Raw genomic sequence first — 234,100 nt, forward strand, 5'->3', positions numbered from 1 at the left:
CTTACATTCATTTTTAAAACAAATTAAAGAGGGTTTACTGTTGTTCCACTTGCTTTTATGAATATGATATTTACCCAAGGAAATAATAACGTTTAACATCAATGACATATTTTTAGAGAGACCATCTACATATATCAAAACCTGAGATACATTTAATGAAGGAATATCAGTACCAGTACTTAGCCAGCTGTAAAGATCCTGCCAGAATTTCAGTGTGACCGGACAAGAAAAAAATAAATGTTCAATGGTTTCAGGCTCTTTTGAGCAGAATCCGCATAATTCTACTTCAAAACGGAATCTTTTCCTTAAGATTTCAGCAGCAGGATAAACATTATTGATGATTCGAAACTGCATCTCCTTTATTTTAGGTACAATTGGCCATTTAAGATAATAACAATATTTGTTACTGAATGCTTCATTTTCATTAATTTTAACTTTTATTGGAGTATTGAAATAATTTACTTTTACATAAATTTCCAATTACTTTGTTATTGCACTTTTTATCCCAAATGTTCACTTCTCCAATCTTCAACTCAGGCAATTTAACAGATACATTTGAATATGTAAGTGTGTTTTGTATTTTTTTTTTTAGTGGAAGGGGGATTGCTCTACAAACACTATTAAATTCTCTAAAAGAACATTTAACCGCAAATTTCTCTATGAAAGAATTATATTGAATAAATTGACCAGCTTCATCTATCAAATCAGCAACGAATAAAACTTTTTTCTCCAACCACTCTTGTTTGAATAATGATTTCCTATTTAACATAATGGTCCTATTATTCCACAGGGTGGATCCATGAGGTGTGAAGTTGTGAGAAAATATCATTTTCCAGTATTGCAAAATCTGCTTGTGAAAATTTGAAAGCTTAATTGGCAATTTAGAAATCTCAAAATCACATTTCAGCAAAAACTCCAGTCCTCCGACTTTCTTGAATACAGACTTTGGTATATGAAACCACATTGAATTAGGCTGTGCTAAATATGATTTTATCCAATTCATCTTGAGTACTCCAATCATTGATTCAAATTCAGTGACTTTCAGCCCTCCATTTTTATAGTTTTTTATCATCTGAGATTTTTTTATATAATGAGTTTTATTTTTCCAAATAAAATTAAAAATGACAGAGTTAACCTTTTTTATCAATTGAGGAGAAACAAAAAGGGAATAAGATGGGTAAATTAGTTTAGATATGCCTTCTGCTTTAATCAAAAGGATTCTGCCCATAATAGATAGATCTCTCATAAGCCAGTGATTAAGAGATTTTTTCATACTATCTATTCTCTCTTCTATATTTACTAGTTCTCTTGTATTTGAATCTTTAGATATTGTTAAACCAAGGTATTTTACTTCAGTTTTAACTGGAATGGAATCTATACTTTCCTCATCACACGAATACAAAGGTAGCAATTCACATTTTTTAAGGTTTAAGCACAGACCCGATGCTCTTGAAAAAAATGAAATAATATTCAGGGATTTCTCAATTATAGATTTATCTTTTAAAAATATTACTGTATCATCAGCAAATTGACTGATTCGATATTCATAGTCACAAATGGTTATTCCTTTTAATTGAGGATGGTTGACAATTAAATAAGCTAGCATCTGAGTGCATAGTATAAACAATTTTGGAGAAATTGGACAACCCTGTCTGATACCACACAAAATTTCAATTCTAGGATTGAGGGATATATAGATTAATTAATTAATGTGGACTCTCTCCTTCAGACAGTGTAAGAATCTTTCAGTGTTTTTAATAATAATATTAATAACAATTATTATTACCAATTTACTAGAGTATCGTTGTAGACAGGAACGGAGCTAGGGGTGGCCAGGGGTTGATGTCACGAGACGAGAGAGACAGCATTTAACTACCTCATGTCTCAAAGCACATAACATTACAATAATAATGAATATAAACAACTCAAAAGAGCACTGACCTGGGCTGCATTTCCCAAAAGCATCGTAAGTCTAAGTTGATCGTACAACAAATGCCACCAATAGTCTCTATTATCAACTAAGACTTTACGCGGCGGTCGCACATGGCAATTTTTTTTGTTGTTGCAGTAATTAGTTCATGCACATGGCAACCGTGCCATGGGGGTGTCGATTCACAAGGTAGTCAAAGAGAAACAGCATAAACAGAACAGACCGGAACGCATGCAAGCTACAGTGACAATGAATGCCTAAAGACGAGAGATTGTGTGAAGAGGTAAGAAAATACCCTCATTTGTACAACTCTAGCATGAAAGAATACAAAGATATTTACATGGGTTGTAACTCATGGCAAGAGATTGTTCAAAACTGCACATGCGTCGGATGCCTGTGTTCGCGTAAGAGTCAAAGAACTTTGCAATGCTGTGCGTTCGACATGTAAAGAAAACAAAGTATACTTTCTGCTTAACTCTGCACAGCAGGAAACGCGCTGATGACGTTTAATGTCTGCACGAGCAGCGTACGCGGAGGTATGGAAATACATACGTTAATAGGCAAATAGAACATCGTATCATTGCATTCAGACCGCATTCAATGATTGGACGAACATTGTATGGTCCTACGCCTTTCACAGACGAATTATATAAAAATAAATCAATTTAGACCACTTAACTTGCAGTCAGGATGTGAAGAAACTTTTAACCAGCATAACAAATTTTTTTTCTAGAACAAATCACCTACCCTGCCTTTAATACAACATGATTCAATGTGGAGGTGATTAAAGCAGCATAAAAACGTTCCATGTATGTGTTTGTTACATCTCCGTCACATTTTAGAACATGTCTCTCAAATGTATGGACTAAAATATACTGCAATAAGAGCACAATGAGTCACAAATTGATATGTATTTTTATATTTATTTTTAATGCACAATAAATGTGAGCACTGTGCATTTGTACTAGTAAATATGCACCAATTTTGTGTTAGTTGGTAAAGTGCAAATGAAAAATAGATCACATTTATATGTGCATATAATTTACTTTCTGGCTTTTTTTGTGCTGTCTGCTTCCGCAGATGTAATTTGACAACTAATAGAATGTTAAACATTCAATGTTTTCTTTTTCTGTTGCAAGTTTTTGCAACATATCTCACAGTCTGAGAATTGTTGACAAATTCATATAAAAATTAAATGAAGGTTGACTACTGTATGTAGTTATCCGCACATCTCATCCATGAGGATGCAATGAAGGAGAACAAGCTTTTGGGGGTTTTAAGAACCAGAACCAAACTGTCTGAGCAAATTGAACTTTAGCTGTAGTGCGAGCTTCTTTTCTCTTAATACCCGGAGGTGAGGAATAAGACAAAAATGGCCAAATTCATTCAGTATTACTTGATCTATATCATCTTTGTAGTCAAACAAATTTCTGAGCCGCCCTAGACTGGTTCCTGGCCCCTGTCTGGCCATCCCAATGAAAATATCCTGGCTCCGCCACTGGTTGTAGAAACAATAACTTTAGTAAATATGGTATTTTGGCTGAAACTATGAATATCATGGTACATTTTTGTTATAAAATAATTTCATTATAAAGTATAAATTTCCAGAATACAATTATTTATCATAAAGCGTAGTAGCCTATAATTCAGGATACAATTTATAATTTTTATAATAAAGTGTATTATTATAAATTAATTTTTATTTTAATACATAATTATTATACGTTTATTTTATTAAAAATAATTTAGGTTTTAAAAAATAATTAAATGTAGCCTAAAATAAAACTAAAAATAAACATTTTAACGGATAAAAACTCATATGATGAGACTGCAGTTTACACTTCATTTCCCACTTGTGCTGCTCCATAAAAGTACATAAAATACACTATCGTTTTTTATTTCTCTCTTTTTTTATAATTTTATTGTTCCAACAACGAAACGAAAACTTAAACTTAGACTTACCACGTTTTGGTTATGTTTTTGATGATGAATTGGGCGTCATTTGATGATGAATTCACACGTTGATACTCGTTGTGTAAATAATGTATGCGGAAGATAAAAGAAAAGGATATTATAGGGATCGAGATAAAAACGTGTAATAACCAAACAAACCAAGAAATAAGTTAAATTTCCCAGTGTCTTGAGTCCTGCTGAGCGCGTGAAGTGATCTCAGGTGTGTTGTGTGTGTGTGTGTGTGTGTGAGGCCACGCCCACGATACTCGGTAAAGGATAACAGATAAAAAGGCTATTGTCACACTTTTCACTCTAGAGAATATTTCTCTTATTTTAAAAAGTCAAATTCTATAGACACAAACCTTAAAGTCTTGAGTAGGCTACCTAAAAACTATTGAACAGGTGGAAAACCATGGACAACGGCCAACGTTACATTTCATAAAAAGAAATAAACAAATATCTTCATTGATTGTTTTGACCACAGAACCTTTTAGTTTAGTTTAAAACTTTTTTATTTTTATTTTTTTTAGATATAGTAACCTTCACTCATGACACCAAGCCCTGTAATCCCCTAATTATTGTAATATATAAACACACGATATTGCAGACAGAGTTCTCTGACTCATCTGACATGTTTTTGTATGTTGTGGTTTAATGTACACAATGATTGATGTTGTTTGACAAGTGTTGCGAGATGACATGAATTGCATGGCCTATTGTTTCACAGATCAGATGATTTCCGCATTACAAAACAATTTCAGCTATATCATTCATTTTGAATCTTATCAATTAGAATCTAGAATTCAGAATGAAATATGCTTTTCATCAGTGTGACGATAAAATTATTGTGAGCTCACCAGACCTTCTGTATGGAATCATTCATGAGTAAAACACTGTCTTCTTCTTGGAAACTCACCCATACTAGTTGTCTTCAGGCTGCTTGCTGACAAATGTGTTACATACCAAACATATTTTGATAAATTATCACCACAAAAAAGAACTATTCTTTGACAGTCTTGGTTAAACAAGTTGAGCTGGTTGAGTGGAGGCCAGTCAGGGTTTCTGTGGGTCTTCAAAAGCCTTATTCACCCTTACACAAATGAAGATTCTTACATTCAAAGTTGTGGCATTAAATGTTGCATGCATTGCAAAAATGAATATCTTCCTCCGTATATTTGTCCTGTTTTTCAACACAAATATCGAAACATATTTGAAAAATGATACATTTACTTGAGATGCAAACTTAATGAAAAATGAAACAAAATTATGTTTAGTTTATGCTTAAAAGAAGAACAAATATCTGTCAGTGAGTTATGAAAACTTCAATTTGAATTAAGTTGATTTTTCGGAGCACATTGGCAGATATTTGTTCTTGTTTTAAGCATAAACTCACTTCATTTTGATTAATTTCACAGAAAAAATACTTCATATTTTATGTTATTTTGTATCTAAAATGCATATTGATTTAAGAATCTTGCACTGGAAAACAAGACAAAAATACAGAGGAAGAACATCACTTGTTTTTGCAGTGCAAATTTGAATAAATTAATAAGTAATGGATTTTTTTTTATTTATTTTTTTATTTAAAGTCTTAAACCTTCATAAAACCTGCAGAAACCCTGGTAACAGAACTTTTGAGTTTCTCTCTTGCTTTGTTCTATATATATATATATATATATATATATATATATATATAACATCTAATCAGTATTTTTACTAATGTAAGTTAGTAAGCACTGACATTTTATTTAAATCAAAAGCATCAGCTTTCTTATATACGCTCCCGTACAATCACTCAGTCTACACCTCAGGCGTTTGGTGATATTTTTAATACTCTTTCTGATGTACAATGGCCTGATTCTGTAGCTATTACGGCAGATCCAGATGAGTTACTTATTGCTTTTAATTCTGTGTGTTCTGGAGTTTTAGACTCTGTTGCTCTATATAAGATCAAGCATAGTAAGGTTAATCATCAGCCGTGGTTAAATGAACAAACTCGGGCTCTTAGACAGCAGTGTAGGCGAGCAGAACGGGTTTGGAAAAAGGATAAACTTATGATCTCTCAACAGATTTTACGTTATTTACGTATGGGATATCAGAAGGCTGTAAAGGATGCTAAATCAGCATTTTTTTCCAAAATTATATCACAGCATTCAAAATCACCTAAAATTTTGTTTCAATCTATTAATAGGTTTCTAAACTCAAACACTGTCTCAATACTACCATCCACTGAGTGTTGTGAGAAGTTTTTAAATGTCTTTTTAGACAAAGTTAACACAATTAGATCTGGTTTTCATGACTGGAATGGCTTGACAGGAGATATTTTAAAAAATGTCAGCACGTTTGATAAATTTGATTTGGTTTCAATTAAGGATATTAGTCTTATTATTGGTAAGTTGAAACGCCCAGCTGCTAGTTGGGATGTTTTGCCTTTTGATTTGTTGGCTGCGACATTCGATTATACTGGGCCTTGTATTACTGCTATTGTTAATTGCAGTCTTTATACAGGCACTTTTCCTTTAAGTTTTAAGCAGGCGGTTATTCAGCCCCTTCTTAAAAAGCCCACTCTTGACCCGTTGGATTTTAAAAATTATCGGCCCATTTCAAAGCTGCCTTGTATCTCTAAAATTTTGGAAAAGGTAGTTTTATCTCAGTTAAGTTCTTTTTTGGCTAGAAACAAGGTGTTAGATGTCTTTCAGTCTGGTTTTCGGGCAGGACACAGTACTGAATCAGCTTTACTGCGAGTCTCAAATGATCTATTACTTATTGCAGACTCGGGCAATACTGGGGCTCTAATCATGTTGGATCTTAGTGCAGCTTTTGATTTAATTGATCACGATATTCTTATTAATCGTTTGGAACACGTTGTGGGGCTGAGAGGGACGGTTTTAAAATGGTTTTCCTCATATTTCAATTTCTGTCAGGGTTGGGGATTTTTCCTCCGGGTCAGTTTCTTTGGATTGTGGAGTACCTCAGGGTTCAATTCTGGGACCTATTCTCTTTTCTTTGTTTTTGCTGCCTTTAGGCCAAATTTTCAAGAAATATGGTATATTTTATCACCTATATGCCGATGACATTCAGATTTACTTACCGATTGGAGCTGGAGGATCAAGCCCTAATTTATCCCTGGTTGCTTGTTTAAAGGAGGTGACTAGTTGGTTAGAGCAAAACTGCTTGCAGTTAAATGCCAGCAAGTCTGAAGTCATGGTGTTTGGGATGAAGAAGGATGACAGTGGTTTAACCGATTTTCTAGGTATATGGGAAACATACGTTCAGCCTAAAATAAGAAATTTAGGTGTAATTTTTGACTCTGCTCTTATGTTTGACCATCAGGTTAAAAATGTGGTAAAAAATTGTTTTTATCAGTTAAGGACTATTGCGAAAATGAAATCTTTTTTGTCTGTTCCTGATCTGGAAACAGTGATTCACGCATTCATTTCCTCACGCTTGGATTACTGTAATGCTCTATATGTAGGAATTAGTCAATCTCTTATTTCAAAATTGCAGCTGGTTCAAAACGCTGCAGCGAGGCTCCTTACTGGTATTAAGAAAAGGGAGCATATTACACCAGTTTTGAAAAGGCTTCATTGGCTCCCTGTGAAATATCGGATACAATATAAGGTTTTGTTATATGTTTATAAAGCTGTTCACGAGTTGGCCCCGGAATATATCAAGGATTTGGTGCTTATGAACTCTGGTAGATCTCAAAGGTCCTTTAATTGTTTATTGCTCTTTGTTCCAAGAACTCGTCTTAAAACTAAAGGGGATCGAGCTTTTTCAGTCGTTGGCCCTAGACTGTGGAATGCTCTTCCCCCTGATATTAGATCTGCACCGTCAGTTGATGTTTTTAAAATTCGTGTGAAAACGTATTTGTATTCTGTTTCTTTTAATTCTTGACTCTGTCATTGTATATTATGTTTTTGTATGTTTTTTCTTGCTTTTAGATGTACAGTCCTTTGGTCTACGTTGTAGTAGAAAGGGCTATATAAATAAATGAGACTTGAGACTTGAAATAAAATATTATCTAACTGCTATAGATGTAAACTAGTTCACGGTTTATATGTTTGAAACATCATTTATATAAAAAAAAAAAAATCATTTTATTTGAATAAGATTCCCAAAGCTACTTGTGTCTTAAATCCAATGAAGAAATATTGTTCACCTGAAAGTGTTAAAAGGGTTGGGTTGCAAATACAGTGTCAGCATTTTGTTTTCCTTGCATTTCTTTTCCTCCCGAAATATCAGCAATAACTTTATGTAAGTATCCTCAGTGTATGTATTCAGTGCATTCTTCTGATTTCAAAAGTTTTTGCAACTTATTTCCATTGCTCTTTTTGTGCTGAGGATTTCATAGTACTTTTATCTCTAAATATCAAGGAACAAATGACTCCTAATGATATGATCCAGGCCTGATATTAAAATAAGTTGTTGATCAATATAGGTTTTTCAATGGCCAATTGTTCAAATTTTACCTTCAGTCCCCTCTAAAATGGAATATTTGGTAGCATCCCTGGTGCAACTCCTTAAAAAGTTCTGTCAATGAAGAATGTTGTTCCCCTGAAAATATGTAATTATAAAGACATATCATTCAGCAACAAAAAAAGAGAAAAGAACCAGACATACATCCTGATGACTTAAATTTTTAAAATGGTAGGAATTAAGATTTATTTATTTTCCATATGAACAAGTGGTTTGATTTTATTTTTAATTTTTTTTTACAAGTACTATTTTTTGAGAAAACTTGCAAAAATTTCTAGCATATTCCAAGTCAAGAATGAACATGAAAAAAGGAGATTTATTGCTGAATGTCAAATGAAAACTACACTTTCACCGTGTGAATACGACTCAGTTGCTGCGGTTACCATGCACCCATCTATCTGAACCACTAGAACATGCAGAGGGAGGGACGCCTTCACAGGCAGAGAGGAAGAACAGAAGAAACAGAGAGTAAGACAGGAAGAAAATCAATCCGTGAAGACGAGTGGTGCTTTAAACGACTGTGTGCACAGAATGAATCTTGAGAATGTTTGTGTGTGTGTGTGTGTGTGTCTGTGTGTGTATGCATTTGCATGTGTGTCAAAGGGTAAGTGTGTGGGTGGTGGGTTTGTCTTCTCAAATGTAGTTGTAGGTTGCTGGGCTCTGGAAGGAGGGGTTTACGCTTGATAAACCACCTAGAGTAGCACGTCTAGTAGCCGTACACGCATAGCTTCGACTTGCATACAGCACGGACTTGGAACGACCCCACCGAAAAACAAAACAAAGAAAAGCCGGCAAAACATGGAGCGTTCGCAGACAAACACACCTGGTCGTATCGTTCCTCATAGTCTTCCCATCATGACGCAGACACGACGGGCAGGAATGGATCCGTTTCATGAGTAATGCAGATTTCAATGAAAAGTCCTGAGACACAGTGCGGCTTAAAGCTGCTGGCATAGGAATGGGAACGTGTGGGAGAGAGATGTAGGTCTGTGTAGGCTAGAATCAGGCTGGATTGGTTCCTCCGCAGGCCAATGACTACACAAGGAAGGAAGGTTACAGTGCAATGAGCTCGTGTCACCACTAGGGGGTCCGGTTTAACCCATTAGCGCTAGCCTGGTAACGTAATAGAGCTCCCTTTCGACAAAGCCAACATCCTAAAAAGAGTACAAGCATACATATATACACACTCACAACAACACGCACACGTGCACGCGCTCGAAACGTTAACCTGAAGACGAACACAACGCGAACGCACAAACGGAACGTGTTCTTGCACGAAACTGCGCAGACAAAGACACGTACGTATACACTGAGGTTCAACGATACTCTCACGCACACGGACAGAAGTGTAAACACATTCATTGGACGTACAGACCACCGTTTTGAAAACCCTGAACACCAGGGCCGATACTGCGACCCAGCGTCATGCCCTGTGAACTCCTGCGTACCTCTGTTTCCATGGAAACAATATGCGACGACCAGTTGAGAGAAAAGAAAACGGGAAACGCAGAAACCAAAGTCGAACGCAGACGGCGCTCGCGATGTCGGTTATGTGCGCGTGTGAACCCTACTCATGTAAACAAACACCTTACACAGAAGTGATTTGATATTGCATGGTGTCTGAATAATATCACAGTTCAAATGGGGAGATCCTGAACGAACGAAACAAACGAACAAAGAAAGAACATGTCTATAAAACCCAAGAGTCTGTTTTTAAGAAAGGCTACAAAAATTCAACTGAACCTCCCTCGTCGGCAAACAGCAAAAGGCACCACAATATTATTCTATTTCTAACTCGTGAAAAAATTTGCACGTAATTCTTCTTCGTAATGCTGTAAATCAAAAAAAGGAATTACATATAAATAGTTTTCCCCCTATAAAAAAAGTCTTTGCTGCTAGCTAGTAGACAATTTTTGCTGAAATGAAAATAAATATTTCATTTGTTTAGAATATCTGTCTGTTATATAAAATAAAAAATATTTCTCATAGGTGCAGGTCTATAGCATATCATTTGTTTTTCACGCCCGTCCTTGCTCTCGTCGTTCTTTTTTAAAGGGGTGCATTGTCCGGTCTGGACCGCGACTGCGACAGTTTGTTGGCCTGCACGGTGCCACGGGAGCCGGAGCGTCCCGTGTTGCTGAAAGTCCGCGTGTCGTTGGGTCGGTAGATGGTGGCCGGTTCAGTGGCGTTCATGTTCTGCATACTGAGAAACGGCGTGCTCTCACCGTGTCCGAGGTCGCCGACCTCATCGTCCTCCCACTCGCTGTCCGAGAGGCAGCTTTGAGAGCTGTAGTTCCTGGGGTCCGGAGCCCGCTGAGACACGTGCCCGTTGAGCCGCGACCTCCTGCGCCAGTGCCGCCCGCTGCCGCCACTGCTCTTCTTCTGCTGCTGCTCTCGGGAGGACATGTACTCCTGCGTGGTCTCATAATCATCGTCGTCCACGAAGCGGTACGGGCTGGACGGGAGGGAGCCGGTGCTGTCCGCCGTGTAATACGGCCGCCGGGACCGCCGGTAGCGGTGCAGGAGGGGCTGGTCGTCGTCCATGGCGGCGGCGGCGGCGGGCGGCAGGGACAGGGCGTGGCTGGCGTTGGGCGTGGTGATCTGAAAGGTAGGCACCTGCGGGGGCAGTGAGGAGTGAAAGTCCACCGGAGAAAGACGCGCCGGCGTGGTCAGAGCGGACACGTACCTGCGAAGATGCAGAAAAACATGGTGGGAAAATACACACTACTGTTCAAAGGTCACCAAGGCTGCATTTATTCGATCAAACATGTTGTGAAACATTATAGTAACTGTTTTCAATTTAATTTGTTTAAAAATGTAATTTATTCCTGTGATGCAAAGCTGAATTTTCAGCATCATTACTCTTCAGTGTCACATGATCCTTCAGAAATCATTCTAATGTGCTGATTTGCTGCTCAGGAAACATTTATTACTATTACCAGTGTTGAAAACAATTTTTGTTGAAACCATAATACATTGAATTCAGGATTCTTAGATACTTAAAAGAACAGCATTTATTTGAAACCTTTTGTAACATAAATGCATTTACTGTCACTTTTGATCAATTTAATGCATTCTTGGCTTGCTGAATAAAAGTGTTAAAGGGACAGTTCACCCAAATATTCTGTCATCATTTACTCACCCTCAAGTTGTTCTAAACCTGCACAAACTTCTTTCTTCTGTTGAAGATATTTTGAAGAATGTTGGGGACCAGACAGTTGATGGATCCTATTGACTTTCATTGAATGAATAAAAAATATATATACTATGGAAGTCAATGGGGACCAGAAACTGTTTGGTTACCAACATTCTTCAAAACATCTTCTTTTGTGTTCAGCAGAAGAAAGAAATGAATACAGTTTTTTGGAACAACTTGAGGGTGAGTAAATGATGACAGAATTTAAATTCTTTGGTGAACTCTCCCTTTAACACTTAAAAAAAAAATCTTACTGACCTCAAACTTCTGAATAGACCAATGGTGTACATCTACCGCATGGTATAATTCATATAAAGATGAATCATCAATTAGAATGATAGCATCAAATCTGAACAGATAACTTACACTAAACTCAACCCAAAACAAACTAGAAATCATTTTTAATACTGTCATGCAAATAATGCATTATTTTATAATGCAAAAGCATTTAACTAAACATTTTTCTACAAAAATGCAATCATTTACTGAATCAGCCTATTTACATGAACCATCCAACCAAAACAATTCATGAAAACGAATCTAACTTTTCAGAGATACTTTAGAGATAATGGGCTTTAAAAATAAAAAAAAAACAGTGTAGTAGTGCTTTGCTACACTACACTGCTACATGTGCAACGAATGAGGAAGTTGTCACAAACTGAAAGTTATCTGAGATCTGCTTATCTTGTGCCATGGTTCAACACTAAATATCAAATTGCTGATAAAATGCTTGGAAACTTCCTTGCATTCTTTTATTTGACTGCAAATATGCACAGTGCCTTTATGCGTGATGGTGAACAGCTCTTATCTGCCGTTACAGTACTTCCTCTTTCTCTCACCTGTCACTGTGAGGCGAGTCCCGCAGAGAGTCGTAAGAGTCTCCGTACTGTAGGGGGCACTGTGTGGCATCAGGATAACCACAGTATGCTGCACGCCGGGCACGAGCCTCCATACACGCCGGGCTGCTGCATTTACTGGTGCCAACAGAGGAGGAGAGCGCCCCCGACTGGCAGTCAGAGTGGATGCTGTCCGTCCGCTCCATACTCCATGTGCGCTCCTCGTGCCTGACACGCAGCAAAAAGGGAAGTTCAAAAGATGTGAGAGAAGTATATGTAAGGGGTATAAATATATGCACAACTGTTTTCAACATTGATAATAATGAATGTTGCTTGAGCAGCAGAACTGGCATATTAGAATGATTTCTGAAGGATCATGTGACACTGAAGACTGGAGTAATGATGCTGAAAATTCAGCTTTGCATCACAGGAATAAATTACATATTAAAATATATTACAATAGAAAACAGTTCTTTTAAAATGACAGTTTTTACTGTGTTTTTGATCAAATAAATTCAGCCTTTTGACCACCAGTTTGCATGTGTATATATTCATTTATATACTTTAATGAATACATTATATATATATATATATATATATATATATATATATATATATATATATATATGGAAAAATAAATGGATGTACATTGTACACTGTTTTGTTAGTTAGGCTGGTAAATTAACAAATAAATAGACAGATGGCCTGAGACAATATATGTCAAGCATCAATATATGGATATATTGACAGAGGAATTAAAGTAAGTACCGGTGACTGGAAGCGTGAGAAGCTGTGGAGGTGTGGTGGGATCGTGACGACATTCGGCTGCCCGAGAAATTGCCTGATGTCTCTGTTCCGTGTCGTACTACTCGTTCAGTTGCTGGGACGTTCTTAGATATATACTGCAATGAAAAGAGTTGCTTTCACAATTGAGTCCTAACCAAATTTGAAGAACGCTTACGTCATCAATGTGAGCACCACAGGAATTAGGAATTAAAAAATACATAATCAAACAATCACAGATTTACGGTCCACGCCAAAAGCCTACAGGTTAAAAGCAACATTACACAAAAGCAATCTGCATGAGAACAATTAGTGTGCATTATCATGCCTTCAATTGCTAAATCCTCAGAATGTGTGAATGAATACATCAGCGTACAGGAAATGAGATGCAGACAGACTCACATCCACCATGGGGATTTCCTCAGGGCCAGGGCCAGGATGGTTGGGGCCGTTGGCCAGCATGCGGTTCGGATGCTCCGCACACATGTTCTGGTGCAGGTGGTTATGCATCTTCTTCCTTTGTTTCCTGAAGAAAGATGAAATATGTGATCTATACCACTACAGACTCTGATACTCAAACAGGAAATGACCACGTATCTACAGTTACAGATCACTATAGGCAAACGTACAAAAGTTATACTTGAGTTTTATGGATAGATGCATGATCAGATTTGTTTTACTAATTGGAATAATATTATAATTTAGTTTGTATCCAGTACCAAATATAAAATTACTGAAGAAAGCAATAATTTGTAAAATGTTTAATTTGTTGAATTATCTGATATATTGCTATGTGATCATATAATTTAACATTATTTGGTTTGAATTGGGTTTTTTTTGTTGTTGTTTTTTAATTCCTTAAAAAAATATTTATTTGATTAAATATATACAATTATTTATTTTATGCATGTACACTACCATTCAAAAGTTTGGGGTCAATACGATTTTTTAATGTATTTGAAAGAAACTTGTTATGCTAACCAAGGCTAAATTACATTTGAAAAATACCAAAAATACATTTGAATATAGTGAAATATGACTTTAATTACTACAATTTAATAAATAACAATTTTCTATTTTAACATGTAATTTATTCCTGTGATCAAAGCTGAATTTTCAGCATCATTACTCCTTTCTTCAGAGTCACACGATCCTTCAGAAATCATAATATGCTGAGTTGCATATGAACATTACTTAAAGGGATAGTTCACTTTGAAATTAAATTTTGGTATGTTTTAGCTTACCTCAAGGGCATCCAAGATGTAGGTGTCTTTTTTTCCGCAGTAGTTTCAATTTTGATATTTTTAGGTCAAACCGTTCTTGTCTGTCAGTCATTTAATGCAGGTCTATGGTCACTGTCTCAAAGAGCAAGCACAGAGTCCAAATTAAAACAATTCCCCGTCGTCCAAATTAAACAATTCCCCATCGTAAGTACACATTGATGGCCTAAGACACGAAACGAGCGGTTTGTGTGAGAAAACGAACAGTATTTATATCGTTTTTACCTCTTATACACAGCCACGTCCAAGTGATCTGAGGGCGCGCGCGCATCCTGGTGTGTGACGTGTACGCAGACTGGTGCATAGATATATACACTAGATGTCGCCTTAAAGACATTCGTTCCAATGAACTGCCGTAGACAAGGCGACATCTAGTGTATATATCTATGCACCAGTCTGCGTACACGTATAAGAGGTAAAAACGATATAAATACTGTTCGTTTTCTCAAACAAACCGCTCGTTTCGTGTCTTAGGCCATCAATGCGTACTTACGATGGGGAATTGTTTAATTTGGACTCTGTGCATGCTCTTTGAGACAGTGACCATAGACCTGCATTAAATGACTGACAGACAAGAACGGTTTGACCTAAAAATATCAAAATTGAAACTACTGCGGAAACAAAGACACCTACATCTTGGATGCCCTTGAGGTAAGCTAAAACATACCAAAATTTAATTTCAAAGTGAACTATCCCTTTAATATCATCATCAATGATGAAAACAGTTTTGGAAACATGACACATTTTTTTCAGGATTCTTTGATGAATAGAACGTTCAAAAGAAAGGCATTTGCTTATAATAGAAAACGTTTGCAACATTACAAATGTAATGTCACTTTTGACCAATTTAATGCATCCCTGGTGAATAAAAGTATTAATTTCTTTCAAAAAACAAACAAAAACTCCAATCTACACAACGACTCATAACGTGATTTTTGCTTCTTTCACCCTAGGGTATGCTTTTTAATTTAAAGTGTGAATGTGCACAGCTCTTTTCTGGCGATCAGTAAAGTTCCCGGGGCTTACTTGGTTTTGCAGTATGCCACCACACACACGATGCCAACCACCAGCAGTGCCACGCAGATGCCCGTTATCGTCAGCACGCGTTTTTGGTACAGCTCCTCAGCCTCTGAATGAACGAGAGCCATGGACAAGCACACGCATATGCACAGACGTAGACACAGAGACAAACACACATGTACACAATGGCCATTGAACACAAAGACACACATACATACATACAAAACACACAACCGCTGCATCAGTGGCAGCCTTTAAACCATGTCAAACTAACCCATTCAGCCTAAAACACTTTCTACATTGCATTTTACAGTGGTAAACAGTCATATTTGTCACTTACAAGCAGTCTCATTTACTTAAAGGGATAGTCACCCAAAAAATTTAAATTCTGTCATCATTTATTCACCCTCATGTCGTTGCAAACCTGAATTATTTTCTTTCTTCTGTGCAACAAAGAAAGAGATGTTTGAAAGAGCAAAGTCCAAGCTATAATGCTGCCTTTATGTGCTATCGGAATTATCATAAATATGAGTTTCCTTAAAAATTGGACATGAACGCCCTCTCGAGTCACATTTACCACACGGAAGCTCTGGGATAATTTCGAGACCTGAGTGTCCTAGTTGGGCAGGCCACTTTAAACATGGCGGAGGGGAGAACGATTGCAGCTGTGACTGCTATTCTTTATTTGTTTTTGTTTTTCCACAACAGCTCATTAAAGTAGTGCATATTTACATATTTGAATAATCATTTGAAAATATGTTATACACAGCAAAAATTAGCCTTACAGAACCGTCAGCAAGCTGACTATCTAGATAGTGCAGTGAATGTTTATATTGTTGTCAATGAATAGCTGAATATCAGTTTGGCTTTAATAAGAATTTCTCAAATAAATAGGCAAGAATAAACCTGGTGTCCTCCATGATTCCAGTTCTTTCCGGCAACAAAACACTTGCATGTGACAAGCTCGCAATCACAACTTCAGAAGTGGGAAATTTCTGATAGCACATGAAGGCAGCATAAGTTCCATATAATAAAAGTGAATGAGGACTTGGTCTGTCGAGCAAGATTTTCAGTGAATGACAACATCCGAAGCTATCGTACGGATTCAGGATACTTGGAAAACAGTGCACAAAACATATGAGCTACTTTTATGATGCTTTCAAAGTGCTTTTTTTGTCATTTTTTGGAGCTTGTCAGCCCAAATCTCCAATCACTTCCATTGTGTGGAACAAAGCAGCTTGGACATTCTGCTAAACATCTCCGTTTGTGTTTCATGGAAGAAAGAAAGTCACACAGAGTGACGAGGGTCTGTAAATAATGTCTTTTTTTGGGTGAACAATCCTTTTAAATCTAAAACCTGTATGTTTTAGGGGTACTGAGGTGCATAAGATGTCATTGTAAAAACATTTCCGATGGCTGATATCAGGTGCACGGCAGCATGGGAAGCCACAGCTGTGGTGCTTTCTCTGTCTGCCAGGGTTTCACATAAAGCACATTATGCTGAAACAGTGGGAGAACTTTTGGCTACCTTCAGGACTGAAACCATCCTGTGCAACACTGGAAACTCGAGTTTTTGGCTAGAAGTGTTTATAAAATGAAATCTCTGCCCCTCTGAAAGCACATGACATGCATTATTCTATATATAATCCTATGACGTCTGAGCTTTTAAGTCTCGCATAAAGCATGCCTGTAAAATACAGTTAAAACACACAAACTGCTTTTCTCTAAGAGCTCTTCAGAGAGGGTTGTTCATAAAACCGGTTAAATTCAAACAGGAAATCAAGACTGACCCATTTACTTTTCTTAATGCAGATTTCTGATCTTATTGTGAATGATTCATCAGTGCACATTATTTTTAAAAAACAATAATGTTATAATAACAGAGATTTCATTATAATTTATTTTAATTTATTGTTTTACTCTGACATACCACATTACAAATAAATATTATCACATTTCAACCAAAAGTCAACCATTTCATGTTGACTTTAAAACTGATTGGAGAGTGAAAAACTATTTTTTTGCCAACTTTAAGAGCAAACCAAAGAATTGTTTGGATAAAATGAACAGGTTTTATGAAGACCGTCTATATACGATGCCTTGAGCACGTATTTGTGGGTCTGATTTTTTAAAAAAAAACAAGAATATTCGAAACATCCTCTGGGGTGCTGAACGTGGGCAGCAACAGAGGAAGCATACAGAACATGAAGGGAGGGAACGAAAAAACGGACGGGAGGAAGGAGAGAAGAGAATTGAGGGCCAAACAGTAGAGGGATGAGTGTGTAATAAAAGAGAAACGCAGGGGGGAGAGGGGGGGGCGGTTGAGTCAGACACTGATATCGCATTGCATGCTTGTTACAGGAAACAGAGATCACAGAGAGAGAGAGAGAGAGAGAGAGAGAGAGAGAGGAAACGGAGAGCGAGATGTACCCAGACCAACGGCTAATGTACTCTATAGTGGTGCAGACAAGGAGACAGAGAAGAGATGGGCAACACTCATTTTACCCCTCACTCGGCTCCCTGATACGTATGTTGTATGCAAATGAAAATGGAAACTCTACTTTTTTTTTTTAAAATCAGTATATTTGAGTTGTTTTCCAGGAAAAAAAGCTTAATGAATAAACTTGAGAAGCAAAGTTTATTAAGATACACACTACCAGTCAAATGGTGTAAAATACAATCAAAAACAGCAATACTGTGAAATATTATTAGAATTTTAAAATGTATAATTCCTGTGATGCAAAACCGATTTTCAGCATCATTACTCCCGTCTTCAGTGTCACATTTTCCTTAAGAAATCGGTCATTTCATTTTTTTAGTTTTTTTTATCAATGTTGAAACCCATATTTGCTGCTTAAAATTTTAGTGGAAACCATGATAGACTACCTTTTAAATGTTTGGGGTCAGTCATTTTTTTAAATGCATTATATTGAACTTGACAGTAAAGATATTTATATTGTTTCATGCAATTTATAAGCATACAGAACATGTATGCTTAAAAAAGAAAAATCAAGGATACATGTTCTGTATGCTTGTCAAATGATTTCCATTTCAAATAGATGCTGAACTTTCTATTTATCAAAGAATCTAGAAAAAAAAAAGTATAATGGTTTCCACAAAAATATTAATCAGCAATGTTTAATAATTAAGCACCAAATCTGCATATTAGAATGATTAGAATGATTAGAATGATGAAGGAAAATCAGCTTTGCCATAGTAATAAATTACATTTTAAAACATTAAAATAGAAAACAGTTATTATTTTTTATTTTTTATATTAGCCTATATTTTAAATTGTAATGATATTTCACAACATTACTTTTCTTTTTTTTTTTTACAATATTTTTGATCAAATAAATGCAGCCTTGGTGAGCATCAGAGACTTCTTTCAAAAAACATGTAAAAAAAAAAAAAAACTTTATTATTTTTATTATTTTATTATTATTTTTCTTACCCCAGTGGAAATGTAAAAAAAATTGGTTTAAATATGAATAAAAAAAAAAAAATATATATATATATTTTTTACTGGGAAACAAGTCAAAAACACTGATTATGAAATGAGTGGAGAGTTACAAATTATTCTAGACATCTTATTTCTCTAACAAGTTTATAATGTGTTTAGATTTGAGAATTTATTGATCTGATCAATGAATTGCTACATTTCTTATAAAAATAATAATAATAATCAAGGTTGCCAAGGCATATCACAACTTGGCACGTTAACAACTGATATATGTGTTTTATACTATAAATACCGATCTACCTGCCTGAGATGTTTCATTCTTATATTCCTAAAATGAGTGTTGTTTTGTCAGAACTGAAAAAAGTAAATCAGAAGCTGGAAATGCATTTACTTGTTCAAATATAGGACAGAGAAAATAGAACGAGACGAGTTCTTATGTGAATATGCTTAAACTATGTCATCAAATTATGTCATGAACCTAATCTAAAGAATCAAACAAATAATAACTTCATACCCATGATTTCAATTCCAAGATGCTCTGCCAATGCAGAAAGTTGACAATGTAAAAAAAGAAAAAACAAGAAAACAGGTTTCAGGTAAAAATGTCCACTTGTTCAGATAGAGGCGGTTCACTAGAATGCGATCAGTGGTGTTGTTTGGTTGGTTTGTTTTTGAGACACTGAGGTGAGTGATTTTACGTTCCAGTAACAGACAGACAATGCAGACACACACTGGCCAACTCCATATTCCCCATAAAATGGAAACAAAATGAACAAAAACACCAGTAAACAAACAACAATACGCTTTTCTTGTTCATCACATGTAAGCAAGCGTACAAATGCATGCAGACACATAGACAGCCACACTTACTGCCATATTTACTAGACCTCATTTCTGGTTTAAGGTTAAGAACACAAAAACAAAGAAACAAACAAAACCATTAAACAGAAAAGCACAATGTACAACACAAAGAGACTCACAAGAAGTACAGATGAATGCAGACACAACTAATGTCGTTTCTAATGATTTATATGCGAAATGACAAACAGATGGCTTTAGTTTAGTCACAATATTACATTTTCATGTATGTTTTTTAACTTCCACTGCAGATGTGCAGATGTATAAACACACCTACGGCATGCATGATAATGAGATACCGCTGTTTGGAAAGCAGCGGTTCGAGAGGTCAAAGGTTAGAGGTCATGCATCATGCCTCAGGCTCAGAAGCATCAATATTACTTAACAACCAACTTCATATTAATGTTCCAGGTTCAAAGCAAGTTAAGATTTACCAACAGCATCTGTGGAAATAATCTCTTGAGAATGAAAGTTTCAAAAGGGGGTTTTGCAGTGATGCCATAGAAGAGCCAACAGAAGAGCTTTCAGTCGACAGTTCTTAAAAGAACCATTTTTTTTTTCTTAGTTTGAAGATAAATAATGGAACTTTTGTCCATTATAAAGAACCTTTTGTGGAACGCAAAGGTTCCATGGATGTTAAAGGTTCTTCTTGGAACCATCGATGGCATAGGTGGGCTTAGCCTTCCCCTGGCCACGGACTCGAGGAATGTTCTCTCTCAAACCACTGCCTGCTGCTTCTCCTGATCGCTTTTAGAGGGAAAAGCTGCCCATAACTGCTGGTCCAGGATCAGTTTTCTCCGTAACGATAGCATATTTGTGAAACAGATTTGCTTAATTCTCCAGTGCATATCTGTTTGAGCTCTGAAGAGCGTCAAATATTTATATTTACAACGTGTTTTTGCAGCGTTAAGCAATAAAGCCAATCACAGACATATGTGACCCTGGATCACAAAACCAGTCGCACGGGTATATTTGTGGCAATAACCAACAATACATTGTGTGGGTCAAAATGATCGATTTTTCTTTTATGCCAAAAATCATTAGGATATTAAGTAAAGATTATGTTCCACAAAGATATTTTGTAAATTTCCTACTGTAAATATATAAAACATTAATTTTTGTGAGTGAATGCAGCACAATCGCGAACATAAATGGACAACTTTAAAGGCGATTTTCTCAATGTTTCGATTTTTTTGCACCCTCAGATTCCAGATTTTCAGTAGTTGTATCTCAGCCAGATATTGTCCTATCCTAACAAACCATACATCAATGGAAAGCTTATTTATTCAACTTTCAGATGATGTATAAATCTCACTTTCAAAAAATTGACCCATGTGACTGGTTTTGTGGTCCAGGGTCACATATCTGTTGATTCCTTGAACGCAATGCCAATCAGAGGTGTTTAAGTTAGAATCCACTCACCGCTCAAAAACTGGAGTTTTTTTTACAGAGTTCTGCAAGCTTGCAATTTATCTGATTATAACATAATATAGTGTAGATATTATGTAAATAAGAGCTTCATTGTGCAGTCAGCTTCATTGATTAAAACGGAACTTTGTGAGATTGCGATGAAGATGAGTGACAGCTTTTAGTGATTATAAAGAGAGCGCCATTTGCACGCTTTCTAGGCGATATAATATAGCCTAAATTCAGAATTAGAATAAAACTGGAATGAAATGCTTGACCAGCGGCCACATTGCACACACTGCAAAGTTTCGGGAGTGACATCCGCATAGCCTATAGGCTAAATGCGGGATTTTCTCTCGAAATAACCATAGCAATGGATGAGACTAAAACATGATATACGTCAAAATAGGTGTACATTAATGCTAGAGCACCCTCGCTTATTCCAGAAGCATGACTGATTTTGGAAATCATGGTCCAAACGTAGGATTCTGCTGTATGGTAAGGCAATGGTTATTTATTATTAATATTATCTGCCATGCCAAATCACGCATACAGTATGCATGCTTTTCTGTTAAAAATAACAGTGGTTTGTGAATGTAGCCACTTTAATAACAAACAATTTATAGAGAGCGTTTATGCTGGGATGTGTAGGTTGTTGCGACATGTAACTTGAAACTATTTCATGGACATCTATGTGTTTTTAAAGGGTTGGTTCACCCTCCGCCTATGATCGATGGCAATGAAGAACCTTTATTTTTACGAGTGTACAGTTTATAGAAAAGGGCAAAAGTCATGTTTGCAGTAATGCACTTACAGACGATTTGATGTGATGACATATTTCTTTCAATAAAAAAATTAATAATAAAAAAACAAATTCTTCCATTCAAAAATGTATGTTATAGATAACACAAATATGACGTCCAATGTAATGTGTTCAGTAGATTTTACGGCTGCTGTGAATCTTTGTCTTGACTATTCTGCAGACAAAACAATAAAAATAGGCTTAAATATCATACCAAAAATTTGACATAAAATGCAATCTATTGAATGGACTGTACATTAGCTATGTTTCAATCCAAAGATGAGAATTTAAATTGTGCGCAAATTGGGATATCGCATAAAACATTGCAAATAATGCAGTGTTTCCATCCCATTCGTTCAAGAGAACATAATCGTCACTTCCTGCGCAAAATATATAATAAATAATAAAAATGGAAGTTGCTGCAATCGAGGAAGCCACAATAAACACTGTCATGTTCTCTTGCATTCGGATGTCTGGTGTTTGGGAACGCAAACATTTCAGAATGACCAAACCAACATCTGAGATGCTGTGCAATGCGATTGGTCCGCAAGTTAGTCCAGTTATCCAATCACATCCACTGTTGAGCCAAAGTTTTTTGTTGCACATTGAGGGATTTATTCTGTTATTCTGTTTCTATCGTAGTTTATGTGCATGTCTACTTATCGGATAAAAATGTATTTGTCTCATTTGAGAGCATACGTTTTTAATGCGCATTTCTAGAATTTATGTGCACTTTGGCATTTCCATCCAGCATGCGCATAAAAATAGGGAGATGGAAACATAGCTAATGACAGCCTTGTTTCCATCCACATTATATTCAATAAAACATATTGACTAAGGTCAACTGGAGCTGTAAACCCAGGGAACTACTGTTCTAGGTGGGTTAACTGGTTACGTTACCAACGTAATTCCTGTGGGTGTAAACAGACCCTTTCTGTTATTCTTGTGTGTATCATGTGAAATTTCCAAGGTTCAATGATTTTACATGGTCATGACAGAAAATGATATGAAAAAATGGCTTTTAGCTTTGCACAGAAAAGTTTAGTTATCATTTGTATCACACATTCAAAGCTTGGGGTAAGTACGATTTTTTTTTTTTAATGTATTTTTAAATGAATTGCATTAAATTGCTTAAAAGTGACGGTATAAATATTAAAAAAATTCCAATTCAAATAAATGTTGTTCTTTTAAACATTCTATATATCAAAGAATTCTGGGATATATCCATGATTTCCAGAAAAATAATTGAAGCAGCACAACTGTTTTCGACACATAATAAGAAAAGCTTCTTGAGCACCAAATCAGCCTTTTAGAAAGATTTCTGAAGGATCATGTGACAATGAAGACTAGAGCTGAAAATGTAACTTTTCCATCACAAAATTACATTTTAAAGTAAATTCCAATAGAGATTTCGAGAGAATGTATTTTTGACCAAATAAATGTGCCTTGGTGAACTTAAGAGACTCATACCAACCCCAAACTTGTCTTGCGGCTATACTTTCTTTGTAAATTGTGTATTTTTCTGTTTTTTAACGTTTATTGTGGTGCAGTTTTCCATTTTAAGTGCATTACTGTCAATACAATTTTTGAGTTCGAATCATTTTCTGTGGACACAGACGCTGTCAACAAGCTTTACTTGTATCAAACCAGAACAATCCTTTAAATGATAAGAATGAGTGCCTGCCAAAAATGTCCTGAATTTGTTTGATGCACTAATTACTCATGAATATAATTCTGCTCTATGGGAACCTAATCTATATGTAAACATGCTTTATTGTTTCACTTGCATGATAATTATCCTCTTCTTCCCCAAATCTGCCTTTAATAATATATCAATGCATACTAAATCCATTGAACATCCATGAATTTCTACTTCTACCAATAAAAACTTAAAATGGGCAAACAGAGGCAGACATGTACATGCACACACACACACACACACACCATAGCCAACATGCAGCTTCAGAGCAGACAGACAGACAAACAGACAGACAGGAAGAAGAAATGGACATACTGTAGAAACCGGCCATAACGGAGGTTTGACAGCGTTCACCGGTATAGTCATTTGGACACCTGATGAAGGGAAACAAACCCGCAGAGGGAGAAGGAAGGAACGAGAGGGAGGGGGAAGAGGAGAAAGAGACATGAGGAGGAAGAGGAGAGAGAGAGAGAGACGAGAGCAGAGAAACATGCAGTTAGAACAACAGAGAACAACCCCTGTGAGCTGTTCCACCTGATGATGTCATCGCTGTGATGTCACCGGAGGAGTTTGAACCTGAGGAAAAAGGGCTCATGTCATTTCATGCCATTTTTAGGATGGCTCCAAAAATGATATGTGGGTTGGGAAGCCTGGTTCATTTTAGTGAGCTGATTCATTCGGATGGTTCAATTAGGCGGCAATTCCTCAAGGGGGCGCTTACCACCCTCAAAAACAGAATCCTCCATCGGGCCACAATCAAATATTAGGCTGTTTTTGTCTTACTGGAGAAATATGTGCAAACAAAAATATGCTTGTTTAAATCTATGAATTCTGAAATCTTTATTAAACAAGTTCCTAGTTCCTAGCAAGCAGCTTTGAGCCTAGACGAATGAACAAGTTCAAACAAGACGGACATTTAAAGGATAATGTACAGTCATATCAGTGAATGCACAGCATTTTATCACATAAATAATGACGGACAAATGAAATATTGATTTGAGAAGAAATCGTTTTAAAATCGCACCTGTTTATTATCATATAATCCATTACAGTGTAACGGAAAACAATCATTCTAGCAACAAGACAAACACTTCAACAATATTACCAAAGGCCTTCTATTAAAGGGGACCTATTATGCCAGCCAAAGTATTGATATTGTTTTTGGAGTGGTGAAGGAAAAAAATTCGAGTTCTTCACTAGCGAACACAAAGTTTGTAGGTGGAATGCAAAAGCATTGAAATATTTTTTTTTCATCACTGCGTCCCTTTAGAGGCTCCATAGGTTTCATGCTTGAATGTTTAAAAAACACTATGATTTCACATATTTGACTAATTTATCAGTAAAGCTCTGTTTAGTTCCTGTCTCTACGAAGCCCCTCCCTCTGAAAAGCACAATGTGCTCTGATTGGTTGGCTGGACCAGTGTGTTGTGATTGGCCAATCGCTTCGAGCGTGTTTTGGAAATGTCACGCCACTTACAATAACTATGAGTTTCAACACACTACTAACTAACTCAACCGGGCCTCGTTCCTTTATTTTGCATATGCCTTCGGCTGGAATTATTTAAATGAAGGATATTGTGACGTGTTCATTCCCGGAAGAAAACTCAAGACTACAGTCAAGGTGTTTCAGGGAGTTCAGAAACAGTGCGCACTGATATAGAGAATAACTCGCTTTGGAGTGACTTTGTGCTTTGTAACTTTGTAGACCTTTTTCAAGGTCAACATTACACAATAAAAACAAAAGCACAATAGGACCCCTTTAATACTGAAGTCCTTTGGTTTAATTTTATAGTAAATTTAGTCCATAACTGAGGCGCAAGATGGCACCAGCTGCGTTTGAGAGCGCATCTGCGGTGTGATGTGTGAGACATGAAAGAAGAGCCGGCCTCAAACACCCAGATTAATGTCATTACACAGTGGGAATATTGGGGAATAACTGACCTCGGAAAGCCACGACTGACCAACTAGAATCAAGCATTTCAGACAGCTGTGTAAAAATGACAGGTTAATAGGCACTGAATTCTCAAAAATATGATATAATTATAATAATATAATGTGATATGCACATTCATATTTCTATTTCTCATACTTAATAGGTGTGACTGACTTTAGCTGAGGCTGGATTTAGGGGACACTTTATTTACATACTTTATCACAGATGAAGTGGATCAGATGCAATACTTGTCAAATACACAGATATTTCACTGTCTACTCAGTGCTTTATAGTAGCATCATTTATGTACAGATATCACTTGAATTGCTTGACTACTTTCTGATCTAATGCAATAAAATTCATGCAATTTTAAGCATGCCGCAGGTGTCCAAATACTCTTTGGGCCGACTGTAGATCAAACATAATCAAACCTAATTTGAGCTTTACATCTTTACTTCCTCATAAAATGCCCATCAGTTCCACTTCTGTGATCGTCTAAGACCTCACGTTAATGAGGAGGACGTCCTAAGACAAACAGGAGCAAAATAAAGTCCCTAAAAGCTTCATAATGGTGCCAAAAGCTTAGTCTAGTCACAAGTTTTTATTATTTATATACTGAGGCTATTTTAGAGTTCAGTTCTACTGGGGAATTCACCGTTCAGCCTGTCTGCAGAATTTACTGCAGAGGTCAATGGGACAGACTGCATTTCATCTGCTTTAGGAGCTACAGTAACAGACACACACACACACATACAGAGAGATGACATCTTAAGGTATTGTCTCGGAAATACGGCTGGGAGGTATGACATACAGTAGGCTATATATACTGTACAACAGTAGAAATGTACCTTTAATACTGCGGTCAACATTTTTGTGCTAAATTTGTTAATAAAACATGAATTGCTTAAGACCTTTTCTCCTGTGGGCTCCACTGATTATCCTAAGAAAGTTAAAAACAGTTTTAATTAACTTTATTATAATTATGGCCTAATTTACTAATTCAAAAACCAACTTTATGGTTTTAAAGGTCCTTGCACACCGAGTCCGAAATTTTCGCACAGTAAAAAATAAATACAACCTCACGTAAATCGATTTAAGTCAATCGCGCTTACACACTGCCTCTGAAACTTTCGTCCGTCATAAAAGAAATTCGGATCGGGTTCGATTTTCTGCATTTTTCGCATCTGTAGCAAATATTTTGATAGGTGTTTTGACAATTCAGAGACTGAATGACGAATACAAAAAAATGCAAGGTTTGTAACTGTGCAAGGACTGTAAAATTACAGTCTTTAAATAAAAAGACTTTCAAAATTTAAGAGCTGTATAAAGCATTTTAATCATATATTACTTAAATTTATTTACTACTTTATTTTGTTTTCTATATCATTAATTCCACCCGGATTTTTTCCTTTCAGTTTATTTTGCTTATATATTTATATATAACTTATGTATGTTTTTTAATGTTTATATTTGTTATATAAATAAAGAATTAAAATATTACACTATATAATTGGAAAATATACTGGTAGTATATATATATATATATATGAGAGCTGTATAAAGTATTTTAATTACATATTTACCCTAATTTATTTTGTACTTTATTTTTTTCTATATCATTAATTCCATCCAGATTTTTTCTTTTAGTTTATGTTGCTTTCATTTTTATATATATAACTTATGCTTTTTAATGTTTATATGTTTATATTTAATATATAAATAAATAGAATTACAACATTGCATATATATATATATATATATATATATATATATATATATATATATATATATATATATATATATATTCTCTTGCACCAATGGCATTCAAAATAAAAAAAGAGACAATAATCAATGACATTAAGTATGATTAATTTGTAAATGATATACTTCACTGAATCTCCACCAAAAATAACTACTGTGATACTGTTACCATGATATAACATGTCTTATACCGTGGTAAAACATTTAGATTTTCATCCCGCCCACCTGTACTCTGAAGTAAAGCTTTAGCGCGGTTGAAGACAAACTTTCAGGCAAATAAGTGAATCACTGTGTCAAGAAAGCCAAGAGCAACACACACTATTTCCAAATCAGTCCGTGCTTCCCTGCGGGCCATTAACCCTTAAAGCAGCTTCAGACACTCTGTTCTGTAAATTAAAGAGATTGACTCGACGAGTCACAGTTAAAGGATGACATCTCCCTCAAGGGTTTGAGCTTTAAACAGCTTTAATGGCTTTGTTTCTCTTCCTGTAAAAAATTGCCGCACACACCGTAAATCTGAGCTGCCCTGTCTGAAATGGCTGATAAGAACGGAGCGTTGTGTCCATGGCATCACCGTAACTCAGCGCACTATTGATAACGCGGCAGTATACATCGACAGACCTGACGGACGACACACACGGCAAACCCTCTCCCCTTCCTCCAGACCCTCACACACACACACTGTCATTTCTCTGGCTCGAGCTAGACCAGCAGTATTCAATTAAAGTTACAAGAGTCTCTACATTTCTTTCCCAGCAAAGGTCCAAACAATCATAACTTACACAGTTTCAGGATCCAATGCCGCAACATGTAGACATTAATAAAATGTTTTTAAATTCCTGAATTTGAATTGAGGCAGCAAACAGAATGTAAAACTGGAGTTTTGATTTTGAGTTTAAAGGAAGTAATGTTTGGTTTTTTATTGCATTCATTTTTTTATAGTTATAATCTAGATTAAAATGTAATGAAATTCAAATACATTCATATAACTGCTCTTAGTGTACTTCTTAAAGGAATAGTTCACCTAAAAATGAAAATTATGCCATAATTTACTCACCCTCAAGCCATCCAAGCCAGTGATTGTAGTTTATAGTTTTAAACATTCTTACAAAACCCCATCGTTTCAATTCAGAAGGCATTTATTAACCCACTAGAGTCTTACTGGAGATTACTTTTGCTTTTAAGACTTTTAAATCTATTCAATGCCATTTCAAAGCTGGGAAGAGTCAGGATATGGCTTGAGGGTGAGTCAATTATGGGATAGTTTTCATTTTTGGGTGAACCATTCCTTTAACGCATTTGATTTATCAGTACAAATTACCCATAATCATATTACGCACAATACACAGGCTATTTCCAGAAGGTGGTTGTTGCATTTCTCAGTGTTGCTAGTGTTAGGTAAAACTATTAAAAATCGTAATTTCTGTAATTGAAATTATGCTAAAATGAAGTATAAATATTAGAATAAAATCTTATAAAAAAAACGTACGAAATTTAGATACAAATTAAAAACTACTATAAAAAATGAAATATGTTTAAATTGAAGTACTAAAACTGAAATAAAATAAGTTAGCTATATACAAATATAAAAAAAACTAATAAAATTGACAAAAGCACACAACAACAATTGTTTTAAATATTAATAAATAATTGAATAGTATATAATTAATAGAAAAATAACAGCTCTGATTGCAGGAAAAATCCTTATTGTGGAATTTATACTATATGTATAGGTCAGTGGGCATTATGAACTGCTATCAATTTTTGTTGCATTCATTTTTTTATAGTTATAATCTAGATTAAAATTTGACATCCCTGTTTGGAGTCTGGTGATGTCAAAGCAATGTTTCAATAAACACTCTGTTTGTTTGTAGTCAAAAAATGTAGGTATTATCAAAGTGAGATCAGATAAAAGGAATGTGTTATGAATGTGTGTAACTTACTTGCAGGACAGCTGATTTATACCATGTATGAAATAACAGTCTCCACCGTTAACGCAGTATGTCTTCTCAGTTTCATTGCACTTCCTGGCATGACTTGAGCCCGGAGACAATGTGGTGGTTACTATAGAAACATACGGAAACACACACACAGAAAGTCAGAGATGAGCATCATACATTAGTTGACATTGTGAAAAATGTCTCAATGTTCAAAATGAAATATGAACAAACTGCACAGTATTACTATATAATACTTTTCAATAAATACCATGTGAAACACAAGTATGCAATGACACTTTAACTGTCCTATGCTATATTTCAAACTAGAGTAACTTCAGAGTAAATTAAAGGAACAGTTCACCCGAACTTTACAATTCTGTCATCATTTATTCACCCTCATGTCTTTCCAAACACATTCTTTCTTCCATCTAAAGACACTAAAGCATTAAGTATCATAAGGGTGAGATTGGATGAACTCTTCGATTAACATCAGAGTATCAGAATCATTCCTGTATTATCAGTCTACAACACTGCTAAATACTTCTCCAACATGGCAACAGAACTGAAACTGCAGCCACACACACACACACACTGTTCCACAAAACACTGTATCACTCTGTATATGAACTAGAGTGAGACACACACTGCCAAATACACATGGCAGATGGGAGGATGTTCTCGCAGGCATCGCTGGCTCGCAGCCACGCCGAGGTTTTAGATTTTCTGCAGTGTGTCAGAGTCACGCAGAATCAAACCGCATGCTGAAAACAGCAGCACATCACATCTGGATCTCTGCAGCCAGAGACACGGGGAATCCGTGATTCAATCGCCCGGACAGAGAGCCAGACGGAGATGGTCAAAGGGAAACAGTCAAGAGTGACAGATATAAAGAGGGGGGGGGGGGGGGGGGGGGGGGGGGGGTATACTAGCATGCATATTTTTGAAAAGAGTATGCAATAAATATTTTACATATGCAATATAACAAAATGTATAGCAAAATTAATAAAATAAAAAAGAACAAAAAAAAAAATCATAAAAACCTATACACAGCTGTAAAAATATAGTTTTGCAACAATATAGGCCTTGTGCAAAAACATTATTAAAAATAAATATTTTATATATGCAATAAATATTTTAACCAGTATGCTATAATACATGTCCTCATTATGTTGCATGTCCAGGCATCTTTGTAGTATTATATTGTTACTTCTTTTAATTAATACAATTTAGTGTAAGAATGTGTCAAATTACAATAAAAACTCAAGGAGATCACAGTTGATTAAGACTAATATTAAGACTTTGAATGGTTTACTAATTAATGCTTGCTCAATACTGCACAGTTTATACTGCATACTGCCTATTAAAAATAGTATGTGAAGCAGAATGAATTATAAATGAATAAACGGATGAGGCATTTATATAGCGCATTACCACTGTTACACCCAAAACGCATTACAGTCATATCATACCCCTCAGCCACCACCAGTGTGCAGCATCCACTTTTTTATTATGCAAACATTTCGGTAACACTTTATTTTACACGTGTTTTACATATTTTACACATGTACACTTGTTACACGTTACATATGTAAATGTAATAACTAAACATTTTGCATAATTACATGCAACTAAACCTAAACCTATAGTAAGTACATACAGCTAATTTATACTTAAGTCCTTAAATGTATAATTACACTGCAACAAAGGCACCTTAAAATAGTGTAACCAACATTTCTAACAGTGGTATACTACATTGTTGTCACATGACCTCATTATATTGCATGTTTAATTGAAAGGTGTTCTGTTATGAGAGAAAAAACTAAAAAATTGATTAGGATTTGAGTAAAAATGTCCTAACTTTATCAGTATGAGTCATGGAAGTGATGTTCAACATTATTGCTGCAAATGCGCATTGCATTGTGGAAGAGGTTCTCAAACTGACGTCATATGCTTTGTGCACTTTTATAAGCGGACGTTGACAGACTGTCATCACCACAACTCCTTCCCTCACGAATCACAGATCCCAGACTCGTGTCCGTGGAGAATGGACCAACTCTGATGAAATCCATGGCAACCGACCAAAACCATGTTATTGTTACAGGAAAGTCTTTGTATAATTATGTAAAGAGGAATTATACATTCCCGAACACATTTGCTGATATGCTATGCAAGTATTTACGATCGCTTTTTCCTGATGACAATAAATAATTTCACACCCATAAAAATTCCACGCCCTCTTCCAACAGCTCTGCTTCGCCAGTTTGAGAACCTCGGCAATGTGGGATGCAGTATTGAACATAGTGTGCTCTGATGAATACTGCACATTGTGGCAAATATGGTAGGTCTGTGATTCCTAACCAGTTATACGTGAACTTCCAGGGGTAATTTGAAACATCTGAATTATTTTGTTAGAATTTCTTCTTGTAATTTATAAAACAAAAGTGCCCGTAGTAAAAAAAAAAGATAATGCTGACAAAAGATTAAAAAAATAATGCCTTTACATATTCAGTTACTTTTTAGGGAAAGAAAACACAATAATATGCGTGTGTGTTAAAGGGGTGGTTGATTATGATTTCACTTTTCTAACTTAGTGTGTAATATTGCTGTTTGAGCATAAACAACATCTGCAAAGTTACAGCGCTCAAAGTTCAAAGCAAAGGGAGATATTTGCTTTTAAAGAAATTGCTTTTTAAGGACTACAACAAACGGCTGGTAGAGACTACACAACATTCCTCCTGGGTTAGTGACATCACCAACCCTAAAATTTACATAAACTCCGCCCCCGGAACACGATTTATAGATTATCAAGACAGAATATGCTAATCAATGACTAGAACATAACTACACATAAGCTACATAAATTCATCAACTAATTCAGAAATGTCCTGTTGCAATCTACATGTTCACTTGTTCTTGAGTCTCTCCATCATTGTCTGAATCCGGTTTGAACATAAAAGGCTAAACGTTTTTGAAATTTTCAGTGCATGTCTTTGTGAATGCAAGCTGTTGAAGCTCCGCCCTCTGTGCCGGGAGCAGCAGCTCATTTGCATTTAAAGGAACAGACACAAAACTGACCTTCAAAAATTGACAATTTTAACATGCTATTAAAAAATATCTGTGGGTTATTTTGAGCTAAAACTTCACAAACACACTCTGGGGACATCAAAGACTTATTTTACATCTTGTGAAAAGGGCATTATACCAGCCCTTTAATTCATATCACACATTTTATTTAGCATTATCAATAATATTTTTAAAGTGGTCTGATTCACTTTAATCTAATTACAAGCAATGTAATAAATTCTTCTGAATATATGCCTTATGAAGGTAGTTATTTCCATACAGAAAATGTGCATACTGTACATAGTATACATAATATATACTGCACAAATGATAAAAGTAGTATGCTAGTATTCTAATCTGAAAATAGCCAATGTCTAAAGCCCTGTCCCAAATTGAATGTGTGTGTTACTGTGAGAGAAACACATATGGCGTGTGCAGAAGAGCTGGGATGTGTTGATTAAAGGGATAATTTACCGCTGGCAAAATGGCCTTTCAATAAATCTTGGCTGCCTATGAAGCAGAAACCTGATTTTATTTTTTATCTGTGCTATCTGACTGGAGAAAACAAAGAAAAAAGTCTGTTGTCTTTCCTTTTTCCAAATATGTAGGAAAACGTCAACACCCATAATGCACTGGGCATGTTGCCGTCCAAGGCCACTCCCACCAGTCTGCTATGGATATGCTTACCAGAGTCAAATACCACCTTACTTTAGTAAGAAATACTCCTTAGTAAACTTTTAGTCATAATGGTGTCGGCTTGTATTGTTCTCGGGTGAAAGAATTCAAAGAGTAAATGTTTAGCGGTAGTGAGTTAATTTCGTTTTCCAGTGAAGAATCCAGCGCGTTGTAGGCATCGGCTAAAGGCTGCAATGAATCATAAATATCTAGAGAACACCATGACTGAAAATCTGAAAAACCTGTGTTTGTAGTCAACATTTCAAACGGGATGACTGTGAACACAGTGCTGTAGGCCTAACGGAGGGGAAAAACTGAAAGAACCTGCTGTTCTGTCAGTTATGCCCAACCTCCCGAAGCAAAACGTCGTCTTGTACAAGAAAGCTGTTGCCATAGTGTTCAACTTTTTACCATAAGGTTGTTTAAAGAGTAGACAAAGTATGATCAAATTTTCAGTGATAAACCTACCCTTGCAATAACTGTTCTGTTAATAACCCTCTGTCGATCCGACTGTCCGTGGCCGGGGACACAAAAATGCGGAAGTATAATCTGTAGTTACAAAAGCCCTTGATGCTTTCGGCAGACTTTTGCTGACAAATAAACGTGAATATCTCCGTCCAGGCAACATGGAGAACGAGTAAACATTGTTCATTTACATATACTACCGACATTGTAACAATACAAATCAGGTTGAAAATCGGCGAAGTTACACTTTAATATGAGATTCACATACAGTAGCTGCTTTTATTGCACTTCCACCCCTCAGACACCGGTGGTGCTATAGGCACAATGCCTGTGTGTGTAAGCAGAGTGCGTACTTCTGTATTAGTCCCACAGCCATAGTGATTCTTTCCTCATGTGTACTAATTCGTGACGTCAAATTGAGCCAACAAAATGTTCTAGTCCCATAAAGTCACTCCAGTCACACATCTGATCTGATCGCATCACAGTAGATCTGGCTCCTCACAGTTCAGGCAGAGATTTAAGCAAATGCACCTGATAGGATCCAATCCAACTTCACAGTTATTATTACAGCAAATCAAGTTCATTCAAGTTGCCAAAATGTGTGGTTTGTATGGTATTTAACAATAATTTATTAATTAGCATGAAGCAAACTGGCCAAGCATGAGTAGCTTTAGTAGAAAATAAACTCAGTTGCACACAAAACCTTTATATTACTAACATACAGCAGTAAAAATTAAAACAACTTCACAAAAACATTCACTTTAGAGTTGTCTTCCATCATATTTGATGTCACAACTATCATAGACAGTTCAGAGAGTTTCTCAATGGTAAACATAATAAGTTTGATTGGTCATTTATGTGCAACTCAAAATTATAATTACTCTTTCTTCCTTATGAGTTTGTTAGTCATAATTATGTCAAAATAAAAAAGAAAAAAGAGAGAGAGAAACTTCTCCAGCATACCTATTTTTAGGATTACTGCGACAAAATAAAAAACACATTATGCTGCCCCAAAGAAATGTAGTTTTGTTGCAGAAGCCAGTCTGTTCATAAACCAAGTTTTGCCTCTTATTCTTCATCAACAGCATACAATATGTACAAATTGAACTGAACAGCCAATATTCATTACAATGAAATCTTGTAATCAGTTATGATGTGGTGGTGTTAAATAAAATTATGTGTAGCCTGTATAACACTCTCAGGATCCAGAGCAAAACTAAAAATGTAAACAGGAAGTGAACAGGAAACAGCTCTACATGCATTATATTTATCTCAAAGATTAGTGTTCATGTGTAAAGCTGTGTGAAAGCTTCATGTGTGAGCCGATCGAGCAGATCGTGCTTGTCAACGTCAAGTCTCTTCTGTATCTGGATAACTGATCAGATCTCTGTTTCCCACGCAATATTTAAAATAAGTCTGTAAAGGTAAAATGGCCCCGGTGCAAAGTCGACCTGAAGTGCTGGGGTTTCTTTTAAAAATAGTTTTCAGTCACGGTGCTACAGTACGTGTTTCAAATCTCATAAAACAAAGAGGAGGAGGCTGCAAATAATAATACTTTGCATAGATGCCATGATTGAAACAGTAAAAAGAGACGAATGGGTCCAAATGGGTCCTTTACAGACAATGAATGGTTGTGCAACTTTCGATAGCAAACTTTCTTCTATATATGCATTCTACTCCTTCCTCGATTGTCTCCTAAAAACACCCAGCTACGTGCAGCAACTCCCAAGACATTGTGACGTCGACTTGTGAATGCAGATGCGATGGCTATGTTGCAATTACAGACAATTGTGAGATCCGATCACAATGCATTTACACTTGTCTTTTCAATGAGCACGTTTACATGCACACCAATATGCTGATAACTACCAAAATTCAGTTTACCCAAGTATGCACTTTTACCGATTTACCGGTTTTATCGATTTACAGGTTTACATGCAAATCAATAACCCGGCAATGCAAGTAACCACGTTTAGAAGACACATAAAAAAAAAAAAAAGGTTAGTTCCTAGTGGTGAGGATCCACGTGTTTTTGCTTATGTGAGTTGTAATGTTAAATAAAGCAATAAAAACCAGAGTATTTCAAAACGTCAGCAGGAAACTTGCAAAGACTCATTCTCCTCTTATATTTGAAGTTTCTTCAACTGTACCACTTGTCCATTGGGCTGCCGCTGCACTAGATGCTTTTTTGGATGATTTATATTTTTTTATATTTTTTGGGTTAAGAAAAAGTCAGAGTTTGCAATATATTTCTCCTCCCCTACCGCAAAACACTTGCGGTGGCTGGGTGCGCTTAAATCTGCCGTATAAGGACGCTTTTCAGTCAAATATCACACTTTAATAAGCCGATAAAACGCAAGTTAATGTGTTTACATTCCGGGTGAAATCGGGGTAATGGGCAAAAATCTAGCTGTGTCGATCGAATTGGAAAAGGAAACCGATTTAACACGTTTTCATGACCACACACGTTGTCGGCTTATTAAGCATTATCGGGTTAAGAATGTGTATGTGGACAACATCCGGATACAGGTTGCATGTTAATGCCAAGTGTAAACCAGTCCTGATACAATATATGGATGTAATTATGTGACGTAACTAGTGTGAGGTAGCAGACAGACGCCACTTTGGTGAGACCACATGGAGTGATCTAGCACTGGACAGACCACCACCTGAGCCCTGCCATTTCATAACGAGCTAATTAACTCATTAACATGCACACACAAACACACAGCACAGCAGAGAGAGAGAGAGAGAGAGAGAGAGAGAGAACAAAGGGGCATCAAGTGAGAAGGAGACACTGTATGTCTCAGAGCACAATAGCCCGTGTCTCTAAAGGTCACACATCACTCCAGTAGGAAATGGAGGAGAGCAGAATATATCGCCTCTAACATTCAACCTTACATCTGTCTCAAGCATATGTCCTCTTCTCTGCAGTGACAGTGTGTGTGCTATCGTGCCTCTATGTTATTAGCCTGTAACTGTTTCATGTGAGACACACAAAGTGGTCAATCCTCCTTTTGTGCCTCAGTCAATTCAATGTTTAGATATACATCGTATAATATTGGAGATGTGTGCAGGTCCAGATTTACTAAACAGGGCAAATTAGCGTGAGACCGCAATCTCATAAAAACGCTGATGGGAATGGAAAGTTCTGCGGGTGATACTGACAAAATGCGCACAGACGCAGCCAGTTCATTTCCATTATGACCAATGCAATCTACAAAGGGCAGCGCAAATTAGTGTAGGGTCGCAAACAAGCTAAGCCTATGATAATCAGGTGCGGGTTATCTACTAACAACACAGAAGCAGCAAATTAAATGACATGGCTGGGCAAATAATATGTTTCTTCCTCTGGTATTCCAAATAAATGAACATGGGTGGATAAAATGCTCTCCCTTCTATCAGCACTGTCTATTCTCTGTGGTGCGTCCTCTACTATCGCAGCCATGTCAAGCGCCAAATCGGTTAATGCATGCTTTTTCCCGACATTAAATAATGCCGCAAATACCATTGAATTGACTACCGCAAACCTTAGTAAATCACGTTGCTTGATTCATTTATATACTATCCTCCCATAAATGTTGTATCTGAGAGGTAAACTTCTACAAATGCATATGCAATAAGGTCAGTCGCAAAAAAATATCTATCCACGCCTTTTCATTGCTAATTCTTCACTGGCATCTTTAGTAAATCCTGACAGTAGTTTTTTCTAAGGTCAATCGAGGGTTTGCGCTGGAGCAAGCTGTTAAATCTTAATGTTCAAATTTAAATCCACTTCTCTACTCTCTTTATTAAAAAATCCCGATTCAGCAATCACAAATGACAATTGATCCCAACTAAAAACACATTAATATCCATTGAACTGAACATGCACAGTGAAGCGTTACTAGGAGAAATTGATTTGTACTTTTTCTGAGGAGGTATTTAGAACTGAACTAAGAATGTTTTATTCGGTTCCTGAATTTGAATTGGATTTGACTTGAGGTAGCAAACAGAATTGCAATGTGAATTTAAATGTGATAAAGTACTACTGAAATGAATTCATTTTCATAAAGCAGCAGATTTTTTAAACAGATAGATAGATTATTATGACTAAAAGACAATAATAATGTTGATCAGGTGCTGCACTGGCAGTGCATCTGTTCTCCGCTTTAAATAGATCCAGAGAGGGGCTTTTAAAGACTGCACATATTTCCCTCCGTCTCGTAGTCCATCCTGGTGTGGCAGGATATTAGCTCCATTAGCCTTGGCTCTGAGCCGACGGATGGATGCGGACAGTCAGGAGAACATGATTCACACCCCAGCAAGGGGGGTCGCTGGGAAGGCCGTAAGTCACACGGGGGCCTGTACGGAGATGCTGATCCACTCTACTCAACCAGGCGCCGATCAATGACATCGAACCACTTACAGGCACTACCCATTCAGACAGCATTCACAGACATGTCCACCGCGAGAGCGATCACATGCACGCAGAAACACACACATGCACACGCTGCAGAACTGCATGCAGGGGGAGCAGAACGGATGGAGAGACAGGCTAATGAAGAGGGGAGTGAATGGAAGTGGAGGAATGGGGGATTTGAAGGAGACAGATTATCAGGAGAGCCACTGACGGGAAAGAGAGAGAAAAACGTGGGTTAAAAAAAGAGGGTTCGTACTATAAAGTACAGCTGAAAGAAAGTGCTATGCAGTGTGTATACTGTTCATTTGCACAGATGAATTTTTGTATGCATTTACGTTTTTTTTATTTAGCAGGTTCTTTATTATAATTCAACTTAATAAGGATATTATCAATTATCATAAAGGAGACAAAAAGTATTAGCATATATTTTTTATTTTATGTATAACTATATATATATATAATATATTGGATGCTGTATTAAACATACGCACCAGGGTCATGTGAAAAACTGTTTGAACCATTTACTGTTGCATACAGCATACTTTTTCACAAACTATTTAAAAAAACCATAGACAGTATACAGTACAGGGCAGGGGAGCAGGGGTGGAGGCAGAGCAGCATGCGCAGGAGTGTGTTTCATGTCTGCGCTTGCATCAGACTCATTTAGCTGAAGCAGTGCTGAGCTCTGGACGGTGGACTCATTCCTCATTTATCTCAACAGTAACACTGGATCCAGAATCATCAATTTAATATGACCTGTGTCCATGTGCCTTTGTAGCCTGGAAATCCAGACCTAAATCTGAAAGATTAATGGTCTGGCGTCGACTAATGAAAATCGGCCAGCTCGAGGGGCGGCACCAAGCGTGCATTTGAAAATCTCACTGCACGCAATTGGATAACACTATGACCAATCACAACATCGCTTAGCTACCAGCGGAGCTAACTGGTAGATTAGACTCTTACCGTATCCGGTCGGCAAAACAGCAAAAACGTCCTTCTTGCAAAGGAACGATTCGAGCGCCATCTTCTGTTCCTCTTTTAGAGAAAAAGGCAAGTCTAAATCTTTCATTGTAGCGGCCAAAGCCGTTTCAAACAAATGGTGTTCATCCATCTTGCAATGTTTACTAATGACTTCGACATCGCAGCGCTGTCGTCATCTCGCCTCTGGCCCGCCTATATCGGATAACCCGATGTGATTGGTGCAGCTCAGATAGAGGGGCATATTAAATGAGCATCATTACTTGACACCAGAGTAACTCGCTGAGCAAATTCAACTTGTGCTCTCGTGAGAACTCTGGATTACCAGGGTAGATTCGCTCATTCAAATAGAATCTGCAATGCATTTTATTTCCATTATGTATTTCTGACTTAATAATAAAATATTCACTGCCAAATAATGCAGTGTGGCATACTTTATTAATCGATATTAGATAGGGGGCTGTCATGGCCTAATGGTTAGAGAGTCAGACTGGTAACCCGAAGGTTGCGGGTATGATTCTCAATACCGGCAGGAAATGACTGAGGTGCCCTTGAGCAAGACACCTAACCCCAATCGCTCCCCGGGCGCTCCAGTGGATGGCTGCCCACTGCTCCAGGTGTGTTGTGTGTGTGTGTGTGTGTACAGTACTTTCACTTTCACTTAGATTGGATATAGTGACTGTTAGGCTGTACTATTATTAGTTTATCTGACTCTAAGACAGAATTTCTATTATGTTAGAGACTAAATAAATCATTTATTGTGATAACATCATGATTATGATTATGAAAGCAGGCATTTTTATCTCGAAAGTATGTGCACTTGATGAATCATGCAAAATAAGACCAGGGCCATTTATTAAACATATACCTGTAGTTCACTCAAAAATGTAAATTTTGTCATGCTATATGATTTTTGTGAGACATTAGTTGAATGTAAATGCTACTTTTCTCCTTACAAATATAGGGGGTGTAAAGGTCCAAAAAGGATAAAAAAATACCATATAACGACCATAAAAGTAGTCCATAAAACTCATGTGCTATATTCCAAATCTTCTAAAACCATATACAATACAGTTTTGAAAGAAATTAATACTTTTATTCAGCAAGGATGCACTAAATTGTAAACAGTAAAGAAATTTATAATGTTACAAACGATTTATATTTCAAACAAATGATGCTCTTTTCAAAGGATCCTGTTAAAGAATCAGTTTTCACAAAAATGAAGCAGCACAACTGTTTTTATGTAAATCATCTGAATGATTTCTGAAGGATCATGTGACACTGAAGACTGGAGTAATGGCTTTTATTTCAAATAGAAATCTTTTGTAATAATATTTCAATAATGACAACTCTCTGAATAGTTTTAACATGTTATTGAATATGGCAATGTTAATGAAAATGGCAAATGCTGAGCAAGTATGGACTTGCTACCGCTAATAGATACACAGACACACTGCTGTGAGAATGTAAGATATGCTGCTGCTGCATGAATAGACATACATTAATCCTGTAGCAGATCTAGACAGGTGGAGCTGGGGGAGGTGGAGGGTTCAGGACTAGCCTACAGGAAACAATGAACCAGACTATTTAAATGTTGAGCAAGCAATTTCATTGTGCCATGCGGTAATGATGTGATTGCTTACAGATTGGATGTAAAGGACCCATCAGCCTGCTCCCTCAAGAGTTTCATGACTGAACTAGACATAAATGTCTTTACTATCACTTTTGATCAATTTAATACATCCTTGCTGAATAAAAGTATTAATTTCTTTCAAAAACTGTAGTGTTTATGGCTTTAGAAGATTTAAAATATGTGCGAGTTGTATGGACTACTTTAATGGTCGTTTTATGATACTTTCCATCCTTTTTAGACCTTGACCCTCAACTTTCTTCTGAAGGGGAAACGCAACATTAACATTTATCATTTTCCTTACACAAAATTTGTACAGTTTTGAAATGAATGAGGGGGAGTACATGACAGCCTTTTTTTTCTTTGGGTGCACTGTTCCTTTAAGAGCACAAACAGGGTCAATTGTGGTTGCGGCTGTGTGTGTGTGCGTGTGTATTTTGCGTTAAGTATACTTGGCTCTTGTATCTGACAGGCTCTTGGCATTGCAGCTGAAGAATTCAGAGGCCAGAGTCCAGCTGGGTCTCACGTCACACACAAACATATATGCACAAAGATGTAAACACACACTTCTCCTAAATGACCCGTCTTCAAGGACGTTCTGCTTTGGCTTGCGCAGTTTTTGTCCTGTTTTAGCTCTATGCTCTCAAATACTGCATAGATACTACCCTGGTGACCCCCCATATGGCCACTAGAGCATCTCTCCCTCTCTTTCTTTTTGTCTCTCCGGTCAGTGTCTGTGCTGTTATATATAGCTGAAATCTGTGCACTTATGGACTGAAATGCTTGCTGTTCCTGGAGTGCAGAATCTGCCAAAATGACACACTTTATCTTCTTTAAGCACAGAGAGTTATCTGCAACTATTCACTGTACACATACACGCACACACATGCACACAGAACATGTAAACACACGCACCAGGCGCGACGCAAGTGTTTTTTGCTAGTTTCAGCCCGACGCAGTTATCATTTTCATGTTCTGCGTATAGGAATAGCAAATGCATTTGAGACCATTTGTGCGCCCATGGGTGAGCTGGTCTGAAACAAAGGTGTGTTCAGGCGCATTGATGGCGTGTTGCTATTTTGAGGCAACTGAAATAGACTGCACCATTGACCAACAAAAACCTGGTCTAAAGTATAGGCGGGTCCACAACGCGCGTACACTTTGTCTGTACTTTGTAACTGGCTTTTAAAGGGAATGAAAGATGAGACTCTGATTGGTTTATTGCACATTACGCCCAAAACACACCCATCACTCATTAAGAGAATAGGGACAACACTTTTAGACCATGCACCGTGTGCGCAGACCATTTTTCCTGTCGTTAAACTAGCAAAAGTGGATACGGACACGCCCTGAGTGCACTTGCGGCGTGTGCTTTAGACCATGTGCTTAGATCGTTAAAATAGGGCCCTTTCTCTTTATCTCTCACACTCATCCTGAAAGGACCCTTTTACCTTTCACAGTGACTTAACTACATAATAGATCTCAGATTATTAAATAAGCCAATTACTTCTCAGAACACAGGAACACACATACACACACACACACACCAATCTAAATACGCAGACCCAGACATATCCTCTCATTTTATTAATTCAACTATTTATTCATTCATTAGAAAAACACGATAAAGAGCTTGCATTAATTCAGTTAATTCAGGGATTCCCACACTTTTTTGTCAGTCAGACATCTTAAAATATTCTTGAAGTACCCCAGGAATTTGAAGTTAATATTTCATTAATTTAACAACACATTCGCATGTTCATGGTTCTCTGATGTCGATCACATGACATACAGGTAAACAAATAAAATGTGTTTTCTTTAGATTTTTTTTTAAATTATTTTAATTTGACATTTTTAGCATTAGCTCATTGTAACAATAAAGATCCTAAATCTTTGACATTATATTATTAACATTTAATTAATTTAATACATTATTAATAATATTCATTTACTCATTCCTTCAAATGTTCTTGTTGTGAAACTTTGAAGGTTCATTCAGTTAATTTGTTCATTCACTATTTGGACAAACATTTAGTGATTATATACCAATATGATTATAAAATAATAATTATAATTATGGTTTTATTTGATTAATCATGAATCCCCAAATTATTCTATCATTTCTTTTACTCACTCACTTATTCATTTCATTCCTTCTCTTGCTCATTCATTCATTCTCTGTGTCCATGAGACTCTGCTGACACATCAGATAATGGAGGGGTTTGGTGAAGAGCTGGAGGACAAAGTTGAGAGAGAGAGAAAGACCCTATATCTCAAACCACTCAACCATTACTGCCCTTAAGATGGGCTGGATGGAGTTCGCATTAGTTACACACACACACACACTCACTCACACACACACACAAAGTCACGGCACATCAAACGCCTCCAGCTGATGTGATATACTCCAGAGACTAAAGCAGGTGGGGAGATCGGTAAGTAAAACAGCAGATGAGAGAGGTGTGTTATACAAAATAACACCAAAACTTACAAAACAGACCTAGGGTCGATTGCATTAAATGTTTAGACTTACAAGTCTTACAAGTTAGTCATCTAATTTTTTTTCTGGCCATACATTTTTTAAGTCAGTCACATGAAAAGGTAGATTGGTCTAATTTGAGTCTGAAGAGTAAGAGTGAATAGCCCTAACTAACTGCTAGTTGGTCAGACTAGTTCTTAAGAAACAATCTTAACCTGACAGCTATCTTTATGCATCTGGCCCCTGAATGCTGCCTCAAATCTTGAGGCTGTGTGCTATTAATATTCTATGGCCTAATGGTCTATAAAACAGGCGAAACAATCCTATAGATTTACACTGAAGGAAGGACTTGAGCCATGTCAAGGGTTTTGACTTGGGCCACTAAGCGAGGAACTAAGCAACTACCCAAAACACACTAGTAACCACCTAGCAACACCCTAGTAACCACCTACAAGACCCTAGCAACCACCTTGCAACAGCCCAACAAGCACTCACAGTTAGTTTTGCACAGGCAAAAACACAGCAGATGGAAATCGTAAGGAATTTCATTATTCTTGTTCCAAATCTGATTCCTCACTCTTAACAGTTTTATTAATGAAGTACATTTGACGAAGACTGAGGGGTAAAAAGAAATGCTGTTATTTTTGCATTTACAGTTTGTTTCCAAATGCTAAGATCTGTTTAGACTACTCAAAAGAGTAGATAAAATGAATCTGAAATAAATGTAACCTAATTCTTCTTATCTTTCATACCTGACCAGTGCGAAAGAGCAATAAGTGCAACATAAAGACAGGCCCAGTGTGCTCTCACTGCACGTGTGTCTATATCAGAGTACAGACATCTTACAAAGCACATGTGCTGTAAGAATCTGTCCCATGATGAGCAGGAGCACTGGTCTCTTGTGACTCTCAGCCGTTTGCAATGAGAGGAACTAAGAGGGAAATAATGGAGCTCTTACTGCTTTGGACGCTGACGTAGCTGGTGGCGTTCTCTCTGCCCAGCGAGTTCTCCGCCACACAGGTGTAGTTCCCAGAATCCTCCTGTCTCACTCTGCTGATGTGAAGCTTTGAGTTTTTCCTGCACATAAACAGCCAAGACACAAAGGAAGAGAGAAATGGAAAAACGTGAGGGTATGCGAAGACAGAAATGAAACAAAAACCCAGAAAATGGAGAAAAGGAGGTAAAGAAAAAGAAAGGCTAGCAAAAGTGCATCAAAAGCGAGTCTGTGTAGTCACTATTTATCCCTGAAGGGCATGATCCTGGATCACCATGTTTTTGGTCCTAGAACAATATTATTTTCAGCCAATCAGAAGTCAGAGTCAAAGTCAGAATTTCCAATGCTCTGTTTGGAAAAGTGCAATGGAACGGCACTTTGGAAACGGCACTTTTGGTTCAGAAATCCCAGCAATTCTGCCAAGATCACACACTCATGCCAGCACACAAAATGAGCAAAGCAAAGTTGCATCACATGATATAAAACCTGTTTACCAGTGCATAAGTTATCATTTCTGTTGATAATCCTACACCTGACAAAATTTTGCATTAACTTGGACAACTCTATTTACACTATTCAAAAGTTAATATAATAAAAGTGACAGTAAAGTCAATAATGTTACAAAAGATTGTCTCTTAAAAATAAAGGTTCCAGAAGGGGTTTTTCTTCTCACAGCAATGCCATTAAAGAACCATTTTTTGGTTCCCCAAAGAACCTTTCATGGAACAGTTCTAAAACAGTCATTTTTTTCTCAGTGTGAAGAAATTGTAATAATCTGAAGAACTTTTCAAAAAAGATGTTTTGTGCAATGGAAAGGTTCCATGGTGTTTAAGTTTCATCATGGAACTATAGATGCTAATAAAGATTTATAAAAGAATCTTGAAAAAAAAAGGATCGTAGTTTCCACAAATATATTAAGCAGCAAAAATTGTTATTAACACTGATAATAAGATTTGTTTCTTGAGCATCAAATCAGCATATTAGAATTATTTCTGAAGGATCATGTGACACTGAAGATTGGAGTAATGATGCTGCAAATTCAGCTTTGCATTACAGGAACAAATTACATTTTAAAATGTATTTAAATAGAAAGTTATTTTAAATTATAATAATAATTCACAAAATGTGTCAATCATGTTGTGAATGTGCTCTTTTCTTAACAACGCACAAAAACACATCGAAAGCATAATACAATTCTGTAACTTTATACTCTCTCATCAACTAAAATAAGACATTTTGTACAAAATGGATTATTAATGAAATGTCATGATGAAATATTGACTAAATTTAAAGGATATTTTCTTCTAAATAAATGTTCACTGTATTTTTTGTCAAATAAACGCAGCCTTGGTGAGCATAAGAGACATTGTTTAAAAAAATGACCCCAAACTGAACTTTTGAACGGGACACTCATAAAAATAAATGTTCTTTAATGGCATCTTAATTTCCACGAAGAACCTTTAACGTCCATTGAATCTTTCCATTGCACAGAAGGTTCTTTAGATTACTAAAATGTTTTTGACACTAAGAAAAAAAATGGTTTCTTTTAAGAACTGTTGACTGAAAGGTTCTTTGGGTAACCAAAAATGGTATCACTGTGAAAACCCCTTTTGAAACCTTTATGTATACATGTAGTGTGCTTTAGTGTAGTGTACATTCATATTCATCCATTTAGCAGATGATTTTACCCAAAGCAACCTTTAAATAAGGAACATCACAATTAAGCAATAAAGCTTTTATGGTTGGAACTCAGAGATACAGAGTAGGAATATCCCACACCTGACTTTGGATGCAAAATTCAGGCTAGGATCAGGTTTAGGTCTGACTTTTTGATAGGAATGTTGTTCCAGGACCAACAAAGGATGTCGGTCCAGGAATCTGTCCTGCTTGGCTTCATCACATCGTGCGTGGGGTCTCTAGTGGTGTCACTGTGATTCTCGTATTGTCTCTCAGCCCTTCTCCTCAGGTCAGCATGTGGACGGCTCATTAGAGGAGTAAAGCTCTTGAAGGATCACATTCTGGAGCAGAACGCACAGAAAATGGCAGCTGCGTGTATCATCTTCTGTCCTTACTTTACCTCCATCATTATTAAACCATCCCTGTCCACGCTGTCAGCTCTTTCACTCACAGTTCATTGGAGTAAGTGTGTGTATGGATGCAAGCGCATGTCTCTGTGACTGTGGATCTGCAGCTTCAGCACACACACATTTGCAAAATTACACAAGGGGCCAGTGAACAGGCAATCCTGTTAGAGTGATCTGCTTTCTGTGGAAACGTGCACCTCAGCACTTTTTGTCAGAGAACAGAGGAGGACCGACGTGTTACGGAATGCCCTGAATTCTCCCGTATGTTTCCCGCCCTGCGGTCCCAGGATATTGAACGGCTACATGCGGACTGACGCTGACATCCGGACTGAATATACAGCTACTCGTACACTATTGATTTGTGTTACGAATGGCTAAATGACATTGATGCAATGTTACAGCAACATGCACAGCTCAGCAAATTTTTTTTTATCCCTTATCCAATTTTACAAAACGCCGCTTTCCCATATATTAAGGCATTTGCATGATTATGCAATTCTCACTGAAGAATAGTTTATCTAGACCCCAAGTGTATATAAACTTAGTCATATGTTTTTTTCTTTTATTCCATTCTCCACCCACAGACGCCTATGAGGGAAACATTGCGTGTTTGGGCCCACACACTCTCCCCTCTGAAACGCAGGCATCCCACGGTCCCATCGCGAGAGGAAAGCAAGGAAGGGAAATTACCCACAATTACCAGATGGAGCTTCCTTGAGATGGTAGATCAAAACCTGGTGCTGCTGAAATTCAGCAGAGAAGAATCTGTCACTCATTCTGACCCAAAAATTAAAACTCTGCCATCATTTACTCAACATCACGTCATTCCGAACCTGTATGACTTTCTTTATTCAACACAAACCTAATATTACAACCTACACCTGCACAAAATTATGTGGATAGATGAGTAAACTAAACTTTGGGGTCAGTACGTATTTTTTTGCTCTCCATTGTGCACGGCTCTATTTGTTGTGTTAGGATTACAAAGTTTAAAAAGTTACTTTCTTTACAGTCTAGTTATTTTTAGGCTGGCCTGCCTCAGCGGTTTAACAGTGCTCGTCAATGTCAAAACGATGGCCAATCAGATCAAAGAAGGCGGGGCTTACTGTTCACTGAAGACCAGTGCCAATTCCACTGGCAAGCTTTAGTTTTTACAGTGTAATATTTAAAGTCCCCCTAATGTTATCCCTTAAATGACATTTTTAAATGTTTTTTTCCTGTGAAAAAAATGCAAATGAGCCCTGCCTCCACTCTCGCACACCAGCTCAGAATACCTGATTCACTCGTTCAACTTTACTGTAGTAAACACTGCACAATGGCAAGTGGAAATACTGTTTTAATTCAGCAGTATATGTTTGAACCAGAAACAGGTTCAGATGAAGAAGTGGAAGAGTGAATTATACAGGCTCTTCTGGAAGTTGATGACGCATCAGAAAGATAATGCATTTTATGTATCACTCTCTACAACGTCGGACACGTAATGGTAATAAATATGATTAGCATCTTGCTTGAATACTAACGCAGTAAAACACATCTAAAACATAATAAAACTATTCTGTAATTTTATACTACTCTCATCCACTAAAATTAGGCATTTAGGTCAAAATGGATTATTGATGAAATGGCATGATGGAATATTGACAAAATTTAAAGGATATTTTCTTCAAATGACAAAAACAATGACTAAGACAAAAGTAAAATAAACGAGAACCAAACGTCGTGGGTTCGAGTGGGTTTAAAGGTGCAGTAAGCGATTTTTGAGAAACGTTATTGAAAGTGGATCCAACCGAGCAGCACAACACACTTGTAGCCAATCAGCAGTAGGGTAGTAGCGTGTCCACTCATGATGGGGGAGGAGAGAGAGAGTGAGCCAATCAGCAGTAGGGGGCGTGTCCACTCATGACGGGGAAGGAGAGAAAGAGTGAGCCAATAAGCAGTAGCGGACGTGTTCACTCATGATGGGGGAGGAAAGAATGAGCTAATCAGCAGTAGGGGGCGTGTCCACTCATGAAGGGGGAGGAGAGAGAGAGTGAGCCAATCAGCAGTAGGGGGCGTGTCCACTCATGAAGGGGGAGGAGAGAGAGAGTGAGCCAATCAGCAGTAGGGGGCGTGTCCACTCATGAAGGGGGAGGAGAGAGAGAGTGAGCTAACCAGCAGTGGGGGGCGTGTCCACTCATGATGGGGGAGGAGAGAGTGAGCCAATCAGCAGTAGGGGGCGTGTCCACTCATGATGGGGGAGGAGAGAGAGAGTGAGCTAATCAGCAGTGGGGGGCGTGTCCACTCATGATGGGGGAGGAGAGAGTGAGCCAATCAGCAGTAGGGGGCATGTCCACTCATGATGGGGGAGGAGAGAGAGAGTGAGCTAATCAGCAGTGGGGGGCGTGTCCACTCATGATGGGGGAGGAGAGAGTGAGCCAATCAGCAGTAGGGGGCGTGACCACTCATGATGGGGGAGGAGAGAGAGAGTGAGCTAATCAGCAGTGGGGGGCGTGTCCACTCATGATGGGGGAGGAGAGAGTGAGCCAATCAGCAGTAGGGGGCGTGTCCACTCATGATGGGGGAGGAGAGAGTGAGCCAATCAGCAGTAGGGGGCGTGTCCACTCATGATGGGGGAGGAGAGAGTGAGCCAATCAGCAGTAGGGGGCGTGTCCACTCATGATGGGGGAGGAGAGAGAGTGAGCCAATCAGCAGTAGGGGGCGTGTTCACTCATGATGGGGGAGGAGAGAATGAGCTAATCAGCAGTAGGGGGCGTGTCCACTCATGAAGGGGGTGGAGAGAGTGAGCTAATCAGCAGTGGGGGGTGTGTCCACTCATGATGGGGGAGGAGAGAGTGAGCCAATCAGCAGTAGGGGGCGTGTCCACTCATGATGGGGGAGGAGAGAGAGAGTGAGCTAACCAGCAGTGGGGTGCGTGTCCACTCATGATGGGGGAGGAGAGAGTGAGCGAGAGTCAATCATCAGTAGGGGGCGTGTCCACTCATGATGGTGGAGGAGAGAAAGAGTGAGCCAATCAGCAGTAGGGGGCGTGTCCACTCATGATGGCAGAGAAGAGAGAGAAAGAGAGCCAATCAGCAGTAGGGGGCGTGTCCACTCATGATGGCAGAGGAGAGAGAGAGTGAGCCAATCAGCAGTAGGGGGCGTGTCCACTCATGATGTGGGAGGAGAGAGAGAGATTTGAAGAAAGACTGTAGAAAGAGAGATGGCTGAGAGACATTACAAAAGAGAAAAGGTCAGAGGAATATCACTGGAAAAAGAAAGGTTATGATCAGCCCAGAGCTTTATAGGACCCGTGTTAATATTAGAAAAGCTTTTCAGCACTTAAGTGGGACGGCCTGGAAACGGATGCAGAGGTTGTGTTATTTCTGCTCAGTATTTACTCTTGTGTACTGTATGTTAATTCGTTCGTTCATCATCTTTGCTTTAATTTGCTTCGCTTCTGCTATGATAGAGAGGCATCCACTCTAGCATTGTGTGTTTGTGAATTTTGGGGGCAGAGCAATGAAGCGAGGGGTGTGTTTGTTTGGGTTGATTTAAAATATCAACAGTGTTCATCAATGATTCTAAGAAATCACTGCACCTTTAATACCCGACTGCAAAGTGCCGACAATATGCGAAAGTGCAAATAAGGAGGGATACATTTCTGTCTATTTCTCACACAAAGCTATTATATGATTGCGGGAGATTTGGATTATAGCGCGCAAGTTATTTGGACCAATTTAGAGCTCGGCAGCATTCTGTCTCTATGCTTTCATTATATGAAAAAGGGCTGTGTGAATATTCATTATAATTTCATAAAGAAACAAAATCATACAGGTTTGGAACAACATAAGAGCGAGTAAATGATGAAAGAGTTTTCATTTTGAGTGAACTGCTCCTGTCTGCATCTCTCTCCCTTCTGAAAATCTCTGAGTCTATTTACAAACTGGGACAATCTTCTGCTCGAGTTGATGGGAGATGTATTTTTAATACCTCTGATGCCAAGAATAGTTCTGCCAACGTATGAGTAGTGTGTTTGCTTGTGCATCTGTGCGTGTTTGATGAGTCTTACTTATTGGATTTGATTTTGACGTCTTTCCTCTTGCGGAGCTGGCTGCCATCTTTGTACCAGTTGAAGGAGGGGCTCGGGTTGCCCACGGCTTCACACTTGAGTGTCAACTTTTTACCTTCCAGGAGCCACTGAGAATCCATGGGCTTCACCTTCGGAGCTGACGCTACAGATGGAAAAAACAGACAGAGAGTGAGTGGAAAAGAAAAGAAAAGCAGGTTTCCCCATAGGACAAAAAAAGCAATTTTTTTTCCCCTTTAATATCACAGTTGTTTCTTGTAGACAGCAATGATATGCTTCTGCTTTGATTTATGCTGATTTAAATATATCTAATGTCATGAAAAACCTCATTATCCTAAGGAATTTATGAGGAACATCTGAGATAAAAGCTTACATTAAACATAACTGAGAACTTCAGTAAGGAGCAAACTATGTGCAATAAAGCTTTCCTTGGGGTGGAGGGCAGATTGACTGAGGTGACATGGGGAGAAGAAAGAGATATTACTGGAGAAAGAAAAGAGAAGGGAGAGAGGAAAGAGGAGGGACAGATGGAGGGAAGAAAGAGAGAAAGAAGGCATGACGGCTAAAAATGCAGAGAAACGTGTTGAGAGACAGACGCATACGGGAGGATGGAGAGAAGCAAATAGAAGAGTGGGAAGAAGGAAAGTGAGAAACGAAAGAGTGTGCGAGAGATTAATGGGGCTCATCTTCCAGCAGTTTACCACGGTAAAGTAATCCATCTAGCAATGAGAAACAAGCCCAATATTGTGAGCCATGTTATAACTATGAGCAGTTATAAAAATACAGTATATTTAGTGCAGCAAATAAGAATCACAGTTTACACACACACACACACACACACACACACACACACACACGCGCACACACACACACACACACACAATAATAATAATAATGCTACAGAGCTACATTTTTTTTTACATTTTCTTTAATTGTAATTCTTATTATTCTCAAAAGTAATTCTTATAAGACTCATTACTAACAATATTTTTACTGTGGTGTAATTTTATAATACTGCATATATTTATTATTTTTTTTATTTAAATTGTGTATTATAGTTTAGAATATGTTATTTATAATTTAAAGATATATATTTAATATCAAATATAATATTACAATATATAATTATGTTTTATATTATTTAAAGATGTACAATATATATGTAATATATAACATTAAATAATATATAATATTTTATTTATCTTTAAATTATAAATATATTCTTCTAAAAAATTATATATTATTAAAATCGCACATATTATATATATATATATATTATTTAAAGACAAATACCTGTAATACAATATATACTACATACTGTATATTTTATATATACTTGCGTATATTTATATATACATTTATGTGTATGGAGAACATGAGAATTATCACTGAGAACAAAAAAATTCAAACAAACAAACAGGGGAAATGCTGGATGCATTATGGTAATGCATAATTCATTATAATGCACAATAATCTAAATGGTCCTAATATTAGGTTTAAATTTTTCATGTAAAATATTTAGTCATTTATTTCCTTAGATTTTGAGGTGAAATATTGTAAATAGAATCCTCATGAAATAAAGGACTTAAGTTACAGTTTTGGACTGAAAACAACATGGAATAGCCGACTTTTCACTGTTTAACTGAGCGTGGCTCCATCTGTGGTTTTCTCCTTCTCTCTCTCTTTTCAGAGCAATACTTCATTCTGTCACATCCAGTGAAATCACACCTTCTTGTATCCAGATGCTTCTGACACACACACTCACACACAGACACACACACACACACACACACACACACACACTTCCGCATACACAAACATACACTCCAAATCTTTAATTCACACTTACACCTCTTCACTAAAACACATATAGTCCTTGTACAGTTAATGCACATGTACAGAAGCACACACAAGCATGTTTGACTTCTTATCACATGCCTGAACGTTGTAATTCCACTCGTGTGGACTCTGGAGTACAAGAGGAAACCTTTACATGTCCAAGAGAGACTCGGGTCTGATTGCTCTGTTAACAGAAACCCTATACTCCTGCTCACAGACAGCACAGTGAAAAGCCTCATTCTGAGTCCATCCAATCAGCTTCACTCATCAATAACAGCCAATCTGCTGCCTCGGCAACTAATAATTTACCAGGAATCTACCACTACTTCCCTGCACATCATTATTTTTTTAGAATTCATGTGCCTTTAATCAAAATAACTTCCCCTTCCTCTCGCAGTGATGTCACGTTTACTGGCGTGAGGGCGGGGCAACCTGTCACCAATTGAGATCCACCAATAGCAAACCACAACCATCCAATCAATTCTCCATGGACAAATTCAAGTTTCCAGATTTTTTCAGTTCCAGAAGCCGTTTCACTTGGATATACGTCACAATAGGGAAGAAAAGATGAACGCAACTTCTGTTTCATGCCAACTTTAAAACTAAAACTATTAAAATTAACTGAAATAAACCTGAAATAAAATAAGTATTAGATTAAAAGCTTAAACTATAAAACTTAAACAAAAATTACAAATATTTCCTTGTCAACTAACGTATAGCCAAGTTGAAGTTGAAGTACTAAAATTACTAAAAATAAAACTGAAATATATCTAAATTAAAGAAATCTTGAAAAAAAAAACCTAATCAAAAATTACAAAAGGACAACAAAATCATTAAAATTTAACTAAAAAGAAAAATAGCTAATTCAATGTATTAATAAATACTACAATAATATATAAAAAATACTAAAATAACACTGCTCTGTGCAATGCCAAAATATTTAGTTTGAGTATCCCAATAAGCCACAATAAGTACATGGCATTAAGTAAGAAAAATGCTTGACTTTGTTAGAATATCTGAGGAAAGGATTTTTTCTCTTTTCTATTTAAATGTACATGTGACTGGAAAAGACCCCAACCAGACTCAAACTTACCAGAGCATGTGCACTACCCATAAATCCCAGACGACAGGCACTGTATAGCAGGAGTTTCTTTTCTATAAACCACTAAACTATCAGCAACCCAAAGTGGAAGTATTGGGGACAAATGTCCAAAAGATGAAAGAATAAGAGGCGTTTCATGTTCATCATGGAGTTGATTTCTGCTTGATCAGTAAATCCAAGTATAAACACAAAGGCACGAACGCACACACTGATAACGGTGACAGCTCACATGAAAGATTGTCTTTTCCTCTCTCGGCCCAACGCTCTTTCTACTCGCTTTGATAGTTCTGGAAGTCTTTTATTAGAAATAGTATTTCCGTCCCTCGGTCCACTCTCTCTTCCTTCTTCCACAGAAACAAGGCCTAAGAGATGAAACTGACTGTCTGTCTGCAACAAGATCAGACCTCTTTCTGCAAATATTAAGGGAAAAGAGCTGTCTCTCCCTTTCAAAACTTTAACTTATCAAGCATGTGAACTTATAATCAAAATCGGGGGATCCAGACGTTAAAGTTTTATAATCTGAAACACACTGATCACACAAGTTTTCTTTTTTAAGAAGTCTCTTATGCTGAACAAGGCTGCATTTATTTATTCAAAAACAGTAATATTATGAAAGATTATTACATTTTAAATTTCAAATTTGAAATTTTCAGCATCATTACTCCAGTCTTCAGTGTCACATGATCCTTGCTCAGGAAAAAATGTTGAGCTGCCCTATTTTTTGCGGAAACTGGGATCCATTCTTTCAGGATCCTTTGATGAACAGAAAGTTCAAAAGAACAGCATTTATTTGAAATAGAAATCTTTTGTAGCATTTTAAATGTTTTTATTGTCATTTATTAGCTATTGATTGATTTAATGCATCTATGCTAAATAGAAGTAGTGTTTTTTCTAAATGCAATGCAATTGTTTTATTTTGTTGTGAACTTAGAATCGAACGACCAGGAGACTTGGTTGTTTCTTCAGCAGGATTCTTTATTGAGAACACAAGCTGTCGGTAGCTGCAGTCACCAAGTCTGACGTGAATGTTCGCTTACAGTTTATATACATTTAGGGGCAGGAACCGAAAAAGACAGGTTTAGGAACTGGTTTTAGACTGAGAGCATTGCCCACCCTAATCCACTCAGCATATCTATTCAAACGAATCGGCTTTGTTAAGAGTTTTGAATGATATTTTGTTATCTCTTGATTCTGGGGATTCTGTCATTCTAATTCTTTTAGATCTGAGTGCAGCATTTGATACTGTTGACCATAGTATTTTATTATCACGTCTTGAAAAGTTTGTGGGCATCCGAGGAAATGCTCTCAATTGGTTCAAGTCTTATCTTACAAATAGAACCTTTTCAGTTAGCATTGGAGGTTCTGTTTCATCTGTAACTCCTCTTGCCTGTGGCGTTCCACAAGGTTCCATTTTGGCTCCTACTTTGTTCTCATTATATATGTTACCGCTGGGATCAATTCTTAGGAAATATGGAGTGTCTTTTCATTTATATGTAGACGATACTCAAATCTATCTGCCTTTTAAACGTACTGACTCAAAGGGCCTGGAAACCCTTTTTGCATGTTTAAATGAAATACAATCCTGGATGTCCGCAAATTTTTTACATCTGAATGCAAGCAAAACTGAGGCTATTGTGTTTGGGCCCTCCATAGGAAATGGAAAAACCACCTTTAATGCTGCAAACCAATTTTGTGATATTAAACCTACCGTTAGGAGTCTGGGAGTTACGTTGGATTCCTCTCTTAAGCTTGATAAACATATAAACACAGTAGTTAAATCATGTTTTTATCACTTGAAGCTGCTATCCAGAGTAAAGTCTTTCTTATCACCATTAGAGCTTGAAAGAACTATACATGCATTTGTTCTGTCCCGCCTGGATTATTGTAATTCCTTATATGCAGGATTACCCAAGTTTTCTATTACAAGGCTTCAAATGGTCCAAAACGCTGCTGCCAGATTCCTAACTGGGGTCCGCAGACATGAACATATCACTCCAATTTTATTGTCGCTTAACTGGCTGCCGGTGCGCTATAGGGTTGACTTGAAATTATTGTTGCTTGTTTTTAAATCGTTACATGGTCTTGCACCTTCTTATTTATCCGAACTTATGACTGTGAATGTGCCTGGTAGATGTCTACGGTCCTCTAGTAATTTTAATTTGTCCCTGCCACATTCTCGATTAAAGTCGAGAGGGGATCGTGCTTTCGCTGTTATCGGTCCGAGGCTCTGGAATAGCATCCCCTCCTCGCTGAGATCGTTGACTTCCTTATATGAGTTTAAACTTAAACTAAAGTTATATCTCTTCGAACAGGCATTTCCTTAATTTTAATGTTTTATGTGGGTATGATTATATTGTGTAATTGTGATGTTTCTCCTTTTCATGCTTTCCTTGTTATGTAAAGCACAGTGGTCAACATCAGTTGTGTTTACTTGTGCTATATAAATAAAGTAAAGAAAGAAAGAAAGAAAGAACAAACACTGAGACCCGAGTACAGGACTGGCTGGACTTTCTTGCTAAAACACAAACTCCAAGAGTTTCAGTAAAACAGGACTGACCAGAGTCGTTTGCTAGAAAACTCTGATAATCATAATTTATACCTAACCTTAACATGCTAAATTCAATGTAAACCTAAATGAAACATTTTAATACATTTGCATTCCCACAATTTGATGTAACAAATGTCAGTGAATCACAAAGATCGCAACAGCCAACTAAAGAAAAGATTATTATTATCAATCAAAATGAAATTTTCAATGACCATTTCTTAAAATTGAAGAAAAAAAAAAATGTTGATTACATCCTAGCTTTTATGCATTTCAACTTTTACTTTAGTTGAAAATCAAAGTTCGGCTAGGGAACTCAAAGTTACAGCAAACCAATCCTTTGTCGGAGGAACAAAAATATATACTTTTAATGAAATAATAGCTTTAGAAAAATGCCAGACACAAGGCTAATGTAAGAGTCTAACATCAGCGTGTGTATGTGTGTGTGTGTGAATGTAAAGCTGCACAAGGTTGCAGTTGTGCATGAATGCTTTTGCTCAAATCAGCATTTTCTGATGGAGTTTTATCACCGACCACCCCTCTCTTTCTCCTTCAAGGTTAAAATGTACATCTGTCCAACGGAGCACGCACACACACCATCACACACACATATTATAAAGCAGAACACTGTGAAAATAAGCCGAATGAAGCCCAGACGCTCATATGACACGGCACAGAACAACATTAACACTCATTAACACTTGCATGGAGGAGCATCTGTTATATTACACAAAGCCTTCACACACTTCCTATTCATCAAACATGTATCACAGTTTCCACAGAAATGTTAAGATGCACAACTGTTTTCAACATTGATAATAATAAGAGATGTTTTTTTTATTAGAATGGTTTCTGAAGGATCATGTGACACTGAAGACTGGAGTAATGATGCTGAAGATTCAGATTTGATCACAGGAATAAATTACATTTTACATTAAAATAGTTATTTGAAATTTGAAATGTATTTTTGCAGCCTTAGTGAGTATAATAAACGTACAGTATAAGAGTATAAGAACCGACAACTAACCGACTGTCACTGTTAACCATCACATAACCGCATCTCTCTTCCAGAAGACTCAGCTGGAAAGATACCAGAAAAGACACTTCAGATTTTTATTAAAAACAAACCCATGGGGACGAAGCAGCGACTGTTAAACTTGTCCAGCAGTGGAGGAAGAAATCTGAATCTGAAAACAAAACTGATGTTGCAATAAGAAACAAAATGTGATATAAAACACAGCACTATCCACTGGGACGCTCGATAGAAAGCCAACAGTTACAGATAAATAAATCCTTTGTCGAAGGAAGAAAAATACATAAACTTTTAAAGAAATAAAGCAAAAAAAAAAAAACAGTTTATGGCTGGAGAAATATTTATGGATGTGGCAAAAAAACAAAAAAAGATAATTATAAAATAGTTTTTAGAAATCTGAGTGGATGAGCCAAATCCTATGTTGCAATATGAAAAAAAGCCCCGTCCGCTGCGAACGCACGACCCTCGCCATAATCTGAAGAAAGATCTTAATGTCTGCATGAACAATTGCGCTTTCCAGAAAATGTCAGAAAACAAAACACATGAAAAAAGAATAATCACAAATGAGATCTCTCATATTGCTCTACAGTTTCTCAGAGACGGCTCTCAGATTTTCTCCTGACAGAAGACATTAGTCGCTTGTCTCATCTAGAGTTCCAGAAGAGATATCAAGAAGCTTTTCAAATTAGCTCAAATTTGCCAAAAGATAGCAAAGTCAAAGATCTCAATATGAACTCAAGCATTTCTTATCACATTCTTTCTTTTTATAGCTCTATACTCTTACTTTATGATATCGCTCTATAGAAACTTGATTCTCATTGGTCAAATATTTCTGAATAATGACAATGTATAAGTGAGCTAATACAATAATTTCCATTCAGATCAGTATTTGATGCCCTTGTTTTTACTTATTTATTTGTAAAACTGTCTCTTATTGTTTTTATTTTGCTTCAATAATCATCTAACTGTATATTATCTTGTAAATATCAATGATCATATCATTTGAACCTTTTTAACCTATGGTAGTTTAGAGAAAATGTCAGAGACAAAGTTGATACATTTCACTGCCGTTCAAATGTTTGGGGTCAGTAAGATAAAAAAAAAACAACAAAAAAAAAAAACTTTTAATTAATCAAGCATTAATCAAAAGAGAAAATGCTGTTTTTATTAGTATTCATTAAAGAATCTTGAAACAATGCATCATGATTTCCACAGAAATATGAGGCAGCATAACTGTTTTCAACATTAATAATAATAAGAAGTGTTTCTTGAGCATCAAATCATCATATTAGAATGATTTCTGAAGGATCATGTGACACTGAAGACTGGAGTAATGATGCTGAAAATTCAGCTTTGATCACATGAATAAATTACATTTTAAAATATATTAACAGAATATTAACATTATTTTATATTGTAATAATATTTCACAATATTACTGTTTTTACTGTGTTTTTGATCAAATAAATGCAGCCTTGTTGAGCAGAAGAGACTTCTATCAAAAATCTTGTAGTGTAAATAAAACAGAACTCCATTAATGCAAGAAAAATCTCTCTGGGATGTAACTTTTCCCTGCATGGGAACAAACCTATCTCATAGTGCAAAACGGCAGAATGTCTCAGCAAACGCAGAGCTTGTGATAGAAAGTTTCCACAGTTCTCTGGAAACAAGGTCAAATTTAACATGCTTTAGACGGCTTGCAGTTTTCAGTTCAGCTTTACGCCAGAGCTCAGATATCCCACGCCTTTACTCTTTCCTTCACACACACAAACACACGCCGCTCATTCTCCACAGCTTAATCGCAGCACTTGCACACTACAAAAAAAATCATTTTCTCAATCAGCATTTCAGTGTTTTCCAGTAAAAATATCGAAACTTTTTTTACCCGAGAAATGTCCCCGAGAAGCAAACCTGCGTAAGACTTTCAGAGAATCAATCTTGAATTAAGTGTACTTGTCTTACCCCACTGGCACTTTTGTCTTATCTTGCGCATAAATCTAATGAAATATATGCTTAAAGTACTTTAGCTTTAAATATTAGATTACTTTGCATGATTAGATATGCTTACTGTAAATCAAAACAGCACAACTGATTAATAAAATGATTTTTCTGCAGTGCACACGACATCTCACCCCTCTTTTTTCCCTCCCGTGGTCCATCTTTCCTTCTCCTGTCACTCTTTCTCCTTTGCTGCTCTTTCTCTCTCATCCTCCTGCAGTTGCGGTAGCTGATCTCCCTCATGCTGAGACGGGATTATGAAGAGTAAGCTATGAAGACAGGACGTGTGTGTGTGTGTGTGTGTGTTTCCACACTATAACTGTGTAGGACAGTCCCACCCCTCATCACACTCAGCAGGGATACACCTACTGATAGGTGGGGAGTGTTGGGAAATTTTTGGAAAGAAGAGAAACAAGTTACGAGCTCACAAGAGAGGACAGAGTACAGAGAGACAAACAGAGAAAGAAACAAAAGATCCAAGCTGGGGAGAGAGCGTATGTTGTGTAGACATGGGAACATGGATGAGAAGAGATAATTAGAGGCTCCATTAAGTATATCTGGGACTCGTGGGAGAATAGGAGATAAAACCAGCCATAGATGAATCTGGATCAGAGTCTAAACAAAATAACACAAAATACAAAGTATAGCTCACCGGTTCAAGATCTAAGCTGGTAAATGTACAGAGTCCTGGTTAATAACCTTAACCAGCAAGGCATTGTTGGTGCATAGTTACATTGGTTCAAACTTGCTGAAAGGAATATGAACAAACAAGTTCATACCAGCTTTAGTTGATTAAAATATGTTTTGGGTTGAATACAATGGAAATGAAATACAAAGGAAAAACTAAGCAATGGAATCAAATGGGACAATCAATGGGAACGTTTTTTTAAAAAGGATAAATTGATCAAAATGACCACAAAGACATTTATAATGTTTCAAAAGATTCCTATTTCAAATAAATGCTGCTCTTTTGAACTTTATATTCATCAAAGAATCATGAAAAAAACAAAATGTCACGGTTTCCACAAAAATATGAAGCAGCACAACTGTTTTCAGCATTGATAATAATAATAAATGTTTCTTAAACATCAAATCATCATATTAGAATGATTTTTGAAGGATCATGTGACACTGAAGACTGGAGTAATGATGCTGAAAATTCAGCTTTGACATCACAGGAATAAATTAAATTTCAAGATATATTTCAATAGAAGTTGTAATATTTCACAATATTAAAAGCAGCCTTATTGAGCATATAAGCTACTTCTTTCAAAAACATTTAACTGTAAAGTACTTTTTAATGGATCAAAACTCCCTACATTGGATTTAAGTTAATCCGCCAAGAACAGTAGTCTCACTTTATAAGGACAATTTACAACTTTAAAGGCTAATTTTTCATCACATTTCTACTTTTAAACTCTCTGCTGTATTTAACCCTTAGACTTCCATTAGCTGCATTACTGCAGAATCCATTTTCCTTTGTTTTTACAAACTGATAGATTGACTAGTAATTGACAGCCACAGATGTTGCCAATAGAGCTTAATTTGTTTTTAACCTAAAGCATTCCTTTAATTGGGTTTCATCTAGAATGACAAAACAAAAACAAAAAACAGATTTGCATTTTTCGTGTACAGACGACAACGTCGTCAAAACGATTCTCGTTCATACGGATCCTCGAAAATGACTAAAAACGCTGTATTCTGCTGCCAGGCCAGTAGTTGGCGATGTCACTTTGTAAAGAAACACTACATGCCTATAGACTGATAGTCACCACAAATTCCTGTTTTTGTAGTTTAAAGAAGACTTGACAAAAACTTGCACTATGAAACCAGTTTTCAAAAGTTTGCGTTTTCAGGACGTTTTCCTGATACACCATTGTCGCGTAACTAAATGGCCAAAACGCATAAAAAAGTTTTCCATTTTTAGTTAGTAAAGAAAATAATATTGTGTAACACAATATTGTGTAAACAGCCCCTAAAAACCACATAAAACAAGCCACTATGTAAAGCTATGTTAACTGTTTTTACAAGCAGGGACTGACGCAAACTTAAAAGAGTTGTGTAAATCCTCACATAGTTTCCAGTGCGTTCATCTGGCAGATCCTAACAGGGCCGCGGTCAGGACAGGCAGGTGAGCGGTGCTGTGTTAACCTGGAGTGTACAGAGGTCACTCATGTACATCTGTTAAAAAAGTGCCCTATCCTCTGTAACCCTTTAACGACCTTGCAGAGACACATCTGTGATCTCATCTCCACTGCAGTCCTCATTACGACCCTGAGTATCTGCAATTTAGCTATCAATTTACATTAGTGTCTCATTGCCTATCTCTCTCTCTTTCTTCCACAAAAGATACAAACTATAAGGATGGGAGTAGTTGACTAGCTCGTCCAGAGAGTCTATTTAGCTTTAACATTTAGCAACGGTGCATTAAATGGGTGGTATAATACCCTTTTTTACAATATGTAAAATAAGTCTCTGTTGTCCCCAGAGTGTGTATGTGAAGTTTTAGCTCAAAATACCCCACAGATCATTTTTACAGCATGTTAAAGTTGTCCCTTTTTGAGGGTCAGTAAAAACTCATTGTTTCCGTGTGTGTCCCTTTAAATGCAAATGAGCTGCTGCTCCCGGCACAGAGGGCGGAGCTTCAAGAGCTTGCGTGTTAGCAGCTCCGATTACCTCACGCAAACAAGCACTAAAATGTCAGAAACTGTTCTGTCTTTTTATGTTTAAACTGGAGTCGGACAATGATGGAGAGACTCAAGAAGAAGTGACAACATGTAGAATGCAACAGGACGTTTCTGAATGGTTAGTTGATGAATTTATGTTGCTGATGTGGAGTTAACTATCTTCAAGTCTTTGATTAGCATATTCTGTCATGATAATCTAGAAAATCACTCGTGTGGGAACTGTTGTAAGATGTCTAGAGAGTGACATGCTATTGCATTTGTGTTACGTACTGTATTGCATTTGAAAAGACGAATGCGACAGCTTGAGCAGACTCACAAATATGCTCGACTACAACAACTCTTCCTCTTCTCAACATGGACTGCGTGTTCCCGGGGGCGGGGTTTATGTAAATTCTAGTGATGTCACTAACCCGGGAGGAATGCCGTGTAGTCCCTTCCAGCGTTTTGTTGTAGTCCTTAAAGGTCCCGTTCTTCGTGATCCCATGTTTCAAACTTTAGTTAGTGTGTAATGTTGCTGTTAGAGCATAAATAATATCTGTAAAATTATAAAGCTCAAAGTTCAATGCCAAGCGAGATATTTTATTTAACAGAAGTCGCCTACATCGAACGGCCCGTTTGGACTACATCCCTCTACTTCCTTCTTTAATGACGTCACTAGAACCGTTTTTTGACTAACCTCCGCCCACAGGAATGCTCCCTCAACTCTACCGAAATTCGTTTATGTACTTGCGCACTTCTTATAACTTACTGTGTTTACTCAGCTCTTACGGTGATTTTCTGGAAGTAAAACTGACACTTCATCTTTTGTGTGATGTACAATAAACTTTATTAAACTCATCAGTATATGTTTGATCAACATTCGGACAGCAGACTTGTAGGCTATTAATAATGGATACATACAAGCAGATGACAAATACGTTATAATAACCGTAATTAAACTACTAAACTATACCTGTTCCATCTCTATACAGCACTCTGACTCTGTAGGCATTATTGTCCGACTCGAAATGAACACTGTTACTGAGAGTTTCTGATATTATCATCATTCCTTGAGGTGATATTGTCCTGAGAGACTGAGCGCGAGCTTGTGAGGCTCCGCCCCCTGTGTCGTCCAGCAGCAGCTTATTTGCATTTAAAGGGCACACACTAAAACAGCGCGTTTTTCTGAGCCCCAAAAAATGACAATTTAAACATGCTGTAAAAAATGATCTGTTGGGTATTTTGAGCTGAAACTTCACATACACACTCTGGGGACATCAGAGACTTATTTTACATCTTGTGAAAAGGGGCATAATACGGGACCTTTAAAAAACGATTTCTTTAAATGCAAATATCTCCCTTTGCTTTGAACTTTGAGCATTGTAACTTTGCAGATGTTGTTTATGCTCAAACAGCAACATTACACACTAACTAAAGTTAGAAAAGTGAAATCATAATCAACCACCCCTTTAAAGGGGATGAATTTCAAGATGCAACTTCTCAGTGAGGGTTTTAGTGTGCTGACAGCATACAGTGCTTTAAAATAACAGTAACCTTTGTACAAACAGCATGTTGGAACCCCTTCTGAGAAGATGCATCTCTAAATTCATCTCCTTCAAAGTGGCTCACCTCTAAATTCATCTCTGCATGAGATATTAAGACTTGTTTCAGATAAATTATCTTTAAAGGGGCTATATGAAAGAATTATTTATGTATTAATAATTGTATTAATCACTTTTTTATCACCAATGTGTGAACAGCTTGTAATGAAACGAGACCTTCCCCAACTTCCTAGGTTGTTTATGAAAGAGACTGACTTTTATGTGATGTTTTTTTGCCAGGAAAATCAAAAGGATGTGACGTTTACGTGTGCTCCCGAGAGCCTCTCTTCTGTTCTATGAAAGCGTGCACCACATATTTACATATTACTCATCTAAACGTCGCTCTCAGCAGCGTAGACGGCGTCTGGATGTTCGTTCATACTGCTGCAAATGTGTTTCCAACTTCTTTTTACTTCTAAGCTAAGAATGAGTATTTTAGGGTGTTGAATCACGTTCATTCTCTTGTACGTTATGTGTGCATGAGTGCGAGCGCGAGCAATAAGTTGCTAGCTGCAGTTCACTTAACGGCCACCTGTGTCACTAAAAACATGGGTTTCTGAATTCTACATATAGCCCCTTTAATATGAGCGTATTATACTTATTACTTGTATTAAAAACTTACACTCTGAAAACAAGTCTTAATATCTTATGCAGTTTTGCTTCTTAAGTAAATTTCTTTTAAGTATATTTTTAGATTTTTTAATTGAAAAACATGTCATGTTTTTAAGAAAATAGTTTACATTTAAAAATTTGCTTCAAGACACGTGTTCTGTTCCACTATATGTTGATCTTCAACCTCAAGGTTGTCAAACTAAATATTAAAGGCACACTATGCAGTTTCCATTTTTGTCAAACAGCGACCCCTAGAGTCGCTGTGGAGTTCTTGTATTTAACGTTACTGTCGTAAATACCACTCACGCAGATTCTCGCTTTCTTTTCCTTGACTCTTCCGACCGCGCTTTCTTCGTCGACTCTGCCCTGATTCACGTCTGAAATGCGTGCTAGTGTCTTCCATAGAGGCTGCTTCAAATATTGTTGATGTACGTGACGTCGTGCCGTAAAGCAAGTCGTGATTCTCAGAAGATTTGTCGGGGCGCCATCTCTCAAACCTGCATTGCTGGTTTTGCAAGATCTCTGAGGTGGGACAGGCCAAAATCATAATTTTAAAGGGATTAATTTGATGTGTTAAGACTTTACTCTTCGGTTAACTTTATTTAGATAATAGTTTATTTAACATGCTATACAAAAGAAACAAGACACTCATGGAAGTGCCAACTTTGCACATCACCAGTACTGCTTCCCGGACCGGTACACATCAAAACATAACATAACTCACTTCTGCTGTGAAAACCAGCAATACATTAAACATTTTTGAGTATTCACACTGTTTTTCTTCTTCCAAGATTTGAGAAACACAGTGATGGTAGTGGCCAAGTGCGATCTTTGTTTCTACATATGCGATATAGTGAGTTGTTTAGATTTTCACTCTTTCTATAACCGGAATAGCTTCTGTCTCCTGAGACCCTCTTTCTCTCTCCCACCTTCAATCTAGGAAGAAAAGACCTGGGCCATACTGACACTAATACTTTGGATGAAGTGAAACTCACCCAAGTGTGCATGTGCACACACACACACACACACACACTTAATTGACATACACACTCATTCTCTCAGAGGAAACAGAAAAAAAGGATGAACAGTGAGCTTGATAAGAGTAACATGAAAGCTTGTCTGAGACACGCCTGAAAGAGCAGCAGTAAAGAGCTAATATCTGGTGTGTGTGTGTGTGTGTGTGAGAGAGAGAGAGAGAGAGAGAGAGAGAGTGTGTGTGTGTGTGTGTGTGTGTGTGTGTGTGTGTGTGTGTGTGTAGTTTAGGGTCAAGTCTACAACACAGCCTTTCTGTCAACTGCATTTATGTGCCTTTAAATACACAAGCATTTATCTTAATAAGGTATTAATTTTAATAACAATTTATCTTAATAAAGACAGCTCAGACTTGTATATTGTTTTATATACAGTCAAAACATTTTTTTTTTTTTTGCATTTATATAAATTATGTGCAGTAGTTCACTTCTCTGACAAATTTTGTCCCACCAGAAAGTCAGTCCCTCACACACATAAGCTCGACATATGGCCATACGTGACTTGGGTGCAGTGTGTGACTTGGGGTCCAGCTCTCTGTGACACTTGTGTGTGAGTGAGTGAGAGAGAGAGAGAGACAGACTGTCAGACAGACAACAGACCAGAATGAATGTGCACAATGATACTGACAGCCAAAAGAGGGCATCTCTCTCTCTCTCCCTCCCTCACTTTTTCCATCTGTTTGTGTCAGAGGGAATCTGTAGCTATCTGTTTAAAAGGGGGAAAAAGCACTAGATGACAAATCTTGCAAGAAAGAGTTAAACTGTAGTGGAAGTTGAATTTATTCAAATGTTTCAAATGGTTAACAATTCAAATGTTTCCATGTCTAAACCACTGATGACTGTTTTGCATGACTTTATGAAACAGATGACATGGTTAAGATGTCCAAGAATCGCAAACAGATTCTGATTCACACTAGCAGAGAGCTCACTTTAAAACCAAAGGTAATGTTAAATACATATACAATACACACGTCCTTAGACAGATTGGATAGGACAGCAAAGGAAGCCCACAGAGAAAGAGAAACAGACAGCATTGAGACACGAGAAACCACAGACTGCTATTATGTGTCAGAGAGAGAGAGAGAGAGAGAGAGAGAGAGAGAGAGAGAGAGAGAGAGAGAGACTGGCCTAATAAGTTGGCTTAAGATAATTCCACCAAATAGAGAGAACATACTGGAAAAAGAAAATCATTGCTCATGCTTACATAATATCACATACAAGAGTAAAAAAATAAGAAATGTACTATTTATCACATTTTTAAACTGTCTGGTAGTGTTTATAATGCCACACTGCCAAATAGTAATTAAAAAGATAGAAAAGGAAATAAATTGTGACCAGTTGCATCCCCTAAAAAATATACTATGCCTTATAAATTCATACTGTTTAACCCAAAGTTGATCAAATACCCATATATTGTATATTGTTAATTTAATATATATATATATATATATATATATATATATGGTATTAATAATGAAAAAATATTACAAACACACATTTTTGTTTCATGGCTTTCTTATCACGTGACATCAAAATGTGTTCATATTGATATGCCGGACAAATGCTTTATACACGTGTGTGTGTGTGTGTGTGTTTGTGTGTGTGTGTGTGTGTGTGTGTGTGTGTGTACTCAGTATTTGATCAGACTGCATGCAGTTTCACAAATACATACTGTGATCATATACTGAGTACATATATATATATATACTGTATATATTTTTGGTGAAGCTGCATGCATCAAATACTGAGTCATGACAGGGATATTTGAAAATGTTGGCCATTATCACTTAGTATTAGTTTAGTCATCACGACACTCTCGAGTGTAAATTCTAGCTGAGAGCATTGCATTGTAGGATACAATATTCCACACAGTGTGTTCTGGTTGTACAGTGTATACTGCATGTTTTGGCAAAATGAGTATGTCACACTGTGTACATGTTGCAAACTGTAAAAACAGAATAAGTAGTATGGCAGTGTGCCATTGATTCAGAACATGCCCATTGACTGTAGAGTCTTGAAATGACTCTTAACCGCTGATCTCTCCACCTACAGTGTTTGGGAGAGCACTACATGTGCCCTCTCACTGTCAGGAGGGAACTGAAAGCACATCAAGCCTGTGCATTAATGGTGATTTGGAAATTCACATTCATGACAGCAGAGGTAAAAAGTACACTATCCAACTAGGTTTTAAGAAGAGAGTTATGCTTGCACACCCATACAAAACTTGCCACTAAGGTATTCAGGGTGGTTGCCAGGGAGGTGACACGCAGTTGCTAGGGTGTTCTGGGTGGTTGCTAGAGCGTTGCTAGGTGGTCCAAGTCAAAACAACCCACTTAAGTTTCTATGGCATTCGGGCCTCTACTTCAGTGCAAGTGTGTGAGGGTTTTTTCACTCGGTTTTATCATGCAAATCGAACAAAATCCCTTAAAATCAAGCACAACTAATTATTTTTAGGTGATTAGTTTGCAGATAAACTTTTGCCATTTTTCTCTCATTTAATGCAGATTACAACAAAAACCCTGTTCCATGTAAGCATCTTGTGTTCAACAACACACTTTACTAACAACTGATCAGAACATCCAACCGTAAATTGCTCTGGAATGACTTTGTCTGGAACACTAATATTTTGCCATTTAAAAGGACCAACACTAAAGTAAGTTAGCTGGAAAAATAATTATTTTTGGCAGCCTCTGGGACATGCAGGCACATATGAAAATAAACCACTCCATGTGAGAGCTGCAGTGCCATGACAGGGTTTATTTTCCAGCCTGTCACAGTTCATTCCTCACATGGGGAATGCTGGAAAGTGGGAATATAACATTTTGAATATTAAATTGGGGCATGGTGCATCATACATATGAGTGAATTGGTTATGCAATTCCTATGATTTTGCCAAAGCTTGTTGTTCCTGGAACAATATTCCTGTCAAGGTCCATCAGTAACACTATCCCCAACCATTACCATAATCTAATACAATCTCAAAGAAATTATAGTTACATGTAAAAAAAAAAAAAGCAAAAAAAAAAAAGCAAAAAAAAAAAAAAAAAAGCAGTTTTTGTTATACAGATTTACTATATACACTAAACACTCTAAAAAATGCTGGGTTGTTTCAACCCATGTTTGGGTCAAATATGGACAAACCCAACCAAGGGTTTACATTTTTAAATTCAAATTTACACCCAACGGTTCCGTTTGTTCATATTTGACCCAAACATGGGTTGAAACAACCCATCATTTTTTAGAGTGCAGTATAATATACATGAGTGTACTGTATGTATGCAGATAAAGTTGGACATAATATATAGCCAACTTTGCATAGACAGCTGTGTGATAATACAGTTTAAATACATAGAGAAGATGCTGAATGTTGTGTAAGCGATGTGTGATGTGATAGTAGGATAACTCTGCCCTACTGGAACCGAACACACACCACCAGCCAATCAGACCGTCCGATCTCCTCCAGCCTTCCATCAAGGATTGCGCTCTCAAGGTCAGCTGACTTGCTCTTTTCCCTTACACCCACACACACTTACTCTTTCATTCTCACATAAGTCCTCTCTCGCTCCATCTTTCACACACTTCTCTCCCCTCCCCCCGACTTGGTTCTTGCCCTCCAGAAGCGAACGGATCGCTCATATCTGCTTTAACAAGTGCTGTTATTCAGCACGAGCAATTTGTAGCAAAGCACTCAAATCAAACGCTGTAACACCGACCTGCCTGACCACACACACAAGCGCGCACACACACACACACACACACACACACACACACACACACACACACAGACACACACACACAAGCATATCATATATAAATATCATTGTCATAGTTTGTGTTTGCACACAGTGCAAGACACATTTGGTCTGTTTATTATTATTATGAGACTGCAGATTTCCATTTTTGTGTAAGACAGAAACACCTCTATCTGTGTGTGAGATCAGTGTGATATCTGCAGCACGCAGCTGTCACCATGGTAACCACTCTAGAGAGAGAGAGAGAGAGAGAGAGAGAGAGAGAGAGATAGTGAGCGAGAGAGAGAGAGAGAGAGAGAGAGAGAGAGAGAGAGAGAGAGAGAGAGACATAGACAGAATAATTGCACAATTAAACAATTAAAGCAGCAGCTAAAACGTTCTCCAGTGGACGCTGGTACTGCCGCTCCATCCGTCCCGCAGTTAAAAGGAACAATGAGTGAAACGGTGACCTTTGACACGTACATCGCTCCGGTGAGCAGCTTTCTGCTCTCTCCGGGTCTCCTGTCACCTCTCCAGGGTGGAGGAAATAAGAGTTCACTACTCGATAGCACCGGCAGCACACAATTTCACTCAAGAGCCATTGTGACTGTGAGTTTAAACACACACACATACACACACCTGATTCATTAGTGTTACAAAATCCATCACTATATTTGTACTCTCACTTTCTATTTCCAATTTTAGCTATTTTACATACCTGAGCTATAAATAATAGAATTCATATTTTCTCATTTTATTTGTCTTATCTTATTATTTTAGTGTAAATGAAGTAAAGCTGTGTGTTAGGATGACAAAAGTTACATTTTTAGGCTGCTCTGCCTCAGCTGTCTAACGGTGCTCATCAATGTCAAAATGATCGAGATGGCCAATCAAATCAAAGAAGGCGGGTCTTACTGTCACTATCACAAAGCAACCAGAGCTTGTGGAAAGATGTAAGTAGATGTAAGTAATAGATAACTGTTTTACGATAGAAATGTTTAGCATCGACAGTAATAGACTATCTAGTGATGCAAACTACTCAACTTTTTATGAAATTTAGAATTTCAAATATGCGATCATGATTCATATAATTCTTAAATGAATGTGAAGAGATAAGAAACGTTTGCATTTTTTAAATATTAGAAATACATATAAAATAGTTTAGATTGATTATTTCATGACTACTATTAGACCTAGAACTTATTTGACCACTTTTATTTATTAATTCCCTTAAATACATTTTAATCCTTAAATAATTTAATTCCATTATTATCATTATTATTTATTGAATAATAAAGTCTTACTTTGATACGTTCATTTTGTTTGGACAACCACATCTTGTTTTCTAACATTAACAAAATTCAGAAAAAGAAATTGAAAAAAAATAAAATAAATTGTTACCACAGTAATGTAACGCTGGTTAACACAATAAATGTTCCAGGAATAACAGCAAATAGTAAAAGATTTGAAAAAGAAGTGAGCTTGACCACCAAAATTGGGTGCCGACGGTCTTTCAATCCACCCAAACTCACATCCAGGTCTTAGATTTACAGTTAGTTTCTTATTGAATATCCTGTTTCACTATATAATATGTCAACCAAGGCTGCATTTATTTGACCAAAAACAGGAATATTTTAAAATATTATTATTTTGATGCAAGGCTGAATTTTCAGAATCATTACTCCAGTCTTCAGTGTCACATGATCCTTCAGAAATCAATCTAATATGATGATTTGCTGCTCAAGAAACATTTATGATTATTATCAATGTCAAAAATGGTAATTTTATGAATAGAAAGTTCAAAAGAACAGCATTTATTTGAAACAAAAATCTTTTGTAAATTTATAAATGTATTTACTGTCACTTTTGATCAATTTAATGCATTCTTGCTGAATAAAAATTTCCACAAAAAAAAAAAAAAAACTTACTGAAGAAAAGAACGACGAACCCTCATGACTTTACTATTATTTTACAGTAGTAAGTACAGGTTCATGTAGTAACTGTGGTGTTTTGGTGGAAACTATAGGACCTATTTTTGTAAGGTACTGTAAGATGAGGTGCAGCGTGTGCTTTACACATGGGATCTATACTCCATAACATATGGAGTCCCAATGGAGCCCGCAGAGGAAAACCAGCTGCTAATTAAAACAAAAAAAGAAAGAAAAAGTTGACACAGCAGGTCTATCTGAGCCAAACGAGAAGAGCTTACACTAGCATCACCTCCACATAAGCACCCCATCACAGCATATTAACACTACCTGAGTTTAAGACTGGCAAAGACACTCACGCAAACTATGTTTTACATACTCTCAATCACATTCTCTATGCAAACACATGAACACAAATGCAAACTATGCATTTAGAAATATGTCAGACAATGTGCATTTCTATGTGTTGAAAGGTTTTCATTTCAGTTCAACTACTGTTGTGCCGAATAAATAGTTAAACAGCAGAGAGCAAATTAAGAGGGGGGTCAACATGTTTTATAGCTAGGTATTTGAATAACAACACATTTGGTTTAATGGCACTAGTGTTGACAGGTCTGTGCAAAAAAAGTAGGTCAAAAATAGCCCAATGCGATTTTCTCCATTGGGCGGCCGAACTCTCCACTGATTTGGGGGGTGTTGGAGCACCAAAATCGTACTGGGGTGGAAATCAACCCACGGCAACAATTTAAAAGTAGCCCAATTGACCGTTCGCAAAGACCAGCCCCCTTTAGTTACTGCTGCTATGTCGACGCCGCTCTCACGCCACACCATGTTCTCACGCAGTGAAACATACATCGAGGAGCAGAGAGGACACTGACAACACGCTGACAGACAGGACAGACCAGGATACTTCTGATATGAAACAAAGTCTCAACTTTCAAATTTGGTCTTTTTTTAACGAAATTTAAACAATAAATACCGTTTTGTGGCTCTTTAATGTGTCTGACAGATTGCTGTAGAGCCTCAGCTAAAGCTGCTCGTTAACCGATCATCTCTTCCTTCTCTACAGCATCAAATAAACATGAATGAACATCAGAAGGAATGTTGTTTTAACCGCGGAAAGACGTCAGTACACTCCGTTTTTCAAGTTCAAATGCACCAACGTTAATCTATTAACTCTCCTGACTGCTTTGTCGGATAAAAATGGCAGATTCGGTGGATTGGTCAGATCGCCTGTCAATCAAACTCCCCGCGAAGGGTCAATTCCATGGAAAACATAGCACAGACATCTGAAGGAAACTCTATCGCCCCCTTGAGTAGGGAGGTCTGTTACCGCCACAGCAATCAGACCTCTAACTAATGCCAAAAGATCTGGTAACCATTGCAGTTTATTACAGTCAGTCAACCGCCCACAAGAGGAGAGCAACATGCACAGCGACAAACTAGTTCTTATTTTTATATTTGTTTTTAACAATATACTATATATAAACTATATTTCAAAATATCATGTTGATAAATAGGTACCAGTGCTTTTTCAACATGTTCTCTGTGTGAAGTGTGACTTACACACCAAAAATATACTATCAAAGTCACTTCTGTGATGCCACGGCACTTAAGTTTGCATATGAACGGTGCAACCAGTTATATTAAGGATATGCAAAACTATACATTTCAAGTTAGTGGACTGCCTGATCGACTAGTTGAATAATTGCTTGTGAAAAGTGTATGTTTAAGCTGGTTTATGGTTCACCTGACCCTGATCTGATGCGTTTCTTAGGGAGCGTTAACAAAAGAAGTGGGTAAATATATTAGGGCCCTATAAAATCCAATTTATTTGATCCGAAACTGATTTTTTTTTTTCATGTTTAACTTGTCTGTCATGTTTTATACAAGTCCCCGGTTTTCCCACGGAACTGGGCTACTTTTACATTGTTGCCGTGGGTTAAAGGTCGCTCCCCCATTTTTATAACTAAATTCTGCAATTCTGTCCATGTTTTCTACATCGCAGAAATCTATACGTGGTATAGGACATGCAATCTGATTAAACAGAACACAGGAATCACAAAATGCATAAAAAAACTGGAATATTTTTAACTGAAAAACAAAACTAAAAATGAAACGCTAACGTTGGGGCATGGATGAGGGTTTTGCAGTGTTAACTAACAAATAAAGCACAGGAAGCTTATTAAAGCACAAGTGCTAAAAATATCAAAGCTAAAAATATATACTAAAAAATCTAGACCTCACTAATTGACTAGCTGAATATCCTGACCCATCCCTAGTTAATATGGGGACCAAAAATACACGTCGCAGATGCAGCGTGTGTGTGAAACAGGTCCTAGTGTGATTGTCTTAGAAATGAGCTCGGCTGAGTCGACCTGCTTACCTGAGTCAATGTGTTTCTATCAGTTCATTTCAATTAGACATTCCTGACACATCTCTCAGAGCTGAGGATAGCGTGAATGAGGGCTGAACAAGAGAGAGAGAGAGAGAGAGAGAGAGAGAGAGAGAGATGGGCACAGTAAGTGATGAATAGTTGATGAGATGCTCGCAGGCAGAGCAGAAAGGGGAAAGCTATTCTCTTTTACTCTCCCTCCCTCTCTTTTTCTCGTGTGCAGCCCCCCTCCCCCTTCAGTGCATCTGCTTTTCTCTTTCTACCACTCTCATTTGCTTACCTTCTCCCATCCCGTTCCACTCGTTTTTCCGCAATAGCATCTCTTGTGCTCCCTTTCTCTCTTTCAGTAATAACTCCCCTCCTACTTTCCTACAGATGTGTAATATCAGGAGCATGCTGGCTATATAACACACACACACACACACACACACACACACACACACACACACACACACACACACACACACATATATATATATATATATATATATATATATATTACATTTATTTCCATTTCATGTGGGCTCGGGCTGAACTCATGGCATATTCATCTGATTTCAGTCTCTCTGTGTGAATGACAGTACGAGAATGCTGGGCGGATAGAGAAACAGATTCGCACAGTGTCACAGTGTCTTTAAAGGGATAGTTCACCCAAAAATGAAAATTTGGACTAAACCGCTCAATTCATATGGATTAGCTTTACGATCTCTTTATGAACTTTTTCAAGCGTCAGGTAGTTGTGCAGCTGTCTATGGAGGGACAGAAAGCTCTCAGATTTCATCAAAAATATCTTCATTTGTGTTCTGAAGATGAACGAAAGTCTCACGGGTTTGGAACGACATGAGGGTGAGTAATTAATGACAGAATTTTCCCTTTAAAGCAAAAGGGCGATGTCCAAAATTCTAAGAACAATTCATATTTTTTTTATTTTTACAATTTTCTATTAAAATTTCTAATTTAAAGGTACTGTATTTTGTTTTACTGTACTAAAGCATAAAAATACCATTATATGTTTGCAGAGATTTAGGAAACATGCTAAGTTCACATTCTTCTTTCTCTGAAAACAATGCTACAGCCAGTTATTCTTCTTTGAAATGTGTTGGAATGTCTGTTTTTGTTTTGGTCTGTGTGATCCCGCCCACTGCCAATTTACCCAATAGTACTTCGACACCCCGGGTTGCCAGTTGGCGGAAAACACAGCGTATTGCAGCCATGGAAGTCAGCAAGCGAACTGGGTCAGAGATCGCAGTTTCTACACGAAAGCCTCAGCATCCATCTAAAAAGCTCTATGACTAGAGGCATATTAAAACACAGATACATTAGCTTACAGTGGGGATCGTCACTTTCCATTGTCAATTGCGTTCGTTCATGTTGCGTGTTCTCAATCTCAAATTCTTCAATATTTTGAATTTGGTCTGCAGTACCCATTTCAACCACTAGCTCAATATTACATACTGCACATTTAAAACATTTTCATTGCAAATTGTATTATCAACACTAAAAGTTGCATTCTGTTGTTAAAGCAAAAGAGTGATGTACAAAATACTAATCAAATCACATTTCTGTATTGACAACTCTCTGAGTGTTTGGGCTGGTAATGGATATGACAATGTTGATATGTTTGGTCTTGGAATAGATCTGCTACACTGCTATGGGACTTGCTACTGCCAACACACACACGACACACTGCTGTGAACAAGTAAGACATGCTGCTGCTGTACAATATAGCGTACATGAATTACCCGTAGCAGATCTATACAGGTGGAGCTGGGGAAGGTGGAGGGTTTCTGAAAGCGCACTGGAACCAATCAGCTGTTCCCTATAGAGAATGATGTGATTGCAAGCAGATTGAGTTAACGACCTATCAGACTATGCCATCTAGAGTTTCATGACAGAACTTTGTATTCATTTTTCTCTCAAATTCTCATGTTGATAATATAATTTGCAATGAAAAGTGTGATTTTAAATGAGAAATATGCTAAATAAAAGCATTTCTGCATACTTATGGACCTCACTGTACCACGTGACCCAAACACAAAGTTTAACATCATGCGGATATAATTTCCTTCCTCCATCCCAGTACGAAAAAAAAAGAATTGGCGTAGTCGCAAGTTAGCGCCCGTGCACCAAACTGAAGCCACTAGACTACCGAGGAGGTTTGTGAGTGTGCGTCAAGGGACTGAAGATAAACTAAGTGCTGTTCAATAATTCAGTAACTGGGTAAACTTCAACTGTCCTTCTGCAGCTTAAAGGACATTCGCTGTCTTTATAAGCTCCTTATGAAGCTCTATTGATCCTCTAATACAGCTTCATACACTATATACACGTCAGATTAAAAAGCACCATCTTCCTCTGTACGGGCTGGTCTCCCCCGGTGGGAGATTTGCCAGCATTACCATAATCTGACCAGGAGGTGGGGCTGTTTCTGTGACACTGCCTCTGATGTTCTGCATGTCTTCATGGCTTCAGGGCTTGTGTAGGAATGTTTAAGAGACTGCAGTGAGGGAAAAGCAATAATGTTGCGAGTATCAACGAGCCGTTGTTTGCGATTTTAAAACAACGCACAATCAATACGTTCATTAATTTTTCCCATTTCGTATCTGAGCGCCTTTGATACGGGCTGCTTTTTATCTGGCATGAACAGGCCAGCTCAACTGCTCTCGGCTTTCTGTTCTCTGTGTGTTTGAAAAAGCACATGGCGAAGTTACTGTGAAATATAAATCAGAGGCAAATGAGAGAAAAAGGAACACGGTCAGCTAAAACTCTGCACTCTGCAACCTGCATAATTCATACAAGCTCCAGATATCTCGCTCGCTCTTTCTCTCATCGCCACTGACACACAGATACACACACTCTCTCTCAATCCTGTTCCTCTCTTGCAAGCACATTCAAACTACCACAGACTGTCTCTCTCACTTTCTGCTGCAGAGTTCAAGGTATGGCCACTTTCATCAGTCACATTCAGTTCAGTCACATTGGATTAGATGTTCACTCATACCCTGTCTGTCTGTCTCTGTAGTCTCTCTGTTTCTACATCTGCCATGTCTTTCAGTCTCAGAGCTGGATCGTGTTTCTGCGCACACCAGTCTCCATGGATCAAGACTGCTCTCATTTAATTTCTAACAAAACAGCAAACAGTCAATCTGACACTTTTACACTGATTATTTCCCTAAAAGCGTGCATTAAAGTGCCCCAGTTATTCTATTGTAAAGGTTCCTAATTTTGTTGAGGAGTTTCCTACATTAGGTTTACATGCATCCAAGGTCAAAAAACACTTTAATTTCCCTATAATATACACTACAGCATCACCTCTTTTCTCACAGTGTCTGGAACGGTTAGGTCAAGGTCTCTCTAAACCCCTCCTTTCCGAGAGCTTCCTCTGCTCTGATTGGTCAGATGGCCCAGTCTGTTGTGATTGGTCTACCTATACAGCGCAAATCGGAAACCAAAAGCCTGTTACCATATCTGAATTTCAGCTACACAGAGTGATACGAAGAGTAACAATGGCGTTGGTTTTACTGTATTAATTCGAGCTAATCGTCCTCATCAGTGTTTTCTCAACATGTCACGAACCAAACTCTTCCAGTCCTCAGCTACATCTACAGTGTTTGAGGGTCTATGTAGACGTTCACAGGAAGCCAATGAAGACCATAGGCTGGAATTAGGCAAATTCGTTACAAAACTATGAACGGTTCGAACGGTTCTTTCTTTAGGGAGACAATAACTTCATTTATCGTGTACTTTGGTCTTTGAAATTTCGCAGGCCTTTTACATTCACAAACTGCTATATTACACTCTACATGAAAGGTAATATCCGAAAAAGCATAATAGCAGAATCAGTCCCTCTGATGCTTTAAATGGGTAAATCCTCTCGAAATCATCTGACCTACCTCACATACAGTATTTCTGTATTTTTGCTCCCAGACACTTCTGTCCTCTCTTATACTTCCCCCAAACTTTGTAGAGTAAACAAAAGCCATTTTCCATTCATTCACGAGTCAACTCATTCATATCGGCACAGTGACACATAAAGTGAGGCAATTTCAACAGCTTGGGTATCATTTCCTCAGCAAAGAATTGATATATATATATATACCTATTATCATTCTAAAAATAAATAAGATCTATACCAAATAATATTGAAAAATATTGTATATTTAGATCTGATTATTTTTTATAATCTATAAGTACCATGGTGATTTATGTGTATTTATTTTTAAGATGATATTCCTAAACCCTGCTTAAATTTGAATATGCAAACCTGTTTATATTTTTATATTTGCATGTGCATTATATGTACAATATTTGACATGTTTATGCAGTCTACATTGATTTTACCCAGCATTGGTTAAGTTACTCTAAAAAAGTAATGAATTACTAATTACATCTTCAACAGTGTTATTAGCTACTGTACTAATTACTCTCCCTAAAAATATTGCATTACTTATTACTTTCTAAATCCCATATCAACATTGAATCAACCAGTTGAACAATACAAGGGCAGGCATAAAACGGCATAATTCTTTCAAATAAATAATATAAAATGGCATAAATTATTCTTGATCCGACCAATTTAAAGGGTTTCATTAAAAACATTTTATCATTAGATGTTAAATCCACAATTTTTTTATATATAGAATTGTTCTATACAGTATTTAATAAACAAACAAATAAATCCCAAATAATCTAATCCAATGCAGCACAAACAGTAATTGGACAATGTGCGTTAACATAAACTATCATGCCAATAACGCTGCTATTACATCTAAATATTCATTCTTATCCACAGATATATCAAATGCCTTAAATATTCTATTTAAGAGATTCTTGCCTGTTTCCTAAAACTCACCCAGGGCTGTCTGGAAAGAACAGGACAGGAAGACACAGAAATTCCTTGTAATATAATTTTAGTGTAATATTATTACTAATTTAATAATATGCCATTAGACTAAAAGAACAGACACACATGAATTAAAGAGAGAGAGAACACTTAAGGCTCTGTCACTAGACGCTGGAGTTCATCCAACAAAAAAAGTCATAATTTGTGCGTATATGTCTACTGGAGTGGAAATCACAATAAAAAGTAAAACCACTAGGCTAATATCTCAAACAAATCTACTGATCGGGTGCCATGCAAAACACTTCATTTCAACCACACCTACTCTGAAGGTCGCTTGACAACCATATGAACTGATTTACAAGTCAAGTTACAAGCAATTTTAAGAAATAAATCATATCTCTGCATTAAAACGGCACTATTATTTCAAAGTCACACTCTGTTCTTAAAGCACACTGAGTCGATGCTCATTTCTAATTCATAAAATGTAAATAGAAAGCATCAATAAATGAAGTCATGTTAAATAAAACATTCACCAATATGTCAGATTATAATAGGGCAGAAGTGTGAAGCCAGAGCTTATCTGCATTTGAATGGGAATCCCTTTCTGTAGGGGCCTTGCCTCTGCCACCTGATCCCCTAACCAACCACATCCAGCAGATTTCCCATCACGTGCTTTTCGTGCTCCATGCCAACCAAACGCTAACTGATATGCTGCCATCCGCATTATTTCACACACATTTCTGTCTGATGCTTCTCACCATACATAAACTTACAACATCTCTGGGAAGGTTAGAAGCCTGCATGAATCACGGAACATCATGCTGCATTCTGTGAAATCACGTGTTTCAGATGAACATGGGCGACTCTTAGCCTGAAGATTCATGTACATTGCTTCATATTGATTGAACTCCGTAGCCTGAGAGTACAGAATAATTGGTAATTTAATGCATGTCAATCTGATGGTTGTGGCAAACCGCTTTAACATTTATTCCTTTAAACTAATAATATGGATTTTTATGTTTCTATTATTTCCAAAAGTGACTCGATATATCACAAGTAAAACATGCAATTACAACTAACAAGACAATAAACTAGTAATTGTGACTAGTAACATTAACAAGTTTTTTCTTGAAGTTTTTGCATGCAGATTTTTAAAGCAAATTTTCACATGGAATTACGTAAACTCCACTTACCTAAATTAAGTAAAATTAACAAAGAAAATAAGTAACTTTAACTTGGCCAGTAAAAGGTTGTTAGGTAGTAATTTCTACTTAGTTGAAGTTTCCTTCGCAATACTTTTCACTCAAACAATATAACACTGAATTTAACCATGCTTTTAAAGTGTATGCTTTCCTAAGTAACATAATACAATAGATATCGTACAGACACCATACCAACATGTTAGAAATAACAGTACCTACCCACCCGAACACAGAGACCTCAGTACACAATGACGGTAACATTCAATGGATCGTTTTTGAGTATGAAATGAATGTGTCACTTTGAGTAGAAAATGAACTCCAGATGTCATAAAATATCAAGTTACTAAACCTAACAACAAAAGCAATAATAAAACAGTGTAAATACAGCTGGAAAAAAAATCAACCTTATTAATTATTCAAGCCCTAGTGCATGATGGGAACACCCATCATGAAAAGTTGAGAAGGTTTTACTTCATTTTATAACATTGATATTTACACTTTTATTACTACAAGCTTGAATTGAATACTAATATAGAATTTACTCTTCAAAATACTTGCCTGAACTAACTTTTTTATGTAGAAATTACTTTTTTTCTGTAGTATTTAGGCTACTTCACCACATAATCATTTTTTATCAATATACAACTAGAATAGGTATAGCGACAATTGGAATACATACTTGGAAGTGAACACTAAACCACAGATCCTCTTAGAAAACAATTGGAAGTTACTTGCATGAAGCAAACCTCTAATTGAATAGATACTGGTCAAAATCACTTCTGTTTAGCATCTAATGAAGGAGTGATACTGAAAAAGGTATTAGTCACTAATTAGTTCTCATTGGTTTAAAGGAATAAGCGGCTTGCCACAGATGTGGTCAATGCTTCCCTCTCTCTCTCTCGTGTGATTGTGTGTGTGTACTGGTGGTGTACACCTAAATGTTTTTAACGGTGATTAGAACAATACTGCAGAGACGCCCAAACACAAGCGACCCATCTTCCCGTTCTCCTCTAGAGCAAAACGCATCATTGTGAATGTGCTGCTCTATCTGTTAACAATGAAGAGCCCCGTCCATCTGCCACCAGTCACAGTCACAGTGAATAAACTTACCGCAGTCTTCACACAATATGCTCTCCACATCTTTCTTGAGGGTCTTCTCGGTGCTGTCCAGAGGAGCAAACGACGCTTTGAATACTAAAGGCTCCTCCGTGGGGTCCATGAAAAATATATATCTGTGGTGCTTCTCCACCGCCACGCAAGGAGCCTCGGAGCCGAATTCCCCGACGGTGACGAGCTGCTCGCGCTCCAGCCCGCCGCTGTTCACCGGCCACACGTCCAGCACCTTGACATTCACACTGTAGGGCTCCACGGAGACGTTCTCGGGCAGCGAGCTCACCTCGCCTTCGATCACCACGGCCGATCGGTAAGCCTGGTCCTGCAGCGAATCCAAACTCGGGGCGTAGCAGGCGAAGGAGACCCCGATGACGAGCATGGAGAAATGCACCGGATCAAGCCTCCTCATGCCGTCTGCTGTGGCTCAGGGGCGGCCGGCGGCGCTGCTGCAGTGCTCTCGGGGCAGAAGGTGCTGGGGGACTGAGTGCGAATGGGCTTGCGCAAGTGTCCATGCCATCTGCGTGTGCTGCTTTCCCCATGCACTTGGTGACGGGGAAACACCAGCCGCTGAGGAACCGTTATCAGCCCCGGTCACTGCTGGGCTGCTGCATTCTCCTTCAACGCACAATCCCCAAACTCAATAAGCATGCATGCATAAATGACGCTCCTTTGCAGCAAGACGCTCCTCTCGCACACACTCCCTCTTTCTCTCTTTTGCTCTCTCTCTCTCAATCTATGTATCTATCCAGCCAATGTCATCGTCGAGACGCCTCGCTCGTGCACACAAAAGCGGGGATGCGAGCGAAAAGGGTCCAGAAATGCGCTCCGCCGTGCAAAACGACGCGCAGCACGCGCTGCTGTACGGCTGGGCGATGCAACAAGCGCGCGCCCTCCGCTTTTACGTGAGCAGATCTCAGCCGTCTGCTGAAAGTTCTGGCGCAAATGCACTAATGGCACGGGAGCGAGCCGGCCGGCCAGCCGTAGAAAGAAATCCCTCGAAAGCAGCCTGCCGGCGTCGCGTCGTTGCGCGAAGTAAAATGGCAGAGAGAGATTTGTGTTTATACGCCGCGCGACATCAACTAATAGAGAAACGGCAGACGGGCCACCGCGCCAGACCGCTGACGCGATGACTAACGCTGCGAAAAGCAGCTGAAAATGCAATCGATGCCTGGTGAAAAGTGCGTTTGCCGTGATTTTCTACTCAAGAACAATCCGCATTCAGGTCACATTCACCATTTTGCCCCAAAAAGCGATCCGCCACGCGCCAAGAAGACAGATACACAGCAAACCACCGAGCATCCTATCAGCCATATTTACCCCGGCAACAGGTCCTGCGGGTATTTGCCATGTACCGAGGGCTCTAGAATAATGAGAGGAGGGGACCGGTCATTGCGCCGTCGTGACAAGTCAGAATAAATGAACGGAATGATTCGCAACAGTCTAGAGGATTGTTTTGTGCACGGTTTTGGACTGAGTTTTAACTTGAACATTAGGGTTACATCATGCGTAAATGCGTCGCGAGAGAACGAATGTGCCATTGCCGTCCTGTCCTGAGGCTGCTGTAGGGCGACATCTGCAGTCACAGCGCGAGTGTGTAATGCAATCGAGAAACGCGCTGCGAACACCTGCCTTGCTTCAGACGCACGTCAGTGTTCTTATAACATGTGCTTTACTAGGGCAAAGACAAATAAGAATGTTCGAGATGATAAAAATGTACTTTATAACACATGTAATCTTTGTGTTAATTTTGGATTAAAAAAACATATGGGACCTATGTAATTTTTTATGACTACAATAAAAATAAATTAATTAAAATTAAATTAAAAGGTATATCAATCAATTAAAATGTGTTTTTATTACTAATATTTTTCAATATTTATTTTTTATATTTGTGAGCCATTAAAGGGTTAGATCATCCAAAAATGAAAATGATCCCATAATTTACTCACCCCCAAGCCATCCCAGGTGTATATGACTTTCTTCTTTCAGCCGAACACAATCAGAGTTATATTACATAATATCCTGGCTTTTCCAAGATTTATAATGGGAGTGAATGGTACCTTAGCTTTTGAAGCCCAAAAAAAAGGTCATCTATCCATCATAAAAGTAATCCATACGGCTCCAGTGGGTTAATAAAGGCCTTCTGAAGCGAAGCGATGCGATGCATTTTTGTAAGAAAAATTTCCATATTTATAATTTATAAAGTATAATCATTGGCTTCCGGTAATGACCATATGCGAATGACCTCTGACCCGACACATGACGTATTGATGAGCGCAAAAGCGCAGAGGATAGAGCAAAACAAAACACTGGTCACGAATTAGAAGTTACTTTTTATTAGAAGAAATAAAATTTAAAAAGTCTAGTTTTTAGAATCTACTCTCTCCTGAGCTTTCATGCGCATGTGTCGGGTCAGAGGTCACTCTTCCGCCGGAACTAGACTCGCTTATGGCCATTACCGGAAGCCAGTGATTATAGTTTATAAAGTTATAAATATGGATATTTTTCTTACAAAAATGCATTGCATCGCTTCGCTTCAGAAGACATTTATTAACCAACTGCCTTATGGATTACTTTTATGATAGATAGATGACCTTTTTTGGGCTTCAAAATCTTAGACTCTATTCACTCCCATTATAAAGCTGGAAAGAGCCAGGATATTTTTTAATATATCTCTGATTGTGTTAGTGTTCGTCTGAAAGAAGAAAGTCATAAACTTCTAGGATGGCTTGAGAGGGAGTAAATTATGGGATCATTTTAATTTTTGGGTGAACTATTCCTTTAAAATAAAGAACTACTTGAGCTGAACAAAACGAGCCTTTTCCAAAAAAAAAAAAGAGGTAAAAATAACTGTCCAGAAATTGTAATATATGGAAATTAAAAAAATTAAGTCAATCATTTTTTTAAAGAATAATATTTATAGGCTATTTGAAAAATGTTGTCTGCCAAACTTTCAGAATTCATTATTTTTATGGGACAAGAAAACCATAAAACATAGAGGACCGTCATCATATAACCTTGTATAATATGTTTGAAAACAATGCTATTTATAAAATAAAAGTGGAATAAACGATTTTAAAATGTATGCCACTGACATGAATACAACACAATTTTACTTTTATGAAAACACGTCACATGTGTTTTCAACTAGATTTTTCTGTTATTCCTTGTCTAAAGTAAATGAAAGATACATTCCTTCTCATTTTCTACACTTACCCTAGAAGCATTAATGAGCAACAACCTGAGAACTCATTCACTCATTCATAAAGCCCACGGTCGCTGTCCGTGGTGCTGAACGGTATAGCTGTGCCTATGATTCCATATCATTACTATTTCTAAGTCCTGTCATTTTCCCTGTGATTATGTAATCTTAAAATGTATTTGTTTAAAACTGTATTTTGAATGGTCATATTATTATAATAATTAATTATGCATTACATGGCCTACTAATAATGCAACAAAATACACAAAAAAATAAAAAATAAAAATGCATGATGTATCTAACAGCAATAAAACACCAACATGCTGATTATTATTAATTATTTATTATTAGCCTATTCTTTTGAGTCCCTCTGTCTTTATCTCTCTCGCACACATACTTATTAAACGAACGCAGACGATAATATGACAGATTATCTACATCTGATGATAAACAAACAGAAAAAAAACCCTTCCAAATTACTTAATGAAGAAGTTTATTGCTCTGTGCGCAATCTTAACGCTGATATGACTTTTACTAACACATTCCTGATCTGAAGAATCTCACGGACTGCAGAAATAGAGCCCCTCTACGAGATGGAGACTTCAAGATGAGCTAAAAGATGCGAAACGTAAGAGCCCATTCTGTTTGAGTGAAAGTCAATGGGGAAGTTGATGCTTCAGTAGCCTACGCTGAACAAACTGCTTTTTTTCTGAAGAAACATCCTGACACAAAATAAACTGACAGCCTCGACTCTAATCTTCGACATCAGTTTCCAACATTAGAGTCTGCTATTAAGAAAAAGTTGCAGCCTATAAAAGAAGACCATTAGATGAAAGCCAGGTATATTTAAAGGCTACATGAATGTATCCACAAATGTTTACCGAATGTTGTAAAACACTTCATGCCAAAGACGCCAGGTCTAATATGTGATTGTCTTACAAGGTTTTACAGGTTTTGTTTTTGATGAATCTTTAAAAATAGATCATTGTCACATTCGTGAGTAATATTATTTTCAAGAAAGACCTTGATATAGACTATATTTGAATTAAAGAACTCTAAAACTCTTCTATGGTGTAATACTTATAATATAACTAGTCCATTTCAGAATTTCATTTATTGTAAAAATCTTCGAAGACTTTTTATGGTTGTTTTTTCCCTTGTTGCTAAATGTTGTGTTTGTTGCTTACCTGATCCAAGCTGACCGTTACGCTTCGTCCAACGGACGCGCAGGTTGTCGTCTCCTCCTTCAGCAAGCGTCTCTGGCAGCAGATCTCGCGAGAGTTCGGGGGTCGCTCAGCAGCAGTCGCGTTTGCAGCAGCAGGGCTGAGGGAACGAGAGAGAGTGTGTGTGTGTGTGTGTGTGTGTGAGAGCGAGAGAGAGAGCGAGAGAGAGAGAGAGAGAGAGAGAGAGAAGGTACGCGGGGAGGCTGCATCATGGCGGACAGAGACAGTGGAAGTGAGCACGGTGGATTCGCCACAGGCCCCGGCGCCGGTCCGATGCAACCGGGCGCCGCATCGCGGCTCCAGCACGACACGGAGGAGCTCGCCTCGAAGCGGGTGGACATTCAAAACAAACGCTTCTATCTGGACGTGAAGCAGAACGCCAAAGGCCGCTTTCTGAAGATTGCGGAGGTCGGGGCCGGAGGAAACAAGAGCCGCCTGACTCTTTCCATGTCCGTCGCCGTGGAGTTCCGCGACTACCTGGGAGACTTCATCGAGCACTACGCCCAGCTGGGCCCCAGCAACCCCGAGATTGTGCAGGACGAGCCCAGGAGGGCGCTTAAGAGCGAGTTCCTGGTGCGGGAGAATCGAAAGTACTACATGGATCTGAAGGAGAACCAGAGGGGGCGGTTTCTCCGGATCCGCCAGACCGTCAATCGCGGGCCCGGCTTGGGAACCTCGCAAGGCCAGACTATCGCTCTTCCGGCCCAGGGACTCATCGAGTTCCGCGACGCGCTGGCCAAACTCATCGATGACTTCGGCGTGGACGAGGACCCCGCGGAGCTGCCCGAGGGCACGTCGTTGACAGTGGACAACAAGCGCTTTTTCTTCGACGTAGGATCCAACAAGTACGGCGTCTTTATGCGGGTAAGCGAGGTGAAGCCCACCTATCGCAACTCCATCACCGTACCCTGCAAAGTGTGGTCCAAATTCGGCGCGACCTTCTGCAAGTACGCGGATGAGATGAAGAAGATCCAGGAGCGGAGCCGGGAGCGGAGGGCGCGCGACATGCTACCGGAGGGCCTGCAAGGGGACGACGGGGACGAGGACTAATGCATATCATATATATATATATATATATATATATATATGTATGTATGTGCACAGAACGAATGACATGATAATCAGACGTTACTGTAATATGGGATCGCTCGACACACACACACACAACCCTCACAGACTCAAACAGTTGCATCTCTTCACTCATCACCGGAAGTTACCCACTTACCCACCATTTAACAGTAAGACGCTGCTATCGACAACATGTATGAACCGTGTCCAGGATGGTGCAGGAGTGTGTGTATATCCCGCTTTACCCACGTGTGTGACACATCCAAGCTCTAATGCACTGCGAAATCCTCTTGTTTTCCAGTACATTTTATCTATCTATCTATCCATCTTTATATATATATATATATATATATATATATATATATATATATATATATGTTTTAAGTAAAACCCAGCCAGCAGTGTGCACAATTTTATTCAAACCACTCATGACACACAGCAAAGAATGTCATTACTGGAAACAAAAGAATATACCTAATCCATTGTAAAATTACCCTTTCTATAAAAATGTGTCCTGTATGATAGTTGACACATGAGTGGGGTCGTTGCTTTCTAAACACTTGAGAACTGACACCTGTCAATCGTGTTGCCAACTTGATAGATGTGTCTGTTTCATGTGTAAAACCTGATGACATGACATGAAAATGCTGCTGATATTCAGCATGCACACTGGGGGTTTTAAGGAGAGATGCAAAGTGAGTGACGTAACTGTAACTTGTTGCGTATTAGAGCAACTGACCCCACTCGTAACTTGATTTGTACAGTTCTGCTTGTCAAGTAAATTTGTTTTTAAGGCTGTATTTTACTGGAAAACAAGATGGATTTTCTTTTTCTTCTTTTTTTTTTTTTGCAGTGTAACTATTTCCAATGGTGCAAATTGACAAAGAGGAAGAAATATATGAATTATTAGTGCTTACTTTTGACTTCCAGCACAAAAGCTATTCTTTAGGAACCATTTTGAACCAAAGGTTCAACATGCAAACGAACATCAGAAGTGAAGGTGCAAAGATTAGGGAGTGCTGTGTATATTTCTACACGCACTCTGTTGGAATATTCAATTTACATAAATGGACGTCACCCCTTCTGGTTCGACTTAAAAGGTGCACTCAGTCATTTTTCCATCATTTAAACGTTTTACGCTGATTGTCATCATGGGGGCCACCATGCTGAGATCACATGACCGACCAAATTATCTACATAGACTCAATCTTATAGGTCACTTTCATTTGCAGAATAATATAACAAAATATGAATGAGTGCACCTTCAAATGCATATGAGGAAATCTAGTTGTTGTTTGCTCATTTGCCTTTTAACTCTGTACACAAAGCAAGAGATTGTTTGCACGTGTCATGCAATGTGTTCTTCGGTAGCCGCACAGCGAAGGCATTGCTAAAACGACCGGTAGACGTTTGTTCCTGTTAAATACGAACCCTGTTGCACCATGCCCACTGACATTTGGGCAGATGGTTTCATTGAAGTGCTAACTTAGATATACAAACTATGATTTTGTGAATCAGATGTACTTAGATCCTTATGAAACTGCCCACGTTTTCTGTGGGAATTTTTCTTTGTTTTGTTTTTTGGGATGGGGTGGGAGGGGGGGGGGTACTCAAACAGAAGTTGTCCACTAGTGTGACTTGCGATAATACCTGCGCGGAGCATCCTCTACAACGTCAAAAAACAACTCTGGTGCCTTATATTCTCCACACGTTTACATGCTTTACGTGTCCGATCATTTTCTTTCTGATCGCTGTTTGTCTTTCTTTGTCGTTCGGGGTCACAACGGCATTGTTGCTGTACCACTCGTGGTGCTTCTTCGATGACTTCTTCGACAAGCCAATCAAAGAAAGAGGCTCACGGGGCTCTCGGCCCTCCACGTTGCCGGGAAAAGAACGATGATGTCATAAACAGCGCTGACGTAAACATGGACGTGCTACGTTCACGTCGTCTCGTAATTACTTAAATTCTACAAGTCGTTTTCATGGCAGCGCTCAATGCCAAAATCGATCCATGTGCGGTTTTGTCATCGATGGCAAAATTTCCAAATTATGACAAAGACGCAAACTGGATTTGTCAGAAATGCGCAGTAATTCCGACACGATGTGAATACAGCAGTAGTCACCTAAAGGCGGTGGGGGTCTGCTCCTTGTAAAAAAAAAAAAATGATAATGAAAAAAATAACAGGTAAAAAAAAAAAAAAAAGCTGCGTAAAAAAACAAACAAAAAAAACAGCGTTATAAGGTTGTGAAATGTTTCTTGCTACAGCCCAGCGTTATGCTAATGTAGGCCTATATTAGTAGACTTACGGCCGAGGCAGTAGCCTGTATGATTTTTTTGTATGGTGCTAATATCCCCGTTCGTGGGATTTTCTTCTGCCGGTCTTACTTATCAGTTGCTGAATTCGTTTGTTGTCAACCTCGTCACATCGCACCTTGAGATTTTACTTTTCTCATTAAAGTTACAGTGCTAACACTTCAGTATCGTGTGCAATATATTGTAGGCTGCGTGCCAATGGCGGTGTTGCGCAAACTTCAGTCCCCCCTGTAGGTTCAGGCCCCCCTTTGAACCCCCAAAGCAAATCTATTGACTAAAAGACATTATAAATGAGTACTCTTTTCAATGCCTGATTAGAAATCCTAAAAATCACTTTATGATGTTGAGCTAACTATTTAAAGCTACACTGTGTAATATTTTAAGTTGATTTTTAGCAAAAAACACTTTGTTCTTTCAAAATTATACGTTCTCATTAATGAGTAATCACTTCAACCAACTAATTAAGTATTCTCGTAAGTTTATAATCTGCCATTTAGAATACATATGAGCGAGTCGCTCGAATGGCGGAAGCCATGTTGCGCATCCATCTTGAAAATACAATAGACAAAGAGGGACATACCTGGAAATTCAAGTTTCGCCTTTCGCGTTTTGACACTCAGTGGCACCGTGACGAATGCGAGGGGGAGATTACTCGCAATTGCCGGCAGATTTGAAATAATACGGCCACCATAGGAGTTAAAACGCCCTAGGAATGGGAGGGGCTAGAAAGTAATATTCAGTTGGTAGTCATATACAATTTCACCGCTAGATGGGAGTAAATCCTACACAGTGTAGCTTTAAATATAACAATGTCTTTTCAAATTTTCACACACACATATTATGAAACTGAAGCTATAAATAGTCATGTTAAACATTTGCTGTAATCTTTGTGAAGCTAATCTTCTAATCCAATTGACTATTTTGAGTGTCTAGATGATAATGTCATGTTTTTGAACAGGCATTACAGATGGCTACCTCTTGGGGTCCGAGGGGGATAGGATTTTGCGAGGGGATTGAATCTTGCATGACATCGTCATTCTGTGTGTGTGGATACTCGTCCCCTTCAATGACAAAAAAATAAATAAATTGTACGCATGAGGCTTGCTCTAATCGAAACATCTCTCGGCGTATTAAACTAACCTTTTTGACTGCCCAAGTCAAAGTTTAGGGTTTATACTAGTAACCTAACCGGTCACCACAAACATGGACCGTCTGGACGCACCTGCGCATATGGCGGCAAATTTGCTCTCGGCCAATCAGGCGTGATCCCTTTTGTGTGACCTCAAAATATTGTTGTAGTCACCTAAGCTTCTCGGTGGTTGGAGTAGTTTAATACTCGGTTTCTAGTATTTTTTTATTTTATTTTTTTAGCCAATGTTAAATGCTCAATGCTTCATTCAGAGATATTCATAACTATTTATTTGATCAAATATCTGAAGAAAGTTGTTTAAGATAAAGACCTTTTTTTCCTCAAACCCTCTTGACATAAGCCAACTCACTACTATTGCTGAGACGTGTGGTGAAAAGCCTGTTGCTGTCAAACTCAGACATCACAATTACTGGGATATGTGGGGTTTTGTAAAAACGAGGTTCTTGTATCTAGTAAAGCCACCAGCCTACAGACAGTTTAGGGGTTTCTAGCCACAGACCCCCATGCTAAAGGCCCGTTTTGTGCTAAGCACATGAGGAAGTCTATAGGGGATCAAGGCTGACATGATTCTTGTGGTGCGTTTGGTCTCTTGTTTACCACTGCACAATATTAAAGCATACATAGGCACTTTGTCTTGCTCGATATGCCCTCGCATCTCTTTAAGACTGAATCTGAAACGGCATGCTTCTTTTGTCCTGGCTATTTCAAGTCTATTTGTACACTGTTATATTTCTTTTCCTCTGAGACCGGTAAGCAAATCTTTTTTCCTATCACTGCCCGGAACCGATTACGAAAACTGTCCGATGTGTGCCACAGTGCGAAATCTAAAGAAATCGAAACTGGAAGTAACATCGAAGGATGTTTTCTAGAGCAAAACAATGTAAATCTGCAAAAAAAAAACGCGCCCTCGGAAAGAAGCTTTTGCTCTCAGATGATGCCCTCGATGGAATGAGCACATGTTTAAAGTCAAACGTGAAGGTGCTATTGGGTACTAAATGGCTCAATCCTGTCCAGGTGGCAGCGTTCAGCCAAGAATTTCTCGTAACGTTCGTCTGATAGTGTTCGATCTCTCCACCAGCAAAGACCAGTATTGGTTTGATGCACAACAGGCTGTGGGGACAAAAAAAAACAAGATGGTACTCTGACTCTATTTTAGTCTATTCCCCCATTAGTGGTGCCGATCCTAACGTCACCTGACCTTAATGAGTGGAATGTGGATTTGTGAACTGCACATACTGCTGAAAGCCCTCGCGTATCTGCAGTTTCCAATATGCGAAGACCTTTTAACTTGATCTACGTGTTAATCTTATGAAAGTGTGTGTGTGTGTGCGTGTGCGATTATACGGTTCCCCTTCCATCTTAAACCACGGCCAGTCACGAACTTGGGTTAGTTCTCATACTTCACGGTCCTTCGGTCTCAAAAGCTCAAGGCTTCGACCTGCTTAGCATGTAACTGTGAGCGTTTTGCGTATTAAGCAGACTGTCTGGGATGGGTCCTGCATCGAGGGTCAATGCACAAGGAGGGTATTCACATATCCAACCAACCATTTCCTTTTTATTCCCTATCAAATGTGTTGTACTTAAAAATATATATATGACCTGTGATGTGTGTGTATATATGGTTTGTTACATATGATGCGCCTCTTTATTAAAAAAAGATAGCATATATATATATATATAAATATATAGAATTAAATATATAAATATGCATATGGTTCCTATATATGTATTCCTATATGCACAGGAAATATATATAGGAAAAAGCATATTGCTGTTTTTTTTTTTTTTCCTTTGTATTTTATACTTACAGAAAGCATTGAATCAAATGGATAAAATACTTGCACTTTAAATATATAAAGAAAATTAAAAAAAATCAGCATATTATTTTTGATAGGTGACCTCACATTCAAAGATTCTATAATTACTTTCCAGGCTTTGTGACAATTGCTGTTTGGCAGAAATCTATGAAGTTCTTCTACATATTGAAGTCTATTTTGTCTGTGTTACAGAAGGTTTACTAAAGTAAATTGCATGATGACTAAGTAGTGCACCAACTGTTATTTTCTTTAGTTGGTTAAAATGTCTAATGAAAAAATACTGTGATGATTATTCTCATGTGTACCCATTCTAAGGTATTCTGTTCTGCCTTTCCTATAACATGAATATGGTGCTTAAATTGGCTTAGAAATCCACCGTGTTCTACTCTTCATCATCGCCACAACCATCCTCCTCCTCTGCATCCTCCGTTTGTTCCCTTTGCTGTTTGCGTGTTCTCACGATTTTATTCAGATTTACGTTTCTTGGTAACAAGTGTGTTTTTGTACAGGTACGTATGTTGTTCTTGAGTTGGAAAGCCTTTGTGTCTGAAAATGACTAATTGCAATAAATCATCCATTCCTCCCTGGCAGCGATTGGTTTTCGTGTCTTTGAATTCTAACATCCAGATCAGCTCAGTTCCAGTGGCTTAAATTACCCAAAATTGATGGCAATTCTGCCATCATCCATTGTTGATTTTGGACCCCACTGACTTTAAAAATATCTTTAATTGTGATCCACAGGAAAAAAAAAGTCATACAGGTTGAGTAAATGATGACAATTTTTGGGTGAACTACTGTATCTCTTGAATTGGTTAAAGCAAATACGGAACAAGAAACCCAAGAAAATGTGTTATTTGAAAACGTCAATTGCTTTAATATAACCTACTTTACTTTGTACACCTCTAAATTAAACAGGAACTTCAGACAATCTTTCTATTTGTTATTTGTGTCGCAACAGAGAACTGTGATAAGATAATGCTAGTCAGGTGGGGTCAAATTAGCTGTTTAGCATCTAGCTTCCAGGTGACCCCAAAGCTAATAGACATGCACTATTGCAGACAATGTACTTGGAATATGATTAGTAAACTATATAAAAATGCAAGTCTACACCCAGAAATTTCTGAAATTGCAATCTTTAAGATCATCTTCATATATGAACAAAATTGTATGCGTTTTGTAGCCTGAATAGCTTAAGTTTGCCTATAAACGAACTACACCATGTTTCTGACAACTCTCAATCTTTAATTAAAATTTACAAATAGGAAAGTTTGAGTTATAGTTCGTAACGAGTCTGTAAAAGCGATTAGCGAATATATTTCCTGTTCGGTGTGATGACATTTAATGTCCAAGACAACCTCTGTAGTCATACTATGCCACTTGTTAGCAACCACTATTACTGATGTATTTTATGTGGTAGAATGTATATTGTGTAAACCACAGAGCTTATATAGCTAGCTACGCTAGCGGCGGTCATATAGGGATTGTCAAAGTTTTTTTTGTTTTTTTTTCCGTCATCTACTGAATTTTTCGTCAACGATACCAGGGACACCGAAACACCGGGGAACATGAAATTTGGTGGGCATGTAGCCCCACTAGACTTTTACGGAAAAATTTCGTTTGGTCCCCGGGGGCCACTCCCCCCCCGCGGTGGGCCCCCCCAAACCCAAAAAATGCAGTTTTTCCTAAATAACTACCTGAACCGTGGCACCGAGGATGAAGAAATTTTTATGGTATGTTGCTCTTAAGGGCCCACATCAACCTAGCCCATAATCACTCATTTGTGATTTGCGCCCCTCCCATAAAAAATGAAAATGCAATATTATTCTGCTTTAATCGCCCCTATCTTCAGTTGAGATGTTCAGAACTGCACCATATTTCATGTGTATGATTAACTTGACATCCTCTGGGGGTATGCTAAGTTTCGTAGAATTTCATCCATGGGGGGGTATAAAATAAATTCATTTATGTGCACATTTAGTGACTGTACACTCATCGGCCTGTAGATGGTGGTGTTGAGCGAAGGGTTGCTGGTATGTCACTAAGGTTGCCAACTGTCCCGAATTAGGCGGGACGTCCCGCATTTTGGGCCTAATTTATTTGTCCCTTGCGTGACCTCCCGTGTCCCGTTTTTTGACAAGCTGATAAACCACTGACTGATACAACAGCAACAGCAGCAGTGCTGACCACGGCACTTGAGAATGATCACCGACACCTGTCATCATCCAATCACAGCTTTTTTTAATCACTGTTTTGAGACAAATCATTGTTTGATTTGCGAACATCCTCTGCCGTCTGGTCGCTTCCGCTTCAAGCCGGACTCGTCTCGCGCTAACGGTAATTTCCTTTCACTGTCCACGTTTTGATTTCGGCTAATCAATTTTGGCGAATGCAAACAACGTGATTATTGTTCATGAGTCTAACATCCAGCCACGCAAGAAAACATGTAATCTACCTGAGGGAATAATATGCTCAAAATATTATTTTTATAATCATTATAATCTGCATATAATTTTAATATTATTATAATCATTTCTGATTATTATTAATGTTTTAAAGCTTTTAGAAAGTACATAGAAAGCTTTTGTAACATTATCTTAACTGTCACTTTTGATTAATGTAATGCATCCTTGCTGAATAAAAGTAGGCAATTACTTTCTTTATTTTTTTTCCCAAAAAATAATCTTACTAACCCCAAACTTTTGAACTGTAAGCCTAGTGTATAATGTTAAAAAAGCTTTCTATTTTAGATAAATGCTGTTATTTTGAACTATGGTTTGTTTGTAATGTGACTTTTTTCATGTATGACATTAAAATTATTTTTAGAATTAAATACATAAATAGGTTAAGCAATACAAATGTGTTTATGTCTGATAACCTTTTAAACACAAACTTAACTGCAGACACTGAAATGACGTACACTGTGTGATACAGTACAAATATTTTGAGTGTCCCTCATTTTCCTATAAATAACCACGATTGTCCCGCATTTTCCTTTTCTGAAGTTGGCAACCCTAACTGTCACACACACACATGCAGGAATACAAACAAACGCAAGCATGCACACACACTGACATCCACACGCACAGACACACACCCACACACACACACATACAAATCCACATGCACAGACACAAACACACACGCGCACACACATGTACGCACGCATACATACACGCACAGACACACACACACACAGACACACACATACACAAACACACACACATACACACACACACACACAGACATGCACATACTACTACTTTTTTTAGGTATATACATAAACACGCAATACAGCCAAATTGCTCCACGTCATTTCTTTTTGTGGAAAGCCAGTGCAGGCCTGAGCGGCGGTCATATTTTGTACCGCCATGCGGTACATCTAGTTTGAGGCATTTAATGGGATAGTTCACCCAAAAATGAAAGTTCTATCATTAATTACTCACCTTCATTTCATTCCAAACCTGTAAGACGTTCGTTCATCTTCGGAACACAAATGAAGATCTTTTTGATGAAATCTGAGAGTTTTCTGTCCCTCCATTGACAGCTGCACAACTGATACTTAAATGCTTCAAAAAGTTCATAGAGATCGTAAAACTAATCCATATGAATTAAGCGGTTTAGTCCAAATTTTCTGAACACGATTGCTTTATATGATGAGCAGATTGAATTTTGTTTTTATTCACATATAAACATTGATCAACTCACACATTAGTTGTGGTAAGCAGAAGCTCAAGCATGTTCACTTGACGTGCGAGAACCAATGAGGTTTATTCTCCTGTTACGCAGCACGTTTGAGCTTCTGCAAGAGGTTAGATTGAGCTTCTGTTTATGTTGGCTGATGAAAAGCCTATATTAAATCTGTTCATCATATAAAGCGATCGTGTCTTTTCAGAAAATTTTGACTAAATCGCTCAATTCATATGGATTAGTTTTACAATCTCTTTATGAACTTTTTGAAGCATTTAAGTGTCAGTTGTGCAGCTGTCAATGGAGGGACAGAAAACTCTCAGATTTCATTAAAAATATCTTCATTTGTGTTCCGAAGATGAACGAAAGTCTTACGAGTTTGGAACAACATGAGGCTGAGTAATTAATGACAGAATTTAAATTTTTAAATGAACTATCCCTTTAACCAAAATACCATTCAAAAACCCCACTGACCTTGGGACGATGGAACCGGAGATGCAAAAATGTGAACTTGTTTGTAAGTTTTAGGACCCATTCCTTCAGCACTCAAGTTTCAAGTTTCACTGGCATTTTAACCTGAAAAGTCAACATGAAATCAAAATGAACCCTATTTACTTTAATAACACTTACTCCTTGTCTTATTTTGGGTGATTCTTTAGTGCAGTAGTTCCTCTAAAACTATTTTCCTTTTCAACCAACATCACCAGGTGGAAATAAAATGGGTTATCTTTTCATGTTGACTTTAAGTAAGTTTAGTGATGTTTTTTTAAATTATTTTTTAACCAATGACAAGACACATGGCAGGATCACATGACAAACAGGGAATCACATGACAAGAACAAGAAACAAAACCCAAAACGTGACATACATATACATATATATTTACACTCTAAACAGAGATGCAAGGGGGTAAATATTTTCTCTCCTTCTCAAAACACTGAGTTTTGAATTATAAGTGAACAATTTATGTATAAGTGTTTTCACACATGATAATTGGGTGTAGGTAATTGGGAAATGATTGTACAATTTAAATCGCAGTGTTTCCCAAATTAAACAAAAGAGCTGTTAGTTTTTGAATGTGTGTCTAACGTAGAGAACTGTGTTTAGAGTTTTGCAAAAAGTTTGTTTTACAGTTGCAACCTGAGTGTAAAGCACGTGATGTGTTTGTAGTTTAGGAGACTTTTAGTGTCTAAGCAATTTAAAAAAAAACTGTATGACAAATAATTAATTGTATAAATGTCTGATTAAATATCAAAATATATACTGTATAAGTTTCAGCTTATAGAAGTGTTTTTACTGTAATGAAGTTCCAGAAGTTTTAAGAATGATATAATTTTGTCTGGAAATTAACAAAATGGAAAAATGGAAATGTTGAATAGCGTTTTGTAGCCGTTAAGCTATTGAATGTCTACACAGAAAACTGACTTTCAAAAATAAACCTACCCTGAGAAGTAAATGTAGTAAAGGTTATTGCAACTAACCCCAGTCTCCTGTAACCTGGAACAGATACAAAAAAAATCAAAAATATTGTTTCAACATATCCAAATAGTTATGGCATCCTTGGTGGGATATCCACACTCTAAAAAATGCTGGGTTGTTTCAAACCATGTTTGGGTCAAATACAGACAAACCCAACCATTTACATTTTTTGATAAAATTTTTAAACCCAACGGTTGGGTTTGTCCATATTTGACCCAAACATGGGTTGAAACCATAGGTTGAAACAACCCTGCATTTTTAGAGTGCAGTTATTATCATGTACATAAATCATTTAAAAAAGTTTTTCCCTGTTACAGTCATGGTTAGGTTTAGGGTTAGGGTAAGGGAATTTATGGTTAGCGTGCATTTTTGTATAATTTCTTGCAATTTTGTTTGTTGTATCATCTACCTATATCATAAAAATGGTGAAGAAAACATTAAATATTTCTAACCATAATCACCCATCTAAAGGCCATATCTTTTCACAGTAGCTTTTTATGTCAGTGCAAGGTCATTTTGAAAAGTTATTTTTTTAACTGACCTTGAAGGACCTCAAGTGTATGAGAAATCATAGGGGCTCTCCAGAAATCATCAACTCAGGACAACCAAACTCCGCCTTTTCACGCTTTTCCTATAAAGAGCAAACATGTCTGGTTTGCACACTTTTGGCTACTTTATCACTGTAAAGGCAGGCCTGCGACTTAAAAACATGGTCTCCCAAGGACTTCAGATTATGGGCATGGTCACAGCCATGCTGGGTTGGTTGGGGGTCATTATCGTGTGTGCTTTGCCCCAGTGGAGGGTGTCTGCATTTATTGGAGCCAACATTGTTACAGCACAGACCATCTGGGAGGGCATGTGGATGAACTGTGTAGTGCAGAGCACTGGACAAATGTAGTGTAAAATCTATGACTCCATGCTGGCACTCAGTTCTGACCTTCATGCCGGCCGGGCCATGATCATCATCTCCATTTTGACCGGACTCTTTGGAATCATCATTTCTATGGCTGGTGGGAAGTGCACCAACTGTATTGAGGACCCAGGGTCTAAAGCAAAGGTGTGCATCATTGCAGGGATTTTCTTCATGGTCTCTGGACTTCTTTGTCTGATCCCAGTTTCATGGTCAGCAACTACAATCATACAGGACTTCTATAATCCGTTGATGGTGGAGGCCCAGCGGAAAGAGTTGGGTGCAGCTCTGTATATCGGCTGGGGATCTGCTGGGTTGCTCTTACTGGGAGGAGGAATACTTTGTTGGAGCTGCCCGCCAAAGCAAGAACGCATCTACAACCCCAAGTTCTCCGCTGTGAGGTCCAGTTCAACAAGAGAATTTGTCTGAGATGCAGAACCCATATGACTGGCCTTAAAAAGCACTCTAGTAACTGCAGATCTAATTACTGTATGTCAACAATTCATCTGTAGAATTACTTTTATTTACATTTAATAATGTAACATTTTCTACCTCCCTATCAATGGATATCTTCTGAAAAGAGATCATTCTGTAAAATGATTTTCTTTTATATGTTGGTATTCCAGTAGCAGAAACAGTAGAGAAAAGCGCTAGAAACATCATGGCTTTGATCATCTGGGAATGTTTGAACTGCTAAAATGTATACTTTAAATGCATTCATGCATCTTAGCAAGTCCCTTTGGATAAAAGTGTTGGCCAAATGCTTAAATGTATGTATTACAGCTTTTATGGATGGGAATATACAAAATGCTTACAATAATACCTTTTGTATTGTTCTGTAATTTGTCTTGTGTATTACGTATTTTTGTCATAATGTACTAGCATCAATAACTAACATTGAATCCCAAGTCTTCAGACTGTGATGGTATTAATTAAGGCATATCTCACTAGTTCATACAAGTTTAAAAACTCTTGGGCAACAGCACACTTCCAATATACTTTCACAATGTTTTCTCTAAAAAATAAACCTGATGGCTAATTCTGAAGGCTAATCATCAAAACGTCAGAATATTTCTCTCTTGGCTCTGTGTAACTAGCATATGGATGTATGCACTGGCCTCTTTAATATACAATATTTTCATGTTTCACATTCGTTGGAGTGTCATTGCTCTTTGAAACAGTTGTAACTGCATAACTGCAAGGCTTGGAATCTTCTGTAAATACTAATGGGTCTAAAAGTATAGACACTCTGTTAAGATCCTTTAGAAGGCACTTAAAATAAGTCTTGTGCTATAACTTTGTAGCCCAAAATAAAGTGTAAACATTCCAAAAACTGGCGGTTACCTTGTCTGTAAAACACTGCTTTAGCTCAAGACACATTTTTTTAAAAAGTAGCTCATTTATGCTACTGAATGTAATACTGTAATAATATACAGTTTTTACAGCATTTCACCTCTTTCAAATATACATTTAATTGAAAATCTTGTGTTAAACACTATTTGTTCATTTGTAATTAATTTCCACTCATCTGAGAGAATCTTTGACTTATCTTTGACACAAGAGAGACAAGACTGAAATGGTTTTGAAAACATCTACTGTACCAAAAGCAGATCTGAATGCGTCTTCACGGAATGGCTGCATATTTTAAGAATCTTGCTTTGGAATCTTGTTCAGCAGGATTAAGACAGCTCTACAAGACTCCTCCCAAATGAGGATCTGTGTCAAACAGGCCATCACTTCCTGCTTGTTTCTCAGACACTCATGGACTACGACCAGACCAACAGCTGCTTTTGATTGTGACAACACCAAGGGAAGGACTGCTAAAGAAGTTTCTGGCCAGACTCTGTGCTTCATTGGTTTTGTTGGTATATGTATCTGTTATGGCATCCCATTGTGGCGTGTCACTTCGTACATTGGTGCTCAATAATGAGTCTGACCCAGGACTTGCAAGCGGCACGTGCGCTGATCATCATCGCAATAGTGATCGGCGCCATTGGAATGATACTGGCGTTTGTGGGTGGCCAGTGCAGTAGCTGTCTGAAAAAAGAGTCCTCCGAGGCTAAAGTTCTGATCCTGGGTTGCATCCTCTACATTGTAGCTGGAGTCGCCTGTCTTATACCAGTCTGCTGGTCTGCAGCTGCCACCATCTCAGATTTCCAGAATGTTCTCACAATCGCGACACAAAAGAGGGAGCTTGGGGCATGCATGTACATTGGCTGGGGCACCTCAGCGTGTCTTCTGTTTGGAGGGATCATTCTGTGTACTTCCTGTCCACGAGAGAAGATACCAGTTAGAAATGAGAAAATATGATTAAAATGCCCCTTTCATTTTTGGAAAAGCATTGATGTAATCGTATTGTGAATTCTACTTGGAAAGTACCAGGGATTCTGCCATGAAACAGAAAATAAATGCATATGGACAGTGTAGCATTGGTTTCATTTTTAACAGTAGTAAGAAAAGAAAGCTAACCAAAATATAATGTCAAAAAGCCTTTAATTCATCCGGCCATCAAAACACTTAGCTCTATTTTTACTTGGCTCATTTGTATTCGTGACATGGCCATTGTTCAGTTCCTTGCCGTTGCGCATCTCATCGAAACTAGCCACAGTATTAACATTCCCTTCTGAGGAATCTGGTCAGGCTTGAAAATTTACCTTAACCTGGTTTCAGGCCCATCCAACTCGGACTCCTCCCTTCATCTGAGAAAATCTTAAAACTCTGAAGGGAACAGAAGTCATTTCTCTGATAAAGAGAGGAGCGAACACTTTCAAGCCAACGAAACCGAGCAAACGAGAAAATATGGTGTGTATGTGTCGAAAGATCCTGGGCATGTCCCTAGGAATTATTGGTTTCATCGGAACTGTTGTGATTTGTGCCCTTCCTATGTGGAAGGTGACAGCATTCATTGGAGGCAATATTGTGCCTGAACAGAAAATCTGGGAAGGCTTGTGGATGAACTGTGTGACACAAAGCACAGGACAAATGCAGTGCAAAATCTACGACTCCCTCTATGTCTTACCTCAAGACTTGCAGGCTGCTCAGGTACTTGTGGTCATTGCCATCATTGTGTGCGTCTTTGGGATCATCCTGGGAACTGCTGGTGGAAAATGTACCAGCTTTGTCAAGAGTGAAAGCACAAAGGTGAAAGTGACTATTGCTAGTGGTGTAATGTTCATCGTCGCTGGAGTGCTGGTTCTGGTCCCCGTCTGTTGGTCAGCTAACACCTTCATCAGGGATTTCTACAACCCCTTGCTCACAGATGCCCAAATAAGGGAGATGGGAGCTTCTCTCTATATTGGATGGGGTGCAGCTGCACTGCTGATCCTGGGAGGAGTTATACTGTGTAGCTCCTGCCCACCTAAGGAGGAGGAGGACAACTACGACGTCAAGTACTCTCAGCTACAGTCCGTTGCCACCAGCAAAGCCTACACTGTAAAAAAAATCCTGTACAAATTACAGTAACTTACTGGCAGCTGTTTTGCCAGTAACTTACTGTAAATTAAACTTACAGTAAAAATACTGTATTCATATTCACAGTACCATTTAACTTGCAGTACCATTTAACTTGCATAAACTTGATTTATTTACAGTATAGTATATTTTTTACTGTAAAACACAATAATGTTATGGTCTTTTCTCCAGTAATATATTTTAATACAAAATAATTATATTACTTTACACTGTGAAATTTACTGTAATTTGTTGTCCACTTTTACTATTTATTGTAAAACTGTACAAATTAATGTATTTCAACAGGTCTCAGTAGTAAAAACTAGTAAATAACTATAAAAAGAAACAAAGACAACTGTTTAACTTTTTTTATTATTATTCAATTGTAATACATGAAATAACATTTTAATATTCTTGCAGATTTCCAAAAACCTGCAGTAACATTTATACATAAAAGTTTCATATTACAGTTTTTCTCGATTGCTTAAACACTATAACCAGGCTTTTGAACTAAAATTTCAAAACCATAATGCCATTTATCAAAAAGCACACCCATTTCCCTAAACTATAAAAACTATTCCCTGTTTTGACACATGAGTCAGATTTACTGCAAAACTCTACACACAAATCCCTTCATTTCTCATTGCCTAGACCACGTTGTCATTTAGAAAGCACTAGCATTAAATATTGTTCACTCAAGTCAGCACAGCTTCAGCTCAGTTAGCACACAATTAGTGGAAACTAAGAAACACTAAGAGTAAATATTTATCACACATCAATCAGATCCTTCAATAGATAGATAAAAGGGCCCAAATCAGTTTATTGAGTTTTGGAACAATGGATCCAGAAAGACATGAAGGAAGAGATCGAGGAGGGATAAGAAGGAGGATGGTATGGTATGACTATGAGGGAGGCTCGGCTACGAGTAAGGCCAAATTTGAGTCGCTTCACCGTCGCCTCAAGAACCTTCAGGGAGGTGTGGTGGCAAACAAAATTCATTCAATGAATTTGAGACAAACATTTCCAATAGTCTTTGATGAGGTTTATTTTCTTGCAAGAAAAGGCCAGCAGTCGTACAGTCACACAGAGTGACACAGAGCGTGACAGTGAAGGGAGGGCATCCTTTCTCCTTTATAGTCTTGACTCCCAGAATGTTATCTTTCTAGGCCAGTGATGGTATTTCAACCATATGTGGAACGTTCTTAGACTTGTTCATCATATTTTATCCTTGAGTGGAGGCCCTCCTGTCACGTACCAACATTCTTTACCATTCCAATACAATTCCATATTAGAACTAGATAAAAAAAAGTTTGTTGGCAAACTTTAAGTTGGCTTGAAAAAGCCTAGCCAGAAAGTTTGAAGGCAATACAGTCCATCAGACAGATAGATAGATTGGTTAGAAAGAAAGAAAGATTAGTTTGAAAGAAAGAAAAAAGAAAAAAAGATTGGGTAGAAAGAAAGAAAGAAAGATTAGTTTGAAAGAAAGAAAAAAGAAAAAAAGATTGGGTAGAAAGAAAGAAAGAAAGATTAGTTTGAAAGAAAGAAAAAAGAAAAAAAGATTGGGTAGAAAGAAAGAAAGAAAGATTAGTAAGAAAGAAAGAAAGAGAAAACAAAACAAAGATTATATAGAAAGAAAGAAAGAAAGAAAGAAAGAAAGAAAGAAAGAAAGAAAGAAAGAAAGAGAAAGAAAGGAAAGAAAGTAAAAAGAAAGAAAGATTAGTTCGAAAAAAGAACGAAAAAAGAATAGTTAGAAAGAAAGATAGATAGGTAAGAAAGAAAAGAAAGAAAGAAAGATTAGGCAGAAAGAAAGAAAGAAAGAAAGAAAGAAAGAAAGAAAGAAAGAAAGAAAGAAAGAAAGAAAGAAAGAAAGAAAGAAAGAAAGATTGATAGATTAGTCAGAAAGAAAGAAAAGTTAGAAAGAATAAAAATGCAAGTCTACACCCAGAAATTTCTGAAATTGCATTCTTTAAGATCATCTTCATATATGAACAAATATATATGAATATATATTAAAAACCTTTTTCAAGACATGCAAAAGTTTTTAAAAAAAATCATGAATGGGGTATTACTGATGTATTTTATGTAGTAGAATAAAACATAAAAATATGTATATTGTGTAAACCACAGAGCTTATTTGAGGCATTTAAAGGGATAGTTCACCCAAAAATGAAAGTTCTATCATTAATTATACTCACCTTTATTTCGTTCCAAACCTGTAAGACGTTCGTTCATCTTCGGAACACAAATGAATTTGTGTTTTGAGAGTTTTCTGTCCCTCCATTGACAGCTGCACAACTGATACTTAAATTCTTCAAAAAGTTCATAGAGATCGTAAAACTAATCCATATGAATTGAGAGGTTTAGTCCAAATTCTCTGAAGAAACACGATTGCTTTATATGATGAGCAGATTGAATTTTGTTTTTATTCACATATAAACATTGATCAACTCACACATTAGTTGTGGTAAGCAGAAGCTCAAGCATGTTCACTTGACGTGCGAGAACCAATGAGGTTTATTCTCCTGTTACGCAGCACGTTTGAGCTTCTGCAATAGGTTCGATTGATGTTGGCTGATGAATGTTTATATGTGAATAAAAGTCTAAATTCAATCTGTTCAAGCGATCGTGTCTTTTCAGAAAATTTTGACTAAACCGCTCAATTCATATGGATTAGTTTTACGATCTCTATGAACTTTTTGAAGCATTTAAGTGTCAGTTGTGCAGCTGTCAGTGGAGGGACAGAAAGCTCTCAGATTTAGGCAAAAATATCTTCATTTGTGTTCCGAAGATGAACGAAAGTCTTACAGGTTTGGAACGAAATGAAGGTGAGTAATTAATGATAGAACTTTCATTTTTGGGTGAACTATCCCTTTAACCAAAATACCATTAAAAAACCCCATTGACTTTGGACGATGGAACTGGGGGTGCAAAAATGTGAACTTTAGGACCCATTCCTTCAGCACTCTAAGTTTCACTGGCATTTTAACCTGAAAAATCAACATGAAATCAAAATGAACCCTATTTACTTAAATAACACTTACTCCTTGTCTTATTTTGGGTGATTCTTTAGTGCAGTAGTTCCTCTAAAACTATTTTCCTTTTCGACCAACAGCACCAAGTGGAAATAAAATGGGTTAACTTTTCATGTTGACTTGAAGAGTTTTTTGCCGTAGACTTGGTTGATAGTAATATGTAATAGAATTTGCCAAGAAAATTATCATGACTTTGGATTAGAATAAAGACATTAGATATGAGATGAAATATTGTTTTCACTGTTGTTTTATAAGAAATGATTAATGAAACACTCCTACTAACCTGTGTGGCAGAAATAATTCTTTAAATGACATGAAACACACAGATTCCTTCCACGCAGGCGGAGATGGTGAAATAATCATCACAATCTTTTATTACAACAGCGTTGAGTTCTACCCTAAACGGGAAAATCATGTTAGCACAACAGCCAAAGCGAAAAGTAGGCTATAGAGGTCCTTTTACGAAAGCCATTACTAAGAATGTATAAAATTGCAGCTCTTACGTCATTCCAACATCCATAAAGCATAAAAGAGCCAAAAGCTCATTCTCTCACTTTCAATGTCCTCATGCTTTACAACAGGACTATAAAAATCTACTTGCACTTGATCAAAGTTTTGTACCGTTGAGTTTCAGAGTCCTATTTGATGGCTCATGAACAACTATCTTCTTCAAAAGTGACACTTTTCCAGGGTTGAGACGTTTGGGTTGACTACAGTGATTCGGAGGAAGAGGCCGGGAGGTTCGTGGTGTGTTGTTTGCAGTCCTGCTGCTCAATAATCAGTCCAGGTTGAATTTTCTGCAGGCACATAGAGACACATAGAGGCTTTGTGGTCCGTTGAATAGAGAAAATGAGGGTGGCGCTTTCAGTCCGAAAAGTTTTTCCTCTTCTTCACTCTTTTGCATACTCAGACTCAACTTTCCTCGCTTGTGCGCATATAATTACATTGTCCCATACCCTGTTCCGTGTTAAGACACTGCATTTTTCAACATCCATTATATCCATGGATCCATTATCAACCATCAGCTCCTCAGTTAAAAGAGTTAAAAAAAACAATGGTGCGGGTTAAACTAATCCGTTTTCCCGTAGTCCGCTATATTGGCTCCGAAAGGAGAATTCATAAATATAACATAATAAATAATTACAAGGGGGTAGTTGTATAACACTACAGACAGCCCACATGAATCTTTACATGCACCTCGGCGTGCGGCAAAGCCCTTAAACTGGCTACTTCATGAGGCCGATACTGTGAACGTCTCACGAGTACATCAAATGCTACATCTAAACCAGACCATTACCGCACACAGCCTTGGGATATACACATTGTGATGTCATAAAGAGTGTCAAACACTGCTAAGTGATGTCATGAATTATTTAAAGGTGAAGTGTGTCATTTCTGCGCCACTTTTCAAACAGATGTTCAGAACACTCCCAGTCAAACTGATGCTATTGGTTGAACTATTTTCAGGCTTGTCAAACTTATTTTGGGGAAATATTTCCTTCAGTCAATATTTCCGACTTTAACATTGGAAAAAATGACACACTTTACATTTAAATTCTCAAACCATCACATTGCTCCTTTGGGATGTCTTTTTTGTCTTTATAACATGGTTCTTAAAAGGACAGTTCACCCAAAAATGAAACTCTCACCTTCATGTCATTCCAAATGTGTATGACATTCTTTCTTCTGCGTAACACAAAAGATGATATATTGAAAATGTCTCAGATATGTTGAAAATAAATGGGGTCTGATGTTGTCTGGACCCCAACATTCTTCAAAACATCTTGGCACAAAAGAAAGAAAATCATACAGGTTTGGAACAATGGGGGTGAGTGAACTGTCCCTTTAATCTAAAGGAAATCTAAATAAACTTCTAAATGACTTCACAACATGGCTGCATGTCACAGTTCATCAGTTCATCTTCCAAAACGCATTTGTGATGCCGCAGTTCACTTTCTCTTGACATTATATGCAGTGTTGTCGTTTCTTCCCACTTATACAGTCTTGGTCTCCTCATTTTTTGTATTTGGCAAATAATAATGTTCATAGCATTATTAACTATGTTTATTGTTGTAGTAATAATACTAATAATACATATAATGGTCATAATAAATTTACTGTACATTGAAATGATAAGGATATTATAATGCTACGTTTGTATTTCTCTCCGTTCACGAAACGAGTCCGTCTCACGTATCTGAACCCACTGCAGTCGGGGTCAGACGTGAGTGTGTCGCATGAGTTCAGGGGTCAGAAAAGGCTCTTCAGCTATTGTGCTCTGGGGCGTTTTTATGAGCGGCCCGTCCGTTGACCCCCTGACCTTGGCTGATTGAGGGGCTGGACTGAGTTTTGCGCAGGTAACCTTCTTTCCCCTCCCCGCTGAACAGACTAGCTTCAATCTTATCCAAGTCGTCACTTCCCACGTTGAACTTGGCCTGCAGGAGGCTGACGTACGTCTCATAGCGACATTTCTGTAGACACAGAAAAAAAATAAGATTAAATTAGCTTTCAATTCAAATTATTGGTTTTGGCTGGCAAAACAAATATGCACTGAGTAGTTCCGTGGTATACGCAAAAATGTTATATATATACAGTACCAGTCAAAAGTTTGGAAACACTACTATTTTTAATGTTTTTGAAAGAAGTCTCTTATGCTCATCAAGCCTGCAGTTAAAAAAAAACAAAACAAAAAAAAAACAGTAATATTATGAAATATTATTACAATTTAAAATAATGGTTCTCTTTTTTAATATACTTTAAAATGTAATTTATTTTTGTGATGCAAAGCTGAATTTTCATTAGCAAGTACTCCAGTCTTTGGTGTCTTATGATCCTTCAGAAATCATTCTAATATGCTGATTTATGATCAATGTTGGAAACAGTTGTGCTGCTTAATATTTTTTTTATAACCTGAGATACTTTTTTCAGGATGAATAAAAAGAACTGTATTTATTTAGAATAGAAATCTTTTGTAACAATATACACTACCGTTCAAAAGTTTGGGAACAATAACTATTTTTTTTTTAAGAAATTAGTACTTTAATTCAACAAGGATGCGTTAAATTGATAAAGGGTGATGGTAACGATTTATATTGTTAGAAATGTTTTTATTTTGAATAAATGCTGTTTTTATGAATAAATGCTGTTAACGTTTTACTCATCAATGAATCCTGAAAAAAGTTTTCCAAAAAAATATATTAAACAGCACAACTGTTTCCATCATTGATAATAACTGAGTATCAAATCATCATATTAGAATGATTTCTGAAGGATCATAAGACACCAAAGACTGGAGTACTTGCTGATGAAAATTCAGCTTTGCATCACAAAAATAAATTACATTTTAAAGTATATTAAAAAAGAGAACCATTATTTTAAATTGTAATAATATTTCATAATATTACTGTTTTTTTTAGTTTTTTGTTTTTTTAACTGCAGGCTTGATGAGCATAAGAGACTTCTTTCAAAAACATTAAAAATAGTACTGTTTCCAAACTTTTGACTGGTACTGTATATATATATGCAGGGTAAAAATCAAATGTGGCGGGTAATGCCGTCAAATCACTAGCCAATTTGGCGCGATATTATGTTTACTCGCTTTGCTGGGGAAGTTTGTGTGAGCAAAATTAGGGAAAAATCTGATACTGTGCAGATTTAGCGCAAATACTGAACTCGTGAGACATCATGATATATTAAATACAGTGTATTGTACAGAATCTGCTCATATCTGGCTTACTTGAACACACACGTCACTAGGCAACAAATAACGGCACGCTTGTTCATTTGCATTGAATCAATAGTGGAGATTAAAAAGCGTTTGGTTAACAGAAAACACATTGTTATTTTCCAATATCCTACATTTTTTTGATGTTCTTTGTACTGTATTGATCTGTCCACCTAAAACAAATTTTGGTGAAAATTATGAGGATGAAAGAGGAAGGGAGGAGATGCTGGATGACAGGATTTTTTTTTAATAAGAGATGAATGTATGAAATCCAAAATTTTATTATATATATAGATATATGTGTGTGTGATGTGTGTTTTTTTTTTTTTTAACCAAATTGGCCGGTGAGTGAAAAAGTTAATTTCAAACCCTGTATATATGTCATTTAGATCAGCAGTTCTCAACTGAATTTGCTTCATGACCCAGATTACGAGACCCAATATAGGTTTTTATGCACAAAGGTGAACAAAAATGTCCTTGAAATCAAACAATGTAATTTTTAATATTCGTACAGCAGTGGCCAAAAGTGATGTCTGGCCGAGGAAAATTGGCATCTTCACCCTTTATTCAAATTTAATTAAAATATATTAAAGATCTTATAAGCATATTGCATATTTATAACAATGAAACATGCCAAATTGTGCGGCCAGGCTGTCATACAAACAAATTATGAACAAAGACAGAAACAATAAAATATTAAGTTTGTTATTATATTATGCTTTTTCCTGTAAGCTTTTTGTTTTTCTATGCATTTTTTATTTATTTTTTGCATAGTACAATAAAACTTATAGCTGTAGTTATCCTTTTTTTTCAGACAAATATCTTAACCAAGTTTAGTGTTTTGTTCTTACCACATATTTAAAAAATATATAACATATTTTCCTCATATTTTGATGGTTTAATCAAATTTGTAAGGTCATTAAAAACAAATATATCTCCTCCGGACATTACTTTTGGCCACTACTGTATATTTATTCATGATAATTTATGATTTTTACAGTTTGTTTAGTTTCTAAATGCCAATAATTGAAATGCACAAAACATTGTGGTCAGCATAAACCACGTTTATCCTCATTTCAACAGGCTGACAAATAAATACTGCAACAAATAACTTTGAACACTAAAACAAAATACACAGGTTTTCCTCCTTTTTCTATTTATTTTCCTATTATAACATACACAGTTATATGGTTAGTTGCACTTTATTGTTTGCAATATGCATTACTTTTCCTTGGTGACCATGACTATGATCAGAACAGACCCGTGATGTAATATTTGGTCATGCCCCACCAGTTGGGAACCACTGATATAGATGTTTCACAGATGCTATTTTGTGACCTATAAACAAATTGATAACTAAAAACAAAGGTTAAAATATGTGTATATTCAAACAAATTCGACTGAAAATGTTCTTCCTCATTAGCCCTGTGCAATAGCAAAAGCAAAAGCATTAATGTAATAGCTAACGGGACAAACAGAAGCATTTGCATGAGCTCTGAGACAGATGACTTGTATTGGTCTGACCTCATAGGTTAAATAGTGCTCTTTGATTCGATACTCTTCTGATTCTTTGCTCTTGGGCGTCAGATCCGGCGGGCTTCTCTTGTGTTCCTCCAACTCCAGAGAGATCTGCTTCAGTTTGTTCTCATGTGACTTCAGTTGCTCCTCCTGCATAAATCATAACTACCATCATGTATATACTTTACACTGCCTATTATGTCTTTAAATAGTGCATAAAACAATAGGCCTATGCAATGATATTCATTTTATTAGTATTACATTAGTATACAATTTAAGTCTCACAGGACTTCATTACATTATTGATATACATTTATAAAAAGTTTTTTTATAAATATATATAGTATTATCAAATAAAAAATACAATTAATAACTGTAGTATATTTTTATTTATGAATATAAACATATTCTATTAATATATAATAATAATATGTGTATAATAATAAATATAAATCACAAGACTTTATCGCATTATTAGAATTCAGTGAGAAAATAAATATTTGTAAATTTAATATATTAAAATATATTACAAATGTAAAAAATATTAACTATGGTATATTTATTAATATAAACATTATTATAATACTGAAACTATTATATATATTAAATATTTTGCATTATACATGATTTTTTAAATCAAGTTATATTACAAATTTAAAAAAAAAAAAAAATAACTATAGTATATTTATGAATATACATATATTATTATAATATATATTGCATTTTTAATTCAATTTTGCATAAAAATGTCTTTTGGTATCAATAAGTAAAAAAAAAAAAAAATTCTGGTAAATTCCATCAAACTGGAAATGGAAAGTCAATTTGATTCCATTGCATCAAGGGATACAGTATTCAAGCAATATGTTCACCCTAATGTTAAATAAATAGTTCAATTAATTATCAATAATCAAATTACAAAATGATTCACCAACACACTAAAGCTCATGAGTCTGAGCTGTTTCCAGCTGTATTTGTGCACCTGGTTGAGTCTAGTGGTGGATGAAGGCAGCAGTGGTCTGCAGAATTTCTTCATGGAGCCGATGGCGGCGGGAAAAGCAGGAGCCGAGAAAAGAGCCGCCACCAGATTAATCCGGAAAATCCATGACATCATCTCCTCTTCACTCCTACACACATGCATTTAAAGGGAAAGTCAAACAAGTCAAATGAAACACAGAATAAAGGCAATCTGACAAATACCCATCCTAGTACAATGTGACAGTGGAGTGTTAAGGCGAGACACCCCAGGTGAATAGGAAAAAAAAATTAACTAATAGATATCAGCATGAAACTTCCCCAGTTGATTACTGACATTAAGACAAATATCTTTTGTATTACAAGTTTTTAGAATATTTATGTTTAAATATGCAAATTAGGTAGTTTCTCATTAAATATGCACTAATTTGCATTTATTTCCAGAAGAGAAATCTGAACACTGGATAAATGTTTGAATAAAACATTCAAAATTCTTGTTTCATTTTGTTGACATATTAGAGTGAAAGGTTTTTACAGAGGGGATTTTGGATATCTCTTTTTATCACTCCATTAATAAGAAAAAACTGTCAACAGCCATAAAAAATCAATTTTCACCCCGTTTTTTGGTATAAAATGTTGTATAAATCAGAATCTGAATGATATATGAACAAACCCCTCTGTAAAAACCTTAAGAATATAGATAGGAATACAACTGGAAAGTTTGGTACAAGTAAGTGCTGCTGAAGTGGAAATTTCTGGCTCAGAGTATGAGAAAAAATTTTTTTTTGAGAAAACGGCCTTTCAAATTGACATCAGCCAATGAGATTTCGCTTTTAGAGTTAAATGCCCCATTGTACTTTCACGATTGGTTGCTGATAAAAAAGGAAATGACCATATTTGGATCCGACAACATTGTACAGGAGAGCTAGAGCGGAGCAGCATGTTGATTTAGAACGCCAACTTTTGTTGAATTTAGGAGAAATCTACAGACGCAAATAGACAAAGTGTAGTAAAATAAAGACCTAAATGTGTATTTTGGACTTTTTTTCACCACAAGTCTGAAAGAAGACATGTTATTGAAGGCAAATAGCCCAAAATCTCAAAATTGACCAGTGGAAAAAAAACGATGTTTTTGCCTGCTGTGTCTCCCCTTAACTAACCAACTCCAGTAAAAGCAACAACAACAAGAAAAGCCTCTCAGAGCAGTTAAAGAAGCGGGACGCTTACGGGGCCTGCAGGAGGAAGACCCTCCAGTCAGAGGTCTTGAGTTTGAGGACGTTCTGTTTCTTGCTGTAGTCACAGGCCCTAGTAGCAAGAGCGTGGTGAATCCGTACTGCGTTCTTCAAGTCCACCTCTGACAGGTCTTTATCAGGCTTATACTCATCCTGGCCATAGGAGGAGACATACATGAAAATACATGAGAGCGAGAGACAATGGCTGTGTTCCAAAAGGTGCATTTTAATGCATTTAATGCACAAAGGCAGTTCCAAAATAGAGAAGCATAACTGGAATAGATAATTACGCTGCATTGAAAGAAAGCGTATTGTGGCCAAATTGAATATAGCGTGTATCCATCACAGCGAAAGCAATTCCATTATGTATTGCAGCGTCTGACAAAATAAAAACAAAAAAAACATCCGAGGCGATGGACAAAGTGAGCAAAATGTAAATGACAATTTACATTGAATTTTTTCACAATGAATAATCAACATGAAAAAGTACTTATAAAACCCAATATTTGTGTGTACTGTCTATTGTGTATGCTTAATAGAGTATCACAGTGTTATCTTAACAGCATCCTAATGTCAAACTCCACTGAAATCAATTGTAAGTCGAGTTTCTTAATGTGCACTTCTTGTGAGGAGCCCTATTTGTGTAGATTTCAAATCAGGCGAGGTTTCGATTTCGGTTAGCATGTTGCCTTAGAAGAAAGCTGCCTATGTAGACAGCAGACAGCTCATTATGTTCAGAATAGAAAACTAGCGTGCCACTTTTAGCATACTGTATGCTATAATGTATATTGCCTTCTATATTTTAAGAAGTAGTATGTGATAGAGCGTGCAGTATGTGACATTTCAAACTTCACTGTTGTCACATGGCCTCACTAGGTTACATAATTCACTGACTGACATCCAGTTTTAATCTTGGAAATGTAATTATTATTTGCCGTTTTAAATCAAATTTTGTGTGAAAATGTCTTAACTCTTCTGATGTCTGATGTGTCAAAAAGAAAAACTGTAATTAGCATAGTATAGTACACATACTGCAAAATATAGTATGACTATGTTGCAGTGTGTGTGTGTGTGTGTGTGTGTGTGTGTGTGTGGGAGGTAGATTTAAATTACTTTCTGCAGGTAGAGAATCATCCCCTTCAGCACGGCATAAAACTTCTTCCAGCCTCTGCGTCCTCTCGGGGCTGCAAAGAGACAGAATAAAAGAGAAAATGTGTGTGTGAGAGAGAGACAGAATAAAGACACACTTCACTAATGAGCTCCTCTGTTGTTTGCTGCAACACAAGTCGAAGAAAGAAAATCTGTAAAGCAACTTCCCCGCTCACAAATGAACTCCACCTCTCTGTAAGATACAGCCTAATTGTTTTAATTAAAGCAGCTGCATTATTAAACAGAAGGAAATCTTGGCGGATCCCAAATAATGCTGATTTATTGCCTTTCTTGACATTAGCTCTGTTCCAAAACGTAGCGAGGTACCTACTAAGACAACATGCGAACCATCATGGAATCTCATAAGTGACCTATTTATAATGTTCTACATAGGAAACGCCTCCACGCACCACACAAACAATCCTCAGCACAGGAGATTCGGCTCATTTTCAAGAGTGTGTGTGCATGTATGAAATATTGTATACATTTATAAAAATATATAGCTTATAACCACACACACACACACACACATACAGTATATACATATACAAATTTGGAAACATTACGATTTTTTTATATTTTTGAAAGAAGTCTCTAATGCTTATCAAGGCTGCGTTTATTTGATCACAAATACAGAAAAAAAACAGTAATATTGTGAAATATTATTACAACTTAAAATAATAGTTTTCTATTTGAATATACTTTAAAAAATAATTTATTCCTGTGATGCAAAGCTGAATTTTCAGCATCATTACTCCAGTCTTCAGTGTCACATGTGACATCCAGTCTATCACATGATCCTTTAGAAATCATTCTAATATTCTGATTTATTATGAGTGTTGGAAACAGTTCTGCTGCCTAATATATTTGATGAATAAAAGGTTAAAAAGAACTGCATTTATTCAAAATAAAAAAATATTTTCTAATAATATAAATCTTCTTTACTATCACTTTTTATCAATTTAACACATCCTTGCTGAATAAAAGTATTGATTTATTTCAAAAAAAGAAAGAAAAAAAATTACTGACCTCAAATTACTGACCAGTAGTGTATATTGTTGTTACAAAAGATTTCTATTTTTAAAACATTTGCTTCTTTTTTTTATTTTTTTACTTTTCCTTCATCCTAAGTATCCTAAAAAAGTATCACAGGTTATGAAAAAATATTAAGCAGCAGAACTGTTTCCAACTTTGATAATGAATCATCATATTAGAATGATTTCTAAAGGATCATGTGATAGACTGGAGTAATGATCCTGAAAATTCAGCTTTGCATCATAGAAATAAATGATCATTTAAAGTATAATAAATTGAAAACCAATTATTTTAAATTGTAATAATATATCACAATATAAAAAATTTTTTCTGTATTTTTGATCAAATAAATGCAGGCTTGATGAGCAGAAGAAACTTCTTTCAAAAACATTAAAAATAGTAATGTTTCCAAACTTTTGACCTGTACTGTATATGTATATATACAGTGCAATGCATAAGTTAATACACCCATGCTAAAGTTGACTAAAAAGAGGAATAAAAAATCATATTTTGGAAATTGAACTTAATGCCTTCATTTAAAAAATTAGGAAAAATCCAACCTTTAAGGACACCAATTTTCTTTGTGAATGAATAATGTATCGTAAATAAATAAATGTTCTTCCTTAAAATACATGGTGCATAAGTGTGTACACCCCTATGTTAAATTCCCATAGAGGCAGGCAGATTTTTATTTTTAAGTATTTTTTTTATTTTTTTTTTAGGATACTATGCATCCTGATAAAGTTCCCTTGGCCTTTGGAATTAAAATAGCCCCACATCATCACATAGCATTCACCATACCTAGAGATTGGCATGATTTTATTTCAGTTAGCCTAAAAGCTAGTTTGATTTGCATTGAGAGATGATCTTATGGAAAGTACTCCATGCCAATCTCTAGGTATGGTGAAGGCTATGTGATGATGTGGGGCTATTTTAATTCCAAAGGCCAAGGGAACTTTATCAGGATGCATAGTATCCTAAAAAAAAATTAAAAAAAATACTTAAAAATAAAAATCTGCCTGCCTCTATGGGAATTTAACATAGGGGTGTACACACTTATGCACCATGTATTTTAAGGAAGAACATTTATTTATTTACGATACATTATTCATTCACAAAGAAAATTGGTGTCCTTATAGGTTGGATTTTTCCTAATTTTTTAAATTAAGGCATTAAGTTCAATTTCCAAAATATGATTTTTTATTCCTCTTTTTAGTCAACTTTAGCATGGGTGTATTCACTTATGCATTGCACTGTATATATATATATATATATATATATATATATATATCGTTGCTGTTGGGCGGAAACCTTGTATCTCCATATTTCTTTTTCATTTTCCATGTTTTTTTTTCCATAAACCATTACTATTGGTCACCCTTTATATCTGTCTGTGGGTTTTGCAAATATTTAACCTATGAAAAGTATTATAAAAAAGCTTGAAACTAAACCTTTTAACTCCATTGGCTCCTCAAACTCACCGTACTCAAGAAACACTTTATATAAAGCTAATGTTTTATGCATTTGAGGAGCAGAGAAGAGTGTCTTAGTCTAGCATTTGTCTTAAAATCATAGCCAGTATGTCTTAAATAGCCTGCGCTCAATAACATTAGATTTTTGGCCAAATGACAGAAAACTGAGCGCCCACATAGCTACAATAAACTTTATAATCTGTATGTTGCTGAAAATGTAATTTGATGCATCAATAAAAACATGTCCGGAATTCTCTGAAATTTGCTGGTCAGAAACCTTGTAGCTCAATTTTTAGCTTGATTTTGATGAAATGCTAATAATATAATGACACATTCAAGTGTCTCACCATATTTAAAGCCACAATATCAACTTTGACAACATGCTGTTTAATTAATTAAAAATACAGTGTTTTTGCCATTTCCTGAAAAATTGCATTACTGGAGATACGAGGTTTCCGCCCGACAGCGACGATACTCACACACTCACACACATTATATATTTATAATATTATCTATATCTCATAAAATAAAATTAAAATAAATGTTAGATGAAAAACATAATAAAGTTAATAATTAGAAATGTTGCACTAATTAAAATAAATAAATTTAAGTTAAAATGCACATAAAAAAAATGAATCAACCTTAAACTAGAATTAAAATGAAAGTTTAAAATGAAAACAAATTCAAAATATTAATTAAAGCTGCAAGCAGCATTTATCGGGGTTCAAGCTATTAAGGCCTTTAAGGGTTTTTAAGCACAAAAGCATCAAAAGTTATTATGTTTTATTTAGCAAGCATTTAACCACTGACATAATAGATGGAAAACACCATTTACAGCCAATACAGGCAATGTACCATAAGAAATATATGGTTTTAAAGCTTTTTAACAGTTATAGCGCCACCTTTGGTCCGATCTCCAAAAAATTTGGCATGCTTGTTAATGATGTTATGTCACATATGCTCACCAATTTTTGTGAAGTTCTGAGTTTTCATTTAGGATTTATAGGCTTTTTAGTGTATCTTGCCACGCCCATTTTATAAATGACCCTATTACAGCCATCCAAATGCAAAAGTTCAACTTTTTTTTGATAATTATTGATCTAGAGAGTCCAGAGAATTGTCCTAGACTCGTTTGGTTCTGATCGGGCAAAAAACCAGGGACTAGTTCGCAAAAGTAGGTTTTTAACATATTCGTGAATAATTAATAAACTGTTTGATTGACAGCAATGGTTCTAGAGGCAAAGTTGTTCAGCATAAGCAGATCTATCAAATGATATGCATTTTGTGATGATAAGTGTAACACCACGTGATTACAGAGCCATAAAACTCGTTAGCGCCAACTAGTGGCCGATTTCTTTCAAAATTCTTACAGACCTCTAGGGCCATGAGCCGAACATGCCCATTGAGTTTCGTTCTGATCGGCCTCCGTTAACCTTGTCTAATAGGTGCTCAAACTTCATTGGCCGATGGCGGCCATGTTTTTTGAGATACGCCAATGTCCTCATACACATACATGGCACCTTGGACCAAGACACTGCATACCAATTTTCAAGTCAATCGGACTAACGGTCAGGTGGTTATAGCCTGTTTTATGTTTTTTTCATTTTATAGCGCCACCATGAGGCCAATCGTCGCGATTTTTTTACTGTGACCCCAGATTGAACTCATACACATTTGTACCAAGTTTGGTGAAGATACCTCATTTACATCTTGAGTTATAGCCATTTTAGTAAAAAAGGCTCCTCCCACAACATTAGTTTTGCGCCCCCTAGCGACCGTGAATCGAAATTTCAACTTTTTTTCGATAATTATTGATAATCAGACTCCAGAGAACATTTCTGCACTGGTTTGGTTCCGATCGGGCGAAAAACCTAGGACTAGTTCGCAAAAGTAGGTTTTTGACAAAATTCAAAATGGCGGAAAAATTTGCATACCGGAAATGAAATCGGAGATATACGTTTTGTTCTTCAGGGTTCCAGCTTTCCAATGATATAAGACACTTGAGTCTACGACATATGGTCTAGGAGTTATGAGCAGTTTCGCGCTTTTGGTCGCTATAGCGCCACCTATGGGCCAATCGGAGTCATACTCTCTGAACCTCTCCTCGATTTTTGTACTACCATCTGACAAAGTTTCAAGTCTCCAGCTCTTACGGTTTAGGCTGCACGATGCGTTTTACGGCAGAAGAAAAATAATAAAAATCAGCACAATTACAATAGGGTTTCAGCACTTCGTGCTTGAACCCCTAATAAACCCTATAATAGTATATAGGTAATACTAAAATAACACTGAGCTTCTCACAATGCATTATGGGACTGCCTTGTCTATTAGGGAATTTGGCTAAAATGAGGAAGCAAATTACTGGCCAAAAGAAGGCACCTTCCAAGGCAGCGTAGTTAAGATGGGAGCACGGCTATGATGCCTTAAAATGCTGCCTCGATAGGCAGCATACTAGGTTTTTTTAACACGACTTACCTTTCTGTTTATTTATTTGTCTGTTAAAGGATGCCTCTTATATTGATAGACACAGGAGAAAAGACAGGAAATGATGCAGAAACTAAGGGAAACAGGACCAGGAAATGTATCCAAAAGCCTGATTTTACAGAACAAACAAACGACACACTTACTGCGTTTGCCGTCCATGTCTGCATGGCTTTTGCGTGTCAGAACCCCGTGTTTGTACGTCGCAGCATTGAGTAAAAGTGGAATGGCGATGAAAGGGTTAATGCCGTCCGTTACCCTGACAACCCGCTTCCCCCCCGTCTCACACTGCTCCTCCACCAGCTCCGATAGACTCTTCCTCAACTCCTCTTCCTCGCTGCAGAAACAGAACGCCATCAATGCACGTGTGCAGGTATTACACACAGATTAGCCCCAGAAGTCACATGATAATGTGTGAGCGCTCTTGACTCATGGGGATGATATTGGATACTCACATCGCCCACTCCAGCTTCTCGTTCTTTATTGAGTTATAGAGCACCTAAACCAGGACAGAGACATATGAGACTGTTAATACCGTACATCTGAAACACCACAAATACACAAACACAGTCAGCCGGGCTTATGGGACAGAGCTCATGAAAGAATATGCTCTTGAATCCAATTTAAACACAGATGCGTCTCTGTTGCATTCATAAATGCAATTACACCATGCACATTATGCAGTTACTGTGTTTAGAGTGTGTTTTAATGAAATCCATCAGGTTTGGTGAGAAATCACACTTTATCAGTAGACATGCATGTGCTTCTCTGAAGGTATTTTTCTTTTCCTTACCCGCTGGTTGTCCACAATAATAAAATTATAGAAAATCCTAAATAATTACCTTGAGCAGTTCTTTGGGAAAATCTTTGCCGTCGTCTAGGCCGTCCAGATTGCTGATGAACTGCTGGTAGGACATCTTCTTCCCGATATTCTGCAACGCAATAACACAATACAGTGTTACAACAATAATAACATGTGCCGATGCCAATTACTAACATAATATCAATGACAAAATCAACTGACCCTTCGCTAAGCTTCGCTAACACCTGATTGATTGGATATTAGTCTTCTAACTTTGGAAGGAATGAACTGTGACATTGCAAAGCTTTTTTTGTCAGCCATTTGTCTATAAATTAAATTGTTAAATTATGCAGTGACATAATTAAAAACTGGAGAGACTGTGAATCGAAACTGAGGAAGAATGCTTGAGGGCTGTTAAATCCACATCATGCTTTTCTCAAGATTTATTTAAAGATTTGAAAAAGGGGGGAAAAAAATGCTTATATCCTCGCTGGGTACCTTGTGCATCACTATTATAAGTGCTCTGATGACATTTTACCATATTTTTGTACAATTCCTGTAAAATTGTTTAAACCTCCCCAAATCCTTCTTACAGTATACTTGCATTAAAAAAGAGCAAAAGCTTGTCTGAGAAATGAGACAATTGCCAAGAGATTTGTCTGTAATATTTTAAATATGGCACATTAATATAGCATTTAGAATAGTAGCCTATTTTGGCAGGATCTATGGTACAATGGCAATTTTTTGTAAATATACATCATCATATTGAAAACTGAGTGGTTACAAAACCAATGCAAATGTAAACAATACAGAAATAAAATCACAGAGAGAGATGGAAAAAATAACTATATTTAACTGGTGGATTTCACCAAGTACAACATGTTCCTGGATCAACGACGTTGTTGATCCTGGAACTAAATTTCAATCAACCAATCAGATTTGAGTGACAGGTTTTCATTCACCTATCAAGTTATGGGTACGGTAAGGACTACATTTTCGGACAGGAATGTTGTTCCAGGACCAACAAAATAAGTTGATTCAGGATGGAACGTGTTGTACTTGGAAAAATCACAGTGACCATATTTAACCACACTAGTCATTGCTAAGATAAATGCAGTTCACAAAGCTGTCAGCAGATGGCAGTATCAAACCAGCTCCACAAACATCACAACCAACGCACAATAATATCTCAGTCTGACTGACTCCCTCCTACCACAGTGATCTACTTTAGATGAGTAATATTCCACGAATGATGGATGAAAACGTTCAGAAAACACATTAAAGCCGAAGCCATTGAGAGAAGACAAAAACACGGAGAAAAAAAGAGGAGGAGAAGGAGAAGAAAAGCACTTACCACCTGCCGCAGAGTGAGTTAGACAAAGTGAAAGAGAGACAGAAGAAGAAATGGAGAGACAGAGAGAGACATGTTTAGGTCAAAGTCACAAAGAACTGTAATATTACTGAGAGAAACAGCAACAAGAGGCTTGTTAATGAAAATGACACTATGAAGCACACGTTTAGGAAGAGATTTTCAGTTTAGTTGCTGATAACATTATTCATTTTTGTCTTTTAAACAGCTTCATCTTCAAACATTACATATTTTTCTTCTCACAACACTTTCTGGAAACTTTATATGCATGACATCATGTTCCTGATCACTTTGTTGGAGTGAATACAGAACATAGAAATATGAGACAGAACTGAAGACGGTCTGTTTCCAGATCAATCTAATGTGTTTCTAATCAAAGTGCAATCACTAGTAGATCCAGTTACTGCAGTAAAGCTTCCCTCATTTTACTGCACAATCCACAATCAAATTTCTGTCCATTATTTCCTCTTCTGTATGCATTCATTATTAACCACAACATTTGGTTGATAAATGAGTCTAATAAACATGTTAATGTTTAGACATGTTTGGATTCAACAACCTAGAGAAGAGCCGCATGTGTGAGTGTTGCTGAATACATACGTGTCCATGCAAGTCTGTGTTAAGAAGCATAAGTGCACAGGTCAGTGTGTGAGCACCATCTATTAAAAAGAAATGGGAAAAAAAAGTGTTAATAAAAATCATACATTTTATAGAACAAATATATAAATTATAAAGGCCAGTTCACACCAAGACCGATAACTATAAAGATATCGATAGAGATAAGCGTCCACACCAGCAGATTATATCATTCTGTTTATTATAAGCATGTGCTGCAGTTTTGTGGTCTGCCGCTTTAAATGCTTGAGCTCTATATAGCAGGATGGATTCGGATTGGCTGTCAATGTTTTTATCGTTCATCAGCTGGGAAAAAAATATTCGGAAAGTGTTTTTCTTTCTAATTTTCTCATTAAAATGTTCTTCACGCTAAGAAAAAACATTTTTTTTTAAGAACTGACCACTGAAAGGTTCTTTGGGCAAACAAAAATGGTTCTTTAATATGACAAAGTTGCAAAAACGCCATTCTGGAACCTTTATTTTTAGGAGTGTAGTGTATAGCGCATCATTTGGGACACATTTTGCAAGCATAGCAGCAAGCTAACATTAAACAAATGTTCCAAATAAGTCACTTATGAAATTCTTTTGAAGGCCATCTTTGAAGGCAGCTGCCTATGTATAGGCAAAAGACAGCTTACTAGGTTTTGGAACAGTTTTGTATGTGTAACTTCACTCATGTGTGCCACAATGTAGCATAAAAGTTCATTGAAAACCTTTTAATATATTATTGAGTACAGCCATGATAAAATTCTAACTAAATCTACAGAAATCCACAATGCATTTGGAAGACTTGCCCTCTGAGGTGAGAGTTTCTGGATTGCAGTGGCAAAAGCGTTTGGAGAAGTGCACCAGCACACGTTCTCTCTCCTGCGTCTCTCCCATCAGAGGAAACGCCTTCAAGAAGTTCCTGCAACCAGAGTAAATGAAAAGAATCATGGTGCCGCACAAAGAAAAAAGTAGATATGCTAGTGCTTCCAAATACTTTAGCCTGAATTTCTATTCTTTACTGTGTTTATTTGCTTACACTAATGTCTGCTATAGTGATGCAATGTGTACTTGCATTGTGTTACAAAGTGAAATCTGGCATTCAAGAACGCAACAATGAAAATGAGCTTGCATAACTACATTAGAAGAATTTATGTTCATGTTAGGGCTGAAACATTTGTGGAAAAAGTCCAGTTGCGATATGTTATTATTATTCAAATACTAAAATGTATGGCTGTCTTGATTTCTTTATTTTAAAATGTTAAACCATCAATCTTTTATTTTGGTGGAAAATCACAGGAAGCATTTAAAGCTTTTCTTTTTGTTGACAACAGCAATTCTCATTACAGGTTTGGGAAGATGGTTGGTACATGTGTTGCCAAATACATGTTATAAGTGACCCAGACTAGTTTATGTACTTGCATAGATTATGATTTCGGGACTGAATTAGAGATCCCACTGACTGTCTGCGATGATTTTCGTTCTATTCAGAGAACTATTGTTAGTCCAGGACTGAAATATTCTTAACCACACTGTGTAACTGCACTTGGTTCTTCCTTTTCTTGCAGTGCAGGTTATTTTAGTGATGGCGTGCTTAATTTTTTCCAGTTTTAGGAGTATTTGTGGAACTGAGACATGATGAATATTTGACATGCATGAGTATTATTTTGAAATAAACTACTTCCCCTTATTACAGCCTAACTACTGTATAGCACTAATACATGGAAACTATGAAGCCACAACATGTGTGCAGTGTTTTTACAAAACTTTCCGTAAAACATCACTTTGAGGAATTGTAAAAGTGTGTCCTAATCATTCCCCGACATGAAAAAGCAATGTTTTGCTAGTTTGATTTATATTTTTGCATAGACCTGCACACTGAAACCTCATTGGTCCAAATTCCCACTCACCCAAATTGATGTTGATATTAAACATCAAATATGTTCAGTCTGGCTGTGTATTGTGTTGCTACATTTGGCATTTTGCTTTCAGTAAGGAATGGAAAAGTATTTGTACTGTTTTAAATCAAGTCACAGACAATCTTGGTCGTATTTCATGGTTGAAATGTTCTCACCTCAGCGCTCTGTCTAATGACAACCCAGTGAAGTCAAAGAAGCTCAGGTACTCTGATGCCACCAACTGGCTGAATTCATTACTGCAGGAGAAACAGAAAGAGGGATTGTGGGTATGCGTTTCATTCTACTCCCTTTCCTATACAATACGCTCATTCATACACAAACACTCACTTCTTGCCCAGGTGTCGTGCCACGTCACAGCGCTTGAAGCCCTCCAGATAGAACAGTCGCTTGGCCAGTCGTTTGGCAGCATCTGTGTCGACACGGCAGCCATTAGCGAGAGTATCTGTGCTGCCCCTCTCCAGCGTGTCCACGCTGCCCAACTCAGAGTCCGAGTCGCACAGCACATCTGTGAGGTTGGCATCACTGTGGAGACAAACATGGAAAAGAAAAAAACATAAATTCCCAGATGAAAAATCAAATCAAATGAATGAACAACAATTCATTTTGTGATTCCAGAAGTTTCAAGAATTGTATGTTCTTCAATAAAATTGATGGAAAAAAAAGAAATATGGTTTAATTTACACTGATGAGCCAAAAAATTATAACCAGTCACAGGTAAAGCTAATATCGTGAACAAGGCCACATATTAAGGTCTGAGTGGATTGAATGACAAGCAAATGATCAGTTCTTGTAATCAACGTGTTGGATGCAGGAGAAATGGACAGGAATAAAGATCTGAGCGACTTTGACAAGGGCCAAATTGTTATGGCAAGGCGAACGGACCAGAGTATCTCTGTAATGGCAAGGTTTGTGTGTTGCTCCAGGTCAGCAGTGGTGAGAATTTACCAACAGTGGTTTGAGGAGGGAGAAACACAAACCGGCGACAGGGTATTGGACGCACAAGGCTCATTGATACACGAGGGCACTGAAGGCTATCCCGTCTATCCCAGCCAATAGAAGGGCTACTGTGGTATAAGTCACAAACTTTTAGTGATGGTTATGGGAGGAATGTGTCACAACACACAGTGCATCTGTACTGCGGATGGGGCTGAGTAGCAGCAGACCAATCAGAGCGCCTATGATGACCCCTGTCCACCATCTAAAACCTTTACAATGGTCACGCGAGCATCGGAACTGGAACTGGACCTCGGAGCAGTGGAAAAAGGTTCCTTAGTCCGATGAGTCACATGGACGGCAGTGTACGTGCATGTGTGCCATTTACATGGGGAAATGATGGCACCAGGATGCACTGTGGGACGACGACAAGTCAGTGGAGGGAGTGTGACGCTCTGAGCAATGTTCTGCTGGTAAACCCTGAGTCCAGCAATTCATGTGGACGTAAATTTGATACGTTCCACCTTCCTAAATATTATTACAGACCAGGTACACCCATTCATGACAATGGTGTTCCCTGGTGGAAGTGGCTCTATCTATAGCCGCTTTCCGACCGGAGGAACCTTTTCACAGTTCCTAGAACTATTGGCTAAAGTACCTAGATGTCGGCGTGTTCGCACCGCAGGAACTAGGAACGATTTTAGTTCTAGGAACTCGATTTGGAGGAACTAATTTAGGTCCTACTTCAGAGTAGGGTCTAAACCAGCACTATAGGAACTACCCGTGACGTTAATGTACGCTGATTGACTGAACGCACGCGGAACACCAGCACCCACCATTTTTGAAACAGCTAGAATGTAAACACACAATTTATAGCCTATATATTTACTCCAGAAACTAGATACAAACATGGAAAACAGTGATAGATGGGTCTCTAAACCTTTATGCTGAAGAGAAAATCCAACGCAACTTTGAGGGGAACAAGTCAAACATGATTATGTAGTTCTGCTCAGCTAGCAACACTGGACATCAACCACACGGCATAGGCTAATAACCTTTTTTTCATATACTGTCTACTTTCTATAACAGTTCTATCTAATAACATATTAAACAGTACTGTTAGACAGATCGCTAACTAATAAACACGGAGAATGCGAGCATTGTTTGCTCTGGCGTTCTCAGCGCCGCCAAAATAAAGGTCCGTCGTACCGTCAAAATAAAAGTCGCCGTGCTTGCGTCACTCCCTTACCCCTCCTACTAGTTCCTATGGCCACTTGGCCAGTGCGAACGCAAACAGCAAAACCGAGTTTGGGGGAGAGTAGTTCATAGAACTGTTTAGAAGTGGATAGTTCCTAGAACTAAGTTCCTATAACTACTTGGTCGGAAAGCGGCTTATAATGTACCCTGCCACACTGCACACATTGTTCAGGAATGGATTGAGGAACATGATGAAGAGTTTAAGGTGTTGATCTGGCCTCCAAACTCCCCAGATCTCAATCCAATTGAGTATCTGTAGGATGTGCTGGAACCACAAGTCTCCACCTCGCAATCTACAGGATTTGAAGGATCTGCTGCTAACAACTTAGTGCCAGAAACCACTGGACACCTTCAGGGCTCTTGTAGAGTCCATGCCTCGGCTGGTCAGTGGACAAACAGCATATTAGGCAGGTCATAATGTTTTGGCTCATCTGTGTGTATATATTAGGTCATTAGCTGGTCCAAGATGCTTTAAATGGTTAATTGACTAGCTGTTTAGACCAAGGTCAACATGCCAGACCATCTTGGTTGAGCTGATGAGATAGTGGACCATATTGGTTTTGATCTGCTTTTTGTCCATCAGATTTGTTACACTAGTGTTTATCCTAAATCCTAAAAGAGATGATCTAATCCTCAAATACAAAAAGCATCATACACGTGTACATTAGTGTTCAAATTTATGCTATTGAAGTAAGAACCTAATCCAAGCCCATTACAATCCTCCTGCAATTCATGCCACTGAATTAGCATTTAGCTCATGGGTAGCAAAGAGCATCTTGAGAGAAACACAATCTTTTTTTCCAGCCGAGAAACAGCACATCTAATTCAACTAATTAAAATCTTGATGTGTACAATTACTGCAACTGAGGCAATGGCTCATTAGGATATTCTTTAAATGAATCTGTAATTTGGGATGAGGAGTTTTCGCGTCGGCTGCTGTCCCCCAGAGATGACAGGACCTGAGTGAGCCAGGCAAGCCATTACTGAAGTGACAGACGCCAAGCTTTACATATGATTTATTTATGAACTTCTGTCTGGTTATGGTACACAGCTCAATGTGCATAAGCAAATGTGCATTATGGGGTTTCATTGTAATCATAAACGTATAGGGGATGTGCAAAACTGCGTATTTTCATTGGGTTGCTGGAATAAAAACTATAATTTAGGCTTTTGGGTTCACCAGACCCTGATCGGACGTGTTTCTTATGGGACATTTATATAACATGCATTTTTCTGGTTAAAAATATCTAGACTCTGCGCAACATAATGGAACAGAATTCATCCTGAGACTTTTAAAAGCTGGGTTATTTATAACTTGACACTTTGACTTAAAAAAAATAGAGACACGACCGGGCAAAAGACTTGCAAAATGTGTGTGGTGGTAGTGGCAGCGCTTTAAAGGGGATGAACTTAAATGCACAATGTCTCTGAGTGTGTTTTAAAATGCAAACGCTGCTCGCTTAAAGAACAAAAAATGACTAGTCGACCATTGTGGCTAAAATACACAATCTAAAGAAATTAATAATTTATTCAGAAAGGACACATTCAATCTATCAAATGTGTCAGTAAAGTCATTTATGTTAAAAAAGATTTCTATTTCAAATAAATGCTCTTCTTTTTGAAAACTGAACCTTATAAAACAATTATGATTTCCACAAAAATATCAACACTGATGATAATCAGAAATATTTCTTGAGCAGCAAATCAGCATATTAGATTTATTTCTGAAAGATCATGTAACACTGAAGACTGGAGTAATGATGCTAAAAACATTCAGCTTTGCCATCTTAGGAATACATTTTAAAATTTGTTAAAATAGAAAACATACTTTGAATTGTAATAATATTTCACCATATTACAGTTTTACTGACTCGATCAAATAAATGCATGCTTGGTGAGCCCCTAAACTTTTGAATAGTGCAAAAAAATGATTGCATCATCACTCTGATAGCAGACATGAAGAGAAACATACTGCAAATACAGATGGCGTATGCTTACTGGACAGCAGTTTGCTCGATGCGTGTCTGTCCACTGCCTTCTGAATAAATTATGGCTGTCATTTTCATTGTGGACGAGTCAAATATTTTTTGCATAATTTAATTAGCACAATTGCATTAGCTCCAAACTCGATAAGGAACGTTAATGTGTTGGTTGCCATGGCGCCAGCAGAACCCGGTGTTCCGGGAGAGAGAAAGAGGGTGTAATTTGTGTCCCTCCCAAGCAGATGGCCCCTTCATCAGCATTACCCACAATGCCCTAGAAAAAAAGCCCCGACAAATCTCACATAGCACAGAGCGAACAGTCACGCAGGCAGGGTTGCACAGGGTAAGTACTGTAATTCTAGGTGAGGAATAAAGTAACAGGCGCACTACATCATGAGCAGTAGTTTAGAGTGATAACTGATTCCTGATTTCATTCAGAGACCACAAAGGCATTTCAGTACGGCCGAATTAACCAGGTCTGGAGCAGTTCAAAGAGAAAGTGACTTGGATCTGCGAGGGATCCCGAATGAATTTCTGAGCCCTTTTCCTCTCCCTGGATGTATACAGTTCTTGGAGGGTGAGCAGGGGAGCACCAGTAATCCTCTCAGCAGTCCGAACCGTCCATCTGATGTCTGATTTTGCAGCTAAGCCAAACGAGACAGTAATGGATGTGCAGAGGACAGACTTAATGACTTCAGAGTAGAACTGCATCAGCAGCACCTGTGCACCTTCAGCTGGCGAAGCAAGTTCAACCTCTGCTGGGCCTTTTTTCCTTAAAGTCCACAGTCATCTCCACTGTTTTGAGTGTGTTCAGCTCCATGTTATGAATGCACCAGACAGCCAGCTGTTCAACCTCTTGCCTATATGCAGACTCTTCACTATTGTGTATGAGGCCGATGACTGTGGTCAGTGTGGACTGTCGTCTGCAAACTTCAGGAGTTTGACAGAAGGGTCTTTTGTAGTGCAGTTGTTCATGTACGTGGAGAAGAGCAGTGGGGAGAGCACACATCCCTGGGATGACGTGCTGGGATGATGGTGTTGAAGGCCGAGCTGAAGTCCACAAAAAGGATTGCATAAGTCCCTGGTTTTCATTTGTCCCATGTTGACCGCATCATCCACTGAACTGTTCAAGCCTGTTGCAGGTCTTTTAAAGTGAAATCCGCTATGTAGAAGCAACAAAAGCTATAGAAGAACTTACAGAAACTGCTCGATAAGCAAACTGCAGGGGGTCCTGTGATGTCCTTCAGGGAGACCAACACCAGTCTTTCAAATGACTTCATGACCACAGATGTGAGAGCGACAGGTCTGTAGTCATTAAGTCCAGTGATTTGGGTTTTTTTGGGATGGGGATCATGGTTGAGCGTTTGAAGCAGAAAGGGACTTCGCACAGCTCCTTTCCTGCTTCAAATGCTCCACCATCATCCCCATTCAAAAAAACATCCCCCAATAAAAAAGATAATTGATCATTTAGTGGAAAATCTTAGTACACTAAAAATCATACTAGTAAATAAAACAAATAGTTACTGGTAAGTTTTGAGAAATGGGCTTAAAAACACGGAAGAATAAGAAATGGCTGGGGGTACACTCTTAAAAAAGAAAGGCTCTTTATTGCATAAATGGTTCCATGAAGAACCTTTAAAATCTATGTAACCTTTTCAGTGCACAAAAGATTCTTTTCAGTGGAAAAAGGGTTCTTTAGAATGTTCTCCATAAGAATAAAAAGGTTTCTTTTAAGATCTGTTAACTGGAAGGTTCTTTAAAGAACCAAAAATGGTTCTTTAATGGCATCACTGCAAAAACCTCCTTTTGGAACCTTTCTTTTTAAGTGTACACACATGGTATCTGCTAAATTATTGATCACATGATTGATTGATCTGTGCTGTTAAATTTATCCATCAGTAAAGTATGAAGATATGAGGAAAGATCATCTGAGTTCAGGTTTTACAATCGTCTCCTTCCCTCTTCCTGTGAGTCAAAACACTAACTGAATCATCACAAATATGACTCACACCTACTGTATGTGAGCACCGGCGTCTGCTCAGAGACAGGTGTGAATTAAATCGGCAGACTCTCATGACTGCTTCAACGCTCCTGACATACACTTTCAGCAATCAGGTGTCAAAACAGCTGGCCGTTTGTATTTTAGTCCTGTGTACATAATGGCTGAACAAACCCCATCGGAAAGCAATACGTCTCCATCTGCCACAGGACCGCTGTGATCAATAATAATGATAGATTGCACAGTTATAGAATTATTGATTTTTTAAAAGAACTTAAGTATTGCCAATGACGTATAAGATTACAGGGGCAGATGAGCTATCATAGCTAACATGAAAATAAATGTTTGTATGACATTTAAGTAAATAATTTACTTTTAATTAAAAAAAAAATACTTGGAAATGGTTGGAAAATGGTAATGATTAAGTACCAGTGTATATGTGACATTGGTGGCTAAGACGGAATATATCAAAGTACCACAACATTTCATCCGATTTCATCAGTGTACCACCAGAGCATTCTGTAAGGGTTTTTCAATTCCTAGACACTACAAAGAACTTCCACATTTCGCTAGTTAAAAATAAATGACAGCCTGATGCCCTGCTAACACCAGCTCTACACATTATAAGTGACCATGGCAGGGCTTAATGTGGCAGCACTGATATACAGTGATCCTACAGGAACCCAGCAGCCGTGTCTCTGTATGGACCTGTGTGGCTGCTGAGCCAGGCAGGAGATTAAACATGAGACTGCTTGTCTATGACTCACATGCCAGCGTCTCTCTCTCTCTACCCGCTCTGATGCGCCGGAGAAGGTGTGTTGGACGACCAGAGTGAGGTGTGAAGGAGTTGCTGCCTCCTTGTCAGTCAGCCAAAAACACAAATTGCCCTTTATATGTGTTCTCTAACTGAAATACATTAAACCAGCATGTTTGGACAGAAATGCATCACTCATCAGAACGTACAATGAAAACATTTTGGTTACAAAGGGATTTAGGTTACCAAACAATCTCTCACACTATAAGGACCCTCAGGCTATGTATTTATCGAAAACCATTAGATGATGAAGGAGATGAGAGTTTAATATCTACGTTTGGGGGAGACCGGGACTAGTTGTTGTCACACAGGGAATGCTTTTTATTATCAGTGGTTTTGTTTGTCGGCATCAAATATCTAGCTCAAAACTGCTTTAAATTGCAATACTATGTGTCAGTTCTTTCCTCTATAAACTAAAAGTCCAATATCATCATATTTTTACATAAGTTGTACAAGTGTACAATAAAACCACACTGGCATACATTCAGACAGACTCAACTATAATAAAGGCATGTACAAAATGTCTGTCCCATAAATCGCAGGTTAAGGCAGGTCATCACATTTTTATTCTGACAAGTTGTTACAGGTTTTACAAGTTGAAATGTTAAGCAAATTATTCATTATAATATTTTTTTACCAAAACAATACTGATGTAGGTCAATTTGTATGGTCAAATCCTAATTTTTAGCAATTGTTTTACCATTGTTGTTGAAAAACCTCTAATATAGGCTAATGGCAGGTCCCACAAGTGAGGCATCTTGTCACAAAAAGTCAACATGTTAAATGAACTGTTCTTTTTTCCTGGACAATAATTGTTGAGATGTTGGTGAAAATGGAAAACTGACTTAAAAAAAAACCTACACTGAGAAATACTGACTAAATACCGAGTAAAAATATGTAACAACTAGTCCCCCGGTCACCAAATATATTGCAAGTGTGCCATATAGCCAGAGAAAAAACAACCATCAGATGTATCCACAAAAGACCAAAGGGCAAGATGTCCCAAACCAGAAAACTGTATAAAGTCCAAACACAGTCCCAAAGTCTCTGTGTAGGCCTATATAGATTACATAATTAAAGAAAAGCCCAGGACTTTAACTTCAGTAGGCTACCGTCAATAAATACTCATTTATCAGACCAAGAAGAATACAACTTCCACTTCATGACAGAAGTTAAGAGGACGTTCATAAGTCTGTTGCAGGTCTTTTACAGTGAAATCCGCTATGTAGAAGTAACAAAAGCTAGAGAAGAACTTACAGAAGTCCCAGAAGAAAGTCGAAATGCACCTCATATTCATCTTTCCACATCTTTCACTGGAGATCAGGCATCAATCCCGCGCGGAGCGAGAAAAATCCCTTCAACTCCATTCGCCTTCGGGCGCTTTGCGCATTGAGTAATCAGGTTTTTCCCAAATGGAAAAAGATTTCGACGCAGCTGCTGCTAAAAGGGGCGTTCTGGAGACGTGGGTCGCCGCATGCCGTTTTTATTCTTCGATAAATAAAGGTTTTGACGCGACTAATTCAAAGTGAATCTGCGTGCGCGTTTGGCTCCGGCGTAAACGGCTTCCCAGTGTGAAGTTCCTCAAAGTCGGACACAAGGGAAGGGGGCGGAGAGAGTCGCTCTGGATGGATTGAATTACTCAATGAGTCCTGCCCGAGCCACATTTCCATATTTCCGATGCTGAAGTAGTGATCTGGACCCGAGCCCGGGAGCACCAGGCCGCGAACGCGAGCGCGTCTATTATTAGAGTTCTGCCTCTCTTCATCCCTCACGCTCACTGATGGCAAAATGTTAACATGTATTCTTCAAAACATAACAAAAAGCAACAAAAACGAATAAAATAATAATAATAATAACAAATAGTTTCATACAAGAAATATTACAACAGTTATAGCAGCCATATACTCGGAACAATATTATTCTTCATTTGACTGCATGGCTTATAATGATCAATTAAAATGGCAACTTTGTTACAGAAATCTGACTAGTAGAAGTTCAAAACTATTTGCAACTTATAACAAATAAATAGGCCTACTAGTCAGAAGCAAATCGTTTTTTCAAAATTTGCGATTTGTTACTACACTGACTAAAAAACAAGTAGGCTATACTCAAATGGTAGCTAAATAACTCATAAACTTTAAAAACAGTTTTGAAAAATACATTTTAAAGCAGTTTGGCATGCTGAGAGATCCCTGTTAGTTTACTTGGAAACTAAATTATGAATGTACTCCAGAGACTAACTTAAACACATGAAAAATATAAATTATTCCAAGTCAAAAACATACCAAAGCACACAGATCACAACAAACTGGATCATGCAATGTGCAACAACATTTCCATAAAGCAGTGACTAACATTCAGACTGGCAGAATGGATACAGATAACGTCCAACACACTCACACACAGACCACTTTATGACAAAATGCTCCTCCATCCGTAACCCTTTTTATCTTTTCAAATTTGCAGTTATCTCTTGAAGATCAGGATGTGAGGCCAAGCGCTGATGTATGAGACAGTAAAGGGCCTTGTTAGTGTGTGTGAGTGTAGTCTGCTATCTGTGGTATTGGCATGCTTCAGTAACCTGCAGTCACAACATGTTTGTCCCCTCATCAACAAACATCAGATCATTCAGCTGAATGACCATCATAATTGTTTACAATGATCATCACAGCTGACGCCGGGCCACCATCAAAACTAATAATCATCCTTCTCTCGTTCACTCCGTCTCTCTAAACTTGATAACTAAAGGGCACATATTAGCTCCCGATTCAGAATCTTCACTCTTTATTTCTCGGTACCTTTTAACCTAAATAGCTTTCTATGAGTAAACTAAATGCATTTTAATTTCTATACATTTTTGGATCACTTAGGCTACTTATCTTACCTCACCTTTTGAAACTTGGCGGTATATGCAAATATTTCTGGCTCTCTTTTATCACACACACACAAGGCTACTTATCTTACCTCACCTTTTGAAATTTGGTGGTATATGCAAATATTTCTGGCTCTTTTATCACACACAACACACACACACACACACACACACACACACACACACACACACATACACGCGTGCGCGCACGCACACACTTATAAACTTTTATGTTAGGTGCGATTAATCACGATTCCTCGACTTCATAGCACTAATAATTATTTATTACAATTTTTAATTCGCTTTATAGTCATTTTTTGTTTTAATTTTTGTTTAAGTTTTAGTAATTTTGTTATGTGCATTTGCCATTTTTACTATTTTCTATATAGCTTACATTCATTTTTATTTCAAAACGTCTAATTCTTATTTAAGTTTTCTTAATCTAATATTTATATTTGATTTTAGCTTTATTTCAACTACTGAAAATGATTTTTAATAGTTTTCATTTTACTTGGCAATAACAACACCGACTGTTTAGACTATAGGATTTATTATTTCTTCCCGTCACAAGGTATTATGGCTGCCAACTTGAAAAAGAACAATAAATATTCATGACATGCACATGGCTTTTTTCCATTTCATAGCCAAACATAATGGCATCTGAAACAGTTATGATCACGATTCCTCTGACTTTAATGGGAAGGAAATGAAGAGACTGGACCTATTGAAAGCTCACTGGAATACCCCTGATCTAAACTACAATTTACTATAGCATTCATAATCCTTCCCAGGGCACTTAAAAGCTCCAAAACGACAAAAAAGCATATCATAAAAGTCATTCATATGACTTGTGCAAGAGCCTTCAGAAGCCATACGATAGTTTTGTGTAAGAAAAAGACTAAAATTTAAGTAATGCACTGGAAATCAAGACATCTGCTGTAGTACATTTATAAATGTGTGGAGCCATGTGTCTTTTTTTAAAGCTTGACAGCCCCAGTCCTCATTTTCTCTCATTATAATTAATAGAAGGATATTATTTTAAAAAAAACACCTTTTGTGCTGCACAGAAGAAAGTAAGTCTTCTAGGGACGTCGTATGGAACAACAAGAGAGTGATAAATGATGACATTTTTATATTTGTCTGATCTATTCCTTTATACATTTCTTCTCCATTCTTGCAGTCACTTTAAGCTGCTGAGCAACTCACAGCAGTACTGAAGTGTCAGACAGAGACATGATGAAGCTAAATATAGACTGGGTTTAAACCCAGTAAAGACAGACTTCTCTGTGAGACAGACCTGCGAGGATTTAACAGCATGGCACAGTGCGAATGACAAAGACCCCTCATGATTTATTCTGACACGCATATGTGTGGACACACATACACACACATCCTTAGTAATAACATTTTCTCTCTCTCCCTATCATCCGTTGCTGATGTCTCCACGGCACAAGAGATTATTCTCTCTACGGATGAGCTTTACTTCTGCACTTCTAATAGCTCAGCAGAGTCTCACAGTCAGCTCAGTTTCATCTCAACTCATCTGTGCTCCGGGAGCTTTGCAGTTCTGCTAGCAGGTCTACACGTGGAGCTGAAGAGGCTTTCTGCTCTAGCCAGCTCTTTCCTAGCTCGCAAGCTATCTGACCCGCAGAGGTTTTATGACTTATGCTCCATAAAGTTTGCAGCTGAGAGAAGTAATAGATTTATATTCTGCTAATGCTGAAATGGTCAATGATTATTGAAAAGATTGCTGCCTACTACCTACAAAGCAAAATAAATAAAATGGAAATAAGGAATATAATAATTCATTTATTGAGGTTTATACTTTAGGTCAACATGAAACCGCAACACACCTTACTTAGCCCAATTCGTTCCAAAGGAGGACCATTATTGCATTTCGATACAGTGTTATGAAGACAAATATTTTTTATTTGAAATAATTTGCACCAATAAATTGTGCCGAATAAGACCAGGAACATGCATTAACAAATAAACAGGGTCCATTTTGATTTCATGTTGACTGTAAGACAAGTTAAAAATAATTTTTATAACATAATTTTAAAATATATTATAAAACATGACAAATTTTGCAGATTAAAAGTACATTTTGTCCATTAATATATACACTCACCAGCCACTTTATTGGGTATACCTTGCTAGTACTGGGTTGGATTCTTACTGGCATATATTCAACAAGGTGATGGAAACATTCCTCAGAGATTTTGGTCCATATTGTCATGATAGCATCAGTTGCAGATTTGTCGGCTGCACAACCATGATGTGAATCTCCCGTTCCACCACATCCCAAAGCTGCTCGGACTGAGATCTGTGACTGTGGAGGCCATTTGAGTTTAGTGAAGTCATTGTAATGTTCAAGAAACCAGTTTAAGATGATTTGAGCTTTGTGACATGGTCCCCCTGCTGGATGTAGACATCAGAAGATGCGTACGCTGTGATCATAAAGGGATGGACATGGTCAGCAACAATACTGGTGTTTAAATGATGCTCAATTGGTACTAAGGGCCTCAAAGTGTGCCAAGAAAATATCTCCACACCATTACACCACCAGCAGCCTGAACCGTTGATACAAGGCAGGATGAATCCATCCATTCATGTTGTTTACGCCAAATTCTGACCCTGCCATCTGAATGTCACAGCAGAAACCACGCTCAACAGACCAGGCAATGTTTTTCCAATCATCTATTGTCCAGTTTTGGTGAGCCCGTGTGTGTTCTTCTGCTGCTGTTGTTCATCTGCTTCAAGGTTTGACATGTTGAGCGTTCAGAGATGCTCTTCTGCAGACCTCGGTTGTAACGAGTGGTTATTTGAGTTACTGTTGCCAATCTATCAGCTGAACATTTTGCATTTTCAGCTACACATGCATTTTCACCCACAGAACTGTCGCTCTCCGGATATTTTTCTCTTTTTCGGACCATTCTCTGTAAACCCTAGAGATGGTTACGCGTGAAAATCCCAGTGGATCAGCAGTTTCTGAAATACTCATACCAGCCCATCTGGCATCAACAACCATGCCACTTTCAAAGTCACTTATATCACCTTTCGTCCCGATTCTGATGCTCAGTTTGAACTTCAGCGGATCGTCTTGACCATGTCTAAATGCCTAAATGTACTGAGGTGCTGCCATGTGATTGGCTGATTAAATTTGCGAGCAGTTGAAGAGGTGTAATAAAGTGGCTGGTGAGTGTGTGTGTGTGTGGATGAATAAGTCTTAATTTGTTACATTAATAAATAAATAAATAAATATCTTATGCACTTTCACTTCTTAGGTAATTTTTTCCTGTTTGGGTGTTTAGATACTGGAAAACAAGACAAAGTTAGTGATTAAGAAAGCGATTTTTGCAGTGTATGGATTACAACTTAGCTTGATATTTCAACAATAGCAGATCTATATTTCATGCTGGCTAAAGGCAAATTTCAGAAAGTGTATAACAGTCAGAGTACAAACGAAATTATCAAGGAATGGTCAATACCTGCAAGAGTAATTGAGTAAATAATATTGATTTCACACAAGCAGAATACCTAAAGAAAAGGGCTGTGCGGTTGGAGAAAAACAAAGGATTTCAACAGTAATCCTTTCTCTTTGTTGTATGAAAGTATGCAAGAGTGTGTGTGTTTGTGCAATGTGAGAGAGAGAGAGAGAGAGAGAGAGAGAGAGAGAGATTTTGTGTGTGTGTGTGTGTGTGCAGCTCTCCTGCATCCTGTAGGGATAATCATCAGCTAGACAGCACTCACCCGCTGCTCCTACACACACAACCAGGATGGAGCGGAACCAGACAGGAAGTTTGTTTGTGTGTGTGTGTGTGTGTGTGTATGTGTGTATGTGTGACAGCGAAAGATAAAGAAGGAGATTATGAGTGTCTGATAAAGAAGTAATAAATGAGCTTTAGAAAGGCGTGGGGGTGGTGAAAGAGGCAGGGTCGGGACTCGATTGTTTCTGTGCGTATGTCACCAAATGGGTGAAAAACACAAACTGAAGGATTTGTGGACTCACTTGCATTTCCTCTCCAGTGCACTCTAAGCATTATCCTAGTTTTAGGGGCAAACAGGGTTTTTCATGAAAAAAAATACTAATCTAACATGAATATAGTTTAAAGACTATATCAAATTCAAAGTTTTACGGCTTTTAGTCAACAACGAGTTTTAATCATCTGTACATATTCAGGATTAGAAGGGCTGAATAAAATTATTTAAGAATTGAAAACTCAGTTGAAAAATCAGTTGACTGCTAATCTGAATATTAAGGTGGACATGTGCCCTTTAATGTCTATGGTGGTTATGGTCACGGTAGTCTCGTGTAGACTGATGGCAGAAAGTCTGGACTCCATAGCAGCCAAAGACCACCCAGAGGCCGTCTGACCGACATGTAAAGCAACCAATCACTAGTTTTGTTCTGTGTCATGTTTAGGGTAGGGGTGTGAAAATGTAAAGTCAATGTCCCTACAATACCAGACCGGTGTGCATCTAATAAATTATTAATTCAAGAACGTTGTGTAAGTTTACGGTAACAATGGCGGCGCAAACTTCACATACTTTTGAAAATTCAGCGTTTATTTGATCCTAATACGTGCTCATTGTCTCAGACCTAAACCAGGCAGACCATTAAAGAATACGACACAAACGTCTCATGGAAATCCTGTAGAATTCAACCAATCAGTGACGACTTTGAAACTCCTGAAGTGTTTTCCATTTTGTGTGCCTTATGCATTAGACATTTAGCCAACAGTCCATGGGCAGGACGTCTGAGGCCGAGACTATGGTCACGGTAGTGAGGCCTGAAATGCTAGATACAGATATTGATCAATCTTGCCATTTTTTTGTCCAATAAAATGCTCTCTTGAATGTCCCCTCCCTTTAAATAGCAATGGCAATCAGTAAATCAGCAAGCTAAATGCTATTGTCTATTTAAATAAGAACACCAACTTACTGTTTCAAAAGTTCACATATTTCATCCCTTTCAGGGTTTTTTTCCAGTCACCATTCAGTTTGTTTGTTTGCTTGATTTACTTTGAGTTATATAAAATTCTTTGATTTTCAATTAATTATATTTCAAATTTGAATTGCAATTCTGCATACTTTTAGCTACCTCAATTCAAATAATGTGAACTAATCATCAAAACAGACAGTGCTTTAAGCTAGCTAGCATTATGCTCATGAGGCTTTGTGTATTAGCTAATTACCAGCATATGTTATTTTCCTTCTGTTAGCTGTTGTAGACAACAGCACTCATTCGCTGCGATGAGTTTATCAACCACATTTAAGCACTATGCAACTCCAAAGAACTGCTAATGCAGAACACATGGGGCTAGTGTAGCGTTACCAGTCTTTGGTAGACCACAGGCTAATAAAGTTAGCCGCTAATGCTAAGAGAGGGTTTAATGAATAGAGTGCAATATAGAGGTCAACTGGACACGAAAGCTACATCAAATGTAGCTTTTGACCCTGTCAGTGAACAAAAACCAACTGCATTGATACAGAAGGACTCAAATTGACGTGTTGCCAAGTGGCACTTGGAAAAAGCACAGTGTGACTGAAAACTAGAGCAAGGCTCCCGTCGTGAAAGAGGAAAGCCAAAGGCGATGATGTCACTCCTTAAAAACAATGCCTCATTCAGGCAGACTGGGGGGCAGGAAGCTGCTAGTCATTTAAAACTGGGGAGAAAAAAAAAACGACAACATCTGCTGCTGCGTCCAGTCCAGATGGATGCAGAGAGAGAGGGAGAGAGAGAGACGGCAGCTATATTAGACAATCCTTCACTGGCTCCCAGAGGTGGAAATCTTTCCTCTTGGATACTGGCTCAGATCCGTGAAATATAAAGAAGTTTCCAGTCGGCTGGGTCGCAGTGTGATACTCTCTTCAAAACAGACATGATAGGCTACCCTTCTAAATGGCTCATTGGAAAAATGTGCCTATGATGACGACATTTCTGCAATATGATATTACGATGCTGCTTGCACATTTCACCACACTTTCAAAAGTTTTATCTGAAACAGATGTATCTGGAGTGAATTGTCAATATTTTATTATGTTGGTTGTTGTACGTATCGCGGCAGTTTGGAAATTAAATTTATAGTGAGTGGCGTCAAAATATGTATGCTCTGTTGCGTTTGAAAACAACTTACTGCCTACACTAACCCTACACTAAACCTAACAAATAAGAACATAAGAAAATGTGACATAAAATTGCATTTGCTGAAGTAACTATGCCATTTTAGCTTGCTCTTTTATCGTAAACTGCATTTCACGGGTTTCTAAGCTCTTTATGGGCAACTGAGCAAGTTTACTACATCAGAAAAGCCAAACATATGGAGCTGGTTACGCGATGTCAAAATGTATTAGTTTAACAAATCATGCACTAAGGGCCAGATTTACTAAACGGGGCAAATTAGCATGAGAGCGCAATTCCAAAAAAGTGCAGATGGGAGTCCATTCCATAATGACCAACGCAATCTACCAAGAGCAGGGCAAATCAGCGTCTGGTTTAAGAAATGCTTTTTTGGGGTGGCAAAAACCAGAAAATGTACTAGTGCAAACCTTAGTAAATCAACTTGCATGATTTATTTTCCCATAAATTTTACATCTGAAAGGGAAACTCCTACAAAGGTCAGCCACAAAAAATAACTGTCCACGACTTTTCAGCGTTAATTTTTCACTGTGTGTCTTTAGTAAATTCTGATAGTAGCCAAAAGAGGGTTTGCGCTGGCGCAAGCTGTTAGTAAATCTGACCCTAAGTGTTTTGAGATCACAGTATTAGCATTGTGCAAAAAAACGTGAGGAAATAAGTCTTTATTAATTGATAATCTGCCCCGTAATCATAATCTGTGAAAAAGAATAAACGTTGTTGGTAGTTTACTACCACAGTGTTCATTTAATCTGGAAACTGCTGTGAATAGTTTGTATTGGTACATTTTTGGAGTTTTGCAAAAAATGTAGGTAGATGCCCATTTTTTCCATTCAGCCTAGGGTGCTCATATCTACGCAGTTCTGACGGTACATATGCCTCATCAGAGTAACAATTAGCAAACAGTCATTGACTGTGGATCTTGACTGCATTCCAGATGAAAAATAGCATGAAACTTGTTGCTCACTAGTTTGAGAGTAGGTTATTAACTAGTGCTGCATGCCATCTACTGGACAGGCCAAGCAGGAGATTTAGTTGCATCCTTACCTGATAGAGTTTGGCATCGTTCCTCCACTCTCTCCATTCCCAGACAGCTCAATGTGGAATCCATTAGGGATGCTCCATTGTGCCGGCTGGCTCAAGACATTTTCCGACCTGCTTCCTGGTATAGTGGTCCGTAGTGGACTTGCAGAGCTGGCTTCATCCCTTGCCGTCTCTGTCCCCAGATCTGCCTCGCCCTCAGCCCCCTCCTGCACGGTCTCCAGCTCCAGTTCTGGAGTTTCGGGGCCCATTAGGGCCCTCTGCTGGATGAGAGGGGTGAGCGGCGCCTCGAAGCTGACGCAGCTGTCCGTCTCGTCGGTGAGCGACAGCACGTCCAGAGAATCCAAACTGCTGTAGCAGGTCCCGCCTCTCAGAAGCTCAGACTCGACGATGCGCTCGAACGTGGAGCTGAAGCCGTCCTGGCTCTCTTTCGTCCTGTCGTACTCGTCCTCTCCGTCGTCCTCTTCCTCCTCCACAGCCGTGGTCTTGGCGACCTGCTCAACTATGCTCTCAAACGTAGAGCTGAAACTGTCCTGATTTCGAGTCTCTCTTTCCTCCTTATCTTCTTCGTCCTCTACCTCAGCATCCGCTTCCTCTACGGAGAGCTCAAATGTGGAGCTGAAGGCATCTAGGTTCCCCTGCGCTAAAGACTCTTCCGGGATCCCCTCCTCGTCCTCCTGCCCTTCGCTGTCATCTTCGGTCCCGTTCTCAAACCTGCAGTGACAAAGACGCCGGTTAAAGCATTCCCAAACCTAGAGGTAAAAATCAAATCACACAGACACACCTGGCTACAGAGGTCTGGCTTTATACGGTATACAAAGGCTCTTAGCCTGGCTGGCATGCGCGGTACATGCTCCTACAGTATCTTTATTCAGGCTACCGTCACAGTTCTTCATCATGACTGCAGCGGAGGAGTCCCAGCAGAGGGGAGCTTCATTCAGGACAGCTCCCCTGCCACGGATGGTGCCCGAAATATCTCCCCATCCTCTTTGTAACATGCATGCCACATCATTTGTGAAGCCTGACACTGAAAAACCACACAGCTAAACTCTGTAATACACGTGTTTCACATTCAAAACATTTTGTACGACATAAGCCTGGCATTGTGAAATTTGTTGTAAAACAAAGGATGTCTTGTCTTTCATGGGGTTTTAATGATCATTTCGGGGTCTGTTCAGAATCCAACCAGATTGTTTTCATTAGGATGTGTTTTGGAAGTCAATTTTATTTGTTTAGCGCTTTTGTTTGAATCACATAAGGCACATCACACAGGAAGTTGAAATGAAATTAGAAATGGAGTGACAGGAAAACTAATTTACTGAATTACAAATCAACAATCTACATTTGACTGTAAATGTTGCAGATATGCATTATTAAGTATGTTTACTAGTGCAGTTATAATTAAGCTACAGTCTTCATCTGTCTGTTCAAGTAAACAGTAATATTGTGAACTATTTTTACAATTTTCTATTTGAATAAAAATGTAATTTATTCCTGTGATGCAACAGCATTATTACTCATTACTCATCAAATCATTCTAATATGCTGATTTGATGCTCAAAAAAAAATATTATTAATTTTGAAAACAGTTTGATATTTTTGTGGAAACCATGATGCATATTTTTCAGGATTCTCTGTTCAATAAAAAGTTCAAAAGAACAGCATTTTTTGTACTGAAATCTTTTATAAAAATGTAAAAGTATTTACTGTCACTTTTGATCAATGCTGAATCAAATTTTGAATGGCTGTGTTATGTACATGCACTACCTCTGTCTTAAGGAGAATATGCAGACCAGCACAATTTCAGTTGGACTAAAGTGACATTACATTTTTTAAAGATGAATTATTGCTTCAGTCTGACTGAAATCAAATTTTAAAGTGCATGTAAAAGTCATTCTTATTTTACTAACCTCAGAGAACACAGGGGCTTGGCTGAGTCCTTTTCTGGGCTTTGAGACGGCAGAGACTGTGTGTCTTCACCTTCACGGGTGTCCCCGTTACCGTTTTCTGTTACAGGATCCACGCAGCTGCCCTCAATCTCACCGTTTCTACCTTCCTCTTCTAATGTCACCGTCTCATCCTCCTTTTCCCTCGACTGTGTATTTCGGATATTCTCTATTTCTCTGTCTTTCTCTGTCTCCTCTGCCTTTGTTCCATTACAGGGCTCCAGATCTTTAGCCTTAGAGCCATCAGCATCCTCCTCTCCCTCAGGTGCTGGGGGTGTATCTGGAGGTGGGCTGCCTGTGCGGAGGGGGTCATGCTGCCCCTCCTGACTCATGGTGGCCTCCTCAATCACGATGTCCAGGCAGCCTGGGGTCACAAGGTCAGGGTCAGGAACAAGGGAGAGGGCCAAAGTTCACACCTATTACAGAGGAAGATAAGGCAGAGCAATGAGACGTCAGATAAAGGTGAGCCCTGAATAATAGAGGATAGTGACCTACTGAGAAAATACAGTAATGCATTATGATTATAAATAACCTTCTACATATAAACAAATGAGACAATTGTTCATGTAAGAATATAAAACTGCCACTTCACCAGGCATGATGCAATAAATTGACATGACATTCTGTAAATTGTTTCATTTTTATTTATATGTTGTCACTTAGTGTAGACCTGCCTACTGAAGGCATTGATCCAAAATCACACCATTGTAAATATCTCCTGTCAGACAAATGTTCCAGGCTATGGACAGACAAATTGCTTGTCAGTCACACCTGGTTAGGACATGACAAATGAAAGTGGATAAATCATTTTGGATGAAGCCCTATTATGGATTTTTGAAAATGACCTTTCATGTAGTGTGTAACAGCTCTAAGTGAATGAAAACATCCTGCAAAGTTTTAAATCTGAAAGTGCACTGTATATAAAGTTATTGTCTTTCAAAAGTAAGAGTCGACTCTGAGTCAATGAAATGAATCGTTTTTCAAACGAGTCATAAGCCATTTCGTTGTGACGTCAAGACGAAACATTAGCATATTGCGCGCAGACACCAGGGAAAACTTCAACCTCATGTCGAGAAGAAGCTGTGCTCTACAATGTGAGAAAAAAAGGCAGTTTTTTTACACTGCCAAAGGACGAGCATGTGAAGAATCAGTGGTTAAAATTCATCTTTATCACGATTCTACAGCAGAATAATCCTAAACATTTGCTGTTCCCATTTTACTTATGACAGCTTCTCAAATCTCAGAGTTCAATGCAGGATTCGCAAACCGCTTGCTCTTGAAAGATGGTGTTCAAAATACTTAGTTTTGAGTTTTATATTGTGGTGGTCTCCTGCTAACTGGTTAACTCACATTATTACTGTCTTACTGAAATACTTCTGCTAATCAGCTGTGGGCCACTATTACCTAAAACTGTCTATTAATGCAGATTGTCTGTTGTTCTTCTCATTACTTTGAGGAAAGATTAAGCATGGAGCAAGATTTGTTTTACCAACTTTTATGTTACAGTACATCAGTCATTCACTTTGGAGCTTGGCTAATGTATGCACTGTTATTAATAACAGTGCAGTTTCCACGTGTTCACCACAATATATTAGAAAAATACTCTGTAAATAAATTAGTACAAGTAAAATAATCGGTTTGTTGATGGACATGCACTTGTTAATGCTGATGGTGAGGAATTACAGTTGCAACATCTCATAATGTACCTATCACTGAGAAATGTCCTGCTCAAGTCGTCCTTGCGATTGAGGTTCGGGTTGAATGAGTATTTCTTTCAGTGTTTTATCATCGGACTCGCGCTCGGATTGATATGGTCGCCGTCATTGTTCGTTACTGTGTTTAGTTTACGGTGTAGGAAGCCTCAAGACACGCAGAGCTGACGTTGTTATGGAAATGGGCGTTTTTGTTTTCGACACGCGCGCTGTACGCGGTAGACCAATCACAACAGACTGAGCCGTCTGGCCAATCAGAGCAGAGTAGTTCGCGGAAAGGAGGGATTTCTGACGAGTCGTTTGAGAATCATTGAAAAATGTGGTGATATGCATATGTATTTATGAGAAAATGAAACAGTTTTTTTACCTTTGATGTATGTAAAACTGTTGTAGGAGACTCCAAAACAACATTAGGAAACTTTAAAATAGCATAATTGGGGCACTTTAAAATAATTTGATGATAAATATAAGTATTTAACTTTAATAAATATAAGTCTTTAATTGTACATTTTGAAATCTGAAACTCTAGAAGAGACCTGTGAGATTACAGGGGTCTTTTGCTCAGGAGAAAAAATCTGAGAAGCAAGAGACTTAAGCAAAAGCCTAATTTTGCTTTCTTTTTAATCTCAAAGCTGCACTCAAAAAAATGACTCATTGGACAAACTCAATTTAATTGATGGCAGGATTTCCATCCAATAAATATGTGTAGCCCCAACTTATAAAAAACTAATTCATGCAATGAAATGTAATTAAGTTGGTCCAACTCAATTTTGACTAACTTAAATGAGTTGGTCCAACTCAATTATGAGCAACTTAAATGAGTTGGTCCAACTCAATTTTGACCAACTTAAATGAGTTGGTCCAACTCAATTTTGATCAAATAATTTAAATGAAATGGATACATTTAAAAATAAGTTTTATGCTTCTTAAACTTAAATTAGAACATTTAATTTAAAAAAAACAATTAGGAAATCCTTATTTTGTACCCCATAGAGACAAGAGACAAATCTTGATCGAGATGTTTTTATTTAAAACTCAATAGTGCAATAGTTATTTAATGTGAAAAGTACTTAGAAAAATGCATTTTAAAGCCTTTTTCCAAACATGTACAAATGTCTTTGTTCTTACTGAACACAAAGGAAGATATGTTAAAGAATATGGGAAACTGAACAGTTCTGGGCCACCATTGACTTCCATAGTAGGAAGAAAAAATAACAACTATGAAAGTCAATGGTGGCCCAGAACTGTTAAGTTTCCCATATTCCTTAACAAATCTTCCTTTGTGTTCAACAGAACAAATACATTTATACAGGTTTGGAACAACCCCGGGATCAGTAAATGATGACAGAATTTTCATTTTTGGGTGAACTATCCCTAAAGACAAGAACGACAGAAATACACACAAAAAGTGTGTAAGAAAAAGCATGTAAGAGTGTTAAAAAATAATAATAATGTGTGGTGTGTGTGCGTGCATAAGTATGTTAATGACTCAATATACAACAATGTATTCTCAAATAATTCTCATTGTGTTCTCAAAAAAAGTGCACATCTCATGCAAACAGCTTGATTTTAAGTTGCTGGATTTTTGCATTCAGCCTATGTCCATCCAAGTTCATTAGGATTTTCTGGATAAACTTGAAGGTGTACTTGAGGTTGTCAGGAAAATTAAGATCAAGAGCATAAATGAGACCGAACAGCATGATGAATGCCAGGATCACGCAGTCTAGGTCCCTCAAAACCTTAATGCCCTCGATCACAACTCCTATGTCTGCTGTACAATCTCCTCTTTGGATTTTGTAAATCCCCATTTTCTGCATCCTCAGTGGTCTGGACAAAACACAAAACACTTTGGTTAAGCCCAGGTGAATTTGACCCTTTATATTTTAAAAGTAATCAGCAAATTGCATTGCTACTTTTCACTTTTACTATTACATTGTTGGCTGCCATTTATTTCCATTTTATGGACATAGACATACACATCTGAAAACTTCTACAAATTCTATTGTGTTCAGATGAACAATGAAAGGCATACACAAAGTTATTACCCCTGCAAAATTATTACTATTAAAAATATTATTTTATTAAAATGAATAAAACAAAATGATTATTCCACTAATACATATTTTATTGTGAAATTAAAATGAAAATTGAGCATTTAATAATAATCAATCATATATTCTTTTAAAACATAAAAGTACTAACAGAATTGTTGTTATATTCATAATAATCACTTACCACATACTCCTTGAAGAAAGAGTCTGGATCTTCAGTCAGGTAGATCATCAGGCCTTTCAGGGTGCACTCTCTCCTGATGTTTATGTTGTCACACTACAGCAGGGGGAAAATCAAGACTGAAATTAGCCAAATGCAGAAAGCTGTACAATAACTAGACAAAACAGAAGACATTGCATGCATTTATACTAACAGAGTCTCTGATCGCCAGGGCGTTTTTGATCTTTTGCCCTTAACTTGAAGATCTGCATCAGTTTATCTGAAAAGTGGTTCAGCTGTAGGAACATTGATTGCAGTGGCTTCGTAGTGATCTGCATGAACTCTGCGTTCACCTTCAAAATGGAAAAAAACAACAACAAAAAACAATTTCTTACTACGAAAAGAACCTAATAACGACTAAAATAAAACACTACATAACATGTTTACTTACTTCACTCTGCTGAAAGAGAGCTGGCCATTGATTCTTGAACACCTCTATCATGGGCATTGGCTGACGACAATGGGTTTGAAGTCTATTATGGAATGTGGATTGTGTTTCCGGTATCTGTGGGTGTTAAATGTACTGTAAATATTACTTTCAAATGCACATCCTACAAACATACACTGAACTGTTTCATTATGCCTGAGATGTCCATTTATGTGTTGAAAATAATCTTTCTGTTGCTAGCTCCTTGCATGAACACACATGATACTGGAATGTTGTTAATTCTTCTGGCTTTGGAGTTTCCTGTTTAGCATGTATTTTGTATGTGTGATTAAGAAGCTTACTCCATGTACTAAACGTGCATGGGCAATCTGTGTATGGACATGGATAGCGAAAACTGCCCCTAAAGCACACATGAGTCTGCCTAAAATGCTGCAGAAACAAATACCTGCTAGCTAGTTTCGATGGACACATTCTTTGCACTAAAAAAGAAACAATCCTAAAAAGAAGAATAATAAAGTATTATAAGATACCATATTTAACAAATGACACAAGCAGCCTAAATCAGAATATTTGAATATGACTTACTATAAATAGGAGGTTGCTGTTCACCTGGTCATGTTCATAAAACTGTGAAAGAGAAGATGTTGATTAGGAGTGGGAACCAGTACTCACATGAAAATATGCTTTTTGTTTACATGGTTCTGTTTTACCCAACTCTTTCACTTAAAGGATTAGTTCACCTCAAAATGAAAATTTCCTGATAATTTACTCACCCCAATGCCATCCAAGATGTTCATGTCTTTCTTTCTTCAGTGGAAAAGAAATTAAGTTTTTTGAGGAAAACATTTCAGGATTTTTCTCCACACAATGGACTTCAACAGTAACCAAATAGTTGAAGTCCAAATCAATGCAATTTCTAAGGGCTCTGAAGTGCTTCAAAGGGCTCTGCATGATCCCAGCTGAGGAATAGGGTCTTATCTAGCGAAACAATCAGTCGTTCGTTTTCTAAAAAAAAAAAAAATCATGAAATGTTTTCCACAAAAAACTTAATTTCTTTTCCACTGAAAAAAGAAAGACATGAACATCTTGGATGACATTAGGGTGAGTAAATTATCAGGAAATTTTCATTTTGAGGTGAACTAATCCCTTAATATTACAATTCTCTCAAGTAATTAAATTGATTTTAAAATAATTTTAAATGTTTACTTGGTACAATTGTCTATATCGTCTACAATTGTCAAAAACAGACGACTATCGTCCATTCTGTCACATTTTTCAGGTGTTCTGATGTAACTTAGGCTAACCCGTCTGTCACTTGCTCTGATTTACCTTGGGCAGCTCAGCTACGATGTTGTAAATAGGTAGTTTACATGATCAAAGTAATCTTAATATTGAGATATAAGTTCTACCTTATGTACGTTACCTCTAGTTTTAATTATTCAAACAGGTCTTTGAACAAAAAAGGCCTGTCTTGTATTTTTTCCCCCACAGCGCTTAATGTCATATGGTGATTGTGAAACACGGAACACCTCACTTCATGATTTTATGGTGAAATGTCTTATTTTTCATGTTAGGCAGGTCAAATTTGATCAAGAAAAACGCAATGTGGCCAATTCAGCGTGAGTGAGTGACGCAGCTAAAAATAGACTCGGCGCCGAAACAATCGCAAGCCTCCAATTCATTTTATGACGGATATATCAATCCAGCTAGCAAGCCAATAAGTTAAGAACCAATTTTGCACAGTTACAGTCAAATTCGGGATCGTTAGACTGGTCTAACACAGAATTTAAACGTTGCGTGAGTAAGTTAAGCTATCGAAGGGAAACTTAAAACAATTCACCTTGCATAACTTTCACTGCTGTTATTTCACTCAAAATCATGATATAAGTTACACATCCTCTTACAGTGAGGTAAATTCTTTATTACAAATACTCAAACAAGATAATACTTACTTACCAATAACGAATACGACGTTGCAGTCCTTGCAGCGGCAGACGATAAAATGGCGGCCACACCCTCTGAGCATGTTCTTCTCTGAGCTTGTCTTGCACATGCGCAAATGACGCTCTCCGAAGCCAAATTAATTTGAGTTAACCAAATTAAATGAAATCTCATAGATGACACTATTTATACATTTTACGTTAGACTTATTAAATATATATACGTATTATTCCTAATCAGATATATTTAAATAAAGTGAACACAATTTAAATGTGTCATACCTAAGAAGGCCTTGAATCATTTTTTTGAGTGTGTCTAGGAGAAACAACTGAGATATGAAATTTATTTATGAATTTTCAAATGTGTCAGGCCAGTGAGTGAGACCACAGCTCACTGCACATTATAGGCTTAGGTGACATTAAGCATTCTGAAGACAGAAGCAGTCAGGTGGCACTAGCAAAATCTTAAAAGTTTAAACAGCGATTCAGACTCCATTATCTGCTGTCATCTTCGTGTTTTATCAGCCCTGCAGACATGCAGACCTTAGAGAATGCATTAGCTTTGACTCAGCAAACCTCAAGCTCCACTGATGTTTCACATGCTCACTACAGTACAACACAGACCAGAAGGATCAAACTCTCACCTACTGAGGGGGAATTTAAGGGTCAGTCTGAGTCTAATTTTAAATTCTGCTCTGATTTATAACAGCTGCTCTGGGGAATCTTCCCTAAACTCGGTGGGCGGCAGCAGCGCTGGACAGGACAGATGTTCAGTGGCACATTACGGCATTCACCAACCCGTTTAACTTCTGTAATGTTACATACAACAGGATATTCAGTGAATACAAATGGACAAAGATTGACTTTATCCATTAGATGTTAATTGCGTTTTGAAAAGAGGGCATTACATAACAGAATAGCATCAGCCAAACATGGGAAGATAGGATCATTTTCTAACTTGAATCTTTGAATCTTGTTCAGCAAAATGAACTAATCTTTATTCATGTCATTTTGTTAATTTGAGCGAAGTTCAATTAAACTATATTTTCAATAGCAAAGTACCTGAGCACATCCAGATATGCAATCTTTGATCATACTCTAAATTTAAAAAAATCATTATAATGCAGCCAAATTATGAGAAACAAATGATTTCTCTTTCAAGCCTTTCGTTCATTTGTCACGTTACACACACACAACGACCCATGAGTAGAAAAGTGGAGAAAGTTATTACATTTTGATAAAAGATTAGAATTTGCAATGTGGCCAAAGGAATCTGGCATAATAGGATCAAGAATGTGTTGTTAGAAAGGAAAAAGGGTCTATTTTTAAATTTGTGTCGACTGAAACTGAAACTTGTAGTTTCCCTGCTACTAGAGGAACCAAAAGAACTGCAAAATAATGACCAAATATTTCACACAGCTTTCCAGAACACGCCCTCCATCTCTCATTGGTCGATCAAACAAATAGTCCTGCCCAAATCTCACATCATTGGTTGAGACAATACCTCTTTTGTGATGCTCAGAATGCTCAACAAACAGAAGATCACAATATTTTTTGTAACTTCGTAAACCATTTGTAGTCTGATGCTCTTTTTCTGGAAAATCAGCATAAAAATAGTTTACTAAACTACCGTTCAAAAGTTTGGGGTTCGTAAGATTTTTTTCCCCCACATTTTTGAAAGAAGTCTCACCAAGGCTGCGATCAAAAATACAACAAAAACTGTGAAAACTGGTGAAATGTTATTACAATTTAAAATAACAGTTTCCCATTTTCATATATTTTTTTTAAAATGTAATTTATTCCAGTGATGCAAAGCTGAATTTTCAGCATCATTACTCCAGTCTTCAGTGTCACATGATCTTTCAGAAATCATCCTAATATTCTGATTTGCTGCTTAATATTTTGAGGAAAACAAGATAAATCTTTTAATCGAAATAGAAATCCTTCGTAACATTATAAATGTCTTTACTGTCCCGTTTGATCAGTTTAATGCATCCTTGCTGAACAAATGTCTGAATAAAATTCTTGCTGAATAGGATCCCAAACTTTTGAACAATAGTGTGTTGTTTCTGCATATCAAGTTCATTAAAGGGTGATTTTAAATTCATATTTAGAGCCTTTGCTATATATGGGGCTCTGCTTAGTTTAATACTCATTTACCAGATGAAGCCAACTGGACAGACATACAAACACAGGCTGGAATATAAACAGCACACATGTACAGAAAATCCGTGTCTCTGGCAGAGGAACAGTCTAACAGAGTTAAATGTGAAGCTCAACCGCTTTCTTCAGCAGCTCTGACTCAGGCGGTGCCATTTAAAGCTTTCTAATGCCGAACATCCGATCGAAACAAACCGCAGTAAAACCCTAGTTTCCATTACATTAAAGCTCTATAGCCCAAACTGCCATTACATTAGGCAACAAATGAAATCTCTTCATGTCTATATTCAGCGCTGTTTGATAGAATACACACCAATTCATTAATAGCAGTTACACATTATTTCAATTGAATTAGGTCAACGGTGCATGAATTTGTGTGTAGTTTTCTACATCATTGTAATCTTTACCCCGTTATCTTTCCAAAAAGGTCTATACCCTCCTAAACGCTTGCAACATGGGGATGTAAGAACACACTGTCTGACACCACACAGAACATTTTGATGTGACATTTAGCAAAAGACGCTTTCAGAAAGTTACCTTTGACCTCTGCTCCTCATTCAAACACATGTGGTTAATGTTTGACATTCTGCATGGGTGCTCAGTACCCAAAGTCCATCCCAGCTTTTCACATCAAGACTCACATGCACGAGTCCATCATACACATACACAAACACACACTCAGACTCAGCTGCTGTAAAGTACCCTGTTGTCACACAAACTATTCCTGAGAGCCTCAGCGATCTGTAACTGCCAGATACCCATAATTCCTAGAGCACACGCCTACATAACTACATGACTAGTCACTTGCTGGGGGTGTATGAGTGTGACGTATGTTTGTATGTGTCAATATTTGCCTATATCGCTAGTAACAACAGGGCTGACAATTTTTTTTTTTTTTTTTTGCTGACCAATTGGAATGTTTTTACACCCCTGCCACATGTAATTTATAAACAGTAACTTTATATAGTTTATACCTTAGGTCCTATAAATATTATTTTGGCTTAATTAATATGGTTACCTTACAAATTAATAGATATATTAAACAGATATATTCATTTGTGACAACAGTTTTAAACAAAAATGTAAAAAAGTGAAAGGCAAGTAATCAATAGATTCTAAAATGACAGCAAAGACATTTATAATTTTACTAAAGATTTCTATTTCAAATAAATGTGTTTTTTTGTGAGAAAATGTATCCACATAATATTTAAATTTCAATATTGATAAGAAATTGTACATATTTATTTACATATCAAAAACATTTAAAAAGTCTTAATGACCCCCAAATGAAAGGTGAAAGGTGGCTCAAAATATTTCTATAATCTTTCAATATATCTTAATATGTATCTATTCAGTGCAAGCAGTATTTATTAAACATTTTTCATGCCCCTACATGCAAAAAATAAATAAAATTCTTTGCCATTTTTTATTTTTAGCAATGCATTTTTGTATTTGCTAGAGATTTTTCATAATTTTTTAAAATTAATTTCATTAAAATATTTTTTTCATTCATAAACTACATTCAAAAACCCACTTTTGCTGGAAAACAACAGCATATGACTGGTTTAACACAATTCCTAACAAAAACAATCACCAGCATTTTTTGCTATTTTGATTAAATGATCTACAAATCAGCAAAAGTTAAAATAAGTTATAATATATCAATGAAAAGAAAACATTTGGATGTACAAGATTAATGAATATAAACACACACATATATATATATATATATATATATATATATATAATTAACATATATATAATGAATATAAAAACACAGTATTGACCCAAAAGACCAAGTAACCATTCTGTCAACCGACCCTAAATGTGCTCCCACACTTGTCCCGGGCCAACAGGCCGTCCTTATTGTTGGCATTAACAATCATGGATGTCCTCAAGTGGAAAAATATTCATAAATATTCATAAATAATGACTTTTAGGGGGTAGCGTTAAGGGTTTGGGCATCATTATTAGCTTTATATAGAGGTCTACAGTGTGTCTCATAGTGTGTGTGTGTGTGTGTGTGTGTGTGTGTGTGTGTGTGTGTGTGTGTGTGTGTGTGTGTGTTGTGTGTTGTGTGTTGTGTGTGTGTGTGTGTGTGTGTGTGTGTGTGTGTGTGTGTCTCATTGACTGAAAGACTTCCAGTATTGTCAGCAGAACAGTAGGGTCTTCAGGGCGATCAATTCTGTTTAATTACTTTAACTGGATCTGTCTGTCACCTTCACTCTTTACACTACACACACCGGCACTCATGTGGCTACAAACACACACACAGTCACTGATAAACTTAAAGAAGGGCCTTATCTTCAAATCAACTCCTCTACTCAATCACTGCCACCCCAACAAGCCTTCAACAAGCTTTCAGAAAGATCTGCCTCCACCTTTTGGCTGTCTTGTGATATTTTGTGGTGAAATTCGCTTGTTTTATGCGTGTTGGTAGCTTTTGACAGCTGCAATACTTTAATCTCACATATTTATTGATTGGATTAAAATAAGGCACGATTTCCTCCGAGATTGTGAGTTGGACACACAGTAGTGGCCTGACAATATGTGCCAAGAGGCAGAGGGGAGAACAGGGGGATGAACTTTAAAAAAAAATTTTTTAAATTATTGTTATTGCCATAAACCTGTTCTGACCCTTTAAAAAAAATGACATTCATTGGTGTAATCTCATGTAATCAAACTGATTCAAGACATGTTTTGGTTAATTAATATGGTTATCTATAATTGCCTTTCACTAGTAATTTTAAATTATCCTGTGGTGTCACAAATTAATATATAATATAATATAATATACATGTATATATATATATATATATATATATATATATATATATATATATATATATATATATATATATATATTAGGGGTGTAACGGTTCAAATTACTCACGGGTTCGTTTGTATCATGGTTTCGGTACGGTTCGGTATTTGCTATGGTCAGGAAAAAAGGACTTCTGTCAAATAAAAATAAAAGAATATAAGGACAAATAATCAAACAGCACAATTAAATAAAATAGAGCAAAGTATAAAGATATAAATAAATTAAACAGTGATTTTCAGGTTTTCCAGGTAGGTCTGACAGTATGAATTGAACAAAGTAATTAAATGTAAAATAACACTGTATATAATCTTCACTGATTAAATTAAATAAAGATGAATCCTTATTAAACTTACAAAAGTGATTCAGTCAAGAGCAGAGAGTGATTTCTTTGTCATTTGTTGTTTGAATATCTATCTATCTATCTATCTATCTATCTATCTATCTATCTATCTATCTCTATCTCTATCTATCTATCTATCTGTATACATCTATCTTTATCTATCTATCTCTATCTTTATCTATCTATCTATGCATGTATATATATATATATATAATTGGAATTTCATGTAAATTTCCTATTAAGGAGTATATGGTGCATTACTCAGTCAGGGACTCTTATAAAACCTTTTTAATTTAAAGTATATTAATATGATTCAGTGATAAAAAGGTACGCACACACAATAAGTCTAGTCCAACAATAAGAGGCATTCTCACAATTATGAGGTTTAAATGAAACACTATCCATGCAGCCAACACAGTCTGACCTATCCAATCTACCTGTCTGGGACTATTAACACAAAAGAAAGCCAAACACACACTTCATCTCCTTCTCCATCTCTATGCAGTCTGGATACTGGACGTCTGCATGACCCACTAACCCTCTTCAGACGCGAGATGACACCGCCGCGCGCGCGCAAGCACACACACACACACAAAGACTGACCACTACAAATGATCAGCACGCGGTATTTAACTCACTCGGGATCTGCAGTGCGCTAAATATATCGATGCCGTCTACCTTACCCACATACAGCCGACTGCGTAATGCTGCCTTTCCATGCGTAACGGGCTACGGGACATCAAAATAGAGGCTTCAAGTGTAGACAGGATTTCCCCCCCTTTCCTGACACGTTAGGGGTCCTGTGAAGGAGACCACCAAGTAAACGAGTATGAACAACTGAGCCGTGTGTAAATGTGATTTAAATCACCTCGTTCTGTCACTTCCACTGCTGTCAAGGTCAGACGTCCTATTGTATCATGTCATCGTATCACTTACAACATCTTCACTTAAATCATCCCAGGGATATAAATCTCATTAAACGCATCCGCTCACCAGCTCCAGGCTGACGCTTACACACACACACCTTTTAACAGGTAGAGAGAGAACAAGTGATCATTTAGGGCGTCTTGTCTCGTCTGGCACTGGGATGTCTGGTTGTCTGACGCCTATATTCCCAGTGACGAGTACATTATGATAGTTGGGTTAACAATGGATCACTAAGCATTGTAATTGCATTGCATCGTCTGACATAAAACTGCATGCATTTAAGATGCATCATCATTTGCAACCATGCATAAAGCTGCGTATTACAAATGACTTGGGCAGATATGCACCCGTTCAAAGCATCACAACTCACAATTAAACACAGGCTGTATCTAACACATACAGTGGGTCCTTGTGTTTAAGGCATCGTGGAGTAAAACACACACACATTTACAGAGAGCCTGAATCGCAGCCATATTATCCCCAGCCTCCCAGTGCAGTAACCATGACAACAGGATGGCTGGGAGACACTGCGCTCTCTCAAAAGGCTTCGGCTGGTGCTTTCTTCCTTCCAAAATAGAGCCCAGAAGCTTTTCAAGAGCACCTCGTCCTCCATGTAAAACAGAAGGGGTCTCTCCCTCTTTCTCTAGCATTTAAAAACACCCAGGCCACGCATATAACCTGAGAACACGTTGCATTTTCATGCATACTATAGAGAAAATAACTGTCGGCACATCAAATGAATGCAACTTAACATGCAAGCTTTACATGTGCATCAAAGAGCAAAAGCATTGACATGAGCATAAAATGCGAAACCGTTTGTGATGCACGCGATAACCCAATTATGAGCGTTCAGGTTGGATATATAAGATATAATATACTCACCGCCAAAAATGTAATGCAAATCCGTACAGCAAATGAAGCAATTGTGGCAGCGCGCGCACGTCTTGTCTGTCTATATCATCCGAGCGGATCTATATGCTGTTTTAAGGAGGAAGCTCTGCAAAAGGCTTGTTAGAACCGAGTCTGACACCTGCCGTTTCCACAGCGCACCGCTACCGACAGAACGACCGGCTGCGCGTGAGAGCTTGGCTGTGTGTGTGTGTGTGTGTGTGTGTGTGAGCGCGCGAGCTGCGGCTGTCTCGTGCCCCCGCGACGCGCTGTACGAGCAGCAGTTCAGACTGTTGCTCACAGACTTTACACATCAATAATACATTATACAGCACAATTCATGAGCACTGGGGGGTTTAAAGAGAATATTCAGACTCATTCGTCTTATATAAGCCATCATGTCAATTCAAAATCGATATGACAAGAAAAAAGGAGACATTTGCATAAAATAAGGTTGGTTTCACTTCTCTAAAATTTAGGGCATTTGTTTTATGAGCAGTTGATCGTACATGTTTTCACTCTCCCTTGAGAGATATTAAAATGCTTCAATTAAAATGAAATCTGTTAAAAATATACATCAGTAAATTTATGATTAAGAATCATTTGTTTAATAGCATCGAATGTCTAAGAAAATTCTTGAGAAATATGTAAATAACTGCCCTAGGACTGTATGTCCCCAGTGTTGAATACCACCATTAAATTATTTTTGTAAAAATCAAATGTAAAAAAGCATCTGGTATTATATCATAACAGTCTTGTCTGTTGTCCTGACACTTATCTCAATACAACAATTAATAATAAAATACTTGAACTAAAAATACAGTAGTTAATTTAAAATCCTGAATGTTCCTCAAATAAAATGTCTTTATTTTTAGTCAGGCAATATTTCAGGCATACCTTTGAATTGGGACCTAATTCAAGACGTTTAGGACAATCTTGAAAGAAAGAAAAAACAACAACCAAAAAAACACAACACTGTAAGAAAAAAATCAGTAAAAGTGGAAATGATACCCGTCATTTTCTGCCAGGACATTTTCCTTTAACCTTAAAATTTTTCATCAAATATGGGAGCCATATGGAAATTTCTGGGACCCGTGTCGCAAACATTATGTACATTATAAACATTACATTATGATTTGAGTATTTTGTATATCCATCATGTGAGCTAATATGTTGAAATGGAAGTTTGCACTTTCTGAGCCAGATGTCCCTTTTTTTAATAAATATTGTTCATTTATTTTCTCAACAAATGGATGTTGTTTTTTAATTCTAATTTGCCAAAAATTCTCACCCTCTGGTCAAAATATACCTCCATTATATAGTTAATTATTGCCTGAATGTATGTCACGGTTATATTCCATCCTGTTCACTAGTTTACGAAACATCTTTCACAAATGATGATACTGGGATATTCATAAAAGGTTTTGAATAAGCATGTAATTGGAATTTACTAACTGACTCAAACCCTTACAGTAACTGAGATACAGTCCTATATAGATGTGGCATTACAGTCCTATGACATTTGCATATACTGTAATGTTGTGCTTTCACTTCTCCAAAAATCAAGACGGTTGCCTATAATGGCGTTTTAAAACCTTATTGCAATGTGTAGAAAACGGCTGATATTCTATCTTTGACACTAAGAGGGGGCAACATTGATGGTCTGCACTTGAAAAGAGTATTAATGGATCTATATATTGTATTATTTGACCTTTAATGCCCTTAATTAAGCAATAAGGTATGCAAGGCCATGCTATACTGTGAAATAGTGATGGTTAAAGTGCGTTAGGCATAATTATCTTATATATTCTTATGATAACAATAAGCCTGTAAATATACTGTAATGAGCATGATTATGTGACAATGGCTAGTTAGGATGACATGTCTGTGTGCAATTTTTAAGACAGAAGAAAAGCAATAGTGCTCGAAATATCACTAACTCGAAATCTGGTGACTGAGAGCTGTCAGATTTTAATAAAGCCGTATGAGATTTTCTGAATGGGCAGGTCTCTCCTGTTTGTGTTTTGCACCAGAGCATAAAAATGAGACACCCACACTGTCATCCTGATGTTCATCCAAGGAGAAACTGGAAAGGAAACCAGTATTAGAGAGAAAGACTAGTGAAAAAAAAGAAAAACACACCATTCACCTGGGCTAATGATACTTCAGGGACCTGAGGGTGGGTTTAGGGGCTCTGCTTGTTTAGTTGAGCGAGAGAAAATGAAAATTGTGGCCTGGGATCAGGAAGACCACAACAGCAGACCCCCAGACACTGTCAATCTTAATCACTTATTCATTAGACCTCCACCCTCTTCCTCCTCCATCCCATGGGATCCGGTGGAGGCAGGTTGGGGGTGGGTGGGACATCCCGGCTCGACAGCAAGAGGATTCCTGATGGAGTGTCTGTTGGGAATGTCGCAGTAAATGGGGGGATGAGAGGAGACACAATCCGAGGTGTTTTTTGGGGGGAAGAGTGAGAATGGAAGAAAGGTGTTATAGAGCTTAAACAGATAGATAGATAGATAGATAGATAGATAGATAGATAGATAGATAGATAGATAGATAGATAGATAGATAGATAGATAGATAGATAGATAGATAGATAGATAGATAGATAGATAGATAGATAGATAGATAGATAGACAGACAGACAGACAGACAGATACAACAATAAAACAAATTCCACTATAAATAACTAACCTTTTTTAGGTTAGTTAATGCATTAGCTGAAAAGAACTATAAATTATATAGCCTTTTTTACAGTTTTTATTCATCTTTATTACTAAAAATACAATTGTTTATTGTTCATGTTACTGTAGTTCACAGTGCATTAATACACAGATACAACTTTTGATTTTAAAAACGTATTAGTTATTGTTACAATTTACATTATTAATAAATAATAAATGCTGTAAAAGGGTTGTTCATTGTTAGTTCATGCTAACTAATACTAATATTAGCAAATTAAACCTTACTGTAAAGTGTTACCATAAATACCGGTAGTAAATCGTTTTCATTTTTTTTGATGAACTATTCTCTCAAGAAAATGAAGATATAGTGGCTGGGAGGGACGGATGAGTGGGTGGGTTCACTGATGGATGTATGACGAATAGAGAGCGTGATGGAAAGAAATGATTGATGGATGGACAGAGGGAGAAAATAGAGTGTGACGGAGATGGAGACGTGGGAAGAGGAGGGAGAGACTGGCCTCGGGGATACTTAGCAAGCGGAGACAGTAAGAGCCAGGGGACAGCATGGACTGAATCTGATTGGTCATTTGTGGGTCTTCAGTCCAGGGATGAGAATGAAAGAGACGCAGCCGGTTTCCCAGAGGCCCTTCCTGAACCCTGGTCCGCTGTTCCCAATGGGCTGTTTTCTCACCACACAATACACACTGGCTGGAGGCCAGCAGGACTGTCCAAACAGAAACACGCACGGACAGAAAGAGCCTGCGAGATAGTGGGGAGAATGTAAAGATGTCTGGGGGTGTTCAGAGAACTGGTTAGTCTAGATTGGGGAAGGGGGGAGGAGCTGTAGTGCAGGCACAAGGCATTGTGGGTAAACTCCATGGGGACGGCCAGGTAAGGAAGACGGTTAAAAGAAGCTGAGTCAGCGGGAGAAAGGGAAAGAGGGGTTCAACATGGATAGAATGATGAATGTAGTTACAGTAAGTGGCACTACGGAGTTAAAATGAATAGAGAGGGTGTTAGAAATCTGTCATCGTTTACTCACCTTCACGATGTTCTGTATGACTTTCTTTATTCTGTGAAACATAAAAGGGGCATTAATAAGAGGTGCATTTATTTGATGGAGAAAAAAAAAACTAATATTGTTACAATTTAAAATAACCGTTTTCTATTTGAATTTTTAAAAACGTAATTTACTCCTGTGATGTCAAAGATGAATTTTCAGCATCATTACTCCAGTCTTCGGTGTCACATGATCCTTCAGAAATCATAATTCTAATATTTTTAGTTTTCTATACATTTTATTCAGGATACTTTGATGAATAGAAAGTTCAAAAGGACAGCATTTAATTAAAATAGACATATTTTGTAAAATTATAAATGTAATATATATATATATATATATATATATATATATATATATATATTCCAAGTCTTCCAAAGTCATATCTTTTTCTGTGAAGAATTGTCTGATATTAAAGTAGTTATGCACAGAAAATCCACTCTGTTGAGGCTGTAAAATCAAATTTTGTGTATATTCAAACATTAGCATATATTCAAAAGGTCAATGGTTCTAGAGCTAAAGCCTATCGATTCTCAGTGAATAATGGCTTAAATCTGACATGATTTAAGTGCATACATCATGATTTAAGGTCACATTTACTGTTGCTCAGCGAAATTCCAGGCATTTCAATGCGAATTGGTGCAATGAAAAATTGTGCCTAATTTTGTTATGGGTTCGAGTTTGGTAAACTTTGACACACAAGTTTGCATGGCCGGCCAATAGCATGCCTCTTGGTTAGGCAGTGACCTCTGCATGCGTGGAGATTCGGAACTTAGTAACAAAGCAAAACTGACGTCCCACAGTGGACGAGGCGATCATTCTGGCGGTGTCTACTTGTATAACACTAGTGTCAGATTTGTATAACACTATACACTTCCATATTATAAAATGATCCATAAAAAAGGCTGAATAGCTTTGGATGTTTATTTTGTCATCATTATTCCTGTATCATTCATCGTACTTTGTCACATGCAATCCCACTGTCTTTCGCCTGCAAAATTTCGGTGAGGAACTTTAAATGTGAGCACACATTTATGGGAGATTTTGAGAAGCTGAAGGTGAACGGTTGCTGGGGTGCGCTGGCATTTTGGCTGGTTTATGGAGGGAAGGTTTTGGTTCAGCTGTGCAGTGTCAGCCCAGTGAACAGGAACAAGTCATCCCTTGACATTTGAAAAGCCTGACAAGACCATAATATCTGCAGTACTGCTAAAAATGTGTGTGTGCACATCTGAGCTTTATAGTCTAATGTAAGATCTCCAGCTAAATAAACCCATTAAACACTTTTTCAGACCTGTAGATCATTTGCTTTGTTCCGAAACAGGGACTTTATTTGTTACAGTGTTGCATTTTCATCTTGGTTCGGTTCGCTTTCACAAGGCAACATTTCAAAGCGTACCAAAATGTGTTTATGCAAGTCGCATGAGTAAAACTGTCCTCTTATTGGTCAGAGTTCACCTATTTATGTTCCTCTGCGTCATCCATCAAGATGGATTGACAAGTTGGCTCCGTGGGCTTATCGTGTCTTTATCTGTAGCTGTCGTGACAGCTCTTTGGTTCCCAACCACAAAAACTCACAGAATCAGAGACTGCTGCTTTTTATATAACACATATCCTGTTATGAATTATGATACCGCTTGGTTCGTTCGTGCTTATACCTGTGCAAAAGTCGCAGCTGCAATGCTGTTTAATCATCTGCTTTGAAAAGTAACAATCAAATCAAGTCACCTTTATTTATTTAGCATGTTACAGCTTAAATGTACAGCTTAAATTTCAAATTTTAATAAATAGGAAAGTACCAATCAATGATGCAAACCTTATCAAATATAAGACACATTCAAATTCTGCTGTAAAGCAGACAATAGTGTCATTAGTCAGCTCAAGTCAGTTCAGTGTTGATTCAGTTCAGTTCAATCATCAATTATTAGATGAGTTAAATTCAACTAATGAGCTTTAAAATACGTGGAGACAATAGTGTCATCATCCAGGTCAATTCAGTTCAAGTTTTTTTCTCACCCAATAGTGTCAGTGTAGTTATATTGACAATATTACTGAATATTAAATGCCTTTCAAGCCAAAGGGACCCAAAAGCCATCAGGTGATAGAAACGAAAGAAGAAAAAAAACTTGGGAAAACCAGGCTAAACTGGTTACAGGCTACACCACCAGTCAGATGTGTTGAGTGGACACCCAACAAGCCACATGATTTGAGGTATCATATATCTGAAAAAACCTCTAACCCTTAAAGAATGAGCAATAGTTAATAGAGCCTTAGCAAGCATTATTAAGTATGATAAATATGCTCAGCCTTCCCTTTCGTCTTAAAAGGTATTTAAGGCAGTTTATTTCATTAAACACTTAATGAGTTTTGGATGAGAAATTTCGCATTTGATAGGTTTAAAAACCCTCCTTGATCTGCTGCAAATAACTGCCAGGACGTCTGATGACAGAAATGTCATACTTAAATGTCAGAGTGCTTAGCAGTAATAGAGCGAAGCGACCCAACAAAGGGCCAGAGCGTTTATCTCGCCGCCACTGCTGCAATCTCTACACTTCCATTAGGCAAATACAATACCATCTGATCACTCACTGATCTGCTTTGTTCCATGTGATTTCCTTGTGTGTAAGAGTGTGTTCAGGACTGCACAAATGCCTTTGTGCACGTGTGCATCACCCTGACTGCTGACAGTGCTGAAACAGAAGAAAGATACAGCATCTACTGTACCTTCATGGCTTTGTGTCTGTGTGGATGTCTGCTTCTTCTGTGTTCCAGGAATCGAGCCACCGTTGCCACCCTTTATTTGCACAACCGGGTTTGTCTGTGATTCAGATACCTGTAAAATGCAGAAATCTTATGAACAACTGCTGCCATGATCAATCGAAAATATACACCACCACACCATTCAAAAGTTTGTTTTTTTCTTTAAAGAAATTAATACTTTAATTCAGCAAGAATGCAAACAATTTATCAAAAGTGTCAGTAAAGACATTTAAAATGTTACAAATGCTTTTACTTCAAATAATTGCTGTTCTTTTTTTATTCTTTAAGGAATCTTGAAAAATTGTATCTCAGTAAATATTAAGTAGCATTATATTAAATAGTAGTAAATCACTAAATGTAAAGCACTAAATCAGCATATTGGAATGATTTCTGAAGGATCATGTGACACTGAAGACTGGAGTAATGATGCTGAAAATTCAGCTTTGCATCACTGGAATAAATTGCATTTTAAATATATATTATACACAGAAAACAGTTATTTTAAATTGTAATAATGTCACAATGTGTCTTTTTACTTTTTACTGTGTTTTGATCAAACAAATGCATCCTTTGCAAGTGAGACTTTTTTCAAAAACATTTTCACAAATCTTAACAGTAAGAGCACAATGGTAATTGCGGCAAGCATTTATGAATAAGGTGCATTCTATAATGAGCCTCATTTACATATAAAGGCATGTTTGGCTCAAAAGAACAAATGGCTTAATTTAAATACAGTACAAAGCATCTATATTTTAGCTCATTTAGTGCTTAGTTCTCTTACATTTAGTTAGTTTGCGGTAAAATATGTGCAAAATTGGCTCAACTGTTCAAGATCTCTGCTTACACATGCAATGCCCATGTGTGCAAGTGAGAGAGAAAACAAAAGAGAGAAAGTGCATGCAACTGTAGAACGTTGGTTTGCACATTGTGACATTTATACAGTATTGCAACATGCTGTCATGCTGTCACAAAACACTGAGTGCATAAAGATGTCAGATTCTACCTGTCATGTGGAAAATTGACAAGAACAACAAAATACCCGACGGAGATCAGAAATAAAAATAATGTTCATGCGACTCCCAGCGCCGACCAGACGGCGGGACGCAATTATGGCTATCCAATAATGAGCTAGTCAGCACGGGTTAGCATCAAGAGAGACAAGAAGCAAATCTGACATGCAGACTTATCTATTTAATTACCACACACTCCTGATGTGTGAGAGAGAAAGATGGTTGAGGGTTTATTTGGTTATTAACACATCCATTATCACACACACACACACACAAATACAAACACTCATTACTGACTGGGATGAATTGATATTATAGTGCTTAGCCCAGGTTATGAGATAATGCAATTAGCAGCTCTTGCTAAAGCAATTACTCAAGTCATAGCGGGTGGACTTGAGTTACAGGATTGTGCAAAATTCACAATTCAATAACTGGCTGCATTTTAATTCATGAGTTGGATTTGAATTGTAATAGAACTGGCCACACCCCGCAGGTTGAATTAGAATTTAAATTGTAATCACAGGGAAAGGAATCTATTAAACTGCCATGCAAAGAAAACACAGATAAAGCATTCTGGGAAATTAAGTATTCTTCTACCGTGATCCACAAAAGTTAATATATTAATATATATTAATATCTCTCTCTATGTCGATCTATACAACCTTCAAACATCAAGGCGTTTTGAAATCCAAATCTTTTAAACAGCATTTAAAGTTTGAAAAATTAGCTTTTCTAGTAAGTTAGTTTCTAAATTGATCAAAAGCGACAGTAAAGACTTCCATTCTATGTATTTCAAATAAATTCTGTTCTTCTGAACTTTCTATTCATCAAAGAATTAGGGCTGCATGATATTGAAGAATAATGCAATATGCGATAACTCATTAAATAATGCGATATTCGATATGCGATACGATAATGCTTAAAAAGTGTGTAAAGTAAACTTAAATTATCTTTAAAATATATTTAAAATGATATAACCTACATACGTCTTTCACATTCTTTTTGTGACAAGAAAATTCCAACAACTTCTGAAAGCAAACAGCAGTGTTTTACTGTAGCATAAGAAGTGTTATTTTAACATCAGTGTAAACCCTTGCTTATCACTCAGAGAGAAAACTGTTGGAAGACACCGACTGGAACAAAGCAGACATGAACTCTGGTTCCAGTGAAACTGCAGACTAATACAAACATGCCCAGAAAGAAACAGAGGGAGGGAGGGGGAGCAAACAGAAAGAAAGACAGAGGGAGAGATTAACTGGTGAATCGTGACCTTGCCAGCTGGTGGTTGAAGGAGCTACTCGCACACACTCGCACATGTCCGGATATAGCTCTCTGGAGTGCACGGGCTGTCAGGTTGGCACTATGATGCAGTGGAGGAGGGGTGTATATAGGGTTTAGAGTTCATACCAATCCCTAAAACACACACAAACACTCCACATGCTTACCCAAAATCCCACAGGCTGGGTGTACGCCGTCCACAACTGGCCTGGCATGGACATCTGATCTCTGACCTCCATACGCTCACACTCCGTCACCAAATCTGCTTCAAACATTTGCCATGATGCACACTGTAAAAAAAAAAAATCATCATTATAACAACAACAACATCTGTTTTTATCTATTTAATTTGTCCCAATAGGTATTTGTATTCAATATTATAAGGTTGAACTTGAGTTTCAACCAGATTTTTTCACAATTTATTTATTTAAAATGGACAAATAAAGAGCAAAGTTACATAACACTGCAAGTTGCAACTAGCATTTGGTAAGTTACTTTAAAAAAGTAATAAATTACTAGCTATTACAAAAAATAAAGATATTCCAAGGCACTCGAATAATGCTGAAAAAAGTTAAAAAGCCTTTATTTCATCATGGTTTTTTCATTAAAAAACTGGTGACAAGTACACACCTACGCGTTGCGGCTTACAAGCCTTCGTCAGGGTGTGAGTAACAAACACAATCTCAAGTCTCAGCAATTAATTAGTCATATAACATTCACCTGGTCGCGCTGTGCAAGGAAACCTGAAGAGAGAAAGATCAAAGAATACGTAGAGAACATGTCTCACACAATATAAAGTTAAAACAAACACAATATAATAATAGTGTAGGAGAAGAAGAAAAAAACTAAATGGATATTGATATGCAATTCAACAAAATCATAAATATTAATAAAGTATACAAGTCAAAATACACAAATCAATAATGTAGGCTATATATTCAATGAAATAAAGTATCCAATTCAAAATACACAAGTCAAAATACACAAATCAAATAATGTATGCATTCAATAATACATAGTATATCATATTTCTAAGAGAGATAAAAAATAATTTTATTCAAAAATCACAAATCAATAATGTGCCTAATTCAAAGAAACGTTCATATTTTATGTACTAGCTATTACATATTCAACTGTATAATCAGATTACTGTATAATTACTCTCTCTAAAAAATATTGTATTTCTTATTACTAATTACTTTCTAAATCCCATATCAACACTGACCAGTTGAACAATACAATGATAGACAATACAAGGACACTGACCAAAGTATTTAAAGGGAGGAGGTTACATTAAAAACATACATTTTAACACTAGACGTTACATTTTTATGTTAAATCCACTATTGTTTTAGAATTGTTCTATAGTCTATACAGTATTTAATGTAATTAAATCAGAAGTAACTGAAAAATTAAGAGTAATCCCTTACTGTACTTTTTAAGAGAAAAGTAATTAAATTACAGTAATAACACTGGTTGCAACTTTGAAATCACTTTGAGTTTACCTAAACTTTATGGAAGCAATTGAACTTAAAGAAAATGTAATTTGTTTAAAGTTATTAATATTTAATTATTAACAAATATATATTTAAAACTTTATTTATACATTTTAAAATGTATTTTTTAAACATAACATAATAAATATGTTTTTATTTATTTAATTATCCTAATTAAATTAACTTAATTATAACAAAGACAAAATAATGTTATTATTTGGCAGAGTATGGTGCAAACATACAAACATAATTCCCAGGTGAATGCATTAAAATGCAGAAGCTTGCCAGGAAGTGACGTCACTGTAAAAACACACATTGAGACTTAAGCTTCATTGTTAGATTGAAATGATCATTTGAAATAATAGTTAGTTGTATTACCCTCTGATGTGAGACACAAAGGGTTGATGGTGAAGCTTAAAGGTACTGCATTTCAATAATTCATTTCTAATTCATAATTCATTTCATTCATTCATAACCAAACTCAGTCTCTTCAGAAAATCAATGCAGAAGAAATGAGTAGAGTTTCTATGTTAGCACCTTTACAGAGCAGAACATCCAACTGAAAAAACAAACATGTAAATCACACTCGAGTCAGAGAGCGATATTTCTGATAAGAGACGAATGTTTATAGTTCACATCAACAAAACAGTGGCTCCAGTTTGGTGTGCCAATCACACACAGAACTCAAATATTATACGTTAATCTAATCAACAAAACAACAATGACATTTAAATATCTGACTAATCTGCAAGTACATGAATCTTTTAGTTTTTAAAATTGACAGAAGAAATAGCACTTGCCTGCTTCAACTAAAACTAAAATCTCATGCACCACAAGGGGGCGATGTTCATCAGTGGATTACACGATGGCCATGTAGAAACTGTAACTGTATATTGCTCCAACTATAAATTATTGATAGGGTGGGAATACTATTGCAACTAATCATAAATTGCCCTACATTTCCAGTTCTAAATACTAATTAGTCATTTAGCTAACACTATTACCAATTATTATTTCAGAGACAGTCCCCCAAGAGAAATCTGAGATAATGTGCTTTTCGACAACGCTGAAGATCAGTTGTAGGGTTCAAACCAACTTTTTTTTTTTTTTGCCAGCCCAGATGTTTAACCCCTAGACTAACCCTTACCCATATATATATATGAATTTAGAAAGGCCAACATATTTATCATTCTATGAATCGTGATAAGGATTTGACCCAGAAACCATCCTATATGCCATGTTTGTTTTCACTACGGGTCAGGACAGTTCTCAGTCTGAGTGAGAGACAGATAGAAGGAAAGAAGTGAAATTTCCCTGACAGTGGGAAAATACCAGGCATTGAACCTTTACATGAAACTGAAACAATCTGAGTCTTGTGCCACTCCACAGAACAAATAGTTGATTTTGATAAGGCAAATGGACCACATTTTCTGAACATCTCCCATTCCTCTGATCCCGGAGCAACAGTTTCACAGCAATATCACTCTGTGTCTCGTGATACGGGCTCTCTGTGAACTGTTGTTGTACAGATATAACTGCTGAACCAGCACCAGTGTAATTCCACGTGAATCTAGAGTCTGAAAACACACAGACCATCACTGTTGTCCTAAAAACAGACGGCAGCAGTTCATTATGCCTTCAGCGGTTTTATTTATGCAGGTGAATGTCACAAAAACATGTTCAGGTCACATTTTACCCTGACATTAAAGAGAGAGAAATAAAAAGGATCATAAAGTTTTTTCCTGACAACATCATTTTCATGATAATTAAGCAGGTTCTCAAGAACATAATGGATCTGGATTTTGTTTTTAAATATATAATTACCACAATAATTAGCAGTAATTATTCTCAGTGGTGATTCTCATTAGATTCACATTACCATACAGCAAGCTTCAGTAAAATAAATAAATAAATACTGCAATTCAATGTTTTAATCTAATCATAAAATCATAAATTAAGGCAGTACAACAAATACAAGAATGATCTAAACTTAAATATTTATCATTATTTAGCCTAAATAAATTAGCCTTAGAATTACAATACAGAGAATGAGTTTTTTGTTGTTGTTTTTTTTTTACAATATTTAGAGGAAAAATATGCTTAATTGTGATAAAAATGCTAAATTCTTACTATTAATATTATTAAATTCTTTATAGTTTGGGGTTAGATTATGACCTTGACAGGTTTTGTGAGTTTTTGAGTGTATTTCAAAAGTGAAATACATTTGCATTTATGAAAATACACAAGCAAGATGCTGACAGCGACATTTAACATTAACACTACTGTGTTCAAATAACTAACTAAGATATGATTTCATTCATGGGTGAGTTTGAACAAAGATGTATTGGAAATGTTTTGTGCAGCCATGCTGATATGAGATCCCTCAAAACTCCAGGAGCAGCAACAGATCCAATGAAAATCTCTTGTGTTCAAACATTCCCATTCTGTGGGATTGCTTTGAAAGTCAAATATGTTGGTTGTGTGAGTGTGTGTGTTTATTTACATATAAGATGTGAACCCTAACCTACACTGCGCTCCATTGTTGTGTATGCATACTCACATGGAGCCATGCGGTGAAGTCCATTTCAAAAAGAGTGGCAAAAGAGAGTCACATGACCACAGCGCATGAGTAAGGGAAGAGTAAACAGGTCAGTACACATAACCAGACACTTCCTGTTTTTAAGCACACACACACCCCATGATTCATGACTCAAGACATTTCAAAGGAATTTTCTGGGAAATTTATAAAGCATGTTTGTGGGAAAACAAACATCATGTGACTTCTATTTTAATGTGTAGATCTCCTTCAAAATGAATTTTGAAAAAATAAAAAAAAAATATGAAAAAATAAAATAAATTTGTTTACTTTAAAAAAAAAATTATGTTGAGGTGGGATGGGTCACACAAAAATTAAAGTTCTGATGTCATTTACTCACCGTTTCAAAATAAAATTATTTTGAAAAAAGATGAGAACCAAACAATTTTGACCCCTCTGACTTCAATTGTGATAAATAAATAAAAATCACATTTCTCAAACTATCTTCTGGCGTGTTGCACAGAAGAAATGAAGTCATACAGGTTTGGAAGATGACCGGTAAGTCAATCTCAATTTTGGGTGAACTATCCCTTTCCAGATAGTACCAGATAACTCCCGTCATTGTGGGTGTGTAACATGTTTAACTCATGACTGTTAAAGAACAAAAGTCAGAGACAGGCCTTTTAAATTGAATCTGAGGCTTGCTGAGAAAAAGATTCATTTCCTTGTTGAATTAACCTTGACCTGCGAGGCATGATGGGAAATCACCTGTGCCTAAATTTGTCATGATGTAGTCTGTTTGCACTAGAGGTCAAGGAAATCTTTCAATGTTTCAATGTATCCATCCACATTATCCACAGTGAAGACCCTGCAATAACTGAACAGCCTTTGATTCACATCTTTGGCCCTCACAGCTCAACCCCCGTCACTTTCAAAGCTCTATTCAGTCACAGCACTACAGAGATGGCTAGTCATTAGGTTTTGTAATGTGTGAACCTCATTGTTCTCTGACTCATTTATTGCATCTCTATTGTCTTTGGCACAGAAAACACCATGATACATTTCACACATATATGAAAAAACCTTTATGCCTTTTTCTTACATTTAAAAACCCTACAAATGTCAAGTGTAACCATTAGGGGGAAAGGCTAAAATACTTTCACTGCATTATAATTAATCATTATTTTGATAAAACAATTCAATTATTATTTTTTAATTTTAAAATATTTCTTTCCAAATATAACATGCACTTTTGAATCATAAATATAATTATTTTTTATTTTTTAGTTGGAAAAAAACCCCCGCTGGAAAGATGAATCACAATGAGAATCATTGTAATATATCAATCATTAAATAGAGAGCAGTAATCTCAGGTGTGACTCCACTAGAGCTTCAGATAAGATCTCAACAGTGTCTCAAACTGCACCGCTCACTACAATCAGTGTTCAGAAGACACTCCATAGGCTTCAATTCAACTGAAATGCGTCATGAAAAAAAAATGAAAATGTTTTTACGTCAAACTGTCAAAATATAGCTAATTGGGTTGTGTGTAGTTAACGTTCAATGATGTCACACACAAAAGCATGTGGAACTAGTAAAAACACAGTGACCTGCTTTCAGAGACACAAAAGCATATTTGACTATTCTGTAAATACTCATTTACGTCTGCTGACGCCCACAAAATGAAAAACTTAAGATGAAAATCAGTCATGAATAGCAAGACTTTTTAAAATTTGACCGTGAACAAATGTGCCTATTCATAAAAATGCCAAAATATGTGATAGGATTTAAACAGATTCATGTTTTTTTTTTTTTGTAAATATTGTATTTTTAAATTATTAATAATATTATTAATATATTCAATATATGAACAATATATTTTAAACCAAATTGATTAAATGCTTATTTTTAGTAAATATGACTAATTTCGCAGAAGTTAGACAACCTAGTAATTTTTGTCTTTAAATCCCCCCAAAAAAACCCGCAAAATTACTATGAGACATTAAAAACATGTTAAGAAAATTATTCTAGTCATTTTTTGTATGTACTGTACCAATAACATAATAGATCTAGATCTTCACACCAAGGTTTCATATGTTAACATTAGTTAATGCTTTAGCAAACATAAAATAACAGTGAACAATACTTTTACAGCACTTATTAATCTTGATTATTACTAAATACTACTGCATTGTTAATATTTCAAGTTGTATAAATTAACATTAAATTAAAAAAGAAGTAATATGAACAAATCTGAATTAACATCGAACATATGTATATTTATAAATTAACATTAAAGATTGTTTTTCATACACTGAAAAAAATGATTCGTTGAATTTAATAAAAAAAAAAATAATTATGGTAAGTGGTTGCAGCTGTAGCTAAATATAGGTAAAATGTAGCTAAAATCAATTGTGTGCAACCATTTACTATAATTTTTTGTGTAGTTCATGATAAGTAATGAAATGGTTAACCAACTGAACTATACACTGTCAATTGTCACCATTCTTAGTATCAACATCAGTCTGGTGATTTGGCAATTCAAACGTAGCTGTTTTTGTTATGCCAATGAAGCACACTGAAACAGAGAGAGAGGGAGGAGACGAGGAAGGAGAGCTGGAGTGAGGAAGTCTGAGAGAGGGAGGGAGAAAGAATGCAATGATGTCACACCGTGAGTGCACTCAAATACAAAAGCAGGCGAGAGAAAGAAACACACTCTCACACACACACGCACACACACACACATGCTGCTGCCTGTTTCACTCACAGAACTCCACTGCACACTCCTCCAGCTCAGAATGTGAGTACTAGTTCACTTTTCTCTCTTTCTCAGCAGACTTCATCAGCACTCAGCTGTGTCTTTGTCCTCATCTTTACAGCTTTTTCATTCTCTCTTTCTCTCGATCTCTCCGTCTCATCTCTCTCTTTCTCGTGTGCTGCTGAGGAACAGATCTGACTGTTTTGGCAGAGTTACAGAGCTCCTGATCTGTCTAACGGCTGCTTTCTCTCTTGCTTTGTTTCTTTTAGTTGCTCTTTTGCCAACTTCCAGAGTCTTTTGTGTCGTGAGTCTTTGTGTAAACGTCTCAGTCTCTGGCTGTGTCTTTAGTCTATCCTTAACATTCCCGAATTCAAAGTCTTCACTGATGCATCATCACAGTTTTAACATGTTATTTCAGCTGCATTCTAACCTTTCATGCTCAGATTGTTGGTTTTGCTTGAGTAAACTCAAAGTTGCTCTGCTTGCTCCATATCACTCTAATTAAAAAGCACAGATGTTTATTAATTTATTGCTTCTTTGTCTGTTTTGAATGGCTTTGTTAGTTGTTTGGTGTGGAAACATGTCTGACCTGGTGCATGATTGGTTTTGAATACAGAGAGGCTCTTTGTTTGAGAAATGGTAGAAAAGTAGGATTAATGTCTGGCAGAGAGAAATAAAAAGAGAGAGAGAGAGTTTTAAGGACTGAAATGTTGTATAATCGGTGTAAACAGCAACATAGAAGGAGCTACTGAATGAGAAACAACTAAATAAAGTGAATGATGGAGAGAAATATAGATGTGCATTTAGCTTAAGTCAACAGAGAAAGGAAAAACACACAGATCTGGCATAAAACTGACTGCTATTCTGGATCACAAACCCTAAAACACCAAAACCCACAGCTGCGCAGAGGAACCCCCACAGGGAAGAAAAGCACAATGAGAATCGCTGTAATATGTGAAGCACTTCTCATAGACAGCAGTGAGATTAATAGAGAGTGTAGTAATCTCAAGTATGACCACTAGAGCTTCGGATAAGATCTCAACAGTGTCTCAAACTGCACCGCTCACTACAATCTGTGTTCAGAAGACTCTCAGATTCAATTCAACTAATGAAAATGGGTTCACAATTCAATTATGATGTCACAAACAGATCAGTCGCTAACGTCTGCCTGTTTTACAAAATGACAAACATGTCAAAATGCCTCAGTCAAAAAACATTTTTTACACAAAAATATGATGAACTTTGAAATTAATTTTTAAATCATCAATACCAACAATTTTTCTAAGGGTTACTTCATTTGATCTTCAAAAAAAAAATAAAAAAAAATAATAGGTGATTTATTTTATAGGGGTTACTTTGTTTTATGATTTTCCTGTCACATGACAAAACTTGCATGTTGGTCTTGCCACACATGGGGACATGCGTCCTTTAATAGAATATATTTTATTATAAACCCTAACCTAAAAAATATAAAGGTATAACTGTATGTGGACTATACAAAATATTGATATAAAAGGTGTGCTTTGGTGTATAAACTGTTTTTATTCAGGAATTAAAAACTTTAAAAAACATATTCATCATTACAGAGGCATATTCAAGTCATTTAGTATGAATTGAGGTTTAAAAGATACTGCTGGGACAAAACGAGAATCTAGATACACTCAAAAATGAATTCATTACCTTTACTTAATGTCATTAAAGAAAGTTTTTACACACAATTTAATTTAGTTTAGTTGGGTCAACACAATTTAGTTGCTTTAATAGGCTACTCTAGCATGTTTAACTTAACTAAAACTTTTTTATTGGTTCAACTTGATGTGTATATTAATTTACTGAGACTTCATTTGCTTATGTTCAAACAATCAGTTTTATTCATTATTATAGATAATGTATAATGAACAAATAAGAAAAGACTGGCGTCAGTGTTGACATAAGCATGACTGAGCACATGTGCCACTCATCTGCATAATGGTATCCACAAAATTCAAAAACATTACAGAAACTCCTCTAAACATCTAACATAACCGAACATTAAACACTAACATGACAAAATCTTTCCCTTAACTGAAAAATACATAAAATAACACTTTAATCCCTAAATTTACTCTCCTAACTCAGTCCCTTGCAAAGCATGCTGGGAACTACAGATCTACTGCCTAGTTAGTTCATCTAGTTTTAACACAAATTACATAAACTTCAGTTTTAAATATATTAGGTTGATTGTACAATTAAATTAAGTTGTGACAAAATGTTAAAAAAATAATAATAATAAAATAAACATTTTAATTAATTAAACTGAGCAAGAGGCAAAAAATAATTGTCCACATTGCTGCTTAATAACTGAGATATTCAGAGATCTCATTTGGGATTTTTCTTTCCTGTGGATCAATATGAATTTATTATCATGATCTTCCAAGAAAAAAACTCCTCTCAAAACAAAACAGCAACATCTGAGAGCTTCATTAAGCCTGACTAAAGAGAAATAAAACTGCTCTCTGCTTGCTTCAGAAACAGGAAATTAGAGTGGGAAGCTTAATTGTTTTACTAATGAAATTAGGATGAATTAATGCAGGGATATAAAGAGTTGCCCATAACGAGGGGCTGAACAAAAATGGCAACAGATGCTGTAATGGATCTTTCTTTTCGTTACCTCCTCCCATTTCTCTCCCTCTCTTTCAGACTGGAATCACATGGCCAGAGTGTGGGACAAGAACGAACTCGGCAGGAGGATCTAAAATGCCAATCTCTGAAAGATAGAGGGAGCTTTTGTTTGAGGAAAGGGCAATAAGAATTCCAAAAAAAAGAAGCTGGACTCTTCAGCGAGCGATTTTGTATACCAGCACACTTATTCAAAAGCCTACAACACACATACAGAACCAACATGCTGCAGCAAATCCTAGCTGACATGTACATAGACCCTGATGTACTGGAGGCCCTGAATGACGAACAGAAGAAGATCCTGTTCTTCAAAATGAGAGAGGAACAAGTCAGGCGCTGGAAGGAGCGGGAAGAGACGGATGGCAAGGAGGGGATAAAAAAAGAAAAGCTCCGGCAAAAGAAAGGTATGAACTTACACCCTTTCTAAAAATACTGCCACATGTGTCATTCTGTGAGGAGACAAAAACTATTTACAGAACAGCTGAATATGCTTTTGTGTGACTTTGACAGTGTTTGATAACACATTCTTTTGTGTGTGGCATCATAATTGGACCTCACAGACCCAGATGGATATATATATATAATATTGGGCGTATGAGGCGGTAATCTTTCTTTTGTTCCGATGACGTGTTTTGTTTCGGCCTTTACTCCGAGTTCTTGGTTGGCTTCTTATTTGTTAAATCCAGACGATTAGTTGATGAAACATTGATTGAAATGTATCTAAAATGTACACAAAACGTACTTCACTTTAAAAAACAAAAAAGGCTTTCTACACAAAACAAAACTTCAAAAATCACATCTGACCCACTCCATGTCTCCCAACTAGGGGTGTAACGATACCCTAATTTCATGATTCGATACATATCACGATACTGAACTCACGATACGATATTATTGCGATACTCCAAGACATATAATAAAAGGTTAAGGAAAAATGTACTGTTGATTAAATGCTAAATTTGATATAACATTGTGGGTGTAAATGAATAGGCTTGGGCAATTGGTGACACCAGAATAAATATATTCATGATTCTGAACCTGAAAATACAGAATTATTTTAGAAGAATATGCTTGCACTCTGTCACTGGCTAGATATATTTAACATAATGTAGGCCACTTTTTACTGGTAACATAAGACTTATAACATAAGCATTATCAGGACCCACTAATATTCCCCAATTATTATACATTATATTCAACATAATATATTGTAGTTTAATGTAGTACTGACTCTGAAAACTTCAATTTTTTCTCACAGGGTAATTTTTATTTTGGGTGAACTATCCACGATACATATTGTTGCATTTTTGTATTGCGATATATTGTGACACCCCTACTCCCAACATATCAATACATTCACTTTCATATTCAACATAGATTAAATTAAACCAAAGTTATAATATTAAAACATAAATATGAAACTAAATAAGTTTTCTTTAATGGCTACAACACGTTTCAATAGTTAAATTGAACCCTTTAGAAGAGTGATTCTAGTGAATACGGCTACATTCACACAGCAGTTCAGTTCTGTTAGGAGACAGAAATACACTGGTGTTCACACACAGTTCAGGTATTAAACATGTCTGACCTGGTGCATGAATGGTTTTGAATACAGAGAGGCTCTTTGTTTGAGAAATGGTAGAGAAGTAGGATTAATTTCTCACAGAGAGAAATAAAGAAAAGAGAGAGTCTTAAGGACTGAAATGCTGCATGTAGCAGAGATGGAGCTATTAAATGAGAAACAACTAAATAAAAGTGAATGATGGAGAGAAATATAGATGTGCATTTAGCTAAAGTCAACAGAGAAAGGAAAAACACACAGAGATCTGGCATAAAACAGACTGCTATTCAACAGCAGCCTGGATCACAAACCCGGAAAAAAAAACATTAAAACTTGCAGCTGCTCAGAGGAACATTTTAACCAAAATATCTTCTTTAAAGAGGCTATATGCAACTTTTTCCCCAAAATAAACGTAACAATAGCCTTTTTATTTGGCCATTTATGACTCAAACATCTCCTGATGAGCATACTGACACCTTGTCAGCTCACAGTGGGTGCACCTATAAGCCTGTATCCTATTTTCTGTCGGGTCGGATTTTTCGCGCGCTGTCTGCGGATGTGACGTCAAGCGCGTTCATGTTAAACGTTTCAGATCACTCTGCCACCACCGCTAGTCAGCAAACAAACTTAGTTTCTCAAACAATATATGTATTTGACTGTTCTTACCTCTGTAAACATAATGTTGACTTCTTTGCAGCGGATGACTTGTGAAGTGTGCACGTACGAGAGCGAGCAGAAAGGAAGAGCAGTTCCGTTTTTTGGCCACAGGTGTCAGTCGCGAGTTTAAATTTCAGAAAATCGCATGTAGCCTCTTTAACCCCCACAGGGAAGAAAAACACAATTAGAATCGCTGTAATATAAGAATAGTTTCTCCAAGATAGTAGTGAGATCAATAGAGTAGTAATCTCAAGTATGACTCCCCTAGATCTTCAGATAAGATCTGAGTGTCTCAAACTGTTTAAAACTGAAATGCGTCATCGGAAAACAAAAACAAAAAGTTTCCACATCAAATGCTCAATAAATGCCTGAACGGATTCAGAGGTCAACAGATGTCACTGACTTCTGCTTGTTTTACAAAATTACAAACACGTCAAAATGACTCAGTCAAATCTGTTTTCACAAATATAAAAGTGATGAATTTTAAATGAATTTTTAAATCATCAATAGATGGGTTTCCGTTTCTCGAATTACCCATTATCCTCTGCGGCGCGCCGCCATGTTGTGTGTCAAAGCTGTCAGTAAGCCACTGGGAGACACGGCTCATTCACTGTGCTGCATTAATAGAAAGCCAGTTAATATAAAGTATTTTTGACTCTTTTGTGTTGAGATAACGATGACAAATTAAGAAGAAGAAAGTCTCTGGAAGCATACAATTATTTTGTTAGAATGTCCGAGTTAAAATTTTATGTGGTCGCATTTGTGCGAGTGCATGGTCATACACTACTCAGTTAAATTCACGCATGAATTCTCCTGCATTGAACTTGTTTTAGCGCCCGCCAAAGTGAATTTTTGTCCCGCCAAAGTCTTATTTGATCGGTGAGTAATGTAGATGAACTGGGTGCATGTTTAACTGAAAGAACGAGCAGATAGAGAGCCGGTCGCGCGCGCGCACTCTCTCTCTCTCTCCGGAGCCAGGCGAACATGTAAACAAGACTTCACCGTCTCCAAACTAAGCGCTGTCTTGCTCTCTCTCCCTCGTGGAAATGTTAGTCTGGAGCCCTGCATTGACGGTTCACATCGCTGTAGCCAGGCGGCTGATATCTGCACAGCCCTTATTATATGGTACATTTAGACTCAGTGTCAAGACAACACCATCTGGGTAAAACAACAACAACACAACGCTCCGAGCTAATTTAGTGTAACTTAGGAGAGAGATGGAGAGCAGAGGCACGGAGCGATGTGCTCGACCAGCTGATGTGGCCACAGAGAAAGTGATGAAGGTGGACAATCGTCAGAGTGTGCTTCTGCCCAGCCAACACCTCTCAAGGGCTGTGTCGATAGTAGCCGCCTGGGTACAGCGATTTGACAGCCGATTATAGCTAGCTAGCGCATTTAGCTAGCCCATCTTGGAAATGATTAGATAAAGTGTCACATCTCCAGAGCACAAAACCTCTAAATGTTCACAAGAGCAGCACTGAACATTAACTCAAGCCAAACGGAGAATAATCGTATGATTTTTATGTTCAGAATAATGCCGATTCAGGGTATTATCATGCTCCGTAACACAAACGCTTGACCCACTTGACACACAAGATGGCGCCGTAAGGAGTTGCGGGAGAAATGTGACGTCATCGGAAACCTATCTATAGTCAATACCAAGTTTTTTTTAAGGTTTACCTAATTTGACCTTCCAAAAAAAAAAAGAAAAAAAAAAGACCGGTGACAGGTCAGAGTGTTTGTTATTAATTACGCATTCTTTTGTGTGTATGACATCATAATTTGACCTCATTATGATGATATAGACCCACACGGGTATATACTGAGCGTATGAAGCAACAATATCATTTTTGTTCCGATGACGCATTTCAATAGTTGAACTGAACCCTATGGAGAAACTTCATTCACATTCACACAGTTCAGTTCTGTTAGGAGAGAGAAATACACTGGTGTTCACACACAGCTCAGGTATTAAAGAGACAATCGCTTTACATAACATTTTTGAAAGCAAATTAATTTAAATATTTGTATTATATTGTTTCTTTTTATAATAATTAATAATTAACAATAATAATAACTAATAATAATTAATAATGGGTTTCCTAATCTTCCTCCTCCAATATATCTCCATTTGATTTTCCCATTTTATTACTGATAGCAGCCGGTACATCTAAGGTTTCTAGATTGGTTTTTCAATATTTTGTATAATAGTTCACATACAGTTATTACCTTTATATTTTTTAGGTTAGGGTTTATAATAAAATATATTCTATTAAAGGACGCATGTCTCCAATTGTCTTACCCTGTCAAAAAGCTCAAACAAAGCAAACACTTTTAAAATTTTATATTCTGTAGATTATGTAATTTATATTATATATTTTCAGAGTGAAATTAAGTTAATGTGCGGCGTTTACAGAGCCGTAGACACCTAAATCATTTATTTAAAATGTTAAAAATTCCTTAAAAAGCTAGAAAATTTCCATAAAGGTGTGTTTTTAAAAATGTATTCACCATCCACTGTCCTTGCTTTAGCAGTATTAGCACAACGTTGAAATCAACAACACTGAGTTTGGTGAAATAGCCACCTAATAAAGAGCTTAATTTACATAGAAAGTGGTGCTGAAACAAATTACAATGATTTACACTACCCTCAATGTTTTTTAAATAAGTTTCAAGAATTAATGTTGAAAACAGTGCTGCTTAATATTTTTGTAGAAACCATGATACATTTTTTCAGGATTCTATGATGAATAGAAAGCTCAAAAGAACAGCATTTAATTGAAATAGAAATCTTTTGTAGCATTATAAATGCCTTTACTGTCACTGAATAAAATAATTAATTTCTTTTAAAAAAAAAGGTGCACCGACAGTGCATTTCAACACGTATAGAGCCTGATTTAGTAAGATCACCCCTTGCTGTGTGAACCTAGACAATCAGAAAACACGCCCTCACTGACTAAACAGGAAAATCAACACCTGCAAAATGATGTAAAGTAATTTGAGGTGATCACATATTTTTAAGGCCAAAGGAAATGAAGTGACCCAAAAGAGTCACATAACATAACCGCAGAGACATCCTGCAGCTGCAGGGGCGAAACCGGAGACAAATTCCAGCTTTTCAACACTGGCCTTGCACCTCAACACAACACTCACTTACTGTTTATCTCCACATTCAAGTAGTTGAGCCTTTTTTAGGATCTAACCCCCTGTAATGCCTCAGGGGACCGGTCGATGTAAATTCCTCTAAACATCTGAGGTCTTTCTAACGCTTTAAAGCCTGAGGATGTGTTTTACAAGTCATTTGGGAATGGAATGTTTTCGGGAAACGGAAGACATGCGAAAACAGAGCAACCTGGAATAGAGGAGAGAGTAAAAAATAGAGGCCAATAATATGGTTAGCAAATGAGAGTATGAAGAAAAACATAAATTTGCGTAACTCTGCATATATATACATCAGATAAACATCAGATGCTTGTAACATCTGTGAGAACCTGAAGCCAAGATCTCAGGCTGGGAAAAAACATCCATGTTCACGTGTTGCTGGACGATGGAATCCAACCCAACAGGAATGGACAGTTAAAAGAACATTTGCTTGGGGACGTTAATGTCCTCGTAAGCGTTCCTATCAATAGCTCTGGTTTTCTCCTCCGGCTTCAGTTTCTCATCTCGTCACGTCACATGGGCTACATGTGACACAAGGCCTTTGTGATGGGTGTTTAGCCTCTGCACAAAAGCGAGCCGCACTCTCATTAATTTACTCCAGTGTGACATGAACACAGTCAAATCTCTTTCTGTGCTCTTTAGCTTTTCCCTCCACGGACGCACATGGCAGGGTTCACAGTTCATGTCAATGGCAGCATTGTGAAACGCAGCTGTGTCTCTCTTTCTCTCGCTCAACACTTTGTGGCTGGTTTCAGTCGTCTCAGCTGATACTTAGTGTGTCAGCTCTGCGTCAGCGGTAGACGAGATAAATAATGTTGTTGAAGTTTCTGTTGGCAGTTCTTTCTGTACACAAACACACAAAACTACGAGCTATTGCTGGAACTTTGTACCTGAGACTCTTTCGCTGCCCACAATGAGGCCTCTTTAATACGATAAGTGTTTCTCTTAGACAGCACTGAGATTAAACAGAGAGCAAATGGAGATTCAGAGGTGTGATCTAGACTTAAGCCTACTTCAGACATCTAATACATGTCAATGAATATTAGCAACAGGATGTGATGTCACACTCCAGGACATACACAATCTACTATAGCGACACTTTAAACACTTAAAAACCATTTCCTCCCTGTTTGGTTTTCATCAATGAAGTCAATCTGTGAAATGTAGATCATCAATTGGTTGGATGTCTTTCTGCAGTGCAAGTTCAGAGTTCATCAAACCTGATTGTTTGTATGAGCATATGCTTATATTTAAGATCTTGCATACACATATGCATTATTGGAAGTGAAAGGAACATAAAATCGAATGTGACAGTCCCTTTAGTCTAATTTTCTTTCAGTATAGTCTCACATTTGTTTCAGAAATGATCTCAACAACATCTCAAATCGTGCTCTCATTTGCCAAGTCACATTGCACTGTATGCAATCAAAGTCAGAATATAATCTGTTATGCATGTTTTCATTGCTTCTCACCTTTTTGTCTCACTGTCCACACAACAACACTGGAAGACCTAACCTTTCCAACAGTTAGTGATTTACTATAAGGATTTAAAAAAAATATTTTTTACTTGCAAAATATCTACCTGATAAAATATTTTAAATATAAATAAATAAATGTATGTTTATAAAATTTATAAAAATGACCAAGGAGTTTATAGGCTTTTTATTTATAGGCTATAACTTTTCCGGATCTTGAAATCACAGTTTTAATAAGTAGGCTTCCTTATATGTGACCCTGGGTCACAAAACCAGTCGCACGGGTATATTTGTGGCAATAGCCAACAATACATTATAGATTTTTCTTTTATGCCAAAAATCATTAGGATATTAAGTAAAGATCATGTTCCATGAAGATATTTGGTAAATTTCCTACCGTAAATATATAAAACATGTATTTTTGTGAGTGAATGCAGCACAATCGTGAACATAAATGGACAACTTTAAAGGCGATTTTCTCAATGTTTCGATTTTTTTGCACCCTCAGATTCCAGATTTTCAAATAGTTGTATCTCGGCCAAATATTGTCCTATCCTAACAAACCATACATCAATGGACGACTTATTTGTTCAGCTTTCAGATGACGTATCAATCTCAATTTCAAAAAGTTGACCCATGTGACTGGTTTTGTGGTCCAGGGTCACATATGTAGGTTTTTCAAAACTCTGGAAATCCTGGTTCAGGATTTAAAATAAAAATATCTTGATTTTTTTGTAGTTTTAAGTTAACTTAATGCTTGTTTTGTCTTATTTAAAATTATTTCATACCGTCTTGAGGCCCCTTTATGAGTTTTCTGAGGCCCCCTGTCAACAAGAATCTCATTTCTGCCTATTTTAAGCAGTTTAAATGGACAATTTACACAAAAATGTAAATCTGACATGTCATCATTTACTCATCGTCAAGTCGTTCCAAACCTGTATGATTTTCTTTCTTCTGTGGAACACAAAAGATTGTATGTAAACACTGAGACATATTTGACATACAGGTTTGGAACGGCTTGAGGATAAATGATGACAACAAGAGACAAAGAAAAGAAAGAGATCAGAAAGAGTCACTTCCAAGCTATAGCCATCTCTTCTCCTCAAATGTTGGAGGGCGTATTGACTTTTATTTGTACGTTTTATTACATACAAAAGCTCAACTATTGATGGGTTATGTTCCTTTTACTAGGCGTGTAGCTCTAATCTCTCTGGCCGCATTAAGCCCTGGGCAAAAGTGAAGAAACACTCCTCAAGAAAACATATTTATCATCATCCTGTTACATCACCTTTCAAATACAAACACCTTGTTTTGAGCGGCATGGGTGAACACAGCAACCTAGGCAACAAGCAACACAAACACACAAATAAACACACACAGACAGATCTAAGCATGCAAAAACACCTCCTAAAGATGTGTGCCAGTTTTATATTATCTAACTCGCATAGTTTCAGCTGCACATACTGAACATTCCTGAGATTTCTAACAGAAACCTTCTTTTAAATCCATCCTTGTATGGATGTGAAGCATCTGATCTGCCTCGTCTTAGACTTTCAACCTGGAGAACTGGTTCTTTACGTAACCCTTTCTGAAGAAGCTGAAGGGTGTTAGGTTTTCTCTTACGTGCATGCAAAAGAAAGGAAAAAGAAAAACAGATCGTCCCCTGCTGGAACAAACTGTTCATGCTTGGAAATTCTTGACATTGTTCTCTCTAATTCCCACAGCGATCTCTGTGGTATTACAATGTACTTTTAGATTATGTAGTTAGTTGAACTACGGTCCCATATGATCCGCACAAGGATCCGCTTTGTGTGCCTGCAGTATTACGTAAGCACCACATTTCAGTTGATCACACTTCATTTCATGCCTTCAAACAATTCGTGCAATCTGAGAAGGTTAAATCACACTGAAATAATGATGAGGGTGACTGGGAAAGAGTCAGAGCTTTTGTGAGTTGGTGCAAGTGTCTGTAAGGGGATAATACAATCATGACGAACACTGGCATTTGCATCTACACACTGAATGACATTAACACACTTCTAAACCGGAGTGGATGACCTACAGTATACAGGATCAATTTCACTCAATGGCACAGCGCCCTCTGTCTGTGAAACGGACACGCTACACACTGTAATCATGGAAATCAAGGGATCAGGGTTTGGCTGGTTAGCATCAATGCCTGTAGAAAGCCATCTGTTAGTGTTCCCCCCAAAAAAATATTGTGGCAAAATACGATTTTAAAAGAAATATGCTTTACGCTGGTTGGTCCTTTGGGTTGAGAAAAGAAGATCTAATTAACATAAAATTACAAACTATTTAACCTCAAAAATACCCAGATGTGTGTTCAAAAAACAATATAGGGACTAAATGTGAACTGTTGTGCATCTTTTAGTCTTAATTGTTTCTGTGTTGCTCATTTATTTATTGCTTCTCAGATATTGATTTTCTTGACATGTATATCATTTTGTCCTCAGGCCCTTGTAAAAGTGTGAGCTGGCGGCTGGGCAGTGACGGCGACGTGCATGTGTGTATTATCGGAGAATCGGATGAGCTCAAATCTCCAAAACTCATCCTGTCTGAGCTGAGGGACAAGACCGCAGCCAACCCTAACAATATCAACAGGTACAACGCCCGCTATACCGCAAGAATATCAGCAGGCACAAATATACTATTGAAGGGATTATGAATACAATAGACCAATCAGAGTCAAGTATTTCAAAGAGATATAAACCTCAATAATATCAGCAGGAAGAAGTACACACTAACTAACAAACGGCAGGTAAAAATATAGTCTACAAAAAATTATAATATCACTGTTAGAAAAAAATATATATATAGACCCATAGGGTTCTTGACTACATTTTTAAGGATCCTAAAAAAGGTTTTATATGGAGAGATGTCTTAAATACTTTCATGTTCAACAAGTTATTTTCCAGATAAAGCATGTTTCGAGCTGCTTGTTTAATTAAAATAAAAGTGGATTAAAACAAACCTAATTAAAAAAAAACTAAATCCAAAACAATGATGATGGTAACCTCTAAAAGGTTCTGTATACGCCTGACAGAAAAGGTTCTGTAAATGTTCTATTGTTGTAATTAATAGCAATACAAATATTTAAATCAGAGAGCTAAATGTGTGTTTTTTTTTTGTTCACAGAGCAAAAGCAGAATCTGTGAAGAGCAGCTTGACCAAACCCAACAGAGCACAACAAATCAGCACAGAACCAGGGATCCAGCTACTGCTCAAGGTGTGTGTGTGTGTGTGTGTGTGTGTGTGTGTGTGTGTGTGTGTACTAAATAATGTACTGTATTTATAAAATGGAAAAAAAAGTTGGGGTAGGCCTACTGTTAGGACAGTGCTTCTCAACTGAATAAAAAAAAAACATGTAAAAAAGCTAATTGCGAATTTTTTATCCCACAATTCTGCCCCTTTTTTTGTTGCAATTGCGAGTTTATATCTCGCAATTCAGATTTTTTTCTCAAAATTGTGAGATATGGGCCTAAACTTTCATTTGCGAGTTATAAAGTCCAATTCTAAGGAAAAAAGACTCTGAATTGCAAGTTTATATCTCACAATTCTGACTTAATAATTGTGAGTTTTTATCACACAATTCTGAGAAATATTGTGAGATTAAAAAGTCACAATTACCTTTTTTATTATTTATTCTGTGACAGAAACAAGCTTCCATACTGAATAGTAAAACTGACCATTTAAAAAAAAAAATCCGATTTAATGAGTCGGATTTTCTTTTACTCTGTGTATATTTGAGATTTTTGAGGATCATGTCTCAACCTGTCCCTGTTGACATCCGTCTAATTTGAATTGACTCCTTATACATTTGCATGACCGCATGACCTGTAATGTCCATTACACTGGCTTCTAAGGGCCCTCCGAAAAACTGGTTTCACAATTTTGGGTCACGAAGCACCAGATGAGAAGCACAGGGTTAGAATAAAGGACATGAATAGCATTAGCTTGAAACAATAGACATCAGTGGAAAGTCCCCAGCTATGATAGCACACGTGTGTGACGTGAGTGTGAATGATCGGTATGTGTTCAACTGAGTGAGCAATAATGTGATTTGACATATGAATGTGCATTTATGTGAGAAGATGCACATACACGTGTGTGTGTGTGTGTGTGTGTGTGTGTGATATTAATAATAAGAGCAGCAATAATAATAAGAGGATGGGTGTGTGTAGTTGGACTGGCCAAGCTCCCCTGAGCAGATGGTTTAGAGCCTGGGCAGAGAATTAAATGGTATCAGATGGCATCAGTGCCACAGTGCCAGAGGGAATACACACACACACACACACAACAACACTCCTTCTCCTCTGTTTGTGTCTCTGAATTTGTCAATTCCGATTTTATAAGTGTTTACAAATGAGTTTCATTCAATCTGCCCCAGAAAGCAGAGGAGCTCAGCAATTCTCCAACGGTCTCAGATGAGTCCAAGCAGGACAGCGGTTCCGATCAGTCAGCTGACGACAGCAGGGGCCAAACAGACGACTCAGACTCAGGCAGTGCGGAGGAGGACACGGGCCTTTACAGATCACACATGAGCAACAGCGAGACAACAGTAGCAGACAGACTGAGAGAGATTCGACTGCACAGGGCAATGAAAGAGCAGCTGTCAATCAGCAACCAGACACGCCCCCTGGACACACCCACACCAGACAAAGGTAAGACCACTGAAGAAGAGTCTGAATTAATGCACGGTGTTATTTCAACAATCAACCACAAAAACACAGTAGAACAAGCCAAACTGGAAGCACAGCACAACATTATTAACATTTATCTGCATCTAATATAATAACAATCGCAATGGATGGATAGGTTAGGATATTGGTTTTCAATTCCCAGGTCAAACTAAACTTATTTGAGTTCTTTTATTATCTAGGCCTATTTATTTTCTATAAAGATTGTAATTTTTCATTGTTTAATTCATTCTCTATGAGGTTTGTGACCAATATTTAAAACATGTCTAAATACATTTTGTAATTTTTCACCTTTCTATGAACATTGAATAAACACCATTTATAAAATTTAAACTAATATACAATATTTTCAAATTAATAAGACACACACACACACATATGCGTCTTTCTTTCTTTTTTTGAAAGGAATTAATACTTTTATTTCCCAAGGATATGTTAAATTGATATCATAAATAAATGCTGTTCTTTTTAACTTGTTATTCATCAATGAATCCTGAAAAAAGTATCACAGGTTCCAAAATAATATTAAGCAAGCAGCTGTTTCCAACATTGATGATAACTGAGCATCAAATTGGAATATTAAAATGATTTTTGCCACAGAAGACTGGAGTAATGATGCTGAAAATTCAGATTCACATTACAGAAATAAATTATATTTTAAAGTATGTTAAAATAGAAAACCATTATTTCAAAATATATGTTAAAATAGAAAACCAATATTTCAAAATATTACTGTTTTTTCAGTATTTTAATCAAATAAATGCAGCCTTGATTAGCAGAGGAGACTTCTTTCAAAAACATTAAAAAAGAAAGTTTCCAAACTTAAACTATAAATATTATACACCTTTTTAAAATATATATATATATATCAGAAAATGAACAGATAACCTGGGAATTAACGATCTACATTTAAAAAAGGGACTTTCATGTTGTAGTCAATGTAAAGTTTAAACGAACAGCAAGCGCCATCTAGTGGACTTCTAGTATCATTAGCATAACCAACAGAGAGCCTGTGTAAGCCAAGGCCTGCGTGCGCCACCTGCAGGACACACCAGTCACTGCAACACTTTCCTTTGTTTACCAGCTGCGGCTAATATTAAAAAACAGGCAACTTTGCGCTGGTGTTTGCGTACTAAAATGCTGCTTTGTTTACAGACCAACACAAAAACTACAACCAAACTTCTTTAGAAACAGAAAACAAACACGAGTTTACAGGATTCCAACATATTAACGTAACTTACCTGTAACTGTTACCTGACTTTCAGCTTGGGAGGTCAGATGTTGGTCAGGTGTTGTTTGTGTCGTCACCTTAAATAATATTGCACTTACATAGTAAGTTTTTTGTTGTTAAAGTGGATACATGATGAATTGAGTGTGGGTTTGTGTGTGACTCAATCTGTGCGCGTGTGCGCTGGAGCGGGAATTTGCACTTATCCTACGTTTCCATGGCGACAGCAAACGCAGTCAGGGGGTCACGGCTGCAGGGAACGGCCAGAGAAACATCAACAGGAACCACGGCTCAACTCATGAGAGGGAAAGAGAGAGACGTGACAAAACTAGACTGCTCCCCATTATAATCAGCACAGCTGTCTAGTTAGAACCAGAGCCGTTGGGTGAGAGCGATCTAGTGTTTGCACGTAGTAGCCTACCGCTTGCGTCACGATCTCGACGTCATACATTTTTCCAAGTGTCCGAAAATCATTAATTTAAAGGGATAGTTCACCCAAAAATGAAAATTCTGTAATTACTCACCCTCATGTCATCCCAAAGATGAATTTGTTCATCTTCGAAACAAAAAATGAAGATATTTTTTGATGAAATTAAAAAATTTCTGTCCCTCCATTGACAGCTACGCAACTACCACTTTGACGCTTCAAAAAGTTAAGAGATTGTAAAACGAATCCATATTGAGCTCTTTAGTCCAAACTTTCTGAGGAGACTCGATCGCTTTATATGATGAAAATATTAAATTTAAATCTTTTTTTTTAAAAGCTTTTATTTCCATTTTATTTCTATCCCTTTAAGATTTAGGTTTACAGCAACCATTTACCGCGACCGGAAGCTGTTTATTTTCAACCTGTGACAGCTTTTGCCAATGCAGTGTGAAACGTGAAAATGCTGCTTGAAGCGATTAAATAAAAGCATCAAATACCAGAACAAGCGATTAAAATAAAAGCATCAAATACCAGAACATTTTCAAATATGCATATTTATATTAATTATTTAAATATGTAGAAATATTATATATATATATATATATATATATATATATATACTGTATATATATAAATGGGTCAATGGCACGACGTGCATATTTTGTTCTATAAAACGTATTGAGTTTTAATTAATTTTTAGTACATTTAAATAAGTTTTCTTATCTTAAACCCCCAAAATGTCAGGTGGTGCAACTGTCCGAACAAATGAGCAGACTAAGAAAACTATTTAAAATGGTGTCTTAATAATAAAAAATAATAAAACTAAATGGCATCATTTTAGATTTGAAACCTTTCATATAAATTCATTTTATAAATATCAGTAGTTTGAACGCTGTTGAGATAATTGAAAAACTTTTGTCCAGCAATTTGTATATCCTCAAATTGTCAGAGTGGCAACTGCAAACATTTCACTTGACTGACATTTTAAAGACAAATTACTTTTTTATTCAAACTTTTAAAGTGCATAAACGTGAGTGTGAACGTCTTGGAATAGGTTATTTGGATTTATTTTAGATTATCTGGAACAGTGTATTTATTGCTGATGGTGACTTTGCCACATTGCACCTGGTTAGATCAGTCATTTTCAGTCATTATGGGAACGGTCTTGTGTTGCCGCGTCGTTGCTTGCAACTTAGAAATAAAGGTTGCATCACGTGAATACAAGGGGGAAAAAACTGCATGTAGAGGGCATAGTAAAGACCCCCATGTCATTGCAGAGGTAGAAAAAAAGTTCTGGCAGAGAGTTGGTCTCACAGGAAAAGCGTGAAGGGAGTGGAACTCCAGGCTTAGACCCCTCAGGGAAAGTCTAAAAATACAGTTCTCCCCTGGCCTCTCCTCTGAGTCTCGCTCTCCACGGCATCTGTCTCTGAAGTCAACCACGGTCCCCAAGAGCGTCCTCCTCCATCTCTCTGTTTCTACCTACTTCTGCCTCAATCACCCCTTCACCTATTCCCTGACCACCTGTCTCACCCCGTTTAACACATTCAAATTGAGTCATCACTCCCATAGCCTTTACCCTCTTCCTCACGCTCATGTTATTTGTACTCTCTTCGTCCTTTACTTTCTTCCTCTCACTTTTTTCTCTTTTGCCTGCTGTCACTCTCCTTGCTTCTCCCTCTTGTGACCTCTAGACCTGCCTTGAGTGGGTGGAAAGGAGGATCGAGAGAGAGACAGCTGTGGATGTATTATAATCCCCGGCGGGCTTGTGTCAGGGGTCTAACAGCTTTTTAAAGTCAGCAGTGATTTACAGACAGTCAAAGTCTCGTAATCATGAATTTCTGCTTGATTATTTCCTTAGTCTTGACCTCTCGCGAGGTCCTTGTGGCTCTGAACCAGATCATAGCCGCGCTCCTGCACGGAGCGATTCATCACATCTAACATTAGTTTGTTTATATAATATATGTGTGTGTATATATACACACATACATGATTTAAAAAAATAAAAAAGTTATCTTTAACAATCTTAATTATATATTTATATATAGGTCACACTTTAGTTTAGGGTCCAACTCTCACTATTAACTACAACTTTGCCTCAGTAAACTAAATAAATACTAGGGCTGTGAAAAGATTAATCGCGATTAATCACATCCAAAATAAAAGTTTGTGTCTACATGATATATGTGTGTGTACTGTGTATAATTATTTTGTATATATAAATACACACACATATGCATGTATATATTTAAGAAATATTTGCATGTATATACTGTATATATTTATATATAATTTATATTATATATAAATTTATATATTTTATATATAAATAACAAATATTTCTTAAATATATACATGCAAGTGTGTATTTATATATATACAAAATAATTACACACAGTACACACACATATATCATGTAGACACAAACTTTTATTTTGGATGCGATTAATCGCGATTAATCTTTTCCCAGCCCTAATAAATACTCAATAATTTACTGCTTATTAATAGTTAGTTGGGATTAGTTGTTAAGTTTAGGTATTGGGTAGGATTAGACATGTAGAATATGGTCACACAGAAAAAGGCTTTAATATGTGCTTTACAAGTACTAATAAACAGCCAATATCCTAGTAATATGCATGCTAAAAAGCAGCTAGTTAACAGTGAGAATTGGACTCTAAACTGGCATGTTATTCATAAAAAATAAAGTTGAATATAACTATAGGCTACATATGTGTGTGTTTGTGTGTTAATAAAATAACAGCTCAATAGAAGCAATCTAATTCTACCCATATTAAATCTAACCTGCTGTGTATTTTTCACACTTAATGTATCATGTTGTTAGCTTAGCAACATGCTAACATTGTGCATGCTGCCCATGTAGACAGCAGGGCAGCTCACTAGGTTTTTCAACAGAGTAAGTTTTGTTTCCATGTCTAATGATGCAATCTTTCTTCTCTTTCTGTCTCTGTAAAGGAGTGGTGAAAGAAAATGATAGCAGCCTGACGTATGGCAGTCGTGTGGCTCAGCTCAGGAAGAACTTCAACACCACAAGTGCTCCATGTGTCAAACCACCGATCCCCTGCAAGCCAGCTCACCTACTGACCTCCCCCTCTGTCCGATAAACACAACACTGCCACTCTGCACACCTGAAAAACATTCTTGTGTATTCAAAAACCTGCAATATGGACTAAAAAACTAGAAGAACTTGCACATACCTGCGCGTATGAGCAGATCCAGGTGTGGATGCAGCTGGAGACAGATGCTGAACAGAAATCAGACGCTCTTTATGACCCAGCTCGCACCAGTACTCTTCAGTTTTCACATTGTTTACAGGGGAACATTTGTTCTACTGCCTTTACGTGATATTGTTTATTTTATGTTTTTTATATAAACTTTGTTTCCTAAAGTGGAGAAAGACCAAAGTTAATGTTTTTATAGATAATGGCTCATATTTTTTTTTCTGGCTGTAAATAACGGTGTTATATTGTATAAAATAAAATGGTTTTAACTGGTTTTGAGAACTGAATGCTAATTTAAACAGGAATGCTGTTCCAGGCCCTCTAATGTCCTCCACAGATAGATAGATAGATAGATAGATAGATAGATAGATAGATAGATAGATAGATAGATAGATAGATAGATAGATAGATAGATAGATAGATAGATAGATAGATAGATAGATAGACCAAGATGAATGGACGGATAGATAGATAGATAGATAGATAGATAGATAGATAGATAGATAGATAGATAGATAGATAGATAGACCAAGATGAATGGACAGATGGATGGATGGATGGATGGATGGATGGATGGATGGATGGATGGATGGATGGATGGATGGATGGATGGATGGATGGATGGATGGATGGATGGATGGATAGATAGATGGATAGACCAAGATGAATGGACGGATGGATGGATGGATGGATGGATGGATGGATGGATGGATGGATGGATGGATGGATGGATGGATGGATGGATGGATGGATGGATGGATGGATGGATGGATGGATGGATAGATAGATAGATAGATAGATAGATAGATAGATAGATAGATAGACAGACCAAGATGAATGGACGGATGGATGGATGGATGGATGGATGGATGGATGGATGGATGGATGGATAGATAGATAGACAGACCAAGATGAATGGACGGATAGATGGATGGATGGATGGATGGATGGATGGATGGATGGATGGATGGATGGATGGATGGATGGATGGATGGATGGATGGATGGATGGATGGATGGATGGATGGATGGATGGATGGATGGATGGATGGATGGATGGATGGATAGATAGATAGATAGATAGATAGATAGATAGATAGATAGATAGACCAAGATGAATGGACGGATAGATGGATGGATGGATGGATGGATGGATGGATGGATAGATAGATAGATAGATAGATAGATAGATAGATAGATAGATAGATAGACAGACAGACCAAGATGAATGGACGGATAGATGGATGGATGGATGGATGGATGGATGGATGGATGGATAGATGGATAGATAGATAGATAGATAGATAGATAGATAGATAGATAGATAGATAGATAGATAGATAGATAGATAGATAGATCAGACTTGGAGTTTACTTTAATCATAATTTTATATTAAACACATTGTATACAACACCAGTTTAAAGCAACAAACATATAATCGACAGTCAATCAACCTTCAAAATGTCTTTCCATATTATCGCCACATGTTTGGTGTGGCATCTGGTTCATGATGGAGCCAGTCAATCATTCCAGACTGTGAAACAGCAGCTGGGATAGTTCGAGCGGTCGAGACAGACGGCAGCGCCGGGTCGTCATGCTGACCCTCGTCTCAAATGAGCTCATGCAGCAGAGTTACTGACCTCTCCCTTATCTCCTTCCATTCCTCGCTTCCTCGGAAGGATCAGGGCTGGGAAAAGAGAGACATGGAGGTGCATGGAAATAGAGGGAAAGTAAAGATGATGTAGAGAAGATGGGTCACTCAGTCTCATAATTTAACTGGTTTACAGGTGATTTTTCTTCAGGATGACTTTAAAGGAACACCAGTACTGAGTGAATCCTTCTGTTGGAGCTGCAGTCTCATGATTTAGCAGTGTTCCACATGCGATGTGAGTTTGAGTCTGGCTCACATCAAATAAAAGTGAACATTTTTATTTATTATATAATATTATTAAAAATATATACCTTCTCATCTTTCAATTTAGCACAATTCTCATTACATATAGCCTATATAAAATAGAAACGTAGGCTATATACAATAAAAAATACTAAATCAATTAAATTATATTTATAACCATACACATAGAAATAGTATGTTTTTATATAATTGTAATAACTTTTTTTATACTTGTTTTCCAATTCAACACAATTCTCATTACATTCTGTTCACATAGGACGGTATAAAAATATGAAGGATATGAAGGGGAAAAAAGGCTAAATAATTTAAAAATCCATGTCTAATAATAATATTATGTTATAGTTCTGAGGGGAGAAAAGTTCAGTAAGATGCTTTTTCAAGGAAATAAAAATAATTGTAAATAATTCTATATGTAATATATACAATGTAATATATATGTTATATATGTAATATATAATTATATATTAGGCTATATGGACAGCAATGAGACAGTAAATTGATCAAAAGTGACAGTAAAGATATCTATAATGTCTATTCATCAAAGAATCTGAAAAAAAAAAAAATGTTGCATTTTTGTAGGCCTGTTTATTCTGAAACGTCTTAGCTTTTTGGTTGACGTCACCTCCGCTTGACCGAGGGGAGTTTAGTCATACACACACATCGACTGCAAACACGCATTCAGGTCTGAAACACCCACTTTTCATGATTCAATCAATTCCCAATGGGCAAAATAACTTTTGATTTGAATATTCTTGCTTAAAGTGACGTAAAACGGGTTGTGAATGTTGAACAAACATCACACACACACACACAAATGGACAGTAAAGGCCTATCAAATGATATTAAAATCAAATGATAGTGCATGCAATGATGATAAACCTTCAGATTTTTTCCCCCGCCTGAGCTAAATGTGTGTTTTCAAAACTCAACTAATGATGGCTATAACCTAGCCTACCTACCGTAGAAATACCTCTGATGTGCGAATGGCGAGAGAACAGATTAATATTTCATAAACAGTATCACTGCTGTGCGCGAGGCGCTGCAGAGTTTTGGGAAGCTGCTCTGTAACTCCAGTCGATATTTTATGTCTGTCGTCTCTGTAGTGACCAAACCGGTCTAGAATTTTTTACATGAGAGGAATTGATATTCCTCCCTCTCTCTCTCTCTCTCTCTCTCTCTCTCTCTCTCTTTTGCTTCTACAAAGACCACGACTGTTTTGCCGTTACACTCAGATGCTCTGAAGAAGCTTCGTGGAGGAAGGTGGGGGGTTTCTCTGTGCGCGAGGAGGACAGGGGTACTCAGGCATCGTAAACCTTTTAAACACACATGCGCGCACGCACACACACACACACGCGCACAATTCCCTGCTGCAGTGGGATTCTCTGAAGGGAGATAAAAAAGACTCTGTTGTGCGCGGGAAGAGAGAGAAGCCCATCACCACCTCCACCACTGTCACCCAGGGAGAAAAAAGAGAGAGAGAGAGAGAGAGAGAGAGAGAGAGAGAGAGAGAGAGAGAGAGAGAGAGAGAGAGAGAGAGAGAGGGCGAAAAAAGTGTTGTGGCGGTCTAGCGGTGTAGGCTGAACCTCGGCTCCAGTGACCCCTGGCGAGAGAGAGAGAGAGAGCGCTGTATGTGTGTGTGTGTGTGTGTGTGTGTGTGTCGCTGCAACATGTGACAGGGCTACACACACACACACACACAGGCTCACCCCCTCAGGCAAGAGCGAAACGGTCTGCAGCGAAAGCGCCAGTGTGTGTGTGTGTGTGTGTGTGTGTGACCGAATCCGTTTGGCGAAAACAATCCCTTCTGTGTGTGCGCGCGTCTCTATACGTGGAGCTGCGTGTGCGTGTCCGTGCGTGCGTGTCTTGCAGTGAACGGTCTACTGCGTTTTTCCCTCCATGATTAATCAGAGCGAGGGCAGGAGGCCGAGGGCCGAAGGGACTGCGACAGCTCCAACGCTCTTAACCCTTTACTGCCCACACACACATACTGGAGATCCACACTAAACACAACCTGTAATATCACCAACACCGAAACCATTGCAAACTAATTAGCTGGGACTTATAGCACAAACACCATTAGAGAGTAGGCTAATGGTGAGCAACAGCGTTTTAGCATTAGGGATTTTAACAATTCTTTAATAATTCACCAGCTAACAACATTCTCAGAACTTTAGCTAACGTCCTGGCAAGATTTTCTGAAAATTATGAACAAAAGTTCTTCCAGTAACATTAATAGAATGTTCTTTCAAAGTTATCTGGTCTTATTGTTCTTAAAACGTTAGCAATTTTTTTTATTATTATTTAGGCTATAGGCTAGTCTACACGTTTTAGTTGGACGTTTTTTTTAACATTTTATAAATGATACTTGTTTTAGAATGTTCAGAAAACATTCAAAAGTAACATTCTCATAATGTCTGCAGAATGATATCATGAAATGTTTCCTTAACGTTCGCATAACTAAGAACGTTTTTGAACATTTCTAAAACGTTTAAAAAGAGGACATTCAGAAAAAAACTTTTTCATAACTTAATGGGAATGTTAGCAAGAAAAACGTTCTTAGAACATATTTTGTTCTAAACCAATCAACTTTAATTTGAATCAAAACATTACAAACTTTGATTTGAAGCAAACTAAATGTATTTATACTGTTTTTATACTACACTGTTAGACTTTTCAAGGGTCTTTTACAGTAACTTACTGGCAACGTCACAGTGTTAGACGTCACAGAAAATTTCCATGATGCAATGGGAATCACAGTTATTTACTGTAAAGAGAAATAGCAGTATAATACTGGGGGATTTAAAGTAAATAACTAGAAATTACAGAAAAGTCTAACAGTGTATGTCAATGGGGTCCAACTTTTTGGTTATCCATATTCTTCAAAATATCTTCTTTTGTGTGGAAATCTTTTGGAACATTATAGATATCTTTGCTGAATATAAGTGTTAATTTCTTTAGAGAAAAAAATATATATATATACTTTGACCCTAAACATTTGAACGTTAGTGTGCATCTGATCTCTGATGAGTGAAAAACTGCACCTGACAATCAGCATAGCACAAACCCAGAAATCCCCTGCAGACATGTGAAAGACTATTTCAAACACATACATCACATGTCTGACATATTGAAAACCAATCACAAGACCACAAAGGCACCAGGGCTGTCAATAATCCCGCCCCTTTGATTTGATTACATACAAAATTGGAGTTTTGTAGCTTTTAGTCTATATAATAGAGCTTTTCATGTCATATTCTAGTTTACTTAACAGAATAATGCTTTAGCAGATATACAATACCATTGTAAAGATTTGATTTAAAATTCAAAAGATTTGAGTCAGTAAGAGTTTTTAGAAGTAGGTTTATTAATACTTTTATTCAGCAAGGATACATTAAATAGATGAAAAGTGACAGTAAAGACATTTATAGTGTTACAAAAGTTTTCTATTTCTAATAAATGATAAATAAATATTTGAAATTTGTATTTATCAAAGAATCCTGAAAAATATGTCATGGTTTCCACAAAAAAAAATGTTAAGCAGCACAACTTTCAGCTGCATTTTTGTGTACATTTTCTAGCATTTTAAAGCATTTAAATAAATCATTTTGGTACAGCTCTGTTTATGCAGCACATATCAAGTGAATTTCACTCTCAAAATATATAATCTATAAATTACATAATCAACAGAATATCAGTTTTTAAAAGTGTTTGCTCTGTTTGACCTATTAGAAAGACAATTGGAGACATGCGTCCTTTAATAAAATATATTTAAAATCGACCTATTTATGTTATCATTCTTTATTAATGCTCATTTTTATATATTTTTATTAAATTTTAATTTATTTATTTATGGCAATATAAATACAATTATGACAATTCTGTCACTTCGGTTATATAAAGCGACTGTCGCTCTTTTACTGTCACTGTCTACACACCAGTGTATTTCTCTCTCCTAACAGAACTGAACTGAACTGTGTGAATGTAGCCGTATTCACACTAGAATCAAAAGCTTCTCCACAGGGTTCAATTCAACTATTGAAATGCGTCATCGGAACAAAAATAAATATTTTCACCTCGTACGCTCAATATATACCCCACTGGGTCTTTGAGGTCCAATTATGATGTCATACACAAAATAATGTGTAATTAATAACAAACACTGTGACCTGTCAGAGAGACAGAAAAAAGCATTTTCAGCTGTTCTGTATTTTGGTTTCCTGCTGATGCCCACAAAATGACAGTGACCAATTTTTGTCTATTTAAAAAAAGGATGAGCCCTTCAATATGTTCAGAACCAGCTTCCTGTTTTAGATAGGAAATGCATTAACCAGGAAGAAAACTGTGCTAATCCTGGGGTCTTTAAGAGTGAATCATGACTGGAGACTATGACTAACACCTCTGAGTCTTCTCCTATAATGCCTGATGAGTTTGGAGAACACCTGACAAGAGATCAGAGACCATTCCTTCACAGAATCTCTCCAGATCCTTCAGATGTTGGTGCTTCTTCTCTTCAGTTCACCCCACTCATTTTCTATAGGGTTCAGTTAAGGGGACTGGGACGGTCATGGCAGAAGCTTCATTTTGTCCTCAGTTACACATTTTTGTGTTGATTTTGATGTTTGTTTTGGACCGTTGTCCTGATGGAAGATCCAACCACGGCCCATTATAAGATTTCTAGCAGAGGCAGTCAGGTTTTGATTTTTTTATCTGTTGGTATTTGCTAGAATCCACGATACCATGTATCTGAACAAGATGTCCAGGATCTCCAGCAAAAAAAAAAGGCCCACAACATATAAGATCCAGCAGTATTATTTAAAGCTACACTGTGTAGGATTTTCGGTTTCACTTTATTTTGATGGTCCCTTTAACACGTTCTGTTGACTATAAGTAATGCTGCACCTACATGTCTACTAACTCTCATTAGAGTGTTAGTTAAGTATTAGTAGTCTGGTAGGGTTATGGTTAGATTAAGTTGACATGTAGTTGCAAAATTACTGTTGGAGGACCATCACAATAAAGTGTTTGCAGATATTAAGCAGACAGTCTACTTATACTCCAATGAAAGTTAGTTGACATATAGTTGCAAAGTTACTTATAGTCAACAGCACGTTCAAAAGGGACCATCAAAATAAAGTGTTACCGGATTTTCTCCCATCTAGCTGTGAAATTGTTTATGATTACCAACTGAATATTACTTTAGCCCCTCCCATTCCGAGGGCGTTTTAACTCCTACGGTGGCCGTATTATTTCAAATCTGCCGGCAGTCGCGAGTAATCGCCCCCTCGCATTCGTCACGGTGCCACTGAGTGTCAAAACGCGAAAGGCGAAGCTTGAATTTCCAGGTATGTCCCTCTTTGTTGAATGTATTTTCAAGATGGATGCGCAACATGGCTTCCGCTATTCGAGCGACTCGCTCGTATGTATTCTAAATGGCAGATTCTACGCTTACGAGAATACTTGATTAGTTGGTAGAAGTAATTACACATTAATGAGCACATATCATTTTGAAAGAACAAAGTGTTTTTTGCTAAGAATCAACTTAACAAATTACACAGTGTAGCTTTAACCGTAGGCATGGGGGACTTTTTATCCCTGTTTGCACCAAACACATCTGGTGAGTTTGCTGCCAAAAAGCCCTTTTTTTGTTTCATCTGACCATAGAATCCGGTCCCTTTTGAAGTTCCAGTCGTGTCTGACAACTGAATATGCTGGAGTTTAGTTTTGGAGGAGCGAGGAGGATTTTTCTTGAAACCCTCCCAAACAATATGTGGTGATGTAGGGGTTGTTTGATATATATATATTTTTAAGCGTTCTGACCTTCAAGACTCAAGTAATCTCTGCAATTCTCCATCTGTGATCCTTGGAGAGTCTTTGGCCACTCAAACTTTCCTCCTCACTGTTCATTAAGACAATATAGACACACGTCCTTTTCCAGGCAGATTCGTAACATCTTTAGTTGATTGGAACTTCTTAATGCCCTGATGGTCAAAATGGGGATTTTCAATTCTTTAGTGATTGTCTTATATAATAATTGTGGCCATCGTGTTTTGGAGAAAAACACTTATTTCTTAATGTGATTTCCCCCCCACTTTCAATTCTTTTACTTAAATGAAAGGTTAGATTTTTGAGAAATCTTTCTTTATTATATATATATATATATATATATATATATATATATATATATAAAAGAAAGAAAGAAAAAAAAAAAGAAAAAAAAAATATTATTTTTATTTAAGCAAATCATTTAAACCAATTTGGCTGGAAATTCACCCAAACATTATTTATACTTTACATAACCATATAGCAATGTCAAATCCACAGCAGGATGTCTTAATGTCTTAACTTTTGTGCCAGGCAAACTCCTTTGACCTATAATATTTACTATATTAATATATAAGATTTAATATTTCAATCATTTAACAACACATTTCCATGTTCACGGTTTTGTGATCCATTTCAAATGGATTTTTTTTCTTTTTTTTCCATTTATTTATAAATAAATTTCTTTTTTTTCCATTTATTTTCATTTTATATTTGTATGATTAAATAAATTATTAGCTTTTCATTCTTGGGAAACCTTGATCCACTGAATAAAGAAAATACATTATAATTTATTTTAAAATAAATATTAATATTTTACAAATAAAAATAGTACCAAATATTATTTCACAATATTCTTCTTCTTTTTTTAAATAGGAACTTTATGGATGCAAACCAAAATTTAAAATTGTTCATTAAGTCATAATATTCATAATTAAATTAAATTAAATTTATATTTTAAATTTAATTCATATTTATATATTTTTATCTAAAATCTAAATTGACAATTCTTGTTTTTTACGGAATATTACAGTAATTATTATAAATGATTTATCCATGCACATCATTATTTTATTTTTTTAAATTCATGTGTCTCATAATTTTTACTCCCTCTCGCAGCATCTCTTCTCTTCTCTGATGATGTGTTTACTGGCGTGAGGGCGGGGCAACCTGTCACTCACATGAGATCCACCAATAGCAAACCACAACCATCCAATCAGTTCTCTATGGACAAAATCCAGTCCCGCCCTACATTTTTTCTTGTTAGAGAATCCATTTCACTCTGATATCCATTACAGTAGGGAAGAAAAGATTATCGCAACATTCATGCCGACTCTAAGCAAACGAAGTTTAAAGGCGTTGAACTATAAAACATCCAATAAAAGGCTATTTATAAGCAAAATTTGTGATTGCACATCAGTTGGGCTCTTTATTACAACTTTTCCACCACTTCCTGAGCCAGTCAATTGCCAGAGACGATATGTCCGCTCTTTGACAACTAATTCTGTTCACCCGTGACCTCTAAACAGAAAAATGCTGTTAAATCTACAAAAAAGGCTGTGAAAGTGCCTATTGTCATTATTTTTTGCTGTTTTCCACACATACACACACTCAAACGACGTCATCATGAGTCATTCCATAGAGATGAGAACCTCTACCATAAACTACATAAAACACAACCACTGCCTCTGCACACACACACTATGCGGCCTTGTCAATAAACAACACTCTTTGTTTCTCATTACGTCACAGTTGTTTTGATCAGAATATCCAGTCATGAGGGGGGATGATGCTGAGGAAACGAAATAGAAGAGATACCTGTGCAAGCGAACAGATAAAGAGAGAGAGGGAAGGAACTGTACCACCAGCAGGCCCCTACAGATCTGCCAAACCGCTAGAAGAAAAACCCTGTTTTATTTATAGTGCGGCGTATCCATGGAAACCCGAGAGGTCACTGCAAGCTAGACCTGTATTTCACCCTTGCTCAGGGGAGTAGGATTTCACGGAGAGGCGCTTAGATGTGTGTGCGTGTGCATTTGTGTGTGTGCGTACGTGTGTGTTTGCGCACAACGCGGAACCGTGACTGATGGTGGTCACGCAGTCCCTAGAGCAGGCAGCCAGGCCCGGTGCATGCTGGGATGTGTGCACAGGAGGCAAGAGAAGCACAGGCAGAAATTGCGTCTTTCTCGGTGCCGTACATCAGAGACGTTTTTGTTCGTCCAAACACGTTTTTTGCTCTGTGGGAGAGTGCCGAAGTATCAAATCTCACTGCATTAGTCAGGGTTGAGCACAAGGTTTCATGTGATACATGCAAAATTTCACCACGAAACGTTTAAATGCCAAGTATTTTGTAACTAATTTTTACATAATTGCAAATTCTACATTTAAATTTAGCTCTCTGTGATGTAACTAAATAAACATCCTGCACAGTTTGATGAATGATGAATTAAATCATCAAATGCATCAAATTATGAGGCTTTTTGAGAAGAGGTGTGCTCTTACTTTTTAAAGTGTTAAGATTTATGGGGTTTTTTTTTTCTGCTTTGTGGATGATAAAACAGGTGAAAAATCTCATAGGCTTCCATTGAAGGAGCCATATGCAGGGTCAGTTTCTTTATAGACACACACCTTAACGTCTTGGCTACAAAAAAGCTACTGAACATTAACAGATATTAGTGTACAGTTCATTTAACACACGTTAACCCAGAAGCATATTGTCACATATCATTGGGATTGTTGTCATAATGTGAATCTATTGTTTATTGAAACTGATTAGAAAATAATTATAAGTAATTTATTTTAATTATAAAATATTAGTTAAAGCATGTCTTCCATAAAAACCTGCATTTAAAATGTATTACAGAGTATTCAATGTCTTTATAGCAAAATGCCACCAGTAAAACAGCCATGCACAAAAAAAAAAAACATGCATTAATTACAGATTCACAGCAAAAACATGTTTTGGGCATAAATCAATTGTATAAACACTGCCAATTGTAAATACATTGTCAATTGTAAATACACTGCCATTCAACAGTATGGGCCAGACCAATTATTTATATATAATACTAATACTTCTATTAAGCTGGGAAGGTCACAAAAGATTTCCATTTCAAATGGAGGCTGTTCTTTTGAACTTTCTATTCATCAAAAAATCCTGAAAAAAATGTATCATGGTTTCCACAAAATATTAAATAGCACAACTGTTTTCAACAGCTATTTTAAATTGTAATAATATTTCACAATATTAGCGTTTTTTTCCTGTATTTTTTGATTAAATAAATGTAGCCTTGATGAGCAGAAGAGACTTCTTTCAAAAACATTATAATGTCTTATAATGTATAATGCCGACCCCAGAAAATAATAAAACCACCCAGAATATGTCCAATCTAGTATTTTTATTTAATCTCTGAAACTCTTAAATTAATTCATTTTATGAGACAAATCCTACACACACACAAAAAAACTGTTTTAAGTTTTCAATCCCTGCATTGCATCAGCTCTAAGTTTACATCGATGAAAGACAATTTCCCTAACAAGGACACAACTGCCTTACGAATGCCGTCTACCTGAGAATCATTAAAATAACTACCACATTTTCTAGACAAAAATCCCCACAGTTAAGCAATCATTATTTAGGTTGCAAATCCCAAGGCCGGATGTAAAAACTAAAACTAAAAGTCTTCTGAAAGTAGACGCTGAAGTAAAACAAATGCATGAATTAGGAAAAGGCTACTCCACAATACCCAATTGTTGGATGTCCCAGTGGGTTCTGTTGTTCAATTATCAAGCACATCAAACAACCGAGTTGCCGTCTTGAAAAAAGAACGCCCTGTGCCAACGAGGGACACATGTGAGAGAAACCGCGGAGGAGCCAACGATCGCTTTGAAGGAGTTACAGAGTTCATCAGCTGAGAACAGACTGAAGGTGCACCAGTCAAGCATATCAAACGCTCTGACACTAGCCTGTATGGGAGGGTGGCACAAAAGAAGCCATTACTCAAAGGAACCATGTGAAAGCATGTTCAGAGTTTGCCAAAAAGCTTAATAGCGTCCCGCTTACAATGTGGGAAACGATTTTGTGGTCAGATGAAAACGAGATATACGGCGTTTTAGGGAAAATTCAAAGCAATTTATGTGGTGTAAAATAAATCTAACCTCGCCACAAAAAAAGCACCATGCCTAGAGTGAAATATAGTGGGAATTGCATCATATTGTATGGCTGTGTTTTATCAGCAGGGACTGGACATCTTGTTAAGATAGAAGGAAGGATGGATGGTGCAAAATATAGAGAGATACTGGTATGAATACAATACAACACTATATGTCACTGATTTGATAGTAATACAGATTCTATTCGTAGATTCAAAGCTGAAATGGAATCGGAATTTGACTGAACATTCTGAAAAATAAATGCTCCATTTTCAAGTAGAACCAAAAAATCTGATGATATAAAGTATGGGAAAATGTTTAAGTTCTACAAAAGACTATCTAGTTCTTTAGAAAACCATCAATGTACTGATGCTTTAATCCAAAAACCAGCTGATATTAAAAAACTATGCGACATCAAATATTTTAATCACAGAAGAGTTATAACAACAACAAAAAACAATATATTTTGAAAAATATTTTTGTGCATACAATGAAAGTTAATGGGGTCAGATTTTTTTCTTTTATGTTATCTTTTATGTTCCACAAAAGAAAAAACTTTAATTTTTGGTGAACTGTCTCTTTAAGAGAATATCAAAGATCCCAACATTCCACAGGATCATATAATTTTCCTGACACAAGTGTCACTTAATATAAAGGATAGACTGGGGCTAGTTGTCACACTTTTTACTCCTGTGAATATTTCTCAGGGTAGATTTATTGTTAAAAGTCCATTTCTGTATAGACAAACTTTATACTCTTGCACAAACTCTGTCTATAGTTCAGTGAACACACTGAGCCAATATCGTGGGGCATGTTGTCACAATGTAAACTTGCTGTTTACTGATACTAAAATACTGAATTTATGTTAAACAGATTTTTAGAATACAGTTTTATTTATACTAATCTAAACTAAAACAAAATTCATCTTCCAAAATATATCTGTGTTTTTATTTATATTTAAATGTACTATAGACTACGTACTAATATCTTTGGAACACAAATGTAACATTAAAACAATTATGAATCACAAAAACAGCACAAAAAAAGAAAAAATTCAAAAATATTTAAAACAATTTTTAACAATCTAACATAATATTCTAACATTAAAAAAACATGTGACAACTTGCCCCAATTTGACATTTATGGGGGGGAGGGGGGCTACATTGTTATGAGTGTTGACTTTCTGATGTTTTTGTCCTCTTTGTAATGAAACCAGCTCCATCAGCAACCAACAGCACAGCATGAGTGTGTGTTTGATGAGTATGTGACAGAAATCTGATTAGAGATAAAGCTGTAAACTTTGTTAGCTTGCAGAGGTGACAGCGTCAGACACGGTGGATCAGACAAACCCCCTCCTTCCCTCTCTTTCTCTCTCTCTCCCTATCTCTCTTGCTCGCCTTTAGGCCAATTCAATAAAGCCGGGCCCTTATTTACCGTCAGACGGCACGGCAACACACTGGACTGTGGTGAGAAGAACAATGGCCCCTCACAGCCCCGTCTTTACACAACACTACCCACGGCTGACGCTATCCCAGCCCAGCCCAGCCCACAGGCCCGATGCAGTGCTGATAGAGATCAGAGTCACGCTAGCTTAGTTTGAGCAATACAGAATAAGTACGGAGAATCAGTCCTGTATTTTCTGACTTTGTCATGCTCTTGTATATGGATTGTTTGCTCATAGGCTTCATTGTACGTTTATAAAAGGAATAGTTCTAATTCTATAATTGTTACTGTCATCATTTACTCACATGCTGTTTGTCTATCTCATTTTCAAGTTGAAAAATATCTAAAAATCCATAGAAACACTGCATTAGACTTGTTTTCAGAGAATGCATCTTTAATATGAATGTTTCTGGAAACACTTTATTTCGATAGTCCACTTTAGATGTTTTATTAACTATGCATAACTACATGTCAACTACCAGTCATTAGAGTACTGGTAAACTTAAAAGAGGTAGGTCACCACAAAATGAAAATTCGGTCATCATTTACTCACCCTCATGTTGTTCCAAACCTGTATGAATTTATTTCTTCTGCTGAACACAAAAGAAGATATTTTGAAGAATATGGGTAACCAAACAATAGATGGACCCCATTGACTTCCATAGTATGACACAAAAAAAAAGGAAGTTAATGGGGTCCATCAACCCCATTTGGTTACTGACATTCTTCACAATAACTTCTTTTGTGTTCAGCATAAGAAAGAAATTCATACAGGTTTGGATACAATTGCGGGTGAGTAAATGATGACCGAATTTTTTACAAATTTTGGGTGAACTATCCCTTTCAAATCTGCTAACGCTTTATTTTGATAGTCCTGCAACAGACATCTTCTGACTATAAGTCACTTTGCAACTACATGTCAACTTATTCTACAAACCCAAAGTGTTTTGCCTATAACATTAGACACAATAGACTTAAAGGTAGGGTAGGTAATTTAGGAGAGGCTAGCAAATAGCAATAGCAAGCTAGCTTTGAAATCATGAGATCACACCCTCTCTTCAGAGCGTCTCTAAAACCACGCCTCCTTCAAAACACATGACAGAACAGATTCTGCAACCATCGAGATGGCGTTAAATGACATCGTCAATTACATCAAAGCACATAACATTGCAATAATAATGAATGTAAACAAGTAGGCCATCCTATCATTGCATTCGAAACCGAATGCAAAGATTAGACAAAAAATTATTTGGTCATTTTTTACATTTTTTACATTTTTAATAATCATTCTAATTCTAATAACCAGAATATTATCATCAGCCTAAGTGGATACACAACATTTTTGTGACGAACATACCAACATTTAAGCCATATTCCCTGATTATCTTAACATCCGCTGCAGCTTTCAAATCTCATTCCCCATTCTGCATAATCAAACTGGCGCACTGCTTTCTGCAACCACACGAGAAAACCAGTGCTGTTTTACATTAAAAGCACAATTTATCCAAACAGGAAATGGCATGAGTGTGAGTAAATGATGACAGGATGTTCATTTTTGGGTGAACTATCCTTTTAATAGTATATTACAACACTGAGAACCAAGTAGATGGAGAAATCTTTTGTTCCCTGTAGACTTCCACAAACACACATGGATACGCACAGACCGTGACGTCTTGATATCCAGCGTGGCAGGATCACACATACACTGGGGTCAGTGGTGCTCAGTGAATTAGTCACATGGTGGTGTGTTAATGAAGCAAACCTTCACAAACTATTTAATCATTAACGTCAGGTTTCTACTGCGGCAGCAAGCACATTCTCCCGCCCTATCTTAAACACACATACACACACACACACACACACACGGAGCGACACTCGCTGTCTGTGACACACTCATCCTGGTTAGACTGCATCTCCTGAGACAAATCCATTTTATCTCCCCTAGACTGCATCTGCCTGTCTCCATCTCGCTGTCTCTCTCATTGTAACACACACACACACACGCACGCACACGCACACACTCACTCTCTCTGAGTCTTTCGTTTACTCACTTACACATTATCGGCCTGCTCCAGTCTGCTTGCGTTCTACTTCCTGTCACGCTCTCTCTCTTTGTTCCTCTTCCTCTCACAAAACACATAAACACAAACATGCAGTGTTCAGATCATCAGAGTTTACTGTACTAATAGTCTATTTTGACAGGAATACCCAACACAGGCCCGTCGCATAAATTCATGTGGCCCGGGAAAATATTTTTTCATCGATGAGTAGGTTATACCATAGTAGTTATATCTTAGTGGTCCAGGAGATAATTCCTGATTGTTCCTCTGACAAGTCTACGCAGCAAACACAGGTTTGAATGCTTAGCCAACACATTGCAATTATACGACCGCATTGTACTATGCGTAAAGGCAACAAACCTCCATACTCTAGGGGGCGATAAAGTTGCATGTCTGTGCCATTAAACTGGTTGTATTATTGTTCAGCTAGCTAAATATTACAAAAGACTATAGATAAACAAAGACGGTGCCCTCCTATCACTTATGAATGGGAGAAACTTCAATGCACAATATGGCGGAATATGTCTCGCCTTCTAAATACAATTTCATTATGAAAAAAATTTATTGTGTCACTGCAGCTGCCGTTAGAAGTGCCAGTTCCCATAGAAAACTGAGATTTGCGCTTAGTACTGCACATGTGCATTGGATGGTCTAGCCTGAAAAATAAGCTTTTTTAACATTATTTGAGCATATGTATACAACATTGGGTTGAAGATCAAAATGCAGCTTTATTGGGACAGTCCAAAATCATAATCCATGCAAAGAGCAATGGGTCAAATACACAAGCAAACAAACCAAATAAGCAACAGGGCAGAAAACACAGGCACAAAGGGTAATCCAGAATACAGGGAGAGAATTTTTTTTTTTTTTTTAAAAAGGATAAAACTCAGAAATGCAGTGTAACAACATACAAGACTTCGCAAAGAATGAGAGGACACACAGGGCTTATATAGGCAGAGTTAACAAGGTAATGAGACACAGCTGAATGTAATCAAGCATAATGAGTCCAGGCAGTGAGTTATGGGAAATGTAGTCGATGATAATAGAGCACAAGATTTGGGAGGAGTGCCCTCTAGTGGAGATCATGTGCACTCCAGCTGGCGGATGTGGCAATAGGACAGTTCCTGTCGGATTTTGTTGCTGATTTGAAATGTTATTTAATTATGACTTCGTCAAGCAGTTTTTGAGATTTCAGGATTACCCCATTTAAATAGATAGGACTTGGTCTTGGATGCCACGCATAGCTGCCCGAAGGTGTTGCAAATATGGCTGCAGAGTGAACAGACTTTCCTTGAAAGGGACTTTAATATAACTGTGTTTAGAAGCTCAAAAAACTGATCAGCAAGATTCTCTTTAAAGTATCGCTCCACTGCAAGAGCAGTTGACATGAAAGAATAAAAATGATCTTAGCAGTTCAAAACAGATCATTTTAGCTAATGCTAATCAATATGCAACGTGTATTTGCAATTTGTTTTGAATTGTGACACATTTCAGAATGCAATTAACACAGAGAATGTAATTAAGGGCCCAAGTCACATAAAATGCGTTTTTGCATTGAAAACTCGAGTGGAATGAAAAAAACAAACAAAAAAAACACAAGAACTTTATTGTAATTTGTAATTGAACTTGAGCAATTGTATTTTAATCGAATTTGAACTTTTTTGGATAAAGTGTCATCTGTGAAATGCTGTTATAGACGTGGGACATGAGCACAACGGTTAAAGCCGTCTGTCCACCGCATATTTAACACAATGGAGAAGAGGAAAATGAAAACAATGGAAAAGTAGCACAGATGAACTTACTAAGGCATTCGGTGTGAACTTGCAATGCATTTGGAATTGTGTTTGGACACATTTTGGAATGCAAAGACAAGTAAAATTAAGTTTGCGTAGCTAAAAGCTCCTGCTTTCACACATTTGCGTAGAGTAGGCCTATGTTTTGGGCCTCACGGGCCGTTCATATACATAGTGTGTTACTGCATTCAAAAACAGCACAACAGAACGCAACAGATTTAAAGCATGTTTTTTTTTATGTAAGCTCCTATGCTCAGAAATATACTCCACAAGAACACTAACTTGATTTTATGCTTCACTGCATTTCCAAATGTGTCATATCGCGAGTGTGTGTTGCTGCAAGGGGCACTGTAGAAGGTGTTAATGTAAACTTAGCGTCAACTACTATTATGGTTAGTTAAACGGTTGACATGTCTGAAGCTATAGCTACTTGAATAATACAACATTTGGTTTAATGGCACAGACATCTGAAGGAAACTATCTGAGTTAGCCATGCTCATGCAGTATTACACACGGACCAGCACACACACACACACACACACTGTGCATTGTGAACGGTCTCTCTCTCCTGTTTGAAAACGTGTCCTTGGTTCTGTTGCCATGGCCAGTAACTAACCTGTTCTCACTCTCACAAGCATGTGGTTTCTCTCTCTCCTCTTTCCTAAAAACTTTCCTAACTACCAGGTGCATCTCTCTTACTTTAGTTTCCAGTTTTAAATTGTCTCTCTCACCTTCCTCATTTTATATTTCATCACTATGCTGCTATCTATATCAGTCCATCCTCCTCCACAAAATCAGTATTGCTCTCTTCTTCTCATTCTCCTCCTCCCTTTCCCTTGTTCGCTCGCTCATCCTGCCATCCTGCCGGGCAGAAGTGCCCGCTGGCACGTTGGCAAGCTGGTGTCGCAGCGGGCACGAGCCAGCAAGGACAGCAGGTGACACAGATTTGCGGAAAAGCAGAATTAGAGGTGCGGGAACCACTGAGGGGGAGCACTCACGTGGAAAATGGGAAGTCAGGGGAAAATGGGGAAAAAAGGGAACAGAGCACAGCACACTTAAAAGTGCACACACTAATCCTAACCCTAACCCTAACTAATTTAATGAAGTTAGAACTGTGAATTTTAATTCATTTAAAAATAAATATGATTAATGAAACTGAATTCAAGAGTAAAATAATATAAAATAAATTCATAAAATGAAAATAACAGGAAGAACAACTAACCTTTTTTGTATAGCTGTTCACATTGTTGTTTTAAATGTGACCAATATCAGGTTCCAGTGTGAACAGATCATGGTCCTGGACTGACTCGCATGCGCAAAAGAACAATAAAAACACAACACTATATGCTGTCATAAAGAAGTAGCCTACACACGGAGGACATTAAAGTAAGTGATTACGCGTTTAATTATAGTGTGATCTGTCATGGAAGCCAGCGAATTTATGCACTGACAATATAAAAAAACAGAAGAGGATGCGAAAAAAGAGCAGAGTTTTTAAACGTTTATGATATGAACCCTCATGTTTTGCTTGTATTGGTCACTGTAGATAAGTTCTAACATATCCAGGGCTGCCAACTTTTGAGTTTAGCTTGGAGTGAGATTTTTTTTTTTTTTTTTGGGGGGGGGGGGGGGGGATGCAAAACAAATATTGCATCACAATAAGTGTAATTGTGATTGTCAAAACATTTGGTAACTAAATAGAATTTTATGAAGTTTAGTGACAACATGTTACAATGTTTACATTGTACAATGACTGGTATAGGATACAGTTTTTATTATTGCTTGACAAAAATTTAAAGATTTCAATTCCATTCTTGTGATTTGATTCCGATTTTGATTCAATATTGACTAATTTGGATACGTTTATTTTAAATTTTCTGTAAACAGAGGGCCCAATCTGCTGGTATTATTAAAGGTTAAAAATAACTAATTAAATTAAATATAATGCTGTTTTTGTTATAGCAATTATTTAATGACATAAGTAAAAATATAATAAATATGTAATATAGTGCTCAGCAAGATCCTCTCTAGCCATTTTTTCTATTCAATTAACATGCTATGGTCATTAAATGGCTTTCCTGAGGTAAATGTAACGTTATGTGACATAATTGTTCTCCTGCTGTTTTACTGACCTCTTTCCGTGGTTGAAAAACACTAATTGGTCGATATTATGTTTACTTTCGGTAAGTTGTACTGCATCTTTAAAAAAAAAGTAACAGGTGATCGGTTCACGTGCACTTGAACACTCAGCGCTCAGCTATCTGTCACGTCACATTTACAAGCGCCAAACGTATTTTTGTCTGAATTTCGTAATAAAATTGACGGAATCTAAGAGCTGAGAATTAGTTTAATATTAAAAGTACCTCTTTGCTCCGCAATTTTTCTGTGCGTGAGAAAATGGATGTGTGGCGTGAGAGCGTGTGAAAAGTGTCAATTGCGTGAGTCTCACGCTCAATGCGTGAGAGTTGGCAGCCCTGCATATCACTGTCCTTCACCGACTACGTTTTGCAACCGTCTTGATAACTTCGTGTAGTAAAATCTCTGAAGTGAGTCCCATGAGCGCAGAATTGTGACGAATCGCTCCAGAGTAAAAAAATAAAAAACAAATTGGCATGAATTTCGAAAAGACTGTTCAGACTGAGGTCATATTGCAAACTGACATGTATCGGATTTATAAGGACCATATATGGAAGTGGCCCAAATCATAAAAGATCAGATTCCATGTGGTTTGTGCCGTTCACACTGTCGTGAAAAAAACATCTGAGTCACATATGAGCAAATAATCGGATTTGTGCTAAATTTACCTTCAGTCTGAACAAATTCCAAGTCTGATGACGTGAACAGTTCCAAACAGAACGTAACGCGTTTGCTGTATGAATGCAGCAAAAACCAATCACTCTCCGTTTGTTTTTGCAAGCCATTTAGTGGCTTGTTTATCTGTAGCCTAATAGTTCATTTCGCAATAGTAGTGCCGCATCAGTGCCAGTCAATTACCGAATGTAGAGAAATAAAATACAAAATACAGAAAATGTGCATAGAATTTGTGATTGGAATAGCTGTAGCCTACTTTCAAATGTAATATGCCTAATAGAGGCACTCGCAATGTAGGCTACTAACTTGTAAACATGTTTCAGGTAGGCTATAGAATACTACACAGTATTTACTCAAGAACACTTGTTCTTAAAACACAATATGAAAATAGTTAATCTTTAAAACAGCACTATGCTACATTGTTGTGTTTGTCACATGACCTACGGTGCGTCCACGCCATTTCGTAACTACCATAACGATTCTGAACTGTAAAAAGTCTTGTAGAACTTAGCATACTGAGCTTTATTTAGGGTAATTACGACATGGGGTGAAAGCAGCATTCCTCTGCTGATAGCCTCCACTTATCTTAGAAATTGATTGCATATCTTGTGTAAATATATTTTAGCTTCGGCAGTCAGATCAAATAATGATTACAAGAAACTTAAAAAGTTAAGGAAAAATTTCAGCTGATGTTAATTCCTATTTGATGCACTGCATTGTGGTAAATAATTTCCCATGCAGTTTGTCCGTTTGTATACTGAACATGTAGTAGGTTATATGAAAAATTGCATACTATGCACAGTGTGCATAGTGTATATAGTGCAGAACCAGTTAGAGTAGTATGGCAGTATGTTATTCTGAACACAGCCATTGTGTGCAGTATGCATCAGACGGTCAGTGAACGGACTGTGGGCGGTTTGTGGGCATGTTGCCTGAGGCTTTTCAAAAGATAATAATTATTTCAAAATCAGAAAAAAATATGACTAGCTTTATGTAAAAACAAAACAAAAAATTTACTGAAAAAATGAAACCAATTGAGAGGCAGTGAGATCACAACAGGAAAGTAAAATATGTCCCACTGACACTGAAAAGGGGGTGAAAGAAAGATTGAACAGGATACTGGGAAGTGTCGTGTAGCCTGCAGTGGTCAATTCCCCACGGTACTGCTTCCTTTGTCAAATACCCTCGCTACCGTCTTCCAAACACACACACACACACACACACACACGCACACACACTCACACACATACACACAGACAGTGCCTGAGGGTTTATGTCCACCATCTTATCACCATGCAGTGGCAGCTCTCTCTCTCTGGACTCTGGGTGAATTCCCTGTGCTGTCAGGGCCCTGTCACATCAGCAGAGCTAACAGAATATAAGAGAGAGAGAGGGAAATATCCAGAGTGAGATAGACGAGGGAAAGGTGAACAGAAAGAGAGAGAGAGGGAAAAATACTGTTTGTGTGCTGTATAGATTCACAGCCATAGGCTACGACTCAGGTAACCTTCCTCTACCCCTCACAACCTGAGTTCTACATCAGCTTCTGCTTCAGAGTTGCATAGCTGCATAAAACATCCTCCGATAGATTTTGACCCTCCAGCAATTCATAGACTTCACCTGCAACAATTCATACAAGCTTAAACTCGTTGGTTTATCAAGTTCAAGCCGAGGAAAAGATTCTTAAAGGGATAGTTCACCCAAAAATGAAAATTCTGTCATTCATTACTCACCCTCATGTCGTTCCAAACCCTTAAGACATTCGTTCCTCTTCAGAAACACAAATGAAGATGAAAATAAAGTGGTAAATTGTTTTTTTGCACAAAGAAAGTACTTGGGCCGCTTCATAAAATTTAGGTTAAACCACAGGAATCACATGGATTACTTTAATGATGTCTTTACTACCTTTCTGGGGCTTGAAAGTTGTATTTGCGTAGACTGTCAATGGAGGGATGGAAAGCTCTCAGATTTCATCAAAAAGATCATCATTTGTGTTCCAAAGATGAAAGAAAGTCTTATGGGTTTGGAACAACATGAGGGTGATAATTAATGACAGAATTTTAATTTTTGGGTGAACTATCCCTTCAATATGACTTTCTATAGCATAGACATTGCCCACTAAGAACGTATAATACCTGAATGATGGGTTTTATGCTGTGTTGTGTTGTATTACTTCATGAAGATATATTTTAATAAATGTTGTTTGCTATGTCAAGCATTAATATTTTGATTGCTAATATTACATGAAAAAGGTTTGAAAAACATGTTAACTAGAAGTATTTCAACTTTGGTTTCAACTACCTGAAGCGCCATAGAAACCACATACTCAGAACACTCAGAACACATTAGCAACTGCATAGCAACAACATGGCAACCAGCCAGAACATCAGAATAGGTGACATATCTCATGTGCCAGTAAGAAACCACCTAGCAATCACCGAAATTACCCTAGCAATACATTAAACATTACTCAGAAGTTCAGAACAACCGCATAGTAAGGTGCTGACAACTATTTAAAACACCTCAGCAATGGCATAGCAACTCCCTGGAAACCAGCCAGAATTTGAAGTCTAGCATTAAGACTCTGCTTAATTAACTTGGGCTTGTAAGGAACTACCTAGCAATGCCCTAGCAACCACACAGCAATGAGTTAAGAACCACTCAGAACACCTTAGCAACTGCATAGCAATGAGTTAAGAACCACTCAGAACACCTTAGCAACCGCATAGCAATGACCTGGCAACCAGCCAGAACATCAGAATGGGGGAAAGAGACTTGGGGGTGGGCCTTTTCACATGTGCCAATGAGGAACCACCTAGTAACCACCAATAGCACCCTAGCAATCACATAGAAATACATTAAAATTGCTCATAACACCTTAACAACTGCATAATAACATGCTGACAACCACTCAAAACACCTCAGCAACCGTATGGCAACAACCTGGCAACCAGACAGAATTCGGGGGGTACCACTGAGACTTGGTGGTTTGCTTTTTTCACTTGGGCTAGTATTGAACCACCTTGCACCCACATAGCAACATACCAAAAAATCATTCAGAACACCTTAGCAACCACATAGCAACGCCTTGGCAACCAGCTAGAATTTGGGGGCTATCTTTGAGACTTTAAGATTAGCTTTTTTCACTTGAGCTAGTGAAAACCTTAGCAACTACATAACAGTGCCCTGTCAGCCAGAATACTAGAACAGGTGAAACATCTTTGAGACACGGTGGAAATCATGTAGCAACGCCTTAGCAACCACACAGCAACGTGGTAAAAATATTTTACAACACTTTAGCAACTGTATATCAGAACCCTGACAACCATCCAGAACACCAGAATAGTGGGAATATCATAAAACCACTTAGCAACACCCTAGCAACCACATAGCAACATGCTAAAACCCACCCTATAGCATTGTGGCAGCATTTTGCAGGGAAAGCACCATTCTAAAATCTAGTTTTAAGAGGAAATCTGTTTCTTGCTGCCACCGACAGCAGAGAGGCATGTAGAGATCACATTGATGGGTTGTAGCAAATAAATGTTAAAGACAGATAGACAGAGAGAGGCATGATGACCCGGGAGTGGAAAAGCAAGACACTGAAAGCGAGAAACTGGCAGAGAGGAAAGATAGAGAGAGAGAGAGAGAGTGAGAGAGAGAGGACAGGCGGCTGTAATTGGCAGTCATTCTTTGTTGGAGAAGGCCGCTGGCTTTAATAGGCTCTGTTGGTGACTCGAGCAGTGAGGTGAAAACACACACACACACACACACGCACACACAACCACCCATCCCCCAGACCTGGGAAGTGCCTGACCGCCCCTCTCACCTCCCATTGCCCTGCACCATACCATCAGAGCGAGAGAGAAAGAACGCTCATGTCGTATCACAACACCAGCAAATATAACCTCTTAAACCCATAGCAAAAAGTGTTCTGAGTTCATGTTAATGTGAATATGAAATGTTTTCACGCCAGTTTTGACATGCAGTGATTAAGCAGAGCAAGACTTTTGCAGATTTGTGTGTGTACACGTCCCACTGCGTTAGAGTGCAATTGTCAAATGGGCCATAATTCCCGTCAGTAAACGTGGTGTATTGATTGGTTTAGGGGAGATTGTCGGATAGCGGCCATGTCCAATTAGGAGCGAGATGGACCTCTCGCAGTTCGCGAGGCTTAGAAACATGACATCATCATGAAAGACGGATCACAAAGATGTGTGATTTCAACATTGAGCACAAGTGAGTTTAAATTAATAACTGGTGTGCTTTCTTAAAGGGATAGTTCTCATAAAAATAGTCAACTGGACCCCACTGACTTTAAAAATCGCCATGACTTGAGAGTGAATAATGTCGACATTTTGGGTCAATTATTCCTTTAATACCTCATTATGAAACCAAAGCCATTTGTTTAGGAAAAATCAATCAACCAATGAAAGCCGTTTACACGCAGAGACCAAAGGCCATGAGCCAATAAAACTAGCACCTATTATATTCAACAAAGCAGTCTATACTACAAGTGCACAATGACATTAATCAGTCTAACACGATTACAATGGGACTGATCTAGTTTTATTTCAATCTACTTCAGTCACGTCACATAACAACACACACTCTCAGTATGTGTTCAAAATTTCGTTTGCAGTGTAGATTCAGTGGATATACCAAAAAATACAAATGCATCTCTGGACAAATGGCCACCAGGCCAAAGAGGAATAAAATAGTTTATGTTGACATTCTGTGTGCGATTATTTTACTATTTTGTGAGTGCAAGCATTGAAGATGTTGTCTTGTGTATTGCACATGTTTGACAAAGGAGTGAAAATATAGAGAAAAGGTTGCAGGAGATTCAGCTCGACGTCAGTTGTGCGGCTTGCGTGTTTGCGGTGTGGAAGAGGAGGAGGGGGGATGAATTAGATGGCTTCCTCTCTGAGAGAGACCTGACCGTGGCCAGCAGCGTTTCCCTGCCACCATACGCAATTAAAGCCAGACACTGCCTGGACAAAGGGGAGGGGAGTGGGGGGGGCAATCTCCACGAGAGGAAAAAGAAATCTTTCTTTCCATCTGTGGTGATAGCCCTCTCCCGAGTCTCCGTTCTGGTAGATTGGCCTGCGGAAGCACTGTCACCATGTGAGGTTTCACTTCAAAAAAGATCGGTATTTTTTGCAGATGGAGCCAAAATTACACGTATGTTTGAAAAGACACAATTTTGTGCTTAAAATGAACTCAAAATGACTGTGTGAGCTTTTTTCTTCTTTTCTGAATTAGTGGTTGATACTTCAAATTCATAAAATGGCTCCAAATTCTTATTGGATAAGCCTGTAAACGGCCCAATTATGCTGCGTTCACGTCATTTTGGAATTACCGTAATTACGGGAAAATGAGTACTTGGGCTGTTTATGTCCTCAGAGTCTAATATTATTTGTTTCTATGGCAACCAACGCCAACATGGATCCATGTGCAACGTTATTGTTGTTTACAGCAAAACAAGTAATCACTCAATTAAATTCACCTCTATAAGATCTTGCATTATATACTGAATACAATAATGTGGCATATTAAATAGAAATTTGTACCTAATGACCTTTAACTCTTGAGCAGTGGCGGAATTAGACTTTTAAACATGGGGTGGCCAAGGCTACTTTAGGGGGGTCCATAAACTGAAAGAATATCATATGTAATACTTATTTGTTTTCATTGTTTTGACCCATGTAACACTGTATTCTATAAATAAGATACCGAAATTGTAGATACCAGTTAAATGTCACAATTCTAAATTCCAATTTAGATATCACAGCAAAAACTACACACCTAACTATAAAATTAAAATACAAGTGAACAGTCAGTAATAAAATGAGAACAGTGCTAAAAATTAAGTGCTTGAAGTTTTTCAGGTCTAACAGTAAAATTGGTTAATCAAACGTAAACATTGTATAATCTTCACTGTATAAATTACTAGATTAATCCTTAAAACTACACAAGTTACTCAGTCAAGATCAGTGAGTGATTTTTCTTTGATTAACTTTAACGACAGACAGCAACATGTAGGCTATATTAGGCTGCTGTCACTTTAAGATCGAATGCAATATATTGAATCCAGTATATTGACACACATCCGATTTCATTCTCAACTGTTTACATTCGATTAAGACATAAACGACTGTGTTACGATGTTTCTCGCCAAGACGGCTATTTTGCCATACTTTTATGTGTATAATATTTGTCAGTTCAAATGCAAGAATAGTATTTGTGAGCTCTCTGTGCGCGCTAAGGATGAAGTGCCATATGCCGAAGACAAGACGTGTCGCGTTCTCAAGTTCAAGGCGCCAGTGCAAAACAGTGAATCTAATCACCATACAGGCAAAAAGTTCACTTCAAGAATGCAAAAAGTGGCGTCGATGTGTTTTACTGTAAAAACTGTGCAAACGGAAACAGAAATTACAATATATATTATATCTCTCCATACGCACATACTTTATTAAATACAGAGAAAGAAAAATATTGAAAAATGTCTACACACTCTTCCAGGCTATAGGTAAAGTCATTATGTAAGATACATTAACAATGACAAATTATGCATTTAATGGAAAACCGTGGCATCCTGGGCACCCCTCTGGCTCTGCCACTGCTCTTGAGGCTCACAAAACATTACTTATGCATATACTTAAATAGTTATTTATCTCAGGCCTTTATCTTTTGGGGGAAAAAGATAAGGCTAACTTGTGTTAGAGCTCCAATTAAACTGTAATTTTTTATTATTATTTTTTTTTTTTAATGTTTTATTTTTCTAAATTGTCCTGCATCTGGAAATAAATGGAATTCAATTAGAAAGAAAAAAATAACATATGTGGACATAAAAAAAACCATCATTTACTATACACTCTCTTTCTCCACAAATGAAAGAAAGATGCATTTTCCTGAAAATGCAGTCACAGAAATTGTTGCCTAAAACGAGGGGTGGCTCATTTTACCCCACTGTTTCAGTAATAATTAAATGTAATGCTAATAAAGCCAATAATGAATCTACAAAGTGATAGGTAAAGTCCAAATGAGATCAAATTTGATTGTTTATTTGACTGATCTTATTGTATACGATTAAGTTTAAATTGCTATTTAAGTTATATAAAACTTTCAGATTTAAAGAAGAATAGGCCTACTTCAAAGAAAAACGACATTGATTTGAATCATCAAAATGATTTTAAAAAGGGTAAAAATGGTCAGCTCTTCCCCACTGCATTTTTAAAGACCGTCCAATTTGCACGGTTAAGAGGGTTTTAGGCAAAAATTTGGAATTAATTTAATCAAACACAACCACGCAACGATTAATTTGTGACTAAAATAAAAGAGGATATAAGAATGGGGTGGTGGAGGATAGAGGAGATGAGAACCGGACACGTTGTGCTTTTCCGCCATCTCCCAGCGGGAGTGTAATATCGTGGCTCCTGCGCGCTGACACGCGCACCTGGAAGTGCCGCTATGCTACTCGCAGCACTGCACCAATTATAGCGCAACATCTCGCTCTGCCGTTACCATAGTAGCGCCGTGCTCCTGTTCCCCTGGAACGAATGAACCGTGGGGGAGCGAATATCTTATCAACCATCGCCCTGGTTACCGCGCGCTCTCTCTCTCCGCGCGCCCCGTCGCTTGAGTGAGAGGCCAGAGCCCTAGCTACGAATGTGTGTGTGTGTGTGTGTGTTTTGGACAGAGCTGCAGACGTGAGCACAGAAGGGTCTGGGTGATGTTGATAAGACTGAAGGAGGCTTTGCTACGTCCCTCAGCCGCTCTGTGATCGTGGCCCATCGTTTCATACGTGCACACGCACGCTAAATTGCATGCTAATTAATCAGATTTGCTCGGATAGAGATTCGCGTTCACGTCGCATGAGGGGCAGGGTGGCGTTCAAATCGTTTCTGATGGCCGTGCACCTGGAGGAGAACAAAACACGCTCGGCCTCCTCTCCACGCAACCCCCACACACTGCGCTTGCTCTCTCCCATATGCGGCCCTCTGGCTCGCTCGCTCTCATCGGATTGATGGCCACGAGGAGTGAGACAGACAGACGCGGCCTGCAGAGAGAAAAAAAAAGCTTTCACACTCTCATTCACTCCTACACTACGGACAAAAATATCACGCTCAGTTCACTGGTTTAACCCACCCACAACACTAACACACACTCGCGCACGGTTCAGTCAGAGGAAAATTATGAGTGCTCATTGATTTCACCGCACATGACTTCTTCCATCCATGACTTTAGTTGTGGACACCAACCAAAAATGAAAATGAATGATCAAATAAACACATTTTAAAGAGCTTACAGGGATAGTTAACCAAAAATGAAAAATCTGTCATTAATTACCTCATGTGGTTCCAAACCCTTAAGACTTTTGTTCGTCTTCGGAACACATGAAGATATTTTTGATGAAATCTGAGAGCTTTCTGTCCCTCCATTGACAGCTACACAACTACCACTTTGACGCTTCAAAAAGTTCATAGAGATCGTAAAACTAATCCATGTGAATTGAGAGGTTTAGTCCAAATTTTCTGAAGAGACTTGATTGCTTTATATGATGAACAGATTTAATTTAGGCTTTTATTCACATATAAACATTCATCAACTCGCAGATCAGTTGTGGTAAATGGAAGCTCATTGTTCGCTTGACGTGCGAGAACCAATGAGGTTCATTTTCATGTTATGCAGCACGTTTGATCTTAAACAAGAACCAATGAGGTTCATTCTTGTGCGTCAAGAACCTAAATTCAATCTGTTCATTAAATAAAGCGTATTAGTATGTTCAGAGAATTTGGACTAAACCTCTCAATTCATATGGATTAGTTTTATGAACTTTTTGAAGCGTCAAAGTGTTAGTTGTGTAGCTGTCAATGGAGGGACAGAAAACTCAGATTTCATCAAAAATATCTTCATGTGTTCCAAAGATGAACGAAAGTCTTACAGGTTTGGAATGACATGAGGGTGAGTAATTAATGACAGAACTAAGGGTGAACTATCCCTTTGATAATATCTCAAGCTCAAGACAAGTAATAATCATTCATTTAAAAAGGTCATCATCATGCAAATGCTATAGAATATGACATATTTCAACATGGACTATAGAAATGTTTGATTTGCACCTCGGTTTATTAAATTGAGGACTGCCAAGACCTCAGAATGTTTGGCTTTGGACACAAATACATGCATTCATTTACGCATACCAATAAATTTGGCCCCATACGGCACGGGAATGGCGTGCTGTTGGATTTTGTCTTGAATTTGTTTTGGTACTGTGCATTTAACTCAGTCTAGATCAGTATTTGAGCTGGAGTGGACCTGTTCAGATTGAAGAAGAAAAAAAAACACACCAAAATGACAATTACAGCTAAAAATAAGTCACTTATCCAACATGGTGTCCATGTTATGTGGTTAGCCCAAGGCCCCTTTCACATGACTCGTGTCAGGGCTTCAGTGCACGTCTCAACACAAGCGTCATGCACTTTGACACTCACATGAAAAGCTTTACAGATAACATTACAGAAGGCCAATTCACGAGGTTGCTGGGTAGAAAGAAATCAGAGAACCGTACACAATGAAAATGAAAGAGCTACCATTTATATGAGCTTAAAAAAATGTGGGACAAGAGTTCTCAAAACGTTTCTCTTAATGCTCAAGACCAGGGGAGATCTACCTACCTTCAGAGTTCTGATCCAACACACCTGTCTGTAATTATCACGTGCTCCTGGAGATCTTAATTAGCTTGTTCAGTTGTGCTTGATCAGGGTTGGAGCTGAACTTTACAGGAAGGTAGATCTCCGGGAACAAGATTGGTTGCTCTAGATGTTGTGTTATACAGCTCAATGTGTCGCAATGATACAAAAGGTGAATTGTCTGGTAATCCTTGTCTACATTATGAAAACTCAATGACAAATGGGGTCAAAGTTGAAATAGTCTAAATTTTGAGTGTCTAAGAACAACGATTTCACGCAATGCTTGCTGAGAATTCAATGACATGAATCATGTGAAAGGGACTTAAAGGAGCTCTGGAACTTAGGGTAATTCAATATTATCATAAAACATCAAATCAATAATTTCCTGAATTTTGGCAGTCCAGATGCTTAGGACTGTGGTTTCCATCTGACCAATCCCATAAGGCTTGAAAATGCGTGAAAAAGGAGGCGGGTCCTACGCATAGCTGGTATGCAAATACACCATCAGCTGGTCTAAATGTTGTAGTTCCACCAGCTTCACCTTCCCTCCAATCTCAGCCGGCCTTCAGCATTTAAAAACAAACAACCAGAACAACAAACCCAAAAGGACCTTTCAAACATGTTTGAAGTAAGGGATGCTACATTAAAGTGTTTTTTCACGGTCATCTTCGTATCAAATATTGAGCAACTTGAAAACTGTTTGACATATCAAAAAACAAAACAAAAACGAAAAAGGCAATCGTAACATTGAGGCAGTCAGTAAGAACCACTGTGCTAAATTACAATAGTGCTCCTTAATTATCACAAGCTTTAAAACAGAGCCTTGGGATTACATTCTCTAAACGAAATTACGGCATTTCTCCACACATGGACAAACAAAACCACTAAACACACAAATAAAAATGATTGTCCGTTTTCCATTTGGCGGCAAATAGTTCCAGAGCATCCAATAAAGGGCAAGATTCTGAAGTAGAACTCAGATGGTTCCTCAAATGGAACAGAGGAAAAAAGAAAAACGGAATGACAATCCGCCATTCACTGTTTATTTTTGGTTCAGGACATGTTCGTTTTCAAATAGTGCTTTCATTCCGCTCTTCATTTGTTTTATTTGTTTGTGTGCACCCAGTGTTTACAAGCGCCACGGCGTTCCGAGTGGGAGTAGCGTCACTTTCCATCGAGAGTCCTTCATTATGGGATGGAAGTCATGGGGGGAGGGTCCAGCAGCCCTACGGAAACCATCGGAAAGGAGCTCCGGTTGGCAGCATCACCTTCTTGGAAAGACAGGAAAGACAGAGGAAGGAAACAAGGAAGAAAAACAGCATGAGTCACTGATAATTCAACATAAACATAAACAATGGAACAGTAAGAAAATAGGAAATGTCTCATTAAACTGGACTCTCAACCCTCATCTCTAGACCGTTTCCCGTTTCTGTTGCAAATCCCTCTCTTTCTGCGGAGCCAGACTTGCTAAGACCGTAAAGGGCTGAAATACCGCAGTGGTGCAAATGGCAGATTTTTTCCCAGCCTGCTTTGGGACTGGGCAGGGGTAGTCTATGGCTTTGGGACTTTGGGAGAGTGGAGACAACGGCAGCGTTTCCTGGGAAGACGTCCAGAACGAAAGAACGAAGGACCGAGGGAGAAAAAGAGGGAGGGGAGCGTTCCCTTCATCATGAAGTAACATGCACAGGCAATGACTTCACCTTACATGACCTAGTCCCTCTCTCTGTTTCCCAAACACACTCTCCCACTCTCTCATTACTCTCTGACAGGGCTTTGGCGTTTGTATGCGCACACACACGCATCCAGACCCCCTTTTCCCTCATCGACCTCACAGACAAGCCAACACAGATGGGCTGTCGGCCCATGCACATGGCCAATCAGACAGAGCGTGAGTGCATGGACAGACACGCTCTCTCTTACACACACACAAACACTCGCACACAAACACTCACCAGATGAATTCCAAAGGTTATTTTTTAACCCATCATCTCCTTGGTGTCTCAAACACAAACACATAAAATATATCAAACACATAAACATACACAGGAATGAAAGTAAGAATAGAGGATCAAGGGCACAATAAACAATAGAGATAGACAATATTGTTTTTTTATGGCTGATATCAGTGCATTTGATTTTAACCTAGCAGAACTGAACTTCTATTTTATTTTCATAACTAAATTATCATTATACTATGAGAATAAAATAAAAATAGCCATTATGAATATTTTATAATTAATAATAATATTGTTATTATTATTATTATTAATTATATACTTAGTTATTATTATTAATAATAATCATAATTGTTATTATTATTAATTATTATTGCCATATTTGTTGCCGTTTCTTCAATTACATTTATTGTTTATTTCTGAATTTTGACGTTAATAATTAAATGATTAATAAACTATAAAAAATATAATATGAATTTGAATTATCATTATTATTAATCCAATTAAATGTATTGTTTATTTTTTGACAACAAAATTATCATTGTGCAACAAAAATAAAAAAATTATTATCAATATTATTTTATGATATTTGTAGTTATTACTGTTTATTTCTGATACAAAAAACAATATGCTTTAAATTAATATTATTTTTATTATTATATTATGTTTTGTTCTTTTTTTTGGAAACCCGCTGATTTGTGGGAATGCATCGCTAGATTTAATCAAAAATTTAGTCAAACCATTTATCACCCTATCTCTAAAAAACATACAGTAGACATTTTGTTAAATGTTTTTGATGAAAATGTGAGTGGTGTCTGTGCAGAAGTCATTGCCACAATGCTAAGGTGTTGCTATGCAGTCGCTATGGAATTTGTAGTATGTTTTTAAGTATCTGTCTGTAGTTATGTGGTTGCTAGGGTGTTCAGGCAGGTTGCAAGCTCCTCTCTACAAGTCTCTTGATTTTAGGTATCAGTAATGTCTGTAGCACAAACAGAATGAACAATAGTAATAGTGATGCTTGCCTTATCATACACCACTAAAGAAATGTCCGATGAGAAAATGTGTGTAAAAGTAAGCAGGTACAGATATTGTGTCTCTGCCTGTCTTTGCCTCTCACACACATACACAGACACTGACACACACTTGTTCCTAAAATACTTTAGTCGCCTGGCTGTGAGACTGAGATTCCTCTAGAGGAAGGGAGAGGGGCCTGTCAGGGGCAATGTCTGAGGCCCCGCCCACTCAATCTCCTCCTACTTCCAGCTATCAGGGACTTTCCGAGATACCGGTCACCACACAGATGGAGTGAGATGTGTCATCATGCAGTAAACACACATCAACAAAAGATGCAAGCAATGACATGCAAGGTAAGATCAATGGCCAGAAATCGAATGAGATTTGCACAAAACGCATAGGCCTAAGCTGGCTCAAAACACATAAAAGGTCCTACATATAAAAACACATCTATCCATCCCAAACACACACACACATACGCGCATCAAGAAGTCAATAGACCCCCACACCACTGACTGTGACCTGTCAATAAAGGCTCTTTAAACTCCATAAGTCCTCTATGCCGTATTCAACCAGACCAACCTCACTGTCAATAAAAGCACACAAACACACACAGTAATATACGCAAACCCACCATCAATATATGCCTAAAACATTTTAAAAACACACTGAGAAACACGCACATAAAAAGCACAAACCACTATCAAGACAATAAAAACCCCAGTTATGCTTCCAGCGATAGAACAACCTAACATCATGTGCTGCATATAATGCTTGCTACAGACCTATAAGATCATTACAAATCACACTGTACAACATGGATTTAATAAACTGGGGTACGATGTATGTAGACTGTACGATGATGACGACATCTATTGAATCGTAGTCTACAACGCGAATTAGTATAGAAGAATAAAACATCATCAGCATGCGCTAGTGCTAAACAAATAGAGCAAGATGAATTGTACTTTGGCAATTGTGATTTTTATGTGTGGCGTTTTGAAGCTATCCTTACGCAATACGAGAGACCTCTCGAAAGGGAACGTCTCAGGTTACTAACGTAACCTCGGTTCCATGAGATTGCGTAGGATCACCGTTTAGGAGCCACGACCACAGAGATCACCACGATTGGTCATCTTTTGTCTGGGACAGCCCAAAATCATACAATACCAGCCATAAGACATTTCTTGTTGATCTTTTAAATTATGCATGTTGCAATGGTCCAACTTATAATTAGCATTTGTTTCCTCCAAAATATAAATTTTTCGAACTAAAAAACTGATTCAGTGTCATCATGTGATGTAATCTCAGCAGTAGTAATGTTCATATGCGTTATTAGGACAACTAGGTCAGCAACACACAGCAGTGTGAACGAGGCTTTAGCCAAGAAATGTACTCTACGCAAGTATGCAAATTCTTGTTTTTCCATTGTTTTTGTAGTAAACATGCGCTAGACCAACAAGTTTGAGTGTTGCACTCTTTTGTAGCATCTTTCCCATGACACAGCGTACCAGAAACGCTCCGCTCAATTATTCCACGGCCCTGCTTCTCATGTTATAAAATGCAAAAAAAACACGTTCGGCGTGAATTCCTCTTAAGTGTTACGCATCTATAAACTAAAAATGTAAAATTGCTTAGCAAGATTATTTTGAAACGGTTGCCCATGACAATAGTTGACTAGCCTGACTACGTCAGACTTCGTACTTCCGCTCAATTTCAGTTAGCTTCTGTACTCAGTCTGAGATAGCGACCTATCTCCCAGTTTTCCTCCGGCCTCAAAACAGCCGGCCAATCAACGAACAGAGGGCGGGCTGAGAGCAGTGACGTACTGTAGACGCTGATTGTACCGTGGATGCGTAGATTTACTTCACATAATCTGCAAAAGTCGTTCACAGCCATGTTCACTCCAGTATTTCGCTCGATGGTTTTGTTTTCGCATCATACATGTGTTTACAGTGGAAGTTCGATGCGGCTGAGCCAGCTCATAACACACATCATAACCAAACGTTATGTGATTGGCTTACGGGTAACCAATGATTTTAAACTTCAGACAAGCAAATTCTCACTATAGCACTCCTTGTGGTAACATATTTGTGTTGCATTATAGATTAGAAATATGACAAAGTGTGAAAACGTAGCTAGAAGCGTTTGCATTCACATGCTTGCAACGAGTGTATTTTGGGCCTTAGACTTCATAGAGACACATAAACACAAACACACACACAAACTAAGCCCTCTAAACTTTTGCATACACCAACACCTCAATCTCTACCTCCTCAAGGCTGTAATTCTCAAAGAAACCGGGCTGGTCATTGGTCAGTACACACACATACACACAACCCCTCTTACACACACAAAGTCCATAATGACTTTCACAGGGGCTGTGTTTGCCTCTTCCTGCAAGGTTGTACACACAAACAGACACACACACATGCGGTTCAGGGCCTCTGGAGGATGAGAAAGAGAGGGGTTCTGGGACACATTGACACCTGGTGCTCCAGATGACAGACGCAAAGGCCAGATGGACCATATGAGGCTGTCACACACATACAGAGACACACATATGCACATGCATGTACGCAAACATGCATGAAAACAAATTCATATGCACAAATAAAAACTGCCATGCTAAAAAAAAAAAAAAACAGTCACACAACATGTACGAAAAGCCCCATATGCACTCATACAAATAATTGTATTAACCTCCCTAAATTAATCATTTAGAAAAAGTTTGTAGCATAAAGTAAAAATGCAGTTACATTTACCATTGTTTTCACAGCGAAATCCAGTCATTTAAATGGAAATTCATGCGATCTGGAATTTTGTGTGAGAAATGAGACATTACCCCACAAAGATTTTGCAGGCCACTTTGACCAACAGAAAGCTGCTCGGTTTGAAAGCGACTTCTGTGTGAGCTGCTTCATATATCGTCACAACACTATTGACAGACCTTTTTTGCCTGCAAAATTTGTTAAAGTGACCGCATTAACATTATCTGTTATGCTGGTTGAAAGTCTCTTCACATCCTGATAGCAATCACTAAGTTAAGTGGTCTAAATGTATTTATATGTATATATATCATCTGCGGAAGGCGTAGGACCATAAAATGTTCGTCCAATCATTGCATTCAGTCCGATGTCCTACCTACATGTCATCAGTGCGTTTCATGCTATGCAGAGTTATTAGACAGACGTCAGTCACCGAGCACCGAAACAGAAGCCGTCTTTTACAGATCCTCCTGAACCAAAACAACGAGCTTATACTGCGTTTACGCCATGACTGTAATTTGGAAGAGATGGAAACCCGTGACGTTATAGACCCCTTTTCAGTTGGTAAACATGGTGACGTTTTTTTGTGGGCGGAGCTTAGGTGGAGGCAGAACGATCCCTCTGGCCGCTTCACTAACGTTAGTGTGCAAGTTTTGTTAGCCTGTTTTTTAACAGTGACTGGAGAAAATCCGATTTTATCTTAATGTGCAAGGTCACAAACGTAATTGTGACGTCGGCGCAAAACGGGTCTATACTCAGGGTTTGTGACTCGAATTTATGTGTTTCAATGGCAACACTGAATCTGCAGCAGTCAGGTGGTACAGGTCAGAGCTCTTTAAGTTGTTTATGTGCATTATTATTTTAATGTTATGTGCTTTGAGACATGAGGTAGTTTAACTTTGTCTCTCGTGACGCTTTTGTTTGCTCCCTGCTGTAAGCATTCATGTGTTTTGAAGGAGGCGTGGTTTTGGAGACGCTCTGAAGGGAGGGTGTGATCTCATGCTTTCAAAGCTAGCTCGCTATTGCTAGCCTCTCCGAAAATTGCCTACCCTACCTTTAATGCAACAAAATCAGACCCTATTTAATGTTTAACATACCGCTGTATGGAGCAGGATTTTGGGCCACTGAGATTTCTCTGTGGGTGGAGCTATTCAGCTATTAATTTGGATACTACCACACTCTTGCTACAGTATGTGGACACTTCCTAAAATACCTGGATGACATATGCCAGATCTATTACATTGTGTCCCACAATGCATTGCACGATTGTGATGCATGATTTTTATTTACATTTTTAACAAATAATTTAACAAAAATAAAGGAATCCCGCATATTGCTATAGCTTGCAAATCTTATTTTGATGTTTTAGTCATGCGGCCTTCGTGTGACCATCATGAAGGTTGCATGGCTGAAACGTATTAAAATAAGTTTTGCAAGCTATAGCAGTATACAGATTTCTCTATTTTAGTTAGACTATTTACTTATTCTTATACGCACCTGATTATAGGATTTACAAAGAGCTGCAGTGGCATTTCATTGATCTTTTTTTACGCAAATTTTAATAAAAAAGGCAAAATTACCATTTTATTTTTTATTTTATTTAATTTCCAGTCATATGCGAAGGTCATGTGACAACAGTTTAGCATACTACTGTTTGAACAGTTTACTGTAAAATAATGTCTACTGTTTCACTTACTATTTTTAAAGAATAGTACACACTTTACAGTGTAAACAGTATTCAGTAGGTAGTATAGTTTTCCATTTCCAAACATAGCCAAATCTGAATTTACAATAGCATACTAATCTCACAATTTCTGCAAAATATACATGAAGATATGTAATACATATCATGCTAATATGTTTTTCAAAATTCAGCTTTATAAATGGCATGGCAGTAATAGTATTATTTCAAGTATTAGTTCGTTCAAGACTTCCAGGGAAGTTGGTGGCATTCATTTGCGCTCAACTCATAAATACGATCTTTCCGGCATAGCTTGAATGCACCATATGCTGTTGTCGCCCACACTGAAATCTTATAGGTCCAAAGTCCCACGGACCGAATACTAGAAACTTGTGTGGCTCAACATTTTATATTCATTGCATTCATTCAAATTCATTAAATTTGATAGCAGAAACTCTGAATCATCTCATCATAGCGGGCAGTGAAGGGGAACCTTACCTGTGGATCATTATGATGCTGCCTTAACATTTTCCTTGCAAGGAGAAAAAAAACCCCCAACCAACTAGACCAATCTTACCATGACACCAATCTCGCAGAGTTAGACCCTAACTAGCTTACATCAGCACAGACTCAGAGATAATTTTCCCACACCTGAACCTGCCTGTAAACAAGGCAGAAACATCTCAAGTTACGCTGCCTGAGAGATGGGAAACTGCATTCAGCTTGCCATTTGTCAGGATGAGTAATGTTCATTTGCGACCATTTATAAACACAAGCAGCATTAATTTCTATGTAGACTGTTTGTAAAAACTAGGGCTGTCAATCGATTAAACATTTTAATCTAATGAATTACATGATGTGCAGATTAATTAACTGAAGTAGATCACAATATATCAATACTTCCTGAGAAATTAAAAGGCATTATATTATTGTGGCAAACCAAACAGATTTGGGAGCCGTTTACGCATGATATTTTAAAAAAGATGTTCTATATGCACATGCGTGAGATGACGTCTTTGGTCTTAGCTCCAGATTTTTTTAGTGAGATGCTCAAAAGTTTGGGGTTGGATTTCAAAATGTTTTTGAAAGAAGTCTCTTAGTTTCACCAAGGCTGCATTTATTTGATGAAAAATACAGCAACACAGTAAATAGTGTGAAATATTATGATTTAAAATAACTACTTATATTGTAATATGTTTCAAAATGTAATTTATTCCTGTGAATTTATTCCTGTGATGACAAAGCAGAATTTTCAGCATCATTCCTCCAGTCTTCAGTGTCACATGATCCTTCAGAAATCATTCTAATATGCCGGTTTGCTGCTCAAGAAACATTTCTGATTATTATCTAAGTTGAAAACAGTTGTGCTGCTTAATATTTTTGTGGAAAGCGTGATACACTTTCACGCTGACTTTCACTTTCATGTGAAACTTTCACTTACACTTTCACTTTCACGTGACTAGAAAATTTAAAAGAACAGGATTTATGTAAAATGTCAAATTCTTAAAGTTTCTACTGTCACTTCAATGATCAATTTAATGCATCCTTGCTGAATACAAGTATTAATTTCTTTTAAAAAAAAAATCTTGCTGACCAAAAACTTTGGAATGGTAGTGTAAATAGCTCAGATGGAAGAAAATAAAAATACTTTGCTACAGAATTTCTGTATGGGTCAGAGGTCATTATTTATTGCATTAATCCGTTTTATTAATTTTTTTTTAATTAACTGCAATTTTTGTCAATTCCAGTCAAATCCATGATTGCACTGAACTGAAATCAGTAATTTACGCAAGACTGATTTCACTATGAAATATGTTCTGCAAGTATTTCATGACTTTTAATTTCTAGACTTTGTGCTACTTTTATTCACAGGAATAGTACAGAGAACAGGAAACGATAAGGAGATTAAGGGAGGGAATCAAGAAATGACACAAACCACACTCAAACTTGCAACACCTGCATGAGCATCACAGCTCAACGTGTCAGAAGTGCTGCCAAGTGATTTAGCACATGCGCCCCAATGCATTATGCTGTGGTGCCCGTGCAGGTGATGCTAGTTTGCAGTCATAATTTTTATGAATTGACTGTACATTGCTCACCATCTTACCTCCAGCCCGCCAGCAGGTTTCTTTTTGAGCTCTTCGCACTTGCGGAACTTGCAGATCTGATGGCCGGTTTTCCGGTTGCGGCAGCTGCTGCACTGTTCGCAGTTAATCCTGCGCCGGCAGGGTGGACACAGGCCGCAGCGCTTCCGCTTTTTCTTCCCGTTGGCGCTGATGGCCGAAGAAATCTCGCTCTGCGTCTGCTGGTGTTCCGACGCGCCGGTCACGTGAGAAAGCGCCCCGTCGGCGAGGAACACTCCCGCTGGCGTCATTATGAAGAGCCCCGGGTGATACGGAAAGCTGCCGCCCACTCCACCATTGCCGAACAACGGGAAGTCCATCACACTGCCCAGCGAATCAGAAGCCGAGACCGCCTCCATGTCCCCTCCCACACTGACATTGGAAGGGTCGCTGACCGGAAGGAGCATTCCCGCCCGTCGCAGGAGCTCGGCGGCCTGGGCGAGATGCAGGCCGCTCGGAGAGTCCAGAAGACCGGACATTAACGCGCCCCGGTCCAGTTTGGCGTACCCGACTTGTGACCTGTGCTGGCTGGCCGTAGGGTGAGCTTTGACACCCGTCGCGACCATGGAGCTCTGAGCGAGTCTGTTAGCGTTCGCGACACTGGCGACGGCAGCGGCCGAGCAGGTCGCGATGTACTGCGAGAGGGCCCGTGAGCGCTTCAGGCTTTTGCTGAGAGGAGCGCTGATGATGCCACTGCGGTTTCTCCGTTCCACCACCGGGGACGTGTCTTCATCCCCGCAGCAGCTGTCCTGCGCCTCCTCATCCTCTACGGCTCGACTTCCCTCCATGGACCCTCCGCTGGCAGACATGGGCCACAGCGTGAGGGGGAGGGAGAGGGAGATGAGGGAGCTTAGGATGAAGGGGGGGATAGAGTTGCAACGTTCCTCTGAAGACCGAAGCCAAAACCAGATTGACGCGCGCACAGCTGGAGAATCAGCAGTCCACACTAGTCGAGCCTCATGAACATCTTACACATCCATTCGCTAAGGCCTGAGAATCCTAGAAAGGAAAGATAGAAGATACGCAAAGAGGTTAAAGCAAGCATGGTTTACATGCATGGTTCATGAAGAGAGGCAGAGTGTTTCACTACTGGATAAAAGTTTGAAAATAATTACGATTTTTTCTGAAGAAGACACTTCCATTTATTTGATCAAAAATACAGTAAAAACTGTAATATTGCGAAATATTATTTCAGTCTAAAATAACTGTTTTATATTTGAATACATTTAAAATTGTTATTTATTCCTGTGATGCAAAGATGAATTTTTAGCATCACTACCCCAGTCTTCGGTGTCACGTGATCCTTCAGAAATCATTCCGCTTTGGTGCTCAATTATTAATAATGGTTCTTGTTATCAATGTTGGAAATGGTTTCATATTTTTGTGGAAACCATGATAGAAGAACAGCATTTATTTGAAATAGAAATCTTTTGTTACATTATATAAACTTTTGAATGGTAGTGTATCACAGTTTCCACAAAAATATTAAGCAGCACAACTGTTTTCAACATTGATAATAATAAGAAATGTTTCTTGAGCAGCAAATCATCATATTAGAATGATTTCTGAAGGATCGTGTGACACTGAAGACGAGTAATGATGCTGAAGATTCAGCTTTGCATCACAAGAATAAATTACATTTTAAAAAAATTTTTTTTAAATTATAATATTAGTTCACAATATTACAGTTTTTACTGTATTTTTGCAACCTTGGTGAGCCTAGGAGACTTTTAAAAAAATCATAAGTATTCCAAACTTTTGAACGGTGTCCAAACCTAAAGAGTGTGGAGAACACGTCACGTCGGTTTCACCCCTCTGGTTCCTCACAGCACATCATTAAACACCATTTTAATATATCTAATACTTTCGAAATAATCATGTGCATAATCATATCCCATTTTTATTAGCTTATTGTTTTGGCTTGCTGAAATAGGCACAAGTTCACTGTGACAAACAATCTTCTGCTCGTTTTGGCCTCATCTGACCCGTTTTGATTTTTCAGCCAACATTTATACATAATATCTGTCCTAGATATCCATTTTAGTGACAATTACGCTTTGTTCGCTGCGCTTCCAAGGAACTAAAACTCACTGTGAAGTTAAAAAAAAGGAAGAGATTTTGTGTGGATATTGAATTGGACAGTTTGAGTCTGTTAAATTGTTAAATTTCATAACCTTTACGTGCAAAAGCCCGTTCCTGGTGACAGCAATTCTCCTTCAGTGAGAGACGTCTATCAGGGTCCACAGGCGGTCTATTCTATCACGAAACCGGAATCGTGAGCTCAAGCGCAAAGCCCCTGGGGTGAGCCGACAGTGAAATCAGGATGTCTAGGTGCAAGCTCAGCCGCACTGACGCACGTATACGCACGCTCGTCAACGACTTAACATTTCAATTAACTGCCATGCTCAGTAAAGCATGCTATCGTGATAATTAGAGAAAAAACATTACTTAAGGTTGTGAGTGACTGTCTTTGAAGATGATGCAATTGGCCATTCATTCAAACAAGCATGCATGAATGAAAGAATAAATTTAATAAAATAAAATAATAAATATGCACATCAGAGAGACCAGGGCTAGTTAGTTGTCAAACAGGGAAGATTTTGAATTTTGGTTTCAAATATCTTGTATTTTTAACAAACAAACAAAAAATCAGGTTGGGGCAAGTTGTCACATTTTTTAAATGTTTCAAGAATTGTTTTTGTGTTTCAGAGCTGTTTGAATTTTGCTATTTAACTCAGATTCCATTGTGACAATGCTGTCACAAAAGGTCAACATGTGTTAAATGAACTGTATTTCTTGGTGAAATAACAGTGGAAACATCATTAGCCTTTTATGTAATCGACGCTAAAAAGTTTGTGTCTAAATAGGAATTCACTTTGAAAAATAAACATTTGTGACAACTAGCCCTGGTTATTTCTACATATTTACCGTACACACTGAGCAGTAAAAAGTGCACACATGCAGTAAGCTATTTGTAACTGATCTAAAAACTGAGCTAATTAGTGAAACCTAATGTATTCAGGTTGATTCAGTCATACTGAACAGTATGATTAAAACCATGTGAAACATACTTTTTCTGTACCTGCCAAAACATTTTTACAATACGGTGTTTTCCATATCAAAACAGATGCCAATATCAATTACATGTCATCACAGAGTCATGATGGGAATAAAAACTTACTGGAGGCAGGTACCCCTCAACTGCAGGTAAACCAGGACAAAAGCTGCATCTAGTGAGGGTTTCCGTAAATGATTGACCTGGCTTACAGATAAATAAGTTCCTAGCAACAGTTTGAATGCTCACTCAGCAATGTAATACTGAATTACCTCATGTCAAACATATATGAGGCTTGGAAATTGCTGTGTCCAGTATTGCGGCGAGCCAGAGGGACAATAGCTCGACGTAGAGAGATCTGGACATCACCAGGGAACAATAGCCAAACCTGCACAAATAGCCCAACTGTGCCTAAACAAGATGACCTGCTTTTCAAGATCTACATGTTCTGTCAAACAATCACCTCAATTAAACCCTTACTGGATCAATCCCAGCAAAAGACCATAGATTAATTGCAGATATTCACAAAAGATCATTTAAATCATCAAAATGCAAATACTGCACGCGCCACGGACAAAAAGTTTGCATACAACTCATAATGGATTAATAATCAACAGCACATATAACGTGCATTCATACTTACCGTCGTCTCTCCAAGAGACATTCTGAATAAATCAGAAATTCCCACTCGGTATATCCCACATATTTTTATCCAGACAACCAATAAAAACAGAAAATGTCACAATAGTAGCTATGTTTACGGTGACAACATTGCAAGCAAACAACAAACAAATAGCCGTAAATTCAACTATTCCCTGCGCCTTTTTGGTTACGCGTGGCAAAGTTGCACCAATGCATCTAATGCATATGGGCAAATTATCAAGCAGATGTAACGCCGATCATTTAGAAAGTAAAACAAAATCCCTTTTGTCTCATCTCGACCGATGTGTCTATGGTGACAGCGCGCGGTATGCGCCAACACGTCGCGTTGGTTAAGCACATTCCCTTGTTATTTCAGTGCCAACTTATTCGTCTTGGCTGAATGTCATTGTAACTTTGAACAGTCCTCAACAAAGTCTCATTCCACTCCCTTTGATACATATAGGGTATCTGCATATTTGCAAACACAGGCGTCTTTTCATTCGCACCGCTCGTGAGCCGAGGGGAGCGTTCCGACTGTCCGAGCGGTCCGGTGCTCTCACGCGCTGCGGAGATTTATATAAAAGAGAGAGAGAGAATAAAAGCTAAAATAGCCAAACGAAAGCAAATGCTCACCCAGACTGAATTATTCTCGTTGTATCCTTCAATAGCCCCCAAACACCGGCAGATACACGCAGAACGCACTTTGTCCGAGAGCGAGCGCGTGCGCTCCTCCAGCCTCTCGCGTCTCTCTATCCCACCTCCACATCCTCGCGCCCGGAGAAGAACATGCAAACACATTTCATAGATTTTTGGAGCTTCACACAAAAACCGAAGTGGACTTTCCGTCGGGGACAAAATAAATAACCTTTAAGAGGTGTGGATGAGCGCGAGGGGCAGTCTGCGGCGATGCATATGAGAGTGGAATAATGAATGAAGTATAGTTTTGAGAGGGCTGGACACTCAGCCCATTGTTGACTCCATTCTTAATGGCTGTTGGCTGCGCTCGTGATTGATGTATTATTTCAGAACTTTTGCACATTCAGGCTTTCCAGGAACTTGGTGCTGATTGATATTTTAATATGCAAAACACGACTCCAAAATATAAGCCCATGGGGTGGTGCTCTGGTAATGAGAATGAAATGCAAATTGTAAATAATAACTGTACGTGTATGAAAGCTGAAACATAATAACAATAAATAATACCATAATAATAATAATAATTTGTATATTGCTATTGCTTATAATATATAATAAATTAAATAAAAATATAATTAATTAATAATTACTTTGTAATATTATTAATAATTCATGCATTCATTATCAAATCAACATGTCATTAGGCATAGCCTACATTAAATATATTGTTAATCGTATACTTTTATTAATTAGATTAATGTATTTTGTTTGCTGTATATTATTATTGTTTATATTGTTTCGCAGTTTTTTGATTAGTTATTTTATAATTAATGAATATTAATGCAATCTGTTAATGTATTTAACAGGAATACCCAAAAAGTATTAATGAGATTGACAATAGGCTATATTTTATTTGCTGCATATTATTTAATTATATTTTTAGATTAATTCTTTCAAGAAATATCAATGCAATTTATTAATGTATAGCCTATTTAATAGGAGTACCCGCAAAATAATCCAATAAAGCACATTCATTTCAGTTTATCTATCAGTCAGCATATAAAGAGTCCGAATTGGAAGGTACTAAAGGGTCGTTACCATAATCGTCGTGTTTCTCTGTGTTTGCTGACTTTCTGTGGTCGGAGAGCCATTTTGCTGTGGGTCCATTTGTCCGTCCGTCCGCTCCTCTTCGTCGCTTTGAGTCCACTCCAGCTCTTGTGAGCGTCCCGTGTGTCTGGCAGGCGGCCAGCTAAAGTGTGGGGAAGTGACACCGCCAGGGCGGCAGAAATTTTCCTCCGTTTCGGGCTCCTTCCCAATCGCAGACGGGCGCGCGTGCATTGGCTGGAAAGTGGAACAGCTCGTCAGGGACGATCAATGCGGATCGATCAGTGCGGCGCTGCTGGCTGCGGGTTTGAGGGGGGGTTGCGTGTTACAGTCCTCCACAATTGCATTAACGGGAAAGTTTAGGCTTGAGTAAAGTGACACTACTTTACTGCTGCACTTCCCATCATTGTTTTTCCAATTTAGGCCAACGCTATCTTTATTCACAAAATGACAAACCCTATTTTAGTCGTCAGACTAAGTTTTCCCTTACGAAAAGTTCTGCATAGTATAATTACCATATTCATTTACGTCACTTAAATACCATAGTCTTAAATACCATTAATCTATAGTATTACCATCATGGTTCAGTCCAAAAACATGGCGATATTACTTTGCACTTACTCCATTTTCATATCCTAGTTACATAACTTATAAAAATGTACTAAAAAGGAGCATGGTTCTAATATGGATTTTTTGGGGGGTTGTTAAACGTATGCCATATTATTTACATGGGTACTTTATGGAATACCATGGTAATTTCCCACAACATTTGTATCTTAATATATATGGTGCTGTGTGATTACTACACTAAAATGCCATACTATTTAGTTACGGGCCCTACAAAACATTACCATGGTATTAGCATGTTTGTTTTGGA

General features: G+C 37.4%; 6 protein-coding genes, 1 long non-coding RNA gene and 1 pseudogene across 18 annotated transcripts; 4 read left to right on the forward strand and 4 right to left on the reverse strand.

Moving 5' to 3' along the window:
• Window positions 1-8,600: 8,600 nt before the first annotated feature.
• nrg2b (neuregulin 2b) lies at window positions 8,601-80,345 on the reverse strand. The gene is made up of 11 exons (XM_084133232.1): window positions 79,810-80,345; window positions 50,159-50,321; window positions 43,991-44,109; window positions 29,344-29,464; window positions 24,022-24,080; window positions 19,455-19,478; window positions 15,484-15,586; window positions 13,580-13,703; window positions 13,163-13,296; window positions 12,398-12,622; window positions 8,601-11,048 (listed from the first exon to the last, which is right to left on the reverse strand). The coding sequence occupies exons 1-11, from the start codon at window positions 80,219-80,221 to the stop codon at window positions 10,412-10,414; spliced, it is 2,121 nt and encodes a 706-aa protein (XP_083989358.1). The 5' UTR covers window positions 80,222-80,345; the 3' UTR covers window positions 8,601-10,411.
• Window positions 80,346-84,325: 3,980 nt separating this feature from the next.
• purab (purine-rich element binding protein Ab) lies at window positions 84,326-85,419 on the forward strand. The gene has a single exon (XM_084133241.1). The coding sequence runs from the start codon at window positions 84,448-84,450 to the stop codon at window positions 85,285-85,287; it is 840 nt and encodes a 279-aa protein (XP_083989367.1). The 5' UTR covers window positions 84,326-84,447; the 3' UTR covers window positions 85,288-85,419.
• Window positions 85,420-96,461: 11,042 nt separating this feature from the next.
• Window positions 96,462-97,091, forward strand: LOC311095321 (claudin-4-like; annotated as a pseudogene). Its single transcript has one exon. The product of its transcript is annotated as a claudin-4-like (transcript).
• Window positions 97,092-99,408: 2,317 nt separating this feature from the next.
• On the forward strand, window positions 99,409-100,443 carry LOC311095320 (claudin-4-like). Its single transcript, XM_084133790.1, has one exon. The coding sequence runs from the start codon at window positions 99,462-99,464 to the stop codon at window positions 100,122-100,124; it is 663 nt and encodes a 220-aa protein (XP_083989916.1). The 5' UTR covers window positions 99,409-99,461; the 3' UTR covers window positions 100,125-100,443.
• Window positions 100,444-103,434: 2,991 nt separating this feature from the next.
• Window positions 103,435-162,910, reverse strand: psd2 (pleckstrin and Sec7 domain containing 2). 4 transcript variants are annotated; one of them, XM_084133945.1, is made up of 18 exons: window positions 162,813-162,910; window positions 162,638-162,727; window positions 160,322-160,430; window positions 157,583-157,613; window positions 140,365-140,816; window positions 138,461-139,168; window positions 121,745-121,939; window positions 121,573-121,653; window positions 120,308-120,420; window positions 119,497-119,557; window positions 117,570-117,660; window positions 117,183-117,226; window positions 116,874-117,064; window positions 111,704-111,774; window positions 110,586-110,743; window positions 109,366-109,510; window positions 108,393-108,536; window positions 103,435-105,615 (listed from the first exon to the last, which is right to left on the reverse strand). In XM_084133945.1, the coding sequence occupies exons 5-18, from the start codon at window positions 140,730-140,732 to the stop codon at window positions 105,409-105,411; spliced, it is 2,577 nt and encodes an 858-aa protein (XP_083990071.1). In that variant the 5' UTR covers window positions 140,733-140,816; window positions 157,583-157,613; window positions 160,322-160,430; window positions 162,638-162,727; window positions 162,813-162,910; the 3' UTR covers window positions 103,435-105,408. The 4 variants fall into 4 exon arrangements, with proteins under 4 accessions (XP_083990071.1, XP_083990072.1, XP_083990074.1 ...); XM_084133946.1 differs by lacking the exons at window positions 157,583-157,613; window positions 160,322-160,430; window positions 162,638-162,727; window positions 162,813-162,910 and adding exons at window positions 151,765-151,828; window positions 153,845-154,042; XM_084133948.1 differs by lacking the exons at window positions 157,583-157,613; window positions 160,322-160,430; window positions 162,638-162,727; window positions 162,813-162,910 and adding an exon at window positions 153,845-154,160 and having other exon boundaries at window positions 117,570-117,659; window positions 119,499-119,557.
• LOC311095248 lies at window positions 143,404-146,763 on the reverse strand. The gene is made up of 7 exons (XR_014608803.1): window positions 146,728-146,763; window positions 145,357-145,398; window positions 145,217-145,267; window positions 144,775-144,888; window positions 144,538-144,676; window positions 144,348-144,440; window positions 143,404-143,939 (listed from the first exon to the last, which is right to left on the reverse strand). It is a non-coding gene; the product is annotated as an uncharacterized lncRNA (long non-coding RNA).
• A 6,422-nt stretch (window positions 162,911-169,332) lies between the features above and the next one.
• On the forward strand, window positions 169,333-188,831 carry LOC311094607 (uncharacterized protein). Its single transcript, XM_084132675.1, has 6 exons — window positions 169,333-169,477; window positions 172,115-172,497; window positions 181,423-181,570; window positions 182,105-182,195; window positions 183,357-183,630; window positions 188,292-188,831. The coding sequence occupies exons 2-6, from the start codon at window positions 172,317-172,319 to the stop codon at window positions 188,438-188,440; spliced, it is 843 nt and encodes a 280-aa protein (XP_083988801.1). The 5' UTR covers window positions 169,333-169,477; window positions 172,115-172,316; the 3' UTR covers window positions 188,441-188,831.
• A 28,832-nt stretch (window positions 188,832-217,663) lies between these two features.
• On the reverse strand, window positions 217,664-233,477 carry cxxc5b (CXXC finger protein 5b). Of its 8 annotated transcripts, none has more exons than XM_084132766.1 (3): window positions 233,218-233,477; window positions 227,763-228,785; window positions 217,664-219,516 (listed from the first exon to the last, which is right to left on the reverse strand). In XM_084132766.1, coding segments are annotated over exons 2-3 (834 nt in total). In that variant the 5' UTR covers window positions 228,596-228,785; window positions 233,218-233,477; the 3' UTR covers window positions 217,664-219,515. The 8 variants fall into 8 exon arrangements, with proteins under 8 accessions (XP_083988892.1, XP_083988890.1, XP_083988888.1 ...); XM_084132764.1 differs by having other exon boundaries at window positions 217,664-219,513; window positions 233,218-233,476; XM_084132762.1 differs by having other exon boundaries at window positions 217,664-219,513; window positions 227,771-228,785; window positions 233,218-233,475.
• Window positions 233,478-234,100: the final 623 nt, after the last annotated feature.

Source organism: Abramis brama, assembly GCF_963993115.1.
Source record: "Abramis brama genome assembly, chromosome: 13".
Taxonomy (NCBI): domain Eukaryota; kingdom Metazoa; phylum Chordata; class Actinopteri; order Cypriniformes; family Leuciscidae; genus Abramis; species Abramis brama.

What these genes read in the sequence shown, in the direction of transcription:
- nrg2b (XM_084133232.1), bottom strand. Translation starts at nt 80,221, where the DNA reads ATGAGGAGGCTTGATCCGGTGCATTTCTCCATGCTCGTCATCGGGGTC. An exon ending in CATATTGTGTGAAGACTGCG is followed by an intron (nt 50,322 to 79,809) that starts GTAAGTTTATTC and finishes TTCCATCTGTAG; the next exon opens with CGTCAGCTCCGAAGGTGAAG. An exon ending in GTCAAAATCAAATCCAATAA is followed by an intron (nt 44,110 to 50,158) that starts GTAAGACTCATC and finishes GTTTATGTGCAG; the next exon opens with GAAAAACTCAAAGCTTCACA.
- LOC311094607 (XM_084132675.1), top strand. Translation starts at nt 172,317, where the DNA reads ATGCTGCAGCAAATCCTAGCTGACATGTACATAGACCCTGATGTACTG. An exon ending in AACCCTAACAATATCAACAG is followed by an intron (nt 181,571 to 182,104) that starts GTACAACGCCCG and finishes TTTTGTTCACAG; the next exon opens with AGCAAAAGCAGAATCTGTGA. An exon ending in CACACCCACACCAGACAAAG is followed by an intron (nt 183,631 to 188,291) that starts GTAAGACCACTG and finishes GTCTCTGTAAAG; the next exon opens with GAGTGGTGAAAGAAAATGAT.
- LOC311095320 (XM_084133790.1), top strand. Translation starts at nt 99,462, where the DNA reads ATGGTGTGTATGTGTCGAAAGATCCTGGGCATGTCCCTAGGAATTATT.
- purab (XM_084133241.1), top strand. Translation starts at nt 84,448, where the DNA reads ATGGCGGACAGAGACAGTGGAAGTGAGCACGGTGGATTCGCCACAGGC.
- psd2 (XM_084133945.1), bottom strand. Translation starts at nt 140,732, where the DNA reads ATGAGTCAGGAGGGGCAGCATGACCCCCTCCGCACAGGCAGCCCACCT. An exon ending in GCACGACACCTGGGCAAGAA is followed by an intron (nt 121,654 to 121,744) that starts GTGAGTGTTTGT and finishes TTTCTCCTGCAG; the next exon opens with TAATGAATTCAGCCAGTTGG. An exon ending in CCACCACTAGACTCAACCAG is followed by an intron (nt 108,537 to 109,365) that starts GTGCACAAATAC and finishes TGATTTATGCAG; the next exon opens with GAGGAGCAACTGAAGTCACA.
- cxxc5b (XM_084132760.1), bottom strand. Translation starts at nt 228,595, where the DNA reads ATGTCTGCCAGCGGAGGGTCCATGGAGGGAAGTCGAGCCGTAGAGGAT. An exon ending in AACCTGCTGGCGGGCTGGAG is followed by an intron (nt 219,517 to 227,770) that starts GTAAGATGGTGA and finishes TGTCTTTCCAAG; the next exon opens with AAGGTGATGCTGCCAACCGG.